Here is a 274,539-nt window from a genome sequence, read left to right on the forward strand (position 1 = left end):
ATAAGATATATATTATTTTTTAGATATGTTAGAGTCTTATGTTTTTAGATATGATAGAGTCTTATACACGCACTCTTTAGCATTCTGCAAAAATAAAGTTCATATGTTTCATGATCAAAAAGTAATGTTTTCTAAGACCAGACCATGATCATCTGTCCTGCTGATATATTCATCATTGTGAGAATGAACTGAGTTGAACTTGAACGTTATGTAGGCATATAGGGTCTACCCAAGGAACCCGGGATATACCTCGAGTTCATACACCAGTATAGAGTATACAGCAAAGAATCAGAACGAGCAAATAAACTTTCTTGATAGTTACGTAGGTGGCGCCACATCGTCATCTCTCCGTGTGGTCATTAAACTCGATGTCATTATTATGAGGCTGTGGTACCAGAATTCATATTTTACATGTACATTCAGGCCTAAATGTGTGTATTCCAGTCCCATCCATTTAAAAGATGTCAGGATAGCGATCAACTCTTGCTAGAATGGCATGACTTCTCATCGCAACAGCCAATCAGGAAGCTGGATTCTTGTCGCTATGCCATGACACGTGCCATTCCAGCAAGATTTGCTATTACACTGTTATCTAAAGCAACTTTCTCATGAAATAGCTAGATGGGGCTCACAGAGTATGTTCTACAATTATCTGCATACACTCATGAACAGGAACACTTACAAGCAGATTTGTAACACTTTAGAAAAAAAAAACTTACTTCCGTCGTAAATATTACTTTTAAGCCCGAATAAGTAATATAATTATTCCATTGTCTTTCTTCTTTCCATTACATCAAAGTACCTTGACACTCATTCATTAAATGCATTGCATGTAAAAAGAACATTGTTTTCTTTCTGTACCACTCTGTCCAATTCTTTGCAACATCTCCTTAGTGTATAAGATTTTGTTCAATATCTTATCACTATAGTAGAGCGGATAAAACATATTCATCATTATTTTTTTGAAACTATGGATTTTAATTTGCTTTTGAATATGAGAAGAGAATGACTGATAATTACGCCATTAGGAAGAACATTCCAATCTTATAAGTTTTGTTTTTAGCAAAAATAAAATATATATAATTTATATTCTTGCGAATCATAAATGCATAAGGCGGCTTTATCCGGTGTAAGCATGAAATTCGTCGTTTCTTTTCAGCATGGTTGAAAATACTCTGGATGAATATACCAACGTTATATAAAACCAAAAATAAATCACTTAACTTCAATACTTTGTTTGAGAAAAATGGTTTATTTGTATGAGCGAAAAGGCTTCTTGTTAAGAGATAAATTTAGTACATGTATTTGTCAACATGAAAAACAATCGGATATGAAGCTGTTGTCAACTTCTCTGTGGTTATTCTTAAGTGTTATTTTAGCATCGATGTATAAGACAATAAAATTTTCCCGGAGTATCGACCTTGTTTGAAGTAAAATAAAAAGGGGAGAAAGAAAGAAAAATAACAGTCCTTTCAACTTTTGGATTTTTTTTTTTACTTTCCCATGACCATGACATAAATATGTAAGACAAGTCATCCACGTTTACTTTGTTGTTTTTTTTTTGTTTGTTTTTTGTTTTTTTTGCTGTTCTACTTTTACACACCTGCACTCATCATTCATAACTTATGATATCTTTTTCTTTTAGTTCTACTTTTTGTTTACCGCTGTATAGAACGAATCCAGACTACTACCTTTCCTCTTGTCTTTTTGTTTTTGTGGGGGTAAATTGGTCCACAACCTTAATGTTTTTCTCTCTCTTCTTTCTTTCTATAAAACAACAACAACAACCTTAATGTATTTAGAAGCATATCACTAACTTTATGCTAGATTTTTTTAACACCATAATAAATAACTGACAAATACATTCCTTTTTACAATTTCATTGTTTATATACGCTTGGTGATAAAAGGAGGAATTTGTTTCATTCCTAGAGATATTTCATCTCAATGCAGTCATAACACATTCACATGATTGGAATAATCATTCTCTTGCTCGAACCTTCATACACACACACACATACACACACACACACACACACACACACACACACACACACACACACACACACGCACACACACAGAGAGAGAGAGAGAGAGAGAGAGAGAGAGAGAAGTGTAATATATCAAATGTAGGAGTGTTGTTGCTACAAATCCAAGCTTCAACCATTACAGACTTGAGGGAAAACTCCTTCAGTGCTATTCTCAGAATTTTGTCCTAACCGACTGGTCATCACATCCTGTGGTCAGTCTACACACCCTACCTCCCAGTAGCCTAACCTCTCCCATAAACATTTCTGGATAACTTGCCTCCCCATTGTCTACCAGTGTTTCTCCCCATCATCCCCATCATGTATGTGAGTCACTGGTGTCAGTGACCCATGGACTGACAGTGGTCACTATTAACCTACACCTTTATTTTATTCTAATTTGATTCCCTCTATTTTGAATATTTCAATATTGTAGATTAAGCCCCTCCTTCTATAGTATACATGTATTACAAAAGTAACCATGTGCTTTTGAGAGGAGTTTTCTCTTTCACCCTCTTCGGGTAAAGACACATTGCGTTGGTCTCCCTTGCCATCCCTCTAGGGGCGATTTATGGCCGTCGGATAGGGAATACCTATTACATCAAATACTATATCTGTTAAATCTGGTATATTCCATCGTCGCCTGAAATATTATGATTCTGGAGCGAACATTCCGTTGACTAAATAAAGAGGCTGGATTGCACATGTAATATATCAACTGTCATCGTGTTCTTCTTTGTGCTGTCGAGAAACATTACCAATGTAACACCGACATTTAATACGCCATCGAAACACATCGACTAAAATAAAGGTGTTACATTCTGGTGGCAGCGGTGTGTCGATTAATCGAGCACATACATCTGCATGTGGGATTGATCGAGCCCATCTACATGTTATATCGCTCTGGATGTTCCTGTTTCTGGACTGTTAATATATTTATTTGTTTCTCGACTGTGGACCATCTCGAGACAGCGACTCTGCGGAACTGAAATCGAGCCTTTTTGCATTATAAGGCTCCTGCTTGTGGACATCATATATGTATATATATATATATATATATATATATATATATATATATATATGTATATACTATATATATATATATATATATATATACATATATATATATATGTTGATAAGGTAGTCCACGTGTTGGCAAGATAAAAAGATAGGTAACAAAGCTGCAACAAAGTTCATGCTGTATTCACCAACGGTTTATTTCTTCACACAAATTTTCGAGCGTCTCGCCGCCCTTTCTCAAGTGTTGTATCAACACTTGAGAAAGGGCGGCGAGACGCTCGAAAATTTGTGTGAATAAATAAACCGTTGGTGAATACAGCATGAACTTTGTTGCAGCTTTGTTACTTATATATATATATATATATATATATATATATATATATATATATATTCTCCACCGTGGATTGCTCGACTACATTTTCGCACAGTGAACTATCGCTTCTGCAGAATTACAATTGCCCATCACTTCCTTGGATTTGCAAAAGTGGATTGTAATTCCAGCATTTTACTTCGAGCGACGTGATATTTTGCTCCTCAGCCGATTGTATCCTGTTGTGATATCGTCATCGCAACATCGTCACCTGCAGGAATGTTTCGTACAGTTGTATTTCATTTGTAAGCTGTTCGCCAATGCCGGGGAACAAAACTGTGCTATATTGCTGTGGCTGAGCTGTTCTATCGTGGATCTACTTTCATCGCTGATTTGTGCTGTGTTCATGGATTGCGTTTGCCTCCTGCTCTTTGTGAGTCGACCTGTGCTGTACCTGGCTGTGACTCCTGTTCGAACACTGATCAGTCGTCATCAACCAGTGACGTACGTCATACATGGGCTGTCCGGAGCTGCCGATCATCTGCGAGGGATCTGGATGAGTTCTTCTTTTTCATAGTATTTTTTCCTTTTCACTGAACATTAATTAATTTGGACAGACTCTTTAACAAATAGTTGTTGTCTAACTTCTGTCCTCTTTTTATGAGATTTGTTTTTGATGCTCTGGGTGTTGGTACGTAGCTTGATTATACTCTGTTGTTTTACAAATTTTATTTTTGCTTCCATTTTATATGTATGTTGATATTCGTATTTAATTGTAATTGTGTGACGTGTGTTTGCTGATGAAGTTCCTTGATTTTTTTCTTACGTTAATTACGGTTCATGATGTATCGCTAGTTTTTGTATGTCAGTTTATGCTTGATTGGGCATAAGTTTGTTTGATGACTTTCATTTTTATGTTTGCATACGGTGATTTATTTACATCTTCATATTTTTGTTCTGCTCTTCTCTTCTTCTCTTCTCTCTCTCCCCCCCCCTCTCTCTCTCAACTTCTCTCGCTCGTCTCTCTTGTACATAGTATTAGTACTCTAGTAACTTCTCATTCTTGACGTGGTTAAACCGTTACACTTCTAACAATGACCACTGTACACCCCACTCCTACTACATCACGGTTTTCCTCCACCACCTCTTTCACCCCCGCCCCCTCTGTGGATGATTTTAGCACAGTAGTTGAGTCGCTTGCACAATTCCTCAGGCTCAAGTTGGTGATTTGGCGAATACTGTCACCCGTCTTTCCCACCACAACCACCATCATGATACAACCGCTCGACATCGTTCCCCCTCCCCATATTCCCGCTCATTGTCACACGCACATCCTCACCACTCGTCTACATCTCGTCGGGAGGATCGTTTCCGTTCCCCGTACTCCCGTTCTGACTCGCCTACTCGATTTCTTCCTTCATCCTCCTAACCTCTCCCATAAACATTTCAGGATAACTTGTCTCCCCATTGTCTACCAGTGCTAAGTTTCTCCCCCATCATCCCCATTATGTAATATGTGAGTCACTGGTGTCAGTGACCCATGGACTGACAGTGGTCACTATTAACCTACACATTTATTTTATTCTAATTTGAATCCCTCTATTTTGAATATTTGAATATTGTAGATTAAGCCCCTCCTTCTAGTATACATGTATTATAAAAGTAACCATGTGCTTTTGAGAGGAGCTCGGATCCCTCTTTCACCCTCTTCGGGTAAAGACACAAGCGTTGGTCTCCCTTGCCATCCCTCTAGGGGCGATATATGGCCGTCGGATAGGGAGTACCTATTACATCAAATACTATATCTGTTAAATCTGGTATATTCCATCGTCGAGTGGAATATTATGATTCTGGAGCGAACATTCCGTTGACTAAATAAAGAGACTGGACTGCACATGTATATCAACTGTCATCGTGGTCTTCTGTTGCTGTCGAGAAACATTACCAATGTAACACCGACATTTAATACGCCATCGATTAACAACATCAACTAAAATAAAGGTGTTACAAGTAGATCGAAGGTTACATAGACTGCATGATCTTCAACACCGCCGGAAATCTTTTCAGAGTTACGATGTATATAGTGGGTTCAAAGTCTGTTCAACAATGCCAACTCCGAAGTGCACGCAGAAAATACGAGTGCGAGAAAAAAGTCTGCAATGATCCCATTCTATCACAACTTCTTACAGGCTGGTCTGTCTATCCAATCCAACGTCTTCTGTCAGACTGAACAGTTATAGGGGCAGCATCATGCACTTGGTTGCGGGAAGATGGATGTCTACATGCTATCGCTGGTTCATGCTGGGTCTGCTAATTGCATGCGCATCCTCACAGGTGGAATCAGCAAACATTCTCGTGTCGGGTGGTTTGGGCGACGGCAGCCATTTTCTCTCCATCGTACCAATCGGTAGGAGCTTATTACAAAAGGGGCACAACGTGACCTTCTTGGTGGCCGATGAGTACCTGCACGAAGCTGTCGGTAGTGTCTCAGATTCGAAACTTTTTAACTTTGAAGTTTTCCACTTTCCTGGGCTGATAGACAAAATGGATGGAGCCTACAGTCGCCTGGGTGAAATCGTGTTCACAGAGTCCATTATATCCCAGCAAAAGCAACTGCTCCAACCTGTCACAATTATAAGTGGCCAAGCATGTAGGGCTGTGTTTGAAGATCCCGAACTCCTTGAGCGAATGCGATGGTACGACGCCTACGTTCTTGATGTCGTCTGGCCCTGTGGAGTTTTCGTCAAATCCTATCTCGAGAGGCACAGGGATACCAAAGACATTCCAATTGCGATTTTCGCGCCAATGGTTCCAATTCCGTTTATCTTCGATCAGTCAGGTTCCCCTTTTGTACCATCCTACCAACCCGTCCTTCTCACCATGCTCTCTTCTTCAATGTCATTCTTTGAAAGGTGCGAAAATGTATTCTTTTATATATTTTCCACAGTAGCAAGCAAAGACGTTTTCCTGAATCATTACAGTAAGTTGGTACCTGAATACAATTTAGATCCGGATCTCACGTCGACAATAAGTGCACACGTGGATCTGTATTTTATTAACTCGGACATCTCCGGGGAGTTTGTGTTTTCCTTAATGCCAAACGTCATACCAGTTGGTGGGGTGACGTCAAGGCCTGCGAGTCTTCTAGACGAGGATCTGGAGGAATTCATGGAAAGTTCCGGAGTCCATGGGGTCCTGGTTTTCTCACTTGGCTCATACTTTGCCCAAATTACTACATCACACCCACACGTCATCGACATGTTTATAGAGGCCTTCAGTCGGATTCCTCAGAAAGTCATCATGCACTTGAAGACACTTCCCTCTAGGAAACTGCCTGACAGCATCAAGGCGTTGCCATGGTTACCCCTCAACGATCTCATGGGACATCCCAAAACACGAGCAGTCCTATACCATGGTGGGAACAATGGCTATTATGAAGCTTTGTATCATGGTGTTCCGCTTGTTGTCATGCCGTTAGCAGGTGACCAATATGACGTGGCAGTGAGGGTCCTGAGCAAGGGCTTTGGTACGAAAATTAACAAGAACAAACTGACAACAGAACACATATACGAACAGCTGAACGAAGTGTTGTCCAATCCTAAGTATCGGGCTACCGCCAAACGACTGTCCGCCATCTTCCAAGACCGACCGATGAAGCCGGCCGATACCGCTGCATTTTGGATCGAGCACGTGGTCAAACATGGAGGGGAACACTTGCGCCCACCAACTCTTGATATGCCATTCTATCAGATTTACATGCTTGATATCGCTAGTGTTGCTTTCGCATGCATTGTCATAATTTCTTTCATTGTTTCCCGTGTAATAAGGTGGTGTTGCTGTTCTGAAAATCAATTAAAACCCAAGAGGGAATGATGACTGAATAATTTAATTTAGGATAGTTTATATATAAACTAATAAATCATTCCCTCCCTCTTAATTGTGTCTGATTCTATGTTTATTTGAAATAAAACTATACATTTCATATTCCACCTGACAATCTAAGGGATTTCATTTGCCATTGTCTAGGACGGTTTTTGCAAAATCTATATACATTCTCCTTTGCCGAACCCAAATTCTAAAATTTCCTTGATAGTAGCATAAAAGAAGGTCTAAATCTTAATACCTTTACTTTTAAGTCAAAGAATTTTTTCATGAATTCCCACATCGATCACTGGGAACTTACATCTTTGAAAGCCGCAAACTTGCTTCATTGTTTTGTCGTTTTCAAGTTTGTTTGATTCATTTCATAAAACTTTTATACAGTCCATATCTCGGTAAGCCTGGTCTCAAGTGCTTTGGCATTGACCCTTGAACTCTTCCTCCTTACCATGCCCTCCTGACCTCCTCTTCCTGTCCTTTTTTTCTGATTCTCTTTGACCTCCTGTTTATTCTATAGGGACGCGTATGTAAGAGAGCTGGTTAGTTCCTGTATGTGTGGGCAAAATATGTGTGAGTATGATTTATTTCATGTTCCCTCTGTTTCCCACGCAATTTGTCTTATCGTTTCGTTTGACTATTACTATTTACTATTGTATATACTTATGAGGGGACTGCATTCTACAAGCTATACACTTTTAGCAGTCCCCTCCATTTCCGATATCTTTTCTTGATACGATTCAGTAGTACAGTTTGACTATGCATTTCCTTTAACTATACTGTGTTTAATAGTAATCTGCACTGATTTCGCCTGAATATGCAAAAGTCACATTGTACTTTTTTTTTGTATATGCAAATGGCATATCATATTGTATACTCTTGTCGGAAATGAAAATGAAATGAAATGAAATGAATTATATGGTGATTTCATTGTCGGTCCTATTAAGGAACATAACCTGTCGGTTGACCAGACTATTGCCAAAATAAACATTCATCGAAAACAGAATTGTAATAGTCAAAATATTGTACTTGCTTGAGCACCAATATAATCTGGTTGTCACTGTTAATGTCATCATGATAACAATATGAAAGCAGTAATCATCTTGAATGGTTTAATGTACAATTAATTACATCTCCGCTATCTAACAAGCTATAGTATCTCTCCATCGAACCTATACATACTGGCCATCATTAGAATATATTAATATGCTTCATTTACTCTTACTGCTTCTGATGTCTTTATCCAAAACTTTTTGAAATGTATTTCAGATTCAGGCAGTTAGAATTTGGATATGCTTGCTCCAAGACAGAAGAAACAGTTGAATTTTTATCATTTTTTTAATGCAATGATTTCAATGACTGCTATTGTCGAATTTAAATGTCAGCCTATATGACGTAGAACAAAATTAATGTGACCCGCTGGCACAACAAAAGGATCCGAAAGTCGGGGGAGGACAGTTTCCTGTAAATGACGTGACAATATTCCCTTACTCTTCCGCTTTAATGTCATATATAATATGATTTATAAAAGTACTCTGTTACGGGGATATGGATGATTTTATTAGCGCATGTCGAGTGGTTTAAGAAATCAGCGTTTCAAGAAAACTGCCTTCAAAGTTTTCTTTCCGACGCTGTCATGATCAAGGGGAAGCAAGACAGTTTTCACCGTTTGACAAAAGAAGGTACGCTCCTACACCTCCGCGATGTTCATTCAAGCTTAGCGCCAGTGGTCTACGCACGACCAATCAGTAATCAGGATGCCACGCACTGACCAATGAGATCACTCCCTCGTTGCTAGGGGCGGAGTCTAGCTGCGACGCTAAATCCAAATTTTCAGACACATTTTCTGTTCCGTTGAAAGTCGGAAAATCATGGCCCTGAAAAATGCTATTTTCTTGTCTTTCCTTTGATCATTTAGCTTCGAAATTTCGGCAGATTGATGATAGAAGATACATTAGACTTCAATAGTATGTCGAAAACAGAAATCCGAATGTTTTGACGGATTTTGATGATCTGACTTCAAACTCGATTTTCTCGGCTCACCCGTCAGCGACTTTAGGATCCTTTTGTTGTAGCGGGTCACAAATATTCTGCCATCGATGAATATGTTACAATGTTTTTCGAAACTATCTCTCTTGTTCGTGTTCATAATAATTGTGATTTTGTACGCACACGAGTTCTCGTAATCAAAATGAATAATTATACACGTACTGATAATGAGAATAATATCAATGAAGGGAGGGGCCGGTGAGGGACATTACAGACGCAGAAGGAATAACAATGTGATGAATCTTGTTGTTGTTGTTGTTGTTGTTGTTGTTGTTATTATTGTTGTTGTTGTTGTTGTTGTTGTCAACTAGCTCCTCCCCCCCCCCCCCATACGTACCCCTCCCAAATGCCTTAGAGTCTCCGGCTGCATGCACTCACTGCTCATTACAGAAGAAACTAAAAATAAAAAAGGCATCATTTATCCCACTCTTATAGAAAAGAAATGAATTCACAAAATATGAACAATTCGTAGTAGTGAAATAATAATTAACACCACCATCAAAGTCAGTGTATGGGAGTACATAGTTCAAAGACCATTATGGAGGGGAGGGTGGGGCTGAATTCAAGGGGCTTGTTACGCCCCCCCCCCTCCTCAAGCTGGTGAGCAGGACCCTCTTAAACACAAACAAAATGTGAAAACTTTCAAAGCTCCATGTGCAACCAAAGAGTGATATTCTTTTATTTTTAAGATATCAAAGTATAACGAGCAAGCAATCCGAATCTGTACAACAAAACTTGATAGGTGAAATCCTCACTTACGCGTGAAGTATTAGTCGGCTTTTTTAGTTGAGAGTATGACTCCGAGTGAATGCTGTGACTGAGCAAGATACCTTGAGCGTCAGTATGATCCATACTCGATCATGGCAATTGATACGCATCGGGGAGGCAGGAGGGGGGGGGGGGGGGACTTACACCCCCAAGAAATAGTCAAGCCCCCATTATCTTCAGACTCGAAAATCATGTAGGTCTATATTCAATTGATTTAATGACTATATTAAATGAGAAAATCACGCAATAAGGAAAAAATAATACATGATTTAGGTCTTAATTGTTTCTTCAATTTTGTAATTTCATTTTCGGTATCCTAGTGTGATAATATATACGCATACAGGTTGTAACATCATTGTCCAATCAATCCCATTCCAACTGTCGTTTTGTTCATCATTGCTCATGCTCTCTCCACAGACTATTAGTACTCAGTGAAGTCATAACAAGTGGAACAAGAGGTGACAGAATACATACAATGATTTAGCCATTCACATTTTCCTGAATATCTGTTATTATCACCTTTTGATTGAAGATTTCCCAAATATTCCGTCAAAGGTGTCCGCTAGAATTTCGATCAACTCAAAATATACGAAAGTTCCCTTGCGTGATAAGGGGCATCCCCATACAGGAAAAAGTAGTCATCCACGATAAACTGGAGAGAGAGAGAGAGAGAGAGAGATGAATGAATCCCACAATATTTTGGGCGTGAACAGCCATTTGAAATCAATGTCTGTGTGATATCTGGTCTAAAAAGAAATCAAATACACAAACATAGATTATGGAGATTGGTCAGCACGTATACATTTGCCTGTGTGTTTGTTAGAATATTACGAAGATGTCTTCCGTAATGGTGGGATCCTATAGAAAGACACACATAACTTTCTTCTAATATACAACACACCAACTGAATGATTCTACGTTTGTGGTGTGTTTTTTTTAACCAACTATATGCAATAAAACAGAAACCAAGATTGCGGTTTTATTGGGTTTGTTTTAGTTTGGTTTCATTAATATGCACTTTTAACATTTCATCCACAAAATGGCGTCATTGATAGGCCTAACTGTTTTCAAACATTACTGACAAAAATGAACAACCACACACACACACACACACACACACACACACACACACACACACATACAATGTACATACAACTTGCAAATTTGTTATCAACGACGACTGATAAATACCATATAAAAGAAGTATTCACAAAGTGAAAAATGCAGCAGACCGTGCATCGTTCTAGGTCTATGCTGGAAATGATGGTGAGCTGGGAATTTGGGTATTGAAGCCGTTGAAGAAGGGAACAAGAAAACACAGTGGAAAATATTATGCCGGTTATCTTGCCAGGTGCATCGTGGTGTGTGTGAATATACATGGATCAAGCAATAGTACGTAATCATTTAAAAAATGTTCAGTAATGTTTTGCTAAATCAGATTATCTGCTTTAACAAGTAATTATCAGTATTATCAAGTGCATTTCAGGTGTTAATATGAAATACAAACTAAATATTATGCTTTCAAATTCTGATGTGAGACATGATTTTCAATAAATTCGATATACTATAGTAGTTACTTTATAAGAATGAAGTGTTGTTCGTGATTCGAACTCGGGTCCTCCGATCGGGAGTCGGGAGTCTTATCCACTATGCCACAGCGCCCCCACTTGTGAAATAGATCTGTTTGTTCTTTACACAATGTACTTCATTTCATTCTTTTACTCTTGTTTTTTTTTCTCTGTAATATATGAAAACAAACAGAAAACAAAAAATTAACCTAGTAAGCAATTTAATAGAGTTATAAGCAGTATACTACACACAAATGTAACTGGTTAAACGCTGGGTGGACGGTGAGTTTTTGCGTCATGTTATGAGCAAAACATCTTTCTGTATACAGAAATAGTCACTGGAAGAGAAGTCGGTAGATGAGTGGTAGGCCTTTCAACTCCCAGGAGGCCTCCTTCTACGGGGTCTTTGTAGATGAAGGTCTGGAAAGGCCGTTGTAAAATGTTCATTTTCAAACAAGATTTCTTTCTGCATGTTCATGTCAGCCTCCCTTGACCTCCGATGACCTTCAGTGTCTCTGTGCGGTTCTGCAACCCATTCACCTCATCTCATCTAAGATTTAATAATCTGTTAAAATCATATTTTCGATTTTTTTTTTCAATCTGGCCTTACTCCGAGCGAGCTCATCTGCAGCTTTGACGCCTCTTTGAGCTTACATATTCTGTGCATACCATTTCTTTTACCTAAGTGAAATTTGTTAAACTTATCTTTAAAAAAAAGTCTGACAATACCAACAGCTGGGGCTTTATGATCGTCTATTCAGTGCGTGATAAGTAAACACTGAAAAAAAAATAACAACGAAGCTGCTAAATCCTCCCCTCCATATTTCAATGACAAGTTCGCCCCGAAATCTATGTGTGATTTGAGGGAATGTAGCAATATTGCTAGAACACATCAGTGAAAGTTTGAGGAAAATGGGACAATCAGTTCAAAAGTTATGCATTTTTAAAGTTTCAGTGCTGCCATCACAGTAAGAGAAAACAACAAAATGTGACGTCACTGCAAGACACGGCAATATAAAGAAATATAAAAACAATTCAACATATTTTCATATTACTAGCGAAGTGAAAGAGCACTTGATTTCCCTCTTTCAGAAAGTAAAGGGAACAATATCACCCTTAGTATTAGTAAACAGCGAGGGAATGTGCCCTTTGCATAAAAAAACGAAGTTTTGTGGAATTTTCTTCATGTTTTCTTCACATCGTCGTCCAGTAGTAGTGAGGCTACAATAAACTATCGTAGTCTTCTCATCCACGAATGGTGGCACTGAAACTTTATAGATTCATAACTTTTGAACGGATAATTATCTAATTGTTCTCAAATTTCGCAGATGTGTTTGATATTGTTGCATTCGCTCAATTCAGACATGTATTCAGATGACAAATTACATATGCCGTTATTATACCCCATTCATTCAGGGCATTTAGAGCTCGATTTCCAGAGCCCAATTTCATAAAAGATGTTAGGATAGCAAACTCTAAATTGTTGGAATGGCAACGTCCCGTAGTAACCCAGCCAATCGGAAACTGAATTCTTGTCGTTACCATGACAGTTGCCATTCCACCAAGAGTTGCTATCATATCAACTTTTTATGAAATGGGGGCCCAGGAGTGCTGCCGAAACACGCACAAATCTGTACGAACTGACAATTGGGCAAAAGCGATGTCTGTCTCGCGTTGCTATTATAATCCTTAAAAGTTATTTGATACAATTTCGGTTAGCATGAATGTTATCTTTCTTCAAGCAACGGCATTCTGCACCACACCTGCAACTGCACTGCACCCACCTGATCATGCACTTGTGTCTCCGGATAATCTTTTTATAAGGCCCCATCCATTTCAAGCTCAATCGCTCACGATCATGGTCTCCTGCATCAATTATCTCCGCTGACTAGCTGAAAATACTATACATCTTATTGCATGTTTCTGTATATCAATACTGCTCAATACAATTACTTGTGTCAATCTGTTTATTTGATGTGCAATGTTATAGGGCTGTCATCATTCTAAATCACTGCACTTGTTATTATTTCTGTACGTGCTTTTGACATTGCATTCAATTTGTATTTGATTGAATGTGGAAATACAAATCAAATCAAACAAACAAACAAAATGTAGGCAGGGAGTGACAGGAGCTGAAATAATTACGTTGCTCGAGAGAATACAGTATATATTCATAACAAATAAGTGGTCACGAAACATTCATTGGACCTTAACGAATATGTAGTAAAGGGGGCTCAAGAAAAAGAACCAACAACAACAAGAAACAGACACAAATAAAAACAAGCCAGTGAGGATGGACGAAAACAATCCTGAGTAGAGAGTTGACCATGGAGAATAACTTATCATGAATGTATAGTAGTGCTAGTATTCACACCTATATCCAACACCGCCGCGGTCCGCCCAGTATACCAAACTAATAGGCCTAATGTGATGACTTACATATTGGCAGGCCAACACGATTGGTGTCACTGCAGCTAATTACTGAGGTAATGCTTATCGAATGTGATCATTGTCTTCGAACATGACAAGGCAAGACTAATCATTGCGCAAAGCAGGTCTGAATTAGCTAATCTAGGCAAACCCCAAAGACCTCGATCGGCTCCCGTCCGTCCAATCGCAGCCAACATAAACAATCCACAATTATAGCCCCCTCGTTTTACACGTGGTCGGTGTTTGGGAAATAGCCTACCTCTCTCTCTGCACCAGCACAAGTATCGACAGACATTGCACGCAAAGGTGTTGCGAAAGCAGTTCATATCCAGTCCAATCAGAAGATTTCGTGTTGGAACTAACATGTATGAATACTCGCCAATTTGGTAAGAACTAATCAAAAGACCTGTATCTTTTCATCGTTATCCATGTTAGTATTGTGGTCACTTCCGTATGACTCCGTGTGTGATCCTGTATTTGTAAGAAAGTATGAAAGTGAATGATAGTCATAAGAAGTTGATCATAGCGACACTGTGATTCAGGTGCATATATAGTGTTTAGGCCTGATGCTCTCACAGCAGGAGTGATCTACAGCTGTGCTCAGTGTGGGTGTTATAGTGATGAGAGATGGAGAGGTGAATGCCGATGGCGTTGTATTGATATACAGTGATCTAACTTTGTAGAGGAAGTCAGTATATATAGTTGTCAGTGATTATTCTGCTCATGATTCAGTATCATTGGCTAACGATTCGAGGGTTCAGTAAGAAAAAAAAAATAACAATAATTGATACTCGACATCATGCATTATTCCGCGATATTTCAGGCTTCGACAAATTTGAAATGATATTGTTTGTGTGATCCCAATCGGAGTCGTGAGATTATTACTATATCATTAGTATATAGGTTGCAGACTGACACATAATATATACGTAAGGCAGGTTGCAAGTGCCTTGTGGTAAAATTGCCATAACAATATTTATACTTCAAGCAACACAAAAACTTCTTGCATGGCATAATGGTACGCATATTGATATCTAACAATTGATTATAATAATAGATTATGAAAAGATAAGTGAGAGGAATAGCTGTCCACCAGTGCATTTACTGTTCTATGTGAGTTTCATATTCATCTTAATTGTGAATTATTTGGGACAGCTAGGTAATATGTATGCTTTCAGAGAAATGCAAAAAGAGGTTTGATAGGCGATGCATACAGGAGTGCATACACACTGGCCGTAGTAAGCATGCGCGCAATTATATGAAACGTCTAAAATTTAAGGGGTAGCGCACGGATGATCAGGAAATTGTACTGATCATAACTAATTGGGTCAACTCACACCTAGTAGCTCTTCATTCATATAGTGATTTATAGGTTTTTTATGTTTATTTTAAGAAATGTTATATCAGTCACATAATGACTGTCTTGCAGTAATATTTAAGCTTTTACTGAGAGCAAAGTGAATTCTTTGCATTCGCGATACTATGATAATGATTATAATATTGATTTACGCTAGACCAGAAGATTATTTGAGCGATGATGCCGCTCGATCAACGATAGCACAATCGTTGTTTGGATTAAGTGGCTATTTCATTGACTTTTCAGTGAAACTATGTCGACCTGGTTACGAGTCTCGCTGGTCAGGGTGTGGTATCGGAGACGTTTCCTGGAGACTATAGCCTGATCTCCGTGAGCTGCAAGAAGATCGAAGATGTTCCATTTTTAATGCTTTTCCAGACTCCATAAATGGTATCAAAAAACGTCTCTGTGACGTCTCCGCGACGTCTCCAAGATACGGAGACTAGTTTGCCCGCGAGGTCTCCGAGACGTCTCCGCGAGCTTGAGGAGACGTAGACCCGGGGCGTAGACCTATTGGTGACTAAGTAAATTGTCACCTTGTTACTTTGGAGACGGCTCAGACGTATCCTTGAGTAGCCTTCTTGATTTGAGCGCTAAGTCATTTCTTTGTCTTTTATTGAATGTCCCAATCCCCACAGAACTTGTCCAGTCCTTGCAGGGATTGTGCCACCCAAGCTGCGCCGAGAGAATCTTATGGACAAGTTCACGCAGGGTAAGTCTCTCACTGAAGACATTCATCCGCTACACAAACATGGCGACAGCAGAAGCCCAATGTCTAGATCGTCAACCCCATGCGATCACCTCACCCTTTCTCTCGTCATGCAGCAGCTGCCCTGAGCAAAGCCGCAAGAGTGGAATGAGTTGGGAAGGGACGACACACCCACATTAATTCACAGACTGTTCCCCTGGGGCCAAAGCTCATGCTGGCTCCAAGTTATCTCGGAAGGTTTGGGTTATGTTGTTTTTGTTTTAAACAGAAAGCAGATAGAAGAGAGAAAAATGGGCCCCTATTAAGAACTAGTCTTCTCCAGACAATACCGACATAAAATCAGTCAGTATAGAATATAAAGTCTCCACGAGGGAGCTCATAATAAATGTCTCCACGAGAGAGCTTATAGTAAACGTCTCCACAAGGGAACTTATATTGGAAGTCTCCACGAGGGAGCTCATAAAAAATATCTCCACGAAGGAGCTTGTGGAAAATTTAATTATTATGGTCATATTCAATTATAAAATGATGTCATGTACGTCTTCAAGGAAGAGCTCGTAATAAATGAATACTAATTTACAAGGTGGCAGTAGGCCTACTACACTGTTGAATTACCTCACTTCCAGCGTCTATTGGTTAACGCTCAATCGTCTGTGGACGGGGATGGGAAGATTCAATGCCAACATGTAGGCCTACGGTTGGGGACCACGGGAATCACCAGCATGCGTCGTGGTGCACACGAGCAGACGACAGACCACGTCATCCTTACCTGCCCAACACTTCAACTCTCACCCCACCCCCGATGGCATAACTGACCTATCTGATCTGATGGGCGCCCTGGTCAACCGGACCACCCAACTTCAGGGTGTAGCGTAAGATTACCACGCAGATCTACTACGTATATTCATACGAAAGAAGAAGAAGAGTTGTACTTGTCGCAGCGACTGGTCAGTCGCGACCACAGAACTATACAGGGTGGCCCAGAAAGAACGGAACACCTAAGAGTTTTATTTTCACCAATATTGTTGCAAATATGTCATTATTTTGCATACTATTGGAAAGGCCATTTTTTTCCAATACAATGACACCAAGTTCGTTGATTTTGGTTAATGTGTTATGATTTTAGGACCATTTTTGTCAATCCTTGCAATTTTCAAAATGTGATCATTTTGTACTCTAAAAGATACCGAAACCAGCGACAATGCGGCTTGTCATATAGAACCAGTAGCGTTCACAATGTGTGGAATGTGGGGCGGACGGTGTGATTGTCATTGTCCGCCCCACAGTACATGGGAAAACTGCACAGGCCAGGGTAGCTGGCTGGCCGGGCGGCGCGCGCTTTTTCACGTGAACCGGAAGCGTTTTTTTTTTTTTTAAGACGGCACAGATTGGGGCATGGCGCGTGTTAAACCTATGGGAAAAACGTTGGGTTAGGGTTTTTGGTTATGGTTATGGTTAGGGTTAGGGTTAGGGTTGGGGTTAGGGTTAGGGTTAGGGTTAGGGTTTGATGGTTAGGGTTAGGATTAGGATTAGGGTTAGGTTTAGGGATAGGGTCCCCGATAGATTTTTAGTTTCCCCAATCTGTGCCGTCTAAAAAAACACGCGAACCGGAAAGGCGTTTAGATGACGTCACTCTAAAGCGTATAGAAACGCTGTTGCGTTTATGCTTCCCCGTCAAACGTGATTAGTCAGAAACGTCGATCGTAAACGCACCTTTTTGTGCGTTTTGGATCGGCGTTTTGAATCAGCGTTTCTATCGAAGTTTCTAATCACGTTTCAAAATGCTGACTCTGGCCCGAAAAAGGGAAGCATAAACACGGCCTTACTTATTGCAGAAAAACACTATAAAGGGCCGGGGGTCGTGTCCTCCTTTTGTGCTGGCAGCACTCTCCCCCCCCCCCCTCCCCCAATCTATGACAGAAATCATCCCAGGACCCCAAAAATCTGGCTATAAACCTATCCGGGGTGCCCTGATAAGATGGGGTTCATGAATGTCATGCTGTACATACAAAACCATATCATTTTCATGAAACTTGATAACATTGTAGAAGAAGGGTTTGTGTGCTCGCGTTTGTGCTAGCAGCGCCTCCTTGCGACAGAAATTATCATAAGACCACAAAATCTGGCCAGGAACCAATGCGCAGCGCGCAGTCAAAAAAGTCAGGCCCACACCTCCATTAGCAGGTGTGTCTTGTGCATCATAGCCATCAGCATCCCATCCATGGTTACAGCCTCTCACAGTCACTACAGCTTCGTTTTCATTCTTATTTGGTCAATGACCTCAAGCTCCCTCTGGTCGCAGAGCCGGGGCGTGCGTGAGGACAAGCTTAAATAAGCTAAAGTCTATAAGTACGTAGCCTACGACCATACCACGCTGAATATACCGGTTCTCGTCCGAACACCGAAGTCATGCCTTGCAGCGTAGGGCCCGGTCGCGAATATTTTTTTCGTACATGGAAACGCTACAGGACATGAATTATTCATAAGTTTAGCTGAAATTTTGAAGTGCGCAAGCGCATGGACTTGTACACAATGAACGGACTCGACTCGCACAGCCCTACTCTCTGTGTACACATGCAGCGAGCTACCTATTACTTGTCTAGTAGTAGTAGTAGTAGTACCTGTGTATGTGTGTGTGTGTGCAGGGAGGTGGTGTGTGTGTGTGTGTGTGTGTGTGTGTGTGTTGTGCATGTACATACGTTCGAGCGTTAACATGTCACTGCACTCACATGGTTTGTCCGATCAATGAACAACATGCAGGAAAATAATTGTCGCTTGCGATAGCTCTACAACACACGTCACATTGCACACACATATCACCTTGTACGTCTGATGCAATCACGCCGACATATCACCTAAACGACTGTACTTCTAATTAACTAATCAGTTTGAAAACACAGAACTAGACTCTACTGAAGTTCGGTCTACTATTATTACATGTTTACATGTGGATTTGTAATGATCTTATCGTTGTAATTCGAAAGTGCACTCGAGATGCTCGTCGCTATCGTTGTAATTCGAAAGTGCACTCGAGATGCTCGAGTCACCATGTTCACTGGCAGCACTGAGAAGTCGATTGTGAATACACGTCCGCTTCATAAATCATATAGCCTAGCAGTAGTGGTACGGAGTAGGCCTACTGTGGAAGCGGTGTAAGTTACAAATACTATAGTACCCGATCCACAAAAAATTGTTGTGCAAAAAGATTTTGAAAGAGCTCTTATTTGGCTATTTATGCATGTACGAATAGTGGTAATGTGGCATCAATTCCACAAGCCTAGATACAGCATCGCAGACGTTTTGGCATCATGGCAGACAAGGTGGTGCCTGAATCAGGATCCACTTCAAGACAGCCCACCGGAGACTGTCAGAGCACGATTATGACGTCACGCATAATTAAAACTGATGTTACGTAGTATAACTGTCACCAGGAAAGATTGCACGGCGCTGGCCCGTGCCTGGGACCAATGGCGTAAATCCGTACTGAGGAGTGGGGGGGGGGGGGGGGGGGATGATCGGCGATAGTCACCATCACCACGATTACAAGCCCACTTAACGGACCGCGGCGGGGGGGGGGGGGGGGGGGGGTGGAGAGAGAAGCTTGTTCCCCCCCCCCACACACACACACACACTCTACAGGGATCGAATGTCCCAATCTTTTGCATGCAAAGTGGGAGGGAAGTGGCAGCAAAAATATGAAGATTTTTTGTTCTTGTTTTTTGTTTGTTTGTTTGGTTTTTTTTTGCTTGTCTGCCGACTTTCGGCGGAAAATCAGACCTTAAAAGTATGAAGACTTTTTTGTTGTTGTTTCTCTAGTCTTTTGATGTTCTTTCTTCTTGACTGTCAGGCGATTTTGACACCCCCCCCCCCCCTTGCAAAAACGTAGCGCAGCCCTGAATAATGCCCAAATAAATTCAATAAAATGGTAATATGGATATCCATTTCTTTGTATGTAATAACGTAGTAGACATTTTCCTGTAGCTATGTATCGCATTCTTCAATTTTCTTGATTTAAGTCAATAAAGCAATCATCCTAGGGGCATCGTTCCGTTTTAATGATGGTGGGTGGGGGAGGGACTTTGAGTTGGAATATGACATCTGTGTGCGAAGGAGCGGAGCGACCTAGCGGCGGGAGGGTGTGGGAGGGGGGTATCCCCCTCCCACACGAGGAAGATTTTGCGTTTTCAGACCTGAAATTCAGCGATCTGGTGCACACTTTTGGTGAAATTTGGGATTTTTTCCCCAGCAAAAAACAAGTAAGAAAAAGAAATATTCATAGATAATTGAATGTGCGACATCACTGTGTGGGCCTACTATATAGTGGGGCCTATCACCGGCGTAGCCAGGATTTGATCTTAGGGGGAGCGGTTAGATGCGAGGGAGCGAAGCGAGCGAGGGGGGAGGGTGTGGGGGGGGGGGTTCCCCCTCCCACAGTGAGAACTTTTTGCATATTGATGTTGTAAATTTTTTTGCGTGTTTTATCGACTTGAAACAGTCCCACATGTTTAAGGTAGCAGTACATTTTATGTAGATTATTATTGAACAATTTTGCCTATAAAATGGTATCATTTTAGATAAACTTCTTGTATTAATTCTTACACTGAAGATCATGAACGCGACCGAGCCCGAGCGAGCGGAGCGAGCGAGGGGGGGGGGGTGGGAGGAGGGTGTCCCCCCTCCCACGGTGAGAACTTTTAGCATTTTGATGTTGTACATGGTGCAATTTGATGCATGTTTTTGCGGGTTTTGTCGACTTGAAACAGTTTCACTTGTTTAAGGTAGCAATATATTTTGATGTCGATGATTATTATACAATTTCGGTATAAAATGGTATCATTTGAATTAACTTCTTGTATCAATTCTAACACTGATTATCATGAACGCGACCGAACTCGAGCGAGCGGAGCGAGGGAGGGAGGGAGGGGGGGGGGGAATAGGGGGAGGGTGTTGGAGGGGGTGTTCCCCCTCCCACGGTGAGAACTTTTTGCATTTTTATGTCGTACATGGTGCAATTTGATGCATGTTTTTGCGCGTTTTGTCGACTTGAAACAGTCCCACTTGTTTAAGGTATATTGTGATGTCGATTAATATAAAACAATTTGGCTATAAAATGGTATCATTTGAATAAACTTCTTGTATTAATTCTTACACTTAATATCATGAGCGGGACCGAACCCGAGCGAGCGGAGCGAGCGAGGGAGGGGGGGGGGGGTGGAGGCGGAGGGTGTGAGAGGGGGATCCCCCTCCCACGGTGAGAACTTTTTGCATTTTGATGTTGTAAATGGTGCAATTTGATGCATGTTTTACGTGTTTTATCGACTTGAAACAGTCCCACTTGTTTATGGTAGCAGAATAGTGTTGATGTTGATTATTATTGAACAATTTGCCTAAAATGGTATCATTTGAATAAAATTCTTGCATTCATTCTTCCACTGAATGTCATGAACGCGACCGAGCCCGAGCGAGCGGAGCGAGCGGCGGGGGGGGGGGGTGGGTGTCCCCCTCCCACGGTGAGAACTTTTTGCATTTTGATGTTGTAAATGGTGCAATTTTATGCATGTTTGGGTGTTTTATCGACTTGAAACAGTTCCACTTGTTTAAGGTAGCAGAATATTTTGATGAAGATTATAATGAACAATTTGCCTATAAAATGGTATTATTTGAATAAACTCATTGTATTAATTTTTACGATGAATAATTATCATGTTAAGCAATTCAAACAGAAAAGGCAAGCACACGAGGGTGTAGATAAGGGGCATTTCTCCTCCCAAACGAAGATAATTTTGCATTTTCAGACCTGAAATTCAGCGATCTGGTGCAAACTTTTGGTGCAATACTTGGAATTCTTTCCAGCGCCCCCCCACCCCCCCCCCCAAAAAAAAATAATTGAAGAAATAAATAGGGCTTTTTCAGGGAAGTGTTAAAATCATGGAATTTAGCTCTTATTCCGAGTGTGCACCATCTTTGCGTTATATGTACAAAGTCTAGTGAGATAGAGCTTAGGGGAGGGTGTGGGAGGGGGAACACAAGACGGAGCTTTTGCGTTATTAGAATTGAAAATAAAACGATCTGAAGCACACTTTTTGTGGAAAATTCGGAAATTGTCATTCCCCAAAGTATACTAAGTCTATAGAGGGGATCAAGCAATGGGAGGGTGACAAGATACGTCTCCCATATTTTAGGGAGCTTTTTTTTTCAGTTTTAGAACTGAAATTCAACAATCTGGTGCACACTTTTGTTGGAATATCTGGAAATTTGTCAATCAGAGAAGGTGGGATGGGATAAGCCCTATTCCCATTCCCCCTTCCTACATGCACGAGGGAGATTCTATATTTTTCTGATTGCATTTAAACGTTTTGGTGCACACATTTTGTGGCATATTTGGAAAACTGTCTATGTTCAAAGTGTAACCACAGTCTACTTGTATGCATAGGGAGGGAGGGGGGGGGGGGGGACAGGCGAGCAGGGAGAAGGCGTGGGCGAGTGCTAACACCACCCTTCCAGTTTTCTATCAAAAACGCAAGAAATTCTCCTCATGTCGGGAATCATTGGGGATCATAATGATATGTTTGCCCCTCCCCTCTTCCCCCGTCCGCGCTCCCCGTCCCCCTGGATCGACGCCCCTGCATACGAGGGTGCTTTTGCATTTTTAGAATTCAGATGAAAATATCTCGTAAACACATTTATGATTTAATCTGGGAAAATTTCAATCCCAGAAGTGTATACTATTTTTTTTTGAGGGGGGGGGGGCGGGGAACCCTCCGTTAGTATCTAGATATCTCCTCCACCCACGGAACATTTGCATTTTTTTTAGACTGAAGTAACAGACCTGGTTCACACTTTAGATGAAACATTTTAAAATCTGTCAATCTAAAGTGTATTAAGTAGAAAGGACTGAACGGGGAGGGTATATATGGAAGATGTTAGGCCTATCCCCCTCTTACGCGAGGGAGATTTTGTATTTTCAGAATTGAAATTCAGCCATCTCTGGGTGAAATATTTAGACAGTTTTCTTTCAAAAAGTAAAAACATTTCCACATCTCGGGAGTTACGAGGAGGAGAAAATGATGTTTGTCCCAATACTGTTATGGGGGAACCATCCCCTCCCCCTCCATCGACGCCTCTGCATATGAGGGAGCTTTTGTCAATGAAAGATCTGCTGCACACTCTTTGATAAAATATATATCATATAAGGAAATACGTCAATCTCAGAAGTGTACAAAGTCTATCGAAAGGGACCCAGTAGCGGAGCTTTTGCATATTTATGATTGCAATTCAACGATCCGGTGCATAGTTCTGGCGGTAGGTGGACAATTTTCAATAAAGAAAGTTCGAGATTTGTCCTCATCTCGGGAATTGCTTGGGGACAAATGATTTGTCTGCCCCCAACATTTCCGTAGGGGCGGGGCAGATGCCCCTTTGACCCCCCCCCCCCCCCCGATAGATTCGACGCCCCTGATCATCCATGGGTATGCCCATAGATGTATCAGAGCAGGGAGGTGACCTCCCTGATCAGAGTCATCGTTTCAGGAATGATTCAGGAAATGGAGGGGGTTCAATTATGGCAGTATAGTTTTTGTTATTGTTTGTTTGTTTTCGTACATAATTTCCAGATGGTCCCGAGTTGCTCGCGTCATAGCATGTTTACATGTAAGCCTATGCTATTTGACGTTGTCAACGTCTGGACCATACCTTATGTCGATATTACTTTCTTCGCGAGCGAGCGAAGCGAGCGAGCGCTTGATAAATTATGTATATATACATTATCCTACAAGATAGAATACTGTTCAGCTCTGTTACCTGTCTGAAGGCGGGCGTACGAACGTCATGCAATATGCCAAAATTGATAGAATCACATTTCTGCTTCCTCCATTTTTTTCTCAAATTTCAGGGGGGGGGGGGGGAGATTGTACAGGCAATCCCCCCCCCTCCATTTCAGGGGGGGGGGGGGATATATCCCCCCATCCCCCCCCCCCCGGGATTTACGCCCATGCCTGGGACAGCCATCAAAAGGAATGTGCGGCAGGGGAAGCTGGTGGAACTCCTGGCCATCTCTCGGCCTTCTCTGGCAGTGAATTCATAGCAAACAAAGCAAGAATTCATATGGCAGGAATGCCTCCCAAAACAGTCATCATCATTTTCCTTCACCAGAAGGCAAGACTGATGAGGGGCCGCGTCGTGACATTCGGGCAGCATCCATGGCCCCTCGGAACGCACAGCGCGCAGTCAAGAAAGTCAGGCCCACACCTCCATCAGCAGGTGTGTCTTGTGCATCATAGGCACTGTTGCACCATCAGCATCCCATCCATGGTTACAGTCCTTCGCAGTCACTACAGCTTCGCTTTCATTGGTCAATGCCTTCAAGCTCCCTCTGGTGGCAGAGACGGGGCGTGCTGTAAAACCGTTCGTCCGTGAGGTTGAGGAAAGGCTTAAATCAGCTAAAGTCTGTAGGTATGTCGCCTACGACCATACCACGCTGAATATACTGGTTCTCGTCCGAACACCGTAGTAAAGCAGCGTAGGGCCTGGTCAGTACTTGGATGGGAGACCGCTTGGGAATACCGGGTGTTGTAGGCTTTTTGCTGTCTAAAATGCCTACTTTCCTCTTTTTATGAAACACTTCATTTTTCTTCTCGGCAATTTTTCATGGTTTTTCCTAGTCGGCAATAAAATAAAGACACCAGCTAGTCCTGTCCTAATTATTTTGAATGAAGTCCAAAGGGGCCCAATCGCCTCCTGCGCCTCGTCCTGTAGATAGAACATCGCAGACGTTTTGGCATCATTGAACACAAGGTGGTGCCTGAATCAGGATCCACTTCAAGCCATCCCACCGGAGACTGTCAGAGCACGATTATGACGTCACGCATAGTTAGAACTGCTGTTACGTAGTATAACTGTCACCGAGAAAAATTGCACGGCGCTGGTCCGTGCCTTAGACAGCCATCAAAAGGAATGCGCGGCAGGGGAAGCTGGTGGCACTCCTGGCCATCTCTCGGCCTTGTCTGGCAGTGAATTCATAGCAAACAAAGAAAGAAGGAATGCCTTCCAAAACAGTCATCATCATTTTCCTTCTCCAGAAGGCAAGACTGATGAGGGGCCGCGTCGTGACATTCGGGCAGCATCCATGGCCCCTCGGAACGCACAGCGCGCAGTCAAGAAAGTCAGGCCCACACCTCCATCAGCAGGTGTGTCTTGTGCATCATAGGCACTGTTGCACCATCAGCATCCCATCCATGGTTACAGTCCTTCGCAGTCACTACAGCTTCGCTTTCATTGGTCAATGCCTTCAAGCTCCCTCTGGTGGCAGAGACGGGGCGTGCTGTAAAACCGTTCGTCCGTGAGGTTGAGGACAAGCTTAAATCAGCTAAAGTCTGTAGGTATGTCGCCTACGACCATACCACGCTGAATATACCGGTTCTCGTCCGAACACCGTAGTAAAGCAGCGTAGGGCCTGGTCAGTACTTGGATGGGAGACCGCTTGGGAATACCGGGTGTTGTAGGCTTTTTGCTGTCTAAAATGCCTACTCTCCTCTTTTTATGAAACACTTTATTTTTCTTCTCGGCAATTTTTCATGGTTTTTTCTAGTCGGCAATGAAATAAAGACACCAGCTAGTCCTGTCCTAATTATTTTGAATGAAGTCCAAAGGGGCCCAATCGCCTCCTGCGCCTCGTGCTGTAGATACAGCATCGCAGACGTTTTGGCATCATGGCAGACAAGGTGGTGCCTGAATCAGGATCCACTTCAAGACAGCCCACCGGAGACTGTCAGAGCACGATTATGACGTCACGCATAGTTAGAACTGCTGTTACGTAGTATAACTGTCACCCTGAAAAATTGCAGGGCGCTGACCCGTGCCTGGGACAGCCATCAAAAGGAATGTGCGGCAGGGGAAGCTGGTGGCACTCCTGGCCATCTCTCGGCCTTCTCTGGCAGTGAATTCATAGCAAACAAAGCAAGAAGAAATGCCTTCCAAAACAGTCATCATCATTTTCCTTCTCCAGAAGGCAAGACTGACGAGGGGCCGCGTCGTGACATTCGGGCAGCATCTATGGCCCCTCGGAACGCACAGCGCGCAGTCAAGAAAGTCAGGCCCACACCTCCATCAGCAGGTGTGTCTTGTGCATCATAGGCACTGTTGCACCATCAGCATCCCATCCATGGTTACAGTCCATCGCAGTCACTACAGCTTCGCTTTCATTTATCAATGCCTTTAAGCTCCCTCTGGTGGCAGAGACGGGGCGTGCTGTAAAACCGTTCGTCCGTGAGGTTGAGGACAAGCATAAATCAGCTAAAGTCTGTAGGTATGTCGCCTACGACCATACCACGCTGAATATACCGGTTCTCGTCCGAACACCGTAGTAAAGCAGCGTAGGGCCTGGTCAGTACTTGGATAAGAGACCGCTTGGGAATACTGGGTGTTGTAGGCTTTTTGCTGTCTAAAATGCCTGCTCTCCTCTTTTTATGAAACACTTTATTTTTCTTCTCGGCAATTTTTCATGGTTTTTTCTAGTCGGCAATAAAATAAAGACACCAGCTAGTCCTGTCCTAATTATCTTTAATGAAGTCCAAAGGGGCCCAATCGCCTCCTCCGCCTCGTGCTGTAGATACAGCATCGCAGACGTTTTGGCATCATGGCAGACAAGGTGGTGCCTGAATCAGGATCCACTTCAAGACAGCCCACCGGAGACTGTCAGAGCACGATTATGACGTCACGCATAGTTAGAACTGCTGTTACGTAGTATAACTGTCACCAGGAAAAATTGCAGGGCGCTGACCCGTGCCTGGGACAGCCATCAAAAGGAATGTGCGGCAGGGGAAGCTGGTGGCACTCCTGGCCATCTCTCGGCCTTCTCTGGCAGTGAATTCATAGCAAACAAAGCAAGAAGAAATGCCTTCCAAAACAGTCATCATCATTTTCCTTCTCCAGAAGGCAAGACTGATGAGGGGCCGCGTCGTGACATTCGGGCAGCATCTATGGCCCCTCGGAACGCACAGCGCGCAGTCAAGAAAGTCAGGCCCACACCTCCATCAGCAGGTGTGTCTTGTGCATCATAGGAACTGTTGCACCATCAACATCCCATCCATGGTTACAGTCCTTCGCAGTCACTACAGCTTCGCTTTCATTGGTCAATGCCTTAAAGCTCCCTCTGGTGGCAGAGACGGGGCGTGCTGTAAAACCGTTCGTCCTTGAGGTTGAGGACAAGCATAAATCAGCTTAAGTCTGTAGGTATGTCGCCTACGACCATACCACGCTGAATATACCGGTTCTCGTCCGAACACCGTAGTAAAGCAGCGTAGGGCCTGGTCAGTACTTGGATGGGAGACCGCTTGGGAATACCGGGTGTTGTAGGCTTGTTGCTGTCTAAAATGCCTGCTTTCCTCTTTTTATGAAACACTTCATTTTTCTTCTCGGGAATTTTTCATGGTTTTTCCTAGTCGGCAATAAAATAAAGACACCAGCTAGTCCTGTCCTAATTATTTTGAATAAAGTCAAAAGGGGCCCAATCGCCTCCTGCGCCTCGTCCTGTAGATACAGCATCGCAGACGTTTTGGCATCATGGCAGACAAGGTGGTGCCTGAATCAGGATCCACTTCAAGACAGCCCACCGCAGACTGTCAGAGCACGATTATGACGTCACGCATAGTTAGAACTGCTGTTACGTAGTATAACTGCCACCAGAAAAAATTGCACGGCGCTGACCCGTGCCTGGGACAGCCATCAAAAGGAATGGGCGGCAGGGGAAGCTGGTGGCACTCCTGGCCATCTCTCGGCCTTCTCTGGCAGTGAATTCATAGCAAACAAAGCAAGAATTCATACGGCAGGAATGCCTCCCAAAACAGTTATCATCATTTTCCTTCTCCAGAAGGCAAGACTGATGAGGGGCCGCGTCGTGACATTCGGGCAGCATCCATGGCCCCTCGGAACGCACAGCGCGCAGTCAAGAAAGTCAGGCCCACACCTCCATCAGCAGGTGTGTCTTGTGCATCATAGGCACTGTTGCACCGTCAGCATCCCATCCATGGTTACAGTCCTTCGCAGTCACTACAGCTTCGCTTTCATTGGTCAATGCCTTCAAGCTCCCTCTGGTGGCAGAGACGGGGCGTGCTGTAAAACCGTTCGTCCGTGAGGTTGAGGACAAGGATAAATCAGCTTAAGTCTGTAGGTATGTCGCCTACAACCATACCACGCTGAATATACCCGTTCTCGTCCGAACACCGTAGTAAAGCAGCGTAGGGCCTGGTCAGTACTTGGATGGGAGACCGCTTGGGAATACCGGGTGTTGTAGGCTTTTTACTGTCTAAAATGCCTGCTCTCCTCTTTTTATGAAACACTTCATTTTTCTTCTCGGCAATTTTTCATGGTTTTTCCTAGTCGGCAATAAAATAAAGACACCAACTAGTCCTGTCCTAATTATTTTGAATGAAGTCCAAAGGGGCCCAATCGCCTCTTGCGCTTCGTGCTGTAGATACAGCATCGCAAACTTTTTGGCATCATGGCACACAAGGTGGTGCCTGAATCAGGATCCACTTCAAGACATCCCACCGGAGACTGTCAGAGCACGATTATGACGTCACGCATAGTTAGAACAGCTGTTACGTAGTATAACTGTCACCAGGAAAAATTGCACGGCGCTGACCCGTGCCTGGGACAGCCATCAAAAGGAATGTGGGGCAGGGGAAGCTGGTGGCACTCCTGGCCATCTCTCGGCCTTCTCTGGCAGTGAATTCATAGCAAACAAAGCAAGAAGAAATGCCTTCCAAAACAGTCATCATCATTTTCCTTCTCCAGAAGGCAAGACTGATGAGGGGCCGCGTCGTGACATTCGGGCAGCATCCATGGCCCCTCGGAATGCATAGCGCGCAGTCAAGAAAGTCAGGCCCACACCTCCATCAGCAGGTGTGTCTTGTGCATCATAGGCACTGTTGCACCATCAGCATCCCATCCATGGTTACAGTCCTTCGCAGTCACTACAGCTTCGCTTTCATTGGTCAATGCCTTCAAGCTCCCTCTGGTGGCAGAGACGGGGCGAGCTGTAAAATCGTTCGTCCGTGAGGTTGAGGACAAGGATAAATCAGCTAAAGTCTCTAGGTATGTCGGCTACGACCATACCACGCTGAATATACCGGTTCTCGTCCGAACACCGTAGTAAAGCAGCGTAGGGCCTGGTCAGTACTTGGATGGGAGACCGCTTGGGAATACCGGGTGTTGTAGGCTTTTTGCTGTCTAAAATGCCTGCTCTCCTCTTTTTATGAAATACTTTATTTTTCTTCTCGGCAATTTTTCATGGTTTTTTTTTCTAGTCGGAAATAGAATAAAGACACCAGCTAGTCCTGTCCTAATTATTTTGAATGAAGTCCAAAGGGGCCCAATCGCCTCCTGCGCCTCGTCCTGTAGATACAGCATCGCAGACGTTTTGGCATCATGGCAGACAAGGTGGTGCCTGAATCAGGATCCACTTCAAGACAGCCCACCGGAGACTGTCAGAGCACGATTATGACGTCACGCATAGTTAGAACTGCTGTTACGTAGTATAACTGTCACCCTGAAAAATTGCACGGCGCTGACCCGTGCCTGGGACAGCCATCAAAAGGAATGTGCGGCGGGGGAAGCTGGTGGAACTCCTGGCCATCTCTCGGCCTTCTCTGGCAGTGAATTCATAGCAAACAAAGCAAGAAGAAATGCCTTCCAAAACAGTCATCATCATATTCCTTCTCCAGAAGGCAAGACTGATAAGGGGCCGCGTCGTGACATTCGGGCAGCGTCCATGGCCCCTCGGAACGCACAGCGCGCAGTCAAGAAAGTCAGGCCCACACCTCCATCAGCAGGTGTGTCTTGTGCATCATAGGCACTGTTGCACCATCAGCATCCAATCCATGGTTACAGTCCTTCGCAGTCACTACAGCTTCGCTTTCATTGGTCAATGCCTTCAAGCTCCCTCTGGTGGTAGAGACGGGGCGTGCTGTAAAACCGTTCGTCCGTGAGGTTGAGGACAAGCATAAATCAGCTAAAGTCTGTAGGTATGTCGCCTACGACCATACCACGCTGAATATACCGGTTCTCGTCCGAACACCGTAGTAAAGCAGCGTAGGGCCTGGTCAGTACTTGGATGGGAGACCGCTTGGGAATACCGGGTGTTGTAGGCTTTTTGCTGTCTAAAATGCCTCCTTTCCTATTTTTATGAAACACTTCATTTTTCTTCTCGGGAATTTTTCATGGTTTTTCCTAGTCGGCAATAAAATAAAGACACCAGCTAGTCCTGTCCTAATTATTTTGAATGAAGTCAAAAGGGGCCCAATCGTCTCTTGCGCCTCGTCCTGTTGATACAGCATCGCAGACGTTTTGGCATCATGGTAGACAAGGTGGTGCCTGAATCAGGATCCACTTCAAGACAGCCCACCGGAGACTGTCAGAGCACGATTATGACGCGTCACGCACAGTTAGAACTGCTGTTACGTAGTATAACTGTCACCAGGAAAAATTGCACGGCGCTGACCCGTGCCTGGGACAGCCATCAAAAGGAATGTGCGGCAGGGGAAGCTGGTGGCACTCCTGGCGATCTCTCGGCCTTCTCTGGCAGTGAATTCATAGCAAACAAAGCAAGAAGAAATGCCTTCCAAAACAGTCATCATCATTTTCCTTCTCCAGAAGGCAAGACTGATGAGGGGCCGCGTCGTGACATTCGGGCAGCATCCATGGCCCCTCGGAACGCACAGCGCGCAGTCAAGAAAGTCAGGCCCACACCTCCATCAGCAGGTGTGTCTTGTGCATCATAGGCACTGTTGCACCATCAGCATCCCATCCATGGTTACAGTCCTTCGCAGTCACTACAGCTTCGCTTTCATTGGTCAATGCCTTCAAGCTCCCTCTGGTGGCAGAGACGGGGCGTGCTGTAAAACCGTTCGTCCGTGAGGTTGAGGACAAGCATAAATCAGCTAAAGTCTGTAGGTATGTCGCCTACGACCATACCACGCTGAATATACCGGTTCTCGTCCGAACACCGTAGTAAAGCAGCGTAGGGCCTGGTCAGTACTTGGATGGGAGACCGCTTGGGAATACCGGGTGTTGTAGGCTTTTTGCTGTCTAAAATGCCTGCTCTCCTCTTTTTATGAAACACTTTATTTTTCTTCTCGTTAATTTTTCATGGTTTTTTCTAGTCGGCAATAAAAAAAAGACACCAGCTAGTCCTGTCCTAATTATTTTGAATGAAGTCCAAAGGGGCCCAATCGCCTCCTGCGCCTCGTCCTGTAGATACAGCATCGCAGACGTTTTAGCATCATGGCAGACAAGGTGGTGCCTGAATCAGGATCCACTTCAAGACAGCCCACCGGAGACTGTCAGAGCACGATTATGACGTCACGCATAGTTAGAACTGCTGTTACGTAGTATAACTGTCACCCTGAAAAATTGCACGGCGCTGACCCGTGCCTGGGACAGCCATCAAAAGGAATGTGCGGCAGGGGAAGCTGGTGGCACTCCTGGCCATCCCTCGGCCTTCTCTGGCAGTGAATTCATAGCAAACAAAGCAAGAAGAAATGCCTTCCAAAACAGTCATCATCATTTTCCTTCTCCAGAAGGCAAGACTGATGAGGGGCCGCGTCGTGACATTCGGGCAGCATCCATGGCCCCTCGGAACGCATAGCGCGCAGTCAAGAAAGTCAGGCCCACACCTCCATCAGCAGGTGTGTCTTGTGCATCATAGGCACTGTTGCACCATCAGCATCCCATCCATGGTTACAGTCCTTCGCAGTCACTACAGCTTCGCCTTCATTGGTCAATGCCTTCAAGCTCCCTCTGGTGGCAGAGACGGGACGTGCTGTAAAACCGTTCGTCCGTGAGGTTGAGGACAAGGATAAATCAGCTAAAGTCTGTAGGTATGTCGCCTACGACCATACCACGCTGAATATACCGGTTCTCGTCCGAACACCGTAGTAAAGCAGCGTAGGGCCTGGTCAGTACTTGGATGGGAGACCGCTTAGGAATTCCGGGTGTTGTAGGCTTTTTGCTGTCTAAAATGCCTGCTCTCCTCTTTTTATGAAACACTTTATTTTTCTTCTCGGCAATTTTTCATGGTTTTTTCTAGTCGGCAATAAAATAAAGACACCAGCTAGTCCTGTCCTAATTATTTTGAATGAAGTCCAAAGGGGCCCAATCGCCTCCTGCGCCTCGTGCTGTAGATACAGCATCGCAGACGTTTTGGCATCATGGCAGACAAGGTGGTGCCTGAATCAGGATCCACTTCAAGACAGCCCACCGGAGACTGTCAGAGCACGATTATGACGTCACGCATAGTTAGAACTGCTGTTACGTAGTATAACTGTCACCAGGAAAAATTGCACGGCGCTGACCCGTGCCTGGGACAGCCATCAAAAGGAATGTGCGGCATGGGAAGCTGGTGGCACTCCTGGCCATCTCTCGGCCTTCTCTGGCAGTGAATTCATAGCAAACAAAGCAAGAAGAAATGCCTTCCAAAACAGTCATCATCATTTTCCTTCTCCAGAAGGCAAGACTGATGAGGGGCCGCGTCGTGACATTCGGGCAGCATCCATGGCCCCTCGGAACGCACAGCGCGCAGTCAAGAAAGTCAGGCCCACACCTCCATCAGCAGGTGTGTCTTGTGCATCATAGGCACTGTTGCACCATCAGCATCCCATCCATGGTTACAGTCCTTCGCAGTCACTACAGCTTCGCTTTCATTGGTCAATGCCTTCAAGCTCCCTCTGGTGGTAGAGACGGGGCGTGCTATAAAACCGTTCGTCGGAGAGGTTGAGGACAAGCATAAATCAGCTAAAGTCTGTAGGTATGTCGCCTACGAAAATTCCACGCTGAATATACCGGTTCTCGTCCGAACACCGTTATAAAGCAGCGTAGGGCCTGGTCAGTACTTGGATGGGAGACCGCTTGGGAATACCGGGTGTTGTAGGCTTTTTGCTGTCTAAAATGCCTGCTTTCCTCTTTTTATGAAACACTTCATTTTTCTTCTCGGGAATTTTTCATGGTTTTTTCTAGTCGGTAATAAAATAAAGACACCAGCTAGTCCTGTCCTAATTATTTTGAATGAAGTCCAAAGGGGCCCAATCGCCTCCTGCGCCTCGTGCTGTAGATACAGCATCGCAGACGTTTTGGCATCATGGCACACAAGGTGGTGCCTGAATCAGGATCCACTTCAAGACATCCCACCGGAGACTGTCAGAGCACGATTATGACGTCACGCATAGTTAGAACTGCTGTTACGTAGTATAACTGTCACCAGGAAAAATTGCACGGCGCTGACCCGTGCCTGGGACAGCCATCAAAAGGAATGTGCGGCAGGGGAAGCTGGTGGCACTCCTGGCCATCCCTCGGCCTTCTCTGGCAGTGAATTCATAGCAAACAAAGCAAGAAGAAATGCCTTCCAAAACAGTCATCATCATTTTCCTTCTCCAGAAGGCAAGACTGATGAGGGGCCGCGTCGTGACATTCGGGCAGCATCCATGGCCCCTCGGAACGCATAGCGCGCAGTCAAGAAAGTCAGGCCCACACCTCCATCAGCAGGTGTGTCTTGTGCATCATAGGCACTGTTGCACCATCAGCATCCCATCCATGGTTACAGTCCTTCGCAGTCACTACAGCTTCGCCTTCATTGGTCAATGCCTTCAAGCTCCCTCTGGTGGCAGAGACGGGACGTGCTGTAAAACCGTTCGTCCGTGAGGTTGAGGACAAGGATAAATCAGCTAAAGTCTGTAGGTATGTCGCCTACGACCATACCACGCTGAATATACCGGTTCTCGTCCGAACACCGTAGTAAAGCAGCGTAGGGCCTGGTCAGTACTTGGATGGGAGACCGCTTAGGAATTCCGGGTGTTGTAGGCTTTTTGCTGTCTAAAATGCCTGCTCTCCTCTTTTTATGAAACACTTTATTTTTCTTCTCGGCAATTTTTCATGGTTTTTTCTAGTCGGCAATAAAATAAAGACACCAGCTAGTCCTGTCCTAATTATTTTGAATGAAGTCCAAAGGGGCCCAATCGCCTCCTGCGCCTCGTGCTGTAGATACAGCATCGCAGACGTTTTGGCATCATGGCAGACAAGGTGGTGCCTGAATCAGGATCCACTTCAAGACAGCCCACCGGAGACTGTCAGAGCACGATTATGACGTCACGCATAGTTAGAACTGCTGTTACGTAGTATAACTGTCACCAGGAAAAATTGCACGGCGCTGACCCGTGCCTGGGACAGCCATCAAAAGGAATGTGCGGCATGGGAAGCTGGTGGCACTCCTGGCCATCTCTCGGCCTTCTCTGGCAGTGAATTCATAGCAAACAAAGCAAGAAGAAATGCCTTCCAAAACAGTCATCATCATTTTCCTTCTCCAGAAGGCAAGACTGATGAGGGGCCGCGTCGTGACATTCGGGCAGCATCCATGGCCCCTCGGAACGCACAGCGCGCAGTCAAGAAAGTCAGGCCCACACCTCCATCAGCAGGTGTGTCTTGTGCATCATAGGCACTGTTGCACCATCAGCATCCCATCCATGGTTACAGTCCTTCGCAGTCACTACAGCTTCGCTTTCATTGGTCAATGCCTTCAAGCTCCCTCTGGTGGTAGAGACGGGGCGTGCTATAAAACCGTTCGTCGGAGAGGTTGAGGACAAGCATAAATCAGCTAAAGTCTGTAGGTATGTCGCCTACGACCATTCCACGCTGAATATACCGGTTCTCGTCCGAACACCGTTATAAAGCAGCGTAGGGCCTGGTCAGTACTTGGATGGGAGACCGCTTGGGAATACCGGGTGTTGTAGGCTTTTTGCTGTCTAAAATGCCTGCTTTCCTCTTTTTATGAAACACTTCATTTTTCTTCTCGGGAATTTTTCATGGTTTTTTCTAGTCGGTAATAAAATAAAGACACCAGCTAGTCCTGTCCTAATTATTTTGAATGAAGTCCAAAGGGGCCCAATCGCCTCCTGCGCCTCGTGCTGTAGATACAGCATCGCAGACGTTTTGGCATCATGGCACACAAGGTGGTGCCTGAATCAGGATCCACTTCAAGACATCCCACCGGAGACTGCCAGAGCACGATTATGACGTCACGCATAGTTAGAACTGCTGTTACGTAGTATAACTGTCACCAGGAAAAATTGCACGGCGCTGACCCGTGCCTGGGACAGCCATCAAAAGGAATGTGCGGCAGGGGAAGCTGGTGGCACTCCTGGCCATCTCTCGGCCTTCTCTGGCAGTGAATTCATAGAAAACAAAGCAAGAAGAAACGCCTTCCAAAACAGTCATCATCATTTTCCTTCTCCAGAAGGCAAGACTGATGAGGGGCCGCGTCGTGACATTCGGGCAGCATCCATGGCCCCTCGGAACGCATAGCGCGCAGTCAAGAAAGTCAGGCCCACACCTCCATCAGCAGGTGTGTCTTGTGCATCATAGGCACTGTTGCACCATCAGCATCCCATCCATGGTTACAGTCCTTCGCAGTCACTGCAGCTTCGCTTTCATTGGTGAATGCCTTCAAGCTCCCTCTGGTGGTAGAGACGGGGCGTGCTGTAAAACCGTTCGTCCGTGAGGTTGAGGAGAAGCATAAATCAGCTAAAGTCTGTAGGTATGTCGCCTACGACCATTCCACGCTGAATATACCGGTTCTCGTCCGAACACCGTAGTAAAGCAGCGTAGGGCCTGGTCAGTACTTGGATGGGAGACCGCTTGGGAATACCGGGTATTGTAGGCTTTTTGCTGTCTAAAATGCCCGCTCTCCTCTTTTTATGAAACACTTTATTTTTCTTCTCGGCAATTTTTCATGGTTTTTTCTAGTCGGCAATAAAATAAAGACACCAGCTAGTCCTGTCCTAATTATTTTGAATGAAGTCCAAAGGGGCCCAATCGCCTCCTGCGCCTCGTGCTGTAGATACAGCATCGCAGACGTTTTAGCAGCATGGCAGACAAGGTGGTGCCTGAATCAGGATCCACTTCAAGACAGCCCACAGGAGACTGTCAGAGCACGATTATGACGTCACGCATAGTTAGAACTGCTGTTACGTAGTATAACTGTCACCAGGAAAAATTGCACGGCGCTGACCCGTGCCTGGGACAGCCATCAAAAGGAATGTGCGGGAGGGAAAGCTGGTGGCACTCCTGGCCATCTCTCGGCCTTCTCTAACAGTGAATTCATAGCAAACAAAGCAAGAAGGAATGCCTTTCAAAACAGTCATCATCATTTTCCTTCTCCAGAAGGCAAGACTGATGAGGGGCCGCGTCGTGACATTCGGGCAGCATCTATGGCCCCTCGGAACGCACAGCGCGCAGTCAAGAAAGTCAAGCCCACACCTCCATCAGCAAGTGTGTCTTGTGCATCATAGGCACTGTTGCACCATCAGCATCCCATCCATGGTTACAGTCCTTCGCAGTCACTACAGCTTCGCTTTCATTGGTCAATACCTTCAAGCTCCCTCTGGTGGTAGAGACGGGGCGTGCTGTAAAACCGTTCGTCCGTGAGGTTGAGGACAAGCATAAATCAGCTAAAGTCTGTAGGTATGTCGCCTACGACCATACCACGCTGAATATACCGGTTCTCGTCCGAACACCGTAGTAAAGCAGCGTAGGGCCTGGTCAGTACTTGGATGGGAGACCGCTTGGGAATACCGGGTGTTGTAGGCTTTTTGCTGTCTAAAATGCCTGCTCTCCTCTTTTTATGAAACACTTTATTTTTCTTCTCGTTAATTTTTCATGGTTTTTTCTAGTCGGCAATAAAAAAAAGACACCAGCTAGTCCTGTCCTAATTATTTTGAATGAAGTCCAAAGGGGCCCAATCGCCTCCTGCGCCTCGTGCTGTAGATACAGCATCGCAGACGTTTTAGCAGCATGGCAGACAAGGTGGTGCCTGAATCAGGATCCACTTCAAGACAGCCCACAGGAGACTGTCAGAGCACGATTATGACGTCACGCATAGTTAGAACTGCTGTTACGTAGTATAACTGTCACCCTGAAAAATTGCACGGCGCTGACCCGTGCCTGGGACAGCCATCAAAAGGAATGTGCGGCAGGGGAAGCTGGTGGCACTCCTGGCGATCTCTCGGCCTTCTCTGGCAGTGAATTCATAGAAAACAAAGCAAGAAGAAACGCCTTCCAAAACAGTCATCATCATTTTCCTTCTCCAGAAGGCAAGACTGATGAGGGGCCGCGTCGTGACATTCGGGCAGCATCCATGGCCCCTCGGAACGCATAGCGCGCAGTCAAGAAAGTCAGGCCCACACCTCCATCAGCAGGTGTGTCTTGTGCATCATAGGCACTGTTGCACCATCAGCATCCCATCCATGGTTACAGTCCTTCGCAGTCACTGCAGCTTCGCTTTCATTGGTGAATGCCTTCAAGCTCCCTCTGGTGGTAGAGACGGGACGTGCTGTAAAACCGTTCGTCCGTGAGGTTGAGGAGAAGCATAAATCAGCTAAAGTCTGTAGGTATGTCGCCTACGACCATTCCACGCTGAATATACCGGTTCTCGTCCGAACACCGTAGTAAAGCAGCGTAGGGCCTGGTCAGTACTTGGATGGGAGACCGCTTGGGAATACCGGGTATTGTAGGCTTTTTGCTGTCTAAAATGCCCGCTCTCCTCTTTTTATGAAACACTTTATTTTTCTTCTCGGCAATTTTTCATGGTTTTTTCTAGTCGGCAATAAAATAAAGACACCAGCTAGTCCTGTCCTAATTATTTTGAATGAAGTCCAAAGGGGCCCAATCGCCTCCTGCGCCTCGTGCTGTAGATACAGCATCGCAGACGTTTTGGCATCATGGCAGACAAGGTGGTGCCTGAATCAGGATCCACTTCAAGACAGTCCACCGGAGACTGTCAGAGCACGATTATGACGTCACGCATAGTTAGAACTGCTGTTACGTAGTATAACTGTCACCAGGAAAAATTGCACGGCGCTGACCCGTGCCTGGGACAGCCATCAAAAGGAATGTGCGGCAGGGGAAGCTGGTGGCACTCCTGGCCATCTCTCGGCCTTCTCTGGCAGTGAATTCATAGCAAACAAAGCAAGAAGAAATGCCTTCCAAAACAGTCATCATCATTTTCCTTCTCCAGAAGGCAAGACTGATGAGGGGCCGCGTCGTGACATTCGGGCAGCATCCATGGCCCCTCGGAACGCACAGCGCGCAGTCAAGAAAGTCAGGCCCACACCTCCATCAGCAGGTGTGTCTTGTGCATCATAGGCACTGTTGCACCATCAGCATCCCATCCATGGTTACAGTCCTTCGCAGTCACTACAGCTTCGCTTTCATTGGTCAATGCCTTCAAGCTCCCTCTGGTGGTAGAGACGTTACGTGCTGTAAAACCGTTCGTCCGTGAGGTTGAGGACAAGCATAAATCAGCTAAAGTCTGTAGGTATGTCGCCTACGACCATACCACGCTGAATATACCGGTTCTCGTCCGAACACCGTAGTAAAGCAGCGTAGGGCCTGGTCAGTACTTGGATGGGAGACCGCTTAGGAATTCCGGGTGTTGTAGGCTTTTTGCTGTCTAAAATGCCTGCTCTCCTCTTTTTATGAAACACTTTATTTTTCTTCTCGGCAATTTTTCATGGTTTTTTCTAGTCGGCAATAAAATAAAGACACCAGCTAGTCCTGTCCTAATTATTTTGAATGAAGTCCAAAGGGGCCCAATCGCCTCCTGCGCCTCGTGCTGTAGATACAGCATCGCAGACGTTTTGGCATCATGGCAGACAAGGTGGTGCCTGAATCAGGATCCACTTCAAGACAGCCCACCGGAGACTGTCAGAGCACGATTATGACGTCACGCATAGTTAGAACTGCTGTTACGTAGTATAACTGTCACCAGGAAAAATTGCACGGCGCTGACCCGTGCCTGGGACAGCCATCAAAAGGAATGTGCGGCATGGGAAGCTGGTGGCACTCCTGGCCATCTCTCGGCCTTCTCTGGCAGTGAATTCATAGCAAACAAAGCAAGAAGAAATGCCTTCCAAAACAGTCATCATCATTTTCCTTCTCCAGAAGGCAAGACTGATGAGGGGCCGCGTCGTGACATTCGGGCAGCATCCATGGCCCCTCGGAACGCACAGCGCGCAGTCAAGAAAGTCAGGCCCACACCTCCATCAGCAGGTGTGTCTTGTGCATCATAGGCACTGTTGCACCATCAGCATCCCATCCATGGTTACAGTCCTTCGCAGTCACTACAGCTTCGCTTTCATTGGTCAATGCCTTCAAGCTCCCTCTGGTGGTAGAGACGGGGCGTGCTATAAAACCGTTCGTCGGAGAGGTTGAGGACAAGCATAAATCAGCTAAAGTCTGTAGGTATGTCGCCTACGACCATTCCACGCTGAATATACCGGTTCTCGTCCGAACACCGTAGTAAAGCAGCGTAGGGCCTGGTCAGTACTTGGATGGGAGACCGCTTGGGAATACCGGGTGTTGTAGGCTTTTTGCTGTCTAAAATGCCTGCTTTCCTCTTTTTATGAAACACTTTATTTTTCTTCTCGGGAATTTTTCATGGTTTTTTCTAGTCGGTAATAAAATAAAGACACCAGCTAGTCCTGTCCTAATTATTTTGAATGAAGTCCAAAGGGGCCCAATCGCCTCCTGCGCCTCGTGCTGTAGATACAGCATCGCAGACGTTTTGGCATCATGGCACACAAGGTGGTGCCTGAATCAGGATCCACTTCAAGACATCCCACCGGAGACTGCCAGAGCACGATTATGACGTCACGCATAGTTAGAACTGCTGTTACGTAGTATAACTGTCACCAGGAAAAATTGCACGGCGCTGACCCGTGCCTGGGACAGCCATCAAAAGGAATGTGCGGCAGGGGAAGCTGGTGGCACTCCTGGCCATCTCTCGGCCTTCTCTGGCAGTGAATTCATAGAAAACAAAGCAAGAAGAAACGCCTTCCAAAACAGTCATCATCATTTTCCTTCTCCAGAAGGCAAGACTGATGAGGGGCCGCGTCGTGACATTCGGGCAGCATCCATGGCCCCTCGGAACGCATAGCGCGCAGTCAAGAAAGTCAGGCCCACACCTCCATCAGCAGGTGTGTCTTGTGCATCATAGGCACTGTTGCACCATCAGCATCCCATCCATGGTTACAGTCCTTCGCAGTCACTGCAGCTTCGCTTTCATTGGTGAATGCCTTCAAGCTCCCTCTGGTGGTAGAGACGGGGCGTGCTGTAAAACCGTTCGTCCGTGAGGTTGAGGAGAAGCATAAATCAGCTAAAGTCTGTAGGTATGTCGCCTACGACCATTCCACGCTGAATATACCGGTTCTCGTCCGAACACCGTAGTAAAGCAGCGTAGGGCCTGGTCAGTACTTGGATGGGAGACCGCTTGGGAATACCGGGTATTGTAGGCTTTTTGCTGTCTAAAATGCCCGCTCTCCTCTTTTTATGAAACACTTTATTTTTCTTCTCGGCAATTTTTCATGGTTTTTTCTAGTCGGCAATAAAATAAAGACACCAGCTAGTCCTGTCCTAATTATTTTGAATGAAGTCCAAAGGGGCCCAATCGCCTCCTGCGCCTCGTGCTGTAGATACAGCATCGCAGACGTTTTGGCATCATGGCAGACAAGGGGGTGCCTGAATCAGGATCCACTTCAAGACAGTCGACCGGAGACTGTCAGAGCACGATTATGACGTCACGCATAGTTAGAACTGCTGTTACGTAGTATAACTGTCACCAGGAAAAATTGCACGGCGCTGACCCGTGCCTGGGACAGCCATCAAAAGGAATGTGCGGGAGGGAAAGCTGGTGGCACTCCTGGCCATCTCTCGGCCTTCTCTAACAGTGAATTCATAGCAAACAAAGCAAGAAGGAATGCCTTTCAAAACAGTCATCATCATTTTCCTTCTCCAGAAGGCAAGACTGATGAGGGGCCGCGTCGTGACATTCGGGCAGCATCTATGGCCCCTCGGAACGCACAGCGCGCAGTCAAGAAAGTCAAGCCCACACCTCCATCAGCAAGTGTGTCTTGTGCATCATAGGCACTGTTGCACCATCAGCATCCCATCCATGGTTACAGTCCTTCGCAGTCACTACAGCTTCGCTTTCATTGGTCAATACCTTCAAGCTCCCTCTGGTGGTAGAGACGGGGCGTGCTGTAAAACCGTTCGTCCGTGAGGTTGAGGACAAGCATAAATCAGCTAAAGTCTGTAGGTATGTCGCCTACGACCATACCACGCTGAATATACCGGTTCTCGTCCGAACACCGTAGTAAAGCAGCGTAGGGCCTGGTCAGTACTTGGATGGGAGACCGCTTGGGAATACCGGGTGTTGTAGGCTTTTTGCTGTCTAAAATGCCTGCTCTCCTCTTTTTATGAAACACTTTATTTTTCTTCTCGTTAATTTTTCATGGTTTTTTCTAGTCGGCAATAAAAAAAAGACACCAGCTAGTCCTGTCCTAATTATTTTGAATGAAGTCCAAAGGGGCCCAATCGCCTCCTGCGCCTCGTGCTGTAGATACAGCATCGCAGACGTTTTAGCAGCATGGCAGACAAGGTGGTGCCTGAATCAGGATCCACTTCAAGACATCCCACAGGAGACTGTCAGAGCACGATTATGACGTCACGCATAGTTAGAACTGCTGTTACGTAGTATAACTGTCACCCTGAAAAATTGCACGGCGCTGACCCGTGCCTGGGACAGCCATCAAAAGGAATGTGCGGCAGGGGAAGCTGGTGGCACTCCTGGCGATCTCTCGGCCTTCTCTGGCAGTGAATTCATAGAAAACAAAGCAAGAAGAAACGCCTTCCAAAACAGTCATCATCATTTTCCTTCTCCAGAAGGCAAGACTGATGAGGGGCCGCGTCGTGACATTCGGGCAGCATCCATGGCCCCTCGGAACGCATAGCGCGCAGTCAAGAAAGTCAGGCCCACACCTCCATCAGCAGGTGTGTCTTGTGCATCATAGGCACTGTTGCACCATCAGCATCCCATCCATGGTTACAGTCCTTCGCAGTCACTGCAGCTTCGCTTTCATTGGTGAATGCCTTCAAGCTCCCTCTGGTGGTAGAGACGGGGCGTGCTGCAAAACCGTTCGTCCGTGAGGTTGAGGACAAGCATAAATCAGTTAAAGTCTGTAGGTTTGTCGCCTACGACCATTCCACGCTGAATATACCGGTTCTCGTCCGAACACCGTAGTAAAGCAGCGTAGGGCCTGGTCAGTACTTGGATGGGAGACCGCTTGGGAATACCGGGTGTTGTAGGCTTTTTGCTGTCTAAAATGCCTGCTCTCCTCTTTTTATGAAACACTTTATTTTTCTTCTCGGCAATTTTTCATGGTTTTTTTCTAGTCGGCAATAAAATAAAGACACCAGCTAGTCCTGTCCTAATTATTTTGAATGAAGTCCAAAGGGGCCCAATCGCCTCCTGCGCCTCGTGCTGTAGATACAGCATCGCAGACGTTTTGGCATCATGGCAGACAAGGGGGTGCCTGAATCAGGATCCACTTCAAGACAGTCGACCGGAGACTGTCAGAGCACGATTATGACGTCACGCATAGTTAGAACTGCTGTTACGTAGTATAACTGTCACCAGGAAAAATTGCACGGCGCTGACCCGTGCCTGGGACAGCCATCAAAAGGAATGTGCGGGAGGGAAAGCTGGTGGCACTCCTGGCCATCTCTCGGCCTTCTCTAACAGTGAATTCATAGCAAACAAAGCAAGAAGGAATGCCTTTCAAAACAGTCATCATCATTTTCCTTCTCCAGAAGGCAAGACTGATGAGGGGCCGCGTCGTGACATTCGGGCAGCATCTATGGCCCCTCGGAACGCACAGCGCGCAGTCAAGAAAGTCAAGCCCACACCTCCATCAGCAAGTGTGTCTTGTGCATCATAGGCACTGTTGCACCATCAGCATCCCATCCATGGTTACAGTCCTTCGCAGTCACTACAGCTTCGCTTTCATTGGTCAATACCTTCAAGCTCCCTCTGGTGGTAGAGACGGGGCGTGCTGTAAAACCGTTCGTCTGTGAGGTTGAGGACAAGCATAAATCAGCTAAAGTCTGTAGGTATGTCGCCTACGACCATACCACGCTGAATATACCGGTTCTCGTCCGAACACCGTAGTAAAGCAGCGTAGGGCCTGGTCAGTACTTGGATGGGAGACCGCTTGGGAATACCGGGTGTTGTAGGCTTTTTGCTGTCTAAAATGCCTGCTCTCCTCTTTTTATGAAACACTTTATTTTTCTTCTCGTTAATTTTTCATGGTTTTTTCTAGTCGGCAATAAAAAAAAAGACACCAGCTAGTCCTGTCCTAATTATTTTGAATGAAGTCCAAAGGGGCCCAATCGCCTCCTGCGCCTCGTGCTGTAGATACAGCATCGCAGACGTTTTAGCATCATGGCAGACAAGGTGGTGCCTGAATCAGGATCCACTTCAAGACAGCCCACAGGAGACTGTCAGAGCACGATTATGACGTCACGCATAGTTAGAACTGCTGTTACGTAGTATAACTGTCACCCTGAAAAATTGCACGGCGCTGACCCGTGCCTGGGACAGCCATCAAAAGGAATGTGCGGCAGGGGAAGCTGGTGGCACTCCTGGCGATCTCTCGGCCTTCTCTGGCAGTGAATTCATAGAAAACAAAGCAAGAAGAAACGCCTTCCAAAACAGTCATCATCATTTTCCTTCTCCAGAAGGCAAGACTGATGAGGGGCCGCGTCGTGACATTCGGGCAGCATCCATGGCCCCTCGGAACGCATAGGCCCACACCTCCATCAGCAGGTGTGTCTTGTGCATCATAGGCACTGTTGCACCATCAGCATCCCATCCATGGTTACAGTCCTTCGCAGTCACTACAGCTCCGCCTTCATTGGTCAATGCCTTCAAGCTCCCTCTGGTGGCAGAGACGTTACGTGCTGTAAAACCGTTCGTTCGTGAGGTTGAGGACAAGGATAAATCAGCTAAAGTCTGTAGGTATGTCGCCTACGACCATACCACGCTGAATATACCGGTTCTCGTCCGAACACCGTAGTAAAGCAGCGTAGGGCCTGGTCAGTACTTGGATGGGAGACCGCTTAGGAATTCCGGGTGTTGTAGGCTTTTTGCTGTCTAAAATGCCTGCTCTCCTCTTTTTATGAAACACTTTATTTTTCTTCTCGGCAATTTTTCATGGTTTTTTCTAGTCGGCAATAAAATAAAGACACCAGCTAGTCCTGTCCTAATTATTTTGAATGAAGTCCAAAGGGGCCCAATCGCCTCCTGTTCAAAACAGTCATCATCATTTTCCTTCTCGAGAAGGCAAGACTGATGAGGGGCCGCGTCGTGACATTTGGGCAGCATCTATAGCCCCTCGGAACGCACAGCGCGCAGTCAAGAAAGTCAGGCCCACACCTCCATCAGCAAGTGTGTCTTGTGCATCATAGGCACTGTTGCACCATCAGCATCCCATCCATGGTTACAGTCCTTCGCAGTCACTACAGCTTCGCTTTCATTGGTCAATGCCTTCAAGCTCCCTCTGGTGGTAGAGACGGGGCGTGCTGTAATACCGCTTGTCCGAGAGGTTGAGGACAAGCATAAATCAGCTAAAGTCTGTAGGTATGTCGCCTACGACCATTCCACGCTGAATATACCGGTTCTCGTCCGAACACCGTAGTAAAGCAGCGTAGGGCCTGGTCAGTACTTGGATTGGAGACCGCTTGGGAATACCGGGTGTTGTAGGCTTTTTGCTGTCTAAAATGCCTGCTTTCCTCTTTTTATGAAACACTTCATTTTTCTTCTCGGGAATTTTTCATGTTTTTTTCTAGTCGGCAATAAAATAAAGACACCAGCTAGTCCTGTCCTAATTATTTTGAATGAAGTCCAAAGGGGCCCAATCGCCTCCTGCGCCTCGTGCTGTAGATACAGCATCGCAGACGTTTTGGCATCATGGCAGACAAGGTGGTGCCTGAATCAGGATCCACTTCAAGACATCCCACCGGAGACTGCCAGAGCACGATTATGACGTCACGCATAGTTAGAACTGCTGTTACGTAGTATAACTGTCACCAGGAAAAATTGCACGGCGCTGACCCGTGCCTGGGACAGCCATCAAAAGGAATGTGCGGCAGGGGAAGCTGGTGGCACTCCTGGCCATCCCTCGGCCTTCTCTGGCAGTGAATTCATAGCAAACAAAGCAAGAAGAAATGCCTTCCAAAACAGTCATCATCATTTTCCTTCTCCAGAAGGCAAGACTGATGAGGGGCCGCGTCGTGACATTCGGGCAGCATCCATGGCCCCTCGGAACGCATAGCGCGCAGTCAAGAAAGTCAGGCCCACACCTCCATCAGCAGGTGTGTCTTGTGCATCATAGGCACTGTTGCACCATCAGCATCCCATCCATGGTTACAGTCCTTCGCAGTCACTACAGCTTCGCCTTCATTGGTCAATGTCTTCAAGCTCCCTCTGGTGGCAGAGACGGGACGTGCTGTAAAACCGTTCGTCCGTGAGGTTGAGGACAAGGATAAATCAGCTAAAGTCTGTAGGTATGTCGCCTACGACCATACCACGCTGAATATACCGGTTCTCGTCCGAACACCGTAGTAAAGCAGCGTAGGGCCTGGTCAGTACTTGGATGGGAGACCGCTTGGGAATACCGGGTGTTGTAGGCTTTTTGCTGTCTAAAATGCCTGCTCTCTTCTTTTTATGAAACACTTTATTTTTCTTCTCGGCAATTTTTCATGGTTTTTTCTAGTCGGCAATAAAATAAAGACACCAGCTAGTCCTGTCCTAATTATTTTGAATGAAGTCCAAAGGGGCCCAATCACCTCCTGCGCCTCGTGCTGTAGATACAGCATCGCAGACGTTTTGGCATCATGGCAGACAAGGTGGTGCCTGAATCAGGATCCACTTCAAGACAGCCCACCGGAGACTGTCAGAGCACGATTATGACGTCACGCATAGTTAGAACTGCTGTTACGTAGTATAACTGTCACCAGGAAAAATTGCACGGCGCTGACCCGTGCCTGGGACAGCCATCAAAAGGAATGTGCGGCATGGGAAGCTGGTGGCACTCCTGGCCATCTCTCGGCCTTCTCTGGCAGTGAATTCATACCAAACAAAGCAAGAAGAAATGCCTTCCAAAACAGTCATCATCATTTTCCTTCTCCAGAAGGCAAGACTGATGAGGGGCCGCGTCGTGACATTCGGGCAGCATCCATGGCCCCTCGGAACGCACAGCGCGCAGTCAAGAAAGTCAGGCCCACACCTCCATCAGCAGGTGTGTCTTGTGCATCATAGGCACTGTTGCACCATCAGCATCCCATCCATGGTTACAGTCCTTCGCAGTCACTACAGCTTCGCTTTCATTGGTCAATGCCTTCAAGCTCCCTCTGGTGGTAGAGACGGGGCGTGCTATAAAACCGTTCGTCGGAGAGGTTGAGGACAAGCATAAATCAGCTAAAGTCTGTAGGTATGTCGCCTACGACCATTCCACGCTGAATATACCGGTTCTCGTCCGAACACCGTAGTAAAGCAGCGTAGGGCCTGGTCAGTACTTGGATGGGAGACCGCTTGGGAATACCGGGTGTTGTAGGCTTTTTGCTGTCTAAAATGCCTGCTTTCCTCTTTTTATGAAACACTTCATTTTTCTTCTCGGGAATTTTTCATGTTTTTTTCTAGTCGGTAATAAAATAAAGACACCAGCTAGTCCTGTCCTAATTATTTTGAATGAAGTCCAAAGGGGCCCAATCGCCTCCTGCGCCTCGTGCTGTAGATACAGCATCGCAGACGTTTTGGCATCATGGCACACAAGGTGGTGCCTGAATCAGGATCCACTTCAAGACATCCCACCGAAGACTTCCAGAGCACGATTATGACGTCACGCATAGTTAGAACTGCTGTTACGTAGTATAACTGTCACCAGGAAAAATTGCACGGCGCTGACCCGTGCCTGGGACAGCCATCAAAAGGAATGTGCGGCAGGGGAAGCTGCTGGCACTCCTGGCCATCCCTCGGCCTTCTCTGGCAGTGAATTCATAGCAAACAAAGCAAGAAGAAATGCCTTCCAAAACAGTCATCATCATTTTCCTTCTCCAGAAGGCAAGACTGATGAGGGGCCGCGTCGTGACATTCGGGCAGCATCCATGGCCCCTCGGAACGCATAGCGCGCAGTCAAGAAAGTCAGGCCCACACCTCCATCAGCAGGTGTGTCTTGTGCATCATAGGCACTGTTGCACCATCAGCATCCCATCCATGGTTACAGTCCTTCGCAGTCACTACAGCTTCGCTTTCATTGGTCAATGCCTTCAAGCTCCCTCTGGTGGTAGAGACGGGGCGTGCTGCAAAACCGTTCGTCCGTGAGGTTGAGGACAAGCATAAATCAGTTAAAGTCTGTAGGGTTGTCGCCTACGACCATTCCACGCTGAATATACCGGTTCTCGTCCGAACACCGTAGTAAAGCAACGTAGGGCCTGGTCAGTACTTGGATGGGAGACCGCTTGGGAATACCGGGTGTTGTAGGCTTTTTGCTGTCTAAAATGCCTGCTCTCCTCTTTTTATGAAACACTTCATTTTTCTTCTCGTCAATTTTTCATGGTTTTTTCTAGTCGGCAATAAAATAAAGACACCAGCTAGTCCTGTCCTAATTATTTTGAATGAAGTCCAAAGGGGCCCAATCGCCTCCTGCGCCTCGTGCTGTAGATACAGCATCGCAGACGTTTTGGCATCATGGCAGACAAGGTGGTGCCTGAATCAGGATCCACTTCAAGACAGCCCACCGGAGACTGTCAGAGCACGATTATGACGTCACGCATAGTTAGAACTGCTGTTACGTAGTATAACTGTCACCAGGAAAAATTGCACGGCGCTGACCCGTGCCTGGGACAGCCATCAAAAGGAATGTGCGGCATGGGAAGCTGGTGGCACTCCTGGCCATCTCTCGGCCTTCTCTGGCAGTGAATTCATAGCAAACAAAGCAAGAAGAAATGCCTTCCAAAACAGTTATCATCATTTTCCTTCTCCAGAAGGCAAGACTGATGAGGGGCCGCGTCGTGACATTCGGGCAGCATCCATGGCCCCTCGGAACGCACAGCGCGCAGTCAAGAAAGTCAGGCCCACACCTCCATCAGCAGGTGTGTCTTGTGCATCATAGGCACTGTTGCACCATCAGCATCCCATCCATGGTTACAGTCCTTCGCAGTCACTACAGCTTCGCTTTCATTGGTCAATGCCTTCAAGCTCCCTCTGGTGGTAGAGACGGGGCGTGCTATAAAACCGTTCGTCGTGAGGTTGAGGACAAGCATAAATCAGCTAAGTCTGTAGGTATGTCGCCTACGACCATACCACGCTGAAATATACCGGTTCTCGTTCCGAACACCGTAGTAAAGCAGCGTAGGGCCTGGTCAGTACTTGGGATGGGAGACCGCTTGGGAATACCGGGGTGTTGTAGGCTTTTTGCTGTCTAAAATGCCTGCTCTCCTCTTTTTATGAAACACTTTATTTTTCTTCTCGTTAATTTTTCATGGTTTTTTCTAGTCGGCAATAAAAAAAGACACCAGCTAGTCCTGTCCTAATTATTTTGAATGAAGTCCAAAGGGGCCCAATCGCCTCCTGCGCCTCGTCCTGTAGATACAGCATCGCAGACGTTTTAGCATCATGGCAGACAAGGTGGTGCCAGAATCAGGATCCACTTCAAGACAGCCCACAGGAGACTGTCAGAGCACGATTATGACGTCACGCATAGTTAGAACTGCTATTACGTAGTATAACTGTCACCCTGAAAAATTGCACGGCGCTGACCCGTGCCTCGGACAGCCATCAAAAGGAATGTGCGGCAGGGGAAGCTGGTGGCACTCCTGGCGATCTCTCGGCCTTCTCTGGCAGTGAATTCATAGAAAACAAAGCAAGAAGAAACGCCTTCCAAAACAGTCATCATCATTTTCCTTCTCCAGAAGGCAAGACTGATGAGGGGCCGCGTCGTGACATTCGGGCAGCATCCATGGCCCCTCGGAACGCACAGCGCGCAGTCAAGAAAGTCAGGCCCACACCTCCATCAGCAGGTGTGTCTTGTGCATCATAGGCACTGTTGCACCATCAGCATCCCATCCATGGTTACAGTCCTTCGCAGTCACTACAGCTTCGCTTTCATTGGTCAATGCCTTCAAGCTCCCTCTGGTGGTAGAGACGGGGCGTGCTGTAAAACCGTTCGTCCGAGAGGTTGAGGACAAGCATAAATCAGCTAAAGTCTGTAGGTATGTCGCCTACGACCATTCCACGCTGAATATACCGGTTCTCGTCCGAACACCGTTATAAAGCAGCGTAGGGCCTGGTCAGTACTTGGATGGGAGACCGCTTGGGAATACCGGGTGTTGTAGGCTTTTTGCTGTCTAAAATGCCTGCTTTCCTCTTTTTATGAAACACTTCATTTTTCTTCTCGGGAATTTTTCATGGTTTTTTCTAGTCGGTAATAAAATAAAGACACCAGCTAGTCCTGTCCTAATTATTTTGAATGAAGTCCAAAGGGGCCCAATCGCCTCCTGCGCCTCGTGCTGTAGATACAGCATCGCAGACGTTTTGGCATCATGGCACACAAGGTGGTGCCTGAATCAGGATCCACTTCAAGACATCCCACCGGAGACTGTCAGAGCACGATTATGACGTCACGCATAGTTAGAACTGCTGTTACGTAGTATAACTGTCACCAGGAAAAATTGCACGGCGCTGACCCGTGCCTGGGACAGCCATCAAAAGGAATGTGCGGCAGGGGAAGCTGGTGGCACTCCTGGCCATCCCTCGGCCTTCTCTGGCAGTGAATTCATAGCAAACAAAGCAAGAAGAAATGCCTTCCAAAACAGTCATCATCATTTTCCTTCTCCAGAAGGCAAGACTGATGAGGGGCCGCGTCGTGACATTCGGGCAGCATCCATGGCCCCTCGGAACGCATAGCGCGCAGTCAAGAAAGTCAGGCCCACACCTCCATCAGCAGGTGTGTCTTGTGCATCATAGGCACTGTTGCACCATCAGCATCCCATCCATGGTTACAGTCCTTCGCAGTCACTACAGCTTCGCTTTCATTGGTCAATGCCTTCAAGCTCCCTCTGGTGGTAGAGACGGGGCGTGCTGTAAAACCGTTCGTCCGTGAGGTTGAGGACAAGCATAAATCAGCTAAAGTCTGTAGGTATGTCGCCTACGACCATACCACGCTGAATATACCGGTTCTCGTCCGAACACCGTAGTAAAGCAGCGTAGGGCCTGGTCAGTACTTGGATGGGAGACCGCTTGGGAATACCGGGTGTTGTAGGCTTTTTGCTGTCTAAAATGCCTGCTCTCCTCTTTTTATGAAACACTTTATTTTTCTTCTCGGCAATTTTTCATGGTTTTTTCTAGTCGGCAATAAAATAAAGACACCAGCTAGTCCTGTCCTAATTATTTTGAATGAAGTCCAAAGGGGCCCAATCGCCTCCTGCGCCTCGTGCTGTAGATACAGCATCGCAGACGTTTTGGCATCATGGCAGACAAGGTGGTGCCTGAATCAGGATCCACTTCAAGACAGCCCACCGGAGACTGTCAGAGCACGATTATGACGTCACGCATAGTTAGAACTGCTGTTACGTAGTATAACTGTCACCAGGAAAAATTGCACGGCGCTGACCCGTGCCTGGGACAGCCATCAAAAGGAATGTGCGGCATGGGAAGCTGGTGGCACTCCTGGCCATCTCTCGGCCTTCTCTGGCAGTGAATTCATAGCAAACAAAGCAAGAAGAAATGCCTTCCAAACAGTCATCATCATTTTCCTTCTCCAGAAGGCAAGACTGATGAGGGGCCGCGTCGTGACATTCGGGCAGCATCCATGGCCCCTCGGAACGCACAGCGCGCAGTCAAGAAAGTCAGGCCCACACCTCCATCAGCAGGTGTGTCTTGTGCATCATAGGCACTGTTGCACCATCAGCATCCCATCCATGGTTACAGTCCTTCGCAGTCACTACAGCTTCGCTTTCATTGGTCAATGCCTTCAAGCTCCCTCTGGTGGTAGAGACGGGGCGTGCTGTAAAACCGTTCGTCCGAGAGGTTGAGGACAAGCATAAATCAGCTAAAGTCTGTAGGTATGTCGCCTACGACCATTCCACGCTGAATATACCGGTTCTCGTCCGAACACCGTTATAAAGCAGCGTAGGGCCTGGTCAGTACTTGGATGGGAGACCGCTTGGGAATACCGGGTGTTGTAGGCTTTTTGCTGTCTAAAATGCCTGCTTTCCTCTTTTTATGAAACACTTCATTTTTCTTCTCGGGAATTTTTCATGGTTTTTTCTAGTCGGTAATAAAATAAAGACACCAGCTAGTCCTGTCCTAATTATTTTGAATGAAGTCCAAAGGGGCCCAATCGCCTCCTGCGCCTCGTGCTGTAGATACAGCATCGCAGACGTTTTGGCATCATGGCACACAAGGTGGTGCCTGAATCAGGATCCACTTCAAGACATCCCACCGGAGACTGCCAGAGCACGATTATGACGTCACGCATAGTTAGAACTGCTGTTACGTAGTATAACTGTCACCAGGAAAAATTGCACGGCGCTGACCCGTGCCTGGGACAGCCATCAAAAGGAATGTGCGGCAGGGGAAGCTGGTGGCACTCCTGGTCATCCCTCGGCCTTCTCTGGCAGTGAATTCATAGCAAACAAAGCAAGAAGAAATGCCTTCCAAAACAGTCATCATCATTTTCCTTCTCCAGAAGGCAAGACTGATGAGGGGCCGCGTCGTGACATTCGGGCAGCATCCATGGCCCCTCGGAACGCATAGCGCGCAGTCAAGAAAGTCAGGCCCACACCTCCATCAGCAGGTGTGTCTTGTGCATCATAGGCACTGTTGCACCATCAGCATCCCATCCATGGTTACAGTCCTTCGCAGTCACTACAGCTTCGCTTTCATTGGTCAATGCCTTCAAGCTCCCTCTCGTGGTAGAGACGGGGCGTGCTGCAAAACCGTTCGTCCGTGAGGTTGAGGAGAAGCATAAATCAGTTAAAGTCTGTAGGTTTGTCGCCTACGACCATTCCACGCTGAATATACCGGTTCTCGTCCGAACACCGTAGTAAAGCAGCGTAGGGCCTGGTCAGTACTTGGATGGGAGACCGCTTGGGAATACCGGGTGTTGTAGGCTTTTTGCTGTCTAAAATGCCTGCTCTCCTCTTTTTATGAAACACTTTATTTTTCTTCTCGTTAATTTTTCATGGTTTTTTCTAGTCGGCAATAAAAAAAAGACACCAGCTAGTCCTGTCCTAATTATTTTGAATGAAGTCCAAAGGGGCCCAATCGCCTCCTGCGCCTCGTGCTGTAGATACAGCATCGCAGACGTTTTAGCATCATGGCAGACAAGGTGGTGCCTGAATCAGGATCCACTTCAAGACAGCCCACAGGAGACTGTCAGAGCACGATTATGACGTCACGCATAGTTAGAACTGCTGTTACGTAGTATAACTGTCACCCTGAAAAATTGCACGGCGCTGACCCGTGCCTGGGACAGCCATCAAAAGGAATGTGCGGCAGGGGAAGCTGGTGGCACTCCTGGCGATCTCTCGGCCTTCTCTGGCAGTGAATTCATAGCAAACAAAGAAAGAAGAAACGCCTTCCAAAACAGTCATCATCATTTTCCTTCTCCAGAAGGCAAGACTGATGAGGGGCCGCGTCGTGACATTCGGGCAGCATCCATGGCCCCTCGGAACGCATAGCGCGCAGTCAAGAAAGTCAGGCCCACACCTCCATCAGCAGGTTGTGTCTTGTGCATCATAGGCACTGTTGCACCATCAGCATCCCATCCATGGTTACAGTCCTTCGCAGTCACTGCAGCTTCGCTTTCATTGGTGAATGCCTTCAAGCTCCCTCTGGTGGTAGAGACGGGACGTGCTGTAAAACCGTTCGTCCGTGAGGTTGAGGAGAAGCATAAATCAGCTAAAGTCTGTAGGTATGTCGCCTACGACCATTCCACGCTGAATATACCGGTTCTCGTCCGAACACCGTAGTAAAGCAGCGTAGGGCCTGGTCCAGTACTTGGATGGGAGACCGCTTGGGAATACCGGGTATTGTAGGCTTTTTGCTGTCTAAAATGCCCGCTCTCCTCTTTTTATGAAACACTTTATTTTTCTTCTCGGCAATTTTTCATGGTTTTTTTCTAGTCGGCAATAAAATAAAGACACCAGCTAGTCCTGTCCTAATTATTTTGAATGAAGTCCAAAGGGGCCCAATCGCCTCCTGCGCCTCGTGCTGTAGATACAGCATCGCAGACGTTTTGGCATCATGGCAGACAAGGGGGTGCCTGAATCAGGATCCACTTCAAGACAGTCCACCGGAGACTGTCAGAGCACGATTATGACGTCACGCATAGTTAGAACTGCTGTTACGTAGTATAACTGTCACCAGGAAAAATTGCACGGCGCTGACCCGTGCCTGGGACAGCCATCAAAAGGAATGTGCGGGAGGGAAAGCTGGTGGCACTCCTGGCCATCTCTCGGCCTTCTCTAACAGTGAATTCATAGCAAACAAAGCAAGAAGGAATGCCTTTCCAAACAGTCATCATCATTTTCCTTCTCCAGAAGGCAAGACTGATGAGGGGCCGCGTCGTGACATTCGGGCAGCATCTATGGCCCCTCGGAACGCACAGCGCGCAGTCAAGAAAGTCAAGCCCACACCTCCATCAGCAAGTGTGTCTTGTGCATCATAGGCACTGTTGCACCATCAGCATCCCATCCATGGTTACAGTCCTTCGCAGTCACTACAGCTTCGCTTTCATTGGTCAATACCTTCAAGCTCCCTCTGGTGGTAGAGACGGGGCGTGCTGTAAAACCGTTCGTCCGTGAGGTTGAGGACAAGCATAAATCAGCTAAAGTCTGTAGGTATGTCGCCTACGACCATACCACGCTGAATATACCGGTTCTCGTCCGAACACCGTAGTAAAGCAGCGTAGGGCCTGGTCAGTACTTGGATGGGAGACCGCTTGGGAATACCGGGTGTTGTAGGCTTTTTGCTGTCTAAAATGCCTGCTCTCCTCTTTTTATGAAACACTTTATTTTTCTTCTCGTTAATTTTTCATGGTTTTTTCTAGTCGGCAATAAAAAAAAGACACCAGCTAGTCCTGTCCTAATTATTTTGAATGAAGTCCAAAGGGGCCCAATCGCCTCCTGCGCCTCGTGCTGTAGATACAGCATCGCAGACGTTTTAGCATCATGGCAGACAAGGTGGTGCCTGAATCAGGATCCACTTCAAGACAGCCCACAGGAGACTGTCAGAGCACGATTATGACGTCACGCATAGTTAGAACTGCTGTTACGTAGTATAACTGTCACCCTGAAAAATTGCACGGCGCTGACCCGTGCCTGGGACAGCCATCAAAAGGAATGTGCGGCAGGGAAGCTGGTGGCACTCCTGGCGATCTCTCGGCCTTCTCTGGCAGTGAATTCATAGCAAACAAAGCAAGAAGAAACGCCTTCCAAAACAGTCATCATCATTTTCCTTCTCCAGAAGGCAAGACTGATGAGGGGCCGCGTCGTGACATTCGGGCAGCATCCATGGCCCCTCGGAACGCACAGCGCGCAGTCAAGAAAGTCAGGCCCACACCTCCATCAGCAGGTGTGTCTTGTGCATCATAGGCACTGTTGCACCATCAGCATCCCATCCATGGTTACAGTCCTTCGCAGTCACTACAGCTTCGCTTTCATTGGTCAATGCCTTCAAGCTCCCTCTGGTGGCAGAGACGGGGCGTGCTGTAAAACCGTTCGTCCGTGAGGTTGAGGACAAGCATAAATCAGCTAAAGTCTGTAGGTATGTCGCCTACGACCATTCCACGCTGAATATACCGGTTCTCGTCCGAACACCGTAGTAAAGCAGCGTAGGGCCTGGTCAGTACTTGGATGGGAGACCGCTTGGGAATACCGGGTGTTGTAGGCTTTTTGCTGTCTAAAATGCCTGCTCTCCTCTTTTTATGAAACACTTTATTTTTCTTCTCGGCAATTTTTCATGGTTTTTTCTAGTCGGCAATAAAATAAAGACACCAGCTAGTCCTGTCCTAATTATTTTGAATGAAGTCCAAAGGGGCCCAATCGCCTCCTGCGCCTCGTGCTGTAGATACAGCATCGCAGACGTTTTGGCATCATGGCACACAAGGTGGTGCCTGAATCAGGATCCACTTCAAGACAGCCCACCGGAGACTGTCAGAGCACGATTATGACGTCACGCATAGTTAGAACTGCTGTTACGTAGTATAACTGTCACCACAAAAAAAATTGCACGGCGCTGGCCCGTGCCTGGGACAGCCATCAAAAGGAATGCGCGGCAGGGGAAGCTGGTGGCACTCCTGGCCATCTCTCGGCCTTCTCTGGCAGTGAATTCATAGCAAACAAAGCAAGAAGGAATGCCTTCCAAAACAGTCATCATCATTTTCCTTCTCCAGAAGGCAAGACTGATGAGGGGCCGCGTCGTGACATTCGGGCAGCATCCATGGCCCCTCGGAACGCACAGCGCGCAGTCAAGAAAGTCAGGCCCACACCTCCATCAGCAGGTGTGTCTTGTGCATCATAGGCACTGTTGCACCATCAGCATCCCATCCATGGTTACAGTCCTTCGCAGTCACTACAGCTTCGCTTTCATTGGTCAATGCCTTCAAGCTCCCTCTGGTGGTAGAGACGGGGCGTGCTGTAAAACCGTTCGTCCGTGAGGTTGAGGACAAGCATAAATCAGCTAAAGTCTGTAGGTATGTCGCCTACGACCATACCACGCTGAATATACCGGTTCTCGTCCGAACACCGTAGTAAAGCAGCGTAGGGCCTGGTCAGTACTTGGATGGGAGACCGCTTGGGAATACCGGGTGTTGTAGGCTTTTTGCTGTCTAAAATGCCTGCTCTCCTCTTTTTATGAAACACTTTATTTTTCTTCTCGGCAATTTTTCATGGTTTTTTCTAGTCGGCAATAAAATAAAGACACCAGCTAGTCCTGTCCTAATTATTTTGAATGAAGTCCAAAGGGGCCCAATCGCCTCCTGCGCCTCGTCCTGTAGATACAGCATCGCAGACGTTTTAGCATCATGGCAGACAAGGTGGTGCCTGAATCAGGATCCACTTCAAGACAGCCCACCGGAGACTGTCAGAGCACGATTATGACGTCACGCATAGTTAGAACTGCTGTTACGTAGTATAACTGTCACCCTGAAAAATTGCACGGCGCTGACCCGTGCCTGGGACAGCCATCAAAAGGAATGTGCGGCAGGGGAAGCTGGTGGCACTCCTGGCGATCTCTCGGCCTTCTCTGGCAGTGAATTCATAGAAAACAAAGCAAGAAGAAACGCCTTCCAAAACAGTCATCATCATTTTCCTTCTCCAGAAGGCAAGACTGATGAGGGGCCGCGTCGTGACATTCGGGCAGCATCCATGGCCCCTCGGAACGCATAGCGCGCAGTCAAGAAAGTCAGGCCCACACCTCCATCAGCAGGTGTGTCTTGTGCATCATAGGCACTGTTGCACCATCAGCATCCCATCCATGGTTACAGTCCTTCGCAGTCACTGCAGCTTCGCTTTCATTGGTGAATGCCTTCAAGCTCCCTCTGGTGGTAGAGACGGGACGTGCTGTAAAACCGTTCGTCCGTGAGGTTGAGGACAAGCATAAATCAGCTAAAGTCTGTAGGTATGTCGCCTACGACAATTCCACGCTGAATATACCGGTTCTCGTCCGAACACCGTAGTAAAGCAGCGTAGGGCCTGGTCACTACTTGGATGGGAGACCGCTTGGGAATACCGGGTGTTGTAGGCTTTTTGCTGTCTAAAATGCCTGCTCTCCTCTTTTTATGAAACACTTTATTTTTCTTCTCGGCAATTTTTCATGGTTTTTTCTAGTCGGCAATAAAATAAAGACACCAGCTAGTCCTGTCCTAATTATTTTGAATGAAGTCCAAAGGGGCCCAATCGCCTCCTGCGCCTCGTGCTGTAGATACAGCATCGCAGACGTTTTGGCATCATGGCACACAAGGTGGTGCCTGAATCAGGATCCACTTCAAGACAGCCCACAGGAGACTGTCAGAGCACGATTATGACGTCACGCATAGTTAGAAATGCTGTTACGTAGTATAACTGTCACCACAAAAAAAATTGCACGGCGCTGGCCCGTGCCTGGGACAGCCATCAAAAGGAATGCGCGGCAGGGGAAGCTGGTGGCACTCCTGGCCATCTCTCGGCCTTCTCTGGCAGTGAATTCATAGCAAACAAAGCAAGAAGGAATGTCTTCCAAAACAGTCATCATCATTTTCCTTCTCCAGAAGGCAAGACTGATGAGGGGCCGCGTCGTGACATTTGGGCAGCATCCATGGCCCCTCGGAACGCACAGCGCGCAGTCAAGAAAGTCAGGCCCACACCTCCATCAGCAGGTGTGTCTTGTGCATCATAGGCACTGTTGCACCAATAGCATCCCATCCTTGGTTACAGTCCTTCGCAGTCACTACAGTTTCGCTTTCATTGGTCAATGCCTTCAAGCTCCCTCTGGTGGTAGAGACGGGGTGTGCTGTAAAACCGTTCGTCCGAGAGGTTGAGGACAAGCATAAATCAGCTAAAGTCTGTAGGTATGTCGCCTACGACCATTCCACGCTGAATATACCGGTTCTCGTCCGAACACCGTAGTAAAGCAGCGTAGGGCCTGGTCAGTACTTGGATGGGAGACCGCTTGGGAATACCGGGTGTTGTAGGCTTTTTGCTGTCTAAAATGCCTGCTCTCCTCTTTTTATGAAACACTTTATTTTTCTTCTCGGCAATTTTTCATGGTTTTTTCTAGTCGGCAATAAAATAAAGACACCAGCTAGTCCTGTCCTAATTATTTTGAATGAAGTCCAAAGGGGCCCAATCGCCTCCTCCGCCTCGTGCTGTAGATACAGCATCGGAGACGTTTTGGCATCATGGCAGACAAGGTGGTGCCTGAATCAGGATCCACTTCAAGACAGTCCACCGGAGACTGTCAGAGCACGATTATGACGTCACGCATAGTTAGAACTGCTGTTACGTAGTATAACTGTCACCAGGAAAAATTGCACGGCGCTGACCCGTGCCTGGGACAGCCATCAAAAGGAATGTGCGGCAGGGGAAGCTGGTGGCACTCCTGGCCATCTCTCGGCCTTCTCTGGCAGTGAATTCATAGCAAACAAAGCAAGAAGAAATGCCTTCCAAAACAGTCATCATCATTTTCCTTCTCCAGAAGGCAAGACTGATGAGGGGCCGCGTCGTGACATTCGGGCAGCATCCATGGCCCCTCGGAACGCACAGCGCGCAGTCAAGAAAGTCAGGCCCACACCTCCATCAGCAGGTGTGTCTTGTGCATCATAGGCACTGTTGCACCATCAGCATCCCATCCATGGTTACAGTCCTTCGCAGTCACTACAGCTTCGCTTTCATTGGTCAATGCCTTCAAGCTCCCTCTGGTGGTAGAGACGGGGCGTGCTGTAAAACCTTTCGTCCGAGAGGTTGAGGACAAGCATAAATCAGCTAAAGTCTGTAGGTATGTCGCCTACGACCATTCCACGCTGAATATACCGGTTCTCGTCCGAACACCGTAGTAAAGCAGCGTAGGGCCTGGTCAGTACTTGGATTGGAGACCGCTTGGGAATACTGGGTGTTGTAGGCTTTTTGCTGTCTAAAATGCCTGCTCTCCTCTTTTTATGAAACACTTTATTTTTCTTCTCGGCAATTTTTCATGGTTTTTTCTAGTCGGCAATAAAATAAAGACACCAGCTAGTCCTGTCCTAATTATTTTGAATGAAGTCCAAAGGGGCCCAATCGCCTCCTGCGCCTCGTGCTGTAGATACAGCATCGCAGACGTTTTGGCATCATGGCAGACAAGGTGGTGCCTGAATCAGGATCCACTTCAAGACAGCCCACCGGAGACTGTCAGAGCACGATTATGACGTCACGCATAGTTAGAACTGCTGTTACGTAGTATAACTGTCACCAGGAAAAATTGCACGGCGCTGACCCGTGCCTGGGACAGCCATCAAAAGGAATGTGCGGCAGGGGAAGCTGGTGGCACTCCTGGCCATCTCTCGGCCTTCTCTGGCAGTGAATTCATAGCAAACAAAGCAAGAAGAAATGCCTTCCAAAACAGTCATCATCATTTTCCTTCTCCAGAAGGCAAGACTGATGAGGGGCCGCGTCGTGACATTCGGGCAGCATCCATGGCCCCTCGGAACGCACAGCGCGCAGTCAAGAAAGTCAGGCCCACACCTCCATCAGCAGGTGTGTCTTGTGCATCATAGGCACTGTTGCACCATCAGCATCCCATCCATGGTTACAGTCCTTCGCAGTCACTACAGCTTCGCTTTCATTGGTCAATGCCTTCAAGCTCCCTCTGGTGGTAGAGACGGGGCGTGCTGCAAAACCGTTCGTCCGTGAGGTTGAGGACAAGCATAAATCAGTTAAAGTCTGTAGGTTTGTCGCCTACGACCATTCCACGCTGAATATACCGGTTCTCGTCCGAACACCGTAGTAAAGCAGCGTAGGGCCTGGTCAGTACTTGGATGGGAGACCGCTTGGGAATACCGGGTGTTGTAGGCTTTTTGCTGTCTAAAATGCCTGCTCTCCTCTTTTTATGAAACACTTTATTTTTCTTCTCGGCAATTTTTCATGGTTTTTTCTAGTCGGCAATAAAAATAAAGACACCAGCTAGTCCTGTCCTAATTATTTTGAATGAAGTCCAAAGGGGCCCAATCGCCTCCTGCGCCTCGTCCTGTAGATACAGCATCGCAGACGTTTTAGCATCATGGCAGACAAGGTGGTGCCTGAATCAGGATCCACTTCAAGACAGCCCACCGGAGACTGTCAGAGCACGATTATGACGTCACGCATAGTTAGAACTGCTGTTACGTAGTATAACTGTCACCCTGAAAAATTGCACGGCGCTGACCCGTGCCTGGGACAGCCATGAAAAGGAATGTGCGGCAGGGGAAGCTGGTGGCACTCCTGGCGATCTCTCGGCCTTCTCTGGCAGTGAATTCATAGAAAACAAAGCAAGAAGAAACGCCTTCCAAAACAGTCATCATCATTTTCCTTCTCCAGAAGGCAAGACTGATGAGGGGCCGCGTCGTGACATTCGGGCAGCATCCATGGCCCCTCGGAACGCATAGCGCGCAGTCAAGAAAGTCAGGCCCACACCTCCATCAGCAGGTGTGTCTTGTGCATCATAGGCACTGTTGCACCATCAGCATCCCATCCATGGTTACAGTCCTTCGCAGTCACTGCAGCTTCGCTTTCATTGGTGAATGCCTTCAAGCTCCCTCAGGTGGTAGAGACGGGACGTGCTGTAAAACCGTTCGTCCGTGAGGTTGAGGACAAGCATAAATCAGCTAAAGTCTGTAGGTATGTCGCCTACGACAATTCCACGCTGAATATACCGGTTCTCGTCCGAACACCGTAGTAAAGCAGCGTAGGGCCTGGTCAGTACTTGGATGGGAGACCGCTTGGGAATACCGGGTGTTGTAGGCTTTTTGCTGTCTAAAATGCCTGCTCTCCTCTTTTTATGAAACACTTTATTTTTCTTCTCGGCAATTTTTCATGGTTTTTTCTAGTCGGCAATAAAATAAAGACACCAGCTAGTCCTGTCCTAATTATTTTGAATGAAGTCCAAAGGGGCCCAATCGCCTCCTGCGCCTCGTGCTGTAGATACAGCATCGCAGACGTTTTGGCATCATGGCACACAAGGTGGTGCCTGAATCAGGATCCACTTCAAGACAGCCCACAGGAGACTGTCAGAGCACGATTATGACGTCACGCATAGTTAGAACTGCTGTTACGTAGTATAACTGTCACCACAAAAAAATTGCACGGCGCTGGCCCGTGCCTTGGACAGCCATCAAAAGGAATGCGCGGCAGGGGAAGCTGGTGGCACTCCTGGCCATCTCTCGGCCTTCTCTGGCAGTGAATTCATAGCAAACAAAGCAAGAAGGAATGTCTTCCAAAACAGTCATCATCATTTTCCTTCTCCAGAAGGCAAGACTGATGAGGGGCCGCGTCGTGACATTTGGGCAGCATCCATGGCCCCTCGGAACGCACAGCGCGCAGTCAAGAAAGTCAGGCCCACACCTCCATCAGCAGGTGTGTCTTGTGCATCATAGGCACTGTTGCACCAATAGCATCCCATCCATGGTTACAGTCCTTCGCAGTCACTACAGTTTCGCTTTCATTGGTCAATGCCTTCAAGCTCCCTCTGGTGGTAGAGACGGGGTGTGCTGTAAAACTGTTCGTCCGAGAGGTTGAGGACAAGCATAAATCAGCTAAAGTCTGTAGGTATGTCGCCTACGACCATTCCACGCTGAATATACCGGTTCTCGTCCGAACACCGTAGTAAAGCAGCGTAGGGCCTGGTCAGTACTTGGATGGGAGACCGCTTGGGAATACCGGGTGTTGTAGGCTTTTTGCTGTCTAAAATGCCTGCTCTCCTCTTTTTATGAAACACTTTATTTTTCTTCTCGGCAATTTTTCATGGTTTTTTCTAGTCGGCAATAAAATAAAGACACCAGCTAGTCCTGTCCTAATTATTTTGAATGAAGTCCAAAGGGGCCCAATCGCCTCCTCCGCCTCGTGCTGTAGATACAGCATCGCAGACGTTTTGGCATCATGGCACACAAGGTGGTGCCTGAATCAGGATCCACTTCAAGACAGTCCACCGGAGACTGTCAGAGCACGATTATGACGTCACGCATAGTTAGAACTGCTGTTACGTAGTATAACTGTCACCAGGAAAAATTGCACGGCGCTGACCCGTGCCTGGGACAGCCATCAAAAGGAATGTGCGGCAGGGGAAGCTGGTGGCACTCCTGGCCATCTCTCGGCCTTCTCTGGCAGTGAATTCATAGCAAACAAAGCAAGAAGGAATGCCTTTCAAAACAGTCATCATCATTTTCCTTCTCCAGAAGGCAAGACTGATGAGGGGCCGCGTCGTGACATTCCGGCAGCATCTATGGCCCCTCGGAACGCACAGCGCGCAGTCAAGAAAGTCAGGCCCACACCTCCATCAGCAGGTGTGTCTTGTGCATCATAGGCACTGTTGCACCATCAGCATCCCATCCATGGTTACAGTCCTTCGCAGTCACTACAGCTTCGCTTTCATTGGTCAATACCTTCAAGCTCCCTCTGGTGGCAGAGACGGGGCGTGCTGTAAAACCGTTCGTCCGTGAGGTTGAGGACAAGGATAAATCAGCTAAAGTCTGTAGGTATGTCGCCTACGACCATACCACGCTGAATATACCGGTTCTCGTCCGAACACCGTAGTAAAGCAGCGTAGGGCCTGGTCAGTATTTGGATGGGAGACCGCTTGGGAATACCGGGTGTTGTAGGCTTTTTGCTGTCTAAAATGCCTGCTCTCCTCTTTTTATGAAACACTTTATTTTTCTTCTCGTTAATTTTTCATGGTTTTTTCTAGTCGGCAATAAAATAAAGACACCAGCTAGTCCTGTCCTAATTATTTTGAATGAAGTCCAAAGGGGCCCAATCGCCTCCTGCGCCTCGTCCTGTAGATACAGCATCGCAGACGTTTTAGCATCATGGCAGACAAGGTGGTGCCTGAATCAGGATCCACTTCAAGACAGCCCACCGGAGACTGTCAGAGCACGATTATGACGTCACGCATAGTTAGAACTGCTGTTACGTAGTATAACTGTCACCCTGAAAAATTGCACGGCGCTGACCCGTGCCTGGGACAGCCATCAAAAGGAATGTGCGGCAGGGGAAGCTGGTGGCACTCCTGGCGATCTCTCGGCCTTCTCTGGCAGTGAATTCATAGAAAACAAAGCAAGAAGAAACGCCTTCCAAAACAGTCATCATCATTTTCCTTCTCCAGAAGGCAAGACTGATGAGGGGCCGCGTCGTGACATTCGGGCAGCATCCATGGCCCCTCGGAACGCATAGCGCGCAGTCAAGAAAGTCAGGCCCACACCTCCATCAGCAGGTGTGTCTTGTGCATCATAGGCACTGTTGCACCATCAGCATCCCATCCATGGTTACAGTCCTTCGCAGTCACTGCAGCTTCGCTTTCATTGGTGAATGCCTTCAAGCTCCCTCAGGTGGTAGAGACGGGACGTGCTGTAAAACCGTTCGTCCGTGAGGTTGAGGACAAGCATAAATCAGCTAAAGTCTGTAGGTATGTCGCCTACGACAATTCCACGCTGAATATACCGGTTCTCGTCCGAACACCGTAGTAAAGCAGCGTAGGGCCTGGTCAGTACTTGGATGGGAGACCGCTTGGGAATACCGGGTGTTGTAGGCTTTTTGCTGTCTAAAATGCCTGCTCTCCTCTTTTTATGAAACACTTTATTTTTCTTCTCGGCAATTTTTCATGGTTTTTTCTAGTCGGCAATAAAATAAAGACACCAGCTAGTCCTGTCCTAATTATTTTGAATGAAGTCCAAAGGGGCCCAATCGCCTCCTGCGCCTCGTGCTGTAGATACAGCATCGCAGACGTTTTGGCATCATGGCACACAAGGTGGTGCCTGAATCAGGATCCACTTCAAGACAGCCCACAGGAGACTGTCAGAGCACGATTATGACGTCACGCATAGTTAGAACTGCTGTTACGTAGTATAACTGTCACCACAAAAAAATTGCACGGCGCTGGCCCGTGCCTTGGACAGCCATCAAAAGGAATGCGCGGCAGGGGAAGCTGGTGGCACTCCTGGCCATCTCTCGGCCTTCTCTGGCAGTGAATTCATAGCAAACAAAGCAAGAAGGAATGTCTTCCAAAACAGTCATCATCATTTTCCTTCTCCAGAAGGCAAGACTGATGAGGGGCCGCGTCGTGACATTTGGGCAGCATCCATGGCCCCTCGGAACGCACAGCGCGCAGTCAAGAAAGTCAGGCCCACACCTCCATCAGCAGGTGTGTCTTGTGCATCATAGGCACTGTTGCACCAATAGCATCCCATCCATGGTTACAGTCCTTCGCAGTCACTACAGTTTCGCTTTCATTGGTCAATGCCTTCAAGCTCCCTCTGGTGGTAGAGACGGGGTGTGCTGTAAAACTGTTCGTCCGAGAGGTTGAGGACAAGCATAAATCAGCTAAAGTCTGTAGGTATGTCGCCTACGACCATTCCACGCTGAATATACCGGTTCTCGTCCGAACACCGTAGTAAAGCAGCGTAGGGCCTGGTCAGTACTTGGATGGGAGACCGCTTGGGAATACCGGGTGTTGTAGGCTTTTTGCTGTCTAAAATGCCTGCTCTCCTCTTTTTATGAAACACTTTATTTTTCTTCTCGGCAATTTTTCATGGTTTTTTCTAGTCGGCAATAAAATAAAGACACCAGCTAGTCCTGTCCTAATTATTTTGAATGAAGTCCAAAGGGGCCCAATCGCCTCCTCCGCCTCGTGCTGTAGATACAGCATCGCAGACGTTTTGGCATCATGGCACACAAGGTGGTGCCTGAATCAGGATCCACTTCAAGACAGTCGACCGGAGACTGTCAGAGCACGATTATGACGTCACGCATAGTTAGAACTGCTGTTACGTAGTATAACTGTCACCAGGAAAAATTGCACGGCGCTGACCCGTGCCTGGGACAGCCATCAAAAGGAATGTGCGGCAGGGGAAGCTGGTGGCACTCCTGGCCATCTCTCGGCCTTCTCTGGCAGTGAATTCATAGCAAACAAAGCAAGAAGGAATGCCTTTCAAAACAGTCATCATCATTTTCCTTCTCCAGAAGGCAAGACTGATGAGGGGCCGCGTCGTGACATTCCGGCAGCATCTATGGCCCCTCGGAACGCACAGCGCGCAGTCAAGAAAGTCAGGCCCACACCTCCATCAGCAGGTGTGTCTTGTGCATCATAGGCACTGTTGCACCATCAGCATCCCATCCATGGTTACAGTCCTTCGCAGTCACTACAGCTTCGCTTTCATTGGTCAATACCTTCAAGCTCCCTCTGGTGGCAGAGACGGGGCGTGCTGTAAAACCGTTCGTCCGTGAGGTTGAGGACAAGGATAAATCAGCTAAAGTCTGTAGGTATGTCGCCTACGACCATACCACGCTGAATATACCGGTTCTCGTCCGAACACCGTAGTAAAGCAGCGTAGGGCCTGGTCAGTATTTGGATGGGAGACCGCTTGGGAATACCGGGTGTTGTAGGCTTTTTGCTGTCTAAAATGCCTGCTCTCCTCTTTTTATGAAACACTTTATTTTTCTTCTCGGCAATTTTTCATGGTTTTTTCTAGTCGGCAATAAAATAAAGACACCAGCTAGTCCTGTCCTAATTATTTTGAATGAAGTCCAAAGGGGCCCAATCGCCTCCTGCGCCTCGTCCTGTAGATACAGCATCGCAGACGTTTTGGCATCATGGCAGACAAGGTGGTGCCTGAATCAGGATCCACTTCAAGACCGCCCACAGGAGACTGTCAGAGCACGATTATGACGTCACGCATAGTTAGAACTGCTGTTACGTAGTATAACTGTCACCAGGAAAAATTGCACGGCGCTGACCCGTGCATGCGGCAGGGGAAGCTGGTGGCACTCCTGGCCATCTCTCGGCCTTCTCTGGCAGTGAATTCATAGCAAACAAAGCAAGAAGAAATGCCTTCCAAAACAGTCATCATCATTTTCCTTCTCCAGAAGGCAAGACTGATGAGGGGCCGCGTCGTGACATTCGGGCAGCATCCATTGCCCCTCGGAACGCACAGCACGCGCAGTCAAGAAAGTCAGGCCCACACCTCCATCAGCAGGTGTGTCTTGTGCATCATAGGCACTGTTGCACCATCAGCATCCCATCCATGGTTACAGTCCTTCGCAGTCACTACAGCTTCGCTTTCATTGGTCAATGCCTTCAAGCTCCCTCTGGTGGTAGAGACGGGGCGTGCTGCAAAACCGTTCGTCCGTGAGGTTGAGGACAAGCATAAATCAGCTAAAGTCTGTAGGTATGTCGCCTACGACCATTCCACGCTGAATATACCGGTTCTCGTCCGAACACCGTAGTAAAGCAGCGTAGGGCCTGGTCAGTACTTGGATGGGAGACCGCTTGGGAATACCGGGTGTTGTAGGCTTTTTGCTGTCTAAAATGCCTGCTTTCCTCTTTTTATGAAACACTTCATTTTTCTTCTCGGCAATTTTTCATGGTTTTTCCTAGTCGGCAATAAAATAAAGACACCAGCTAGTCCTGTCCTAATTATTTTGAATGAAGTCCAAAGGGGCCCAATCGCCTCCTGCGCCTCGTGCTGTAGATACAGCATCGCAGACGTTTTGGCATCATGCCACACAAGGTGGTGCCTGAATCAGGATCCACTTCAAGACATCCCACCGGAGACTGCCAGAGCACGATTATGACGTCACGCATAGTTAGAACTGCTGTTACGTAGTATAACTGTCACCAAAAAAAATTGCACGGCGCTGGCCCGTGCCTTGGACAGCCATCAAAAGGAATGCGCGGCAGGGGAAGCTGGTGGCACTCCTGGCCATCTCTCGGCCTTCTCTGGCAGTGAATTCATAGCAAACAAAGCAAGAAAAATGCCTTCCAAAACAGTCATCATCATTTTCCTTCTCCAGAAGGCAAGACTGATGAGGGGCCGCGTCGTGACATTCGGGCAGCATCCATGGCCCCTCGGAACGCACAGCGCGCAGTCAAGAAAGTCAGGCCCACACCTCCATCAGCAGGTGTGTCTTGTGCATCATAGGCACTGTTGCACCATCAGCATCCCATCCATGGTTACAGTCCTTCGCAGTCACTACAGCTTCGCTTTCATTGGTCAATGCCTTCAAGCTCCCTCTGGTGGTAGAGACGGGGCGTGCTGTAAAACCGTTCGTCCGAGAGGTTGAGGACAAGCATAAATCAGCTAAAGTCTGTAGGTATGTCGCCTACGACCATTCCACGCTGAATATACCGGTTCTCGTCCGAACACCGTAGTAAAGCAGCGTAGGGCCTGGTCAGTACTTGGATGGGAGACCGCTTGGGAATACCGGGTGTTGTAGGCTTTTTGCTGTCTAAAATGCCTGCTCTCCTCTTTTTATGAAACACTTTATTTTTCTTCTCGGCAATTTTTCATGGTTTTTTCTAGTCGGCAATAAAATAAAGACACCAGCTAGTCCTGTCCTAATTATTTTGAATGAAGTCCAAAGGGGCCCAATCGCCTCCTGCGCCTCGTGCTGTAGATACAGCATCGCAGACGTTTTGGCATCATGCCACACAAGGTGGTGCCTGAATCAGGATCCACTTCAAGACATCCCACCGGAGACTGTCAGAGCACGATTATGACGTCACGCATAGTTAGAACTGCTGTTACGTAGTATAACTGTCACCGGAAAAAATTGCACGGCGCTGGCCCGTGCCTTGGACAGCCATCAACAGCCATCAAAAGGAATGCGCGGCAGGGGAAGCTGGTGGCACTCCTGGCCATCTCTCGGCCTTCTCTGGCAGTGAATTCATAGCAAACAAAGCAAGAAGGAATGCCTTCCAAAACAGTCATCATCATTTTCCTTCTCCAGAAGGCAAGACTGATGAGGGGCCGCGTCGTGACATTTGGGCAGCATCCATGGCCCCTCGGAACGCATAGCGCGCAGTCAAGAAAGTCAGGCCCACACCTCCATCAGCAGGTGTGTCTTGTGCATCATAGGCACTGTTGCACCATCAGCATCCCATCCATGGTTACAGTCCTTCGCAGTCACTACAGCTTCGCTTTCATTGGTCAATGCCTTCAAGCTCCCTCTGGTGGCAGAGACGGGACGTGCTGTAAAACCGTTCGTCCGTGAGGTTGAGGACAAGGATAAATCAGCTAAAGTCTGTAGGTATGTCGCCTACGACCATACCACGCTGAATATACCGGTTCTCGTCCGAACACCGTAGTAAAGCAGCGTAGGGCCTGGTCAGTACTTGGATGGGAGACGGCTTGGGAATACCGGGTGTTGTAGGCTTTTTGCTGTCTAAAATGCCTGCTCTCCTCTTTTTATGAAACACTTTATTTTTCTTCTCGGCAATTTTTCATGGTTTTTTCTAGTCGGCAATAAAATAAAGACACCAGCTAGTCCTGTCCTAATTATTTTGAATGAAGTCCAAAGGGGCCCAATCGCCTCCTGCGCCTCGTGCTGTAGATACAGCATCGCAGACGTTTTGGCATCATGGCAGACAAGGTGGTGCCTGAATCAGGATCCACTTCAAGACAGCCCACCGGAGACTGTCAGAGCACGATTATGACGTCACGCATAGTTAGAACTGCTGTTACGTAGTATAACTGTCACCAGGAAAAATTGCACGGCGCTGACCCGTGCCTGGGACAGCCATCAAAAGGAATGTGCGGCAGGGGAAGCTGGTGGCACTCCTGGCCATCTCTCGGCCTTCTCTGGCAGTGAATTCATAGCAAACAAAGCAAGAAGAAATGCCTTCCAAAACAGTCATCATCATTTTCCTTCTCCAGAAGGCAAGACTGATGAGGGGCCGCGTCGTGACATTCGGGCAGCATCCACGGCCCCTCGGCGGAACGCATAGCGCGCAGTCAAGAAAGTCAGGCCCACACCTCCATCAGCAGGTGTGTCTTGTGCATCATAGGCACTGTTGCACCATCAGCATCCCATCCATGGTTACAGTCCTTCGCAGTCACTACAGCTTCGCTTTCATTGGTCAATGCATTCAAGCTCCCTCTGGTGGTAGAGACGGGGCGTGCTGCAAAACCGTTCGTCCGTGAGGTTGAGGACAAGCATAAATCAGTTAAAGTCTGTAGGTTTGTCGCCTACGACCATTCCACGCTGAATATACCGGTTCTCGTCCGAACACCGTAGTAAAGCAGCGTAGGGCCTGGTCAGTACTTGGATGGGAGACCGCTTGGGAATACCGGGTGTTGTAGGCTTTTTGCTGTCTAAAATGCCTGCTTTCCTCTTTTTATGAAACACTTTATTTTTCTTCTCGGCAATTTTTCATGGTTTTTTCTAGTCGGCAATAAAATAAAGACACCAGCTAGTCCTGTCCTAATTATTTTGAATGAAGTCCAAAGGGGCCCAATCGCCTCCTGCGCCTCGTGCTGTAGATACAGCATCGCAGACGTTTTGGCATCATGCCACACAAGGTGGTGCCTGAATCAGGATCCACTTCAAGACATCCCACCGGAGACTGTCAGAGCACGATTATGACGTCACGCATAGTTAGAACTGCTGTTACGTAGTATAACTGTCACCGGAAAAAATTGCACGGCGCTGGCCCGTGCCTTGGACAGCCATCAACTGCCATCAAAAGGAATGCGCGGCAGGGGAAGCTGGTGGCACTCCTGGCCATCTCTCGGCCTTCTCTGGCAGTGAATTCATAGCAAACAAAGCAAGAAGGAATGCCTTCCAAAACAGTCATCATCATTTTCCTTCTCCAGAAGGCAAGACTGATGAGGGGCCGCGTCGTGACATTCGGGCAGCATCCATGGCCCCTCGGAACGCACAGCGCGCAGTCAAGAAAGTCAGGCCCACACCTCCATCAGCACGTGTGTATTGTGCATCATAGGCACTGTTGCACCATCAGCATCCCATCCATGGTTACAGTCCTTCGCAGTCACTACAGCTTCGCTTTCATTGGTCAATGCCTTTAAGCTGCCTCTGGTGGCAGAGACGGGGCGTGCTGTAAAACCGTTCGTACGTGAGGTTGAGGACAAGGATAAATCAGCTAAAGTCTGTAGGTATGTCGCCTACGACCATACCACGCTGAATATACCGGTTCTCGTCCGAACACCGTAGTAAAGCAGCGTAGGGCCTGGTCAGTACTTGGATGGGAGACCGCTTGGGAATACCGGGTGTTGTAGGCTTTTTGCTGTCTAAAATGCCTGCTCTCCTCTTTTTATGAAACACTTTATTTTTCTTCTCGGCAATTTTTCATGGTTTTTTCTAGTCGGCAATAAAATAAAGACACCAGCTAGTCCTGTCCTAATTATTTTGAATGAAGTCCAAAGGGGCCCAATCGCCTCCTGCGCCTCGTGCTGTAGATACAGCATCGCAGACGTTTTGGCATCATGCCACACAAGGTGGTGCCTGAATCAGGATCCACTTCAAGACATCCCACCGGAGACTGTCAGAGCACGATTATGACGTCACGCATAGTTAGAACTGCTGTTACGTAGTATAACTGTCACCGGAAAAAATTGCACGGCGCTGGCCCGTGCCTTGGACAGCATCATGCCATCAAAAGGAATGCGCGGCAGGGGAAGCTGGTGGCACTCCTGGCCATCTCTCGGCCTTCTCTGGCAGTGAATTCATAGCAAACAAAGCAAGAAGGAATGCCTTCCAAAACAGTCATCATCATTTTCCTTCTCCAGAAGGCAAGACTGATGAGGGGCCGCGTCGTGACATTCGGGCAGCATCCATGGCCCCTCGGAACGCACAGCGCGCAGTCAAGAAAGTCAGGCCCACACCTCCATCAGCAGGTGTGTATTGTGCATCATAGGCACTGTTGCACCATCAGCATCCCATCCATGGTTACAGTCCTTCGCAGTCACTACAGCTTCGCTTTCATTGGTCAATGCCTTCAAGCTCCCTCTGGTGGCAGAGACGGGGCGTGCTGTAAAACCGTTCGTACGTGAGGTTGAGGACAAGGATAAATCAGCTAAAGTCTGTAGGTATGTCGCCTACGACCATACCACGCTGAATATACCGGTTCTCGTCCGAACACCGTAGTAAAGCAGCGTAGGGCCTGGTCAGTACTTGGATGGGAGACGGCTTGGGAATACCGGGTGTTGTAGGCTTTTTGCTGTCTAAAATGCCTGCTCTCCTCTTTTTATGAAACACTTTATTTTTCTTCTCGGCAATTTTTCATGGTTTTTTCTAGTCGGCAATAAAATAAAGACACCAGCTAGTCCTGTCCTAATTATTTTGAATGAAGTCCAAAGGGGCCCAATCGCCTCCTGCGCCTCGTGCTGTAGATACAGCATCGCAGACGTTTTGGCATCATGCCACACAAGGTGGTGCCTGAATCAGGATCCACTTCAAGACATCCCACCGGAGACTGTCAGAGCACGATTATGACGTCACGCATAGTTAGAACTGCTGTTACGTAGTATAACTGTCACCGGAAAAAATTGCACGGCGCTGGCCCGTGCCTTGGACAGCCATCAACTGCCATCAAAAGGAATGCGCGGCAGGGGAAGCTGGTGGCACTCCTGGCCATCTCTCGGCCTTCTCTGGCAGTGAATTCATAGCAAACAAAGCAAGAAGGAATGCCTTCCAAAACAGTCATCATCATTTTCCTTCTCCAGAAGGCAAGACTGATGAGGGGCCGCGTCGTGACATTCGGGCAGCATCCATGGCCCCTCGGAACGCACAGCGCGCAGTCAAGAAAGTCAGGCCCACACCTCCATCAGCACGTGTGTATTGTGCATCATAGGCACTGTTGCACCATCAGCATCCCATCCATGGTTACAGTCCTTCGCAGTCACTACAGCTTCGCTTTCATTGGTCAATGCCTTTAAGCTGCCTCTGGTGGCAGAGACGGGGCGTGCTGTAAAACCGTTCGTACGTGAGGTTGAGGACAAGGATAAATCAGCTAAAGTCTGTAGGTATGTCGCCTACGACCATACCACGCTGAATATACCGGTTCTCGTCCGAACACCGTAGTAAAGCAGCGTAGGGCCTGGTCAGTACTTGGATGGGAGACCGCTTGGGAATACCGGGTGTTGTAGGCTTTTTGCTGTCTAAAATGCCTGCTCTCCTCTTTTTATGAAACACTTTATTTTTCTTCTCGGGAATTTTTCATGGTTTTTTCTAGTCGGCAATAAAATAAAGACACCAGCTAGTCCTGTCCTAATTATTTTGAATGAAGTCAAAAGGGGCCCAATCGCCTCCTGCGCCTCGTCCTGTAGATACAGCATCGCAGACGTTTTAGCATCATGGCAGACAAGGTGGTGCCTGAATCAGGATCCACTTCAAGACAGCCCACCGGAGACTGTCAGAGCACGATTATGACGTCACGCATAGTTAGAACTGCTGTTCCGTAGTATAACTGTCACCCTGAAAAATTGCACGGCGCTGACCCGTGCCTGGGACAGCCATCAAAAGGAATGTGCGGCAGGGGAAGCTGGTGGCACTCCTGGCGATCTCTCGGCCTTCTCTGGCAGTGAATTCATAGCAAACAAAGAAAGAAGAAACGTCTTCCAAAACACTCATCATCATTTTCCTTCTCCAGAAGGCAAGACTGATGAGGGGCCACTTCGTGACATTCGGGCAGCATCCATCGCCCCTCGGAACGCATAGCGCGCAGTCAAGAAAGTCAGGCCCACACCTCCATCAGCAGGTGTGTCTTGTGCATCATAGGCACTGTTGCACCATCAGCATCCCATCCATGGTTACAGTCCTTCGCAGTCACTGCAGCTTCGCTTTCATTGGTGAATGCCTTCAAGCTCCCTCTGGTGGTAGAGACGGGACGTGCTGTAAAACCGTTCGTCCGTGAGGTTGAGGACAAGCATAAATCAGCTAAAGTCTGTAGGTATGTCGCCTACGACCATTCCACGCTGAATATACCGGTTCTCGTCCGAACACCGTAGTAAAGCAGCGTAGGGCCTGGTCAGTACTTGGATGGGAGACCGCTTGGGAATACCGGGTGTTGTAGGCTTTTTGCTGTCTAAAATGCCTGCTCTCCTCTTTTTATGAAACACTTTATTTTTCTTCTCGGCAATTTTTCATGGTTTTTTCTAGTCGGCAATAAAATAAAGACACCAGCTAGTCCTGTCCTAATTATTTTGAATGAAGTCCAAAGGGGCCCAATCGCCTCCTGCGCCTCGTGCTGTAGATACAGCATCGTAGACGTTTTGGCATCATGGCAGACAAGGTGGTGCCTGAATCAGGATCCACTTCAAGACATCCCACCGGAGACTGCCAGAGCACGATTATGACGTCACGCATAGTTAGAACTGCTGTTACGTAGTATAACTGTCACCAGGAAAACTTGCACGGCGCTGAGCCGTGCCTGGGACAGCCATCAAAAGGAATGTGCGGCAGGGGAAGCTGGTGGCACTCCTGGCCATCCCTCGGCCTTCTCTGGCAGTGAATTCATAGCAAACAAAGCAAGAAGAAATGCCTTCCAAAACAGTCATCATCATTTTCCTTCTCCAGAAGGCAAGACTGATGAGGGGCCGCGTCGTGACATTCGGGCAGCATCCATGGCCCCTCGGAACGCACAGCGCGCAGTCAAGAAAGTCAGGCCCACACCTCCATCAGCAGGTGTGTCTTGTGCATCATAGGCACTGTTGCACCATCAGCATCCCATCCATGGTTACAGTCCTTCGCAGTCACTACAGCTTCGCTTTCATTGGTCAATGCCTTCAAGCTCCCTCTGGTGGTAGAGACGGGGCGTGCTGTAAAACCGTTCGTCTGAGAGGTTGAGGACAAGCATAAATCAGCTAAAGTCTGTAGGTATGTCGCCTACGACCATTCCACGCTGAATATACCGGTTCTCGTCCGAACACCGTAGTAAAGCAGCGTAGGGCCTGGTCAGTACTTGGATGGGAGACCGCTTGGGAATACCGGGTGTTGTAGGCTTTTTGCTGTCTAAAATGCCTGCTTTCCTCTTTTTATGAAACACTTCATTTTTCTTCTCGGCAATTTTTCATGGTTTTTTCTAGTCGGCAATAAAATAAAGACACCAGCTAGTCCTGTCCTAATTATTTTGAATGAAGTCCAAAGGGGCCCAATCGCCTCCTGCGCCTCGTGCTGTAGATACAGCATCGCAGACGTTTTGGCATCATGGCAGACAAGGTGGTGCCTGAATCAGGATCCACTTCAAGACTTCCCACCGGAGACTGTCAGAGCACGATTATGACGTCACGCATAGTTAGAACTGCTGTTACGTAGTATAACTGTCACCAGGAAAAATTGCACGGCGCTGACCCGTGCCTGGGACAGCCATCAAAAGGAATGTGCGGCAGGGGAAGCTGGTGGCACTCCTGGCCATCTCTCGGCCTTCTCTGGCAGTGAATTCATAGCAAACAAAGCAAGAAGAAATGCCTTCCAAAACAGTCATCATCATTTTCCTTCTCCAGAAGGCAAGACTGATGAGGGGCCGCGTCGTGACATTCGGGCAGCATCCATGGCCCCTCGGAACGCATAGCGCGCAGTCAAGAAAGTCAGGCCCACACCTCCATCAGCAGGTGTGTCTTGTGCATCATAGGCACTGTTGCACCATCAGCATCCCATCCATGGTTACAGTCCTTCGCAGTCACTACAGCTTCGCTTTCATTGGTCAATGCCTTCAAGCTCCCTCTGGTGGTAGAGACGGGGCGTGCTGCAAAACCGTTCGTCCGTGAGGTTGAGGACAAGCATAAATCAGTTAAAGTCTGTAGGTTTGTCGCCTACGACCATTCCACGCTGAATATACCGGTTCTCGTCCGAACACCGTAGTAAAGCAGCGTAGGGCCTGGTCAGTACTTGGATGGGAGACCGCTTGGGAATACCGGGTGTTGTAGGCTTTTTGCTGTCTAAAATGCCTGCTCTCCTCTTTTTATGAAACACTTTATTTTTCTTCTCGGCAATTTTTCATGGTTTTTTCTAGTCGGCAATAAAATAAAGACACCAGCTAGTCCTGTCCTAATTATTTTGAATGAAGTCCAAAGGGGCCCAATCGCCTCCTGCGCCTCGTCCTGTAGATACAGCATCGCAGACGTTTTAGCATCATGGCAGACAAGGTGGTGCCTGAATCAGGATCCACTTCAAGACAGCCCACCGGAGACTGTCAGAGCACGATTATGACGTCACGCATAGTTAGAACTGCTGTTACGTAGTATAACTGTCACCCTGAAAAATTGCACGGCGCTGACCCGTGCCTGGGACAGCCATCAAAAGGAATGTGCGGCAGGGGAAGCTGGTGGCACTCCTGGCGATCTCTCGGCCTTCTCTGGCAGTGAATTCATAGAAAACAAAGCAAGAAGAAACGCCTTCCAAAACAGTCATCATCATTTTCCTTCTCCAGAAGGCAAGACTGATGAGGGGCCGCGTCGTGACATTCGGGCAGCATCCATGGCCCCTCGGAACGCATAGCGCGCAGTCAAGAAAGTCAGGCCCACACCTCCATCAGCAGGTGTGTCTTGTGCATCATAGGCACTGTTGCACCATCAGCATCCCATCCATGGTTACAGTCCTTCGCAGTCACTGCAGCTTCGCTTTCATTGGTGAATGCCTTCAAGCTCCCTCAGGTGGTAGAGACGGGACGTGCTGTAAAACCGTTCGTCCGTGAGGTTGAGGACAAGCATAAATCAGCTAAAGTCTGTAGGTATGTCGCCTACGACAATTCCACGCTGAATATACCGGTTCTCGTCCGAACACCGTAGTAAAGCAGCGTAGGGCCTGGTCACTACTTGGATGGGAGACCGCTTGGGAATACCGGGTGTTGTAGGCTTTTTGCTGTCTAAAATGCCTGCTCTCCTCTTTTTATGAAACACTTTATTTTTCTTCTCGGCAATTTTTCATGGTTTTTTCTAGTCGGCAATAAAATAAAGACACCAGCTAGTCCTGTCCTAATTATTTTGAATGAAGTCCAAAGGGGCCCAATCGCCTCCTGCGCCTCGTGCTGTAGATACAGCATCGCAGACGTTTTGGCATCATGGCACACAAGGTGGTGCCTGAATCAGGATCCACTTCAAGACAGCCCACAGGAGACTGTCAGAGCACGATTATGACGTCACGCATAGTTAGAAATGCTGTTACGTAGTATAACTGTCACCACAAAAAAAATTGCACGGCGCTGGCCCGTGCCTTGGACAGCCATCAAAAGGAATGCGCGGCAGGGGAAGCTGGTGGCACTCCTGGCCATCTCTCGGCCTTCTCTGGCAGTGAATTCATAGCAAACAAAGCAAGAAGGAATGTCTTCCAAAACAGTCATCATCATTTTCCTTCTCCAGAAGGCAAGACTGATGAGGGGCCGCGTCGTGACATTTGGGCAGCATCCATGGCCCCTCGGAACGCACAGCGCGCAGTCAAGAAAGTCAGGCCCACACCTCCATCAGCAGGTGTGTCTTGTGCATCATAGGCACTGTTGCACCAATAGCATCCCATCCTTGGTTACAGTCCTTCGCAGTCACTACAGTTTCGCTTTCATTGGTCAATGCCTTCAAGCTCCCTCTGGTGGTAGAGACGGGGTGTGCTGTAAAACCGTTCGTCCGAGAGGTTGAGGACAAGCATAAATCAGCTAAAGTCTGTAGGTATGTCGCCTACGACCATTCCACGCTGAATATACCGGTTCTCGTCCGAACACCGTAGTAAAGCAGCGTAGGGCCTGGTCAGTACTTGGATGGGAGACCGCTTGGGAATACCGGGTGTTGTAGGCTTTTTGCTGTCTAAAATGCCTGCTCTCCTCTTTTTATGAAACACTTTATTTTTCTTCTCGGCAATTTTTCATGGTTTTTTCTAGTCGGCAATAAAATAAAGACACCAGCTAGTCCTGTCCTAATTATTTTGAATGAAGTCCAAAGGGGCCCAATCGCCTCCTCCGCCTCGTGCTGTAGATACAGCATCGGAGACGTTTTGGCATCATGGCACACAAGGTGGTGCCTGAATCAGGATCCACTTCAAGACAGTCGACCGGAGACTGTCAGAGCACGATTATGACGTCACGCATAGTTAGAACTGCTGTTACGTAGTATAACTGTCACCAGGAAAAATTGCACGGCGCTGACCCGTGCCTGGGACAGCCATCAAAAGGAATGTGCGGCAGGGGAAGCTGGTGGCACTCCTGGCCATCTCTCGGCCTTCTCTGGCAGTGAATTCATAGCAAACAAAGCAAGAAGGAATGCCTTTCAAAACAGTCATCATCATTTTCCTTCTCCAGAAGGCAAGACTGATGAGGGGCCGCGTCGTGACATTCCGGCAGCATCTATGGCCCCTCGGAACGCACAGCGCGCAGTCAAGAAAGTCAGGCCCACACCTCCATCAGCAGGTGTGTCTTGTGCATCATAGGCACTGTTGCACCATCAGCATCCCATCCATGGTTACAGTCCTTCGCAGTCACTACAGCTTCGCTTTCATTGGTCAATACCTTCAAGCTCCCTCTGGTGGCAGAGACGGGGCGTGCTGTAAAACCGTTCGTCCGTGAGGTTGAGGACAAGGATAAATCAGCTAAAGTCTGTAGGTATGTCGCCTACGACCATACCACGCTGAATATACCGGTTCTCGTCCGAACACCGTAGTAAAGCAGCGTAGGGCCTGGTCAGTACTTGGATGGGAGACCGCTTGGGAATACCGGGTGTTGTAGGCTTTTTGCTGTCTAAAATGCCTGCTCTCCTCTTTTTATGAAACACTTTATTTTTCTTCTCGGCAATTTTTCATGGTTTTTCCTAGTCGGCAATAAAATAAAGACACCAGCTAGTCCTGTCCTAATTATTTTGAATGAAGTCCAAAGGGGCCCAATCGCCTCCTGCGCCTCGTGCTGTAGATACAGCATCGCAGACGTTTTGGCATCATGGCAGACAAGGTGGTGCCTGAATCAGGATCCACTTCAAGACCGCCCACAGGAGACTGTCAGAGCACGATTATGACGTCACGCATAGTTAGAACTGCTGTTACGTAGTATAACTGTCACCAGGAAAAATTGCACGGCGCTGACCCGTGCATGGGACAGCCATCAAAAGGAATGTGCGGCATGGGAAGCTGGTGGCACTCCTGGCCATCTCTCGGCCTTCTCTGGCAGTGAATTCATAGCAAACAAAGCAAGAAAAATGCCTTCCAAAGCAGTCATCATCATTTTCCTTCTCCAGAAGGCAAGACTGATGAGGGGCCGCGTCGTGACATTCGGGCAGCATCCATGGCCCCTCGGAACGCACAGCGCGCAGTCAAGAAAGTCAGGCCCACACCTCCATCAGCAGGTGTGTCTTGTGCATCATAGGCACTGTTGCACCATCAGCATCCCATCCATGGTTACAGTCCTTCGCAGTCACTACAGCTTCGCTTTCATTGGTCAATGCCGTCAAGCTCCCTCTGGTGGTAGAGACGGGGCGTGCTGTAAAACCTTTCGTCCGAGAGGTTGAGGACAAGCATAAATCAGCTAAAGTCTGTAGGTATGTCGCCTACGACCATTCCACGCTGAATATACCGGTTCTCGTCCGAACACCGTAGTAAAGCAGCGTAGGGCCTGGTCAGTACTTGGATTGGAGACCGCTTGGGAATACTGGGTGTTGTAGGCTTTTTGCTGTCTAAAATGCCTGCTCTCCTCTTTTTATGAAACACTTTATTTTTCTTCTCGGCAATTTTTCATGGTTTTTTCTAGTCGGCAATAAAATAAAGACACCAGCTAGTCCTGTCCTAATTATTTTGAATGAAGTCCAAAGGGGCCCAATCGCCTCCTGCGCCTCGTGCTGTAGATACAGCATCGCAGACGTTTTGGCATCATGGCAGACAAGGTGGTGCCTGAATCAGGATCCACTTCAAGACAGCCCACAGGAGACTGTCAGAGCACGATTATGACGTCACGCATAGTTAGAACTGCTGTTACGTAGTATAACTGTCACCAGGAAAAATTGCACGGCGCTGACCCGTGCCTGGGACAGCCATCAAAAGGAATGTGCGGCAGGGGAAGCTGGTGGCACTCCTGGCCATCTCTCGGCCTTCTCTGGCAGTGAATTCATAGCAAACAAAGCAAGAAGAAATGCCTTCCAAAACAGTCATCATCATTTTCCTTCTCCAGAAGGCAAGACTGATGAGGGGCCGCGTCGTGACATTCGGGCAGCATCCACGGCCCCTCGGCGGAACGCATAGCGCGCAGTCAAGAAAGTCAGGCCCACACCTCCATCAGCAGGTGTGTCTTGTGCATCATAGGCACTGTTGCACCATCAGCATCCCATCCATGGTTACAGTCCTTCGCAGTCACTACAGCTTCGCTTTCATTGGTCAATGCATTCAAGCTCCCTCTGGTGGTAGAGACGGGGCGTGCTGCAAAACCGTTCGTCCGTGAGGTTGAGGACAAGCATAAATCAGTTAAAGTCTGTAGGTTTGTCGCCTACGACCATTCCACGCTGAATATACCGGTTCTCGTCCGAACACCGTAGTAAAGCAGCGTAGGGCCTGGTCAGTACTTGGATGGGAGACCGCTTGGGAATACCGGGTGTTGTAGGCTTTTTGCTGTCTAAAATGCCTGCTCTCCTCTTTTTATGAAACACTTTATTTTTCTTCTCGGCAATTTTTCATGGTTTTTTCTAGTCGGCAATAAAATAAAGACACCAGCTAGTCCTGTCCTAATTATTTTGAATGAAGTCCAAAGGGGCCCAATCGCCTCCTGCGCCTCGTGCTGTAGATACAGCATCGCAGACGTTTTGGCATCATGGCAGACAAGGTGGTGCCTGAATCAGGATCCACTTCAAGACAGCCCACCGGAGACTGTCAGAGCACGATTATGACGTCACGCATAGTTAGAACTGCTGTTCCGTAGTATAACTGTCACCCTGAAAAATTGCACGGCGCTGACCCGTGCCTGGGACAGCCATCAAAAGGAATGTGCGGCAGGGGAAGCTGGTGGCACTCCTGGCGATCTCTCGGCCTTCTCTGGCAGTGAATTCATAGAAAACAAAGCAAGAAGAAACGCCTTCCAAAACAGTCATCATCATTTTCCTTCTCCAGAAGGCAAGACTGATGAGGGGCCGCGTCGTGACATTCGGGCAGCATCCATGGCCCCTCGGAACGCATAGCGCGCAGTCAAGAAAGTCAGGCCCACACCTCCATCAGCAGGTGTGTCTTGTGCATCATAGGCACTGTTGCACCATCAGCATCCCATCCATGGTTACAGTCCTTCGCAGTCACTACAGCTTCGCTTTCATTGGTCAATGCCTTCAAGCTCCCTCTGGTGGCAGAGACGGGACGTGCTGTAAAACCGTTCGTCCGTGAGGTTGAGGACAAGGATAAATCAGCTAAAGTCTGTAGGTATGTCGCCTACGACCATACCACGCTGAATATACCGGTTCTCGTCCGAACACCGTAGTAAAGCAGCGTAGGGCCTGGTCAGTACTTGGATGGGAGACCGCTTGGGAATACCGGGTGTTGTAGGCTTTTTGCTGTCTAAAATGCCTGCTCTCCTCTTTTTATGAAACACTTTATTTTTCTTCTCGGCAATTTTTCATGGTTTTTTCTAGTCGGCAATAAAATAAAGACACCAGCTAGTCCTGTCCTAATTATTTTGAATGAAGTCCAAAGGGGCCCAATCGCCTCCTGCGCCTCGTGCTGTAGATACAGCATCGCAGACGTTTTGGCATCATGCCACACAAGGTGGTGCCTGAATCAGGATCCACTTCAAGACATCCCACCGGAGACTGTCAGAGCACGATTATGACGTCACGCATAGTTAGAACTGCTGTTACGTAGTATAACTGTCACCGGAAAAAATTGCACGGCGCTGGCCCGTGCCTTGGACAGCCATCAACTGCCATCAAAAGGAATGCGCGGCAGGGGAAGCTGGTGGCACTCCTGGCCATCTCTCGGCCTTCTCTGGCAGTGAATTCATAGCAAACAAAGCAAGAAGGAATGCCTTCCAAAACAGTCATCATCATTTTCCTTCTCCAGAAGGCAAGACTGATGAGGGGCCGCGTCGTGACATTTGGGCAGCATCCATGGCCCCTCGGAACGCACAGCGCGCAGTCAAGAAAGTCAGGCCCACACCTCCATCAGCAGGTGTGTCTTGTGCATCATAGGCACTGTTGCACCATCAGCATCCCATCCATGGTTACAGTCCTTCGCAGTCACTACAGCTTCGCTTTCATTGGTCAATGCCTTCAAGCTGCCTCTGGTGGCAGAGACGGGGCGTGCTGTAAAACCGTTCGTCCGTGAGGTTGAGGACAAGGATAAATCAGCTAAAGTCTGTAGGTATGTCGCCTACGACAATACCACGCTGAATATACCGGTTCTCGTCCGAACACCGTAGTAAAGCAGCGTAGGGCCTGGTCAGTACTTGGATGGGAGACCGCTTGGGAATACCGGGTGTTGTAGGCTTTTTGCTGTCTAAAATGCCTGCTCTCCTCTTTTTATGAAACACTTTATTTTTCTTCTCGGCAATTTTTCATGGTTTTTTCTAGTCGGCAATAAAATAAAGACACCAGCTAGTCCTGTCCTAATTATTTTGAATGAAGTCCAAAGGGGCCCAATCGCCTCCTGCGCCTCGTCCTGTAGATACAGCATCGCAGACGTTTTAGCATCATGGCAGACAAGGTGGTGCCTGAATCAGGATCCACTTCAAGACAGCCCACCGGAGACTGTCAGAGCACGATTATGACGTCACGCATAGTTAGAACTGCTGTTCCGTAGTATAACTGTCACCCTGAAAAATTGCACGGCGCTGACCCGTGCCTGGGACAGCCATCAAAAGGAATGTGCGGCAGGGGAAGCTGGTGGCACTCCTGGCGATCTCTCGGCCTTCTCTGGCAGTGAATTCATAGCAAACAAAGAAAGAAGAAACGTCTTCCAAAACACTCATCATCATTTTCCTTCTCCAGAAGGCAAGACTGATGAGGGGCCACTTCGTGACATTCGGGCAGCATCCATCGCCCCTCGGAACGCATAGCGCGCAGTCAAGAAAGTCAGGCCCACACCTCCATCAGCAGGTGTGTCTTGTGCATCATAGGCACTGTTGCACCATCAGCATCCCATCCATGGTTACAGTCCTTCGCAGTCACTGCAGCTTCGCTTTCATTGGTGAATGCCTTCAAGCTCCCTCTGGTGGTAGAGACGGGACGTGCTGTAAAACCGTTCGTCCGTGAGGTTGAGGACAAGCATAAATCAGCTAAAGTCTGTAGGTATGTCGCCTACGACCATTCCACGCTGAATATACCGGTTCTCGTCCGAACACCGTAGTAAAGCAGCGTAGGGCCTGGTCAGTACTTGGATGGGAGACCGCTTGGGAATACCGGGTGTTGTAGGCTTTTTGCTGTCTAAAATGCCTGCTCTCCTCTTTTTATGAAACACTTTATTTTTCTTCTCGGCAATTTTTCATGGTTTTTTCTAGTCGGCAATAAAATAAAGACACCAGCTAGTCCTGTCCTAATTATTTTGAATGAAGTCCAAAGGGGCCCAATCGCCTCCTGCGCCTCGTGCTGTAGATACAGCATCGTAGACGTTTTGGCATCATGGCAGACAAGGTGGTGCCTGAATCAGGATCCACTTCAAGACATCCCACCGGAGACTGCCAGAGCACGATTATGACGTCACGCATAGTTAGAACTGCTGTTACGTAGTATAACTGTCACCAGGAAAACTTGCACGGCGCTGAGCCGTGCCTGGGACAGCCATCAAAAGGAATGTGCGGCAGGGGAAGCTGGTGGCACTCCTGGCCATCCCTCGGCCTTCTCTGGCAGTGAATTCATAGCAAACAAAGCAAGAAGAAATGCCTTCCAAAACAGTCATCATCATTTTCCTTCTCCAGAAGGCAAGACTGATGAGGGGCCGCGTCGTGACATTCGGGCAGCATCCATGGCCCCTCGGAACGCACAGCGCGCAGTCAAGAAAGTCAGGCCCACACCTCCATCAGCAGGTGTGTCTTGTGCATCATAGGCACTGTTGCACCATCAGCATCCCATCCATGGTTACAGTCCTTCGCAGTCACTACAGCTTCGCTTTCATTGGTCGATGCCTTCAAGCTCCCTCTGGTGGTAGAGACGGGACGTGCTGTAAAACCGTTCGTCTGTGAGGTTGAGGACAAGCATAAATCAGCTAAAGTCTGTAGGTATGTCGCCTACGACCATTCCACGCTGAATATACCGGTTCTCGTCCGAACACCGTAGTAAAGCAGCGTAGGGCCTGGTCAGTACTTGGATGGGAGACCGCTTGGGAATACCGGGTGTTGTAGGCTTTTTGCTGTCTAAAATGCCTGCTTTCCTCTTTTTATGAAACACTTCATTTTTCTTCTCGGGAATTTTTCATGGTTTTTTCTAGTCGGTAATAAAATAAAGACACCAGCTAGTCCTGTCCTAATTATTTTGAATGAAGTCCAAAGGGGCCCAATCGCCTCCTGCGCCTCGTGCTGTAGATACAGCATCGCAGACGTTTTGGCATCATGGCAGACAAGGTGGTGCCTGAATCAGGATCCACTTCAAGACTTCCCACCGGAGACTGTCAGAGCACGATTATGACGTCACGCATAGTTAGAACTGCTGTTCCGTAGTATAACTGTCACCAGGAAAAATTGCACGGTGCTGACCCGTGCCTGGGACAGCCATGAAAAGGAATGTGCGGCAGGGGAAGCTGGTGGCACTCCTGGCGATCTCTCGGCCTTCTCTGGCAGTGAATTCATAGCAAACAAAGCAAGAAGAAATGCCTTCCAAAACAGTCATCATCATTTTCCTTCTCCAGAAGGCAAGACTGATGAGGGGCCGCGTCGTGACATTCGGGCAGCATCCATTGCCCCTCGGAACGCACAGCACAGTGCGCAGTCAAGAAAGTCAGGCCCACACCTCCATCAGCAGGTGTGTCTTGTGCATCATAGGCACTGTTGCACCATCAGCATCCCATCCATGGTTACAGTCCTTCGCAGTCACTACAGCTTCGCTTTCATTGGTCAATGCCTTCAAGCTCCCTCTGGTGGTAGAGACGGGACGTGCTGCAAAACCGTTCGTCCGTGAGGTTGAGGACAACCATAAATCAGCTAAAGTCTGTAGGTATGTCGCCTACGACCATTCCACGCTGAATATACCGGTTCTCGTCCGAACACCGTAGTAAAGCAGCGTAGGGCCTGGTCAGTACTTGGATGGGAGACCGCTTGGGAATACCGGGTGTTGTAGGCTTTTTGCTGTCTAAAATGCCTGCTCTCCTCTTTTTATGAAACACTTCATTTTTCTTCTCGGCAATTTTTCATGGTTTTTCCTAGTCGGCAATAAAATAAAGACACCAGCTAGTCCTGTCCTAATTATTTTGAATGAAGTCCAAAGGGGCCCAATCGCCTTCTGCGCCTCGTGCTGTAGATACAGCATCGCAGACGTTTTGGCATCATGCCACACAAGGTGGTGCCTGAATCAGGATCCACTTCAAGACATCCCACCGGAGACTGCCAGAGCACGATTATGACGTCACGCATAGTTAGAACTGCTGTTACGTAGTATAACTGTCACCACAAAAAAAATTGCGCGGCGCTGGCCCGTGCCTTGGACAGCCATCAAAAGGAATGCGCGGCAGGGGAAGCTGGTGGCACTCCTGGCCATCTCTCGGCCTTCTCTGGCAGTGAATTCATAGCAAACAAAGCAAGAAGGAATGTCTTCCAAAACAGTCATCATCATTTTCCTTCTCCAGAAGGCAAGACTGATGAGGGGCCGCGTCGTGACATTTGGGCAGCATCCATGGCCCCTCGGAACGCACAGCGCGCAGTCAAGAAAGTCAGGCCCACACCTCCATCAGCAGGTGTGTCTTGTGCATCATAGGCACTGTTCCACCAATAGCATCCCATCCTTGGTTACAGTCCTTCGCAGTCACTACAGTTTCGCTTTCATTGGTCAATGCCTTCAAGCTCCCTCTGGTGGTAGAGACGGGGTGTGCTGTAAAACCGTTCGTCCGAGAGGTTGAGGACAAGCATAAATCAGCTAAAGTCTGTAGGTATGTCGCCTACGACCATTCCACGCTGAATATACCGGTTCTCGTCCGAACACCGTAGTAAAGCAGCGTAGGGCCTGGTCAGTACTTGGATGGGAGACCGCTTGGGAATACCGGGTGTTGTAGGCTTTTTGCTGTCTAAAATGCCTGCTCTCCTCTTTTTATGAAACACTTTATTTTTCTTCTCGGCAATTTTTCATGGTTTTTTCTAGTCGGCAATAAAATAAAGACACCAGCTAGTCCTGTCCTAATTATTTTGAATGAAGTCCAAAGGGGCCCAATCGCCTCCTCCGCCTCGTGCTGTAGATACAGCATCGCAGACGTTTTGGCATCATGGCACACAAGGTGGTGCCTGAATCAGGATTCACTTCAAGACAGTCCACCGGAGACTGTCAGAGCACGATTATGACGTCACGCATAGTTAGAACTGCTGTTACGTAGTATAACTGTCACCAGGAAAAATTGCACGGCGCTGACCCGTGCCTGGGACAGCCATGAAAAGGAATGTGCGGCAGGGGAAGCTGGTGGCACTCCTGGCCATCTCTCGGCCTTCTCTGGCAGTGAATTCATAGCAAACAAAGCAAGAAGGAATGCCTTTCAAAACAGTCATCATCATTTTCCTTCTCCAGAAGGCAAGACTGATGAGGGGCCGCGTCGTGACATTCCGGCAGCATCTATGGCCCCTCGGAACGCACAGCGCGCAGTCAAGAAAGTCAGGCCCACACCTCCATCAGCAGGTGTGTCTTGTGCATCATAGGCACTGTTGCACCATCAGCATCCCATCCATGGTTACAGTCCTTCGCAGTCACTACAGCTTCGCTTTCATTGGTCAATACCTTCAAGCTCCCTCTGGTGGCAGAGACGGGGCGTGCTGTAAAACCGTTCGTCCGTGAGGTTGAGGACAAGGATAAATCAGCTAAAGTCTGTAGGTATGTCGCCTACGACCATACCACGCTGAATATACCGGTTCTCGTCCGAACACCGTAGTAAAGCAGCGTAGGGCCTGGTCAGTATTTGGATGGGAGACCGCTTGGGAATACCGGGTGTTGTAGGCTTTTTGCTGTCTAAAATGCCTGCTCTCCTCTTTTTATGAAACACTTTATTTTTCTTCTCGTTAATTTTTCATGGTTTTTTCTAGTCGGCAATAAAAAAAAGACACCAGCTAGTCCTGTCCTAATTATTTTGAATGAAGTCCAAAGGGGCCCAATCGCCTCCTGCGTCTCGTCCTGTAGATACAGCATCGCAGACGTTTTAGCATCATGGCAGACAAGGTGGTGCCTGAATCAGGATCCACTTCAAGACAGCCCACCGGAGACTGTCAGAGCACGATTATGACGTCACGCATAGTTAGAACTGCTGTTACGTAGTATAACTGTCACCCTGAAAAATTGCACGGCGCTGACCCGTGCCTGGGACAGCCATCAAAAGGAATGTGCGGCAGGGGAAGCTGGTGGCACTCCTGGCGATCTCTCGGCCTTCTCTGGCAGTGAATTCATAGAAAACAAAGCAAGAAGAAACGCCTTCCAAAACAGTCATCATCATTTTCCTTCTCCAGAAGGCAAGACTGATGAGGGGCCGCGTCGTGACATTCGGGCAGCATCCATGGCCCCTCGGAACGCATAGCGCGCAGTCAAGAAAGTCAGGCCCACACCTCCATCAGCAGGTGTGTCTTGTGCATCATAGGCACTGTTGCACCATCAGCATCCCATCCATGGTTACAGTCCTTCGCAGTCACTGCAGCTTCGCTTTCATTGGTGAATGCCTTCAAGCTCCCTCAGGTGGTAGAGACGGGACGTGCTGTAAAACCGTTCGTCCGTGAGGTTGAGGACAAGCATAAATCAGCTAAAGTCTGTAGGTATGTCGCCTACGACCATTCCACGCTGAATATACCGGTTCTCGTCCGAACACCGTAGTAAAGCAGCGTAGGGCCTGGTCAGTACTTGGATGGGAGACCGCTTGGGAATACCGGGTGTTGTAGGCTTTTTGCTGTCTAAAATGCCTGCTCTCCTCTTTTTATGAAACACTTTATTTTTCTTCTCGGCAATTTTTCATGGTTTTTTCTAGTCGGCAATAAAATAAAGACACCAGCTAGTCCTGTCCTAATTATTTTGAATGAAGTCCAAAGGGGCCCAATCGCCTCCTGCGCCTCGTGCTGTAGATACAGCATCGCAGACGTTTTGGCATCATGGCACACAAGGTGGTGCCTGAATCAGGATCCACTTCAAGACATCCCACCGGAGACTGTCAGAGCACGATTATGACGTCACGCATAGTTAGAACTGCTGTTACGTAGTATAACTGTCACCACAAAAAAAATTGCGCGGCGCTGGCCCGTGCCTTGGACAGCCATCAAAAGGAATGCGCGGCAGGGGAAGCTGGTGGCACTCCTGGCCATCTCTCGGCCTTCTCTGGCAGTGAATTCATAGCAAACAAAGCAAGAAGAAATGCCTTCCAAAACAGTCATCATCATTTTCCTTCTCCAGAAGGCAAGACTGATGAGGGGCCGCGTCGTGACATTCGGGCAGCATCCATGGCCCCTCGGAACGCACAGCGCGCAGTCAAGAAAGTCAGGCCCACACCTCCATCAGCAGGTGTGTCTTGTGCATCATAGGCACTGTTGCACCATCAGCATCCCATCCATGGTTACAGTCCTTCGCAGTCACTACAGCTTCGCTTTCATTGGTCAATGCCTTCAAGCTCCCTCTGGTGGTAGAGACGGGGTGTGCTGTAAAACCGTTCGTCCGAGAGGTTGAGGACAAGCATAAATCAGCTAAAGTCTGTAGGTATGTCGCCTACGACCATTCCACGCTGAATATACCGGTTCTCGTCCGAACACCGTAGTAAAGCAGCGTAGGGCCTGGTCAGTACTTGGATGGGAGACCGCTTGGGAATACCGGGTGTTGTAGGCTTTTTGCTGTCTAAAATGCCTGCTCTCCTCTTTTTATGAAACACTTTATTTTTCTTCTCGGCAATTTTTCATGGTTTTTTCTAGTCGGCAATAAAATAAAGACACCAGCTAGTCCCGTCCTAATTATTTTGAATGAAGTCCATAGGGGCCCAATCGCCTCCTGCGCCTCGTGCTGTAGATACAGCATCGCAGACGTTTTGGCATCATGCCACACAAGGTGGTGCCTGAATCAGGATCCACTTCAAGACATTCCACCGGAGACTGTCAGAGCACGATTATGACGTCACGCATAGTTAGAACTGCTGTTACGTAGTACAACTGTCACCGGAAAAAATTGCACGGCGCTGGTCCGTGCCTTGGACAGCCATCAACAGCCATCAAAAGGAACGCGCGGCAGGGGAAGCTGGTGGCACTCCTGGCCATCTCTCGGCCTTCTCTGGCAGTGAATTCATAGCAAACAAAGCAAGAAGGAATGCCTTCCAAAACAGTCATCATCATTTTCCTTCTCCAGAAGGCAAGACTGATGAGGGGCCGCGTCGTGACATTCCGGCAGCATCTATGGCCCCTCGGAACGCACAGCGCGCAGTCAAGAAAGTCAGGCCCACACCTCCATCAGCAGGTGTGTCTTGTGCATCATAGGCACTGTTGCACCATCAGCATCCCATCCATGGTTACAGTCCTTCGCAGTCACTACAGCTTCGCTTTCATTGGTCAATGCCTTCAAGCTCCCTCTGGTGGCAGAGACGGGGCGTGCTGTAAAACCGTTCGTCCGTGAGGTTGAGGACAAGGATAAATCAGCTAAAGTCTGTAGGTATGTCGCCTACGACCATACCACGCTGAATATACCGGTTCTCGTCCGAACACCGTAGTAAAGCAGCGTAGGGCCTGGTCAGTACTTGGATGGGAGACGGCTTGGGAATACCGGGTGTTGTAGGCTTTTTGCTGTCTAAAATGCCTGCTCTCCTCTTTTTATGAAACACTTTATTTTTCTTCTCGGCAATTTTTCATGGTTTTTTCTAGTCGGCAATAAAATAAAGACACCAGCTAGTCCTGTCCTAATTATTTTGAATGAAGTCCAAAGGGGCCCAATCGCCTCCTGCGCCTCGTGCTGTAGATACAGCATCGCAGACGTTTTGGCATCATGGCAGACAAGGTGGTGCCTGAATCAGGATCCACTTCAAGACAGCCCACCGGAGACTGTCAGAGCACGATTATGACGTCACGCATAGTTAGAACTGCTGTTACGTAGTATAACTGTCACCAGGAAAAATTGCACGGCGCTGACCCGTGCCTTGGGACAGCCATCAAAAGGAATGTGCGGCAGGGGAAGCTGGTGGCACTCCTGGCCATCTCTCGGCCTTCTCTGGCAGTGAATTCATAGCAAACAAAGCAAGAAGAAATGCCTTCCAAAACAGTCATCATCATTTTCCTTCTCCAGAAGGCAAGACTGATGAGGGGCCGCGTCGTGACATTCGGGCAGCATCCATGGCCCCTCGGAACGCACAGCGCGCAGTCAAGAAAGTCAGGCCCACACCTCCATCAGCAGGTGTGTCTTGTGCATCATAGGCACTGTTGCACCATCAGCATCCCATCCATGGTTACAGTCCTTCGCAGTCACTACAGCTTCGCTTTCATTGGTCAATGCCTTCAAGCTCCCTCTGGTGGTAGAGACGGGGCGTGCTGTAAAACCGTTCGTCCGAGAGGTTGAGGACAAGCATAAATCAGCTAAAGTCTGTAGGTATGTCGCCTACGACCATTCCACGCTGAATATACCGGTTCTCGTCCGAACACCGTAGTAAAGCAGCGTAGGGCCTGGTCAGTACTTGGATGGGAGACCGCTTGGGAATACCGGGTGTTGTAGGCTTTTTGCTGTCTAAAATGCCTGCTCTCCTCTTTTTATGAAACACTTTATTTTTCTTCTCGGCAATTTTTCATGGTTTTTTCTAGTCGGCAATAAAATAAAGACACCAGCTAGTCCTGTCCTAATTATTTTGAATGAAGTCCAAAGGGGCCCAATCGCCTCCTGCGCCTCGTGCTGTAGATACAGCATCGCAGACGTTTTGGCATCATGGCAGACAAGGTGGTGCCTGAATCAGGATCCACTTCAAGACAGCCCACCGGAGACTGTCAGAGCACGATTATGACGTCACGCATAGTTAGAACTGCTGTTACGTAGTATAACTGTCACCGGAAAAATTGCACGGCGCTGACCCGTGCCTGGGACAGCCATCAAAAGGAATGTGCGGCAGGGGAAGCTGGTGGCACTCCTGGCGATCTCTCGGCCTTCTCTGGCAGTGAATTCATAGCAAACAAAGCAAGAAGAAATGCCTTCCAAAACAGTCATCATCATTTTCCTTCTCCAGAAGGCAAGACTGATGAGGGGCCGCGTCGTGACATTCGGGCAGCATCCATGGCCCCTCGGAACGCATAGCGCGCAGTCAAGAAAGTCAGGCCCACACCTCCATCAGCAGGTGTGTCTTGTGCATCATAGGCACTGTTGCACCATCAGCATCCCATCCATGGTTACAGTCCTTCGCAGTCACTACAGCTTCGCTTTCATTGGTCAATGCCTTCAAGCTCCCTCTGGTGGTAGAGACGGGGCGTGCTGTAAAACCGTTCGTCCGTGAGGTTGAGGACAAGCATAAATCAGCTAAAGTCTGTAGGTATGTCGCCTACGACCATTCCACGCTGAATATACCGGTTCTCGTCCGAACACCGTAGTAAAGCAGCGTAGGGCCTGGTCAGTACTTGGATGGGAGACCGCTTGGGAATACCGGGTGTTGTAGGCTTTTTGCTGTCTAAAATGCCTGCTTTCCTCTTTTTATGAAACACTTTATTTTTCTTCTCGGCAATTTTTCATGGTTTTTTCTAGTCGGCAATAAAATAAAGACACCAGCTAGTCCTGTCCTAATTATTTTGAATGAAGTCCAAAGGGGCCCAATCGCCTCCTGCGCCTCGTGCTGTAGATACAGCATCGCAGACGTTTTGGCATCATGCCACACAAGGTGGTGCCTGAATCAGGATCCACTTCAAGACATCCCACCGGAGACTGTCAGAGCACGATTATGACGTCACGCATAGTTAGAACTGCTGTTACGTAGTATAACTGTCACCCGGAAAAAATTGCACGGCGCTGGCCCGTGCCTTGGGACAGCCATCAAAAGGAATGCGCGGCAGGGGAAGCTGGTGGCACTCCTGGCCATCTCTCGGCCTTCTCTGGCAGTGAATTCATAGCAAACAAAGCAAGAAGGAATGCCTTCCAAAACAGTCATCATCATTTTCCTTCTCCAGAAGGCAAGACTGATGAGGGGCCGCGTCGTGACATTCGGGCAGCATCCATGGCCCCTCGGAACGCACAGCGCGCAGTCAAGAAAGTCAGGCCCACACCTCCATCAGCACGTGTGTATTGTGCATCATAGGCACTGTTGCACCATCAGCATCCCATCCATGGTTACAGTCCTTCGCAGTCACTACAGCTTCGCTTTCATTGGTCAATGCCTTTAAGCTGCCTCTGGTGGCAGAGACGGGGCGTGCTGTAAAACCGTTCGTACGTGAGGTTGAGGACAAGGATAAATCAGCTAAAGTCTGTAGGTATGTCGCCTACGACCATACCACGCTGAATATACCGGTTCTCGTCCGAACACCGTAGTAAAGCAGCGTAGGGCCTGGTCAGTACTTGGATGGGAGACGGCTTGGGAATACCGGGTCTTGTAGGCTTTTTGCTGTCTAAAATGCCTGCTCTCCTCTTTTTATGAAACACTTTATTTTTCTTCTCGGCAATTTTTCATGGTTTTTTCTAGTCGGCAATAAAATAAAGACACCAGCTAGTCCTGTCCTAATTATTTTGAATGAAGTCCAAAGGGGCCCAATCGCCTCCTGCGCCTCGTGCTGTAGATACAGCATCGCAGACGTTTTGGCATCATGCCACACAAGGTGGTGCCTGAATCAGGATCCACTTCAAGACATCCCACCGGAGACTGTCAGAGCACGATTATGACGTCACGCATAGTTAGAACTGCTGTTACGTAGTATAACTGTCACCGGAAAAAATTGCACGGCGCTGGCCCGTGCCTTGGACAGCCATCAACTGCCATCAAAAGGAATGCGCGGCAGGGGAAGCTGGTGGCACTCCTGGCCATCTCTCGGCCTTCTCTGGCAGTGAATTCATAGCAAACAAAGCAAGAAGGAATGCCTTCCAAAACAGTCATCATCATTTTCCTTCTCCAGAAGGCAAGACTGATGAGGGGCCGCGTCGTGACATTCGGGCAGCATCCATGGCCCCTCGGAACGCACAGCGCGCAGTCAAGAAAGTCAGGCCCACACCTCCATCAGCACGTGTGTATTGTGCATCATAGGCACTGTTGCACCATCAGCATCCCATCCATGGTTACAGTCCTTCGCAGTCACTACAGCTTCGCTTTCATTGGTCAATGCCTTTAAGCTGCCTCTGGTGGCAGAGACGGGGCGTGCTGTAAAACCGTTCGTACGTGAGGTTGAGGACAAGGATAAATCAGCTAAAGTCTGTAGGTATGTCGCCTACGACCATACCACGCTGAATATACCGGTTCTCGTCCGAACACCGTAGTAAAGCAGCGTAGGGCCTGGTCAGTACTTGGATGGGAGACGGCTTGGGAATACCGGGTGTTGTAGGCTTTTTGCTGTCTAAAATGCCTGCTCTCCTCTTTTTATGAAACACTTTATTTTTCTTCTCGGGAATTTTTCATGGTTTTTTCTAGTCGGCAATAAAATAAAGACACCAGCTAGTCCTGTCCTAATTATTTTGAATGAAGTCAAAAGGGGCCCAATCGCCTCCTGCGCCTCGTCCTGTAGATACAGCATCGCAGACGTTTTAGCATCATGGCAGACAAGGTGGTGCCTGAATCAGGATCCACTTCAAGACAGCCCACCGGAGACTGTCAGAGCACGATTATGACGTCACGCATAGTTAGAACTGCTGTTCCGTAGTATAACTGTCACCCTGAAAAATTGCACGGCGCTGACCCGTGCCTGGGACAGCCATCAAAAGGAATGTGCGGCAGGGGAAGCTGGTGGCACTCCTGGCGATCTCTCGGCCTTCTCTGGCAGTGAATTCATAGCAAACAAAGAAAGAAGAAACGTCTTCCAAAACACTCATCATCATTTTCCTTCTCCAGAAGGCAAGACTGATGAGGGGCCACTTCGTGACATTCGGGCAGCATCCATCGCCCCTCGGAACGCATAGCGCGCAGTCAAGAAAGTCAGGCCCACACCTCCATCAGCAGGTGTGTCTTGTGCATCATAGGCACTGTTGCACCATCAGCATCCCATCCATGGTTACAGTCCTTCGCAGTCACTGCAGCTTCGCTTTCATTGGTGAATGCCTTCAAGCTCCCTCTGGTGGTAGAGACGGGACGTGCTGTAAAACCGTTCGTCCGTGAGGTTGAGGACAAGCATAAATCAGCTAAAGTCTGTAGGTATGTCGCCTACGACCATTCCACGCTGAATATACCGGTTCTCGTCCGAACACCGTAGTAAAGCAGCGTAGGGCCTGGTCAGTACTTGGATGGGAGACCGCTTGGGAATACCGGGTGTTGTAGGCTTTTTGCTGTCTAAAATGCCTGCTCTCCTCTTTTTATGAAACACTTTATTTTTCTTCTCGGCAATTTTTCATGGTTTTTTCTAGTCGGCAATAAAATAAAGACACCAGCTAGTCCTGTCCTAATTATTTTGAATGAAGTCCAAAGGGGCCCAATCGCCTCCTGCGCCTCGTGCTGTAGATACAGCATCGCAGACGTTTTGGCATCATGGCACACAAGGTGGTGCCTGAATCAGGATCCACTTCAAGACATCCCACCGGAGACTGTCAGAGCACGATTATGACGTCACGCATAGTTAGAACTGCTGTTACGTAGTATAACTGTCACCCGGAAAAAATTGCACGGCGCTGGCCCGTGCCTTGGACAGCCACACTGCCATCAAAAGGAATGCGCGGCAGGGGAAGCTGGTGGCACTCCTGGCCATCTCTCGGCCTTCTCTGGCAGTGAATTCATAGCAAACAAAGCAAGAAGGAATGCCTTCCAAAACAGTCATCATCATTTTCCTTCTCCAGAAGGCAAGACTGATGAGGGGCCGCGTCGTGACATTCGGGCAGCATCCATGGCCCCTCGGAACGCACAGCGCGCAGTCAAGAAAGTCAGGCCCACACCTCCATCAGCAGGTGTGTCTTGTGCATCATAGGCACTGTTGCACCATCAGCATCCCATCCATGGTTACAGTCCTTCGCAGTCACTACAGCTTCGCTTTCATTGGTCAATGCCTTTAAGCTGCCTCTGGTGGCAGAGACGGGGCGTGCTGTAAAACCGTTCGTACGTGAGGTTGAGGACAAGGATAAATCAGCTAAAGTCTGTAGGTATGTCGCCTACGACCATACCACGCTGAATATACCGGTTCTCGTCCGAACACCGTAGTAAAGCAGCGTAGGGCCTGGTCAGTACTTGGATGGGAGACGGCTTGGGAATACCGGGTCTTGTAGGCTTTTTGCTGTCTAAAATGCCTGCTCTCCTCTTTTTATGAAACACTTTATTTTTCTTCTCGGCAATTTTTCATGGTTTTTTCTAGTCGGCAATAAAATAAAGACACCAGCTAGTCCTGTCCTAATTATTTTGAATGAAGTCCAAAGGGGCCCAATCGCCTCCTGCGCCTCGTGCTGTAGATACAGCATCGCAGACGTTTTGGCATCATGCCACACAAGGTGGTGCCTGAATCAGGATCCACTTCAAGACATCCCACCGGAGACTGTCAGAGCACGATTATGACGTCACGCATAGTTAGAACTGCTGTTACGTAGTATAACTGTCACCGGAAAAAATTGCACGGCGCTGGCCCGTGCCTTGGACAGCCATCAACTGCCATCAAAAGGAATGCGCGGCAGGGGAAGCTGGTGGCACTCCTGGCCATCTCTCGGCCTTCTCTGGCAGTGAATTCATAGCAAACAAAGCAAGAAGGAATGCCTTCCAAAACAGTCATCATCATTTTCCTTCTCCAGAAGGCAAGACTGATGAGGGGCCGCGTCGTGACATTCGGGCAGCATCCATGGCCCCTCGGAACGCACAGCGCGCAGTCAAGAAAGTCAGGCCCACACCTCCATCAGCACGTGTGTATTGTGCATCATAGGCACTGTTGCACCATCAGCATCCCATCCATGGTTACAGTCCTTCGCAGTCACTACAGCTTCGCTTTCATTGGTCAATGCCTTTAAGCTGCCTCTGGTGGCAGAGACGGGGCGTGCTGTAAAACCGTTCGTACGTGAGGTTGAGGACAAGGATAAATCAGCTAAAGTCTGTAGGTATGTCGCCTACGACCATACCACGCTGAATATACCGGTTCTCGTCCGAACACCGTAGTAAAGCAGCGTAGGGCCTGGTCAGTACTTGGATGGGAGACCGCTTGGGAATACCGGGTGTTGTAGGCTTTTTGCTGTCTAAAATGCCTGCTCTCCTCTTTTTATGAAACACTTTATTTTTCTTCTCGGCAATTTTTCATGGTTTTTTCTAGTCGGCAATAAAATAAAGACACCAGCTAGTCCTGTCCTAATTATTTTGAATGAAGTCAAAAGGGGCCCAATCGCCTCCTGCGCCTCGTCCTGTAGATACAGCATCGCAGACGTTTTAGCATCATGGCAGACAAGGTGGTGCCTGAATCAGGATCCACTTCAAGACAGCCCACCGGAGACTGTCAGAGCACGATTATGACGTCACGCATAGTTAGAACTGCTGTTCCGTAGTATAACTGTCACCCTGAAAAATTGCACGGCGCTGACCCGTGCCTGGGACAGCCATCAAAAGGAATGTGCGGCAGGGGAAGCTGGTGGCACTCCTGGCGATCTCTCGGCCTTCTCTGGCAGTGAATTCATAGCAAACAAAGAAAGAAGAAACGTCTTCCAAAACACTCATCATCATTTTCCTTCTCCAGAAGGCAAGACTGATGAGGGGCCACTTCGTGACATTCGGGCAGCATCCATCGCCCCTCGGAACGCATAGCGCGCAGTCAAGAAAGTCAGGCCCACACCTCCATCAGCAGGTGTGTCTTGTGCATCATAGGCACTGTTGCACCATCAGCATCCCATCCATGGTTACAGTCCTTCGCAGTCACTGCAGCTTCGCTTTCATTGGTGAATGCCTTCAAGCTCCCTCTGGTGGTAGAGACGGGGCGTGCTGTAAAACCGTTCGTCCGAGAGGTTGAGGACAAGCATAAATCAGCTAAAGTCTGTAGGTATGTCGCCTACGACCATTCCACGCTGAATATACCGGTTCTCGTCCGAACACCGTAGTAAAGCAGCGTAGGGCCTGGTCAGTACTTGGATTGGAGACCGCTTGGGAATACTGGGTGTTGTAGGCTTTTTGCTGTCTAAAATGCCTGCTCTCCTCTTTTTATGAAACACTTTATTTTTCTTCTCGGCAATTTTTCATGGTTTTTTCTAGTCGGCAATAAAATAAAGACACCAGCTAGTCCTGTCCTAATTATTTTGAATGAAGTCCAAAGGGGCCCAATCGCCTCCTGCGCCTCGTGCTGTAGATACAGCATCGCAGACGTTTTGGCATCATGGCAGACAAGGTGGTGCCTGAATCAGGATCCACTTCAAGACAGCCCACAGGAGACTGTCAGAGCACGATTATGACGTCACGCATAGTTAGAACTGCTGTTACGTAGTATAACTGTCACCAGGAAAAATTGCACGGCGCTGACCCGTGCCTGGGACAGCCATCAAAAGGAATGTGCGGCAGGGGAAGCTGGTGGCACTCCTGGCCATCTCTCGGCCTTCTCTGGCAGTGAATTCATAGCAAACAAAGCAAGAAGAAATGCCTTCCAAAACAGTCATCATCATTTTCCTTCTCCAGAAGGCAAGACTGATGAGGGGCCGCGTCGTGACATTCGGGCAGCATCCATGGCCCCTCGGAACGCATAGCGCGCAGTCAAGAAAGTCAGGCCCACACCTCCATCAGCAGGTGTGTCTTGTGCATCATAGGCACTGTTGCACCATCAGCATCCCATCCATGGTTACAGTCCTTCGCAGTCACTACAGCTTCGCTTTCATTGGTCAATGCCTTCAAGCTCCCTCTGGTGGTAGAGACGGGGCGTGCTGCAAAACCGTTCGTCCGTGAGGTTGAGGACAAGCATAAATCAGTTAAAGTCTGTAGGTTTGTCGCCTACGACCATTCCACGCTGAATATACCGGTTCTCGTCCGAACACCGTAGTAAAGCAGCGTAGGGCCTGGTCAGTACTTGGATGGGAGACCGCTTGGGAATACCGGGTGTTGTAGGCTTTTTGCTGTCTAAAATGCCTGCTCTCCTCTTTTTATGAAACACTTTATTTTTCTTCTCGGCAATTTTTCATGGTTTTTTCTAGTCGGCAATAAAATAAAGACACCAGCTAGTCCTGTCCTAATTATTTTGAATGAAGTCCAAAGGGGCCCAATCGCCTCCTGCGCCTCGTGCTGTAGATACAGCATCGCAGACGTTTTAGCATCATGGCAGACAAGGTGGTGCCTGAATCAGGATCCACTTCAAGACAGCCCACCGGAGACTGTCAGAGCACGATTATGACGTCACGCATAGTTAGAACTGCTGTTACGTAGTATAACTGTCACCCTGAAAAATTGCACGGCGCTGACCCGTGCCTGGGACAGCCATCAAAAGGAATGTGCGGCAGGGGAAGCTGGTGGCACTCCTGGCGATCTCTCGGCCTTCTCTGGCAGTGAATTCATAGAAAACAAAGCAAGAAGAAACGCCTTCCAAAACAGTCATCATCATTTTCCTTCTCCAGAAGGCAAGACTGATGAGGGGCCGCGTCGTGACATTCGGGCAGCATCCATGGCCCCTCGGAACGCATAGCGCGCAGTCAAGAAAGTCAGGCCCACACCTCCATCAGCAGGTGTGTCTTGTGCATCATAGGCACTGTTGCACCATCAGCATCCCATCCATGGTTACAGTCCTTCGCAGTCACTGCAGCTTCGCTTTCATTGGTGAATGCCTTCAAGCTCCCTCAGGTGGTAGAGACGGGACGTGCTGTAAAACCGTTCGTCCGTGAGGTTGAGGACAAGCATAAATCAGCTAAAGTCTGTAGGTATGTCGCCTACGACAATTCCACGCTGAATATACCGGTTCTCGTCCGAACACCGTAGTAAAGCAGCGTAGGGCCTGGTCAGTACTTGGATGGGAGACCGCTTGGGAATACCGGGTGTTGTAGGCTTTTTGCTGTCTAAAATGCCTGCTCTCCTCTTTTTATGAAACACTTTATTTTTCTTCTCGGCAATTTTTCATGGTTTTTTCTAGTCGGCAATAAAATAAAGACACCAGCTAGTCCTGTCCTAATTATTTTGAATGAAGTCCAAAGGGGCCCAATCGCCTCCTGCGCCTCGTGCTGTAGATACAGCATCGCAGACGTTTTGGCATCATGGCACACAAGGTGGTGCCTGAATCAGGATCCACTTCAAGACAGCCCACAGGAGACTGTCAGAGCACGATTATGACGTCACGCATAGTTAGAACTGCTGTTACGTAGTATAACTGTCACCACAAAAAAAATTGCACGGCGCTGGCCCGTGCCTTGGACAGCCATCAAAAGGAATGCGCGGCAGGGGAAGCTGGTGGCACTCCTGGCCATCTCTCGGCCTTCTCTGGCAGTGAATTCATAGCAAACAAAGCAAGAAGGAATGTCTTCCAAAACAGTCATCATCATTTTCCTTCTCCAGAAGGCAAGACTGATGAGGGGCCGCGTCGTGACATTTGGGCAGCATCCATGGCCCCTCGGAACGCACAGCGCGCAGTCAAGAAAGTCAGGCCCACACCTCCATCAGCAGGTGTGTCTTGTGCATCATAGGCACTGTTGCACCAATAGCATCCCATCCTTGGTTACAGTCCTTCGCAGTCACTACAGTTTCGCTTTCATTGGTCAATGCCTTCAAGCTCCCTCTGGTGGTAGAGACGGGGTGTGCTGTAAAACCGTTCGTCCGAGAGGTTGAGGACAAGCATAAATCAGCTAAAGTCTGTAGGTATGTCGCCTACGACCATTCCACGCTGAATATACCGGTTCTCGTCCGAACACCGTAGTAAAGCAGCGTAGGGCCTGGTCAGTACTTGGATGGGAGACCGCTTGGGAATACCGGGTGTTGTAGGCTTTTTGCTGTCTAAAATGCCTGCTCTCCTCTTTTTATGAAACACTTTATTTTTCTTCTCGGCAATTTTTCATGGTTTTTTCTAGTCGGCAATAAAATAAAGACACCAGCTAGTCCTGTCCTAATTATTTTGAATGAAGTCCAAAGGGGCCCAATCGCCTCCTCCGCCTCGTGCTGTAGATACAGCATCGCAGACGTTTTGGCATCATGGCACACAAGGTGGTGCCTGAATCAGGATTCACTTCAAGACAGTCCACCGGAGACTGTCAGAGCACGATTATGACGTCACGCATAGTTAGAACTGCTGTTACGTAGTATAACTGTCACCAGGAAAAATTGCACGGCGCTGACCCGTGCCTGGGACAGCCATCAAAAGGAATGTGCGGCAGGGGAAGCTGGTGGCACTCCTGGCCATCTCTCGGCCTTCTCTGGCAGTGAATTCATAGCAAACAAAGCAAGAAGGAATGCCTTTCAAAACAGTCATCATCATTTTCCTTCTCCAGAAGGCAAGACTGATGAGGGGCCGCGTCGTGACATTCCGGCAGCATCTATGGCCCCTCGGAACGCACAGCGCGCAGTCAAGAAAGTCAGGCCCACACCTCCATCAGCAGGTGTGTCTTGTGCATCATAGGCACTGTTGCACCATCAGCATCCCATCCATGGTTACAGTCCTTCGCAGTCACTACAGCTTCGCTTTCATTGGTCAATACCTTCAAGCTCCCTCTGGTGGCAGAGACGGGGCGTGCTGTAAAACCGTTCGTCCGTGAGGTTGAGGACAAGGATAAATCAGCTAAAGTCTGTAGGTATGTCGCCTACGACCATACCACGCTGAATATACCGGTTCTCGTCCGAACACCGTAGTAAAGCAGCGTAGGGCCTGGTCAGTATTTGGATGGGAGACCGCTTGGGAATACCGGGTGTTGTAGGCTTTTTGCTGTCTAAAATGCCTGCTCTCCTCTTTTTATGAAACACTTTATTTTTCTTCTCGTTAATTTTTCATGGTTTTTTCTAGTCGGCAATAAAAAAAAGACACCAGCTAGTCCTGTCCTAATTATTTTGAATGAAGTCCAAAGGGGCCCAATCGCCTCCTGCGTCTCGTCTCATCATTTTCCTTCTCCAGAAGGCAAGACTGATGAGGGGCCGCGTCGTGACATTCGGGCAGCATCCATGGCCCCTCGGAACGCACAGCGCGCAGTCAAGAAAGTCAGGCCCACACCTCCATCAGCAGGTGTGTCTTGTGCATCATAGGCACTGTTGCACCATCAGCATCCCATCCATGGTTACAGTCCTTCGCAGTCACTACAGCTTCGCTTTCATTGGTCAATGCCGTCAAGCTCCCTCTGGTGGTAGAGACGGGGCGTGCTGTAAAACCTTTCGTCCGAGAGGTTGAGGACAAGCATAAATCAGCTAAAGTCTGTAGGTATGTCGCCTACGACCATTCCACGCTGAATATACCGGTTCTCGTCCGAACACCGTAGTAAAGCAGCGTAGGGCCTGGTCAGTACTTGGATTGGAGACCGCTTGGGAATACTGGGTGTTGTAGGCTTTTTGCTGTCTAAAATGCCTGCTCTCCTCTTTTTATGAAACACTTTATTTTTCTTCTCGGCAATTTTTCATGGTTTTTTCTAGTCGGCAATAAAATAAAGACACCAGCTAGTCCTGTCCTAATTATTTTGAATGAAGTCCAAAGGGGCCCAATCGCCTCCTGCGCCTCGTGCTGTAGATACAGCATCGCAGACGTTTTGGCATCATGGCAGACAAGGTGGTGCCTGAATCAGGATCCACTTCAAGACAGCCCACAGGAGACTGTCAGAGCACGATTATGACGTCACGCATAGTTAGAACTGCTGTTACGTAGTATAACTGTCACCAGGAAAAATTGCACGGCGCTGACCCGTGCCTGGGACAGCCATCAAAAGGAATGTGCGGCAGGGGAAGCTGGTGGCACTCCTGGCCATCTCTCGGCCTTCTCTGGCAGTGAATTCATAGCAAACAAAGCAAGAAGAAATGCCTTCCAAAACAGTCATCATCATTTTCCTTCTCCAGAAGGCAAGACTGATGAGGGGCCGCGTCGTGACATTCGGGCAGCATCCACGGCCCCTCGGCGGAACGCATAGCGCGCAGTCAAGAAAGTCAGGCCCACACCTCCATCAGCAGGTGTGTCTTGTGCATCATAGGCACTGTTGCACCATCAGCATCCCATCCATGGTTACAGTCCTTCGCAGTCACTACAGCTTCGCTTTCATTGGTCAATGCATTCAAGCTCCCTCTGGTGGTAGAGACGGGGCGTGCTGCAAAACCGTTCGTCCGTGAGGTTGAGGACAAGCATAAATCAGTTAAAGTCTGTAGGTTTGTCGCCTACGACCATTCCACGCTGAATATACCGGTTCTCGTCCGAACACCGTAGTAAAGCAGCGTAGGGCCTGGTCAGTACTTGGATGGGAGACCGCTTGGGAATACCGGGTGTTGTAGGCTTTTTGCTGTCTAAAATGCCTGCTCTCCTCTTTTTATGAAACACTTTATTTTTCTTCTCGGCAATTTTTCATGGTTTTTTCTAGTCGGCAATAAAATAAAGACACCAGCTAGTCCTGTCCTAATTACTGTAGATACAGCATCGCAGACGTTTTAGCATCATGGCAGACAAGGTGGTGCCTGAATCAGGATCCACTTCAAGACAGCCCACCGGAGACTGTCAGAGCACGATTATGACGTCACGCATAGTTAGAACTGCTGTTACGTAGTATAACTGTCACCCTGAAAAATTGCACGGCGCTGACCCGTGCCTGGGACAGCCATCAAAAGGAATGTGCGGCAGGGGAAGCTGGTGGCACTCCTGGCGATCTCTCGGCCTTCTCTGGCAGTGAATTCATAGAAAACAAAGCAAGAAGAAACGCCTTCCAAAACAGTCATCATCATTTTCCTTCTCCAGAAGGCAAGACTGATGAGGGGCCGCGTCGTGACATTCGGGCAGCATCCATGGCCCCTCGGAACGCATAGCGCGCAGTCAAGAAAGTCAGGCCCACACCTCCATCAGCAGGTGTGTCTTGTGCATCATAGGCACTGTTGCACCATCAGCATCCCATCCATGGTTACAGTCCTTCGCAGTCACTGCAGCTTCGCTTTCATTGGTGAATGCCTTCAAGCTCCCTCAGGTGGTAGAGACGGGACGTGCTGTAAAACCGTTCGTCCGTGAGGTTGAGGACAAGCATAAATCAGCTAAAGTCTGTAGGTATGTCGCCTACGACAATTCCACGCTGAATATACCGGTTCTCGTCCGAACACCGTAGTAAAGCAGCGTAGGGCCTGGTCAGTACTTGGATGGGAGACCGCTTGGGAATACCGGGTGTTGTAGGCTTTTTGCTGTCTAAAATGCCTGCTCTCCTCTTTTTATGAAACACTTTATTTTTCTTCTCGGCAATTTTTCATGGTTTTTTCTAGTCGGCAATAAAATAAAGACACCAGCTAGTCCTGTCCTAATTATTTTGAATGAAGTCCAAAGGGGCCCAATCGCCTCCTGCGCCTCGTGCTGTAGTTACAGCATCGCAGACGTTTTGGCATCATGGCACACAAGGTGGTGCCTGAATCAGGATCCACTTCAAGACAGCCCACAGGAGACTGTCAGAGCACGATTATGACGTCACGCATAGTTAGAACTGCTGTTACGTAGTATAACTGTCACCACAAAAAAATTGCACGGCGCTGGCCCGTGCCTTGGACAGCCATCAAAAGGAATGCGCGGCAGGGGAAGCTGGTGGCACTCCTGGCCATCTCTCGGCCTTCTCTGGCAGTGAATTCATAGCAAACAAAGCAAGAAGGAATGTCTTCCAAAACAGTCATCATCATTTTCCTTCTCCAGAAGGCAAGACTGATGAGGGGCCGCGTCGTGACATTTGGGCAGCATCCATGGCCCCTCGGAACGCACAGCGCGCAGTCAAGAAAGTCAGGCCCACACCTCCATCAGCAGGTGTGTCTTGTGCATCATAGGCACTGTTGCACCAATAGCATCCCATCCATGGTTACAGTCCTTCGCAGTCACTAGAGTTTCGCTTTCATTGGTCAATGCCTTCAAGCTCCCTCTGGTGGTAGAGACGGGGTGTGCTGTAAAACTGTTCGTCCGAGAGGTTGAGGACAAGCATAAATCAGCTAAAGTCTGTAGGTATGTCGCCTACGACCATTCCACGCTGAATATACCGGTTCTCGTCCGAACACCGTAGTAAAGCAGCGTAGGGCCTGGTCAGTACTTGGATGGGAGACCGCTTGGGAATACCGGGTGTTGTAGGCTTTTTGCTGTCTAAAATGCCTGCTCTCCTCTTTTTATGAAACACTTTATTTTTCTTCTCGGCAATTTTTCATGGTTTTTTCTAGTCGGCAATAAAATAAAGACACCAGCTAGTCCTGTCCTAATTATTTTGAATGAAGTCCAAAGGGGCCCAATCGCCTCCTCCGCCTCGTGCTGTAGATACAGCATCGCAGACATTTTGGCATCATGGCACACAAGGTGGTGCCTGAATCAGGATCCACTTCAAGACAGTCGACCGGAGACTGTCAGAGCACGATTATGACGTCACGCATAGTTAGAACTGCTGTTACGTAGTATAACTGTCACCAGGAAAAATTGCACGGCGCTGACCCGTGCCTGGGACAGCCATCAAAAGGAATGTGCGGCAGGGGAAGCTGGTGGCACTCCTGGCCATCTCTCGGCCTTCTCTGGCAGTGAATTCATAGCAAACAAAGCAAGAAGGAATGCCTTTCAAAACAGTCATCATCATTTTCCTTCTCCAGAAGGCAAGACTGATGAGGGGCCGCGTCGTGACATTCCGGCAGCATCTATGGCCCCTCGGAACGCACAGCGCGCAGTCAAGAAAGTCAGGCCCACACCTCCATCAGCAGGTGTGTCTTGTGCATCATAGGCACTGTTGCACCATCAGCATCCCATCCATGGTTACAGTCCTTCGCAGTCACTACAGCTTCGCTTTCATTGGTCAATACCTTCAAGCTCCCTCTGGTGGCAGAGACGGGGCGTGCTGTAAAACCGTTCGTCCGTGAGGTTGAGGACAAGGATAAATCAGCTAAAGTCTGTAGGTATGTCGCCTACGACCATACCACGCTGAATATACCGGTTCTCGTCCGAACACCGTAGTAAAGCAGCGTAGGGCCTGGTCAGTATTTGGATGGGAGACCGCTTGGGAATACCGGGTGTTGTAGGCTTTTTGCTGTCTAAAATGCCTGCTCTCCTCTTTTTATGAAACACTTTATTTTTCTTCTCGGCAATTTTTCATGGTTTTTTCTAGTCGGCAATAAAATAAAGACACCAGCTAGTCCTGTCCTAATTATTTTGAATGAAGTCCAAAGGGGCCCAATCGCCTCCTGCGCCTCGTCCTGTAGATACAGCATCGCAGACGTTTTAGCATCATGGCAGACAAGGTGGTGCCTGAATCAGGATCCACTTCAAGACAGCCCACCGGAGACTGTCAGAGCACGATTATGACGTCACGCATAGTTAGAACTGCTGTTCCGTAGTATAACTGTCACCCTGAAAAATTGCACGGCGCTGACCCGTGCCTGGGACAGCCATGAAAAGGAATGTGCGGCAGGGGAAGCTGGTGGCACTCCTTGCGATCTCTCGGCCTTCTCTGGCAGTGAATTCATAGAAAACAAAGCAAGAAGAAACGCCTTCCAAAACAGTCATCATCATTTTCCTTCTCCAGAAGGCAAGACTGATGAGGGGCCGCGTCGTGACATTCGGGCAGCATCCATGGCCCCTCGGAACGCATAGCGCGCAGTCAAGAAAGTCAGGCCCACACCTCCATCAGCAGGTGTGTCTTGTGCATCATAGGCACTGTTGCACCATCAGCATCCCATCCATGGTTACAGTCCTTCGCAGTCACTACAGCTTCGCTTTCATTGGTGAATGCCTTCAAGCTCCCTCTGGTGGTAGAGACGGGACGTGCTGTAAAACCGTTCGTCCGTGAGGTTGAGGACAAGCATAAATCAGCTAAAGTCTGTAGGTATGTCGCCTACGACCATTCCACGCTGAATATACCGGTTCTCGTCCGAACACCGTAGTAAAGCAGCGTAGGGCCTGGTCAGTACTTGGATGGGAGACCGCTTGGGAATACCGGGTGTTGTAGGCTTTTTGCTGTCTAAAATGCCTGCTTTCCTCTTTTTATGAAACACTTTATTTTTCTTCTCGGCAATTTTTCATGGTTTTTCCTAGTCGGCAATAAAATAAAGACACCAGCTAGTCCTGTCCTAATTATTTTGAATGAAGTCCAAAGGGGCCCAATCGCCTCCTGCGCCTCGTGCTGTAGATACAGCATCGCAGACGTTTTGGCATCATGCCACACAAGGTGGTGCCTGAATCAGGATCCACTTCAAGACATCCCACCGGAGACTGCCAGAGCACGATTATGACGTCACGCATAGTTAGAACTGCTGTTACGTAGTATAACTGTCACCACAAAAAAAATTGCGCGGCGCTGGCCCGTGCCTTGGACAGCCATCAAAAGGAATGCGCGGCAGGGGAAGCTGGTGGCACTCCTGGCCATCTCTCGGCCTTCTCTGGCAGTGAATTCATAGCAAACAAAGCAAGAAGAAATGCCTTCCAAAACAGTCATCATCATTTTCCTTCTCCAGAAGGCAAGACTGATGAGGGGCCGCGTCGTGACATTCGGGCAGCATCCATGGCCCCTCGGAACGCACAGCGCGCAGTCAAGAAAGTCAGGCCCACACCTCCATCAGCAGGTGTGTCTTGTGCATCATAGGCACTGTTGCACCATCAGCATCCCATCCATGGTTACAGTCCTTCGCAGTCACTACAGCTTCGCTTTCATTGGTCAATGCCTTCAAGCTCCCTCTGGTGGTAGAGACGGGGCGTGCTGTAAAACCGTTCGTCCGAGAGGTTGAGGACAAGCATAAATCAGCTAAAGTCTGTAGGTATGTCGCCTACGACTGTAGGCTTTTTGCTGTCTAAAATGCCTGCTCTCCTCTTTTTATGAAACACTTTATTTTTCTTCTCGGCAATTTTTCATGGTTTTTTCTAGTCGGCAATAAAATAAAGACACCAGCTAGTCCTGTCCTAATTATTTTGAATGAAGTCCAAAGGGGCCCAATCGCCTCCTGCGCCTCGTGCTGTAGATACAGCATCGCAGACGTTTTGGCATCATGGCAGACAAGGTGGTGCCTGAATCAGGATCCACTTCAAGACATTCCCACCGGAGACTGTCAGAGCACGATTATGACGTCACGCATAGTTAGAACTGCTGTTACGTAGTATAACTGTCACCAGGAAAAATTGCACGGCGCTGAGTCCGTGCCTGGGACAGCCATCAAAAGGAATGTGCGGCAGGGGAAGCTGGTGGCACTCCTGGCCATCTCTCGGCCTTCTCTGGCAGTGAATTCATAGCAAACAAAGCAAGAAGAAATGCCTTCCAAAACAGTCATCATCATTTTCCTTCTCCAGAAGGCAAGACTGATGAGGGGCCGCGTCGTGACATTCGGGCAGCATCCACGGCCCCTCGGCGGAACGCATAGCGCGCAGTCAAGAAAGTCAGGCCCACACCTCCATCAGCAGGTGTGTCTTGTGCATCATAGGCACTGTTGCACCATCAGCATCCCATCCATGGTTACAGTCCTTCGCAGTCACTACAGCTTCGCTTTCATTGGTCGATGCATTCAAGCTCCCTCTGGTGGTAGAGACGGGACGTGCTGTAAAACCGTTCGTCCGTGAGGTTGAGGACAAGCATAAATCAGCTAAAGTCTGTAGGTATGTCGCCTACGACCATTCCACGCTGAATATACCGGTTCTCGTCCGAACACCGTAGTAAAGCAGCGTAGGGCCTGGTCAGTACTTGGATGGGAGACCGCTTGGGAATACCGGGTGTTGTAGGCTTTTTGCTGTCTAAAATGCCTGCTTTCCTCTTTTTATGAAACACTTTATTTTTCTTCTCGGCAATTTTTCATGGTTTTTTCTAGTCGGCAATAAAATAAAGACACCAGCTAGTCCTGTCCTAATTATTTTGAATGAAGTCCAAAGGGGCCCAATCGCCTCCTGCGCCTCGTGCTGTAGATACAGCATCGCAGACGTTTTGGCATCATGGCAGACAAGGTGGTGCCTGAATCAGGATCCACTTCAAGACATCCCACCGGAGACTGTCAGAGCACGATTATGACGTCACGCATAGTTAGAACTGCTGTTACGTAGTATAACTGTCACCAGGAAAAATTGCACGGCGCTGACCCGTGCCTTGGACAGCCATGAAAAGGAATGTGCGGCAGGGGAAGCTGGTGGCACTCCTGGCCATCTCTCGGCCTTCTCTGGCAGTGAATTCATAGCAAACAAAGCAAGAAGAAATGCCTTCCAAAACAGTCATCATCATTTTCCTTCTCCAGAAGGCAAGACTGATGAGGGGCCGCGTCGTGACATTCGGGCAGCATCCATGGCCCCTCGGAACGCACAGCGCGCAGTCAAGAAAGTCAGGCCCACACCTCCATCAGCAGGTGTGTCTTGTGCATCATAGGCACTGTTGCACCATCAGCATCCCATCCATGGTTACAGTCCTTCGCAGTCACTACAGCTTCGCTTTCATTGGTCAATGCCTTCAAGCTCCCTCTGGTGGTAGAGACGGGGCGTGCTGTAAAACCGTTCGTCCGTGAGGTTGAGGACAACCATAAATCAGCTAAAGTCTGTAGGTATGTCGCCTACGACCATTCCACGCTGAATATACCGGTTCTCGTCCGAACACCGTAGTAAAGCAGCGTAGGGCCTGGTCAGTACTTGGATGGGAGACCGCTTGGGAATACCGGGTGTTGTAGGCTTTTTGCTGTCTAAAATGCCTGCTCTCCTCTTTTTATGAAACACTTCATTTTTCTTCTCGGCAATTTTTCATGGTTTTTCCTAGTCGGCAATAAAATAAAGACACCAGCTAGTCCTGTCCTAATTATTTTGAATGAAGTCCAAAGGGGCCCAATCGCCTCCTGCGCCTCGTGCTGTAGATACAGCATCGCAGACGTTTTGGCATCATGCCACACAAGGTGGTGCCTGAATCAGGATCCACTTCAAGACATCCCACCGGAGACTGCCAGAGCACGATTATGACGTCACGCATAGTTAGAACTGCTGTTACGTAGTATAACTGTCACCACAAAAAAAATTGCGCGGCGCTGGCCCGTGCCTGGGACAGCCATCAAAAGGAATGCGCGGCAGGGGAAGCTGGTGGCACTCCTGGCCATCTCTCGGCCTTCTCTGGCAGTGAATTCATAGCAAACAAAGCAAGAAGAAATGCCTTCCAAAACAGTCATCATCATTTTCCTTCTCCAGAAGGCAAGACTGATGAGGGGCCGCGTCGTGACATTCGGGCAGCATCCATGGCCCCTCGGAACGCACAGCAGTGCGCAGTCAAGAAAGTCAGGCCCACACCTCCATCAGCAGGTGTGTCTTGTGCATCATAGGCACTGTTGCACCATCAGCATCCCATCCATGGTTACAGTCCTTCGCAGTCACTACAGCTTCGCTCTCATTGGTCAATGCCTTCAACCTCCCTCTGGTGGTAGAGACGGGGTGTGCTGTAAAACCGTTCGTCCGTGAGGTTGAGGACAAGCATAAATCAGCTAAAGTCTGTAGGTATGTCGCCTACGACCATACCACGCTGAATATACCGGTTCTCGTCCGAACACCGTAGTAAAGCAGCGTAGGGCCTGGTCAGTACTTGGATGGGAGACCGCTTGGGAATACCGGGTGTTGTAGGCTTTTTGCTGTCTAAAATGCCTGCTCTCCTCTTTTTATGAAACACTTTATTTTTCTTCTCGGCAATTTTTCATGGTTTTTTCTAGTCGGCAATAAAATAAAGACACCAGCTAGTCCTGTCCTAATTATTTTGAATGAAGTCCAAAGGGGCCCAATCGCCTCCTGCGCCTCGTGCTGTAGATACAGCATCGCAGACGTTTTGGCATCATGCCACACAAGGTGGTGCCTGAATCAGGATCCACTTCAAGACATCCCACCGGAGACTGTCAGAGCACGATTATGACGTCACGCATAGTTAGAACTGCTGTTACGTAGTATAACTGTCACCGGAAAAAATTGCACGGCGCTGGCCCGTGCCTTGGACAGCCATCAACTGCCATCAAAAGGAATGCGCGGCAGGGGAAGCTGGTGGCACTCCTGGCCATCTCTCGGCCTTCTCTGGCAGTGAATTCATAGCAAACAAAGCAAGAAGGAATGCCTTCCAAAACAGTCATCATCATTTTCCTTCTCCAGAAGGCAAGACTGATGAGGGGCCGCGTCGTGACATTCGGGCAGCATCCATGGCCCCTCGGAACGCACAGCGCGCAGTCAAGAAAGTCAGGCCCACACCTCCATCAGCACGTGTGTCTTGTGCATCATAGGCACTGTTGCACCATCAGCATCCCATCCATGGTTACAGTCCTTCGCAGTCACTACAGCTTCGCTTTCATTGGTCAATGCCTTCAAGCTCCCTCTGGTGGCAGAGACGGGGCGTGCTGTAAAACCGTTCGTACGTGAGGTTGAGGACAAGGATAAATCAGCTAAAGTCTGTAGGTATGTCGCCTACGACCATACCACGCTGAATATACCGGTTCTCGTCCGAACACCGTAGTAAAGCAGCGTAGGGCCTGGTCAGTACTTGGATGGGAGACCGCTTGGGAATACCGGGTGTTGTAGGCTTTTTGCTGTCTAAAATGCCTGCTCTCCTCTTTTTATGAAACACTTTATTTTTCTTCTCGGCAATTTTTCATGGTTTTTTCTAGTCGGCAATAAAATAAAGACACCAGCTAGTCCTGTCCTAATTATTTTGAATGAAGTCAAAAGGGGCCCAATCGCCTCCTGCGCCTCGTGCTGTAGATACAGCATCGCAGACGTTTTGGCATCATGGCAGACAAGGTGGTGCCTGAATCAGGATCCACTTCAAGACAGCCCACCGGAGACTGTCAGAGCACGATTATGACGTCACGCATAGTTAGAACTGCTGTTACGTAGTATAACTGTCACCAGGAAAAATTGCACGGCGCTGACCCGTGCCTGGGACAGCCATCAAAAGGAATGTGCGGCAGGGGAAGCTGGTGGCACTCCTGGCGATCTCTCGGCCTTCTCTGGCAGTGAATTCATAGCAAACAAAGAAAGAAGAAACGTCTTCCAAAACACTCATCATCATTTTCCTTCTCCAGAAGGCAAGACTGATGAGGGGCCAGTCGTGACATTTGGGCAGCATCCATCGCCCCTCGGAACGCATAGCGCGCAGTCAAGAAAGTCAGGCCCACACCTCCATCAGCAGGTGTGTCTTGTGCATCATAGGCACTGTTGCACCATCAGCATCCCATCCATGGTTACAGTCCTTCGCAGTCACTGCAGCTTCGCTTTCATTGGTGAATGCCTTCAAGCTCCCTCTGGTGGTAGAGACGGGACGTGCTGTAAAACCGTTCGTCCGTGAGGTTGAGGACAAGCATAAATCAGCTAAAGTCTGTAGGTATGTCGCCTACGACCATTCCACGCTGAATATACCGGTTCTCGTCCGAACACCGTAGTAAAGCAGCGTAGGGCCTGGTCAGTACTTGGATGGGAGACCGCTTGGGAATACCGGGTGTTGTAGGCTTTTTGCTGTCTAAAATGCCTGCTCTCCTCTTTTTATGAAACACTTTATTTTTCTTCTCGGCAATTTTTCATGGTTTTTTCTAGTCGGCAATAAAATAAAGACACCAGCTAGTCCTGTCCTAATTATTTTGAATGAAGTCCAAAGGGGCCCAATCGCCTCCTGCGCCTCGTGCTGTAGATACAGCATCGTAGACGTTTTGGCATCATGGCAGACAAGGTGGTGCCTGAATCAGGATCCACTTCAAGACATCCCACCGGAGACTGCCAGAGCACGATTATGACGTCACGCATAGTTAGAACTGCTGTTACGTAGTATAACTGTCACCAGGAAAACTTGCACGGCGCTGAGCCGTGCCTGGGACAGCCATCAAAAGGAATGTGCGGCAGGGGAAGCTGGTGGCACTCCTGGCCATCTCTCGGCCTTCTCTGGCAGTGAATTCATAGCAAACAAAGCAAGAAGAAATGCCTTCCAAAACAGTCATCATCATTTTCCTTCTCCAGAAGGCAAGACTGATGAGGGGCCGCGTCGTGACATTCGGGCAGCATCCATGGCCCCTCGGAACGCACAGCGCGCAGTCAAGAAAGTCAGGCCCACACCTCCATCAGCAGGTGTGTCTTGTGCATCATAGGCACTGTTGCACCATCAGCATCCCATCCATGGTTACAGTCCTTCGCAGTCACTACAGCTTCGCTTTCATTGGTCAATGCCTTCAAGCTCCCTCTGGTGGTAGAGACGGGGCGTGCTGTAAAACCGTTCGTCCGTGAGGTTGAGGACAAGCATAAATCAGCTAAAGTCTGTAGGTATGTCGCCTACGACCATTCCACGCTGAATATACCGGTTCTCGTCCGAACACCGTAGTAAAGCAGCGTAGGGCCTGGTCAGTACTTGGATGGGAGAGCGCTTGGGAATACCGGGTGTTGTAGGCTTTTTGCTGTCTAAAATGCCTGCTTTCCTCTTTTTATGAAACACTTCATTTTTCTTCTCGGCAATTTTTCATGGTTTTTTCTAGTCGGCAATAAAATAAAGACACCAGCTAGTCCTGTCCTAATTATTTTGAATGAAGTCCAAAGGGGCCCAATCGCCTCCTGCGCCTCGTGCTGTAGATACAGCATCGCAGACGTTTTGGCATCATGGCAGACAAGGTGGTGCCTGAATCAGGATCCACTTCAAGACATCCCACCGGAGACTGTCAGAGCACGATTATGACGTCACGCATAGTTAGAACTGCTGTTACGTAGTATAACTGTCACCCTGAAAAATTGCACGGCGCTGACCCGTGCCTGGGACAGCCATGAAAAGGAATGTGCGGCAGGGGAAGCTGGTGGCACTCCTGGCCATCTCTCGGCCTTCTCTGGCAGTGAATTCATAGCAAACAAAGCAAGAAGAAATGCCTTCCAAAACAGTCATCATCATTTTCCTTCTCCAGAAGGCAAGACTGATGAGGGGCCGCGTCGTGACATTCGGGCAGCATCCATGGCCCCTCGGAACGCACAGCGCGCAGTCAAGAAAGTCAGGCCCACACCTCCATCAGCAGGTGTGTCTTGTGCATCATAGGCACTGTTGCACCATCAGCATCCCATCCATGGTTACAGTCCTTCGCAGTCACTACAGCTTCGCTTTCATTGGTCAATGCCTTCAAGCTCCCTCTGGTGGTAGAGACGGGGCGTGCTGTAAAACCGTTCGTCCGTGAGGTTGAGGACAAGCATAAATCAGCTAAAGTCTGTAGGTATGTCGCCTACGACCATTCCACGCTGAATATACCGGTTCTCGTCCGAACACCGTAGTAAAGCAGCGTAGGGCCTGGTCAGTACTTGGATGGGAGACCGCTTGGGAATACCGGGTGTTGTAGGCTTTTTGCTGTCTAAAATGCCTGCTTTCCTCTTTTTATGAAACACTTCATTTTTCTTCTCGGCAATTTTTCATGGTTTTTCCTAGTCGGCAATAAAATAAAGACACCAGCTAGTCCTGTCCTAATTATTTTGAATGAAGTCCAAAGGGGCCCAATCGCCTCCTGCGCCTCGTGCTGTAGATACAGCATCGCAGACGTTTTGGCATCATGCCACACAAGGTGGTGCCTGAATCAGGATCCACTTCAAGACATCCCACCGGAGACTGCCAGAGCACGATTATGACGTCACGCATAGTTAGAACTGCTGTTACGTAGTATAACTGTCACCACAAAAAAAATTGCGCGGCGCTGGCCCGTGCCTTGGACAGCCATCAAAAGGAATGCGCGGCAGGGGAAGCTGGTGGCACTCCTGGCCATCTCTCGGCCTTCTCTGGCAGTGAATTCATAGCAAACAAAGCAAGAAGAAATGCCTTCCAAAACAGTCATCATCATTTTCCTTCTCCAGAAGGCAAGACTGATGAGGGGCCGCGTCGTGACATTCGGGCAGCATCCATGGCCCCTCGGAACGCACAGCGCGCAGTCAAGAAAGTCAGGCCCACACCTCCATCAGCAGGTGTGTCTTGTGCATCATAGGCACTGTTGCACCATCAGCATCCCATCCATGGTTACAGTCCTTCGCAGTCACTACAGCTTCGCTCTCATTGGTCAATGCCTTCAACCTCCCTCTGGTGGTAGAGACGGGGTGTGCTGTAAAACCGTTCGTCCGAGAGGTTGAGGACAAGCATAAATCAGCTAAAGTCTGTAGGTATGTCGCCTACGACCATTCCACGCTGAATATACCGGTTCTCGTCCGAACACCGTAGTAAAGCAGCGTAGGGCCTGGTCAGTACTTGGATGGGAGACCGCTTGGGAATACCGGGTGTTGTAGGCTTTTTGCTGTCTAAAATGCCTGCTCTCCTCTTTTTATGAAACACTTTATTTTTCTTCTCGGCAATTTTTCATGGTTTTTTCTAGTCGGCAATAAAATAAAGACACCAGCTAGTCCCGTCCTAATTATTTTGAATGAAGTCCAAAGGGGCCCAATCGCCTCCTGCGCCTCGTGCTGTAGATACAGCATCGCAGACGTTTTGGCATCATGCCACACAAGGTGGTGCCTGAATCAGGATCCACTTCAAGACATTCCACCGGAGACTGTCAGAGCACGATTATGACGTCACGCATAGTTAGAACTGCTGTTACGTAGTACAACTGTCACCGGAAAAAATTGCACGGCGCTGGTCCGTGCCTTGGACAGCCATCAACAGCCATCAAAAGGAACGCGCGGCAGGGGAAGCTGGTGGCACTCCTGGCCTTCTCTCGGCCTTCTCTGGCAGTGAATTCATAGCAAACAAAGCAAGAAGGAATGCCTTCCAAAACAGTCATCATCATTTTCCTTCTCCAGAAGGCAAGACTAATGAGGGGCCGAGTCGTGACATTTGGGCAGCATCCATGGCCCCTCGGAACGCATGGCGCGCAGTCAAGAAAGTCAGGCCCACACCTCCATCAGCAGGTGTGTCTTGTGCATCATAGGCACTGTTGCACCATCAGCATCCCATCCATGGTTACAGTCCTTCGCAGTCACTACAGCTTCGCTTTCATTGGTCAATGCCTTCAAGCTCCCTCTGGTGGCAGAGACGGGACGTGCTGTAAAACCGTTCGTCTGTGAGGTTGAGGACAAGGATAAATCAGCTAAAGTCTGTAGGTATGTCGCCTACGACCATACCACGCTGAATATACCGGTTCTCGTCCGAACACCGTAGTAAAGCAGCGTAGGGCCTGGTCAGTACTTGGATGGGAGACGGCTTGGGAATACCGGGTGTTGTAGGCTTTTTGCTGTCTAAAATGCCTGCTCTCCTCTTTTTATGAAACACTTTATTTTTCTTCTCGGCAATTTTTCATGGTTTTTTTCTAGTCGGCAATAAAATAAAGACACCAGCTAGTGCTGTCCTGATTATTTTGAATGAAGTCCAAAGGGGCCCAATCGCCTCCTGCGCCTCGTGCTGTAGATACAGCATCGCAGACGTTTTGGCATCATGGCAGACAAGGTGGTGCCTGAATCAGGATCCACTTCAAGACAGCCCACCGGAGACTGTCAGAGCACGATTATGACGTCACGCATAGTTAGAACTGCTGTTACGTAGTATAACTGTCTCCAGGAAAAATTGCACGGCGCTGACCCGTGCCTGGGACAGCCATCAAAAGGAATGTGCGGCAGGGGAAGCTGGTGGCACTCCTGGCCATCTCTCGGCCTTCTCTGGCAGTGAATTCATAGCAAACAAAGCAAGAAGAAATGCCTTCCAAAACAGTCATCATCATTTTCCTTCTCCAGAAGGCAAGACTGATGAGGGGCCGCGTCGTGACATTCGGGCAGCATCCATGGCCCCTCGGAACGCACAGCGCGCAGTCAAGAAAGTCAGGCCCACACCTCCATCAGCAGGTGTGTCTTGTGCATCATAGGCACTGTTGCACCATCAGCATCCCATCCATGGTTACAGTCCTTCGCAGTCACTACAGCTTCGCTTTCATTGGTCAATGCCTTCAAGCTCCCTCTGGTGGTAGAGACGGGGCGTGCTGTAAAACCGTTCGTCCGAGAGGTTGAGGACAAGCATAAATCAGCTAAAGTCTGTAGGTATGTCGCCTACGACCATTCCACGCTGAATATACCGGTTCTCGTCCGAACACCGTAGTAAAGCAGCGTAGGGCCTGGTCAGTACTTGGATGGGAGAGCGCTTGGGAATACCGGGTGTTGTAGGCTTTTTGCTGTCTAAAATGCCTGCTTTCCTCTTTTTATGAAACACTTCATTTTTCTTCTCGGCAATTTTTCATGGTTTTTCCTAGTCGGCAATAAAATAAAGACACCAGCTAGTCCTGTCCTAATTATTTTGAATGAAGTCCAAAGGGGCCCAATCGCCTCCTGCGCCTCGTGCTGTAGATACAGCATCGCAGACGTTTTGGCATCATGGCACACAAGGTGGTGCCTGAATCAGGATCCACTTCAAGACATCCCACCGGAGACTGCCAGAGCACGATTATGACGTCACGCATAGTTAGAACTGCTGTTACGTAGTATAACTGTCACCGCAAAAAATTGCACGGCGGTGGCCCGTGCCTTGGACAGCCATGAAAAGGAATGCGCGGCAGGGGAAGCTGGTGGCACTCCTGGCCATCTCTCGGCCTTCTCTGGCTTTGAAATCATAGCAAACAAAGCAAGAAGGAATGCCTTCCAAAACAGTCATCATCATTTTCCTTCTCCAGAAGGCAAGACTGATGAGGGGCCGCGTCGTGACATTCGGGCAGCATCCATGGCCCCTCGGAACGCACAGCGCGCAGTCAAGAAAGTCAGGCCCACACCTCCATCAGCAGGTGTGTCTTGTGCATCATAGGCACTGTTGCACCATCAGCATCCCATCCATGGTTACAGTCCTTCGCAGTCACTACAGCTTCGCTTTCATTGGTCAATGCCTTCAAGCTCCCTCTGGTGGTAGAGACGGGGCGTGCTGTAAAACCGTTCGTCCGAGAGGTTGAGGACAAGCATAAATCAGCTAAAGTCTGTAGGTATGTCGCCTACGACCATTCCACGCTGAATATACCGGTTCTCGTCCGAACACCGTAGTAAAGCAGCGTAGGGCCTGGTCAGTACTTGGATGGGAGACCGCTTGGGAATACCGGGTGTTGTAGGCTTTTTGCTGTCTAAAATGCCTGCTTTCCTCTTTTTATGAAACACTTCATTTTTCTTCTCGGCAATTTTTCATGGTTTTTCCTAGTCGGCAATAAAATAAAGACACCAGCTAGTCCTGTCCTAATTATTTTGAATGAAGTCCAAAGGGGCCCAATCGCCTCCTGCGCCTCGTGCTGTAGATACAGCATCGCAGACGTTTTGGCATCATGCCACACAAGGTGGTGCCTGAATCAGGATCCACTTCAAGACATCCCACCGGAGACTGCCAGAGCACGATTATGACGTCACGCATAGTTAGAACTGCTGTTACGTAGTATAACTGTCACCACAAAAAAAAAATTGCGCGGCGCTGGCCCGTGCCTTGGACAGCCATGAAAAGGAATGCGCGGCAGGGGAAGCTGGTGGCACTCCTGGCCATCTCTCGGCCTTCTCTGGCAATGAATTCATAGCAAACAAAGCAAGAAGAAATGCCTTCCAAAACAGTCATCATCATTTTCCTTCTCCAGAAGGCAAGACTGATGAGGGGCCGCGTCGTGACATTCGGGCAGCATCCATGGCCCCTCGGAACGCACAGCGCGCAGTCAAGAAAGTCAGGCCCACACCTCCATCAGCAGGTGTGTCTTGTGCATCATAGGCACTGTTGCACCATCAGCATCCCATCCATGGTTACAGTCCTTCGCAGTCACTACAGCTTCGCTCTCATTGGTCAATGCCTTCAACCTCCCTCTGGTGGTAGAGACGGGGTGTGCTGTAAAACCGTTCGTCCGAGAGGTTGAGGACAAGCATAAATCAGCTAAAGTCTGTAGGTATGTCGCCTACGACCATTCCACGCTGAATATACCGGTTCTCGTCCGAACACCGTAGTAAAGCAGCGTAGGGCCTGGTCAGTACTTGGATGGGAGACCGCTTGGGAATACCGGGTGTTGTAGGCTTTTTGCTGTCTAAAATGCCTGCTCTCCTCTTTTTATGAAACACTTTATTTTTCTTCTCGGCAATTTTTCATGGTTTTTTCTAGTCGGCAATAAAATAAAGACACCAGCTAGTCCCGTCCTAATTATTTTGAATGAAGTCCAAAGGGGCCCAATCGCCTCCTGCGCCTCGTGCTGTAGATACAGCATCGCAGACGTTTTGGCATCATGCCACACAAGGTGGTGCCTGAATCAGGATCCACTTCAAGACATTCCACCGGAGACTGTCAGAGCACGATTATGACGTGACGCATAGTTAGAACTGCTGTTACGTAGTACAACTGTCACCGGAAAAAATTGCACGGCGCTGGTCCGTGCCTTGGACAGCCATCAACAGCCATCAAAAGGAACGCGCGGCAGGGGAAGCTGGTGGCACTCCTGGCCTTCTCTCGGCCTTCTCTGGCAGTGAATTCATAGCAAACAAAGCAAGAAGGAATGCCTTCCAAAACAGTCATCATCATTTTCCTTCTCCAGAAGGCAAGACTAATGAGGGGCCGAGTCGTGACATTTGGGCAGCATCCATGGCCCCTCGGAACGCATGGCGCGCAGTCAAGAAAGTCAGGCCCACACCTCCATCAGCAGGTGTGTCTTGTGCATCATAGGCACTGTTGCACCATCAGCATCCCATCCATGGTTACAGTCCTTCGCAGTCACTACAGCTTCGCTTTCATTGGTCAATGCCTTCAAGCTCCCTCTGGTGGCAGAGACGGGACGTGCTGTAAAACCGTTCGTCCGTGAGGTTGAGGACAAGGATAAATCAGCTAAAGTCTGTAGGTATGTCGCCTACGACCATACCACGCTGAATATACCGGTTCTCGTCCGAACACCGTAGTAAAGCAGCGTAGGGCCTGGTCAGTACTTGGATGGGAGACGGCTTGGGAATACCGGGTGTTGTAGGCTTTTTGCTGTCTAAAATGCCTGCTCTCCTCTTTTTATGAAACACCTTATTTTTCTTCTCGGCAATTTTTCATGGTTTTTTTCTAGTCGGCAATAAAATAAAGACACCAGCTAGTGCTGTCCTGATTATTTTGAATGAAGTCCAAAGGGGCCCAATCGCCTCCTGCGCCTCGTGCTGTAGATACAGCATCGCAGACGTTTTGGCATCATGCCACACAAGGTGGTGCCTGAATCAGGATCCACTTCAAGACAGCCCACCGGAGACTGTCAGAGCACGATTATGACGTCACGCATAGTTAGAACTGCTGTTACGTAGTATAACTGTCTCCAGGAAAAATTGCACGGCGCTGACCCGTGCCTGGGACAGCCATCAAAAGGAATGTGCGACAGGGGAAGCTGGTGGCACTCCTGGCCATCTCTCGGCCTTCTCTGGCAGTGAATTCATAGCAAACAAAGCAAGAAGAAATGCCTTCCAAAACAGTCATCATCATTTTCCTTCTCCAGAAGGCAAGACTGATGAGGGGCCGCGTCGTGACATTCGGGCAGCATCCATGGCCCCTCGGAACGCACAGCGCGCAGTCAAGAAAGTCAGGCCCACACCTCCATCAGCAGGTGTGTCTTGTGCATCATAGGCACTGTTGCACCATCAGCATCCCATCCATGGTTACAGTCCTTCGCAGTCACTACAGCTTCGCTTTCATTGGTCAATGCCTTCAAGCTCCCTCTGGTGGTAGAGACGGGGCGTGCTGTAAAACCGTTCGTCCGAGAGGTTGAGGACAAGCATAAATCAGCTAAAGTCTGTAGGTATGTCGCCTACGACCATTCCACGCCGAATATACCGGTTCTCGTCCGAACACCGTAGTAAAGCAGCGTAGGGCCTGGTCAGTACTTGGATGGGAGACCGCTTGGGAATACCGGGTGTTGTAGGCTTTTTGCTGTCTAAAATGCCTGCTTTCCTCTTTTTATGAAACACTTCATTTTTCTTCTCGGCAATTTTTCATGGTTTTTCCTAGTCGGCAATAAAATAAAGACACCAGCTAGTCCTGTCCTAATTATTTTGAATGAAGTCCAAAGGGGCCCAATCGCCTCCTGCGCCTCGTGCTGTAGATACAGCATCGCAGACGTTTTGGCATCATGGCAGACAAGGTGGTGCCTGAATCAGGATCCACTTCAAGACATCCCACCGGAGACTGCCAGAGCACGATTATGACGTCACGCATAGTTAGAACTGCTGTTACGTAGTATAACTGTCACCGCAAAAAATTGCACGGCGGTGGCCCGTGCCTTGGACAGCCATGAAAAGGAATGCGCGGCAGGGGAAGCTGGTGGCACTCCTGGCCATCTCTCGGCCTTCTCTGGCTTTGAAATCATAGCAAACAAAGCAAGAAGGAATGCCTTCCAAAACAGTCATCATCATTTTCCTTCTCCAGAAGGCAAGACTGATGAGGGGCCGCGTCGTGACATTCGGGCAGCATCCATGGCCCCTCGGAACGCACAGCGCGCAGTCAAGAAAGTCAGGCCCACACCTCCATCAGCAGGTGTGTCTTGTGCATCATAGGCACTGTTGCACCATCAGCATCCCATCCATGGTTACAGTCCTTCGCAGTCACTACAGCTTCGCTTTCATTGGTCAATGCCTTCAAGCTCCCTCTGGTGGTAGAGACGGGGCGTGCTGTAAAACCGTTCGTCCGAGAGGTTGAGGACAAGCATAAATCAGCTAAAGTCTGTAGGTATGTCGCCTACGACCATTCCACGCTGAATATACCGGTTCTCGTCCGAACACCGTAGTAAAGCAGCGTAGGGCCTGGTCAGTACTTGGATGGGAGACCGCTTGGGAATACCGGGTGTTGTAGGCTTTTTGCTGTCTAAAATGCCTGCTTTCCTCTTTTTATGAAACACTTCATTTTTCTTCTCGGCAATTTTTCATGGTTTTTCCTAGTCGGCAATAAAATAAAGACACCAGCTAGTCCTGTCCTAATTATTTTGAATGAAGTCCAAAGGGGCCCAATCGCCTCCTGCGCCTCGTGCTGTAGATACAGCATCGCAGACGTTTTGGCATCATGGCACACAAGGTGGTGCCTGAATCAGGATCCACTTCAAGACATCCCACCGGAGACTGCCAGAGCACGATTATGACGTCACGCATAGTTAGAACTGCTGTTACGTAGTATAACTGTCACCGCAAAAAATTGCACGGCGGTGGCCCGTGCCTTGGACAGCCATGAAAAGGAATGCGCGGCAGGGGAAGCTGGTGGCACTCCTGGCCATCTCTCGGCCTTCTCTGGCTTTGAAATCATAGCAAACAAAGCAAGAAGGAATGCCTTCCAAAACAGTCATCATCATTTTCCTTCTCCAGAAGGCAAGACTGATGAGGGGCCGCGTCGTGACATTTGGGCAGCATCCATGGCCCCTCGGAACGCATAGCGCGCAGTCAAGAAAGTCAGACCCACAAATCCATCAGCAGGTGTGTCTTGTGCATCATAGGCACTGTTGCACCATCAGCATCCCATCCATGGTTACAGTCCTTCGCAGTCACTACAGCTTCGCTTTCATTGGTCAATGCATTCAAGCTCCCTCTGGTGGCAGAGACGGGACGTGCTGTAAAACCGTTCGTCCGTGAGGTTGAGGACAAGGATAAATCAGCTAAAGTCTGTAGGTATGTCGCCTACGACCATACCACGCTGAATATACCGGTTCTCGTCCGAACACCGTAGTAAAGCAGCGTAGGGCCTGGTCAGTACTTGGATGGGAGACGGCTTGGGAATACCGGGTCTTGTAGGCTTTTTGCTGTCTAAAATGCCTGCTCTCCTCTTTTTATGAAACACTTTATTTTTCTTCTCGGCAATTTTTCATGGTTTTTTCTAGTCGGCAATAAAATAAAGACACCAGCTAGTCCTGTCCTAATTATTTTGAATGAAGTCCAAAGGGGCCCAATCGCCTCCTGCGCCTCGTGCTGTAGATACAGCATCGCAGACGTTTTGGCATCATGCCACACAAGGTGGTGCCTGAATCAGGATCCACTTCAAGACATCCCACCGGAGACTGTCAGAGCACGATTATGACGTCACGCATAGTTAGAACTGCTGTTACGTAGTATAACTGTCACCGGAAAAAATTGCACGACGCTGGCCCGTGCCTTGGACAGCCATCAACCGCCATCAAAAGGAATGCGCGGCAGGGGAAGCTGGTGGCACTCCTGGCCATCTCTCGGCCTTCTCTGGCAGTGAATTCATAGCAAACAAAGCAAGAAGGAATGCCTTCCAAAACAGTCATCATCATTTTCCTTCTCCAGAAGGCAAGACTGATGAGGGGCCGCGTCGTGACATTCGGGCAGCATCCATGGCCCCTCGGAACGCACAGCGCGCAGTCAAGAAAGTCAGGCCCACACCTCCATCAGCAGGTGTGTCTTGTGCATCATAGGCACTGTTGCACCATCAGCATCCCATCCATGGTTACAGTCCTTCGCAGTCACTACAGCTTCGCTTTCATTGGTCAATGCCTTTAAGCTGCCTCTGGTGGCAGAGACGGGGCGTGCTGTAAAACCGTTCGTACGTGAGGTTGAGGACAAGCATAAATCAGCTAAAGTCTGTAGGTATGTCGCCTACGACCATACCACGCTGAATATACCGGTTCTCGTCCGAACACCGTAGTAAAGCAGCGTAGGGCCTGGTCAGTACTTGGATGGGAGACCGCTTGGGAATACCGGGTGTTGTAGGCTTTTTGCTGTCTAAAATGCCTGCTTTCCTCTTTTTATGAAACACTTCATTTTTCTTCTCGGCAATTTTTCATGGTTTTTCCTAGTCGGCAATAAAATAAAGACACCAGCTAGTCCTGTCCTAATTATTTTGAATGAAGTCCAAAGGGGCCCAATCGCCTCCTGCGCCTCGTGCTGTAGATACAGCATCGCAGACGTTTTGGCATCATGGCAGACAAGGTGGTGCCTGAATCAGGATCCACTTCAAGACATCCCACCGGAGACTGCCAGAGCACGATTATGACGTCACGCATAGTTAGAACTGCTGTTACGTAGTATAATTGTCACCGCAAAAAATTGCACGGCGGTGGCCCGTGCCTTGGACAGCCATGAAAAGGAATGCGCGGCAGGGGAAGCTGGTGGCACTCCTGGCCATCTCTCGGCCTTCTCTGGCTTTGAAATCATAGCAAACAAAGCAAGAAGGAATGCCTTCCAAAACAGTCATCATCATTTTCCTTCTCCAGAAGGCAAGACTGATGAGGGGCCGCGTCGTGACATTCGGGCAGCATCCATGGCCCCTCGGAACGCACAGCGCGCAGTCAAGAAAGTCAGGCCCACACCTCCATCAGCAGGTGTGTCTTGTGCATCATAGGCACTGTTGCACCATCAGCATCCCATCCATGGTTACAGTCCTTCGCAGTCACTACAGCTTCGCTTTCATTGGTCAATGCCTTCAAGCTCCCTCTGGTGGTAGAGACGGGGCGTGCTGTAAAACCGTTCGTCCGAGAGGTTGAGGACAAGCATAAATCAGCTAAAGTCTGTAGGTATGTCGCCTACGACCATTCCACGCTGAATATACCGGTTCTCGTCCGAACACCGTAGTAAAGCAGCGTAGGGCCTGGTCAGTACTTGGATGGGAGACCGCTTGGGAATGGGCAACGACCCCCCTGGGTACTAGAGCGAGGTCGTGCAGAGCGGCGATCACCACGGCGCCGTGGTGATCACGACGCCTGAGTGCGTCTGCCCTCTGCGTCGATAGTGTGGAAGTGTCGTCTGCTTGCGGTAATTCTTGTGGGTCGGACGTGTCGGAAACGTCGCGTTCCCTATAACATGTACATTTATAAATAAAAAAAAAGATATGTATACATACACTTACAAACAAATTCGTCTCTGTCAAGATGTTTGTTTTCTTGATATGAATTATATAAGATGGTCTGAGTCACGGTACTGTACTCTATTGGTTGTTTTTCAAAGTATTTTATTTGAAATATGATGTGTTATGCGTTCAGATAAATATAAAGTAAGTTTGATGTAGAATAATAAATATCTCAGTGGGAAAATGCACTTAAAAACATCTATAAACACAGATATGCAAACACGCAGACATAGAAATGAGCATAAACAGACACACCAATCTGCATATCCAATAAACATAATTATGCATAATCACAGACATACAAGCACACACACCAAGATACAAACATGCACCCATAAACGGACACACAAACATTCTACAGACATACAAACTCACAAACATACAAACATTCATAAGCAGACACACAAGTATGTTACAGACATACAACACGCATAAACAAACATGCACACAAACATGGAAACTTGCATACATAACAGATAAACTCAAACAATTGTATTCAAATAGACAAAAAACCCAAGAATTAAGTTCTAAACAATATCTGCATTGATTGTTCTCAATTTTTGTATTTGAGTAGACTTTTTCTTGCTTCTTACTCTTCAAGTTCCGTTTCTGTTTCAGGTTGAAGATAAAAGTTACACAAATATACAAGTGTCATATGAAATAAATACATAACGTCTGACAGTTACTCCTGCAACTGAAGGATTGTAAAAAAAAAAGTGAAGTAAAAGAAAAAATAACAAACCTGTTTTGTGAATTTATACTGGATGGCACAATAGTGTATGAATCTCTGTTAGTCGTTGCAACTTAAGACTTGCAGAATATAAAAATAAAACAAAACATAAAAGAGCTGTTTCGGGAGACCTATGCAGGTAAAGTTAGACCAATAAATCTGCCTCTTATTCTGTAGCCTTTTGTTAATCGTACGGTTAATACTGCATGGCCCAGTAAAATATGGTGTACAAATCTCAAGGTGTTTTGTTTCTTTTTTTCAGTTGCAGCATATCACATGGCAAGACAACATTAAACATGAAATGTTAGCATTTGACTAATTTCACAGCATTTACTTATTTTACTGCAATCATAAAGACTGCAATGTATGACATCCCTGTAAGATACAATGTTATGAATACCATCTTTGGTACTGCATAATACGACACAAAAACATGTTGATTAATCAACATATTAGTTTGTGTTTTCATAGCACAATACTCTGACTACTGCATAGATCATTTAGCACACATAATGTAAAACATAGATAATTTGTCCAGCAAATATAGCTTGAGTTGAAGTATTTGGTATCATCTGGTAGTTCATGGCACTTAACTTTGCATTGAATACAATAAAGATGCAGATCTAAAACTGCATTTTACCACTCTCCTGACATTATGTTAACGTACAACATAATTAAGTTGTCCAGGAAATATAGCTTGAGTTGAAATATTTGGTTCATTTAGCAATTCATGAGACAAAACTCATGACAAATAATGAATATCATGAAGAGACACATACAAGTTTGGCAAAGCAAATTCAGCCTGAGTTGAAATTCTTGGCTTCATCTGGCAGTTCAAGGCACATAAACGTAAGTATGCATTGAATACTAGCAGTATCATGCAGACCTGAAAGATATTTTCCACAACTCTTGTGACATGTGTAAACATACGAATATAAAGATCATTTTCAGAAACTACACAGTTCAATATCTTGTTGGCAGACATTACTATGGCAAAGATGTTTGCCAATGCTTGGAATGATATACAAGTAATGAAAAAATGTTGATAGAACAATGTATCAGCTAATGTGTTCAGAAAAACTATGCTCTGACTGTGCATAGATTATTAAGCACATAATAAAACATAATTAATTTGGCAAGCAAATTCAGCGAGTTTAGATATTTGGCTTCATCTGGCACTCATCTGGCAATCCATGGCACATAACGCTGCATTGAATACAATAAATATTATGCAGATCTAAAATCATATTCTGCCACTCTGACGACATGTATGTGTGAATTGAATGAACACACAAAAAAATAGTTAAACTTCTCATGAAGTTACACGATACATTGTATATGGAACATGAAAATTAATTCTTTGCAAGTTTGCTATCAACAGTTTCCTCAAAGAGCTCATAGCTATCATACACACGATCCAAGAAGCCAGGTGTTAGAGATTTGCATGTGTGTGGACAAAAAGTGAACATTTTCTGTGAGCTGTCCCTCAGCTTTTCCTTAGAGGGCATGTATTGTTTTCTCTGTCCACTACAATTTGGCTTACCACACGCAGCACACGGCGTCCTGAATCTGTTGGGCATGATAGATTTGGGCTTAGGTGGTGGAGGGGGAGGGGAGTTGACGGTAAATGTCGCAGAAGATGTTGATGGAAATGAAACTGATGCAGCAGAAGGCTGGTAGGGCACAACTACTAGGACAGGGGCCTTTGGTACCGTACATTGTTTTGGAGGTCGTGGTAAGAGTGTTGGAGTATTGACGACATCAGACTTGACTAGACATGCATGGTTTACACTGATGTCGTCTACGGGGTCAAAGCCTTGGTCCTGCTCCGACTCAGCTTCGATCCCCTCGTCATCATCGTCAGAAGTGTCCTCTTTGTCAGGCTCGTCTTCTTCTTCCTCCTCCTCGGCAAGCTGCTGCTCTTCCTCCACTGAAAAAAACAAACAAAAAACAAGGAAAAAAAGAAAAGGGAGAGGGGGAAAATTAATATCTTATCTGTCATATCTACACTTGCATATTGATATCAATGAGAGGCATCTTTGCAATTATTATCTTACACAGATATTTCATGAAATGATACTGAAAATTATCAATTGTACGTGTGGAATATCAGCATATGAATAAGAATATGCATACCTACTTGCTGAAATACATTACTCAGTAGCTATACTGTATACATGTATTTTTGTTATCTAAGCATAACAATTTATACAAGTCTTATCAAGAAAAACGAGTGCAACTATTCACCTGGAACGGCATGATGCCACATCACTTTGAAGGAACACAGCTGACAAGGTGTGCGTGCAGCCCTTCCAGAAGAATTGCTTCCCCTGCAGCACCGTTGATGCAAGCGGTGCCTGTCGTGACGTACAGAGGGATATTTGGGGGATCCTGTAAGGAGACAAAAATAGTGAAGCTGTCTCAAAACATTGAACAAGAATGTTTGTTTAATAATGGTGAGGTTGAATTTAATTTCTTTTTGTTTCTGTTAAAGTTTCAATATTTTTTCTCACCTGCATACAACCAATGTGCTTGCTGGCAATTGCCCAGTGAGCATCAACTGCTTCGGGTGACTTGAAGAGATGGATGCCATCAAGGTCGAGTCCTGCTGGGCCCTTGAACTCCTCCAAGATGGCTTCGTTGCACATACACTCTCCTAAAAGTAAGAAAAAAATGAAGAAATTACAACATATTTGAAATTACATTGTGAGAAATTACTCATGAATATTTACATGGAAAGTATCTTTTTATTAAGAATGAATGAAATTATGACACTTGTGATGTGATAACCAGGCATATAAGAAAAGGTTGTACCATCGATTTTCCAATTCTGTGACATGTCTATGATAAGTCCATTTAGCATTTAACCCATTCACTACAAGATTATAAAATATGCACAGGCATTGGACAGGTTCTAGCAAGGAATGGGTTAAGGAAAATAAAGCTACTCACTTCAACACCACGGGTAACACGCCGCACGTACGACTTGAGTTGGTGAGGTTTGATGAAGCTCATCATCTGCACATCAGACTTTGTAGCGAAGAGGGCGTCATCTTTTCTCACGGCGTCGATCAGTTTAGTCAGGTCATCACTGTTGTAGGTGAGAAGTACGGCCCCAGCAAGAGCCCGTACTTAATTAACATGGGTCTGCTTGATTACGACCGAGTCCCATCGATGCAACCAGTGCCTGATGTCCAGTCTCAGCACCATTCCCTCATAGGTCCACTCCTGAAAGAGAGATTCCAGCCAAGAGGTGCCACTCTGGAATGCAAAACAAGCAAAGAAAATGGAACAAACAAATTACATTGTATTTCTATGCAATTCAAATATTGCTACAATACAAATATGTGCAGTATTTCATATCCATAATGATTAATCATAAATTTAACTCACCTACAACAGTTATTATCGGTGTATAGGATCTTTGGGGCAGGAGCATTTGCCCTCTTGAAGCGCCCAACCAGCCCCTGAGCCATCCTCTGATAGGCCTCCTCAGATTCTGGTGACGTGACGATAGTAGTCAGAAACTGACCCCATTCGTTCAGGACGCTTGTAAGGTATTGCATCGTGCCCTGGCCGTCACCATACACTTTCTGGAGGATCTGAGAGGGAAAAAAAAAAGAGGAGAGGAAAGAGAAGATATTTGATTTGGTGACAAAACAAAAATGATTTACCTTGATTATTCACTCTTGAATAGTATTCGATATTTTTAAGAAATGAAGGGGTATGCAATTATTTTTGTTTGATAATTCACACATGATATTATTGTATGTTTCGAAGAGAGAAAGGGATTTTGTACTTTTTTTTATTTTTTTTGTATTTATTTATTTACCACTTGTGGGATGGATAGCCCTTTCAGCAAATTGATGTTTTTCGAAGGAGAACATTGTATTAAACAAAGATAAAAATACCTGTTTTGTGCCATCGATACACAAGATCTCGCCGGTCACACTCAAAATCGAGGCCCGGTAGACCGACATCTTCTCAATCTCAAGGAGGAGGTGGGCGCGGCGAAGAACCCGAGCGCATGGGAGGGGGGACTGGGGGATGGGTGGCGTGTAGCTCCCTTCTGGCTTTACAAACGGCAGGATGCCTCGCTGCCCTGTTATGTTATGATCATTTTTTATTTCAATTTATTGTGACTTACGACATTCTCGCCTGGGGTAACACTTATTCCTCGTATTTAGAAAGAGTTAGTGTTGATGAAAAAAAAACTCTTCGTATTGTTTGCAATAAAATGAAGATGTCATACTTATGTCTTGTTCTACAATATTAGTGTCTTAACGATTTATAATTTGTATAGTTTATATTTTGGACACTTTATGCACAAACTAATAAATCGTTCCCTCCCTTTTGTGTGTGACTCTATGTTTATTAAATCTTTACATTTTGGACGCTTTATGCACAAACTAATAAGTCAATCCCTCCCATGAGGCCGTCAGATGGTAAAACGGTCTATCTCGAAAATTTGACTTTTTGAGGTAAATTCACTTTCCGGGACATGTGAGGGTGCTCTTTCCAATGGTGCTATCGAGAAAATCCCATCATGTCTTGTTTTAGAGATAATTTCCGCTATCTTGGTACTTTTTTGTATTTTTCCTTCAGATTTGATGGTAAAACGGTCTATCTTTGAGTTAGCCCATTGTCGGTAATATCGTTTGGAGGTAAAACGAGCTATCTTTTACAAAAACTATATAACCTTCTTAACTGAGATTTTTTAAATCATCGCTGTCAGATGGTAAAATGGTCTATCTTCGAGTTAGACCAGTTTACATAGTGTTTGTGGTCTATCTAGAAGATAGACCATTTTACCATCTTATGATGTGCAGCGGGAGTGTATACATGTGCTGTGGTTAAACAGTCTATCTGCACAAAAATGTCATTTATTTTATAATCAAATCCACAAATAAGCACAAAATTCTTCAGTTATCAGTGTTTGATATGCTTCTTCTTGACCCATTGCTAAAAATGCATTATACCCATCTCATAAAAAAGATCAAACCTCTAAACTTTACAGTCATTTTTCTCAGAACAGCAATTTTCGAGATAGACCGTTTTACCATCTGACGGCCGAGATTTGTGTTTGACTCTATGTTTATCTTGTAAAGATAAAACTGCACATTCATATCCTTCAAGACAATCTAATGAATATCTTTTGCCATCGTCGAGGACAATTTTTACTTAATATATTATGTTCTCTTTTGCCGGAAGTTTCAATACTCTTACTTTTAGATAAGGATTTTAAAAGAATTCATTCCTTTATCACTGGGAATTTACCTCTTTGCAAACATCACTGTTATATCGTGATTGATTTGTTTGGTTCATTTCGATTTTTATACAGTGTACATCTAGGTAAGTCTGGTCTCAGGTGCTTATAGGCATTGACCCTTGAACTCATCCTCCTTTGCCCCTTTCCCTGTCCTCGTCTTCCTGTCCCCTTTTTCTGTCCTCTTTAACCTCTTTTTTATTCCTTCAAGGCGTATGCTGTGAGATAGCTGCTTGTTTTCGTCAGTGTGTGCGATTGTGTGCATATGATTTGTTTTATGTTCATCTGTTTCTCTGGCAATTTGTCTGATTGTTCCGTTGGACCAGTACTATTAATTAGTGTTCATGAGGGGATTGCAATCTACAAGCTAGACTTTTTAGCAGCTCTTTCCATTTCCTTCATCTTTTCCTTGATACAATCTAGATACAGTTTGCTCATGCATTTCCTTAAACAATGTTTAGTTTTATTGTTAAAAAATAAACTACATTGATTTCGCTTAGAAAATATGCAATAGTCATATTGTATTCTATATTTTTGGAGGAAATGAAATAAAACGAATGAAGACAGAAGGAGTGCTACATCTTTGTTACTGTGTCCAGTATTGGGTTGAAACCAATTCAAAGGGCAAAAAAGGTTATTTTGAGGTTTTTTCCTCCAGGTTGACGGACCATAAAAGAGTAATGCGTAAATACCAAACCATACAGTTCATATCATAAAGCACGACACGCACACACACACACACACACACACACACACACACGTATATATATATATATATATATATATATATATATATAAGATTCTATTATATTAATTATGATAATTCATATGATTTTGTTTGTGTTTTGGTTTGAAATTATTAGTATCATTGTATTGATATACTGAAGAATAATCATATATTATAAATGGCCCCAACACAAATATTCATCTCACCTATTGCACTCGCACATAACTCACTCACATCTTCTTTTTTCCCTCTAAAGCCTACTATTGTGATGTAGAACAACAAAAAAATCTGTACTTTCTGTGAGAGGCAAACCTGAGTTATATTTCCCAATGAGGTCATCAGCCCAGTCAAGCTACGCTTATGCTGATGGTCTCCTGCTTCCTTATTTAATCAAAAAATGTACTGCCTTATTTGTATTTTATTATGTAACTATCAATGCTTCACAAAGATTTTTGTTATGCATGTAGTATAGACTGCACTTTTGTTTTGTATTGCTTCTTTGTCATTTGGTTTTGTTTGGTTTAAATTTGTCACATTGATGTTATTCATTTTTTATTTGATTTGATTTGAGAAGCAAAATAAGATACGAACGAACGAACGAACGAATGTAATATTGATATCTTGCACATCAAAATGAAATCATGATCATAGTTTCCTTACAAAGTGTTCTTGTAATACTATAAAACAGTAAATATTCACCTTTCATAATCAGATACTGCCCCCAAGAAAATGCTTGGAAAGTGTTTATCACATTTACCTTTAGATTTAATAAATGATGAAACCATTTTTATCATAGTCTGCAATCGGTGTTATCGGTGTTATATATTTTACAAGTAGGCGTACAGTTTTTGAGGCCAGTTGATTATCAGGAATAAAAAAAGGCATGACTCAATAGGCGTTTTCACATCAGCCCGATGTTTCGAAATAGCGCGCTCTTTTTTCTGACTTGGGAAGTTAAAAAATATCTCGAGCTTGGATTCTTTTCGGGCTGATGTGAAAACGCCTAATATCTCTTGTTGGGAGTTATCATTTTTTTTTTTTTTTTTTTTTTTGCATTTCAGAATATGTGTTATAGAAAATGTGTTGCCGCTTACTCTGACATAACGTACGCTATTTAACGAGTTCTGCGTATGTGTGTAATCACAATGGGATCTCAAATTTTGTATGGTCAACTTCCCATCCAGTAAAGGAGTGCATGCATATACAACCATGCACAGAAGCAGTAAAGTATGAACCATGAATACCATTGACCGTGCTATGACCTTACTTAAGCCCCACTCACACCGTTGCGGTTTTAGCTGCGTATAGCTGCGTTAGCCGAACGCAGCCTTAACGCAGCACTCCGTGGCAAAATATTCTGTAGCAGTCACATTGTTGCGTTGTAGCTCGTATATTTTTTACAAAATGATTGCCTACGCTTGCCTACGATTGCTTTTCACCTCGCTCCAGCTCGCTTTTGCTCGTAACAGTACGATTCAATACGTAGATTGCTCGCCCCGTTGCGCATGTACCTCGTTCGCCACTCGTTCGTTGCTCGCTAGCATCTCGCACTAGCTCGCTATCAGCTCGCATTAACTCGTTTCTCCTCGTTTCACTGCTCATCCACTCGACTGTTGCTGCGTACAAGCTCGTAGAGAGTTTCACTGATATATAAGTTTTTGGCATTTTGCAAGTCTTTTTTTTTGGGGGGGGGGGAGGGGCACAAAGGACTTTTCGTTCAAATTCTTCCAAAAGCACCACATTTGGTAGGCCTACACATGTTGCCCATACCATACTATTTCGAGTTTTGATTGGCGCCAAGAAGGGCGCCCTCCGGGCGGCCATATTCTGGCCAAATCCAATAAGGCTGCCATCTGAAATTCAAAACTCAGTTTGCAGTGAAAAAGGATAACATTTCACAATCATTTTCAAAATCTATATTAGAGGTTTTCTGGGTAAGATGAAATCGATTTTGATGTTGTTTTTATGGTCTGAATTCAACTTGTGTTTATAAGGTCACCCTAGATGTCGCTTTGGTCAAGACATTATTTTCATTACAGGTTATTTCAAAATTGCTTTTTTCGAAACTTTTCAAAATGGCTTGCCTATGGTCACCATAGCAGGAATGACAACCTTGCTAATATACCTGCAGTTGTTGAGAACTGAACAGAGCATATAACTGGTTAAAAAACACACAAAATTACTTTTCTGCTATATATGATATAGGTGTGGCAATACACTTCGAGAAAAAAACAGGATTTTCCACAAAATCTACAATAATAGCGGGGAACTCAGTTAGAGGCGTTTTTTAAAATGATATGTTTGGATCGGATGTCGCTGAAAGCACACAATCATTACAAAAGCTTTATGATCTGATAAGCATGCTGTGTTTCTTACGTCAAATAAGTGAATTTTAATTAAATCTAACTAGATTTTATATTCACAGATATATACGCAGTCAAAACGAGTTAAAGCGAGCAGCATCGAACAGGAAGGAGGAGGAATGAGGTAGGCGAGGAGGTACGAGAGGAAGCGAGCGACGGACGAGCTAGATTCGCAATGTAGCGAGCTACATCCGCAACGGTCCTTGCTAATGCGAGCAGAGTACTAGGAATAACGGGTGGTGATGCGAGCTAAAGCGAGGTAATGCGAACTAAAGCGAGTTTATATGGGGTGAAGCGAGCAGGTATCGCAACCATACGCAGTGAAACGCAGTTCAAAGTGTAAGCTGCGTTGGCCTGCGTTAAGCAGCTCGTCGTCGCTCGTTGTCGCTCGTCCTTGCTCGCATTAGCTGGTTGCCCCTCGTCTTAGCTCGTATGAATTTTGATCTTGCGTTCAGTTGCGGATGTTTGAAAAATTTCAAACTAGCGAGCTAGAACGCAAAGCCTCTTCGTTAGTCTGCGTATTGACCTCGTATTAGCTCGTTTCAGTTTTCATTACATGCAGGTAATATGAGACTATTAAGCTCATTTGCATAATTGGCATGAAGATGCATACAGAGAAACCCATCAAACTTTGTTTTCGGGAATTAGCAACTATTCATCCTTCCTTTTATATAGCATTTGCACCAATCAACTATTGTTGTTGACAGTTAATATGCAAATTACAACATCATCGCAGAAGTCTCATATTACCTGCATGTGCAGGTAATATGAGACTGTGCATGGTAGACATTGTGTCAATGTTAAAATGACAATCTTATGTCTTAAATTCATGAGTTTTTTTTTCTTTGGTGTTGTTTGACTATTCAATTTTAATAGATATCATATGAATATTATCTAAAACTGAGACAAATAACACAATTTTAAGCCAAAAATTGATTTTAGGCATGAAACGCCATTTTCCGTGTGTTTGTACACAAATCTCAGAAATTCTCAAATTTGACGCCGACATGAGATTTCATTACCGACATGAGATTATTACGTAAAGGTCTTCCGAACACAACACCACTATCCAGATTTTTACAAAATAGGTATCAAATATTGCACAAAAGTTCAAAGAAAAAGAGATAATCCTGATGGGCATTTTATTATATTATATTTTTCCTTTTTTGTGTGTGTAACTGAGCTAGGCCTGGCCTAGCTCAGTTGCAAAAAGAAAATTGAAGAAAAGAAAATAATAAAACCCGCGGAAATATCACACAAAACGTTGAGACCCCAGTCTTTTATGGTTAAAACTATGAAAATTGTGAATTCAAATGTTTGAAGTAATCGTGTACAGTATCTAAGACATATAAAATAACACTTAAACTGAAGATTATAGCACACCAAATTAATTTTGACATTAATTTGGAAGCACCCATCTAAAGTACACAAATATTAATTTACATATATGTTCATACAACTGTGTATTGTGTTTTTTGACACATTTTTTATATACTTTGAATATAAAAATACTGTCAGAGAAGAAAATGAGGTATTTTGATGTTGGCTTCTATTTAATTAGGCAAGTCACTTGAAATCAGAAATGTCAATAAAACCTGTCCGCCATATTGACGTCTCATATTACCTGCAGCTTGTTGGGTCTTGTTTGTCCCCTTTGAAGCCATATAAGACATATTTAGTACAGTACAATAACCAAAACACACTTTCTTTGGTTAAACCATTCAATGAGCTTACGTAAAATGCAAAGAATTGATTTCACACACAATAACTTCACTTACACTAGTGTAATTGGTGAAATGTCAAATCTTATATCAAGGCTGAAAAATACTGTAATTTTTACATATCTTGTCAGTATTTGGTGATATTCTCACCAAACTTTCAGTCAGCGAGCAGGAAAATCATCAAGAACTAAGCACAGTGATGATATAAAACTATAGATGGCGCTATATGTACTTTGGAAGTGGTTCAGGTGGAGTAATAAGGGTTTTTAAGTCACGCGTGCCATATTACCTGCAGTCTCATATACCTGCCTGTACCCTACGTTTAGCTGCGTTAGACTGCGTTCGGGCAATAGTCTACGCAGCTGAACGCAAAGGTGTGAGCTGGGCTTTAGGGGAGGCCCCTATTCATTCCCTTTAAAGGGGAAGGCTAGTAACTGATCAGTGGGAATCGGTGGAAATGCTGGAGGATGATTGTTCCAATCCTTATTGGATTCACTCAAGAGTTCATTGTATATCTATTGTTGTGTGAAAATGATTTGCTTCAGAATGGTCTCATATTCAAGTAATGTGCAGTTTAATGCTTCCAAGTTAGCGTCCCTGGTCAGTGACGGAGCATTAATCTGCACATTACTTGAATATGAGACCGTTCTGAAGCAAATCATTTTCACACAACAATAAAAAGAAAGAGAAAGTGGCACCAGAAATCTTAGTTGCGACCCCCCCCCCCTTTACAGAATTCCTGGATCCGCCCCTGCATCTTGTCTAGTCTAGGGTCCTACTGAGACGCCCTTTTTGGTGATTATAGCGCTCACTGATATACAATGAACTCTTGAATGAATCTCATAAGGATTGGAACGATCATCTCCCAGCATTTCCACTGATTCCCACTGATCAGTTACTAGCCTTCCCCTTTAAGGCACTGGAGGAGGCGAAGATTATTGATGAGATTTCTCAGTTAGGGCCTATTTGTACAAATCTATAAATGCGCTTGTTTGTCGAGCTTGAGGGCTGGCATGTCTGCGCACTGCAAGAGACAAATTTCCTCCAAAGACATTAACATCGTTGGCAGAATGAATATTATAAAGCAAGAGGAATCAGTTCATAATAGCCTTTCAACAAATAAGGTAGCTGTCTCCTTGGAAAATCTGCTTACTGAGCACGACATGGGTATTTGTGTGTCCCTCTCCCCTATTCTGCCTTTCGTTATCACAATATCATTATTCGTTTCATTAAGCAAGCAAAATATTCCGACTATGTAACAGCACCAAGAGATGTTCCACAAGATATCGGATACTTTGCATGATGAGACCTACACATGTATATATATTCGAAAACATATTTCATGTTCTTTATTTTTTCCTACTGTATAACAAAAATACTTCTCCACCCTCACATACTTGGAATCATGTGTGTCCATTCCTTGATCAGTATTAATCGGGGTCATCCCAATAAAGCAATGGCACATTAATAAGGACCATGTGTTCTACACCAGCCAAACAAGGACCACGAGTTCAACACTGAGCAAAAAAAAAAGAAGAAAAAGTTCACTGACAGGTATAATGAAATATGACGTAAGAGTTCGGCATCATATCACGGGGCTTAATTTGTCCGTCTCTATTGTGAGCCTAGTTTGACTGTTGTCTCACTCATGGGCCTTATTTTGCGTAGTGTCGAACTCATGGGCTGTATGATTTTTAAGTGTCGAACTCGTCACGTGCAAGATACTTTTTCTTTGATAATTGTTTAATTTCATACTATCGATCTTTTCGGTAAATAGACGTTTCAGAATATCTATAGGCCCGATTTATGTATATATATATATATATATATATATATATATTATATATTGTTATATATATATATATATATATATATATATATATATATTTCACAGTGTAATCCAATTATGCGCCATATATGTCTTAAGATATTTAAAAAAAAAAACGTATTTAAGCTATTTTTGCTGTCATGACTGACATGCAGTGCATCCACGCATAATGACAGTATAAAACATGTGAGAATTTAAGGTTAGATATACCCCAGGGGAATAACAGGTGGTAGATTTATTAAAAACAAAACACTAGTGCATAATGAACTCTTAATGATCGTAAACTTAATGTATCTCTAGTTAATAAGTGAAGATTTCATATCAATTTGTCAACTGCATTTTAAATAACAGACTTTCGCTTTTGTTTTCAAGAAGTGGCTTTAATTTTGCTTCATATGCCAAAGCATATAGATATATTGAGCATGATATGAATAATGCCACTGCCACGTTAGTTGGCAAATTCTTGGTATCTGAACTGCGAGTAACCTATTTACGGCGATGCTCTGACATTATTGGATGAATGCTCACACGAAGCCTCTTATCCTTCTCCTATAGTTTGGTGGATAACGTGATTATAGACCATTGTCGGTTAAAGGGACTGCACAGTACTGGTTGAGGTAAGGGATTCATGTTTTGAACATTTCTAAGTGAGATAATGAGAAACCTCTTATGAAATATGAAAGAGCATGTAATTTTGAGAAGGATTCAACGTTTATTTGAAGAAAATTGTTTTTGAAATGGCTGAGATATCCAAAAAAGTGATAATAATAAAAGGCGACATGCCCCAACTTTATTAGGATCTCTTTGTTTCACCTTGTTTTTGGATATCTCGGCCATATCAAAGCCGATTTTCATCGAATAAACTTTTAATACCCTTTAGAATTGCATGCTCTCTGACATCTCATAGAGTGGTTTCTGAATAGGCCCTATCTCGCAAAACGTTCAAAGCTAAATCCTCACCTCGACCAGAACTGTACACACCCTTTAAGAGCTTTGTAGTCGAGGCAAAGCAATGTCGCGTCACCGAATGATATAAAAACATGCGTTTGCACACGTATGAGGGGCAGAAAAGTAAATCGGTGCGCAATCGGAATTCCGTGACTGCTGCTTTCTTTTATCTCGGATATATAATAGACGAAATGACAATACATAACACGACCGACCGCATCTGAAACTGGTTTCTAACAAGCTGAGTGGCCAGTAAACATGGCTCTGGCAGGAATTGGGCACGAGTTTGCGAAGAGGACCGGCAGCCTGCTCATGTTCCCTAGATTCAATGGCTTAAAGCTATTCTATTCCAGACCAGCGATTAATATTCATCCACAGGATGGGATGATCGATGAGCAAGTGACCATTGGAGCAAGTGGCTTGGAACCTGGTCAACTGGTAATCCTGCGATCGAGCGTGAAGTCCGAATGCGGAAAATACTCTTTTCAAGCACACGCTACATACGAAGCTGATAGCCTTGGACATGTTAGTTGTGAGTACGACCCAAGACCCTTGTACAATGTACAAATCTCATTCACTTTTACTCTCTGTACTCCATTATCATAACCGGACCTGAATATATCTTATATATTGACCTTTATTTTTCCATCGGCATTATAAGTTGTGACTTAAAAATCAAACCTTTTATTTTTGTTAACTGTGAACATAGTGTGTTAACCATTACATATCACAGTCTATCGAATGAATAGTATAATAAATATACAGTACCATTGCAATGAAATATCACCGCAACTTATATACGTACAAATGACTGAGTCGCTATTCCACTATGCGTATTAGTCCATGGGCCAGGCCAGATATTGGTACCACCTGAGGTGGCAAAACCTTTTTGGTGTCATTTTGTTTGTCGGGCATAGATATGCTTATCAGGCTATGATAGCATTTCCAAATGAGTAGATTAGTCCTAATAAATGAATTTTTAACCAATTTGGTCTCGTTGTTATATCCCTATACTTCTGAATCGAGACTAACCGCTATACAAAGAAGAGCACCGTCTTCTGTATGTCCCACTGACCTACATATAGGTCAGTAGGTCAGTTGGGGTGCAGTCAGACCGCAACTCGGCTGTTAAAGGACAAGTTCACGTTCATAGACATGTGGGTTGAGTGAATGCAGCAATATTAGTAGAACACATCAGTGAGAGTTTGAGCAAAGTCGGACAATCCGTTAAAACTTTATGAATTTTTGAAGTTTCTGCTCAGTCACGGCTGGATGAAAAGACTTCTATAGCTTGTGATGTCACATTAATACAACGATATAAAGAAAGAATAAAGAAAATTCAACATATTTCCATTTTTTCGCATAACAAAAGAACACTCGACTTCTCTCCTTCAGAAGGCAGGGGGAATAATATTACCCTTAATGATTATTCAAAGAGTGAAGTTTTGTGAAATTCTCTTTTTATTTTCCTCATATAGTTGTACGCATGTGACATCATACACTGTAGTAGTCTTCTCTTCCAGAAGTGACTGCGCAGGTACTTAAAATATTCGTAACTTTTGAACGGGTTGTCCAATTTTCCTCAAACTTTCACTGATGTGTTCTACTAATATTGCTGCATTCTTTAAATCCTTATGTATATGAAGGTGATTTGTCCTTAATGAGTTCAAATAAAAAATGTGTCGTACGCGCAGGTCTTTGCGCATGTCCTTTTCAGCACCCGAGATTTTGCGAGATATTCAGAGACGAAGTGCATGGTCGACGAGATTCACTTATTGAGGACATGAAGAGCTACTATCCGTGATTAACTGACATGGTTTGTGAATCTTTGAAATAAATCACACCTTTTAATGCTTACATTTTACAAAATTAACATATTCTTATCTCTGCATTATATCGACATTTTCAAAACGACCCTGAGACAAATTATAACAAGGCTTTCTATTCATTGTTCACCCGACCCGTTCATAGGTTGAATCACCACATTAGTGACAGTCAACGTTCTATATACTTGCTATAATAGCACAGTAAGAACTGAATTGGTCCATCGCCTAGAAACCTATAAAAATTGACATTCTTGTCGAGTAAAAACCAGTGTGGCAATTTAAGATACATGAATGATCATTAATTGTGCCCCTAGAGTAGGCCTATCATTAGATAAATTACTCAGCGATACAGTGGATTGATATGGAATGATTATTCTAAAGGGCTTTTTACACTTGTAAATTTTTGCTTAGCCCCGGACCAACGGTGGGGCTAAGGGGGGGGGGGGGGGGGGGGGGCCTTAGCTAGCCCCACCGATAGTACGGTACTATCTGGCCCTGCAAAATAGCAGGGATTAGCACCGCAATTGCGGTGCCAAGCAAGTGAGTGTAAACAGAACGAAAAAATAACCCTGGGCTAAGCGACGGAGACGAAGTCCGACCCTCACTGACCAATCAGAAACGAGGTAATCAAGTGCTGCCGGTGCGTGCGTGTACGTGTACAGTACACAGCGTAATTATGAATATTCATGTGGTTTTGGAAAGTCCGGGGCTAAGAAATACGAGTGTAAAAAGGTCAGTTTTCTCCTTAGCCCCGGACAAGAGATAGTACGAAACTAAATGGCGAGTGTAAAAAGCTGAAAAAATTGGTACGGGACTAACGATAGTCCTGGGTCAGAGAAAGTCCGGGGTTAAGAAACACAAGTGTAAAAAGCCCTTAATACAGAATAGAAAGCCCCAAAGAGCTGATCATGTGTGCAAAGTAAGTGCTAGATCTTTTATAATTGATTTATATGCTATTCATTAATGCACATTACTCTATCTAAAGTTGTGTAAACAAAATCCGAGCCAAAGTTGAGCTGCACTGTCAATCAGAGTGGAGCGTTGTTCTTGTTGTTTACGTGGAGATGTTGCAGTTACCTGAGCCCGAGCGCGGTATACACACAATGTGCGCGCGCGCACACACACACACACACGCACACACACACCATAGGATCCTACACTGTTATCAACACATATTATAAAATGGGTTCAAGAATGTAGCCAACTGGAAGCGCTGAAATGAGTCACGTGTGCGTGCATTAATTTTTACTATCATGCACGGCCTTGCAAAAAAGCGTAAAGTCACTGACGTCACAATGTTTACACTAGCAGTGCGCACTTAATCAGTTGTTACAAGTGCGTCGCGCGCTACCATACGCGCTGTCAATCCTGTAAACAACTTCTCGTTCGGGCTGCCAGCCGGCCTTTCTTGTGCACAACAATCATGTGGCGTACGTATACGCGTATACGCTTATACGTACAGTACTTACATGTGCGGGATTTCCGAGTGCGACGTGCGTAAATGTTTGGGACGAACATCCTCGGACGTCTTGACCCACAAAGGTACGTGAAAAACGCTGACAAATGCTGTTAGTTTTCGAATTTTCGACCCATTTTATAAAACAAATGATGCACAGGATTATTTCGTGGCGTTAGTGGAGGCGTAGCTCACTCTCGGGTATTTACAATGTAGTGCAACATGCACTCGGCTTCGCCTCGTGCATGTTTCACAATTGTAAATACCCTCGAGTGCACTATACGCCTACACTAACGCACTCTATCCCGTGCATCATTTGTATAGTGTATCACTGTTATGTACAGTATTATAAAATGGGTTCAAGAATGTAGCCAATTGGAAGTGCTGAAATGAGTCACGTGTGCGTGCATTATTTTCTTCAGGTATGCACTAAGAAGAGTCTCTCTTTAGACAGGGCAGAGCCAGGCAAAAACTGCCTTTTTTTCCAGTCAAGGTTTTCTCACTTGATTCTGGTACTTTAGACCATACTTAACAAAATAAGCTTCTGCGCCATCTTGAAATCTGTCCCGAATCCAAGATGGCCGCCCAAAATCCAAAATGGCCGCCAGAGGACCTAAAAAGTGCCTTCTGTGGTTAAGATTTGTCCGGGGATGGGTTTTTTTAAACTCTATTTGATGATAAATGGTAAGAGGAATAAGATTCAGTGGATTAAAATTAGAATCAGTTTCTTTTTTATTGCGAAAATCCAACATGGCCGCCAGACGCAGCTCCCGAAATTAATAAATGTCATAATAACCGGAGGGCCAAACCCTAAAAACTCGCTTACTTAACGAGTGAGTTCCACTCTCTCTACAAACTAAGTAGACCATGCTTATTTTCAAATTTCTATTGTAACAAACAACATACCACTGGTCTACCTCAAAAAATTTGTTGCGAAAGCCTCCAAATCCAAAATGGCGTCCAAGATGGCCGCCATATTTACTGAATTTGCTATTTGAAAGATAGAATTTGATAGAAGCATCAGATTTCAACAAATGTGATGTCATATGAAAGAAAATTAAATTTCCTACAAGTTGATACCATTTTTGTGGGAGATTGCGATAACTGGATTGAGATTTTAAGGAAAAATACTCATTTTTTGATATTTTTCTGAAAAAAGGAAAATCATGAAAATGCTTGATTCAGCATAAATCAAAAAAAGACTGAAGGATTACCTTGAAACATTTTTAAGAATTTTGTTTAACATATAATTAATATTTGGAGAAAATTAGGGGTCAGTACCATTTGCGGTTCAGGAGTTATAATGTCTCAAACTTGAAAACTCACTATGTAAAAATTTCCACTTCAGCTGTGACAAGACCTTGTTTGTCGTATAGAGAGTCTGCACGCGCCAAGACTACTACACGCACCACTTGCACTGACGCTTGTAGCAGTGCCAGTGGTGCGTGTAGTAGTCTTAGTGTGCGCAGACTTTTTTGACAAACAAGAGTTTGTGCCTGCAAACTAACTTTTCATACCAAGTGGTAGCTCAGGTGACGCCGATCGCTATCATTTCAAAGTAGATTGTTCTGGAGCAGATGAGATGAAGCAAAAAATGTCTTTCAAATAGAGGTAGAAGCTTGAAACAACCATGCTATAGAAAGTTTAAAACAAAATTTGAATCAATCACTCAAAAACTTCAAGATTGCAGGCCATCAAAGCTGACATAGTTTATTGCGCCAAATTAAATGTATTATTTTAATTTTGGTACAATTTTGTCTGTTGTGCTAGCTATTTATAGTTTTTATATATTTTGAACATTTATAGTGCTATTTCAAACCGTCATGAGTTTTTATGGAGATATTTTTAAAACCAGTGATATTCTACTCCGTAAAAAAAAAAATCGAGTTGAAGTTTCATTTTTGAAGGAGTTAATAATGGAAATCAGTAAATTTAAAGTAAAATTGGAGGGAATTTTGAGTGAAAATTTTCATTTTCACTCATTTTAGAGTGACCTTAGGGATCACTCGTCACTCTTTGTGTGATCCCTGAGATCACTCTATAAAAGAAATGAAAATGAACATTTCCACTCTCGAGTGATCCTGATATCTAAAATGTGAAAGCATCTACCAATGGCATTAGTTCAATTCAATTTTGACACTATAACCCACATGAAATCAGCCTAAAACGATGTAAGAAAAATCTATTCACAGTGAATACACTTTCAGCATGCTTATTTGTAAATTCAATTCAATTCAATTCAAAGTTTTATTTCATTTTTCGACAAGAACATATAAACATCACTTCTTCTTTTTTGGTAACAGAAAATCAGGTGCTCAAAACTATGTGGGATGAAAAGAATACAATAATTGTAGCACCTTACAATCATTACAGATTATCATAAAACTTGAGTGATTTGAAGTAAGTAAACATTGTGGATAATTCGAAAAATGGAGGGACCCACTAAAAAAGACAAGTCTTGTAGAATGTGGGCCCCTCAGAAATGTGAATATACAGCATGAATAATCATTTTGGACAGTGTTATTTGAACAATATACTGAAAAGTAATTTCGCACAACACATTTAAAAGCAACTTTGAGGGAGGATGCTCGGATCAGAAGGGCTTTCAAGGACATGTACGGATCAGATATTATTACACATATGCCATCATCATTCACGTTTCTACAACAGCAGAGTAACATACAAGTACAAAAGCATATCTTTGGTACAGAAGCATTTCTTTTTTTAAATCAAAGATCGGGCCTTACCGAAACACTAAAATGAGCTCCACTCCCCCCCCCCCCCAAAAAAAAAAATAAATAAACCCTCAATATGGTTTAATCAAGGACAATATATATGATAGACAGCAATACAAGAAATTCTAAAAATATATCAAATTATTAATCAAGATTTGACTCTGACACAACACACTAAAGGTATTGTTTACCATTGGAAGAGATATCACATTCGATTTATATGTGCAGGTTAGTTGTATCACAAAACATTGTACCATGTAAAAATATATATATATGTATATATATATATATATATATATATATAATGAAGCCTAAAACATACGGAGATATCACCATTTCTTTTCAAGAAACCATAACATTGATAACTGTTGACAGCTTAGTATAAAAAACTAGAAATGTCGCTACGGCGACTGGTATGCCTCCGCCATAATGCATGGTTCTCCTAATAGGTCTATAGTACAATGTCTTGACAATGTGTGATGACAGTTTCACACAATTGGCAAAATATTAAAATGACAGGTTTGCCACAAATGTGCTGGATGTTCACTTTCCTAGAACTAGGTTCAATTGGATGAATGATTAAAACGTCAGAGTGCAGGTATTTGGGGAACTGATGATTTTTACTTGACTTTTGACCCTTTTATAAGTTTATGCATTGAGTAATTTTCAAGGTATTGAGAAAAAGTATAATTTCAGTATCAAATGGTAAAATAGCATTATCTAAACGTGTCCTTTGACCTTTGACCTCACAGTTCCAAAGAGAATCACTGTCAGGTAGAACATGCATAAATATCTAAGTTCCATGATGATACCTTGAGTTACTTTCGAGATATGGAGGAAAAAGTGCAATTAAGCACTTTCACTTGACCTTTGACCTTTTGACTTTTGACCTTTTGGCAAAAACTTCCCACAGAATATATATTTGGTAATACATGCATACATCAAGTTAAAAAAACCAAACCTTCAGGCATTGCATAAATATAAGTAGTGATATTTTGAGGAATTGACCTTGAACTTTGACCCCCTGACCTTTGACCCATGACCCCCAACTTTCCTAGATAATCACTGCCCATCGGTACAAGCATATATATACTAAGTTCCATGAAGATACCTTTAACCATTTGCGAGATATGGAGAAAAACATGAAATTTCAACCTTTTTTTTCACAAAATAACCTGTGACCTTTGACCTTTGAACCCATGACCCTAAAATCCAAACAAAGTATTATCCCCCAGGATATACCCTCATACCAAGTTTGATGTAAAACCACCACACGGTTCTTGAGATATCGACAAAAACAAAACGGGACGGACGTCCGGACGTACGGACGGACGGACGGACGGACGGACGGACGACCCGAAAACATAATGCCTCCGGCCACTTCGTTGGCGGAGGCATAAAAACATATCAGAACAATCTACTTTGAAATAATAACGATCAGCGTCACCTGAGCTACCACTTGGTATGAAAAGTTAGTTTGCAGGCACAAACTCTTGTTTGTCAAAAAAAGTCTGCGCGCACCAAGACTACTACACGCACCACTGGCACTGCTGCAAGCGTCAGTGCCAGTGGTGCGTGTAGTAGTCTTGGCGCGTGCAGACTCTCTTTACGACAAACAGGTCTTGTCACAGCTAAAGTGGAAATTTTTACATAGTGAGTTTTCAAGTTTGAGACATTATAACTCCTGAACCGCAAATGGTACTGACCCTTAATTTTCTCCAAATATTAATCATATGTTAAGCAACATTCTTAACAACGTTTCAAGATAATCCTTCAGTTTTTTTCTGATTTATGCTGCATCAAGCATTTTCATGATTTTCCTTTTTTCAGAAAAATATCAAAAAATGAGTATTTTCCCTTTATATCTCAATTCAGTTATCACAATCGCCCACAAAAATGGTATCAACTTGTAGGAAATTTAATTCTCTTTCATATGACATCACATTTGTTGAAATCTGATGCTTCTATCAAATTCTATCTTTCAAATAGCAAATTCAGTAAATATGGCGGCCATCTTGGACGCCATTTTGGATTTGGAGGCTTTCGCAACAAATTTTTTGAGGTAGACCAGTGGAATGTTGTTTGTTACAATAAAAATTTGAAAATAAGCATGGTCTACTTAGTTTGTAGAGAGAGTGGAACTCACTTGTTAAGTAAGCAAGTTTTTAGGGTTTGGCCCTCCGGTTATTATGACATTTATTAATTTCGGGAGCTGCGTCTGGCGGCCATGTTGGATTTTCGCAATAAAAAAGAAACTGATTCTAATTTAAATTCACTGAATCTTATTCCTCTTACCATTTATCATCAAATAGAGTAAAAAAAACCCATCCCCAGACAAATCTTAACCACAGAAGGCACTTTTTAGGTCCTCTGGCGGCCATTTTGGATATTTGGCGGCCATCTTGGATTTGGGACAGATTTCAAGATGGCGCAGAAGCTTATTTTGTTAAGTATGGTCTAAAGTACCAGAATCAAGTGAGAAAACCTTGACTGGAAAAAAAGGCAGTTTTTGCCTGGCTCTGCCCTGTCTACTTCCACCTCCCTGGCCTGACGTACGTCACAATGTTTTACACTAGCAGTGCGCACTCAATCAGTTGTTACAAGTGCGTCACGCGCTACTATACGCGCTGTCAATCCTGTAAACAACTTCTAGTTCGGGCCGCGGGCTGCCACAACAGCCGGCGGCCTTTCTTGTGCATAACAGTACGTGGCGTACGTATACTCTTATACGTACGTACAGTACTTATGTGCGGGATTTCCGAGTGCGACGTGCGTAAATGTTTGGGACGAACATCTTCGGACATCTTGACTTTTGAGCGAGTGCTACATGTAGCTGACTGGTATTGACCCACAAAGGTACGTGAATAATGCTGTTAGTTTTCGACCCATTTTATAAAACAAATGATGCACAGGATTATTTCGTGGCGAGTATTGACAACGGTTGCAAACATGCACTCGGCTGCGCCTCGTGCATGTCGCACCATTGTCAATACTCTCGAGCGCGCCGCACCTTCACTAACACACTCTATCCTGTGCATCATTAGTATACTAGTACACGTTTGCTGTCATTCCGTGAAGTTCATTCAACTCTCCACCACTCTCTACTCAGAGGGAATTAAACAATCAGGTACGCGTATTCGCGGCAAACTGAAATCTCGTCAAAAATCAACTGTACAACGCAATGATTTATCCTGCAATCTGACCCGTTCATAGAATCAGTCCACGTGAAAATATTATATTTTCATGGAATGTAATTGATTTTTATATTCCCTTTCATTTCAATCATGGTTTTTCTTTTTATTTCTTTATCCCCAGTATACATGTTTTTATCTTATATCAATCATTTTCATATTCACCACAAAGGAGTCAAACCTTGACTATTAGTAAAGGTTGACATTTCTCAAGGTCAACATGTGGGGGCGCCATTCATTACAATATAAAGAAATATAATGAAACCCATGACGTATTGCTTGGAATGGGTATATATATTGTTATCACATTTCATATTGCCAAAATATTAAATTTTGAGTTTACAGATTGATGATATGATGAACAAATGATATTACAGGCAAAGCTTGTGTGAAGCTAACACAAAATAAAAGGGTAGTCTTTGAAAAATGCTGTATTTTCGATTATTTCTATTATATCTATTGTGTCATGCCTATGTCATATAGAAAATAAAGGAAATAATAAGAAGACCATTTCCGGGTAATTCACAACCATAATTACTTCACATTTTGGTCCTTCAGCAAATTAGAGCCAAAAAAACTCCCAATTCATCCATTATTATTGTTAACTGAAATTGGAACAGAAAATCATGCAAAATCTGACGAACATGGTTGTCATTTTACGGTTGCCATGGCAACCAGCAATATCGGACAGAACTAAATTATATATCAAAATGTTTGTAATAAGATTTTAGGAAAAGTCACCAAATTTGGTTGAAATCGGGTAAAGGGTGTAGGCGTGGCAAACGAAAATATGGTGGGGGCACGATGTGCCCCCCCCCCCTTGAGCTTTAAAGTGGTCGAATTTCATCAAAGTAAAACTCTTCAGCTTTTTATCGATGTATAAATCATGTAGATTGCTTATGTCGTTTAGATTTACACACACTCTAAAAATGTGGTCTCCCAGCTCGTTACGTATTCATGTCCGCGAGGTCCATGCATACGCGTACAATAAATCCGAAGGCTTTTCAGGGCGTTGCGGTCTGACTGTATGTCCACAGGTGTTCTGTTGTGAACGCGCTGCGCTTAGTCTTTATTCAAGGCAGCGAAGGGAATATCCAAACGTTATGTTTTTGTTGTTGTTTTGGTTTTGGTTTTAATGGCGTGTATCACTAAAACCAAAACAACAGCGCTCAGTCTTTATTTAAGACGGCGAAGGGAATATCCAAAACTTATGATACAGTGTATATCCCTTTATCTAAGAACAAAAAAAAAAAGCAATTCCTCGTGGATTTTGCCGTATTTTTCAATTATTCATCATTTTCCGGTGAAAACGCTACGGTGAAAACGTTAATGCCACGCCAATGTCGCTTTATTTCCATCCAACAATGAAAGATAATGTAAAAACCATGTACCGGTACTCTACAATACATTATAATAAATAATACAAATGAACAGAGTGATTTTTGTTTAAAACTGATGTATTTATTGAGAGGGTAGTATAAAAACAGTACAGATAATCCCTTTTATTAGGAACTTTAGATATGATAACGGTACATTGTCTTGTTTTTTCTTTCTTAGCAGTGTTTACCAGAATATTGTTGTTAATCAGGCAAAAAAAACACACACACACACACACTCACACAGACACGGAAACAATTGTCACATAATGTAAAGACGCAGTATTGTAGCAGAAATTAAGAACACATTGACAGCACAATGAAGGTTAAAGAGACAAAAGAAGGGGGTGAGAAGAAAGAAAGAGAGATCTGATGGCACGCAACTCCATCACCAGCTGGAAGTACGAATGGAAGTCGTCCTGGAGATCAAGGCAATTTGTTACAATTCACTGTGCTTCTGTCTTAATATAACCGGTGAAATTTTGATGGTGTCATTTTTAGAGCATCATATGCTGAATATATTATGTGCCAAATTTCAGAGGAATTGGTTTAAAAACCTTGAAATTTTCAAAAGGTCACACTCTGCCTGTCTTTGGTCAAAGAGCGTCAAAAAATATTTGGTATTGGTCGGGTTAATGGCTGAAATATATGACTAAGCTACTACTCTCGAAATGCTATCATAGCAAAATATAATCCTTAGATATATGCCATTTCATAATGCACAACTAGAACTTGCCACCTCAGGTGGTACCAATAACCCATTTTTCGGGTCTTGGCCCATAGACTAATTATGTACAATGTAGGCCCTAACAATTGTGTTCCGTGTCCGTGTGTTTGTTTTGGGTTTTATTTTTTGCCTGATTGACAACAATATTCTGGTAACCACTGCTAAAAAGAAAAACAAAACAAAACAATGTACCGTTATCATATTTAAAGTTCCTAATAAAAGGGATTATCTATACTGTTTTTATACTACCCTCTAAACAAATACATCAGTTTTAAACAACATCACTCTGTTCATTTACAATATTATTTATAATAATGTATTGTAGTGTCCCGGTACATTGTTTTTGCATTATCTTTCATTGTTGGATGGAAATAAAGCGACATTGGCGTGGTGTTAGCTTTTTCGCCGTAGCGTTTTCACTGGAAAATGATGAATAATTGAAAAATACGGCAAAATTCAAGAGGAATTGCTTTTTTTTTTCTTCTTTTTGCTGTTTGTAGATAAAGGGATAGTATTATAAGCTTTGGGTATTCCCTTCGCCGTCTTGAATAAAGACTAAGCGCACCGCATGACAGCTGTGGACATCATAACCCTTTGGATATTCCCTTCGCTGCCTTGAATAAAGACTAAGCGCACCGCGTTTACAGCAGAACACCTATGGACATACCACCGTCTGTGTCTCTAGTTGGGTGGGACATACAGAAGACAGTGCTCTTCTTTGGATAACGGTTAGTTTCGATTCAGAAGTATAGGGATGTAAAAACGAGACCAAATTAGTTAAAAATTCATTTATTATGACTAAGCTACTCATTTGGAAATACTATCAAAGCTTGATAAGCATATCTATGCCCGACAAACAAAATGACACCAAAAAGGTTTTGCCACCTCAGGTGGTACCAATAACCCATTTTTCGGGTCTTGGCCCATGGACTATATTAACTAATTTAACGCAACAGCTCTTCAGTTTAGTTTGAACGTGAAGTGTAGAGTACCTGGATTATAACTTATATAATACATCGATTTTTATCAAAAGCTTCAATGGAAATTATGAATTCGAAAAAGTGTTTATTTCTTTTTTGTTGAGTGTGTGTGTGTATATATATGTATGTATACATACATGCATGATGTATGCAATATTGTAATAACACAAAACCATAGATATCAATTTGCGTGTGTGTGTTAAGAGTGGAAGTGAAGTGACTTTAATTGCATTTACTCTGCGTCTGTTCCCGTCAGTGAGTGAACAACCGTCACTGGGAGGGACGTATTTAGGACTTCAGCCCATGGGACTGCTGTGGGGAATGGTTCCTGACGCGAAATCCGCCAAAAAGAAGGCTAGACTAGTCAAAACCAATCCAGACATACACCACTGGGTGTACACTTTCGATCTGTGCGACGGAAATGTGCCCAACGTAGACCAAGGCCCCGGAGGAATTCTCGCCTCCGAAACCGCAACAAGACGTTTTATCGCACCGTATGTGGAAGTGAGCAACGTTAATTGCGAATCATTCCAAGGAACCCTTTACCTACCGAATGAAACTGGTAAATATGAAAAACAGCTAGCATCGTTTACACTTTGTCGTTTTATCATGTACAATTTATAGTAATCCAAAAACGGGATATTAATCATCATGTCCATTTGAACGCGTGGGATCTCAAGACCACAATATTGGAAAAATAATATGAATAGACCGTTACTTGGACAAATTTCTCTTATAAGCCTTCATTTTTTTCATTTTCATTTTATTTCAACACGGTAATAAAAAGGAAACTTGCTCAGCCATCGGCTGTTATTCAGCAAATCCGTGCATGTATGCAATATAACAGAACGAAAACATAGATTCAGTAACAGCGTATAACCATGATTGAAAATGAGAACAAAAAGAAAACACAAAGAAAGAGAAAAAGTATATCTACATATAACAGCACATGAAAAAAATGCAGACATTGACAAGAGATTGACATAAAACAAATCGCTTAACATAATAGGAAACTTTACGATATCTTGATATGATATATAACGGAGTGGATATCAAACTACAACTGCTGCTGTTTCAAGTGAAACCTGAAATTATTACAACTCATAATCTTAATGTTATCTGGAAGATCGTCCCACACTTTACATCCCCTGTATTGTAAACTTCTACGTTTAAAATTAGTTGAAAATCTACATAACTCAAATTTTAACATATTGCATCTGAAAAGATAATTTGTATATTTAAATGAAAACACAACTCACACCATGGGGATAAACCCCATGAGAAATTTTATGCATGGCCCTGTAACATTCTGCGTCTCTGTCTTATTTTAATAATAGAAATACTTAATTGATCATATATTAATTGTGTTGGATACCTTCAAATAACTTTCAGAACGGTACGCAATGCCTGATTTTGCAATCTTTGCAATCTATGAATTAACATTTTATTGCAAATTGACCACACTACATTACAGTAATCAAATCTTCCTTGCATAAAACTCTTAAAATATATCAATGCTGTCTGTTGTGTTATACAGTCATTACCCACATCTTACAGAAAACCCCATTCGATTTGCTTCAGTGGTCAAAGAGAAATGAGGAATTTTGTAGAAGATGTCGGGAATCTCTTTTGTCCAAGTTCTGTCTATTATTCACGCATTAGTGCATTGAATTGCTAAAATTGGAAAAATTAGACTCATGACATGCTTTACAACAATCTACATTTCTCTGTGACCGCTTAACCAAATTGAATGAGGTTTACTGCGAAATAGAGTTAAGATGTTATATTTTAAGGCCCCGAAGTAACACTTAGACAGGTCGATCATTTGGGATGTTATCAATTCGAAAATTCGATTGTAATTTTTGAGGGGCATAGTGCAGTATGTCCCTCAAAAATTACAATCAGATTTTCGCATTGATAACATCCAATATGATTATTTTTTTCAATGCTACTTCAGGATCTTAAAACATAACATCTTAGCTCTATTTTGCAGAAATCCCCATTCGATTTGGTTAAGCGGTCACAGAGAAATGGGGATTGTAGTAAAGCATGTCATGAGTCTGATTCTTCCAAGTTCAGCACTTCGATGATTTTGTGCGTGAACAATAGACAGAACTTGGACAAAAGAGATTCCCGACATCCTCTACAAAATTCCTCATTTCTCTTTGACCACAAAAGCAAATCGAATGGGGTTTTCGGTAAGATGTGGGCAATGAGTTATAGTTTCATACCCTGAATTTGTATTTAGATTGATGCAATATCTTTAAAGATATCATTGCGTAGGGCCCCGTTGTAATTTTTTTTGGGGACATACGGTATAAGGTCGTATTCGCTTCAATAAATATATTCTACTTATTATTTCCTTTGATATTTTTCCAGTATGCTGATCCCAATTCAAATGTTCATCAATAACAAAGCCAAGATATGTAATATGTGTTACTCGTTTAATTTCATATGATTTGATATGCACATTAAATTGTTTACACTTTTTAATCGTTGGAAAGCATGGAAGGGGCTTTGAACGTAGCACTACTAATGAGCAAATCTTAGGGAAATATTTTGCTTAAATGCAAAAGATCACTTCACCGATAAAAAAATAGGAGTGTCAGGTCTAATTATGCATGTTTTCTGTGAAATTTATTCATGTTCTCACAGCGGGGGCTTACAGGAAGGTAATATGCAGTGTAATGTAGAAAAACAAATTAGCAGGCTTAATTTGTGTGGCAGTATATTCGTAATATTTCTGTTGATGTCAGTGTTAAAATATTTGGGTTATGTTTTGACAACACAACTAAGCAGGACATTGAAAGGTAATTGCAAAAAAGTCTTATTTTCTATCGTCCCCTGACATATCACAGCGATTTTGTGCTGATAAAAGGACAATGATATTTTCGCGCACTCATAGAGACTTGTTGAGCATCTCTATTCAAAACAGAATGAACATTATTTGTTATACTTGTAGGACAATAACCAGTTAGGGTAATAAATATTTCCTCATTCCCGGATGAAAGATGTATTTTTTAAGGACTAACTAAAGACAGTAAATGAAACATGAAAATGACGATCGAGACAAACATATGCAACAACGTAGCAAATATATGGCAGTCAATATGCCTCATTTCCATACGAGTCATTGCAGGCATGTAACAGTCATGTTAAGTTAAAGCTGAAAAAGCTGACAGTTGACATTTACATTTACACTTTCCTTCATCTTTTCGGTGGGAAAGTAATACGTATCATGGGTATTTATCCTTGGCAATAACTCTGAAACAGTCGCCCCGTCACGACTACCTCTGATCATTGAGATGGCCGGACTAGCCCCCAGAAGTGTGCAGGACAGGCCTCAACTTCTGGCCTCCCATGGGTTTGCAGTCCTTGATTTTAATTACTTCGCAGCCATTGGAGAGGCTCTCTTGACAGGTGCACCAAAAGGGCAGAATGCCTACCTTGATTGCAAGCTGTTTTATGTAAGTCCAAGAAAATTTCCGTACATCCCTGTCAGTTCTCGTGCGACCTAACAATGTGTGTCGGTTGTTTTTCAATTATTTAAAAAAAAAGTCAATATGATATTACGTGCGTAATTGACCGAAAAAGCCCGTTTACTAAGCTACTCAAAGTTACGACTACTTCCCTTTGTGGACCTAGTCTTTTTGATATAATTTCATATCCATTCATTAATAACAAAAATATGTATACGTTATACTGGACAAACAAAGAGTTCTTACCACACTAACAATACTAATGCACCAAAAACAACTTCTGAATGCTGACTTGTATCGTAGACATGTGTTCATAGGGTCATAGTGGTTATACTAATCAAACGTAGATGAAGAACTTATTTTTCTTGGGAGAAAAGACCTAATTAAACAATGGCGTGTATGGATGAGTCCATTTGAATTTTCTATATTGCTCCAATGTACAAAAGTAAAGTTGTTACAAGAGAGGAAGGTAGCGCGATCAAGGGCTGATCTGTAACTTTTGGTCTTTTTAATTATTTTCTTTGCATACTTAAACAATGCGCATGTAGTAGCATTTATCAATATTTACGTGAGTACTTTGGTCTTCGTGTATTGATTTTTCTTTTTTTTCCATAGCAATATACTGTATGTTATTAAAAGTCCACCATACTCTATTTACATTTCGGGATGTAGGCCGTCATATTTATTCTGCGTCTTGTTGCATAAGAGTGTAAGATACATTGACAACATACTGCGATAATCATCATGGATAGATTGGCTCTCAGAAAACGAAAATTGATGTAGAATGATACTAAGAGAATATCTATGTAATTTTGCAAAACAAACAAACAAACAGACAAACAAAACAATATGGATTCCAGTTTCCTAAAAGACCGGCATTCGATGCTTTTCCTTATATGGACTTAATGTAATGAATGGATCACATCTTCATTTCCTTACCAAATTAAAAACAAGTTTAAAGTATATACTTGCATAAAGTTCTTCGCACTGTGGTTCCATACATCATACATGGCTGAATGAAACATGTTATAAGGCAAAATAAGAATATGCCGTGGAATAAAAGGACATAGTCGTAAAAGAACGACAAGCTTTATACAAGATTTCTCTTTTCCATCTTTCTTTTATTTCCGTTTTTATACTAAAGCGTTGCACTGCCCACTTTTGGCACACAGTGTGAGTATAGGCCTACATAGAGAGCAGAGACCAACATTATCAGAATAACACTACGTAACTGCGGCATAGTCATATATTATGTGCAAATTTGGACCGTCTACGTAAGATACATTTTTGTATGTTATGCCTGTGATGTCTCTCGAAACCCAGGACATTGTCGAATATGCCCAGAGACATCCCCGTATTGATGACACGAGGATTGGTATCAGCGCTGGGTGTACGGGCGGCTCATTGGCACTCAGCGCAGTACCCAGGCTTACAGGTTTCCCCGTGCGCTGCATTTCGGTGCAAAGGTGCTTGGATGTCCTCTTTTATTACATGGGAATTCAAACACCGGACGGTTCCCTAATTCATCCTGCACCACTGATGTAAGCATTTGTTGGAATTCTCTCATAGCATCCTTTTACGTTGTATAGATTCTTTTTCCTCTTTTTTTTTTTTTTTTTTTTTTGGGGGGGGGGGGGTATCAAACATTATGAATCCAGTGTTCTATACTCTCTCAATAGTAGGCTGTGCTGTTTCTTTCGTGTTTGAACGCTTTTCCAGTGTTCCATGTTTCATGCAGTCTCCTTCATTTTTCATTATTCTTTTTTTTTTTTTGGGGGGGGGGGTGGAGGGGTTTATGTCACCCTTGACCCCTCACACATTTTAAGCTATGGACTGATGGAGTTGTGATAATAATAATGTTAGCAATGCTAAATACTTGCCACTGTAGTAGTTTTATCTTATACCGAGTTGACAGTTAAGTTAACTGTAAACAACACGCGTTGCAGTGTGATGTCATTGGAATTTGCGAGTTAAATATGGAATATCAGTTGTTACTAACATTGATTGTTGAAACCGTACTTCACGTGAGAAATTTAATTTCGTGTTATTTCCTCACAATTGCCTAATGTTTGGGGTTTTTTTAACACAACAAATTTACAAATTATTATTTTATCCACACTAATGATGACTAGATTTTTATGAAATTGTCTCAATCACCAATTTCACTAAAACAGATATATCACATGCTGTGAGCAAAGGGAAATGTAGTGGTAGTAGGAAGTGTATTAGATATTTCCTCTCATCGGTAGTAGTGTATGGAGCGTCTTTATCCAGTAAAATATCCTGAAGAGGTGATAATATTATGCTCTTATCTTTTGTCTGTTTATATGAAAAATGAATTGTATAGTCCTAAAAACCCTCGCTTTTATATGTCCATTTCTCTGATCAAGGAGCGAGGACAGGTATACGAGTGTCATGCCGAGCGAGGATGGCACCCTGTTTGTAACGACTGACTTCGATCATCATGTATATGACGCGGCAAATCATGAAGACTATGTGGCCCCAGTAGGTGACATGCAGTTTGACGTCATTCGTTATCCTTAATGAAGATTATCATAATAATCAGTACAATAATACTCTATGAATCCATTATTTTAAAATTGTATCCAAAATTTTGGACGATAGGCTTACAGAGACAATAGTGACATTACATGTATAATGGCTCCTATTTTAAAACTGCAATGATGTGATGGCACCGTCGCGATGGATACCACTATTTCATGTAATATAGCTATATATATATAACTATATATATATATATATATATATATATATACATATATATATATATATATATAACTATATATATATATATACATATATATATATATATATATATATATATATATAATGATATATAGTTTAATACATTATATACATTATTATATGTGACCGTGCATCACGCAAAACGAACAAAGAGTCGCACACAGTGATTTTGTGTAAGGACTGAAAATACATGTACATGTAGGTGAAATAGGTTAACCTAACCAATCTTGAGTTTTTCATATTTTCTGAAAGAGCAAGTCTTTTTCTATATTATATTAAAGTTTAGGATCATATAACAAAATTGCGTTTTGAGCAGTTTTTCTTGAACACTTTTTGGTGGAATAGTGTGATTAGTTGTTTCTCATTGAATCCTCGTCCCATTTCTCAAAAACCCTGTCCATACACTTCACTTTCAACTTTCAACAAGAATGATGCTACTGCATTGAAAGTTGGCATTTATCATGCCCAGAATGTGTTAAGAAATCATGCTCAATTTCAGCTTAATTTTATAATCCCTTCATTGTCGATGCTCAGGTGGTCAACATCCTGTTTTTTGTTCCATTCATCCCACAGCTACCATAACTCGGTTAAGATTAAGCACTTGAATAGACCCTGTACTTCAGAGCCTCTTTTCTCAGTTCACATTTTCCAGACTGTGTGCTTTCTTTCCAATATTTAGATAGGTTAGAAGAGTCCATTTGAAATGAGTTATACATCATTCTAAAGCTTACAGTCTGCTCTTTCAGAATCTACTCTTAACTAAAAATCCATTTCTGGTGACTTTTTGTTTGTTGTGTGATGCAGGGTCACATATAATAATGTCACAATAGAGGAATGCACTTAATGCCACTACAATGTATATATATAATATATATATATATATATATATATATATAGAGAGAGAGAGAGAGAGAGAGAGAGAGAGAGAGAGGGGGGGGACAGAAAGGGAGAGGGAGAAAGCAGGAGAGAGAGAGAGAATAATGTTGTTACGTGTGTGTGTGTAAACAATTACGGTAATCAAAATGATGGTACTAATGGTCCTGACGATTCACTTATCCACCATGTCTCGAACATATATATATATATATATATATATATATATATATATATATTATACATATATATATATATATATATATATATATATTATACATATATATATTTTTTTTGGGGGGGGGGCGGGGGTGGGTAATCTTTATGAGCAGAAGGACAGAGAACGTGATTAAAAATACTGACCATAGCATTTACTAAGGAGATTCAAAGAGCCCAAGCCAAGCAACAGTTGTATTTTCTCAGTTGACTAATATTTCTGGGGCATAATGGCATTGAATCAAGAAAGAAAAAACATTCAAAGCCAAAAGTTTCCTGAAAGGAGAATTTTGCAAAATCACGTCTTTCATGTGTTATAGGTGGAGAATCTGACTATTCCAACCCTATTCCTTGTCTGCGGTGATGATCAACTTGTGCCAACTGAAAAATGTATGATCAGAGTGAGTATATTGACGTCTCTGTTGTTGTTTATGTTTGAAATTTGGCCCGCTGATAATTAAAGAAAATCATACGACTCGAGCAACACCGACAATTGTGTTATGCCAGAAGACGCTGCGAACCATACGAAGGTATATTCTGAAATGCTGAACCATAATGTAGAAATACCATTAGTATGACTAATGATTCTTGACAATTTGTACATTCGCATGTACTCGCGAGTTTCTTTGCTTGAGTTTCACTTTGCCAGTTATTCGTTTTACTCTTTTGTGTACCAATCACCCATTTATAATATTTACTTTGGGCACTGTGGTCGATCAAAATGTAGGAAGTATATGTAATTGCTATAACGTGTAATCTACCAAGGGGAAACCTCCACCTTATACTCTGTCCCAGCGAGCTTTTTTTTTTTTGCAAGCTTGCATAGTTCATGTATACGAACCAAATGGAACCAAATGAGATGTACTGGTAAATACAATCAAAGTATAAGTGAAACAACTGCAATTGAGAATCAATGTATTTCAGTCGGGGGCGGCCACCTCCAGTGTTGATAGGAAGAACTTTTGTAATAAAGAGTCCCTCACGAAACAGGTGTCCAAACCTTATCCAATTATGTACACTTTGAACAAGCATGGGAAGTAGTAAAGCAAAACGGAATATTCGTAATGCTGGCAAAAAGAAAAAGAAAGGAAAACCTCTAGAGTTTGAATTTACTGGACTTACATAATTTTATAATCTGTGAATAGAAATCACAATAGCAAAAATAACAGGAACAGCACCGATTGATTGTTATATTTACGTCCGAAAGGCGGCAGAGCGGATGAGACAAGCTGGAAACGGCCATCTTGTAGACTTCGTCCATCTTCCCGGTGCTGGTCACCTTCTGCAATCCCCTTACCTTCCTCTCTGTACGGAATCATCTATGTACTTGCCTGATGTTTTGGATGGTAAGTCAGACATTAAGAATCAGACATTTTTTTATAAGGTGAAGCTAGCATTCTGTTTTAAAAAAAACCTACATACGTAAATATTGCTTTTACTCACATGCTTCTAAATTCATTTCAGCTGTTAAATTTTCTAACATAGCTGCTGACCTCGTTATGTGGAAACGCTGAAGATAAGTGTTGAAATCCTTTTTCCAAGTAATATTAGCTTAGTGTCATTCTTAATTTTATCATAATTCAACACAGCTGGTAAATTTAGAACATGGCACATGAAATTTCCTCTATATGTACCATTCGATGATTTATTATTTCTTTGATTCCCCAATACTTTCCTTTACTGATAAGTAAAATGATAGATAAAATTACAGTTACAATCCTCTCTCATGAACTCGAATAAACCTAGTATGAAATATTGCCGGTCCTTATCAGTTTTATTAGACAGAAGCATCTCAAAGTTTACAATTCAATCAAATTCAATTCAATTCAATTCAATTCAATTCAAATGTTTGTTTCCATCATCAAAAAGAAAAAAAGGACATGATTCAAAGCGGTACAAGTTTTCGATTTGCCTTTCACTCGTCTGATAAGGCCAGTTTTTTTTTTTCAAATACAATATAAAGAATATGCACGAGTAATGTCATAAAAAAAGAAACAACGCACTTAAAAAGTAAACATCCATAACGATGGAAAACAGTGTTCCACTAAAAGGTCAAGCTTGAAAGACGTGGAACACTACAAGGACAACACCATAATTTGTTTTTATCAATGAAATATATTCATATCAAATTCATCTATATACTAATGTACATTTATTCATTGATATATGATATAAAATGCGAGAGGCAGTATTAGCGTTAAAACATCGAACTAACAATTTCATATGACATTGTGTCTGTGTGTGTTCATGTACTTCTAATATAACCTGACGACAGTAATGACATGATGAATGACATTATTTGTTTGAAGTAGTGCCATTTTAACGTTCAAAATATTAGTCACAGATGCACATACTATCCTCGACTGCTTAAAACAGTATTGCCTATCATGATTATCTTCTGAAAGATATAATTCAAAGGTCAAACACATTCCTAATGTACCTCTGATCCAACAGCCGCCCACTACGCCCGCTGGGGAGGCGAACCGAAGCTGCATGCAGAGGCGCAAGTGAAAGCATGGCAGAAGACTCTCGACTTCTTCAGAAAGCATCTTGGTCCTGTAGAGCCTTTGAGACAGGACTGTCTGTCCACTACATCTGTCTAAAATGTTACGCTTGCTTACATTTATTCTGACTGAAATGTGAAGATTATATGTGTGGATTCAATCAGACTGTTTATATAGCAAACATGGACCGACAGCGCCTGCAAACCAACAGAATTACTAATAGCAACAACTATAGGACACTGCCTCTGCTGTAAAGGGACTCTACCCAAAGAACTCAAGATTGAGGTCTTAAAGGGGAAGGCTAGTAACTGATCAGTGGGAATCAGTGGAAATGCTGGGAGATGATTGTTCCAATCCTTATGGGATTCATTCAAGAGTTCATTGTATATCTATTGTTGTGTGAAAATGATTTGCTTCAGAACGGTCTCATATTCAAGTAATGTGCAGATTAATGCTCCGTCACTGACCAGGGACGCTAACCTGGAAGCATTAAACTGCACATTACTTGAATATGAGACCATTCTGAAGCAAATCATTTTCACACAACAATAGATATACAATGAACTCTTGAATGAATCCCATAAGGATTGGAACAATCATCTCCCAGCATTTCCACTGATTCCCACTTTAAGGGCTTTCTACACTTGTAAATGTTTGCGTAGTCCCGTACCAACGGTGGGGCTAAGCCCCCCCCCCCCCCCCTTAGCCCCACCGTTGGTACGGGACTATCCTTAGCCCACTTTCTGTTTACACTCGTTTTTGCCAAAGTGGGCTAGCCCCACCGATAGTCCGGTACTATCTGGCCCTGCAAAATAGCAGGGTTACACCGCAATTGCGGTGCCAAGCAAGTGAGTGTAAACAGAACGAAAAAATAATCCGGGGCTTAACGACGGAGACGAAGTGCAACCCCCACTGACCAATCAGAAACGAGGTAATCAAGTGCCGCCGGTGCGTGCGTGTACGTGTACGTGTACAGTGCACAGCGTAATCATGAATATTCATGTGGTTTGGAAAATCCGGGGCTAAGAAACACGAGTGTAAAATGGTCAGTTTTCTCCTTAGCTCCGGACCAGAGATACGGGACTAATTGGCCAGTGTAAAAAGCTGAAAAAATTGGTACGGGACTAACGATAGTCCTGGGTCAGAGAAAGTCCGGGGTTAAGAAACACAAGTGTAAAAAGGGCTTAAGTCACTGATCCCCAACAGCTGATGGCTGTCTATAATCTTCTAAAATTTGTTTTGCCGTATGATGAGGATTTCAGCGATGGCGAAGCCACCAGAAAATCGAGTTTTACGTTTTGTGTGCTTTTTTTTTTTCGCTCAGGATTACAGCAGTTGTCAACTTAGCCTTTTACAAGAGCCGTCAAAACTTAACCTTAGTATGAAGGTCTGCAAGTATTAACAATAATAATGATGATGATGATAATAATAATAATAATGATAATAATAATAATAATAATGATAATAATAATGATAATAATAAAAATTACTCGTTCAGATTTATAGTGGTCTGTATTTCTAACCCATCACAACCTTATTTACAGCCTAATGCAAGCCTATCCATGGCAAAGAAAGGCTTTGTTGGAGGAAGACAAATTCAAAACTCAATACCGTAATGAAGGCATTTAAGGATTTGGAAAAGGATTTCTTTAACCCTTTCAGTGAAAACGAGATCAATGTGCATACATTTCGAACACATTCCTCTGGACAGGAAAATCAACGTGGTGTGCAGAGGGTTATTCATGTTGAAAAAAATCAACAACAAAAGTGGAAAATGCAATGTGTATTTGGCAAGTTTTTCAAAGGCCCCCCCCCAAAAAAAAGAGATGAGGATATCTTGAAGTATCACAAAAGAAACTAACGATTTATTTACCCGTCATCTCTCTTCAGGTCATTAGTCATCTAATCTGATAACGCTCACCGTTACTATATCATTTCGAACAACGTGAGTGTTCAAAGAGCAACATTTCGTTACTGAATTGATTATGTTATTGAAATATTGACTTTACTACTTAGCAAAATAACTGGATGGCACCACCCACAGTGTTTGTGTTTGTGGTGTGCGAGGACTGTATTTGTAACTATTTATTTCCAGAAAAGTCTTTGCGTATAATTGTACATTTTGTGTCATAGAAGTCATCGGCAATGACTACTTGTATTTTGTCACTTAGTATTCACAAAACTTTACTTTTTGAATAAAGTGCATATTTCTTCCATATGCTACAGACGTATGCTAAGGGTAATTTTATTCCCCCTGCCTTCTGAAAGAGAGAAGTCGAGTGTTCTTTTGTTATGCGAGAAAAATGGAAATATGTTGAATTTTCTTTATTCTTTCATTATATCGTTGTACTCATGTGACATCACAAGCTATAGTAGTCTTTTCATCCAGCCGTGACTGAGCAGAAACTTCAAAAATTCATAACTTTTGAACGGATTGTCCTATTTTCCTCAAACTCTCATTGATGTGTTCAATTAATATTGTTGCATTCACTCAACCCCCATGTCTATGAGGGTGAACTTGTCCTTTAATGATAATAACAGTAACGACGTCATAATTATTGCAAGTTTGCTCCATTATGCCCCACCTTCCCCATGCTGTAGTCGGGATCTTCGACATGCAGCGGCTCCGTGTAAATATGATCTCGATCATCTCACATCGACCACCTTCATAATGGTTATTTTTAAGCACTCGGTAACTACCAATATAATCGCCATCATCTGAACGTTTTTTTATTATTATTATTATTAATTGTACCTATATCCAATGACGGGGCGTGTTTTGTTTTTGTAAGGTGCTTGCAGTTAGTCCCCTTTATATTTTGTGTCTATGTGTATGCAGGACTCGACACTAACTTTATTTTTCGGTGGCCCGATGGGGCCACCAAAATCATCAATTTCAAATTTTTGGTGGCCCGAGAGAGAAATTTGGTGGCCCCCCCCCAAAAAAAAAAAAATTGATAAAAGTCCATTTTTTTAAAATAAGTCGCACACTTACTGCATGTATTTATGCATTTCCGGCGCAAAAAGTTACGAATTTATTGACACACTTTTCAAAAAATTTGCCCTTTTCTGAAATTTGGTGGCCCGACTTTCATTTTTGGTGGCCCCGGGCCACCGTTAGTGCCGAGCCCTGGTATGTGTGTGGGGTGTCTATCGATCTTCTGGGGTATTAATGTCTTATAAAGAGATTTATTTCGTACAGGCAAGGTATTCTAAAGAGTTAGTAGTTTTGGTTGAGATGGGAGATTCAAATTTTAACGTTTTGCGAGGTAATCAGAAATCACGTGTGAAATCTAAAAAGGATACAATTCTAAAATAAATTCAAAGTGTATTGTATCAAAATCGGTTTAAATGGCCGAGATATCCAAAAACAATGTAAATTATTGGGCCAAACAAAAGGTGGGTCCAACGTTTTATTAGGATCCCTCTGTTTTGAATATCTCAGCCATTTCAAAACCAATTTTCATCGAATAAACTTTGAAATCCTCGTAGAATTACGTCCTCTTTCATATTCCATAAGAAGTTTCTCGTTATCTCACAAAAAAGTTGGAAACCTGACGCCCCATCATCTCAGCCAATGCTATACCATCCTTTTGATTTTGAATGCCTTCCCTTTATTTTAAGATGGTGAACGCGGTCCCCCCCCCCCCAAAAAAAAAAGATCTTATGTTTAAAGAAAGTGAAATGCATGCAAACTGACAACTCGTTTCATTAGTGAAACACATCAGGAAAGTTTGAGGAAAATCGGACGATCGATGCAAAATTTATGAATTTTTAAAGTTTTGGTGTTGGAACCGCTGGATGAGGAGACTACTAGAGATTATGACGTATGAGTGGACAACAATATAAAGAAAATATAAAAGGAATTCCACAAAAATTTACTTTTCTAGCAAAATGAAAGAGTACTTGACAAACCGCTGTCAGAAAGCAGGGGGAATAATTGCTACCCCTAACATATGTCAGTATCAAGTTTATGGAATGTGTAATTTTCATGAAAAATGAATTTTTATTGAATTCCCTTTGTATTTTCTTTATATTGTAGTCCACTCATACGTCATAACCTCTAGTAGTCTCCTTACCCAGCAGTTCCAACACCAAACCTTTAAAAATTCATAACTTTTGCATCGATTGCCCAATTTTCCTCAAACTTTCACTGATGTGTTTTACTAATGTTACTACTTTCCCTCAACCGACAGTGCTCTTTGGGTTTACGTTCCCTTTAATGCCAAACATCATACCAGTTGGTGGTGTGAAGTCAAGACCTGCTTATCTTCTAGACGATTGTCTGGAGAAATTCATGGAAAGTTCCGGGGAACAAGGAGTTGTTGTTTTCTCACTGGGTTCATACTTTGCCGAAATTACAACAACACACCCTGACGTGGTCGACCTATCTACAGAGGCCTTTAGTCGGGTTCCACAGAAAGTCATGCACTTGAAGGAACTTCCCTCAAGGAAACTGCCTGACAACATCAATGCGTTACCATGGTTACCACTCAACGATCTCATGGGGCATCCCAAAACACGAGCAGTCCTGTACCATGGTTATTATGAAGCCTTGTATCATGGAATTCCCCTCGTCGGCATGCATCTAGCAAGCAAGTGGTCAGTATGACGTTGCAGTAAGGGTCCTCAGCAAAGGCCTTGGCACGAAAATAGATAAGAACAGACTCAGCACAGAACACATATACGAACAGTTCAACCAGGGGTTGCCTCACATCCCTGGTTCAACGAAGTGTTGTCCGCTCCTAAGTATCGGGCTACCGCCAAACGACTGTCCACCATCTTCCAAGACCGACCGATGAAGCCGGCCGATACTGCTGCATTTTGGATCGAGTACGTGATCAAACATGGAGGGGAACACTTGCGCCCACCAACTCTTGATATGCATTTTCTATCGGATTTACATGCTTGATATAGCAATCGTTGCTTTCATATTTTGTTGCCATTGTGTGCTATTTCATTCTTTTTTTTAGTTGAACGCTGTTGTTGCCGTAGAATTCCACATGCGAAACTGGAGCAAGATTAACATTCCAACATGCTGTATGTACTGATATTGATACTTACATGGGCTTCTTACTACCCTGACAAGATCTCTAGTCTTGTGTAATTGCCATGCTTCATTTATAAACTTCATATGTTTGGTATTACATGTTAGTTCACTCGTTCTTTGTCATTTGTTTGTCATGTACAAATGTTGTGATTTTTGTAATGAAACACAAATTTTAAGTTCAATAGATCTAATTGCTGATTTCCTCCAGACAGTATTTTAAGATTACATGAAGACTGATGACGAGTGTGTGTCATTGAAATTGAAACAAGCTTGAAAAGAGACGATAAAGCCGTTCAAGATAAATGAAACAAATTATACTAGACTTTCAGTAGTTTGCGCATATTTCATGAGTGATGCGCAAGGTCACTTTCATCAAACATACATAATGGGACCTCTTCCATAAATTGTGATTTGAGATGGATATTGAAAACTTCCATCGAACATAAAGATTAAACGCAATGAGTCGCAATGAAATATGCATCAATGCATTGCAATAAAACAAATTGTAGTTCGAAAACATCACTACAATTGTACTATGATGCATCTCTATATGCTAGTTATTTCTTCTCACAACTTGCTCTATATGCAGAACAATAACAGTAACGATAACAATAACCAGCTTAAATGTAAAAATAGACAAAATCGCTGGGATCGTCTACACATCATGCATGGCATGACTTGTGTAAGTACGCCCTGTGAAGACGCACTTGAAAATTTTATTCAATCTATTATGAACTTTCATGGGTGAGTATACACATTAGTTTTACAAGATTTAGCTACGTTACCTATCGGATTTCGAAGTTTGGTTGCCGTTTTCTTTAAATCGACTCACTCAGAGGATAACATAACACACAAATCGGTAAATTTAATTAATATCGCGTTCCGATAACTTTGCAGAGGTTTTGTGGCTGGTGTTGCTATGTATATAGGAACACGTTTTCCACAGCCTTTGATGTACATTTCTTTAGATACTAATTAAGTTAAAATGCATTCGGAGTTCTTGTTAGAGAATTTGATCTTTCACTATTAATTTGTTGCGATAAACAACAACGACAAACTGATCGGATGTAATGATCGCAAGAGATGGGGCATCCTGGCACAGTCTCTGTGGTATGTACCAGAATGCTGCAAAACATGCACGAGATAACATTCAAGGTTTTATTCATTCCCCATAAAGGAATATCTTTCTTGCATGGCCACCACACGGGACCTCCTTTTTATTCCCTGTCCGAGGGCCAGTGTTTTGCCTCTTGTAGATAGAGAGGACGACATGATATTGTGATAACACACAACATTGCTCTGTAAGACTCATTTGGATTCGAACCCGTGCCCCCGAACCCAAGCCACTGATTGAGGACAGTTACGCCCCGACCGAGTCAACACCGTTACTCAGTAATAACATCCCCTCATCTCTATAGTCACATTTTCCATCATAATATGATTCTATACTGTCCTATTGATGGTCTGAATGCAATATTTACCTTTCGATGTCGATACAATGAATTCTGTAGCAGATTAATGGGAGGCTAAGTGAGGCACTGATGCCATCACGTCTCCGTAATTTTATGCGGTTGTGACCGATACTATTTGTAAAAATACAGCCCATAACCCTTTGGAATTCTTAGATTCTTATTATGTGAAATTTCACTTAAGGTTCTCGTTCGTTCTATATAATTCTACTGTAGGCCTATATAGTATATTTCGGTAATTATGAAGAGGATGTCAGTTGAGTTAAGCACATTTCAGATTTCACGCATGGATTATGTACTTCGTATTAAGCCAAAATAGCTGGCAACCAATACATAATGCAAACGATATACATGATTAATATAAGACCAACAAACTCTTTCTTTGTCAAGTTGTCAGGTAATGTCAATGCATAACAATTCGTGTTTATCAAAAGAATAAAAATGAAACGTACGTTGTATTGTCATGAAAATAATTGATGTAAGTGGATTTTCAAAAGGTGAAAACAACCAATCGCGAAGAGTTAATCAACTATTAGCAAAGCAAGCCATCAGTCGGAACAATACGCAGTGTACAAAAAAATATACGATTCATCGGACGAGCACACAAATCAGAAGATGAAATTATAAGTAGGCCTACATGTTATCATAATTATCATATCCGCGGGAGTTGTTTTTTTGTGCCCGTGTACCCCGTGTCACGTGACCTAATAAGAGATAAAAGGCCAGATAACAGTCATATATCATAAACGAAAGAAATAGCCTTCCCCTCGATGTTCCATTTTCAGTTTGTTTGTTTTTTATTTTGTTTTTTGTTTTTTTACCGAGTACAACAATGTCACGATCCGAATATTGTTTCGTGTAAATTTGTACAGTGAGATCGTATACGTATATTTACAGGGCCAAAGTACAGCAAGTTCAAAGTCTGGTCACTGAAGGCTTTTCCACGCCAAAAGGTACGGAGAATAAAGACGTTAGAATGCAGTCTTTAATCACATACATCCTATCACGTTTTCGCTAGTGATATTCGAGACAACGTATCTTCTTGTATCCTGTCAGCTTAGATAGTTCAAAGTAAGCATCATGAAGTCTGCGGTGAACAGATGGACATCAACAAGGAACTGCTTGTTGATAAGTCTGGTTTTGGTATGTGCATCGTTGCAGGTGGAATCGGCAAACATACTGCTGTCCGGCGTTTTTGGCGACGGCAGCCACTATTTCTCCATCGTACCAATCGGTAGGAGCCTATTACAAAAGGGGCATAATGTGACCTTCTTGGTGGCCGATGAATACCTGCACAAAGCAGTCGATATTTCTGATTCGGAATTCTTTAACTTTGAAGTCTTCCACTTTCCTGGCCTGAAAGAGAAAATGGATGAGATGTACGGTCGCTTGGGTGAAGTCACGTTTACAGGATCAACGCTCTCTAAACAGAAGCAATTGTTTCAACGGATGAACATCATAAATGGTCAAGTGTGTAGGGCTATGTTTGAGGATCCCGAACTCCTTGAGCGAATGCGATGGTACGACGCCTACGTTCTTGATGTCGTCTGGCCCTGTGGAGTTTTCGTCAAATCCTATCTCGAGAGGCACAAGGACACCAAAGACATTCCAATTACGGTTTTCGCGCCAATGGTTCCAATTCCGTTTATCTTCGATCAGTCAGGTTCCCCTTTCGTACCTTCCTATCAACCCGTAGCTGGGACAAGCTTCTCTACTTCTACTAGTATGTCATTTTTGGAAAGGTGCCAAAATGCTTTCTTTTATCTTTATTTTGTTACTTCACTTAGTAGAGAAATATTCCTGAGTCCTTACTCCCAGTTGGTGTCTGACTACAATTTGGACCCCGCGCTTACGTCGAGCATAAGTGTGCACATAGATCTGTATTTCATCAACTCTGACTTCTCCGTGGAGTTTCCATTTTCAGTAATGCCAAACGTCATACCAGTTGGTGGTGTGACGTCAAGGCCTGCAAATCTCCTAGACGAGGATCTGGAGGAATTCATGGAAAGTTCCGGGGAACATGGAGTTGTTGTTTTCTCACTCGGTTCGTACTTTGCCGAGATTACAACAACACACCCTGACGTGGTCGACCTGTTTATAGAAGCCTTCAGTCGGATTCCACAGAAAGTCATCATGCACTTGAAGAAACTTCCTCCGAGGCAACTACCTGACAACATCAAGGCGTTGCCATGGTTACCCCTCAACGATCTCATGGGCCATCCCAAAACACGAGCAGTCCTATACCATGGTGGGAACAATGGCTATTACGAAGCTTTGTATCATGGAGTTCCCCTCGTCGTAATGCCGTTGGCAGGTGACCAATATGACGTGGCAGTAAGGGTTCTGAGCATGGGTCTTGGCACGAAAATAGATAAGAACAGATTGACCACAGAACACATATACGAACAGCTCAACGAAGTGTTGTCCAATCCCAAGTATCGGGCTACCGCCAAACGACTGTCCGCCATCTTCCGAGGCCGACCGATGAAGCCGGCCGATACTGCTGCATTTTGGATCGAGCACGTAATCAAACATGGAGGGGAACATTTGCGTCCACAGACCCTTGACATGCCCTTCTATCAGATTTACATGCTTGATATTGCCACTGCTGTCATTATATGTGTAATGGCAATTTCTTTCATAGTTATCCGTGCAATTAGGTATTGCTGTTGTTCTAAAAATTGGTTGAAAGCCAAGCGGGAATGACACTTGAATAAGGTGATGTTTTCATGAGAATGATATGTATCAGGAGAAACGAATGCGAGAACAATACTTAATGATAAAATTTGTATTGGAAGAAAGGATGCTTGACATTATTGATACGGGGAACAAACGGCAAGGATTTGTAAACAAGGTCATTGTGATGATATCTCTTTTTCTTCAGGGTAATCGCAGTTGATCTTGTGAAGCAAAACAATTCTGAAATAAAGACTTTTATATGAAATTCTCTTTTTTGTCACCATTTGTAAATTACGTCTTAAGACATTAACCATCATAGAAATGATCTATAGGACGAAAACCGCTTGCAAAAGTGATTCTGATATTTTACTCATAATACTCCAACGGTTTGTTTTATCGCTCCGGATACGTTCAAAGTTTGATCACTCAAAATATTTGACAATGTTTAGTATGTGACTGAAATAATCTAGTAGTTGTATCTATAGTCTCGTAATGATAAAAGCAGAGTGATGATGAGTGTAGATTGGGAGAGAGGATAACTTTAACTGTAAGGACACAAACATTTTCGGATTTTAATGCGATCTGATGTGATTCAATGTGATTTAAATAATATATTGTGGCAAAGTGAACTGTGTGGATGGGGTGATTTCATTGTCCCATTTGAAACAAGTAATGCTTGAAATAAGCATTATGAGCGTTATGTGTCCCGCAGATCGGGCGTAATAGGCATTGCTCATCTTTTGCCAGGTCTTTATAAGCATTAGCATCTCTTTCAGTAATTGTTTGTGCATGTTTAAACTCCGAAAAGTCGAACGAAAGACTTAAATTAAAGAACTCGCGAGTAAGTTAATATAAAAATGACCGTAATTATAATTAGAATAAAATGCAGGCTTTGGCCTGTTTTTGTCGTCCTCATGAAACTACTTTAAGTTGTACATAAAGGTCTAGACAGCAAAATTTCAAATATGCATTGCCCATGGCAAATGCTATGGCAAAAACAGTATGAAGAAAGTTCCGGTATAGGTCAATTTTATTCATCTACATTTTGCTGTTTTTATCCAATCAAATATTGGCTAGAGCCCATATCTTTTCCTTACAATTCTGAACTAACTTTTGAATCCATGTTTAGAATAATTAAGAATCTATTCACAGATACATCAATGTCCCTTGTAAGAATCAAGACAATGATAATAACATAATGATGAAAACTATATAAAAACTAGAACGACATAGAATGTAACGAATATAACGATAAAAACTAACGCAACACGAACAGTGATCAAAACCACAATGAATAGAAATGAAATGTTGGAGCACGTCTTTCAAACTTCATTTTGTTGTTATTGCCATGTCAAATGTATGTTCTTGTTTGATTGAGTAAAAAGTAAAAACAAACATTCACATTGTTTACATCTAGTTAAAAAAGAACAAATCAAAGTATTAAGCATATAGGAGTTGATCGATACTATTGATTACAATGACAATGACAATAATATTATGATGAAAGCAATGCACAGATGGTACGTTGTTCACGGAATGAATGATATATGTAAGTATATAAATATATACAAATATATATGTATAAGATATATGTATATAAATTAATATTACTGTGTACAACAATCTTCACATACATCTGCACTATACTTATGCCGAGTGCTCTCTTGTTTGTGCGTGTGTGTGTGTGTGTGTGTGTGTGTGTGTGTATTTGGACTTTTTCGTTAAAGAAGACGTACAGCACGGATATAATCATATTAACAGGAACGCGGTTTGTACGTGAGAGTATATCCGCACTGAGTAATAATTAGATTTGTATAAAGAATCCCTGGTCAGCAAAGAAAGAGGTGTAGCATGCGATTAGTCCTAGACTGGAGCTAGGTCAGCATTAGTCAGCCGATAGTTCCAACTTAATCCCTGCCAATAACACCCAGCAGTCACCAAGGAATTTTTATGTTGTCTTCGAGGTGTCAAAATCCTTGAATGTGTTTATTGTCAGATAAACAAAAGTGTGTATGAAGAATACTACTGTATATTTCATATCGTTCCGATGTCTTTTCAAGCACAACTTTTTTCACAGACACTTCTTTTTTGTAGGTCAAATATCTCTTCTCTAAAATAGAAGAAGAAAAGCAAACATCTTTTTGTAATACAGAGGCCGACACAAAATGAATTTGGTCTTTCATACTCTCTAAAAAAAAAATCGAGTGAAAATTTTCACCAAAATCTTCGAGTGATCCCTGACGTCACTCCAAAATGATTGAAAATGAGCATTTTCACTCAAAATTCACTCCAATTTCACTCGAAATTCACTCTTTTTTGTATTCACTCTTTTTAGAGTGAAAATTTTCACTCGATTTTTTTTAGAGAGTAACAAAAATTCGATTCACCCAATCAACATACCTCATAGCATGCGTACAAGCATTCAGAAAAGAAAGTTTGTTGGTCTGTTTAGTGCTACTCCTTCCCAACCCAACCCACCCCCCCCCCCCCAAAGCCTGTGAAAATGTAACGCTTATTAAGAAAATCTATATCGGAAAAGTCCTTCGACGACACTCACCTATCTATCGCTTAACTTTCGATTCCTCCAGAACTGTTGCTGCCTAATCATAACAATGACATATTTTGCAAGCTATCACGAATTGTAAAGTTGCCCAGTGAAGAGAAGAAAGGAAAAAGTACCCCAAAAGACTGTTAACTTCTCAATATATATAATATAAATATATACCACCATTACATTCTATTGTGTCCTTTCATTTTAATTCTGCGCAGCATAAGCAGAAAAAGACACTACTACAACAGCACTTCGTTCTCAAGTCCTAGTCAAAACCACTTGCGGATAATGTGGACAAAATATTTCCGTTTTCAAACTCAAATGAATGTGAGTGGAAAGGTGAAATTAAGTTGAAATTAAAGTGAATTAAAGTGGACACAACTCTCTTTCATATTATTTACTGTTCATTTGATTTCATGTCATCTATTTCCACAATTTGAGTAAAAAAAAAACACACCATCAAGAGGCATACAATTTACAACATTATTATCAATTATTTTGAATGAAGTCCAAAGGGGCCCAAACGCCTCCTGCGCCCCGTCCAGTAGACACAGCATCGCAGACGTTTTGGCATCATGGCAGACAACGCGGCGCCTGATCAGGATCCACCTCAAGACAGCCCAGCGGAGAGTGTCGGCGCAAGATTATGACGTCACGCATAGTTATTACTGCTGTTAACGGTGGTAACTGTCACCAGGCAAAATTGCAAGGCGCTGGCCCGTGCCTGGAACGGTTACAGCTCGTTATTCCGAAGGTTCGTTACTCCGAAGATTCGTTATTCCGAAGATTCGTTATTCCGAAGGTTCGTTGATCCGAAAGTATGATAAGGTTTGTTATTCCGAAGGTTCATTAATCCGAAAATAAGATAAGGTTCGTTATTCCTAAGGTTCGTTAATCCGAAAATGAAACAAAGCTCGTTGTTCCGAAGGTTCGTTACGGACCCTATATCACTTCGGATCAACAAACCTTCGGAATAGCGAACCCTATTTCATTTTCGGATTAACGAACCTTCGGAATAACGAACCTTCGGAACAACGCCACAAATGTTCCGATTAACGGACCCTTTTCATTTTCGGATTAACGAACCTCTAGGTATAGGGAATTTGTGTGTTTCGGATTAACGAACCTTCGGAAAAACGAACCTTCGGAATAACGAACCTTCGGAATAACGAACAGCACCGGCCTGGAACAACTATCAACATGGAATGTGCGGCAGGGGAAGCTAGTGGCACTCAAGACATTCTCATTACGTTTTTTCTTTTCTTCTTCTTCTTCTTCTTCTTCTTCTTCTTCTTTGGTACGACCTGTATTCAGGTAGATGTCTAGATATAACTAGAGATGTAAGTCGAAATTCGTCAGCTAGGCCAGTGCATTCCCAGCTGTCTAATGAATTTTGCCAAGACTCTTGTGGAAGCAACGGAGTGGACACTCGTTTACAATGTGCTCCACTGTCTGATCTTCATGACTGCAATCGCCAGCAGGGCTGTCTTTCATCCTCCACTTGTGAAGATGGTGAGCTGATCTAGTATGAAGTATTACATAATTATCATGCAATTAAGCATGGCCAATCGCTTCCTGAGGAGATCAAAGCCTGATGGCTGGCTCGATGGTCAGGGTATGGGTCAGATCTTTGTTGTGGTGTTCTGCATCACTCCATTGTTTGGGCCTTAATGTGAAACTCAGAGACATGCATCCTCTGAGATGGACTCAAAGGGCGTGTGTGATTTTGTAATATCCAATCAACCTGTATTCCACTATGTCACTTCTCTTCCTTCTTTCTTGACATATTTCTTGAGAGGTTATAAATTCTTTGCAAAAAGGCTGGTAAATATATTTTTCACTGTCTCCACTACAAGTTGGAAAAAGACATGATCACGCTCTCCTTCATGAAATCCGGCCACTCCGGGAATTTGATCCCATGCAATATGCCTTGTTGGGATCGGCTTATTGTGTTATTGCATTTACTGCAGCAAGTACAGTTCCAGGACAACTTCCAGTATATTTTAGATTTCATTTTCATATCTCTGTAACAATCTAGTACTTTCTATACCAAGTCGTAATTGTAAAAGAGGGAAAATTAAATAGAGATAAATGATGTAAAATTCCCATTCTCTTAATGGATCTTTTCAAGTTGGTGAGTACTTGCATTTTTTTTAAAAGAATCATCCATTTTTTCAAAATTCCTGGCGTTTGCAAATAAACACCACCCTCCAATACAATACTCTTATCTTATATTTTCTTTTGCCTGCCCTTAAAGGACAAGTTCACCTTCATAGACATGTGGGTTGAGTGAATGCAGCAATATTAGTAGAACACATCAGTGAGAGTTTGATGAAAATCGGACAATCCGTTCAAAAGTTATGAATTTTTGAAGTTTCTGCTCAGTCACGGCTGGATGAAAAGACTAAGTAAGCTTGTGATGTCACATGAGTACAACGATATAAAGAAAGAATAAAGAAAATTCAACATATTTCCATTTTTCTCGTATAACAAAAGAACACTCGACTTCTCACTTTCAGAAGGCAGGGGGAATAATATTACCCTTAACATACGTCAGTAGCAAGTCGAAGAAATGTGCATTTTATTCAAAAAGTAAAATTTTGTCAAAATTCTCTTTTTATTTTCCTTATATAGTTGTACGCATGTGACATCATACACTGTAGTAGTCTTGTCATCCAGCAGTGACTTCACAGATACTTGAAATATTCATAACTTTTGAACGGATTGTCCGATTTTCCTCAAACTTTCACTGACGTGTTCTACTAATATTTCTGCATTCTCTCAATCCTAATGTATATGAAGGTGGACTTGTCCTTTAATAACAAATTCCGGTATTACTTTTCCGTTTTAATTTTTTTTTCGGGGGGGGGGGGGGTCACTTCGACAAACCATACATTTTGAAGTGTAACTAGGAGCAGTTGGGCTTACTTCATGCTTATTTTTCTTTCCATGCAATGCTGTATTTTCTATTGCATTTGAGGGGATTTACCTTTGGTTATTCTCACGGTGCGGTGTTATAGTATTGATAATCATAAAAGAGGGCCATTTGTACTGGCAATTAATGCTTATAAAGAGAGGACCTGTGGCGTAAATAGATAAGACAAATGTGTCTCATTACACAAAAATTGTGCAGAGAAAGAAAGAGCGACATAGACACACCAGCACCGCACAGTATTCTGAAAAAAAAAATGATAGCCTCCTTTTAAAATATCATGGAGATGTTCTATCTCAGTACAATCGCACAACGTTCATATGCCCATACCCTGTGTACCTTGAACGCACACACAAAAAAAGCGGCATAGATCGACCTTCAAAACACCGCCGGGAATCTTTTCAGAGTTGAGATACAGTATAGTGGGTTCAAAGTCTGTTCAATAATACCGACTTCGAAATGTACGCATAGAGATATGAATGCTGGAGTTAACTATACCGTACGTTCTATCGCAAATTCGTATAACATTATGTTATATTATTCTGGTCTATTCACCTTTTGCATGTCAGATTGTACAGTACTGTTATGTATGATCATGCACTGTTGGCTTGCCATAGTGTGGTTGCTATGACGACGGGCTCCGAATAAATGATGGCTACTAACGGGACGTGTCCGTGTCCATTGTCGTTTGTCACATAGTAAGAACACAACAAAACTGGCGACGAGGACGGGATATTTGTGACATTCGACTCTCTAAGTTGTAGGGGTGCAGCTAGCACAATGGCGAGTGCAAATTTGGGGCAGAACAGGGTATTTTTGCCACCGTTTAGTTCCAGCTACGACAGCACGGAAGACTGGGACTGTTACGTCGAGCGGTTCGAACTTTACCTATTAGCAAATGGGCTCGCGGTGCCTGATGAGCCAGTACAGAGCGCACGCGATCGCACGGAGGAGCGGGACCTAGCATTAGTAGAGCAGGTCACTGCCATGTTCTTACATTCTATCGGACCGAAATACTACAGTCTAGTACGAGACTTGGTAGCACCAGCCACCCCACAATCGAAGTCTTATAACGAACTGAAGATGGTTTTGCGACGTCATTTGAAATCGACGCCCATGGTTGTAGCGGAGCGACGAAAGTTCATCCGTCGTGATCAAGCGCCCGACGAGTCGACGAGTGACTACGTGGTTCAGCTGAAACATTTGAGCTTGAACTGCCAATACGGGGACAAGCTCGATGAACAGCTTCGCGATAGATTCATCAGTGGCATTTCCCACGAGCCTACTTCGCTGAAGTTGATGGAAAAAGCAACAGAAAACCCCAGACTTTCGTTCAGAGAAGCGGTAGACTACGCGCTACAGAGAGAAACAGCAGCGGGAGAGGCCCGTGCTATGCGGAACCAGAGTTCGCGGAATGGCATAGATTACAACGGCGCTAGACCAGGAACTAGGACCAGCACCATGGTGAATGCGGTCTACGGCAAGTCGCACGGTTCTGCAGGCAGCGGTAACCGCGGGAGGAAGGAACAACGCGAGTGCTATCGTTGTGGGAGGAACCATGCACCTGATCAGTGTTGGTTTAAGTCAGCAACTTGCAGATGCTGTCAGAAGAAAGGACACATTGAAAGGAAGTGCCGGAGTAAGCCAAAACCGATGAAAAATCAGAACAAAGAACACACAGACTCTAGATCTAAGACTAAGCCAAAGACTAAAGCAAACGAAGGACAGAAAAGGAAAGGTGGTATTCATAATGTAAAGGAAAGTCATGAATACAATGATATGTCTGGAAACAGTGAGAATGAGAGTGAGCGTGATGGTTCTGACAATGAAAGTGATGTTGAGTACGATCGCACTATGTTCAAGTTGAGGACTGAGAGTAGTTCTAGGTCTAGGACTAGGTCCAGTTCTAGCGTTAGGTCTGAGAGTGGTGCTATTTTGGCCCCCATTGAGATTGAAGGTAAATTGACACAAATGGAAGTCGATACAGGGTCAAGTGTAAGCATCATACCACTGTCGTACTATGAAAAGCATTTGTCCCACTTGAAAATGGACCAGACTGAGAAGTCGTTTGTGAGTTTTACAGGAGAGACAGTTGAGCCTGTTGGTAAGGTCCAAGTCCGGGTCAGATATGGAACGTACCAAGGTAGACTAGCCCTGTATGTACTGGAATGTACAGAGTACATGTTGCTAGGTCGTGAGTGGTTAGGAGTAATTCCACTAGACTGGAAGTCGTTAGTCCAGACAAGTCTTGGTACTAGTACATTGGACCAGAAAGTGAACGTGCATAGGCTAAGCGATCAAGTAGTTCAGAAACACGAGAAGCTATTCGATGGACAGCTAGGTAAATTGTCCCATGCAAAGGCTAGCATAAGGGTGAAAGATGATGCTACACCAGTCAGGACTAAGCCCTACAAAGTCCCGTATGCACTAAAGGCAGGGGTAGAACAAGAACTAGACCGATTGGAGAAGTGTGGTGTACTTACACCAATAGAACACAGTGAATGGAGCACAGGCATAGTGCCTGTCCCTAAGAAAGATGGAACAGTTAGGCTGTGTGGAAACTACAAGTGCACCGTCAACCCAGTGCTTAGTTCAGTGGCACCACCCAACATAAATGTCGATGACATTTTGTCAAGTCTGAGTGGAGGAGTAACTTTTTCGAAGTTAGACCTAGCCCATGCCTACAATCAAATGGAACTAGATGAAAACTCCAAACAGTACTTAGTAGGGGAGAGCGGGGTGAGTTGGGACGCGGGTCAAGTGGGACACGTTCTCTGAATTAAAAACTATTCAACCAATCAGCGATTGGCTTATATCTACAATAAGCCCCCAACAACCATACATCACACTAAGAAAGCCATGCAGTTCGGCAAATTCTAAGTATGTATAAAATGCTATTGAAAATTTTCCCCAAAATATGATATTTTTTTGAAATCAGGTTAATTAACCTGTTGTCTTTGTATTCATGATTTCAAGGGCACAATTGAAGCTGGTGGTGAGCCTTATTGATATGCAACTAATATAACTTGTTTTTGACAAATGCCTGCATGGTTACTGAGCAGTCGTACATATTTATGTATATGCCACGTGAGGGACAATTGGGACAACGTGTCCCATTTGTCCCTCATAATAGCATTACATGTAAAAAAAAAGTTGAGATTTTCAAACATGTCGTTCAAACTTGTTTTGTTAAAACAGAGATAATTTGAAAGCATGTTTGACTGTTTTCATTACCAATGTTTCATTACGCCTTCCAACTTTGACATTTCCGACATTTCTATAGGATGTCACACTTTACCAACACCGTCCCATTTCTCCCTTGCCGTTGTCCCACTTTACCCACGGGTGGGTCAACTTCTCCCCCAAAATAAGGTTTTTTCTTTTCATTAACTGCAAAAAATTGAGAACAGTGCCACCCCCAGTTTATAGCTCTTTATGTAACCTACCATATGAACCTTCATGCAAGCCCAAAAGGAAATGTAATCATCTCTTCTAGAAAAAGATATAAGAAGAAAATTGGCGAACTTGAAATAATGTCCCACTTCTCCCCGCTCTCCCCTACTATCAACACACAAGGGTTTGTTCAAGCAGAATAGACTAGTGTTTGGGATTACCACAGCACCGGCAATTTGGCAGAACGCGATAGATCAGGTTTTGCAAGGATTACCGGGAGTACAGGTGTACCTAGACGATATTCTCGTTACGGGTAGTTCGCAAGAAGAGCACATGAGAAATTTGGACGCAGTGCTCACGCGCTTAGAGCAACGCGGTCTGAAGCTCAAAAAGGAGAAATGCGAGTTCGAGTGCAACTCTGTGGAGTTTCTAGGACATCGTATAGATGCGCAAGGTGTGCACACTGTTGAGGAGAAAGTGAAGCAGATTGTGAATCTCCCTAGACCAACTGATGTGTCGCAGTTACGATCGTACCTAGGGTTGTTGAACTACTATCGCAAGTATGTTCCAAATTTAGCGCACGTGATCGCCCCGCTCACAGATCTTTTGAAATCTGATCGGAAGTTCGCTTGGAGCGAAGAAGCAGACACGGCATTCATACGCTCGAAAGAACTGCTGCAAGCGTCAGATTGTTTGATCCACTATGAGCCACAGTTGCCGATCTCCATCGCAACGGATGCGAGTTCGATAGGCATAGGCGCAGTATTGTCGCACGTACTACCAGACGGAACTGAGAGACCGATACAGTTTGCGTCCAGGTCGCTCACGAAAACGGAAAGAAAATATCCTCAGATCGAGCGAGAAGCGTTAGCAATCATATTCGCGCTTCGCAAGTTCTACATGTACATCTATGGCCGTAGGTTTACGCTTATTACCGATAATAAGCCGCTCACAGCACTGCTAGGCCCGTACAAGAGTTTGCCTACATTAGCAGCGGAACGCATGCAAAGATGGGCTATGTACCTCGCAGGTTTTGATTACGAGATACGCTACCGCACATCAAAGGCCAATGCAAACGCAGACTGCTTTTCAAGGCTTCCGGACTCAAACGAGAAACGCGAAGGTCGTGAACCAGGAAATGTTTCGGTTTGTCATGTGGACATGCTACCGACAACACACGAGGAATTGCGTAATGCGACGCGCAAAGACCCGATCTTGTCCAAAGTGCTCAGATATACTTTGGATGGATGGCCAAAGCAGCTACCTACAGAAGAAAGCGAGCTAAAGACATTCTTCATGCGTAGAACAGAAATCACAATCGAGCAAGGCATACTCATGTGGGGAATGCGAATTATCATCCCTCACAAAATGCAGAAGGCAGTCCTTGCGGAATTACATCAAGGACATCTCGGAGTAGTAAAAATGAAATCAATCGCACGAAGCTACGTATGGTGGCCGCACCTCGATTCCCAGATCGAGGAATGCACAAAGCGATGCGAAACATGTCAGGTTGTGCAAAATCAGCCAGCGCAAACACTCTTACATCCATGGATTCCAGCGTCCAAACCGATGGAAAGAATCCATGTGGATTTTGCCGGACCATTCGAAGGTCTCACCTACATGGTCATAGTAGACGCATACTCTAAATGGCCGGAGGTATTCATCATGCCGAGTATCACATCAGAGCGCACCATTGATACTCTCCGAAGCGTATTTGCTAGGTATGGACTACCGCAAATCATCGTAACTGACAACGGAAGTCAGTTCACCTCCGCTGAATTCCAAGAGTTCGTACACATGAACGGCATAAAGCACAAGCGCAGCGCACCGTACCATCCGAGAACAAATGGTCAAGCAGAGCGTTTTGTCCAGACACTCAAACAGTCCATGCGCGCCTCAAGATCTGATGGAGGATCTGCACAAGCGAAGCTAGATAGATTCTTGCTGGCCTACCGTAATGCATCACATAGTGTCACGGGGGAATCACCTGCTTCACTCTTCATGAAAAGGCAGTTGCGCATGAGACTAGATAACTTGCGTCCTAACATTGAACGTCGATATGCTGAACAGCTGCATTACCAAGCATCTCTCAGAGATAAGCGCAGCAAAGCAATCAAAATGCGCGAGTTTGCAGTAGGACAATCCATACTCGCTAGGGACTACACAGGAAAGCGTAAATGGGTCCCGGGAGTGGTTGTAGAAAGAGAAGGTCCGCTCATGTACAAAGTACAAGTACAAACAGGATTTTGGAGAAGGCATGTAGATCAGTTGCTTTCTAGATTAGAAACGGAAGAAGACTCACAAGATCAGAGTCAGTTAGGGAACAAAGAGTTTGATCCTACACGAGACCCAGACAGTTCAAGACCAAGCAGGTCTGTCCCAAGGGACACATTTGTCTTGCCTAGGTATGTAGAAGAACATCCATTGGGTTCTCAAAACACACCAGTTCGAGTACCTGAAACCTTACGTCAACAAGACAACGTAGATACTCAGAGTGAACCTGATGTACAAGGAGCTGAAGTAGAACAGTCTCCTACACAAGTGTTGAGGAGGTCTCAGAGGAAGAGAAAACCACCAGATAGATTTTCTTTCTGAATAGAGGTGTAGAGGAGTTGACACAAAGATGGATGTTAAATCACAACTCAGTGATTAAGGAGTTAATTTTTGGTGTTTAAATCACTCAGATGATTGTTGTTTCGATGTTAACAGAAACATGTGTTATATTAGCTGGATATAAAGTAATATCCCGAGGTTTTTGGTTAAGTTTAGTAGTTTATGTACATACATTATCAGCAACAAAACAGATTACAGATGTTTCGTGTACAAGCAAAATAAGTAACAACGGAATTACAAATGTTTTGAACAAGTATTCTGTGTCAGTTGAATGGACCATACAGTATATCTATTGCTGGAGATATTGAACTGGTTACATATCGCATATCCACTCACCTCAAAGTTTGATACAGTAGAAGTTATTCCGAATTCACATAGCAAACTGAGCATTGAGCTAATGATGTGACATTATTCTTAAGGAAACGAATAATGCTATTTACTATTTGTTTTACAGTTTTGTGATAATCAGGATCTTTATACATACTGTGGAAAAATAACTCGGACAACACGTGGAAGTTGAAGTCCATGTATTTTATTTTGTATGTTACAGAATATATGATGTGAAATTTACGCATACAATTGCTGGAAAACAGCTTGTTTTCGGTTAGTTGTGAACAGTAGCCAAAGGCAGAATTTTGTTATTATGCAAAGGATACTTTTTGCACTTTTTCGTCAACAAAACAGAAAAGGAACAATGTTGCTGAATATCAAGTGACATTTGATTATGATCACACAGTTGTGGGCTGTATTTGTAAGTAAGAGACAATCTTTTTTGTGATGTCATGTTCTAATAACATGGTACTGCAGATGTACACAACATTGTATTATGGAAACCCTCACACCGGATGTCAAAATACGTTTTTGGATTGGCAGGGGGGAGAGTTGTTATGTATGATCATGCACTGTTGGCTTGCCATAGTGTGGTTGCTATGACGACGGGCTCCGAATAAATGATGGCTACTAACGGGACGTGTCCATTGTCGTTTGTCACATAGTAAGAACACAACAAGTACTACCAACATAATGTACTTGACAGTAAGAGGATCAATACCTGTGTATCACCGCTCGTTGATTCTGGGTCTGGCAATTTCATGCGCTTCTCTACAGGTGGAATCGGCAAATATTCTGTTGTCCGGTGCTTTCGGCGAGGGCAGTCATTTACTCTCGATCGTACCCATCGGTAGGAGCCTACTGGACAAGGGGCACAATGTTACCCTCTTGGTGGCAGATGAGTACCTCCGTAAAGCTACCAATATCATTGACTCAGAATAGTTTGATATTGAAGTCTTTCATTTTCCTGGGCTGAAAGAGAAAATGGATGATATCTTCGATCGCCTAGGCGAAGTTACTTTTGCACAGTCCATTATTTTCAACACACGCAACTATTCCAACGTCTCAACATCATTTACGCTCAAGCGTGTCGGAGTATTTTCGAGGATCCCGAGCTCCTTGAGAGAATGTATCGGTACGATGCCTACGTTGTTGATGTTGTCTGGCCTTGTGGAGTGTTTGTGAAATCATATCTCGAGAAGCACAAAAGTAAAAAAGATATTCCTATTGCGATTCTTGGGCCGATGGTCCCGGTTCCGTTCATATTCGAACAGGCAGGTTCCCCATTCCTACCGTCATATCAACCTGTCCCAACTACTGCACACTCTTCCTCTATGTCATTCTTTGAAAGGTGCAAAAACACATTCGTTTACTTAGCTTTCACGTTTTTACTGAACAAAGAGACATTACGTCGCTTTCACGATTTGGTGTCTGATTACGATTTGGACCCCGATCTTCAGTCAAGAATCAGTGAGCATGTGGACCTGTATTTCATTAACTCTGACTTCTCCGGGGAGTTTCCATTTTCACTCATGCCAAACGTCATACCAGTTGGCGGTGTGACGTCAAGACCAGCAAATCCCCTTGACAAGGATCTAGAAGAATTCACGCAGAGTTCCGGACGCCATGGAGTCGTCATTTTCTCACTGGGAACGTACTTTGCCGAAATTACGACAACGCACCCTGAAGTCGTGAATAAATATGTTTGTAAACGCTTTCAGTCGGATACCTCAGAAAGTCATCATGCACTTGAAGAAACTTCCTTCAGAGGAACTACCAGACAACATCAAGGCGTTACCGTGGTTACCCCTCAATGATCTCATGGGGCATCCCAAAACCCGAGCAGTCCTATACCATGGTGGCAACAATGGCTTCTACGAAGCTCTACATCACGGAATTCCCCTCGTCGTCATGCCATTAGCAGCCGACCAGCATGACGTGGCAACGAGAGTGGTTAGAAAGGCCTCGGCACAAAAATAGATAAGAACAGGCTCAGCACAGAACACATATACGAACAGCTAAACGAAGTGTTGTCCAATCCTCAGTATCAGGCTACCGCCAAACGACTGTCCGCCATCTTCCGAGACCGACCGATGAGGCCGGCCGATGCCGCTGCATTTTGGATTGAGCACGTGATCAAACATGGAGGGGAGCACTTGCGTCCACCAACCCTTGACATGCCTTTCTATCTGATTTACATGCTTGATATCGCTAGTGTTGTTTTCGCATGCATTGTCCTAACTTCTCTCATAATTTCTCGTGCAATAAGATATTGTTGTTCTAAAAATTGTTCGAAACCCAAGCAGGAATGAAAACTGAGTAATCATGTGCATGCTTATTATGGGCTCATTTCAAACAACCTAGCTGTGTTACTATAAATATAGTCCCAAAATTAGCATTCCATGGGCTTGCATCCAGCAAAGATGTGATCTGGGGAAAATCCGTATTTATTTGAGCACCACAGGCCATAATGACTTTTGGTGTCATTGTCAATGTCGTGAAGGAAGCATTCATCATCATTGATGATAATGATATTTTATTACTACTATCATCAATGTATTCGTTATTTAGATTATATTACTATGATAATGATAACGGTAATGATAATATTAAAGCCCCCTTCCACATACAGTTATAGTACGGCGTATCGACGGCGGATGCCCATCCCTGCTAATCCGGGAGACATCCCTAAGGATCCCCAGTACACCCCTGGGCATCCCCAGTAGCCGTGGCGGATACGGCAAAGCCGTGATCACGCCGCGAAAATTTCAAACATGATTGAAATATCCGGGAGTCTGCTCCCGGTAAGACACACCCGTAGCACAGCCGACGGACATACGCCTACACCCGGCGGCTAATCCGGCGCATACGTGAACAGCCGTGGCAGACACGTGCAGGCTTGGACACGTGGCGTGTGAAGTCGTCGGATCCACCACGGCTCCATGCCAGATGTACAGGGATGCGTCACGGATAGTCGGCGGACAGTCGCCGTATTAGCTGTCCTTGCCGTCGAGTCCCTAGAGGCATCCCTAACTGTACTCCTTGTTATCCGCCGACTGATCTGTACAACCCGACGGATCGTCCGTCACAGCCGGGCCTAACCCCTGCTCGTCTGCACCAAATTCGGCGTATCACCCGCTTGACAGCCGCCGGGCAGTCGGCGGACATCCTGCACACCCGGCGACTCACCCGTGCACTGCATTTTTCCCGTCGCATCGCCCAGCAATCCGCCAAATTACATTCCGCCCCGCATCCACCGTATTATACCTGTATGTGGGAAGACCGCTTAATGATACGTTGTAATAGCAAGGGGAGAGGTTAAGGAATGACAATGCGGTGTGCTTATTTCAACCAGCCCTTATCAACCTTCCACCTTGTGTCTTAGTGTGTACAATGCACACACCAGCAAATAATAAGCATTGCGTGGCATACTCCGACACCTTTTCCTGTTCAAAACAAGACTGAAAAAGCAAGTCATTAAACCCCATTCACTTAAACGAATGTATTCAGAAGAGCAATGAACAATTCGTAACCTATTAAATGATAACAAATTGCCATTATCAAAAAAGAATGTTTGGGACTATTATAGTGAATGTGCGCAGTCTGGAGCAGTTTAACCACGTACAGCCTGACACGGGATCAGCACAATATTTACGTTAACAGTTAGGGCAATCTTTACTTTTGTGATCCTGCTCGAAACTGTACGCGCGTTCTGTTTCGGGATGTTACAGTTATTTTGTTGTTTTTGTGTATTGATGTCACAAACTTTCAATGTCTGAACTTTGGCCAACCACTTAAACCAAATTACTAGTAAGTGCAGTCTATGTCTATACAGTGTACTATGTGTGTCACATCTGAAAATAAGTTTTCGAAAGAAAGAAAATGAAGATAAACAATCCAGCAAAATTCTTTGAAATACACCACAAAGCGTCATTGTACTATACAATTATCGTGTTTCATATCCACATAAACAATTCGTGTCACTTGAACAGTCGTGTTATGGTGCATGCGTTAATTTTTTTTTTTCATACTAATCAAGATTGAAGGACGACAACAATTTTACTGCTGGCATCCCTCTGTATGTATATGATTCTAATTTTGCAAAGATATTTCCCTCATTTACCACAGCGTATTGATTTTTGCCAGACTTTTATAATATCATTCAATTTTGGAAAATATTCCCGATTTACTGCAATATAACAGTGGATGCTGGAACTCTATTTAGAGGGTATAAAGCTTGCAGAACGCCACCTACGGACACAATGCAGTAAAGGCAAGAGGGAATACTCTTAAAAGCGATTTTACTTATATTCTGTTCCCGTTGTTGATTGTTGACATATACATACATTTTTTTTTCTAATCATTGATGGCCCTCCTGACTGGCCGAAAGCAATTCCTGCACTGCGAAGATTATGTTCAACTTGTTGTTGTTTTCTTTCTCTCTTTTTTTTTTACTTCTGACTATGTCTCGTATTTCCATTATCCCCCCCCCCCCCCATCGATCATATTATATTCCGCGTTTCCTGAATCAGGAATGTGACATATTAGATCGCGCCTTCTGTTCTCATTTATTTCTTTGTTATATATAATGAGCAGCAAGGGTTGCTAAAATCCTTGAGTGTGTGTGTTTGCTTTAAAGAGCGGGACTGTGATATATTGTTGTTGTTGTTCATTTTCCATCTGTGAAGATGGCTGGATAGCCCATATTCAGCTACACTAAGCTGGTCTTCCATGGAGTCCAGTTGGATGTGGGGTGGGACCACTTCACCGGGTTAGACACCCTGCTCTTTGCGATGAATGAATGAAGCGGGATCTTTTACGTGCATCAGATGTGACTCTCTCATACACGGGACCTCCATTTTATGTCCTATCCGAGGGACAGAGTGTTTTGCCTCTTGCTAGAGGGGACGGTATGTTTACACACAACATTGCTCAGTCCAGACTCGGGTTCGAACCCGGGCCGCGTGATCGTGAGGCAGACGCGCCCCCGACTGAGCCAAATACACTCACCGCCCTTATATATACGTGTACAAGATAAGTTTTTAGCAGAACCCTCCACTTCAAACAGCCAACGTAAGTACCCATCATTTCATAAACGTTAATCAAGTACATTGTATAGGGCCCTAACTTTGTGTAAAGTTTCTTAACTTTTTATAAGTCACTTGTTGATGTAAATTATGAAATACCTTCTATTCAGACAATAGGTCCCGTTTATGATTGTTCTTGATTTTGTATTCGAATTTAGAAATAATTGAAATGAGATGACATATTTCTTTCGCCATTATCATTTATCCAGATATATTTCGACCTTTATCGTTTTTCTTTTTTTCTTTTTTTTCGGGGGGGGGGCATGGACTTGATCAACAACCCTATATTACGTAACGTAAAGATTACTTTGTGCTTGATCGTTCATCTTCACTAAAAAATAAACACGTATTTCCATTTGACTGACAATCAATTCTTTTTACAATTTGCTTACAATATATATTTGACGATATAATGGAGGAAAATTCACACTGAAAATATTACCCCCCCCCCCCCCCCCTTACAAAAGGATTCACACGGTTGCGTATACGTCACTTCCGGTGTAGCTGGAGTGAAAACAAACAGCTCTCCTGTACATACAGTACATGTGCGGAGCTGTGACGGGTGTAAATGCCATGCGTGCATGAAAGCATGCATGCCAGCAGCTTACAAATATACGTGGTGATTAGACGACACGGCGTCCGCCGGCGTTCAAAATCCCCGATTTACCATTCTTTACGTAATTTATTTATAGCATTTCTTTGTGACGAGGAGAAATGTCAAGATTTACCATTTCTGACAGTTTCATGGAATTTCAAAGCCAACTATATAGAAGAAAAGTTGATAATTTCGTCTTGAAATTACGCTGTTACACTGTAGTTTGTTTTGCACTCCAGCCACCGCTTATACCGGGGGGGGGGGGTGTTTTATAAAGCTGTTCGCAAAGTTACGAACGACTTACGAGCGACTTGTGATCAGTTCTTGTGCTGAATTATGGGAATTCTGATAAGTATAGCACATCACAACTGATCACCAGTCGCTCGTAAAATGTTCGTAACTTTACGAACAGCTTTATGAAACAGGGCCCCGGATGTCTGACCATAACAATGCGAAGGAGGAGAGAATGACGTACAATTTGTACGTACAAGCCTGGCTTATGATTATTTGATTGAACGTAATAGCCTCTATCGCAATACAGCATACCCGTGATCGGAATGTCTTGTACAATGGATACACATAAATACACACCCACACACTCACACGCACAAAAGGTCATGCACACAAAGTGACCTCCAGTCCAATGGCAGAAGTTCGTTCATTTAGTTTTGTTTTTCCCCATTTATTCAGGGTAGGATGAGTTTGTACAAAGGGTCGAAACTTTGCTCGGTTAACGATGGTAACTATAAAATGAATATAACAGCCTGCAATAACGTAGGTTTCATCACAACATCTGAAATATCAATCTGGTTAATCCACCTGTATCTTGCCAGATTGAATGGTATAAGGCGTCAGTCATAATGCACTGGATTGATTTGGGAAGACGAATACCAGCATGCGAGTGGTTACTGATGCTGGGTCTGGTAATTTCATGCGCAATTTTGCCGGTGAAATCGGCAAACATTCTACTCTCCGGTGGTCTGGGCGACGGCAGTCATTTTATATCCATCGTACCAATCGGTAGGAGCCTATTACAAAAGGGGCATAACGTGACCCTCTTGGTGGCCAATGAGTACCTACAGAAAGCTGTTGAATTCTCCGATTCGAAACTTTTTAATTTTGAAGTTTTCGACCTTCCTGGACTTAAAGAAAAAACGGATGACAGCAACAGTCATTTAGGTGATATTGTGCTCTGCAAAGAATCTACAATATCTCAGGAGAAGAAATTGCGCAAACCTGTCAACATTATTAATGGTCAGGCATGTAGGGCTGTGTTTGAGGATCCCGAACTCCTTGAGCGAATGCGATCTTACGATGCCTACGTTCTTGATGTCGTCTGGCCCTGTGGAGTTTTCGTCAAATCCTATCTCGATAGACACAGGGACACCAAACACATTCCAATTGCGATTTTCGCTCCAATGGTTCCGTTTCCGTTCATCTTCGAACAATCGGGTTCCCCTTTCGTACCTTCCTATCAACCCGTCGCTGTAACCACGTTCTCTTCTTTGACATCATTCTTTGAACGATGCAGAAGTGTATTCTTTTACTTTTTAACCAACGCAGTAAGCAAAAACATTTTCCTGGGTCCTTACAAGAAGTTAGTATCTGACTACGAGTTAGACCCCGGTCTTACGTGGAGAATAAGTGAGCATGTAGACGTCTATTTCATCAACTCTGACCTCTCTGGGGAGTTTCCATTTTCATTAATGCCAAACGTCATACCAGTTGGTGGTGTGACGTCAAGACCTGCGAATCTTCTAGACGATGATCTGCAGGAATTCATGGAAAGTTCCGGGGAACATGGAGTTGTTGTTTTCTCACTCGGTTCATACTATGCCGAAATTACAACAACACACGCTGACGTGGTCGACCTGTTTATAGAAGCCTTTAGTCGGATTCCACAGAAAGTCATCATGCACTTGAAGAAACTTCCCCCAAAGAAACTGCCTGACAACATCAAGGCGTTACCATGGTTACCCCTCAACGATCTCATGGGGCATCCCAAAACACGAGCAGTCCTATACCATGGTGGCAACAATGGTTATTACGAAGCTTTGTATCATGGAATTCCCCTTGTCGTCATGCCTCTAGCAAGTGACCAATATGACGTGGCAGTAAGGGTCCTCAGCAAAGGCCTCGGCACAAAAATAGATAAGAACAGGCTCAGCACAGAACACATATACGAACAGCTCAACGAAGTGTTGTCCAATCCTAAATATCGGGCTACCGCCAAACGACTGTCCGCCATCTTCCGAGACCGACCGATGAAGCCAGCCGATACTGCTGCATTTTGGATCGAGCACGTGATCAAACATGGAGGGCAACACTTGCGCCCACCAACTCTTGATATGCCTTTCTATCAGATTTACATGCTTGATATAGCAATCGTTGCTTTCATATTCGTTGCCATTGTGTGCTATTTCATTTTTTGTTTAGTTGAACGCTGTTGTTGCCGTAGAATTTCACATGCAAAACTGAAGCGAGATTAACATTCCAACATGCTCTAAGTACTGATATTGATACTTACGTGGGCTTCTTACTACCCTGACAAGATCTCTACTCTTGTGTAATTGCCATGCTTTATAAAGAGGTATAAACTTCATACGTTATGTATTACATGTTGGTTCACTCGTTCTCTGTCATTTGTTTGTCATGTACAAATGTGATTTTTTTTTTAATGAAACACAAATTTTAAGTTCAATAAATCGCTGATTTCCTCCTGACAGTATTTAAGATCACATGAAGACTGATGACGAGTGCGTGTCATTGAAATTGAAACAAGCTTGAAAAAAAAAGACAATAAAGCCGTTCAAGATAAATGAAACAAATTATACTGAACTGTCAGTATTTTGCGCATATTTCATGAGTGATGCGTAAGGTCACTTTCATCAAAAATATGTAATGGGACCTCTTCCATAAATTGTGATTTGAGATTGATATTGAACACTTCCATCGAACATAAAGATTAAACGCAATGAGTCGCAATGAAATATGCATCAATGCATTGCAATAAATCAGATTCCAGTTCCAAAACATCACTACAGTTGTACTATGATGCATCTCTATATGCTAGTTATTTCTTCTCACAACTTGCTCTATGCAGAACAACACCATGGACGAGCTTAGATGTAAAAATAGACAAAATCGCTGGGATCGTCTAAACATCATGCATGGCATACTGATGACTTGTGTAAGTACGCCCTGTGAAGACGCACTTGAAAGTGTTATGCAATCTATTGTGAACTTTTATGTGCGGGTATACACATTAGTTTTTCAAGATTTAGCTATGTTACATATCAGATTTCGAAGTTTGGTTGCCGTTTTCTTTAAATCGACTCACTCAGAGGTTAACATAACACACAAATCGGTTAATTTAGTTAATATCGCGTTCCGATAATCTTACAGAGGTTTTGTGGCTAGAGTTGCTATGTATAAAATACGTTTTCCACAGCCTTTGATGTACATTTCTTTAAATACTATTTAAGTTAAAATGCATTCGAAGTTCTTGTTAGAGAATTTGATCTTTCACTATTAATTTGTTGCGATAAACAACAACGACAGACTAATCGGAGGTAATTGTCGCAAGAGATGGGGCACCCTTGCACAGTCTCTGTGGTATGTACCAGAGTGCTGCAAAACATTCACGAGATAATATTTAAGGTTTTATTCATTCCCCATAAAGGGATATCTTTCTTGCATGGATTGTAACTCTCTCCCACACGGGACCTCCATTTTATTCCCTGTCCAAGGGACAGTGTTTTGCCTCTACTAGATAGAGAGGACGACATAATATTATGATAACACACAACATTGCTCTGTAAGACTCATTTGGATTTTAACCCGAGCTACTGATTGAGGACACTGTTACAACACCGACCGAGTCAACACCTGGGTCCATTACTCAATAACATCCCCTCATATTACTCATTTTCCATCATATTATGATTCTATACTCATTTGATGATATGAATGCAATATTTACCTTTCGATGTCGATCCAATAAATTCTGTATATAGCAGGTTGATGGGAGGCCCAGTGAGGCACTGACGTCATCAAGTCTACGTAATTTTATGCAATTGTGACCGATAGTAAATACTTTGTGAAAAGACATCCCATAAATCTTTGATATTCTTAGATTCTTATGATGTCGGATTTCACTTTAGGTTCTCGTTCGTTCTGTATAATTCCATTGTATATAGTATATTTCAATAATTATGAAGAGGATGTCAGTTGAGTTAAGCACATTTCACATATGGATTATGTACTTCAGAAATTAAGCCGAAATATCTGGCAACCAATACATCATGCAAAAAATATACATGATTAATATAAGACTAACAAACTCGTTTTTTGTCAAGTTTTCAGGTGATGTAAATGCAGAGCAACTTACCCATGTTTTTCAAAAGAATAAAAATAAAACGTTCGTTGTATTGCCATGAAAATAATTGATGTATAGTTGGATTTTGAAAAGGTGAAAACAACCAATCGCAAAGAGTCAATTAAGTCGTTAGCAAAGTATGCAAATAGTCGGAACAATACGCATTGTACAAAATATATACGATTCATCGGACGTGCAAACAAATCAGCAGATAGAATTACAAGTAGGCCTACATGTTATCATAATTATCATATCCGCGGGAGTTTTTTTTTGTTTGTTTTTGTTTGCACGTCTAGCCCCTGTGACGTGACCTAATAAGAGATAAAAGCTCAGATAAAAGTCATATATCATAAACGAACGCAATAGCCCCCCTCTCTATGTTTTTTTTTTGTGTGTGTGTGTGTTTTGCTTTTTTTAACCAGGTACAACAATGTCACGATTCTAATATCAATTGTTTCGAGTAAATTTGTAGAGTGAGATCGTATACGTCCGTTTACAGGGTCAAAGTACAGCAAGATCAAAGTCTGGTAGCTGAAGGATTTTCCATGCCATAAGGTACGGAGAATAAAAGAACGTTAAAATACAGTCTCTAATCACATACATCCTCTCACGTTTTTGCATAGTGATATTCGAGACAACGTATCTTCTTGTATCCTGTCAGCTTAGATAGTTCAAAGTAAGCATCATGAAGTCTGCGGTGAACAGATGGACATCAACAAGGAACTGCTTGTTGTTGATAAGTCTGGTTTTGGTATGTGCATCGTTGCAGGTGGAATCGGCAAACATACTGCTGTCCGGCGTTTTTGGCGACGGCAGCCACTATTTCTCCATCGTACCAATCGGTAGGAGCCTATTACAAAAGGGGCATAATGTGACCTTCTTGGTGGCCGATGAATACCTGCACAAAGCAGTCGATATTTCTGATTCGGAATTCTTTAACTTTGAAGTCTTCCACTTTCCTGGCCTGAAAGAGAAAATGGATGAGATGTACGGTCGCTTGGGTGAAGTCACGTTTACAGGGTCAACGCTCTCTAAACAGAAGCAATTGTTTCAACGGATGAACATCATAAATGGTCATGTGTGTAGGGCTGTGTTTGAGGATCCAGAACTCCTTGAGCGAATGCGATGGTACGATGCCTACGTTCTTGATGTCGTCTGGCCCTGTGGAGTTTTCGTCAAATCCTATCTCGAGAGGCACAAGGACACCAAAGACATTCCAATTACGATTTTCGCGCCAATGGTTCCGATTCCGTTTATCTTCGATCAGTCAGGTTCCCCTTTCGTACCTTCCTATCAACCCGTAGCTGGGACAAGCTTCTCTTCTTCTACTAGTATGTCATTTTTGGAAAGGTGCCAAAATGCTTTCTTTTATCTTTATTTTGTTACTTCACTTAACAGAGAAATATTCCTGAGTCCTTACTTCCAGTTGGTGTCTGACTACAATTTGGACCCCGAGCTTATGTCGAGCATAAGTGTGCACGTAGATCTGTATTTCATCAACTCTGACTTCTCCGTGGAGTTTCCGTTTTCAGTAATGCCAAACGTCATACCAGTTGGTGGTGTGACGTCAAGGCCTGCAAATCTTCTAGACGAGGATCTGGAGGAATTCATGGAAAGTTCCGGGGAACATGGAGTTGTTGTTTTCTCACTCGGTTCGTACTTTGCCGAAATTACAACAACACATCCTGACGTGGTCGACCTATTTATAGAAGCCTTCAGTCGGATTCCACAGAAAGTCATCATGCACTTGAAGAAACTTCCTCCGAGGCAACTACCTGACAACATCAAGGCGTTGCCATGGTTACCCCTCAACGATCTCATGGGCCATCCCAAAACACGAGCAGTCCTATACCATGGTGGCAACAATGGCTATTACGAAGCTTTGTATCATGGAGTTCCCCTCGTTGTCATGCCGTTGGCAGGTGACCAATATGACGTGGCGGTAAGGGTTCTGAGCATGGGTCTTGGCACGAAAATAGAAAAGAACAGACTGACCACAGAACACATATACGAACAGCTCAACGAAGTGTTGTCCAATCCTAAGTATCGGGCTACCGCCAAACGACTGTCCGCCATCTTCCGAGACCGACCGATGAAGCCGGCCGATACTGCTGCATTTTGGATCGAGCACGTAATCAAACATGGAGGGGAACATTTGCGTCCACAGACCCTTGACATGCCCTTCTATCAGATTTACATGCTTGATATTGCCACTGCTGTCATTATATGTGTAATGGCAATTTCTTTCATAGTTATCCGTGCAATTAGGTATTGCTGTTGTTCTAAAAATCGGTTGAAAGCCAAGCGGGAATGACACTTGAATAAGGTGATGTTTTCATGAGAATAATATGTATCAGGAGAAACGAATGCTAGAACAATACTTAATGATAAAATTTGTATTGGAAGAAAGGGTGCTTGACATTATTGATACGGGGAACAAACGGCAAGGATTTCTGAACAAGGTCATTGTGATGATATCTCTTTTTCTTCAGGGTAATCGCAGTTGATCTTGTGAAACAAAACAATTCTGAAATAAAGACTTTTATATGAAATTCTCTTTTTTGTTACCATTTGTAAATTACGTCTTAAGACATTAACCATCATAGAAATGATCTATAGGACGAAAACCGCTTGCAAAAGTGATTGTGATATTTTATACTCATAATACTGCAAAGGTTTGTTTTATCACTCCGGATACGTTCAAAGTTTGATCACTCAAAATATTTGACAATGTTTAATATGTGACTGAAATAATCTAGTAGTTGTATCTATAGTCTCGTAATGATAAAAGCAGAGTGATGATGAGTGTAGAGTGGGAGAGAGGATAACTTTAACTGTAAGGACACAAACATTTTCGGATTTTAATGTGATCTGATGTGATTCAATGTGATTTAAATAACATATTGTGGCAAAGTGAACTGTGTGGATGAGGTGATTTCATTGTCCCATTTGAAACAAGTAATGCTTGAAATAAGCATTATGAGCGTTATGTGTCCCGCAGATCGGGCGTAATAGGCATTGCTCATCTTTTGCCAGGTCTTTATAAGCATTAGCATCTCTTTCAGTAATTGTTTGTGCATGTTTAAACTCCGAAAAGTCGAACGAAAGACTTAAATTAAAGAACTCGCGAGTAAGTTAATATAAAAATGACCGTAATTATAATTAGAATAAAATGCAGACTTTGACCTGTTTTTGTCGTCCTCATGAAACTACTTTAAGTAGTACATAAAGGTCTAGACAGCAATATTTCAAATATGCATTGCCCATGGCAAATGCTATGGCAAAAACAGTATGAAGAAAGTTCCGGTATAGGTCAATTTTATTCATCTACATTTTGCTGTTTTTATCCAATCAAATATTGGCTAGAGCCCATATCTTTTCCTTACAATTCTGAACTAACTTTTGAATCCATGTTTAGAATAATTAAGAATCTATTCACAGATACATCAATGTCCCTTGAAAGAATCAAGACAATGATAATAACATAATGATGAAAACTATATAAAAACTAGAACGACATAGAATGTAACGAATATAACGATAAAAACTAACGCAACACGAACAGTGATCAAAACCACAATGAATAGAAATGAGATGTTGGAGCACGTCTTTCAAACTTCATTTTGTTGTTATTGCCATGTCAAATGTATGTTCTTGTTTGATTGAGTAAAAAGTAAAAACAAACATTCACATTGTTTACATCTAGTTAAAAAAGAACAAATCAAAGTATTAAGCATATAGGAGTTGATTGATCGATACTATTGATTACAATGACAATGACAATAATATTATGATGAAAGCAATGCACAGATGGTACGTTGTTCACGGAATGAATGATATATGTAAGTATATAAATATATACAAATATATATGTATAAGATATATGTATGTAAATTAATATTACTGTGTACAACAATCTTCACATACATCTGCACTACTTATGCCGAGTGCTCTCTTGTGTGCGTGTGTGTGTGTGTGTGTGTGTGTGTGTGTGTTTGTTTGGACATTTTCGTTAAAGAAGACGTACAGCACGGATATAATCATATTAACAGGAACACGTTTTGTACGTGAGAGTATATCCGCACTGAGTAATAATTAGGTTTGTATAAGGAATCCCGGGTCAACAAAGAAAGAGGTGTAGCCTGCGATTAGTCCTAGACTGGAGCTAGGTCAGCATTAGTCTGCCGATAGTTCCAACTTAATCCCTGCCAATAACACCCAGCAGTCACCAAGGAATTTTTATGTTGTCTTCGAGGTGTCAAAATCCTTGAATGTGTTTATTGTCAGATAAACAAAAGTTTGTATGAAGAATACTACTGTATATTTCATATCGTTCCGATGTCTTTTCAAGCAGAACTTGTTTCACAGACACTTCTTTTTTTGTAGGTCAAATATCTCTTCTCTACAATAGGAGAAGAAAAGCAAACATCTTTTTGTAATACAGAGGCCGACACACAATGAATTTGGTCTTTCATAACAAAAATTCGATTCACCCAATCTATACACTTCATGCGTACAAGCATGCAGAAAAGCAAGTTTGTTGGTCTATTCACTACTACTCCTTCCCTTCCAACCTCAAAGCTGGTGAAAATGTAATTCCTATTAAGAAAATCTATATCGGAAAAGTCCTTCGACGGCACTTGCCTATCTATCGCTTAACCTTCGATTCCTCCAGAACTGTTGCTGTCTAATCATAACAATCACATATTCGGCAAGCTGTTACGGATTGTAAAGTTACCCAGTGAAGAGAAGAAAAGAAAAAGTACCCAAAAGACTGTATACTTCTAACATATATGATATAAATATATACCATCATTACATTCTATTGTGTCCTTTTATTTTGATTCTGCGCAGCACAGGCAGAAAAAGACACTACAACAACAGCACTTTTGTTCTCCAGTCTTAATCCAAACCACTTGCGGAGAATGTGGAAAAAATCTTTCCGGTTTCAAAGTCGACTGAAAGTGAGTGAAACGGTGAAATTAAGAATTTGCATGAAATTAAAGTGAATTAAAGTAAGACACAACTCTATTTTTTACTATTAATTGTTCATTTGTGACCCTGCATCGCAAAACCAACAAAAAGTCGCCAGACATTGATTTGAAGTTACGGACAGATTCTGAAAGAGCAGATTCTAAGCTTTAAAATGATGTATAACTTAAATTCAATGGACTCTCCTAACCTACCTAAATACTGGAAAGAAAGCACACACTCTGAAAAAGTGTGAACGAAGAAAAGAGGCTCTGAAGTACAGGGTCTATTCAAGCGCTTAATCTTTCACCAAGCCGCGCTACGCGTGCCGTAGCTGCGCAATGAAAGGGACAAAACACAGAATGTCAATTACCGGAGCAACATCAATGAAGGGATTATCAAATTAAGCAGAAATTGTTGTATTAACACATTCTGTCCATGATTAATGCCAACTTTTAAAGCAGCATTATTATCATTTCAAAAGTTATTAGACGTGAAAGTGAAGGGTGTACAAAGGATTTCAGGAAACGAAAGGGGGACTCTAAGACATATACCTGATCATTCTATTCTCCCCCTAAAAGGGGTAGTAGAAAAACTGCTAAAAATACTTTTTCCCATTTGTGTTATGATCCCAAACTAAAGAATAATGTAGAAGAAAGATAGCTCTTTCAGAAAATATGAAAAACTCAAGATTGGCCTAATGACCCATTTCACCTGTTTTGAGTCCCCACGTAAAATCAAGAGTTGCGACTTTTTGTTTGTTTTGTAATGCACAGTCACATTTGATTTCATTGCATCTACATGTATTTCCACAATTTGAGGAAATAAAAAACCCACCATCAAGAGGCAAACAATTTACAACTTAACAGGGGCCATCAAAGCATTATCTAATGCACAATACGCTCGGATGCACCCTTCATAAGTACAAGACATTATTATTATTATTATTATTATTATTATTGAAAGGTATTTATTGAATAACATCTCTTGCAGCCAGGAGGCTGAATTGCAGACATCTTACAATTAAGGATCATCATGAATACATTCAAATATACAAGCATACATTAAAAATATTAATGCACAATAAAGTTAACTTTTACCATTAACAAAACAAAATCAATTATACAATAACCATTATTCATATCTCTGTTCTTGTTTGCTTTGTTTAAACAAATAGCCTTGCTAAAAAACAACTTTCTTTTCATATACTTATCTTCTTTTTCTTCATTTTCTCTTCCCCTCCCCCCCCCCCCTCCTTATAAACTTCACCATCCTCTTCTTCTCTTTCCCTCCTTCAACCTCTTCTTATTCCCCAAAATTATCCCTATCATAATCATACATATTTTTCATCATAAAAGTTAAAATACCATTTACTCTCTATTACGAAATATCAATCAACATTACATTCATCAAAATATACTATTGCAATGTGTTGTACAAAACACTGGAATTCATATCAATAAAATACAAAACTTCGTATTTCACATGACACAGAACAGAGGAACATAATATGACAATTAAACTAAGCTAGAAAGTCTGTTTAAGACTAAACAATTCTGGCAGGTGAGAAAAATTTCATCATTTCAAAGAGAGAGAGAGAAAGAAAGAAAAAAACCTTAACAGAGGTGAATTTACGTGTGGTTTTTAGCAAAATTGAATGTTTTATCGAAGAGAGAAAGATTCGCCGTGCCTGCAAAAGAAATAAAACACAGAATGCGTGGGCGTCATGACTTTCAATAAAATATCGATTACATTCTTCTCTGTTAAAAAGATATATAAAAAACAAAAAATCAGAATCAAATCAACACACTTGAAAAAACTTTCAGACCTTGCACATATGGAAACAAAATCAGTTGATATCTAATTTTCATAAATAATCTCTTGTTCATACAAATCACCCGACTAACCACAACTTTTTTTTTCATCTACTCTTCTTCTTCTTCTCTTTCCCCTCCTTATCAACTTTGCCATCCTCTTCTTCACTTTCCCTCCTTCAACTTCTTCTTATTCCCTTAAATTATTATCATCATAATCAGACATTTTTTCATCATAACAAATAAACTCCCATTTATTTGTACTGTCTATTACAAAACTTCAATCAAAAGTCAGGTATTGCATTCATCAAAAATATACTATCATTCTACAAAACACTAAATTCATATCAATAAAATTGTTCAAAATACAAAACTTCATATTATTTCACATGACACATAACAGAGGAACATAATGTGGCAATCAAACTGAAATCAGGAAGTCTGCTTAAGATTGAGAAATTCAGACGGGTGAAACGAAAAATTGAGATAGAATCAGACATTAGTATGGCGTCCGTTATTTTCTGAGAGGCATTAGCCCAGTTTGATTTCCTTTTCTTTTCTTTTTTCGTACATGTGTATGCTCTGGGTTTGTTTTTCAGTGTGCAAAGTGGGGTGGGCTTTCTTCTCTGTAGAGGCCGAATAGAATAGATAAAGAGGCTGGAGCTGGCCAGGAGTGAGAGTGACATTCCATAAATCACATATTCTATTGAGTATTATACAAACGTATTAAAGAAGGAAGGGGGCTATTCTTCATCCTGTTTGTTCTAGAGAAAAAATCAGGTATTTTTTGAGAATGTCTTAAAAGTCTTTCATTTCTTGGTTTCTGAGGTAAATAGCTCTTGAATTGATCAGTATTGTTCAGGGTTTTTTGTATGAAGTTCAAACACAACATCTTTCTCCTTTCCTGAAGGGTGATCATGCCCAACTGAGCGAGCATATCACAGTAAGTACTGTACTGGCAACCGAAGATGATGCGGAGGGCTCTTTTTTGTATCTTTTCGATGTTTTCACATTGCTTTTGCGTAATACCGCTGTGCCACACCGGGGTTCCATATTCAAGCACTGGGCGAATGTAACCTTCATAGATGGTCAACATATCGCGGGATGGTAAACAATGGCACTTTAGCACACGGAGCATATGGAGCTTCCTACTGGCACGTTTCAACATGTCATTAATATGGGACTCCCATTTGAGGTCGCTTTGGATGAGAATTCCGAGAAGTTTGATGGTTTTAACAGACTCGATCTGATGATCTCCTAGTAATACAGGTAGCAATGGTGGCATGTTTCTCATGAAATTAATTTCCATTGTCGTGCACTTCATAGGGTTTAATTTTATCATGTTAGCATCAGACCAATTTGCCAAATACGAGACAGCCGCTTGCATCTCAGATTGGTCATTCCCAGAGCGGCATTCCACCAGCGTCATATCATCAACATACTTGTAGGACCGAATAGGTAGTAGAGGCTTTGCGTCATTTATCATAGCAAGGAATATGATAGGGCCCAAACGTGTTCCTTGGGGGACACCTGCATTGAGAGATGCCCAGTCGGACAAAGATCCTCTGTAGCGCACACATTGCTGACGTCCAGAGAGAAAGCTTGCAATCCATGGTATTATACACGGGCGGACTCCCATCTGGACGAGCTTCGTTATTGCTGTTGTGTGGTCTATCCGGTCAAAGGCCTTTGTGAAGTCGGTGACCACTAGGGTAAACGACGATTTTGATTTCTCAGCATTAACATAGATGTTGTGCAACACATTGATGATGCAATGCGAAGTTGACAGGTTCTTTCTGTTGCCAAATTGCATGGGGTCCAAATTGGGTGCCATATCGCTCATCACCCATTTCGCTACGAAACCTTCTGCAACCTTGGCAATGTGGTCAGTGAGGGAAACTGGACGGAGTTTCTCGAGGGACGGTGGAGTCGTTTTCGGAACGGGGATCACAATTGCGCGTTTCCAAACGTTCGGCACAACACCTTCCTGGATAGATGTATTTATTATGTGTGCAAGTGGTGTGGATAATTCATAGGAAAATTCACGTAGAAACCGGGAGGAAATATTATCAGGGCCACCAGCAACGTTTCTTTTAATTCTCGAAAGTGCTTTTTGAACATCCCAGGGATAGATATCAGGACACCGTTCACACGCCGGTAGGAACGCAGGAAGGTGCTCCGAAGTCAGTGGGTCAAACGAATTTATTACAGACACGAAGTGATCATTTATAGCACTGGCGATCAATCCGGTATCTTCAGAATCCAGTCCAGGAATTGAGATCAAAGGTTCATCCCGCCTTCCTCCTGTCATGATCCGAATCTGTCGATACCAAGCAGCTGGATTGGATCTTTTCAGCCGTTGTACGCGAGTGGAGTAGTAATCAGATTTTGCAATCGCGATCATTCTCTTCACTCTGTTACGCAAACGTTTCCAGCCATCAACGCGGTTAAGAAGGAAGGCAGCTTGCCGACGGTGAATCAATGATTTGATCTCACCTGTTATCCATGGTTTGTCACGAGGATGCACTTTGTTTTTACGAAGAGGGAAATGCGTGTTGATTGTCTCGAGCAGCCTGTCATAGAAAGCGATGCACTGATCGTTGACGTCATTACTCAGGAAAACTTCTGGCCAATCGTATGAGCTAATCCATCGGCCGAAGGAACATATTGCGCTTGTTGGCATCGGTCTATTGAAGACAGTCTTTGTTGCATTAGATCTCACCCGGGGGCCTTTCGGCATCCATAACAAAGCAGCATGGTCGGAAAGCCCTACAGGCGATTGAAGTTGCACACTGTTGTACAAGTTGCTGATGTTACTTATTATTTTGTCCAATGTGCGATCACCTCTCGTTGGGTTATCTACGACCTGTTTGAAGCGGTTGTCGAGGAGTAAAGGTTGCAGATTGAGTCGATTGAAATCACCTAGTACGATGAAGCCGGCATCTGGGTGTTTTGTTGTCAGTAGATCGATGGTAGACTGAAGATGGTCTAAAAGTTGGGTGGCTAATATGTTGTCCGGCTGAGGGTAATAGACAACAGCGCAGAAGATGCATGAGACATCTCGGGGCAGACGTTTCGGACGAACCCGAATCCATACCACTTCAAGGCTGTCAGGAACTGACACGTCCTCTGACTGCAAGGGATGAAGATCGTGTTTAATATACAGTGCCACACCTCCGCCAGACATTCATAAATTCTCTCTATATATATGTGTGTGTGTGTGTGCACTGTATATATAAATATATATATATATATATATATATATATATATATAAGTAACAAAACTGCAACAAACTTCATGCTGTATTCACCAACGGTTTATTTCTTTACACCGTTGGTGAATACAGCATGAACTTTGTTGCAGTTTTGTTACTTATCTTTTTATCTTGCCAACACGTGGACTACTTTATCAACGCACATTTATATATATATATATCTATATATATATATATATATATAGTATATGTATATATGTATACATTATATATGACCGTGCATCACAAAACAAACAAAAAGTCGCACCCCTTGATTGTACGTGAGGACTCAAAACAGGTGAAATGGGTCAACTAAGTCAATCTCGAGTTTTTCATATTTTCTGTAAGAGCTATCTTTCTTTTACATTATTCTCTAGTTTGAGATCATAACACGAATTGGAAAGTGTGTTTTCTGCAGTTTATCTACAATGCCTCTTTGAGGGAGATTAGAATGATCAGGTATGTACAGATTAGCGGCACCTTTTCATTTCTTGTACCTTTGTGCACTCTTCAATTTCAAGTCTAATAACTTTTGAAATGATAATGCTACTGCTTTGAAAGTTAGCTTTAATCAAGGACAGAATGTGTTAATATACAATGCTCAATTTCAGCTCAATCTGATAATCCCTTCATTGTTGTTGCTCCGGTGGTTGACACCCTGTGTTTTGTCCCTTTCATCACAGCTAGCGCCTTGGTGAAAGATTAAGCACTTGAATAGACCCATGTACTTCAGAATCTGCCCTTAACTAATTAAAAAAAAAACAAAAAACAAAACAAAAAACAAACATGTCTGACAACTTTTTGTTGGTTTTGTGGTGCAGGGTCACATAAGTAATATATATATATATATATATATATATATATATATATATGTATAATATATATATATATATATATATATATATATATATATATATAATCCGTAATAGGCGATTGAGGAAGAAGCAAAGACCGATGACTTTTGTCAAAACGGCACTCCCCGGCCTGAAAAGAAACGAAGAAAATAATTAACTGACAGTTGACATTTTCGAAAGTGAGACAAAACAAACAAAATTGTTATGACGATAAACAACAACAAACAAACGAACAAATAAACAAACAAACAGAGGAGTAAAAGGTAAAGAGTAATCGGACAAAAAGCAAGAAAGCTAATTCATCTTATAGGACCCCGGCCGGCGGGATCCATGACTCTTGCACAGCACATCACTCTTGAACGGGTTGCCTGTACTTACCTCAAATTTCTCTGACAATGTTGTGTTCCACAATTCCCACTTTGTCATTACGTGTAATTTGAACAAAAAGATCTTTCTGCTAATACAGAAAAAAATGAAAAACAGATTGGTAAGCTAAAGGCAGAGATTTTATACATTTGCGCATTCATTATTTTTCATATTATGAAGTAATTGTGGAACATGGAGAGAAAGAGAGAGGGAGAGAGAAAAAAAGAAAAAAGGGAGGGAGGCCAAAAAGGAGTAATTTATCTGGAACCATGAACATGAAGTCGACTCCCGTTTTACCAGGTTTGCCCAGTTGCCTCAATAGAGTAAATTTATTCAAACGGAACATAACTACCTGGACACAACCTTTCAACTATCCTATCTCTATGCAGTCATCCCTCCCCCCCCCCTCCTATTCCCCTTCTGATGTGTAATATTATGTTATGCTACGGGGGCTGCACGCAAATCAAGCCACGCTTATGCTGTAGCCCCTCTGTATTATTCATTGTTGTATGTTTTGTTGTACTCTTGCTGTACATTGTACAAAGGCAATGAAGAAGAAAATGCAACTTATATTTATGTTTGTATATGAATGTGTATGTACAATGATGATAAAGAAACCAATAAATCAAATCAAATCAAAAATCAAATCAAATTAATAACATTATAGAATTTAAAATCTTCATAAAAAAGTTCTATTGGTCACATCAATAAAGAATATGCAAATTTATTGGAACAAAAATGGGGGTGATGAAATTTTCGTGACTGTATTCCTAACATGTAAAATAAAATAACGGGTGTAAACATAATAGTATCCTTTGCAACAAATTTCAATAAATTTAACAATGATATCGTCTTTTGTAGTAATTAGCTTATAGAATGTACATTATTGCCCAAAGGAAGATGATTCTTTAAAGTGTTTAAAATGTATACCAGCCACAAGGACAGTTATACTGGCGCAATGACACTTATATCGACTTGTCTCATAACACGATGCAAGGTGTATCGACGATGATTGGTTAAAATTTGTACGTGACTGCTAAAACAAGGCAAAACAAAACAAAAAACAAAACGCGTGAACATGCTACGCAGACGTACTATGTGTGTGGCACGGGGAAAGCGTGGTTCCGCAACACATTAAAATGTCGGCTGTCGCCCGGATCCCGAGGAATGAAGCTTTCATTAAGCTACGTAAGACACTAATCATATTTACCAAGTCAAAATCGTTCAGCATTTAATAAGTGGTTGATCAATGCTACAGACCTATATTGATAATAATGGTAATGATGAATATGAGGAAAGTAATGGTCAGATGGTTGCGCACGGTACACTTATTTGCATATAATATTATGAAATTATATGCCTTTATGTATGTATAATATACATGTATTATATATATATATATATATATATATACATAATTTATATTATATAAATATGTAATACACACACACAGATATATACATATATGTATATATATATATATATATATATATATACATAGCAATAATAAAGTCACAACAGAGGAATGCAGGGAATGCATTAATAGCCAATCTTGATTTTTTTTTAATTCAATCTTGGATTATTCATTAAATCAAGATTGGCTATTAATGCATTCCCTGCATTCCTCTGTTGTGACTTTATTATTGCTATTTCTAGTACTGCCAATACGCGGAACAACTACAATATATATATACATGTATATATATCATGACGTAATATGCAATGTGTGTAAATGAGAACACCGTGCACAACCATCTGCACCTGCAATACTTATGGTGTGCGTGTGTGTTTGTGTGATGTATTTGGACAATCTCATTGATACTGTTTGTCTATCGAAGACGCACATCACGGGCATACAGCAGTACAGTATGTACAGGAATCTGTCTTGTTCGTTTAACGAGTAGGCCTATATGAGTAATTAGTGTTGTATTGATCCTTAATACCTCTAGCTGAGCATTCTTACCCAGATTACACGAATGAAAACTTGATTCATGCCACGTACGTGTGTACGAGTAATAAACCCAACAATCGTCCATCTAAGCTTAAGAAGGGATATGATTATAAACTATCCTGGAGCTACAATTCTCTCACCATTTTGCCTCCACCCTAAAGCCACTCGGTGCCTTAGTCTCATCACCTTGATCATTTGGCAGTGTTCCACTTCTGGCCAACCAAATCGTTTGCCAACATGAATACCACGATTACGTAACTGGTATGTTGGCTGTTTGTGTTCCTTTTCCCATTATCTGCTCGCCTTGCGAGCAGCAAAGAGTAACATAATATCACAGTGGGGATTACTCTATAAGCAGAATCCATTGTATTGACGTTTCCGAGTATCTTTTGAACTCTCTTCACTGTATCAAGATGAAGACATCAGCCTTGCCTCTTTATCTGTGGTCGAGAAAATCTCGCCTTATTCCGCCATATACCTGCGATAGTGTTCGGATTCTGACATAGGTGCAAAGACATACAAAATATAACAAAATGTATCTTACAACCTTTATGAGAGCTTCACTGAACGTCTGCTTGTTCTTACTATGTGGCTGCATTCCTTCGGAAACGGCCAAGATTCTCCTGTCAGGAGGTTTCGGCGACGGAAGCCATTTCCTTTCGTTGGTACCCCTGGGAAAGACTCTGGCAAGCAGAGGCCACGATGTGAAATACATGGTAGCTGACGCGTATCTCGAGCCCGCCGCCAAACTTGCCAACTCCAGCCTCATCAATTTTGAGGTCTTCCACTTGCCCGGACTGAAGGAGCAGGTGGATGATAGCCATGCCCGTCTGTGCGACATCGCTTTCGCCGACTCCAAATTATCAGAGATGATGCGCTTGCTCCATCTTCTTAGTACCATTAACCACGACGCATGTGAGGCTGTGATGATGGACGAGGAGCTACTCACACGTCTGAGCGAGTATGACGGTTTCGTCGTTGACGTTGTATGGGTTTGTGGAGTTTACGTAAAATCATACTTGGAGAGGCACAGGGGCACAAAAGATGTACCTGTTGTGGTTCTGGCTCCGATGACACCCATTCCGTACATCTTTGAGGAAGCAGGTTCCCCCTTTGTGCCTTCCTACCAACCAGTGAGCCTACTGAAAACCATGCATTCTTCCTCCATGTCGTTCATCGAGAGGTGTAGAAATGTCTTTGCCTACCTATCATTCGTTTTCATGTTCGACGAAATGGTATTCCGTGAACCTTTCGCCGACTTGGTGTCTAGGTATGACCTGCATAGTGATCTAACGTCTACAATAAGTAATCATGTCGATCTATACTTTATCAACTCTGATTTCTCAGTGGAGTTCCCATTTGCGCTGATGCCAAATATTATACCAGTTGGCGGCCTAACATCCAGACCAGCAAACTCTCTGGACAATGATTTGGAAGAGTTCATGATGAGTTCAGGACATCATGGGGTCATTATATTCTCTCTTGGTTCATACTTTGCCAAAATCACGTCGACACGTCCGAAGTTTATCAACATGTTTATAGAGGCGTTCAGTCTACTGCCCCAGAAAATAATTTTTCAACTGAAGGAACTCCCTCCGAGTGAACTACCGGACAACATCATGGCGTTACCGTGGTTACCCCTCAACGATCTCCTTGGACACCCGAAAACGCGGGTTCTTTTATACCATGGCGGTAATAACGCCTTCTACGAAGCCCTTTACCACGGCGTCCCTCTCGTTGTCGTGCCCCTAGGTGGCGACCAGCACGATGTCGGCGTGAGAGTGTTGAACAGCGGTCTCGGCACCCTAATAGACATGGACAGACTCAGTCCGGACCACATCGTTGAGCAGCTGGAGGAGGTGCTATCTAACCCTGCTTATCAAGCTACCGCCAGGCGACTGTCTGCAATCTTTCGAGACCGACCAATGAGCCCCGCCGATACTGCCGCATTTTGGGTCGAGCACGTGATCAAACATGGCGGTGACCACCTGCGTCCTCGGACTCAAAGCATGTCTTTCTTCCAGATTTACATGATTGACATATTGTGTGCTGCGATTTCGTGTTCCATTCTGCTCTGCTGTGGAATTAGGAGCTGTTTTAGTTACTCCTGTCGCTTGGCAAAGATCAAGCCCAAACAAGAATGATTACCTAATATACATAATTATATGTTGCTCACTTGGGTCACTATAGAAATAACCTAACAACATGCAAATGTATTCTAAAAGTCAAGCAGTGCAATTTTGGCAATAGCTATTACTCATTTCTGACATAACATTTATGTTTTGCAACAAAACTGTATTCAAATATTTTACCTATAAGAAAACCCAGCAAAAACTAAAGCAAGACACCCACACACACACACAATCAAACAATATCTACAGTTTAACAGTACCACATAAAGGCATGTCAAAGCAAAATCATGTCATTGTAAAATTTTCGGGGACATCATTGACTCAAGACTTCTGATCCTTACTGCCTTAGAAGTTCAATGATGGCCAGTTAGTGGAAACGGATGGAAAGGTCTCAACTGTTCTGATGTTCTTGCATTATGGGGTATTGTAAATTAATATAATAATATAGTTCTTTCCTGGTTTTTGTGTACACTTTTAACATAGGACATTGGAGATTGAGATGTTGGCATACAAAGAACCCCACAGAAAATTGTATTGTGAGAGAGTGTTGAAGCTCGGACGACGAAGATGTATATTATTTAGAGTTGTATGAAAAAGTTTACTGATGTTATAATCTTATCGCTTTAACTTTTTGGGTAATTCCTCTCGAAATGTGCCAGAATATACATTGGAATGGTGATTATGGTTTTCTTTCTTTCTTTCTTTTTTACGGTTTTGTAAATCACTCGATAGCTCTTTTCGGCCAGTTTTCGTGTACATTTTCACATAGGAAATTGGAAATTGAGATTTTGACATACATAAGGAAGCGCAGAAAATTGAATTGTGAAAGAGCGACGAAGCTCGGATGTCGAAGATGTCATACAATCTAGAGTTTTATGAAAGAGTTTACTGATGTTATAGTCTCATTGCTTTAACTGTTTGGGTAATACCCCGAAATTTGCTAGAATATTTGAGAATGGTGATTGCTGGTTCTGAAAAAGTAAGTTTGTACATACGTAGTTATGTTTTAAATATTATGATGAGCTATGTGGAATAATAAGGTTCAATTTGAGTAATGATCCGTCTGCATTAATTTGATAGGAGGAATGGGTTTCCATTAACTTCACGCCAAAGGCGCATCGGTTGACGATTTCTCATAGCATAGATATTATCTGTCCATATTATGCTCGATTACTTTAGCAACAAGTAAATGCTGTGATTTTCTTATGGTTTGTACAGGGTGGAACACAACACAGGTTACGATGCCCTTGCAAATCATCCATGCTATACATAATCATTATATTCCATTTCGAACTCGCTTAAATATCAACATGAATACGCGCTGTTTATGCTTTAATATACGTCTGTCATGATGCTAGTCTCTATTCACTTGTAAAAGACTAAGCTATGGGGATATACTGAATCACGTCAAATTTTCCCCTTTATTGGCAAGATAAGCTTTCAAAGCCTCTCGCATTGTATGTCGGATTAATTTGTTCTGAAACATTCCAGTCACTTTGGTATACTGCTGTAAGTAATCCAGAGCCGACAAAGGAAGAGGTGTAGCCTGTGATTAGTCTCAGACTGAAGCAAGGTCAGGATTAGTTGGCCGATAGTTCCTACTTAATCCTTGCCAAGAACACTCAGGAGGCATCCTATTTTCTTGTTGTTATTGATGTTTCAAATCCTTACGAATATAGATTACGGGATAAACAATTTGTGTGTGTATTAAAGGTGATTTTTTTTTCAGACATTTTTACTAAATTCGTCCATGGCATGGTTCAAATATCTCTTCTGTGAGTGACATGACATCGGATTTTTTTATTCCTGCGACAATTGCTCCAGTGTTATCAATATTCTCCAAGGACTTAGGGCTAGGGTTGTTTTAGTTGTTGTTTTTTTAGGTGTATAAAGTTTGATGTGAGGATTAGGATTAGGGTTTTGTGGTTAGAATTTATGTTTGGCTTAGCGTGCAGATATTTCATGGGACGTATTATTGTGGCAGGAGCAAATGTCATTGAATCTTCTCCATGACAAAAAAAAAAGAAAAGGAAAATTTGCAGCGCAAACATCCTTTTGTAATACAGACGTCGACCCACAATGAATTTGGTCTTACCAAAAATTCGAATTAACCAAGCTATATACATGCGTATGAGCAGAATGAAAGTTCCCCTTTTTCCTTTTTTCAAAATTATACTCATTTTCCCCGAAAGCATGTGAAAATGTAAAGTGAAATATTGTAACGGTTTTATATTTATACGTATTAATTATGATTAAGTATAGCGTTCAGTACTAGTACTCTGTTGTGTTTTTGTTATGTAAGCTAGGTATGCTCTGTGTGCTTCTGTTGTGTAAGTGAGATACACTGCCAGCTCAGCGTCTTCTCTGTCTCTTCTCTTCTCTTCGACTTAATTAGCTCGTCTATTGTCTCTTATGTTGTTCTTTGTCTCTCGCCTCGTCTCTCTCTTTCCCTCGGTTATGTTGTTCTTTGTTCTCGTCCAGTCCCTCTCTCTTCCCCTCTCCTATGTTGTTCTTTGTTCCCCGTCTAGTCTCTCTCTCTCTCCTCCTCTCCCGTCTTGTTCTTTGTTTCTCGTTTACTCTGAGTCTGGTGTATTTAATTTGACCGTCTGCTTTGTAAACGTGATTGACAGCTAGCTCTACTGATGGTCAATGCCAAGGGCACTATAAAAAGAGCAGGGTTTCTCTTTGTTAGGCAGAGAAGATTGAGATAGAGTTCTGAGATTGGATTCAGATTGGAGATTGAGTTCTGACTGCTGAGACTGGATTCAGATTGGAGATTTAGAGATTGAGACCAGAGTTAGGATGTAGAGAGCGGAGCAGATTAGGCCAGTTTTGTGAGAAGTTCTTGCACTGTAAACATGTATTCGTCTTGGAGAGTTGCTACAGGGACTCCCGTTATAACGAAGTCCTCGGGACCGGCAGTTTTCTTTCGTTATATCGGAATTTCGTTATAACCGAACAAATAAACAATAGAAATACATAGAGTGGATGACATTGCAGCCCAAGTTTTTACTTCGTTATAACCGGAATTTCGTTGTAACCGTGTTCGTTATAACGGGAGTGCACTGTATATAATATTCATGTACCGAATGTGTTTTGGAGCAGGCGAGTGACATGTCGCCTTAATAAAGTCATTGTGAACCGGAATCTTGAGTCTTAGTGCAGTCTGTCATGCTTCAACATCCATTCTACAGTCCGTGAGGCCCGCTACCAACCTCATATATCACGGAATCTCAAAGGAACAATACATGTCTTCTCACCACTTCTCCGACCCAGTACATCACAATCACAATCTCCTATTAACTATACCACTACGACTATGTTCCGGAGAGAGACCCCGTGACAATATCACAAAAAGTCCTGCGACGTTAGTCACCTGTGTATTCGCTGGATTTCGAGTATTCACAGTCGATGTTTGATCATAACAATCTCGTATCCGATAAGCTATCACGATCAGAAATTGCAAAGTTGTCCAGTGAAGAAAAGAAAAACACCCCAAAGTATACTTCTTGTAGTATGCCCATACATTCCCTTTAAGGGGCGGATCCAGGAATTCCATTAAGGGGGGGGGGGGGGGGGCGCAAACAATATTTCTGGTGCTACTTCGGGTTTCATCTCATTTTTTTCTTTTTATTTCGTTTGTTTTAACTACTAATAAAGAGAGGGGGGCGCCCGGTGCGCGGCCATCTGGATCAGCCACTGTAATCTGCTTTTATTTCGCTGCTGCAGTATACAGGCAGTTAATATATATATATACGACATAACACTTCTGTTCTCGAGTCTAGATCCAAATGACTTACTGAGAATGTGGAAAATCCGCATTGATAGCCACTAGTTGCCTGGATGTGAGTAGAAGGGTAAAATATCAAGCGTTTGCAGTTATTATGATAAAGTAAAATGCAAGTCCATATTCATCGTTCATATCATTTCATTTCTTTTCATTTCATATCATTTATTTCTGCAACTTGCGTTATAAAAGAATGAGCAAACAACATTGAAAGTGTTAACATTTCTTCACCTTCCGCTCCCCGGAAACTGATGAAGAGAGCGACATTAGGACTAACCTGTTCCGTCCATTTACAATTCAATTTTTTGCTAACTCCTGGCTTTTTGTCTGGCGAGGTGTTGCTGTTCATATGTTGGTCAATGTTTTGGTATTTCATATATATAATTTATATATATTTGAATATATATATATATATATATATATATATATATTTATATATATATATAATACATATATATACACATATATATATATGAATATATATATATATATATATATATATATATACATATGTATATTATATTATGTTATAGCATTTAAGGGAAGGTATATAGTTTAAGGTGAGATGGGCATACAGATTTTAACCTTTTGCGAGATTATTAGAAAACATATGAAATACTAAAGAAAATGCAATTCTATTTTAAATGTTTATTGGATAAAAATCGTTCCTGAAATGGCTGAGACAGTTATCAAATATCTAATAACAAAGTAAAGGAAAGTGGTCCTATGTATAAAAGTGAAAGTGTTCCCACCTTTATGCACCATGCACCATAAGCGTACAAGAAATTTAGACATTCAAAATTGAGGTAGAATTAAGCTAAGGTAATGCTAACATGTCAAAGCTGCTTCCGGACTAACCCCGGGAGCTCGGTTTTACGGTTGCCCTGATAGACTGAAGGGTACGATGAGAGAGAGAGAAGTCATTTTTCATGCACCTCTAAAAGTGTGCTATTTCACCAGCATTATGCTGGCGTTCATTTCACTACATATTTTTTATTTTATTTATTTATTTATTTATTTACTCTTTTTTTTTCTTTTTCTTTTTTTTTGGGGGGGGGGGGGGTCATACCTGCTGTGGAACTTACTTATTTCTAGACTGTTCCCATCGTCTTGAAAAGAGGTTTTTAGGTCTATAGGTTTAGGCCTATCTCCTTTACGCCTCATCTCGAACATGGAACCGGGCATGTGTCCGGCCTGTCGCTGTTTGGTGTCGAGCGAATGGAGTTGAGTGAATCGGAGAATTTTAAATTGCCATAATACTTGTATATTCTCTCTAAAAAATAAAAAAAAAATAAAAAAACTTAAAAAAAGAGTGAAAATGTTTACTCTTGAAGGAGTGAATAACAGACAAGAGTGAGTTTCGAGTGTTCATTTTCACCAATTTGGAGTGACCTAAGGAATCTCTCGAAGATTTTTGAGTGATCCCTGCATGAGGTTACTCCAAAATTAGTGATAATGAATATTTTCACTCAAACTTCACTGCAATTTCACTCGAAGTTCACTATTTTCTGTTATTCACTCCTTCAAGAGTGAAATTTTTTACTCTTCTCTTTTTAGAGAGTACTACTATGGCGTTTTATGAAAATTGCATGATAGAAATAATGGGGGAAAGTGAAATTTTAAGAATTTGACCGTGACCTGTGACCTTTGACCTTGAGCGTGTGTATTCAACCTTCTTGAGCAGCTTTTGTCCAGTCATGTCACATACACCTCAAAAAATTACGCTATCCACACGACCAATTTCGGACGGAAGTTATGACGCCTCTACTCGAAGTATACGGACAACCAGAAAAACATGCCCCCATCAGCGACCGCCAGCGACGGAAGCATGAAAATATTACCGTTAAGATGTCCGGAAATGAGACAAAATAAAACAAAATTAACAATATAAGGCATTGATGATCATGTATCTATTTACTTTGACTAATACTAGTATGATGATAAAAGACATACAACAGAAGGGTAAAAGTTTCACTGAAAACAATTAGAAAGTTATGATAGTTTATATTTCCACATTTTTTCGTGCAACACGTGCAAAAAAAAAAAAAACAAAACAAAACAAAACTACTGTCTCTTAAAATGCCACCACTTTATAAGCGTACCACTCACTTTGGCTGTAACATTAAAGAGTTACAAAAATCCTCTGGCTTTCTTTTGTCAGTAATATACAAACTCAACCCAAGAGACGGTGACATTGTTAGGATTCAACAACTCTCTGTAACAATAAAAGATGTGCATGCTCATTATAACGTGTTTTTTTTTCACCCCCATCTCACATTAGGGAAGACCTCGAGCGATCTGAAAGACCACCGAAAGACCTCATCTCTTAATGATCTTTCAATGAACGTTCATGATCTCAGGTCCTTTATAATCCCGAGCGCATGGCCTGCCAATGAATTTCGGGATTTCCATGGTCTAAAAAAAAATGAAATGGCTTAATTTCAGCCTTCAACAGTCTTTCGTGAAAATGGTCTTTTAGCGATCTCTTATTGAGCGTTCAACACTCTAAAAAAATCCGGGTCAGAACTGACCCGGAATTGGGTCCGTTGGGGTCACACACCGTTCCGGGTCAAAAATGACTTGGAATTTGATCATGAAGACCCCGAATGGGATCAGCCTGACCCAATTCATGACTCTGAATGGGGACATATCTGACCCCATTCCTTGTCATTTCTGACCCGGAACGGTGTGTGACCCCAACGGACCCAGTTCCGGGTCAGTTCTGACCCGGATGTTTTAAACCATATTTTTAGAGAAGATCACTGAAACATGATTGAGAGGTCATTGAGGAATCATAATGAATCGTCTCATGAGATCTTAATTGATCTCTCGAAGATCTTCATGGCAGTATGACAAATGAGATCTTTTAGTGATTTCCCAATCATGGTCTTGTTGGTCTCTTCGTGAACGTTCGGCAATTTTAAAAAGGTCTGTATCTCTGAGAAATTTGCTGTAAAATTAGTTTGGTCTTTCAATGACCATAGTTAATTAAGGGTTTTAAGAGTCATTCCACTATAAACACCTTTTTCAGGCTTCTGAGGGATCCTGCCAATTTTTGGTCTCTCTTGAAGCTCTCCGTAATGTGGAATGGAGGTTTTTGGAATACGAACAAAAATATTTATCAGGCTAGAGTTGTCGTTGAGAGATTTCTGATCGGGCGCCTTGACGTATCGGGCGCCCCCCCCCCCCCCCCCCCCCCCACACACACACCCGTATATAGTCCAGGCTAGGCTCCATAGAAAATGCACCCAACCTTGTTTTTTGATATATACAATGTTTTTTGATGGTTTCTTGTCAATTCGAGGGTGCTGATTCCAAATCCGATTGATGCCACTTGCGTAACCTTGAGCATTTTCGGCAAAACGCAAAAATCCAAAATGGCCGCCAGATACTAGTATGCTAATTTGGCTATGATAATCCCAGTTATGTCAATTTTATGACAAATTATTCCATCAAAGTTTTTTAAATTTTTGTTCCTTGGGTAATTTTACTTGCACATGCAAGAAATTTTTCATTTGAAGAGGTACCTTTAGTATTTTAAGCTTATTTTCAATTCAAAATGGCCGCCACTCCTATACTCGTGTACTACTATAGTATATGAATGGCAAAAAAATATGCATGGAAATAGAAGACGAATTTTCAGTCACGCATACCTACACTTTTATCAAGTTTTGCATGTGCAATGCAAATCTGATGAGTGCCACTAGCAAAACAAGCAAACAAGCAAACAAACAGAAAGTTTATTGTTTTTAGGCTTATTATATTCTTCTTAATACAAAACTTCAAAATGGACGCCACTCATATACCCCTGCACAGTATGAACGGCAGAGCGTGTGAAATAAACAAATTTTCTTTTTTTTTCTGTCACTCAGGTACACTGTTTACCAATTTGTGTGCTGATTATAAATCAGAAGGTTGTTACTAACAAAGGCTGTTTTATTTTTTGATGCAAACATCCAAATTTGCTATCTCAAGCTAATTTTTTTCCCAAGGTATTTGGAAAAATCCACTGAAACTTGAATTGACGCCAACATTAAGATCGTTTATCAGGAATTATTAGATATGAACATTTGATACTTACTTGCCTTGAGATGTTCAACATCAAAATATTCATTCTGATTTACTGAATTAAAAGGCTGAATCCTAGATGATGACACAAATGAAATTTCCAGTTAACTGTCCTGTTCTTCATTATCTAATAGCGATATTATACAAACTTTTCAGTCCCCTCATCCGAGAAAGAACATGAGGCAGAGGAAAGTGGACAAAAGGGACCACCTCGCTTCCTGTTGTCAAATCTCTGAAATGAAAACAATGCCCCAAAGTTTTTAATGTTAACCCAAATTAATTATATATGGTAATGAATTTTACCACCGTTTTTTCGGAGTGAATGTGTTTGAGTATAGGCCTATGATGTCGAGGGAGACTGAGATCTGTACAGTGCTGCCTCATTCTGAAAGCAGTGTTATAACAACTTCACATTGCTTGTCTTTAATCTTCAGCATTTGCAGATTCAGGATTGTTCTTGGTAACCAGAACAGCTGTGTTAGGACTCTGAATGATGGCCTCCTCAATGGTGGCTGTAAACTAACTCCACTAGAGGTATTTTTAACATATATGTGGTGACATTACATTCACTTCACGTAGGAAGTTTGCAAAATTAATGATCTTGCCTTCACGTCTCATAGAAAGTCCTTGGATGACATGAGCCGAGTACTGACCCATCTCAAGACAATAGTGGAGTACTTCATCTTCTGGAGACTTTGCCCCAACCTTTATTAGATTATCATCAGACCCATATCTTACATCTTAGTGACCATCTTGATAACGCTATGTTTAAGGTAGCCCTCTGTGGCAAGCCTTCCAAGCATAGGCTAAGGAAGTCCGCCCTCCTTCACTGGCACTCGATCACTATCCCTCACACTGGAATTAAAGGATGGCAAGTGTCACCAGTGCCGTCAACGCATACCCTGACCTTCCAAACACGATAGCATGGGGGGGGGGGGGGGGGGGCATTTCATGAAGCGTTTTGTCTGACAAATTTGTCTGACAAATTTGCTCTCAGCCAATCAGATGCAAGGAATTTAATAGCTTATAACAGTTTGTCAAAAAGAAAAGATCTGACAAAACACGTCATGAAATGCCCCCTTGAACAACCTGCCATCAATGCGCCTGAAATCCCACAAGCCTAGATTTCCCTACTGTAACTTGAAAGCTTTGACCCCAAAACAGGTTGGTGCAGATGCTGGTCTGATGTCATCTCTGATACCACCCAAGTTACCTACAACACTGTCTCTGGCCTGGCAACAAAGCCATAGGGCTTCAACGGGTGGTGATCAAGCAAGTCTTCATGTCTTCATCCTGTTTCTATGGCAAATAATCGCCCTCTGACCCCTGAGGAAGTGCTGAACATCACCAGATGTGGTTGCAATTAAAACAATTGCAGGACTAATATGCGTCTTTAGCCTGAGAATTCTGCAAATTTGGGGCTGATGTCGCCTGCTGCTAAACATACAATTAAAGGGTTCTTTAAAGACAACAAAAATGACAGTTTTAGTTTTAAGACAAGACTGAATGAGATCATGATGTCAAAGTGTATCAACACCTGGGAACTGTGAGAGAACTGAAAGAGGTATCTCACATTGGTCCTTGGTTGATGTTTAATGAACAGTTCGTACTCTCTAAAAAAAATCGAGTGAAAATTTTCACTCTAAAAAGAGTGAATACAACAAAGAGTGAATTTCGAGTGAAATTGGAGTGAATTTTGAGTGAAAATGCTCATTTTCACTCATTTTGGAGTGACGTCAGGGATCACTCCAAAATCTTCGAGTGATCCCTGACGTCACTCCAAAATGAGTGAAAATGAGCATTTTCACTCAAAATTCACTCCAATTTCACTCGAAATTCACTCTTTTTTGTATTCACTCTTTTTAGAGTGAAAATTTTCACTCGATTTTTTTTAGAGAGTACAGTATTGCATTAGGACAGTTTCGTTTATGCCTTCAACAGTTTTTGTTGTTGTTTTAATTCAATAAGAAAATCAGGTTTGCTCGATAATATCAAGGCGGCACTGCTAAATCAAATTATATCAAAGTGATGAAGGTTATGATCCATTTCGAACTCGCTTTAGGACTGCTCCCCCCCCCCCCCCAACTCCTTGCTGGAAAAAAAAAATCTACAATGTAAAGGGTTTTTAGTTGTGTCATTAATGTCCGATGTGTTTTTGTTTGCAACCATGTATCTCTGCACTTACTGTACAGTGTTTTTCTGTACTTTGTTAATATGGTTTTAGGGGAATGCATATATTACAAGCTTTGCTTTTTAGCTTCCCTTCCATTTTAAACATTATTTGATAAATACCATGTATCTAGGCTCCTTAATATATTGTGTTAGTATTACATTTTTATATTCAACCTGTATGTAGAATATGATGGTATATTGATTCCTTGCGAGACGTTTGGTGAACAAGTTGTTGAGACTTTTGTTGAGACAAAATGAAATATATAAGAAATTGTGTTCAACATCATAAGGTTTATGAATATTAAATGCTCATATATGTAGGCTCCCTATATATTGTAAGTGACACCCAACATATTGCACATGCAACACTTTATAACGTAGGTACGGGACTGGAAATACAGTAAATTTGTTTTATATTTCCATGCATATGTTTTGCCCTTCATACAGTACATAAGCATAGGAATGGCGGCCATTTTGAATTTAAAAAAAAAATGAGCTTTAAATGCTAAATGAACCTATATGAAATGAAAATTCGCTTGCAAATGCAGATGGATTAACTCTCGGAACAAAAATGTACAAAGTTTGGTGGAATGATTGGTCACATAATGCACATTATTGTGTTTATCACGGCTGAATTAGCATAGGCCCTATCTGGCGGCCATTTTGGATTTTTGCATTTTGCCGAAAATGCTCAAGGTTACGCGAGTGGCATCAATCGGATTTGGAATCAGCACCATCGAATTGACAAGAAACCATAAAAAAACATTGTATATATCAAAAAACAAGGTTGGGTGCCTTCTAGCCTGGACTATATACACTTTCTTTATACGCGGAAGATAAACGAATCGACGTCCAGGGGACCGTTTCATGAAACTTATTGTCAGTGATTTACACTGACAACTGTTAAAAGCTCCTGAAATCCTTGCGTCTGATTGGCTGATAGCAAATTTGTCGGTGAAAATGGAGGCCGGGACGCGTGTTTTTTTTAGACGGCACAGATTGGGGAAACTAAAAATCTATCGGGGACCCTATCCCTAAACCTAGCCCTAATCCTAATCCTAACCCTAACCATCAAACCCTAACCCTAACCCTAGCCCTAACCCCAACCCTAACCATAACCATAACCAAAAACCCTAATCCAACGTTTTTCCCATAGGTTTAACACGCGCCATGCCCCAATCTGTGCCGTCTTTAAAAAAAACGCTGCCGGGACGTGCCCACCCCTTTAATCTTCGCCCCCCCCCCCCCCCCCCCCCCCCACCGGAAATTTAAGGAATCCGCTCCGGCCCTGACCCTGCATATTACCACCTCTTACTGTCCTAATGATTTTCATATTCAATATCGTGTCCGCACTGTCCAATACAGCTTTCTATAAAGAGGATCTGACTTTTTACCAGGCCAATTTGGACTTTGAGGTATCGACGCGACGATGAGTTGGCTAAAATTTCTACGACTGTTTACATAAACGAGCGCGTACGCTGCGTTGACTTGTGTCTTGTACGGGCGTGGGCGAATGGTATTCCCGTAACCACAGCCGAGCGTGGCGAGGAAAGGCTCCACATACCAACTCGTGGGCTGGCTCCCGGATCCCCGGGCGGGCATCGGCAGAGCTGCTGAGGTAACAGGCAACGAGATCGTTGGTACGGGGGTGTGAGCGTGACCCACGCTAGCGCTCCGGATAGAAAGAAAAAAATTGTGTTATGCAACCGGAACCCTGACGAAACCAAACGGTACAATCCGCTTTCTACCGATACCAGCCTGAAGACCATCCCCCCTGCTGAAGACTACCGACGTTGCTCTTCGCACTGAGCGACTGCTAGAATAAGGTTTGTATAGTTTAAAGGAGGAGAATTACCGTTTTTTTCCCCTATCACTGTGGCTATCCAGTATTCTTTTTCTGATAAACTTTGTGTAACTTTCATAACAGTACGTTGCTTGAGTTGTAGAATCGGAGCTACGTACATGTACACAGCCCTGTCGCCGCCGCGAAGCTTGGCACGGAGTCTGGTCGGCCTGGCTCACCATCATGGCATCTCACACCATCACGGCATCAGTGCATCGTTGATTGGTTTTCTCCCGCGGATGTCAGATGTTCCTTCTTAATTCTTGTTGCTTGTTGGTTGTTGCTGGTATCTTGATTAAATTGGAGAGAATGCATAATTTTTTCTACAACATGCGATTATCATGTAGGTATGCCGTTTCTACTCATTGTGATATGAGATGATTTGACTGAGGCTTGATTCTAATAAACTAAATAAAGCTTCACAATCACACAAAATCAGACACCTGCAGGCGGGTTTGTGCTTGCATTATGTAATGTACCTGGTAGTTGATGTGTGTTGGGGTGGGGGGGGGGGGGGTGTTTCGTCCCACAAAGTCGAACTTAATTTACGATTGACTAAAAGTTATGGTATTCCACTGGTTTCCCTTTTCAATTTCGTTAGCCTAATCAACACCCACTTCACGTGGCTTCAATATTACCCGGTGCCTTATACCGAATGGTCCTGCACTGTACCACATCCAGCTAGTCTTCAGATTTATGAATATCTACAGAATAATTCCATTATTTGTTGTTGATCTGGTGTAACTGTTAGTGGTATTATCAATGGCTACATGGGAAAAAAAAAAACAACTCTCCCAAATCTTCATTTTCATTAGAAAGTTGAGCAACTAATTTTTAGTCAATCTTCAATTCTGAGTTTGAATTAAATTCTTCGTGAAACACCCCCAGGGTATCTACAGCGGTACGACAGGGTGTAATTTTGTACATTGATATGTCTGACCTAGTGTTGAATTTTGTAGTATTTCGTAGTTATGCTTTTAATATGCAAGGTGGGCCCCAAAAAGAGACTGCTTGAAATGGCAAATGATATTCTAATTGTTTGATTATCTAGCATTTTTTGTCAATAATAGGACAATTTAAACACATGTCTGAAAGTAGGCCCTTCCGTGAAGCCAGATGTGTTTGGGTGGGTTTGTGCGTTTGAGCGGAATATGTGAAGTTGGCCCGCTGTCAACTGAGTCCGACGTGCAAATGTGGCACATAAAGAGTTAAATAAAGGCTATCCTTTGGTGGTCCAATCTGGCACTGACGGTCTGATTTTGCTATATCAAGCATTTCCCATATATACATGTACCTGCCCAAGTATACTTGGGACTCCTCCTCAAGGGGTTAAGATTCTAAGTAGATTGCTATAATATGTTTCTGTTATTTCAGGCCACTACTTTTCTTTTTACTGTCCACCAGATATCGGATTTAATGGTTTTAGTAGCCCTGTAGGCCTGCCAGAGAAAACAGTACGCATTGAGCCTAGACAGAAAAATCTGTCTGTTTGGCTGAGTTTCATGACATGTTTTTACTTTGGTAGTTCTGTATGAGAGGGTTTTTGAAGCCAGACACACAGGGACAATCATCTACATGAAAAGTTGGTCAAGAAATTATAAGTACCTCACAGCATGCAAGTAAGGTTGGGGAGTGGGTGAGGATTAGTGATCACAAGACCCATGCAGAAATTTTGGGATGTTGGGAGACCGACCTCATGAGAATGCCTAAAGTTGTCCTTTTTATGATCTGCAGGAGCTTTGCATCTTTAGACCACCAGGAGAAAGACATCTATACTCATGCCACAGCTAAAAGAATGGGAGGAAGGATGGGCCGCTGGGAGGACTGGCTTTCATCGGAGCCACATCCACGAGTGAGTTGATTTATCAGCAGCTTTCTTCTGTCATCTATTGTTAAACACAAAAAACAACAACAAATATAGAACAATCATTGATAATTTTGTGCAGAAATGAACAGTTGCCACTGATGTTTGATGTGTTCAAGTGGGACTGAAACAAGATTTGCCAATACATTACGATATAATTTTTCTGTCCTTTTTCTGAACTCTGTCCAAATTATGACCTGGGATGACTGTGCAGTACAATGTAGTGACTAATCACAGTTGAGCCCAAACTTTGAGTTTGCTCGAAATGAATAACAGAACTGTCTGTTGGGTTCTGTCTATCTTGTTTTAATTTTAGTTACTGTCATGCTGAACAAATGATATTTCAATCTGGTAAACATTGCATGATTTTTTTTTTTTTAATTCATTATGGATTTGCATGATGACAATCCCCATTCTGTTATTAGGAGTGAGTCCAAAATTAATTCTGTTGTCAAAAATACACATTTGCCATGAATAAAGTTGTGTATTTCCTGGTATGAGTAAGTGCTGATTAAATACAATCGAGGGTCTTCATATCAAAATGTTCATTTCCAATACAGGAATATGTTGGCTTAATGATTGGGTTTACTTGTGTGTATGTTGTTCTTTATTTATGTTTGTTTTTATTTTCTGCCAGAGCCCTACTGGACTTCAAGGACAAACTCCTCGTGAAGACACCTAGCCGAGTCTTTGTGCCTCTCTGTGGCAAAACTCTGGACATGAAATGGTATGTGATGCGAGGCACTGTAGAAACTTCTTCATTGCAAGATCTCAATCAAATCTGAGCAAAGACAAAGTCAACTACAGGGGCAGTGAGATATATTACCTGACATCTTGAAACTGGACTATATTTCAGACATATTTGTTGACCGTCAACTCCAGGGCAGCAAAGCTTCATAATTGGTTTTTGGCAATCAATAATCTGCCTGTCAAAAGGCATGCCCTTGTGTTTGTGGTCTGTTTCCAAAGCTGGCAGGCAATCAGTGTAGAATCATAGTTACACAACTCGTATTTTTGTGTGTATGTGTGTGTCTATCATTTGGATGAGTCAATATTGCAGACGGAGTAATTGAGCGGAATATTTCAGGGAAGAGACGCACAAAAAACAGGAACATGAATAATGGGTTTGGGAAATTAAAATAATCAGAGTGAAACACTGACATGCTCTGGGGTCTTTTACAAAAATTGAGACAGCATCATTATTAACCCGTTGAGGACGGGCTGAATTTGCTACAACACGCATTTCCCATAGGTACAGTACCTGCCCAAGGATACTTGGGTCTCGTCCTTAACTCTTTATGTGCCATGGTGGAAACCCCCTGTGTGCCACGTTATTCTGAGACACTAAGGTTGTCATGCTTTGAGAAAGAATTTTGTTTTCCCAATTTGTATAACTTCTACAAAGTTACGTTAAGATGGGCATAATAGGCATAGTTAGAGAGGAATGCCAAGCTTTGTTTCGAAATTAATTGTATGACGAATCTATTTACAATTTTTCTTTTGAATGATAAGTTGCTACATTACTGTAAAGGCATGACTTTTGCACATAAAACGGTGACAAAAACTTAGAATGTACGAGCAAATCTAGTTGGGAACACCGCTTCATAGTCAATCACCACATAGAATGCAGCCGTATAATGAGAGGAACAAAAGCACGAGAAGCGTTTTCATTGTGCCGCGGGATTAGCAGTGATTAGCGATTTATCAATCGGTTTCGGCAGCTTTGTTTGTTGAGCAGAATATGCGAAGTTTGCATGCCGTCAACTGAGTCGGACGTGCGAACGTGGCACATAAAGAGTTAACAGGTTAAGGTGCTCTCTTAAGTTCTTCATTTTTACAGGTAAGTGTGTCAGCATCAGTTAGAGGTGCAGTTGAAGTCTGTGGCACATATCATAGACCATTCAAATTCTTTATTCACTGACAGATAAGTAGACAAGCAACAAGCTGGAGTGAGTATATTTTGTTGAGTTTAAATGAACCAACTATCTGTGCTTCCTGTCCATCAACAGGTTGGTGGATGAAGGTCATGAAGTGGTTGGGTTGGAAGGAGTAGAACAAGCTATCAAGGAGTTCTTTGATGAGCAGAAACTTTCCTTCAAAGAGAGCGATGTTCCAGGACTGGAAGGAGGGAAGCTCTACCAGGTATGAAATAAATGATGGTTTGATGCCATTGTACTAACTTTATTTAATATTCTAGTGCCAAAGGTGTCGAATTTGTCACAAACTTAGAGGTTCCTTTATGTTTTCTGATGAGGATAACATTCAGACAATTTCTCCCCCATCTTTTTTTTTTTTTTTAAGAAATGTACTTCACAGGCATATGTGTACTTGGAAAAAAAAAAGTTAGGTAATTTCTTCAACATTTACCCCATATGTGTGGGATCTAGATTTGTAATCAATGTGCAGTGAGATTGTTCCAAGTGAAGTCTGTTCTGTATGGACCCATGCTATACCAATAAGACATCAATATTTTCTTCGTGCACTTTAACAGCAGATATTAGTGCAATACAGTGTTCTATCACCTTTCATTTTTGCCAGTTTGTGTGTGGGTATGGTGCAACTGTGTATGTGTGTCATGTGTGTGTGTTTGTGCATTGTATGTCCAACCACAACTGTTAAAATGTGCAAAGAATAGCTTTAGATTTTGCCTACATTTGGGGGGGGGGGGAGTAAAATGGAAGTAAGCAACAGGCAAAATTCAATAAGATTGTAATGCTGAACTTGACAAGGATATTAATTTCTCAACATATTATTTCTCAACACAACTGTGTTTGTTGAATGGGCTTCAAATAATTTTAAGCCAGTTCATTGTAAGTAAAGATTTTTTTTTCTTTCCTCTCTTTTCTGTAGACTGAAGATGGCAAGATCAAGTTATTCAAGTGTGATTTGTTTCACTTCAGCAAGTAAGTCACTACATTATCGCCAGCCTTCCACAGAAACATTTAGAAGTTTGGTTCCCAAAGTCGCTCAATTTTCAGAAAAATTGGCTTTGAAGGTTGGAGATGGTATTGCATGAAGGAGACCGAGCATTTTATTGTAGAAGGTTAATGAAAAAGCCCCAAAGTCCTGTGCTTCACAAATAAAAAAGAACAAATCTTACAGTCTGTATAATACTGTTGAACATTTTTTTTTTCACAGAATCCCAATAACTGTGTTTATTTTTTTTTTCTTGGAATTATGGTAATGAGTCACTGTGTGCATTTGTTTCTAAACCAGTTCTGAACTGTTGCTTTTGATGAACATTAAAAGTAAGTACTTTAGCCTTGAACTTCTGACTAGATTTTCATGTTCTAATCATTAATCCTGAATCTATGCAGGGATTTTGCTGGCAGTTTTGATGCTGTGTGGGACAGGGGTTCCTTGGTTGCCATTGATCCCTGTGACAGACAGAGGTGAGCAATTTGTGCTATCTATGTATTCTTCTCTTTTTTTTCTTTTAATTTTGAGATACAGATTTTGTATGTAAATTTAACTTTACTTCAGTGTGTGACATGATAATGTCTGTTGGGGTTTCTTCACACACTTCTTGAAATGCATCCCATGCCTAGATTAGAATAAAGTCAAATACAGATAGTGGACCTTGTGAAATTATGCAACCACAAAATGGAAAAAAAAATCTCTAGTCATGAGGTTTGTAGGTGGCTGTCGTAATGTACATATGTGAGGGCTCTCTTCCTTACAGAGAGTCAAGATGCCAGCTCCTATTGCAAAGCGCCATCAGGATTAGGTGGAGGAAGTCGTCTCAGACCCAAATAAACCCCTATGTGTGATAAATCAATGTATGAATGTATTACTATCAGTGATTTGTCTGTTGTATGTTGAAGTTGTAATGGCAGGCATGATGCTTACCTCGTAGACTTGGCCAGTTTAATCAGTGGATATGAGTAATGAGAGGGTGTATGTGATCTTTGAACAAATGAAAAAAAAAAAAAAATCTTCGAGCAGAGTCCAGTACAATCTTCATTATTTCAGACTGGCATGAATCGTCCTCAACTTGGTAGAAGGACTTCTGACGCCTAGCCTCATCTTCACTTGAACTTTGATCTAAGTCCAGGGAGCTTGCAAATAGCACTTTATCAAAGATTGTACCGGACGATAGATCTGGGGTGTGTCAATTACACAGTCAATTACACAGTGATAATGTGTGGGTCATCACTTCCACAAGCATAATGCACTGTGCAAATATGGCTACCAGCCAGGTTATATGTATTTGTCAAGAGTGCAAAATTACAACTTCATGGTTGTAACAGTTGTCATTTCTCTGTTCCTGACTTTTCTTGCGCAGCAATTTTTTTTTTTTTTTTTTACTTCAACTGTTTCAGGTCACTGAAGTACAGTGTATGTATGGACATGTAATTGTGACTTGACATTTGAACTGCAAAGCACACTTCCACTTCTCAACATGTCAACTGTAATCTGCAGTCAAACCTGCTTCAATGACCACCTGTTTGAAAAGACTATCTGTCTACAAAAACCTCTGAATTTGTTTCCCCTTCAGAACTTTTTTTGTGGTAATGAAAGTACCCTTAAAAACAGCCTGTGCTTAGTATCTGTGCATTGGTCTTCATTGGATCGCCTTTGTAAGCAGGTTCCATAGTAGTTGTTTTTGTGTTTGTTTGTTTTAACAGGTACAGTGATCTTTTACTGTCAATGCTAGCCCCAGGTGGACGCATACTGCATGAAGTATTTTATTACAACACAGATGAAATGAAAGGTTAGTATAATGTATAATCCCAGTGTAAAGGGAGAAGAGAAGTTATGATGAAGCCATTTAATAGTGGGTTTGTTTTTCATGAGTTTTTTTTAAATATATATTTGTATGATTTCTCACACACTTTTGACTGTTTTTTTTTTTCAAGCTACATTTTCAATTACACTTCATGAATTTTACAAAATTTTCAGAGGACAAAACAACAACAGTTTCATCACAAACCGTGCCTCCAACTCTGAGGCACTACTCAATAAATTATTGTGAAAATGTGATTTCCAGGCAATGTTGGTTGCTGTATAGCTTACATTTCATTATACTATGTAACTTGCACAGAAAGTGATGAATCATCTGGCAAAGTATGATTTGTATCTCTATTTTGTGATGTACTGTATTATGTGTGAAAATAGTATGTGATAGCACAAGCTCTGAATGCGTAGATTTTGCCCTAAAATGAGGCTGCTGTGTAAAGGCATAATTCCCACGTTTGATACCTTGTCAACCACCTGCTATGGTATTTTTTTTCAACCGCAGGTCAAATGTTTTGTGTAAAGGGGGAGGGGGTAAGATGAAGTTATAATGAAGCCATTAATGGGGTTGTTTTTTGTGATTTTTGTTTTCTTAAAGTTTTATTTCTTGTGCTATTTTACTTTGTAGCACACTTTGTATGTAAAGACATAATTCCCATGTTTAATGCCTTGTCAACCACCTGCTATGTTTTTTTTTGTTCAATCACAGGTCCCCCACACAGTGTGCCACCAGAAGATGTGGAGAAGTTGTATGGTGAGTAGCTTTGCAGTGTGAACTGAGCTCTTTGACTTCTAGTAGTTGAATGCCCTGGAATAAGCAAAGTGACTGCCCAAAGTACCGGGATATGTATTTAGGATCAATTGTGTTTATGTTATCATCTTAAAGAGTGTGTTCGCAACTATTTGGAGTCCATATTCGAAGTAAGAATTATGGAATGACCCAAGGATTTTGCCACAATACAACAGCAACAGAATGATAAAACTGTAGAAAATATTATTAGTAATGATAAAACTGTTGAAACTATCATTAACACAATCATCATAGAAAAATGTTCCTGACTTTTTTGGAGTAAGAATTGTGAAATGACCAAGAAAGGATTTTGCCTCAATACAACAGCAACAGATGATATTGCTATTGAAAATATCATTAGTGATGATAACACTGTTGAAAATATCATTACACTCAGTATGAGAAGGTATAGTATGAAAAGGTATGGGACATTCCATGATTGTGTTTTGAAGTGTTTATTTTTATTGTTGTTGTTTTATTTACAGTATACATGTAATGTTTTGATTAATGCTGGTATTATTTTGGTAAAATTTCCTGTACATAGAGATTTGATGGTGAAACCAGCATGTTATGAGATGTTTGATTCACAGAGGGAAAAATGAAAGGATTGATAGAATGAATTGAAGTAATAATCATGACAACAACAAAAATAATAATACCTAGATTTTATTCTTCCTATCATGAATGATAAAAAGTATTCCTTTCACGCTAAAGATGGGCTGTGTTATTCATGCTCGCCATTTCAGTGCTTATATTCACATACATAAGAAATGGCTTATGGACGTGAAGAAAATATGATTTCAAGGAGAGAAACAAGTGAATGCTTTGATTTTGCATGTGTCCTCCTTAAAACCTGATGTCCTGCAGGTGAGAAGATGACTATTGAGTTGCTGCGAGATGCTGACAATCTGACAAAGAATCCTGTCTTCAAGGAGCGGGGCATGGCATGGATGAGACAACATATACGTATCCTGACCCTCAAATAACCTCCCCACAATCGACAGTCTATTCACAGCCTGTGATAATGAAGAGCTTGAGATTCCACCAGACATTTTTTTCTCCTGAAGTTTGTCATTAAGTAGCTGTCCAGGATTTGGACCTGTTAATGGCATATGTAAATTGCCCGACTTTATTCAGGATGTTGGGCATTCTGTCACAATAAGTCTTTCTAGATACCATAGCAATGTGTTTAAAAATTTGTATTATTCATTCTTAAGAGTATATTATATCACTCAACTTTTATACACTAGGTACTGTAGTGAAATTCAGTTTCAAAGGAAAAGCGAACTTCTATTTTTCAAACATATCATCAAATTTACATTCTTCTAAGCATTAATCTGTGACTGTTAATCTTCCACAGAAACAAGTGACTTTGTGCCCTTAACCTATTCTGTGTGTGGTTTTCTGAGAGGGACTGAATTAATGCTGATTTAAAAGCTTAGAAAGTTACAGGCAAGTACCAGATTGAGCATGCCTGAAGAGGAAAATGTTTAAAAAGGGTATTATTTGAAAAGGCAATTTTCCACTGGGATCATGATATCTTAACTAGTTACAGTGGATTGGAATTCCTTGTCATACTCAGAGGCTAAAGTGAAAGGCAGCCGATCGCCATCCCTTATGGTACGTAAACTCCGAACGACCGAAGTTTGTGCATGCAATTGCGCAATGCCAGACTCGGTGCTATATGCATAAACGTGTGGGACAATGCTGCCACTGAGACACGTGTGTGTGTGTGTGTGCGTTGTGTGTGTACGCATCATACACAAACATTGTCACCGCGAGCTGCGGTAATTGGAGGAGAGAGGCCAGAAGACGTGTGGCTCTTTTGTCCTCTCTTCATGCGCATGCCCACTGAGAGTGTGCGTCCATTCAGAAGCTCTCGTGGCTCGGTCGGACAGCCATTTTGGGTTAGGAGATTTGTAGCACAGAACTCTTGTAGTCTAGAGTGTTGTTCGCTGACCCATTGAGCCAGCGCTATTCTCATTCGGGTCACTACATTTGATACAGAATGGGGGTGGCAGCATGTTGCGTTCGCCTCCGTGCCGCACAAACTACTCACCACGACTGAGTGCCTTTAAGCAGGCATGAAATGGTGCAAAACAGATACAAATACAAAAACAACTAAACATACTTGTACTGAATTTGATGATGGTATGTGCTTTCTTCAGGCATGACAAGCCAATATGAGCTCTCAGCAATGTATTGATACAGGAAAAGAAAAACTCATTCTTGCTCATGAAATTTTAATGACACAAACTGTAATTCATGTATCTTTTTAAGTTTTTAGCAGTCTCTTTTTCCTTCACTGAAATATTTTTCACATTGGTGGAACTTTGAGTAGATTCTTACACACCAGGGCCCTGTATCATATAACTTATCGGTGACAAGTTGTCATAGTTGTTACAAGCTACTGAAATCCTTACATCTGATTGGCTGAGAGCAAATTTGTCACAGAAATGTTGCAGTTGTCACTGATAACAAGTTTTATGAAACGGGACCCAGGTCTCCTTCCGTCTCCACTTTGAGACAATCTTATGATACCAGATTTTTGCTTTTTGCTTGGACAATCTATTATATCAACCTGTTCCATACTGAATTCTGAAATCTCCCATAGACTTGATACACAGGCCACCAGGTTCCCATATGGAACGGGTTAAATAAAAGCTTCTCTATGGCTTTCTTGTGCAAGTTGTTTTGTATGTATGCACTGTACTTCATTACCTACTAGTGTTCGACTGTAGATTGGAAAGTAATGAAAGTTCCGCAAAAGCTTACATTGACTGAAAATATGACTAGATTCATTAATGCAGTGCACTCCCGTTACAACGAACATGGTTATAACGAAATTTCGTTATAACGAAGTAAATCTTCTGGTCCCGAAATAATCACCATCAAAGTCTATGGTACAACGTTCGCTTACAACGAACACGGTTATAGCGAAATTTCCGTTATAACGAAGTCTTTTCCGAGCGCCACAGACAAAGAAAAACAAAAGAAATGTGCTCCATTATAACGAAATGTGAATTGCTTTCGAAAATACGTAGCGGAACAAGCATTTATAGCGTCTCTGCATGTGTGAACGCTTCACACGACTGTGTGTCCGCTCCTTGTGTCACGCACAGTTTCTGAGGGGACCTTGCGTTTATTATTGTAATACAGTTATCCCATCACATTTCACATAGCTTTCCAGTGTATGATGAGTATTCAGCAAACATGATATGATATGTAAACGTGGTTTCCTTGTTTTCGTTATAATATTGTTCGGTTATAACGAAATTTCATTATAACGAAAGAAAACTGCCGGTCCCAAGCATTTCGTTTTAACGGGAGTGCACTGTACCAGCTCTTCTTCCCTTTCCACTGTGATACAATTTGGCATTTGTATTATGGCATCAATTATCACAACAAGTCTTCTGTGCTGTACTTTAACTGAAATGAGGCCCCTCATCAGGTAAAACTGTACATAGGTGTACTTTGTACTTTCATCTTTGCTGAAGTCAGTCTTGAGATTTCTTTCTTCTGTTTTCACTATTTCCATTCTAAGATAAGACTTGGACAGAGTTTTACATACACTGTAGCTAACTAATCTTACGTTCATGTATATTCTATTGTTAGTTCATGCTTATTTTTACATTACTACATTAAAATCATAATGTTATGCTTTTTATAATGTAAATATTACTAACTGAATTGCATCAGCTTTAGTGGTTTACTGCTAGGTTGACACTACAGTTCAGTTGTCCACTCACTCTCCCACTTTAGTCATGAATACCTTCTACAATGTACTTTCTTGCAGCTTTATTACATAAGATCTGCTAACATCAAGCCTTAATTACCTCCATATACACGTAGCAATTACGAAGATTATCATATTATGCTCTTCTATTAACTTGAAACATGCCTGGAAGTTATTTTCCTTTGGGAATTTTTTTTTTACATTTAATTGCATTGATAGGTCTCTGAAATGTGGCAGAAATTGTAGATAATACCCTATTTAATTTTTGATTGGCAGGCAACAAAGGATCAGAATTCAGAAATTACGTCATCAAAATCTAGATTGAAACAAACATTTGGTCCTGTAAAGTTAGTATGACTGTACTGTGTGATGTATTCCTGTAACATTTATTGTTGCCCCTGTTCTTGAATTTTTGAAGAAAAGTGAGAGGATTAGATTCCTTACAGACTCCTTTCAACTTTTCATATTACATGTAGTATGATCCCTGACTGATAACAAACTCCAAGTAAATATAAAAAAAGCATTAAAAGTTGCTACAAGTATTGTTACAACTCGTGGGCATGCCTATTAAATGTTTGATCCCTACTGGAGATGGTATACTTATTAAATAAGACATCCATATTTGCTTTCAGTGGAAATGTTTCTTGAAAGAACTACATTCAATACTTTTGATACTCATTTCAAAAAGAATGTCATGTACAGTCTATATTTAAAGAGTTGGAGTATAGTGTGCGAATTTGTGACCAACCCTAAGTTTTGATGAAATAAAGACACTGCATTTTTAAGAGACACTAATTAAACAATATATTTTTCTTCAATGAAGATGATAACATACTTTTTTCTTTATGCTTAGAAAGCATCTTAGTTAAGCCATGTGTTATTTTCATGTATCATGTGATTATCTCTGGATGATAAGTATCATTGAAATAAAACAGAAACTTGCAGTATTGATTCTTGCTCTTGTTCACAAATCATATGGTACCTGGGACCATACTTCACAATACATGTACAAATGTGTAGACTATGAAGAATGAGACAGTAATTGTTTGGTGATCATCAATAAATTTTGAGTGACATACAGCATGGCTCGACACTAACTTTTTTGTTTGGTGGCCCGATGGGGCCACCAAAATCCTAACTTTCAAATTTTTGGTGGCCCGAGAGAAAAATTTGGTGTCCCAAAAAAAAAAACACAATAAAAAACATTAAAAGTCCTGTGTTTTTTTTTTAACGAGTCAAATATTTAAGTTTTATGATAGTAAGAATTAGAAGTTGGACATATCTACTCATAAATTAAACTTCAACAAACTTGCAACACTCACTCTCAGGCACTCATTCAGTCCTTTTCATCCATCCTTTAAACAAATTTAACTGCTAATTTCCGGCGCAAAAAGTTACAAATTTATTGACATACTTTTCAAAAAATTGTGGTGGCCCGAGGCGGGCCACCAAATTTGCCCTTTTTTGAAATTTGGTGGCCCGACTTTCATTTTTGGTGGCCCCGGGCCACCGTTAGTGTCGAGCCCTGCATACAGTGTATTATTACCATTTGACATTTTCAATTTCAATTTCAATTTATTTTCGTATTTCTCAATGGAAAATACATGGTATATAACAAAATATAATACAGAATGTCCAGCTTGGATATATACATGAAGAAATAGGAATACAAAAGTAATACATAACGGTCGATGTGTCATTTTCAATGAAAGTAAAGGATGCGAAGAGAAATACGATGGAACCTACTAAAAAGCAAAGCTTGTTGAGTGTAGGTCCCAACAAAAGCCTAGTGAGGGGAACAGGATGAGGAGCGCGGGTACAATTAAGACCAAAGTAAGGATAAACAAAAGAGAATGACTCTTACTCGGGGCTCAGAAGATTCTTCTCACATGCATTTAAGAGAACAAGTAACCACATGCTGCACACTATAGCAGTTGCTCTAATAGCAATTTAGACATGGGAGTGATAATGACGTGAATACTTAAGTACTATTAGGGTTTAAACATTCCGGCTTCCATAGACACGGGAAAAGATTTGAAAAATGGAGAACATGAATCAATTGCAATTCCTATATGTGATATACCAGCCAGCTGCAATGATGCATAAAAGAAAGGAAAGAAAGAAAGGAGGGGAAAACTATGCGACACGACCAAGGTCTTACTAGAAGTGGAAGGAAAAACACCGATGGGAAGGAATTTGAGAGAGCATGCAACTAAAATGTATATGCATGAGTCTGTTCACATGGCAACAACCGAGTATAGTATAACAGAGCAGCTATCAGCATAATAAAAAGGAATTTTAGTGCACTTGTGTGTTGTAGCTATTCAATACATGCTGTCTGAGTTTACGCTTAAAGGATGATAATGACAGACAGCTTTTAACCTCTGTTGGGAGATCATTCCAATATTTAGGACCTGTATACATAATTGTGTTTTTAGCGAAAACTGTTCGAGTTCGTGGAAGGTGATAAGCGTCACTCTGGCGAGTTGGATAGTGGTGGACAGAATTGTTTCTTATGAACATCTGTAAAAAGACACCAGGAAGATCTTTTGAGGAAAATTTATACATAAAAATACCTAAATTATAACCAAACAAATCTATCAGTTTTGAAATCTTATTTTTCTGAAATAAGGCGTTAGTGTGAGATAAATACCCAGCATGGTTAATAATTCTGATCGCTCGCTTTTGAAGAAGAAAAAGTGAATCCAGTAAGTATTTAGATGCGTTACCCCACGCAAGAATTCCATAATTAAGATATGGGGAAATCATGGTTGAATATACAATCTGCAAGATATGGTTGGGCAAAAAATGTTTCAGTTTGTTTAGGATTCCTGTATTTCGTGACAAAATTTTGCTTAAAAAATTAAAGTGAGTTTTCCAGGAAAGGTCACTATCGATGTAAAGTCCTAAAAACTTTGTACTATCTACTCGGGTTAGGTTAATATCATTAATCTTAACATCATCAGGAATAACTTGCAAGGAATTGCTAAATAACATATAATGTGTTTTATCAACATTTAATGATAACTTGTTAGCGGAAATCCAGGACTGAACAGATTTCAATTCATTATTCATTATACTTACAAGGGTATTGGGATTGCGGTGAGACAGAAATAGATTTGTATCATCGGCGAAACAAATAAAAGAAAGAATCTGTGACGAATTTTGGAGATCGTTGATGTACAGGATGAATAAAAGTGGGCCAAGAAGAGAACCCTGGGGGACACCGCAAGAAGTTGACCTCATACCTGACTCATAGCCATTTATGTAAACAAATTGTTTTCTGTTTGTGAGATAGTCTTTAAACCACTCTAAAGCCCTCCCACGGATACCGTAATGGCTTAACTTATAATGCAAAATTTGATGGTCAATGGTATCAAAAGCCTTCGAAAAATCGAGAAAAACACCGATGGTGTGGGAAGCATCATCTAAAGCATGAGCTACTTTATCAATGAAGGCTAATAATGCGTGAGTTGTGCTATGTTGTTTTCTGAATCCAAATTGGAAATTAGAAAGAATATTGCAATTAACAAGAAATCTAAGAGTTCGTTTATAAACAAGCCTTTCAAGAATTTTTGAGACTGAGGTTAAGAGAGATATCGGGCGGTAATTACTCACAAATTCTTTTGGACCCTTTTTGTATATGGGAACAACTCGAGCGATTTTCATATTATCTGGGACTTTGCCACTAGATAAAGATTGATTGAAAATATAAGTGAGTGGAGAAATTATTTCATTTATTATATTCTTCAGAAGAAAAAGCCGAAATACCATCATTACCTATACTTTTCTTAATATATAGGTTATCAACAATTTCTTTGATTTCTTCTTCAACAATAGGAATGAAAAACATGGTTTGTACATTCCTGTCTTTTAAAAAAGAATGAAAAGTTGTCTGGGTATTTGGTATTTTGCTAGCAAGATCAGGTCCTAAGTTGACAAAGTAATCATTAAATACATCGGCCATTTCCTGTGGATCATCGACTTGATGACCGTCATTCAAAATATGTAGGGGAATTTGTAACAGTGCTAGATTTCAAAGCTGTGTTTATCACCCTCCACGTACTCTTAATGTCAAATTTGCATTTTTCAAACTGATTTGCAAAATACAGTTGCTTGGCTAAGCGCAACGAAGAAGTAAGTACATTGCGGTATCGAATATAACGGGATTTAGTTACATCATTCGGAGATTTTCGGTATCTGTAAAACAATTTATTCTTCCCATTGATAGACCTAAGTAGGGACTTTGAAATCCATGGTTGTTTTGATACTCTCTTATAATTCGATCTGAATCGTCTAAATAAGGGTATATAAACATTACACATATTTATAAGGATGTTCATAAAAACATTAAAGGACGAATTTACATTTCTTTGGTTATAAACAGAGGACCAATCAACTGACCTCAATCCCTCTCTATAAGTCTATCAAGATTACATTCGGACATATCACGAGAACCTGAATTAAGGGTTGGCATTTTCCTGATAGAAAACTGTGGTACAAGCGCATATATCGGGAAATGATCGGTGATATGAGAAACTACAATACCAGAAGTAACATCAGTAAAAACATTATTAACGAATATATTATCAATGAGAGTAGAAGTAGCATCAGATATCCGAGTAGGTTTCCTGATAAGAGGAATGAAGGATTTTGACAACATGAAATTAAGAAAATCTTGACTGCATAAAGCGTCATTACAATTTAAAAGATTTATATTAAAATCACCCATAATGAAGCATGTCTTATTATCAAAGTAGTCATTAGAGAGAAGATTGTGAAACAGCTCAGTGAATTCATTAAGGTTGGAATGTGGAGGTCTATAAATTTCCCCAAAAATGATATTCCCCTTAGTAGGGGTCATGACCTCAATAAAAATACTCTCGAGGCATTCAGACATGATACAATATTCATTTAACAGTTTATGGTTTAAATTTTGTGTGACGTAAAAACCGACACCACCACCTCTTTTGGTAATCCTGTTGTTGGTAACTAATTTGAAACCGTCTATGGTAAATAGAGAAGAAGGTGACGTTTCCTTGAGCCAAGTTTCACTGAGACCAATTATGCTGTGTTTAAATTGCAATTCGTTGAGAAATACAAGTAATTTATCAAAATTTTTATTAAGGCTTCTTATACTGAAATGTGAAACAAAAAGCTCATTAGAGTGTGAATGAGAAAGTGTAATCATTTCTTTTTCCAAGTGATAGTGAGAAAGTTGGCCTTCATTTCGAGCAGACGCATCATTAGCGTCAAAATCAAGCTTCAGATCTTGGGTTTCTGTGTTTAAAGAAGTAACAAAATCGGAGTCTTCACCTTCTTCTCTATCATAAGAATGTAAGAGGGAATTCATTGCAGCTGGCTGATAATCGTTTACATCACTATCTATAACAGAAGGAGAAATAGCGTTTATGAACTCATCCATATTCAGAAGTGCACAAACACGAGTTGAATAATGAGTTGTTTACCGGAAATACATGTTCATGACTTAGATTACCGTATGTCTCTTGGAAACGAGTTACAAAAACAACATTCAGTTGGTAAGCATATGCATACCACACTGCGTTCACATGAGGTAATGACCTTGCAGTTGGTAATAACTGGAGTGCACAGTGAATAATGAAACCGTGCTCTCTAGGGATGGACAAATACAAAATGTCGAGGGACAGACGGAAAATAAAGGAAAATTCCGTGTGACACACAGGTGAGAAGGAAGCGTCATGAGTGATCTGTGTCACAAACACAAGAAGACGCGGAGTAAGGAGAAATGTACAAGCTCTTATGTGGCATAAGATTGTAGTAGAAAAAGCAGGTGGATAGATTTGTCTGAACATATCAAGCACTAACGAGGACATAAAGCTTTTTTCAAGAATAAAGTTCAGAGTGAGTTTTTTTGAAGCCATGTTATGGGTGTGCGGAAAATTGCAATCAGAGAACATGTATAACAACGACAACGATATGAAGATTTGGCTACAAGAGTTTGCAGACATGTGGTTTAGCATAAAGCCGAGCGAGAAGACCTGGGATGCATGCATGGACAATGATTTCTGGTTGGCATAATTGTTAAGAGGTTGCAAAGTAAGAATTGACTGATACGCATTCTTAAAGAAAAGTAGATCCAAAATTATGTACAAAAACAACAATTTTGTGGACATTACAGTCATTTTGCTTATCATTGTCTTTAATTGATTTGTCAAATCACTATGATTTGCAGAAAAAAAGATTGTCAAGCATCTTTTTCCTATTTTTTCTCCTGCTTTCAAGGAAAATACACTAATTAATGTGTGCTTGGCGGCCTTTTCAAGAAAACCTTAAAAATTGTGACAATTTGAGGGCTGGTGGTATATTCATGTTACTGCATCAGGTTTTAAAAGAAAGAAAAATGTTGGGATGCATGAACTGGTGGCCAGGTTCCTTCAGTTGCAACTGTGCATTTTTTTCTTCATCAAATTTTTACAGTTTGTGTACCCATTAACATATTGCACAATGAATGTATGTGAATCATGATGTTATTATACCATTATCAGCCAGCATGCTATAATGAACTGGTGATACAACGTATATTCCATATCGTCTGAATGTGTGTATGCGTTAGTTATGATATCTGGACAATTCAATAAAACAATCATCGAATGACGGTGATTTGTATCAGTTATATGCTCTTGATTCAAATACGTGAATAGACGGGCAGATGAGAGAGGGAGAGAGAGAAAGGGAGAGATACAAAATGAGATAGGGGACAAAGGGGAAAGGAGTAGAGACAGACTGGAAGAGGGAGTAGATGGGGAGACAGAGAGATGGTCAGAAACAGACAACTTATGAGAAAGAGATAAGGAGAGAGATATATGGATGGAGAGAGGGGGAGAGAGGGAGAAGGGATGGTAATGGGAGTGGAGGAGAGATCTGACTGAACGTTCTCTAGCTCAAGTCTGTAAACAATTGAATTAAAACCGCTTTCTCTGAAAGGAGTCTAGAAAAACATTCTAGTAACTTCACGATGACTGCATTCGTGTGTAATAGCCATGGAAGAAGGAGTCGGGGAAGGGATATGTGAAGCATAACAATTTTTTAATGTTTTTCCATCCTTTCCAGCTGATTTTAACTGATAACATAATACATATTACATAAAGCAAATCGAATTGCAGAAGTTTCATAAAATTGTTATAGCAAGGGCCTTAAAACAGCGAATGACAATTACCTCGCTGTAATTTATCAATACAGCTGTATCAGATTTTTTTTTACAACATCGCGGGTATACAAAAAGAAAAAAAATTCAGGAGCGACCTTATAATAAATCACCTTTTACAGTAAAAAGGTTTTGTTATACGAGTGTATCTGCGTCTTAAGAACAAATTCCGATGTACCCTGTAAAGTGGCAATGCATGTATTGTGGAATTCAAGTTTCACATGATCTGACCCTTTCAACAGTGATACCAGTGTGTACATGTATGTTTATCACAATAAATTCAAACATCACGTACCGGTACCGGTATATGCATATAAGAGCTTTATAGAGATGTCATTAATATTGAATAATATGTTCTAACTTTTATTGGTTTATTGTGTATACTTACATGTACATAAAAGCAGGTTAATGTCAATAGGACTCTTGGGACCTATTTAAAAAAAAAGCGAAACTTGTGGAAAAATTTGAAGGTCCCCCAGGATACAGAAATCCATAGGACTACGGAGATTTAAAATGAAAGTGATAATATCATAATTTCATTAGGAAGGCCTGAGATAAGGGTGAAGTGGGACCCTGAAGGGACAAAAGGTACATGTTGTTCTAGTCGATTCATCCTTTTGGCTAATCTAGAAACTACAAGTCTTTCTCTCGATCCGTGAGTCATTGTTTGGGTTATTGCATGGAGGTATCACACAGTACACATATGATACCTCTTTTCATGATTGTTGCAACAAAATATCTGATACAGTAGTATGTACAAGTAACTATAAGGTACGTAATATTTTTTTTTTTCCTGTTTTGAAGTCCGAGTTCGAAGTCAATTGTATCGGACAGACAGTACAGTAGGTAGGCCTATGTAGGTCCTACATGTAGGCCTATTCTCATGCATACTCTCATCTTTTGTGTTATCATGTAATCTACAAGGATTGTATTCACTGGTCTGTCTAAGGAGCTACTACGTAGTAGCTCCTTGGTCTGTCATACTGTATTCTTTCTTTGTACTCTCATAATATACCCCGCCCAAGAAGGGGCCAGGGGCGGTTTTTTTTATTTTATTTATTTATTTATTTTTAATTCTTAGACGGCACAGATTGGGGCATGGCGCGTATTAAATGGGAAACACGTTGGGTTAGGGTTTAGGGTTAGGGTTACGGTCCCCAATCTGTGCCGTCTAAAAAGAAACACGCGGCCTTCGGGAGACGGGGTCGAAAGAGTCAATAAAATTCTTTAAAAAAGAAAATTAAAAGCAGGTGATGTATTGAGCTTATAGAGGTGAATTAGAAATATAGAAAAAAAATTCAATCATACTGTCGTTGGTTAGTATCATTACTCCAATATACACGGTAAAAACAAACATACAAACAAAAATGAAATTGAGATAGCGCATCCTAGTCCAGCTCCTCTGCTGAAGCGACAGTCTGCAGTCACTTGTGTGGGTCCCCACCACAGAACAGAGTTCTGTGGTCCCCACGGGGGTTGGTTTGACAGGTCACCTGATCTTGTTCGTGTGGACGTCACGTGAACACAACTCTTGCATAACATAACTGCGCGGCGGCAGCGGTCCTTGTCGATCCCAAAGAGACTTTTCTCCTCCCCACCACTGCGGAAAATCTCTTTGGTCGATCCTAGATCCTGCAAACACAAATCGCAGTTCTCGTTGCGCTTGGTGCCTGTGCGTACCTACGTTCAGAATTTCATGATTGTGACCTTCTGTTAAAAGTGAAGGCTACCAAATAGCGGTAATACACAGTTACAGACCTACATCGTATTCATATTCTACCTATTCATTACAGTCGCAGTATACTGCGCTTGCAGCGCTTTGATACACGATCTACCCCCAACGCGACCGGTGCAGTGGGCGCCTAGCGAAGAGACCCTCTCCAGGCCGATCCGATCCGGCTGCCAGCCATAACTAGCCAGCTAGCTAGCCGTGTACCGTCCAGTATTATCCACAATCCATCCAGCCAGCGGGATTCAGCTCTGTTTCAAAGGGGGCAGCAGGGCCTAGCTCGTTTTCGTGCTTCTCATTCGATTCTACTCGAGCTCGGCTTGCATCAGCGGGCACGGCGCCGGGGGCAGAGCCAGAGGATCATTACTATTGGAGTACTGGGACCTACATTACCGGTACTACTAACTAGCTCTCCGTTGCTGTCGAGACACGAGTCAGTCAACTGGTTCAGCTAGAAAACTCTAGTCCTCAGCTTCATATAGCATCTACGATCTGCACAAAGCGAATCCAATCCAAGGCATTTGTGGGTTGACTTCACGCTCTATGATCCTATCAAGACCAGGTATACGCAGCCTTCTCGTCAATATACAAGTAAGTAAAAATTCAGAGTTGTGCTGGTAGTTATTTACATGTTCGAAATGGTGCATTAATGTGATCATAGAATTTTTTGCTGGAAATACTTCTGGTGATTTATGAATAGGAAATCATACGGGACTGGAATGATCTTCCCCTTGCCACTGCATTAATACCATCTCTCTAGCACATTGAATAAATCATAACGAGTTGCATCTGCACCCAACGACAATGTCGTGGAATAATATAATAATTTGAATTTATTTGTTCTGTTGCTAGCGTGTGTATCCATGGTCATGATGATGATGATGATGATGATGTTGTTGTTGATGATGTGTGTAGTGTATTTAGTATACTCCTCAAACATAAACAAATACTTTGCCAGTAGGCCAATAACCTGTTGAGGAGGAGTCCTGAGTGTACTCGGGCAGGTGTCTGTGGGAAATGGCCCGTCCTCAAAGGGTTAACTAGAATGAACATAATTACAATGGTAAAAATGTGTAGTTAACACTGAACAGTAAAGTGTGCCTATCAAACCAGATTTTGATACTGGGGATCAGGATCAATGCATGAAGGTCATTTTTGATGCAGAACACGATTGCCAGAAATACTAAAAGTGTTGCAATGTGCATTTATATTAATACAGCAAAGACACATATGTGTATTTCAGATGGTAGACCACACTTGATGTAGTCAATAAAAGGGCAGGAGAAGATAAAAAAGAAGAGGAGAGGTAAGAAACAGAACAAAGCAAGAAAGGAAAGAAGAAGAATGCCATCTGGTTCATTGTAAAGTCAGTTTATATCTCAATGTTTGTATTTCTCACCTTTGACTCAAGCAGGTGCTTCTCCATAAAGACATGGCAGGGCTGCAACAATGGGCAGACAAATGGGCAGCGGGGAAGACAACATTTCACAGACTGCAGGTTAACGAGTAAGATCACTAGGTATTAGCTCAGAGGACTATCACTTCTTCATTAATAAAAGCAAAAATCTGTTGCTTGGAAATCTTGCCATAAAGTCTTCGTCTGTCTTGTTATTGATCGTATGGGCGAGTGCATCATACACATTTGTTACAAAACAAATTTTAGGCACAGACTCTAATGTTTGCTTACCCAAAAACTGAGGAACGTTTCTTTAAATTCTATGTTGATGCATTCTAAAGTTGTCACCTCTTGTTTTCCTCCTGAATTTGAACTACCACTTTCCAAGATCTGCTGAATAATATTAATGATACAAAATATTTAATCTATTAAGACTTTTGCTTGACTGCAGTAGTTTATTGTCAGTTTCTCTCTGTTGTACTTTCAAGCCATGAGAGGCAATTTACCCTATCCCAATTTTATTGTTTCTTTTTATTTCTATTATTAATGGTCTCGTGTTCATTTGCTGGATACACTGGATGTAGGGGATAGACTACAGTAATATAGATATTTGCCTTGTGTCAAATCCAAGCCAAACTCAGTAACGTTTTGAGGGAAATCTCAAAATCTTATGTTGAAACCATTATGATGAAAGATTGATCATAACATCAATTCATTGCATGTAAGGCTACATCAAGGTGCTATGACAGTTGAGGCACATCTCAGTTAAATTGAGGGATGTTGTTGTTTTGTTTCTCAGAGCCCTGCTGGAGTTCCAAGACAAACTGCTGGTAAAGACTCCCAGCCGTGTGTTTGTTCCTCTCTGTGGAAAAACAGTGGACATGAAGTGGTAAGTGAGAAATTAGTAAGATTTTTAATTAGAAATTAGAAACTGATTAGAAATTATTTACCAGGTTACAGTCAAGCTTGCCTAAGTCAAATCCATAGGATTTGGGCAAAATCCTTGATTTACATGAATTTTGACTTACGCAATAGATATAGAGTGCCAAAGAGTGATGTCACAGCCATTCGTCGCCATGGATACTGGTTCTAAACAATCTCATGTGGCTCATATGCCTGCAAAACACTATTGTTACGAACCATGTCCACACCTGTTACCAACCAAAGCGATAACAAAAGACTATGACATCATCACTTCGGTACTCGTATAACACAAGGCCTGTATGACACATACTTGCACCCATGTCCGTATGCCCCATAGAGTAAATGGCTAATGTTATTTAATTAATGCATTACCAAAAGTGTAAAATATGTTTGCCACTTTTTGATGTGTTAATGGTAAGGTATCAGGAGTGCAATGGTGTGGATATTACCTAATCGATTAATCCATTCTATGCAAGATTTTGACATTCTCATGAACTTTAGATACAACCCACTAGTGTAGGCATATGGGTTTATTATGTTTGATTTGGATCCCTTTTCAGGCTAGCTGATGAAGGTCATGAAGTGGTTGGCTTGGAAGGAGTAGAACAAGCTATCAAGGAGTTCTTTGATGAGCAGAAACTGTCCTTCAAAGAGAGCGATGTTCCAGGACTGGAAGGAGGGAAGCTGTACCAGGTATGATGCACACATACACTTTATGATACACGTGCAGAGAAAATATCACAAGCTTCAGAATTTTTTGATAAAGAAGGAAATGGTTTTGTTTTGTTTTGTTTTGTTTTTGTTTTTTTTTCACTTGTTTGCCAATGGTGAGTTCCATGAACCCACAATCTGTGGAAACGTTCATGTAAAAGAACCCAAATTAAGGTTTGAATGGCAAAATTTGTACTTTATAGAAATGTTACTTAAGTCATGAATTCTATGAGAGTCAACCTGGAAACTTGACTCTATTGAAGTCAAGTTGTGTAAGTTATAAAAGGTAGGCCCTACCTGTGGCATACCATGCAACCATGTGCTAATCCTTAAAAAAAAAACTTCATCCACTACCAGGCTTTGTAGCACTATAGTTAACTTAAATCAATTTCAATTTATTACTTCAAAGGAATTCAGTTAATGCTTTGTTTGCTGGTGCATATTTTACACAGTAAGTAAGCATTAAGCTGAGGAGAAGTACCGAATCACCAATGTGTGTGTGTGTGTGTGTGTGTGTTTTCATTATGGAATAGGACAGGAATTCTTACCCTTGATTCTTCTGGTCAAACATGCTTGAAATCCTGTTATTATCAAGTTTTGTTCTTATTAGTCTGTGAGCACAGACTGTGAAAATGTTGACTACAACTGTTCAAAAGTCGATTTACATTCTAAAATCAATGACATTTACTTTAATCATGCCACTTAACCAACACTGGAAGTCTAGTGTGACATGTTGACCCCCGGTTTGCCCATTTTAGAGCCATTTGATCTAATTGACAAATATTGCCATCGTAGTGTATTGGGCTTGTTTGCATGATGGAGTGCTTTCATTTCTCTGCTTGTTTTTCAACAGACTGAAGATGGCAAAATCAAATTGTTCCAGTGCAACCTTTTTGACTTTTCCAAGTAAGTTTGTTGATCCACATGGTTGTGGTGAAAATCAGCATAAGGAGTTGTTTGAAATTGTGTTACAATCAAAGAATCTGTGACCTGTCACAGCTGGAAGCCACCACAAGTAGAAAACTAGAAACTAGAAGTTGCCTCACATGGACTTTGCAATGTCAGTGCTTTGGAGGTCTCCAGAATGTATGATTTGTTCCACCTTATTTTCACGAACCATTCAATGGAGTGATTTAGTAAGCTAGTCACCAGATAATGAGGAAATTGGGTTTGAAATCTAGAAGCTTTTGCACATGCACGAGTTAAAGCATTTGATAAAGGAAAAAATAGCATACATCTGTAGTTATGTTTTTAACATGTAATTCAGAAACATTTACCAGGTGTAAACATTCAGGTCATGTTGTGTTTTGTTGTAGTTTATACAGGGGAATCCTGTTTGGAACCACCCAAATTTCCTTATTATATCAGGAATCTCATTATATCAGGGATAAAGGCAAAAGAATGTAAAGAGAATGGGATCCGCAAAATTATCTTGTTCCTGTAATGTTATGTCTGGTATCTACCTTTAATGAGGTTCCACTGTATTTTGCTTGCCTATATGGTGATCTGACAGCACCACATAATAATAATGATAATGATAACACTACTACTTCTACTACTATTACTACTACTACTACTAATAATAATGATGATGATAGTAATAATAATAATAATAATAATAATAATAATAATAATAATGATAATAATGATAATACTACTACATGTACTTCTACTACTATTACTACTACTACTACTACTACTAATAATGATAATAATAATAGTAATAATAATGATTATAATAACAATAATAATGATAATAATAATAATAATAATAATAATAATAAAAATAAGCTCTATCCTTGTCCTGATTCTTGTTGCAGAGATGTTTGTGGTCAGTTTGATGCTATTTGGGACAGGGCATCCCTGGTCGCTGTGGACGACTCTGACAGGCAGAAGTAAGACATCTTTGCTCTCCCCCCCCCCCCCCACCCCCACTTTTCCCCCATTAGTATGCGAGACATAGAGAGTAAAAAGCTAATATTTCCAGTTGCTAAAGTGTCCACAATATTTCCCTTGTCAATTTTGATTGCCATGTGATTTCATATTTCAGATCAAGCTTATTACAAGAATTTTACTCATAAAGAGAAGTGCATAATATGTATGTCAATGAAGGGCAATTTGTCAATCAGTCGCAAAAATTGAATGTGATTTCGTTCTTTGGAATGCAAATTAATTCACTCTATTTGTAAATTGGCTTCAATAAATAAAGTAAAACTACACCAGCAGAATGATTGAAGTTTCATCAAAACTGCACCTAAAATAAGAAAGTTATGGGACTTTGATCACTACAATATGGAGAACTAGCCTGAACAAATTTCAGTCATGAAGAGATATAATTATGTTAGCAGATAGCTGGTTGGCAGTCGCTTGCCCCAAAATTGTGATAGTAAAGTATGCTAGTTTGACATTACCAATGCAGTTACGTGTAGGTGTTAGCAGATGGAATTGTTTCACGAACTTACTGTCGTACTGCCCAAACTTTGTTAATGATGCATTGTCTGTCTCATCACATGTGTTGACAGGTATACTGATGTCGTGTCTTCCCTCTTGGTTCCGCATGGGCGCATTCTGCAGGAAGTGTACTTGTACAATCCCACTGAGATGACTGGTAAGTTTACTAACTCATGTCTTTGTATTGATCAGGTTAATAGCTGTAAGTGACACACATTTATGAATTATAAACATGTGTACTAATGTGTATCATAATGCATGGCATAATTCTTGGTTGTAAGGACAGAAAATTGATAATCCTGGCATTTGTGTGTGATAGTTCATCAGGACTTCATTTTAAAGGAGTAAGTCACTCCACTGCTCATTATCATATCTGATATGAGGGTGTTTGACTGATTGTCACCGGACTACCCATTACAGTTTCTGTCTACTGATTCATGTAAAATACAGAAAACCCAAAATGTTGTGCCTGTTTGCTTTAATTACTCGGGGGCAATGATGCGTTAATATTGGTGAATGGTAAATACATGTTAAGCCAGCATAGATTACAACACTTAATAATCAGTCTTTGAACATGGACTTGTCTGACTTTGCTTCTTCTCTGAAAAAAAAAATGATGTGATTTACCAGGTCAAAGTTGATGACAATGTACTCTAAGTGCCATTTGATTGTGCATTGGACATCCCAGTCAATTTCCTGAGGGGCTGAATTTTCGATTGTAGATCAAATTGTTGGAACAAGAATGAAGTATTATTCATTTAAAACAGAGGAGTTAGACATTTTCCCAGCATCAGAGCTGTGGTACATACATATTTTAGAACTACATATTGTAATGCAATTATTTGTGCCAAGTCACTGCTGAACGTATTCAAATCTGTGCTTTCAGACAAAGCAGAAATAATAATGTTTGCTTTGCTGACATTAAAGGTCCTGTTAACCGTTGGGAGCAGTGGTTTAAATATGTTCAAGATATTACTTTTGATGCACATGTGAGTGTAGGCCAGTTATAAGTACATCCTACCATGTAAAATTTTTGCAGTAAAGCCTAAAATACACTGTATATGAGATATCACTGTTTTTCTTATCAAACCATAACTGTGGATGGCTTAGTCTGGAAACATTTTTATTATAACTGTTGTTCACATTTTGTATATGATAACAATACTTAACATCGATTATACTGGTCCAAGTTTTTACACTGGTTGTTTCTATCCGTAACTCTCATTTTAGAATTATTTTGAAGCATTACTGATTGTTTCGTGTTCCATCTGCAAATTGTAAATTATGCCTTTAAAAGTAACATTTGAATTGATCTGTTCACCCACTTCCCCCTTTTTTTTTTATTTCTTTCATTGTTCTGACCGAAGGCAACCCACATTCTGTGCCTCCTGAGGAGATAGAGAAGTTGTATGGTGAGAATTACTTCTTGAATAGATCTTCAACTACCAGTAGCATTTTAATATCTTCACTTCTTGTATGGTTGTGTGTTGGACACAAAAATGTCCTGCCTTAAATGAATGCGTTTGTCCAGTATATGTGCCCAGAGTTGACTTAGCAGGAGGAACCTTGATTTGTTCATAAAGGACCAGAACAAGATGAATCTCCCGGCTTTGGAGGTCAAGCAGCCATAGATTACGGTCAAGGATAAAGTCCGCAATCCCTATTTCACACAAGTGGGAAACATTGAGCATGTACAATGCCCAACCAAGTCTTGGATTTGATCATAGTTGACTTCTTTTGAAGGTCAAAGTTACATTAAACTGTCTGTGAGATGATGCAAAACTTCAATAAAAAATATCAAAATTCAATGAATCACACACACACACAAATGAAAATGATTTAGACTGATCAAACAGAGCATTGTGTCAAATGGATTTCCATCTAGGATCAACCTCTCCCATGAAATTTCTTACTGCACAATATACAGTATGTCCCCAAAAAAAAATTACAATCAGATTTTCGCATTGATAACACCCAATATGATTAAACTGTCTAAATGCTACTTCAAGGTCTTGAAATATAACATCTTAGCTCTATTTTGCAGAAAACCCCATTCAATTTGGTTAAGCGGTCACAGAGAAATGTGGATTGTTGTAAAGCATGTCATGAGTCTGATTCTTCCAAGTTAAGCACTTTGATGCTCTTGTGTGTGAAAACAATAGTCAAAACTTGGAGGGAAGAGATTCCTGACTTCCTCTACAAAATTCCTCATTTCTCTTTGACCACTGAAGCAAATGGAATGGGGTATGCTGTAAGATGTGGGTAATGAGTTATACTTTCATACCCTGAATTTGTATTTAGAATAATTCACTATTTTTAAAGATATCATTGCGGAGGGTTCCATTGTAATTTTTTGGGGGACATACAGTACATGGGTGGGTCCACGCGAATGGTCTGCAGTATTGAGAATCTGTTTGGAACATAAAACTGGCAACTCCCATTATAACAAAATCCTCGGGACTGGCAGTGTTCTTTCATTATATCCATATTTTGTTATAGCTGAACTGTAAAGTATATAAGAAATATAAATGATAATTTTTGGGCCCGCACTTTACTACATTGTAATGAGAATTTCATTAAAGCAGTATTTATTATATCGGGAGTGCAGTGGTACATGACATTCTAGTGTGCCATTCCAATATTCAATTTCTGACTGGACTCCTTGAGTCTCCCCCCCCCCCCCTCTCTCTCTCTCAGTTGCTCTCTCTCTCTCTCTCTTCTTTCTTTCTTTTTTTTTAAATTCAATTTATACTAAGGGCGAGACAATTTAATTGTTATGATCATTTATACTTAAAAGCATTTTCTTTCAAGACTTACCAACTTTCCTTTGTACAATACCAACTCCATAACAGGTGGAAAGTTCAAGATAGAGTTGCTGCGAGATGCTGAATATCTCGAAGATAACCCACGCTTCAGGGAACGCGGTCTGACGTGGATGCGACAACACATACGCCTCCTCACGCTTAAGTGACCAATTGCCTTTGTGATCCAGTGGATGTGAGCCACTTTCATAACATCATGTGAAAATTTGCTAAATTGTGATGTTTGAATGAAGAAGAAAAGGTTTACTGATCAAATTGAGAGATATGTTTTAAGTGTCGAACATTTTGAGTCGTTGAAATGTTCACAGAAACTTTGTGCTCCACTGAAGAAAAGCAACTTGCAAATACATTTTCTTAGAAATGTAAAAATAATCCTGGCCATGAAATATACAAACAAGTGAAATTCACTTAATTCAGCCCATTATGACAAATTAATATGGTAAAAGTTTCCACTTCTGCAGTGATTCAGGAAAATTAAAAATCAAAGAAAGTATGTTAAGATTTTTTTGTTGAGCATTTCCGTCATGGAACTGTCCTACTATGAACAACAATTGAAAAAAGAATACAGATGCAGAGAAAGAACAACATGAGATATGATGAATTCTGATACATTTGCAACAACCTGATAATCTTTCTCGTTTGGTTGGTGATACAGGCCGAAAAAGAAATTATGATGCCATTTTGAAGTATGTGATAAATGGTTTACCTGGACCCTGTTGCATAAAAAGATGCACTTTTTAAACATAAGTCAGAAAATCAAACATAACTCGGCCATCAGCCAATCCAAGTTGAGTATTCGGAGGCGTATGTTTGATGTTCTGACTTTTGATCTCAACTTTTATGCAATGGGAATGGGGCCTGGTTTACATTTGTTCTCAAAGAATAGCATTGCTTGTCAGTTTTGATATTCAGTGCAAAGCGTTACCTCGTTTATCAGTTGCACAAATACATGTATACATGTAGTAGTGTGTTTAGTTGTACAAATAAAGTGTCTTTATCGTGTGTATCCACAGCAATTCATGCCAAATCAACGTGGCATTGTTGATAACTGGTAAGTCCTCAAATTTGAAAGACATTCTGTTTGCTATACTGTATTAAGTGCAAAAGAAGAGATATCAATAAGCATTCAGCTTGTCTTGATTAGCATTTTGTATAGGTATTTTGTTAGATAAAGTGTGATGATTCAATTAAAGATCAGACTATTCACAAATCACATATATTTTTAGTTTTATTGATTACCGGCATTGACCATACATAGATACATAATTTATTTCATGGATATTGAGAATCATTCCCAGTATACCAAGTAATATGTACACACATAAGCTGGTCCATGAACTACAATACCCATGATCTGACTTTGTAGATCATGATTTAGATTGAGATCATTACATTTTCAAAATGTTTCACCACGTGCTGATCTGAACATTTCAGTCCATCTAGCATAGTAAGATATGTAGAGTAGGGCATTTTAATTTTCTGACCACATCAGTGACTTTAGAATCCACATTGAGAATACACGTTGGTGCAGTTGGATGTATCTAACCGGACCCCTGCTTTATGTCTCCACAAACTGGTACTGAATTTTACATAATTTTAGGCGTGGTAATTAACGGTGTATGTGTGCGTGTGTGTGTGCGCGTTTGTGTGTCTGTGTGTGTGTGGGCATGGGAGATATGTACATTACATGTATGACAGATATAATACATGTGAAAAGGTCAATTTTATCGGTAAACGGTCCATAATAGCCTTCTCGTGCCTGTAAAGGACTCTTTCCAAATTTTTCTGGAGTGGTCGTTATGAGCAGGTTTGATTTTTCTCTTGAAATCGGATCAATACCTGTGTAAAATTAGGGGCCAAAGACTTTAGCATATGAGGAAAAGACAATAAAAGAGAGAAAAAATAGTCATTAACGCATTTGTTGTCTTTTTTTATGTGGAACATGCTATTACTTTATCATAGTTCTCGTTAAATCAAATTTAGATACACACAGAACTGAATACATTGTATCATGATATGACAGCAGGATGTGTGCATAAATGTGATTATACTGTGTATCATATTCATGTATGTGTAATATGATATGAGCATGCAAACCCCTGTCATAACGAATACCAATACAGCGAGATGGTTATCCTCGCACGGATCTTTGAAATAGTGTATGGCGCAACGCACCCTTGAAAGTCAAGTTTCGCAAACGATTATAAGCCGTATTATGCGTCATACTCAGTTGGGTTTATCAATTTTTTTATTTAAAAAAAAAAGATTAATGAAAATGTGACTGCAGCCGTTCACACCTTAAGCTAAACCAGTGATGATACCTGTATGATGATGCGTAGAAAGCTTGCATCTCAGATCGTACGCACGTTACTAACTAGTGCATGAAATGAGGCAAGCGAGGATAATACCAACAGCCGCTCTAGTCTGGGTGCCAGAGGCTGAACCTTGTTTTACCGTCCACCCAATGTTTTTCGATGGTTTTACCCTATTTCGGGGGTGCTGAATCCGAATCTGGATGATGCAACTCTGGCATCCTTGAGGGTTTTGAGATATTCAAGATGGCCGCCAAAATGGCTGCCAAAACCGGAAATTCCCACGTATTTCATTCTAAATGGTGAGATATTGAAAAAAATTGATGGTTTTACCCTATTTCGAGGGTGCTGAATCCAAATCTGGATGATGCAACTCTTGCATCCTTGAGGATTTTGAGATATTCAGGATGACCGCAAAAATGGCCGCCAAAACCACAAATTTCCACATATTTCCTTCTAGATGGTGAGATATTGAAAACAATTGATGGTTTTACCCTGTTTCGAGGGTGCTGAATTCGAATCTGGATGATGCAACTCTTGCATCCATGAAGCTTTTGAGATATTCAAGATGGCCGCCAAAATGGCCGTCAATTAAAACCGAAATTCCCACGTGTTTCCTTCTAAATGGTGAAATATTGAAAACGATTGATGGTTTTATCCTATTTCGAGGGTGCTGAATTCGAATCTGGATGATGCAACTCTTGTATCCTTGAGGATTTTGAGATATTCAAGATGGCCGCCAAAATGGCCGCTAAAACCGAAAATTCCCATGTATTTCCTTCTAAATGGTATGAAATTGAAAATAATTGATGATTCTACCCTATTTGGAAGGTGCAATCCGAATCTGGATGATGCAACTCATGCATCCATCAAGTTTTTGAGATATTAAGATGGCTGCCAAAATGGCTGTCAATTAAAACCGGAAATTCCCACGTATTTCCTTTTAAATGGTGAGAAATTAAAAAACAATCGATAAATTTACTCTATTTCGAGGGTGCTAAATCCGAATCTGGGTGATGCAACTCTTGCATCCATGAGGTTTTTGGGCTATTCAAGATGGCCGCCAAAATGGCCGCCAATTAAAACTGAAAATTCCCACGTATTTTCTTCTAAATGGTGTGAAATAGAAAACAATTGATGGTTTTACCCTATTTCGAGGGTTCTGAATCAGAATCTGGATGATGCAACTCCTGCATTGATGAAGATTTTGAGATATTCAATATGGCTGTTAAAATTTGCCGCCCAAAACGGAAGTTCCCATGTATTTCCTTCTAAATGGTGACAATTTGAAAGCAATTGGTGGTTTTCATCTTATTTTGAGTGTGCTGAATCCGAAGCTCAGGATACAAAGCTTGCATCCTTAAGGGTTTTGAGATGATAAAGATGGTCGCTACAAATGACCGCCAAAAACGGAAATTCATATGTAGACCCCCTATTTCCTTCTAAATGGTGTAAAATATAACAGTTGGGGCCCGTTGCATAAAACTCCAACCGGATTTTTTTTTTTCCGGTTGAAATCACAAAATTCCGGTTGGAAGCTCCCAACCAGAGTTTTTATACAACGGATTTTACATTCTTAGGTTAGCAACCTTAAAAAATTCAGGTTGGGCAAATCCCAACCTGAATTTTTTAAGGTTGCTAAGAAAGTTTTATGCAACGGAACCTTGGTGGTTTTACACTATTTTGAGTTTGCTGAATTTGAAGCTCCAGGGTACAGCTCTTGCTTCCCTTGAGGGTTTTGAGATAATAAAGATGGCCGCCAGAATGGCCCCTAAATGGCCGTCAGAAACGAAAATTTCCATGTAAGCCCTATATTACCTTCTAAATGGTGTAAAATTGAAAACAATTGGCGGTTTTACTCTATTTCGAGGGTGCTGAATCCGAACCTGGTTGATGCAACTTTCGTGTTCTTTTTTAAGGGTTTTGAGATGTCCAAGATGACCGCCAAAATAACTGTCAAAAATTGGAAAATTCTAGACCCTATTCAGCACCCTCGAAACTTGGTTGCTGAAATTCGTCAATTCTTTAGGGTTTTTAGACGTCCAAGATGACAGCCAATATAAGTGGCAGAAATTCCAATGTTAATATATTTTTCTTAATGGCAAAAACTTTAGAATAAATTGATGGTCTTACCTTATTTCGAGGGTGCTGAAGGTCTTTGAAGGTTTTGGGACATCTATAAATGTCCTGCATGAACGGAAACTCCTCAACATTTGCTTATACTTAAATGGTGAAGTACTGTGCTCTAACGCTTTTTAGCAGTCCCCTCCATTTCCGACCTTTTCTTTGTTATGATTCAGTCACATTTTGTCCATGTATTTCTTCAACTAAAGTATGTTTATTGATTCATGTAAACATATGACGTGTATCTAAATTTCATTTGAAAATGTAAAAGTTACATTGTACTTAATTTGTTTATATGCAATTGTCATATTATATGCTTTGGCCGGAAATGAAATAAAAATGAAATGAAATGAAATGAACGCGAAGCGGGGGATTAAAACCATGCAGGGTGAAAAACAATAATTCGTATTCTTAAATTCAACTCAGTTAAGCGAATTTGTCAAATCAGCCAAAAGTTATTGACATCCAAAATGACTGTCACAATGGTATTGTAATATACTGAGATATTCCGATATGTCTCATACGGAACTTTAACACGTACTGCAAAAAAAAAAAAGAAAAGAAGTGATATTGACATCATACTGAAACGTACAAACACAAACATACGAGTGAAAATTTCTTTATGCATAACTGTTATAAAATAATGCTTGTGGTCGCCAATAATATGGCTCCACAGATGTGAAGTTAATCCTTTTCGGCTATCAATAGAGTAAAATTAAATTATGGCATGTTGGTGTTTGGTGTTGAAGCTTGTCTTGTATTCTGACGAGTCTCGCCTCGTATTCTTGTGAAACTTGTCGCATATTCTGATTACGTCATTGGAAATGGTTACATCCATGACCACTATAGTAGATATCAATAAGGGTAATTTCAAAAGCACTCTCTGCGATTATGATATTCGTAAGTACTGGTTTATAAACTATTACCCTCCATGTTGTCGTTTTTTTTATTCAGTTTTTTTTTCCCACGGCGCGTTACCTGTGATATATATATATATATATATATATATATATATATATATATATATGTATATATATATATATATATATATATATATATATATATATATATCATCAATAGACCACCAATATAAATCAAATAACCAATTTGAGTGTTCATGGATGAAGAGATCAAAACTGCTCATGGATTAAGACAGGTAATGTTGGGTAATTTCAGTACACTTCTCTACATCACTATCACAATATGATTTAGATGAAAATGTCTTATCCATTGATTGTTAGTGTTCAAAACTTATCCATTATATGTAGAGGAAACAGTGTAATCTTGCAATTATTAAAAAGTATCTGTAGTCTTGAAAGGTTCATTGCTGGCACACTTGTATCGTACCAACTCAAAAGATATCCGGTATAGAGCTGGTTTCACTGTATATACAGCAAGTTCAAAAAATAGGGTAAAACCATCAATTGTTATCAATTTCTCACCATTAATAAGAAGGAAATACATAAGAGTTTCCGTTTTGGCGGCCATTTTGGCGGCCATCTTGACTATCTCGAGGTGCATCATCCAGATTCGGATTCAGCACCCTCGAAATAGGGTAAAACCATCAATTGTTTTCTATTTCTCACCATTTAAAAGCTAATACATAGAAATTTCCGGTTTTAATTGGCGGCCATTTTGGCGGCCATATTGGCGGCCATCTTGAATATCTCAATACCCTCAAGGATGCAAGGTTTGCATCATCCAGACTCGGATTCAGCACCCTAGAGATAGGGTAGAACCATCAATTGTCTTCAATTTCTCACCATTTAGAAGGAAATACATGGGAATTTCCTGTTTTAATTGGCGACCATCTTGAATATCTCAAAAACGTCATGGATGCATGAGTTGCATCATCCAGATTCGAATTCAGCACCTTCCAAACAGGGTAGAACCATCAATTATTTTTAATTTCACATCATTTAGAAGGAAATACGTGGGAATTTTCGGTTTTGGCGGCCATTTTGGCGGCCATCTTGAATATCTCAAAACCCTCAAGGATGCAAGAGTTGCATCATCCAGATTCGGATTCAGCACCCTCGAAATAGGGTAAAACCATCAATTGTTTTCAATTTATCATCATTTAGAAGGAAATACGTGGGAATTTCCAGTTCGGGCGACCATTTTGGCCGCCATCTTGAATATCTCAAAACCCTCAAGGATGCAAGAGTTGCATCGTCCAGATTCGGATTCAGCACCCCCGAAATAGGGTAAAACCATCTAAAAACATTGGGTGGACGGTAAAGCAAGGTTAGGCCCAAAAAGTGGCTTTGGCACCCAGACTACTCAGTGTTAATGCACTTTACACGATTAAACGTGAAATTCACGTCCAAGAAAGAATGGGAGGGTTGTACGTGTTAGTACGTGTTGAGTGTATTCCATCAGTAGCAGACAGGCGAGAAAGATTCACCTTAGCGGGTTTGTAAGCAATCTATTAGCGGTTAATATTATGTACCGTCTCTGCTGTGTGTCACAGTGCCTTGGTCGAAATTCGTACAACTGCACAAACCTTCCTTTCTGCCCTCAGTTTGGTTAGACAATCTGGTTTAACACCTCGCCATGAAGACAATTTTGGCATAAGATGTACACTGCGCTTCATGCATTGAGTTGACAGATTTTGCCGCACTAAATCGCAGCGATTTCTTTCGTGTAACCTGCATACATACAACCTGTATTTCACTTAGCCATTCAGTGTACACACTTCATGAAATTTGTTTTAACCTGGACAACTTACCTTAACCTTATAATCTGTACTATAATAATGGATTTGATTATTGATGTCAGTTCGCTGTATAATGAATGGTTAGTGTTTGATAAAGTTTATCAAACACCACGCTCTCGTTTCTTATAAGAGAACAGCGTACCCACAGCTGGGCGTTTTGTTCAGTTTTACCCTAACTTTCCTATGTAAAATCTTCTGTCATTTAAATCATACTACAATACCCGTTATCTCTTTTCAACTGCATTGTATCAACTTTACTGCAATGCAATTTAAGAACAACCCAACACCGTACTTACAGGTTACTTGATTATAAGAAGAAGAAAATCATATCAACATCAGAGAACGTTTCATTCATATCTGACAAAATAACTAAAAGAAGATAGTGGAATTTTTACTAGCAGCATATGGAAAGGGATGGTAAAGTATTGGTTGAGTTGAGGATTCAGCTTTCAGCGATTTGCCAGATATTCAAGAAACTACTCTGATATGAATTGTTAAAGAGCATACAATTTTTTGATAAAAATTGGTTTCGAAATGACTGAGATATCCAAGCACAAGATAAAACAAAGAGATCCTAATAAAAGTCGTGGCCTGTCACATGATTTGTACTATACATGTAGTATCGCCTTTTTGGCTATCTCACTAGTATTCTCAGCCCAATTTTCATCAAATACTTGTAACCTGTGAGTTTATATAAGAATTAATGTTCTTTCATAATTCATGAGAGGTTTCTCGTTATCTCTCAAGCACACACACACACACACACACACACACACACACACACAAGTTGGAAACCTGCAGCATCATCTAAACTGTATCCTGTATAACATCGAAGTGACAGATCTGTATGCAATGACAATCAAATATAAGGGAGTTTACTGTGGCATCAGCACAATGCAGCTCACCCATTGCCTTATACATAAGACATCATATTGATATTGTGATATTGATATTAATGATAATAGAGTGTACACATTCACAATTTTGGTTACGTGATGAAGATGTTATCCCCCAAATTCAACGGGTAGATTTATGTATTCTTCACAAAAGCAATGACAATAGAATTCGAATTTATACTGCTGCAATATGATTACACACACACAGCACACACATACACTAATACACATTATAGGATATTGGAATTTTCCACGTGTTGAACTTCAAATGTTATTATTAAAAGAAGGAGTCTCGAATACGCCATCTGTATATCCAACAACAAGGCTTTTATTCACAAAATTTTCATCAGTGTAGCGTATACTAGTACGATGATACGTGTTTGCAAACATGAATCATAAACATATATGCATATATACGTGTGTGTGTGTGTGTGTGCGCGCGCGTGCGTTTTATCATGTTTGATCATTACACCAATCATTCAGTTAAAGATTTCACGTTCACCTACGCTGGCCACTAGTGTTAATTTTCAGCGGTATTTATCTGCTCTAATTACCTCTGACTATAAGTACAAATTCATCCTTTCAAAAGAATTGTCCATAATGAGAAAAAAACATGAATTAGGCAGACGATTGCTTGAGACGATTTTTTTTTTCTGTCTTATCGGACATCAGACCAGATTGGATATGATACCCGAATTTAGTCATTGTTGAGATCCGTTCGTCCTTGATTGATTGTTTACATTGTTCATACGGCAGATTGCTTATTTCTCGGTTTGTTCTCTAATCGTTTGTGGCTATAAGACTATAGAGCGCTGTGACTTAAGCGCGATTGTGAAAGCGTTGACAACGCATGGACTGTATTCGGCTTTTACCTTGTTCGCTTGCTCTGCGCAAGATCGAACATTCACGTTAATTTCACTTGACAGCATACCGACGCTTCTCGCGTCTATAGTTGCTCAAGTCGACGCTCCGCTCAAAACCTACCCTCGCTTTGACTCTGTTGTCAACGTAATAAAATGTCTGTTTAGTCCATTTTTTGTTTGTATGTTATGCTGACAAATGAGGTTCCTTCACAATAGAGAATTTCTGGGCCAATTTCACCGAGCGCCACTTATTGACTTCGTTGAGTTTCCGAAGGTGACAGGCGTCAACCAAGTCATACGCGCCATGACGGTGAGTAATAGGCTCGTGTGGTATCAGATATAGTTCTCAATAGCAATTTTAAGGAGTGTTTGTGTGTTGCTGGGGGGGGTTTTTTTCTGATTGTACTGCATGCATGCAGCTAGTTTAGGTGTTGCCGTGACTGCTAACTTCAGTGGACATTTTTTATTAGTCTATATGAAATGAAATGTTGAAGCGAGAAAAAATGGTCTTCTTTTGTTCACCAAGACAATAACGTTAGATATTATGCTCAGAATGTTATCAACTTTATCTTCCCGATTTTCAGGAGGAACATAATCTGATATGCCTAATCATTAGATCCAACAATTTGCTTACTATGCACAAGCTTGTAATTTTCTATTATCAAAGTAATTTATGTACAAAACTGTTCAATAATATTCATGATTGATTAAGTTATCGTTTTTGTGGATTTTGTCATGTCATACCTGATGCAATTCACATTGTTGAGTGAAATTTTTATCTAGTTTTATAGCTTACGAAAACGGCAATGGGTTTTTGCGAATTCAAACCATCGGTCACTAAATGGAAGTCCTCATCAATCGTTATTCCGTAGGAACTTGGAAGGATCAGTTATAAGAATGAGAATTTTAAGTTATAAGACAGAACGTATTATATTATACAACAATGATTTCTAATTTGTAAGCAATTTCCATATAGTGTTTCACGCCCATGTAGAAGACGCAACGTATACTTACAAATCATATCTGCAGATATGATTACATCTGTTCTTTTTTATCGAATGGACGTGGAAAACAATGATATTTCGTGATACCTCCCTTTCTATGTGCGTGCTAACACAATGTCATGTCAGGAAGTTCGAAGAATATTACGGAAGAGGAGAGGACAAGGAACAGAAAGATAGATTATGAAATACATGTATGTGAGGAACTAAGAATGAAATGCGAAGGAAGGAAGAAGGGGATAAGAAAGAAAAAAAAAGAATGATGGGAAATAATGGTCCTATTCCACAAAAACACGCTGAAAATACCACTTTGCTTATAAAAGGTAGGATTCTTATTTCAGGTTTGTTGCCTATTTTTTTATGGTTATTTGCCATTATTCTGAAACCATAATAAGCTTATACTTTCCATATTGCTCTATATATTTCAGGGTAAATCCCGAGCGAAATGCATACAGGCGTTCATGATCACGATGTATACGGTACTGTCGTTCTACCATGCAGGTAAGCCCGTTAAATATAGTGTTACACTATAACCACTGCCAACTAAAAATTGCATTATGTATATAATATCGCAACATCCGACTCACAACAATATACTTTTTTTTTTTAACGTCAGAGATACGCAGCAATATTACGAGAGATATTAGAACAAGCCTAAATTTTCGTACGGATCAAAGAACGGCAGTGCGTAGACTTGCCAGTAGCCGGTCTTTCATGTTTTTGTGCATGCTGTGTGTGGCGTCTTTTCAAGTCAATTTCGAATGGATTCTGTATGAGGACATTATACAATTGTATCATGATTAAGGATGTGATATCTTTGCGATCGGTGTATCTTTGAGCTGCATCATTAAAGGTTTAATCTTTATAGCACCAAAAAAAAAAAAAGAGCAATATGAACAATCCAAGAGAAAGCAAGAACTTTGAAAAGAAATATTTGTTATGTAGCACTGAGTATTTTCAAAGATAATACTATACTCACTGCTCATTATCATCCCTGTTAACTTGAACGCTGCAACAACAAATTTAGTAATTAAAAGAAAAACTAATGGATGAAGAATTGGTCGTGGAATCTTGCATATGTATATATAGTGGAGCCACTGCAAGACACACTGATGAGTTTATTAGATAATCTACTACGTTCTTAACAGTATCCGCAGCGAACATCGTGCCACACACGACATGCAGAGGCAGAGGCGTTCTCAATTACACGCTGCCAATGTGGAAGCGATGCCTTAAGGAAGTGGACGAAATGGGGAACCTGGTCCAGACCATCCCTAAACTGGTCCCAGACGACGCCATAAGTCCGTTTGTGTTGCTGCCCAGGTGCGCCAGGAGGTCGAGCGGGCTTGGGATTCCGGCTGGGGATCGCGTGTGCAGAATTCCAGGTTCGCGGTCTTATTTTCTTCTCCGGTTTTCATCGACGAGCGGCTTTTGTTTATTGTAATCATTGTCATTTTCCTTGTATTTAGTATTGTGGGGTTTTGTTTTGTTATGTTTTGTTTTGTCTTTTGGGAGTGTGTGTTGTTGTGGGTTTTTTTTTGGGGGGGGGGGGGGGGTGGAGGAATGTAATCTGCATTTTGTACCTGAAGGTGTTTACTTTGCTCACAATATTATATGTCACATTTTATGAATTAGATCTTTCAGGACTGTATATAGTTGATAAATAAATCTTATACAATAAACCCCATTACCCCTGAAAAACAAGTTAGCAAAAAGAAAGGAAATGCAAATGCGGTAGATTTTTTTTTTCAAAAGGGGGACATGATAATAGATTTAATAGCAACAGTGAAAATTTGGTTCAACATGACCATCGCAGATGTTAAAGGGACACTCAACGCCATATAGATAATACCTTATAGGTATATTTGCCTTTTATTCCAATGACTCGTGATCGGGCTCGAATTCGAGCCCAAAATGATTGTTGCCAGCTATGTAGGTGCAGTTGAATATGGTTTATCCAGCCATCTTGTCGGATGAAATCAATGAAAACTAACAAACGAACAAACAAAACATAATTTCGGTCCTTCTGTTGCTTTCACGAAACAGTATGGGTCGAATTTACCTGCGAATTAATAAATTTTAGATAATTATCGTTAAATCTTTACACTTTTGAAGTTTCCTTTCTGCATTCATAGATGCTTGTGGGGGTTAAAGATATACATAGATGATAGGACTATGAAAATGTCACCATCATCGCTAATCTTAATTTTGTTTAATTTTGATTTGATATTACCGTTTCGAAAAGGTACTTAGACTTTAAAGATTCCATGACTTTTTTTTTCATTTTTGTATTTGACCCGAACGAACATAATATTTTTTTTTGTTGGTAATTATCTTGTGTGCTTAATTTGAAATGGCTATGCATTCATGGAGCCAAGTGTCAATTCAAATCAGTGAGTACAAGATTTTCAAATCTATAAGACTGGCAACATCTACTCAGGCATGTTCTGCTCCTGTCTGTACATTTTGGCGTGAAAAGACAATGAGGGTTGATAGTACACCATTGAGCTCACAAAACGTGCAGAAGGCACGCATCAGACATGCGCAGAGGCTAACATGTAGTGAATTTTGAAGGCATTTCTTTAATAGACTTAAAAAAACAAACCAACAAAAAGTTTCCCTGATGACGACGTATGATTTCATATAGTGCTCATGACAACTTTTCGTAATGACTTTTTACACTTCCCTTCCCTATACATATAGATAACATCTGTATAATCATACATATTATGTATGTACTATAGATCCATTATCCTTGTGTAGAAGAATGGGTTATGTTGAATAAAATATGAAGGTTGACCGTACTAAAGATTTATGTACAATGCAATGAATGATAAATGCCTAGAAATTAAATAACCTCCGTACGATCTTCGCAACAAAACACACACACACACACACACACACACACACACACACATACACACTCATTTTACGCTAATCAGCGATATTATTGTGTATTTCATACTCTATCTTCTCTTCACCTCGATTTGTTTCTTTTTTGTCTATCTTCATTCGCTTTCCCTCTCTTTTCTCCCTCTCTTTCTCTCTCTTTCTTTCCCTCCTCCTATCAGTTGTCATTGTCATCATGGTTATTGTTTAGTGCTGGCTTGTTTTTCTTATTTCAAGGGCAATTTGTCTGAGGAAACCTTGAATATTATAGTGTATATGTGCGCACAATAGAAACAATTAAGTTGGAAGGATTTTAAGACTCTACTTCTGCTATGACTTAATTAGATTTGACCAATTTACTAACCTTTTGTGAGCCTCGTTACCTGTCCATACACAATAGATTTGTGTGCAAAAGTTGAGCACGTCTGACTCATTGGTTTTGACCCTTTAATAAGTTTATGCATTGAGTAATTTTCAAGGTATTGAGAAAAAGTATAATTTCAGTATCAAATGGTAAAATAGTATTATCTAAACCTGGCCTTTGACATTTGACCTCACAGTTCCAAAGAGAATCACTGTTAGGTAGAACATGCATAAATATGTAAGTTTCATGATAATACCTTGAGTTACTTTTGAGATATGGAGGAAGAAGTGCAATTTAGCACTTTCACTTGACCTTTGACCTTTTGACCTTTGACCTTTTGGCAAGAAACTTCCCACAGAATATATATTGGGTTATACATGCATACATTAAGCTAAAAAAAATCCTTCAGGCATTGCATAAATATAAGGAAAGTAGTGATATTTTGAGGAGTTGACCTTGACCTTTGACCCATGACCTTTGACCCATGACCCCCAACTTCCCTAGATAATCACTGCCCATCGGTACATGCATATATACTAAGTTCCAGGAAGATACCTTGAACCATTTGCGAGATTAAAAAAGAGTTCATAGTGCTTTTTTTCCTTTCTCTTCGTTTTTGCTATTACACGTATAGCTCTCTTTGTCAGGGTTCCGTCAAAACGACTTTGATGTTTTAAGATATTTACAAGCAATGTTGTTTTTTTCCCTTTTTTGCGATCTGTCCCTTCATAAAGAACTAAGAATTCAAGTGTTATACTGTCATTCGTGTCCCCTATCTTCATATAACTGCAATAGCCCTTCATGAAATGGTTTTTACAAGTTAATGAATATCAAATAAGAACTTTAAATAAGTATAATGCGTTATGGTGCATTTTTAGCGTGCTTTTGTTGAATAAGACCATCATTTCTCATCATTCTTCCTATTTTTCTTATCCCCTACTTCCTTCCTTTTTGCACATTTATGACAAACATGTCTTGTCATTCTTTTTTTGCTAATTACTAGTATGTGAAACTGTCGTCTCACATTGTAAAGACGTACTCCAGTCCAATTGGGAGAATCATGCGAATATGCGATACGGTGGAGGCAGTCGCCATAGCGACGTTTCTATAGTCTTAAGTAGAACTGACACGACGATCATTGAAATGATATTGATTCAACCACGAATAAAGATTGTTTCGCATATTACGTTAATTCGACATGAAGTGATGAATGCATCCCCGAAATTATTAACCATCTATACGTCGTTGTTGTTGACGATGTTGTGTTTTCTTCATTCGATTTAACTGAAATGAGAGAGAAAAAAATCCCATGGACTTATTACAACGTAAAAAAAAAAAGGTAAGAGGGACGCCACCCAGAATAGTGGTGTGCGATAAGACGATACCATATCCTACTGTTCTAGAATCGTAATATTTCATTCATGTTGGAACCTTCTTCTTGAGATAAAATTATTGCATTAAAAACCACGTGGTTTCTCCACGTGTCCATGTCATATGTTAATTTCTTGACTAAACTTATTGTCCAGTACGGAGTTCCACTTCGCGCATGATAAAAAAAAAGTCGTTTGTACCAACAGGCATCTTAATTTTTAAAACCACTGAGATAAGCATCTGGGTATATAACGGGTATTCAAGTAATCCCTATAAATAGTGCTCGCCAGCACATCAACCTAACAGCAAGCCTGGTATACAAACTGATCATTCTGGTCACCATGGTCCACGCAAGTTCATCTCTTGTTCGAAAAGTTTATGAATTGTTAAGTTCATGCAAGTTGATGCATTAAGTCGGTTTGAAAACGAGTGAAGTGCCTAACCAACTGAGAAAAAAATGGGTGTGTACATGAGCCAACTCCAAACTTGCTAATTTTTTTTGTCTGCACACGCGCGCACACACACACACACATTCACACACATGCGCACATACAAACTTAACGCTTGACAATATGGGCAGTAATGGGCAGAATCCTTTCCATGCTTGCGATGCTATATACTTAGTACTCGTTACTCAAACTTCACTGGCCTTCAAGTACAAGGGGACTGATTTTTTGCCTTGAAGGTCGCATTAGAAAATCAGTAAACATCAGATACCAATGTGAAACGATAAGCGTAATCAAAGTTTGTGTCGTTATTTTTTTTTCGCTGATTAAAGTAATTTTTTCCCTACGGCATCCAAGCATGAATGTAATTACCGTAATTGGAATGTGACGAAGTGGTCGCCGACAGGGCTCATCTACCGTCCTTGTGGGGACTCGTATCCCTGTACCGCAGCGGCATTCTTGAATCACGACGATGGGGGCATATTTGTGAATACTCTACATTTTCAAGGTCTCGTTGCTCTGTTCATGTATCTTATTTCATCATTTTAAAAGATGGTAACCATTCACTTCTCAGCTCACCTGTATGTGAGCTACTGCAATTACTTTTCGTCGTCGTCAGCCATCCGTAAAAAAAGAAAGAAATGATGATAAATAAATAAATCGACCTGTACGCATCAGTACCATCACATTGTCGTATCACGACAATGGGGCACACTTTTTGATACTCTTCATTTTCACGTTCTCGTCGCTCTGTATCTTATTTCATGGTTTTATGGGTAATAATAATGTTCTTCACGTCCAGAAGGCGTACATCCAGGTCGGGGCAGCACTTATTGACGCTCTTTTAATAATCATGTGTAAAAGTTTGTTTTTATTGCTTTCTTCACAAGTTTCTTGGGAGGGGAGGGCTGGGGCAGGATCACGATCGTATAAAAAGGTTAAAACATAAAGTTCTATTGTATCTCCCTCTCTGTATATGTCTTTCTCTCTCTCTCTCTCTCTCTCTCTCTCTCTCTTTTCAGTCGAGCAATCAAAAAGTGGTGTGTGAATTATTTGATATGCCCTTGAAAAAGTAGTAGTGATACAAAATGTGTGTTACTGAGACAATTTCAGACCCTCAAAGGACACCATAGAATAGTTAAATTCAGGTTGGCTTTGTCTTCAAGGTTCGGGTGAGCACACAGCCCTCCAGGTATGTGTATCCTGAAACTTGTGACTATGTGACATTATTATTTTGTATATACAGGATCTGTGTCAGGATGAATATCATGATTTGGAAGATTTAAACGAAACGCGGGGAGTCCTTGATTCACATCATGTATTGACCCGAGTTGCATCGATTTTCCATCGTTCAGCACAATCAAAAACCATGACCAAAATAAAAACAATATAGAAAATATTCTGTCACACTACAACAATCAGTTCACAAATAACGCAAGCCAATTTCAGTTTGAACGAAAGACCATGCATGAAGATGAACATTTTATGGCTTCATGTTGATGTGACGTGACTGTAGTCATGGTAACTGAAGTGACCTGATGATAATATGAATCCCTCCTATCAGTATGAATAATATAATCCCGCTGTTTTTGTGTGGTTTTCGACACGCAATTAACATAAATTATTTGCAGCATTGTGACCACGAGTTTAGATAAAATGACAGCCACGTGAAATGTGCTTTTCTATAGCACTGTGGTGTATAGTAATAAATCTTTCGGGGGAAAAAACAATGTTGGTCTAAAAAGTAAATGCATTATCATACTTGTTCATTGTAGGAGACAACCCCATCGTTCTTTTTGGATAACACACACACACACACACACACACACACCAAACAAAAACAAGCAAACGAGCACGCCCTCCCCCATGATGGCATTTTTACTGTGTTATCACGTGTTATGTGTGTTACTGTGTTATGATGGCATAATTACTGTGTTATCACCATGTATATTGTTGTGTTTTGCACATTGTTTACAAGGTGAAAGAACTTGTTTGATTTCTGTTATAATGTCCACAAATGAGAAGTATGGAAATAAAATGAATTGAAAAAAAAAATTGAAAAATTTATCCACAGGGCATGACCCTCTGTAACATATCTTTATACTCTCTTACCGAGAGTTCCATCCCATCCCACCCCCTAAAAAACATAAACAAGCAAATCAACCATAAAAAACAAAACGAACAATGGAAAGAGTGCTTCACAAAGGAGACAGGAGAAGGAATCGAAATGGAAGCATTTCCATGTCCCTCCCGCCCTCCTCTCACATTCTGTTTATCCCATCTGCCGTTGCCATGGCTATACAGATTGTCACGACCGCCCCTGCATCAACGGCTGGTGTGAAGAGACCATGGAGGCCTTCATCTGCCATTGTCCGCCAGACTTCACGGGAGAGCGGTGTGAAACGAGCCGTAAGTCCTCCCCTCTTTCCTGTACAGCGCAAGTGACACAAAATGATGGGTTCCATTAAGCTAATTTAAAGGATCTTTGCAAGATGTCATTAGTTTTATACGCGCGTGTGTGGGATAGCGTGGCAAGCTTTCTCCGGCTTTGTCCATGACACATCTCCTGGCAGGAACATGCAATGTAAACTTATTCAAACGAACAAATACACAAGACAAATTAAGCAACCACCAAAACACACGCATTTACTAAACGTCTGTTGGTCAATCCACAAGAGTTGCCGAAACATTCTTCATCTGTGATGAGCCAGAAGTCGTTTTTAAGGGGTCATCCCACGAGCCCGACACCCACGAGTCATACTGACCACAATCTCTACAGTGGAAAAAAAAATGTCCACGAGTCATAGAGCCTACGCGTCATGCAGCCTTTGATATGAGCTCGACATTTAGACAGATAAGGTCATTGAGTCCGACAGGAGGTAGACAAGGCCCACATGTACGACACTACAGGCAATGAGGCCCATGAATCCGACGCTAGGCAAAAAAAAAAGGCCCACGAGATCAACACTGCGTACTTTTAGCTCATGTTTAATGAGTGTCGCACTCATTAGCCTTGTTTGCCATTTGCCAATTAGTGTGGGACTCGTGGGCCTTTTTGCCAAGAGTCGGACTCGTGGGCCTTTTGCCAAGAGTCGGACTAGCGGGCCTTTTTGCCCAGTGTCGAGCTCGTGTGCTATATAACTTGTTGGATGTATGTCCCATGGGTTGTATGACTCATGGGTGTCGCATTTGTGACGTGCATCCGTCACTCGCATGTTGCCCATTATTGAAGTAGTGGTAATATTTTAGCGCACTCTGCGACCAAACATAAGTCCTGGAATGTTTATTTCTTTCGTTTGTTTTTATTGTAATCATTAGATGGTTGCTTAATTCCATCTGATGTAAGGTTAAAATCAGACGCATGTTCAAGTATGACATTTAGATTAATACAAGCAGTATAAGAATAGCATTTTCCAGTTTACATAATAGAATCAGTACTGTGCCACGCCGAGAGACAGGATAAATAAGGTTATAATCATTATCTCTATCTTTCTCCATTTCTCGTTCTGTATCTCTGATGCATTAATGTATCACGATATTGTCTTCTTCTGTAAACACCTGTCCAGTATCCTGCAGGGGGCACTGCTGGGACCCCTTCAACGCCTCTCTGCCTTGCCAGTGTAGTCCCGGATGCATCGCGACCGAGTCCTGTTGTGATGACTTCATCGCCCTCTGCACTGGAGGTTTGCCACTATTCTACAGCTGTACCATCGCTAATGATAATATGCATCCTTTGTGATGTAGCGTCGAATGTTGATAGCTACACAGTGGTTGTACATTAAGGAGTGCCATGTGTGTGGATTCCTAGTTGTTTAAAGACTCTCGATGTTTCGCACAATATTCTGTTTCGATTTAACTACAGAATTCCTTTTTTTTTTCTTTCTTTCTTTCAATTCATTTCGAGACCTCGTTATTACGAAGACATGACAGGCCTACTTCTGTGACGGTTCAGCAGTTAAATGTAGTTTTCAAACATTCTGGACGCGCAAATTGAAAGCATCTGATTATTTCCAGTGCATAATACCATCGCGTTGGCTACATGACGAGTGTATAACTAGTGCCGCCATGTCGGCATGCGTGGAAACCTATAAAATCAGCATTAGAAGCATTTTGCATCGCGGTGTCCTCACAGATCCCATGAAAAGCAATTTTGCTTTCGTTTTTCGTAAAATATAAGCGAGCTCGTGAATAAATCTCTCCAATCATACAACAGTTTATGGCATTGTCTATTTGCCGGTAGCGTATCCGGGTAATTACCCCCCGAGGTCAATTACCCCCCTGCTAAATACTGGTTAATGGTAAGGTTAGAGTAAAGATTAGGCTTAGGTTTAGGGTTAGGGGTTTGGGTTTGGGTTACGATTAGGTTCAGGATTAGGATTAGGATCAGGGCCACGGGGAGGGTCCGGGGTAATTGCCCAGGAGTAACTGCCCTAGACCCGCCGGTAGACTTTTCCGATGTTTTCATTCAGTCTCTGTTATCGGCAGCATTGAAGCTGTGGTGAATTCCGGTTTTCGTTTTGCCAGTTTGCATGTGAAACAACAGTTAATGTTTCCGAGCACCGAGCACCGTGCAGGGGAACGGCAACGGTCCGTTTTGGTTTGTTTTGAATTGTTTTGATTTAGGTGTTTTTTTTTCCTATGGTGCACCAAAATGACTCATGTCTGGTTCTATTACAGTATCACCTTTCCGCTAATAATTTTGTTTCAAATTATGTCTTCAACTGATGATTTGGTTGCTCTTGATTTTGACGTAAAAATAAAATTTTGGATGGTTTTGCACCAAATTATTAATTTTTTTGAAACAGAACCCGACGTGGTTCCTGTCGGCGCACCATAGCAAAAAAAAAAAAAAAAAAAAAAAAAAAAAAAAAAAAAACCCGGAACGTTGCCGTTACCGTGCACGATGTGCCGAGACCTTTACACACCGTCATGTAGAACGGAAAGTTTCCGTCGATTCTTGGCACCTGGAGGAGCCAATAGCAACGTTATACCATCGCTTGCTAATTTTATTTCCACAGTAGGGCCTACTACTGGGATATCATGAAGCCCTATACGTCTGCAACCAAGACGATTATGATGATGAATATACGTTTCACTACTTTTTGATCAAACCCCCTTTCCCCTCTACTGCTTGGTCATAATGTTGGTCAGGAATTTCAACGATGCTGGTGACGGAGTCGACGATGAGCCGGATCTCCCTGGTCGATTTCGTGAACTACAACGTCACAGAATACCTCATATCCAATGCAAGGGGCGTCGCGTTTGACAATATCGAGCGGAAGGTCTACTGGGCGAGTTTCGACGACAATCGTGCTTTTCGAGCCGCCGCCGATGGCTCCTCACCCGAGGCAATTACAAGTCCACGTCAGTCGCCTTTTCGTGAGTTTGAATTCTTCCAAGAATTTGGTCTATAGATTGACCATAATACCTACTTTAAAAAAAAAAAGAAAACAATCTTTGATGTGCTGCTGCAAAAAGACGCACACAGGCACCGCTGTCAAGTTTTGAGATGATCTCATACTTCAACAGATTCACGTTTACTCAGATGAAAAGGGTAGAATTCAATCATGCTAAAGTCACACACGGCCGGGTCACAAAACGGATTTGATCCGAGTGAAAATGAGCCGGATTAGTCCCGGAATGGAGGGTAATTTGTACTACAGTCACGCACGGCCGGATTTCGAACCGGGTCCATAATGAATTAAAACCGTACCGTACCGTACCGTACCAATTTAAAAAAAATGAAAATAATGTATAATGCGCAACTGCTGGTCTAATTATTCTCTCTCTCTCCCCCTCTATTCTCTCCCTCCCCCCCCCCTCTCCCTCTCTCTCTCCCCATCCCTCTCTCCCTCTCTCTCTCCCTCTCTCTCTCTCTCTCTCTTTGATCATGCCAACTTCCAGAACTGATTCAAGTTGCAGTTGCCGTATCTTTGAAGAAGGTTTTCTGCGTCTACACCAGTAACAAAGGGTACATCACAGTTTTAGATACCAGTGTACCGTTTGAGGAAATCTTCATAGCTTCATCACTGGACTACCCTAGGGCGATTGCAATCGATGAAAGGGACGGGTGAGACATATTTGCAATATCAAAGGAAAGAATGTTTTGATTAAATGATCTTTAGTTGTTTGAATAGAGATATATGTTTTTTGTTTTGTTTATATATATATATATATAATGCACTGGTGTGCGCGATCACATGAATCCGAGCCTTCGGGCGTGCGCTAACACGTGAATCCGAGCAGTCAGAATGCACGGGCGTGCGCTATCACATGAATATGAGCCTTGACGCAATTCTGCTATTACTCTGCTGTTGTTCTGGGTTGGACAAAAGTGCACTTTGGCCAATAATGCATTTATTTTGTCATACATATTGATCTAATATAGTGCATTTGAGATTATGAAAATACCTCTTCATTATACCGTGTTGTGTATTATGAAAACGTAGGCAGCAAATTACGATATAGTAATTCATGAAGCGATAATGCTTTTTGCAAAATCACACTATAAAATTTTAGGTCTATTATCATTAGGGCCTATTATTACATCATAATTCCATATCATAATATCATATAATTTCATGTTATGTCATATTCAATTTGATTTGATTTTATTATATTATAATGTAACTGTATTCATGAAAGAGCACGGTGTTAATTTATTTTGTTGTCCTCATCTCCGATAGCTTCTTCTATGTGGCTCGCCGATTCGGCATTGACCGGATGCCGCTAGGCGACTTGACACAAACTGTCTCTAAGACAGAGGTCTACCAAAACGAAGAACTCAAAAGACTGACGGGATTGAGCATTGATTTAACTGGTGAGTTAGGGGAATTGCCGTGGTAGGATTTAATTAGACTTTTGACAAGCGGTAGCCCCACATTTCGACTCCTGCACCCTCAGAAAGGAATGGGTAATATCTATGGCAGGACCCTGTGGGATATTAGTGCTTGCATTGCACTGAGAAAGTTACTCTGGCTAAATGCTAAAAAAAATTGACGATCGTGTTTTATGCTAAAATTCACTGGTCTAAATAATTATGTTGTAAAGAAAACAATAGATTATTTCTGAACAATAAATTACTTGAAATGCTTTGATTTCGTAGTTGATCATTTTGTGTGCCTCTGCGTTTGTGTGTGTGCGTGCTTCTGTATGATTCAATTAATTTACTATTTTTCCGTTGTGCTTCCAACATCTCTATAAGATTGTCTTTTGCTTGAACCCTTCTTCACAAACAAAAGGTCACAATGATTTTGTTCACACAGTTTGATATGGATCAGGCATGTATTTGCTTATTTTTGCCTTACCGTTTTCAAGTGTGTGATAATTTCTTTTGAATTACATTGATTCCTTGTGAAGTTGTATTTGAACAAACAGAAAAAAAAACCAATTATGATTATGATATTGAAACTAAAACTTGATTCTGTTTTTAAAGAATAAACTACTCTAAAACATGACAGGAGGTGGGACTCGCGGTTGTCGGATTAATAACGATCCACTCATTGTACATACACAGTACATATGCCGTCATTTTAATGTCTGATTGAAAAGTTTGATTGCGAAATGAGCTAATTTTTTTTTATTGAGATATTTGCGATTAAAACTGCTCAATAACAAATAAAATACATGTAGTAAAAAAATATGGGACATCTGGGCCCTATTTCATAAAAAGGTGATATGACAGCAACTCTTGCTAGAATGGCAATTGTCATGGTAACATCAAGAATCCAGCTTCCTGATTGGCTGTTGCCATTGGAAATTGTCATTCCAGCAAGAGTTGCCATCCTAACATCTTTTATGAATAGGGGCCCTGAAATCATGAATCTAAGAATAGTCCTTGTTGTTTACATATGAGTTGTCTCTGAACATTTTTAATTTCACTCTACTTGACAATGAACTTATTCCAACATGTTTAGAAATGGCACTTACTTCCTTCTGCGGTCGAATTCTTCAGTTACCCTCAGTTCCTTCTGCCTCGTTGGTTTTGGCTCCTTCCCTTTTTATCTCTCTTTTTTTTTTCCGTTAGCTTCCCCCCCCCCCCTACCCGTCTCTCTCTCCCTCGATAGGTCACTTTTCTATGATCTCATTCGTTTCATTATGCTTTTTGCCTTCGGGGGGATTTGTAGCTACACCAAGACGACTATTCTTCTGTAATTACAATGACGGCCGGACGTTCTACAAGGATGTTGTCTGGGGACCGAACGGCACGACCAGTGAAGCGGTAGAGATAACCGCGATGTTTCCTCCCGTGGCGCGTCAGGTGAACGTCGTCTTCTACAATGGTACCCTCTTCACTCTCCAGAAGAACGGGAGCGTCACAGGAGTGGGTATACTGCATGATTACCAGGGTCCGAGCCCGTTCTACACCCTCTTTTGGATCTCCAATTTCACGTCGCCGTGGGGAATGCACATCATGGACGTTATACCCTGAAGATTTGTTCTAGGGGATCTTCTTTTTTCTCCTTTTTATGTTCTATTTCTTCTAATTCTCAATTGGTAGGCCTAAATAGACAGGCAGTAGGCTCAATACACGGGCAGATGATCAGACTTGATGCCCTCTGTAATTATATCCATATTTGTTGATTTCTTTATTGATTCATGGAATAGCTGATAATTTGAAATTGAGCAAGGAGTCCAACACTTTCTTCTTTTATCAATCTTTTTTGATAAGTAAATTGTATCATTGTTCATCATTAAAATGCTTAAGTTAACTGGTCTGTGTTAAACAAACTTAGTAAGGATATGCGTTTAAATTCATTTTGGCTAATAGCCAGACTTTTTCCCCATTTCATACTTTTTTCCAAGTAAAATACTGCTCTAGTTTAGATATACATTAAAGGGATAGTACAGTATTGGTGGAGGTGAGAATCGGCCTTCTAACTTTTTGCGAGATACCAAGAAAACACTTATGATACAGTACAGAGCATACCATTTTAAGAGGGATTCAAAGTTTATTTGATGAAAATCGGGTTTGGAATGACTGAAACATCAAAAAACAAAGTAAAACAAAGCGATCGTAATAAAGTGTGGGTCCCATACTTTATTAGAATCGCTCTTTTTTGGATATCTCAGCCATTTCAAAACCAATTTTCATCAAATAAACGTTGAATTCCTCATAGAGTTACATGTTCTTTCATGTTTCATAAGAGGTTTCTCATTATCTCACCAAAAAATGTTAGAAACCTGAAATTAGGTATCAACCAAATCTATATGATCCCTTTAATCATTATTCTTTCTTTTGCCTAAAAGACCAGTGATATACCATACGTTTGTTGTGATGCATTATGGACCAAATATCTTTTCTCTTTATTTTCCGGTGGTTGGCTTTTAGGTTAGCCTGTACTCATTTGTTGTAGGTGTATATGTAAGAGCTAAAGACAAGAAAAAAATAAATGAAATAAAACCTCGTTCTCATGCTTACCTAGGCTCTTGATTAATCAGTGGATTACGTGGAGAAAAAACATACTTTCAGGTAAATTTCTCCTAAAATATTTGTTATGTGTATATAGGAAGAGAATAAGACGTCGTATCTTATTCGATTACATGCAGGCTCTGTCTTGTAGGTTAGGATAGCAAAATAATCATGTTGTTTGAGTAATGAATTAAATGCATGTAGTATAAAGGACCCTCCATGCAATAAGGATAATGTATTTCCCTGGTGCACACGGTCCAGTGAATAATGTCTGTGCCGTAACATCAACATTGTAGTGTTATCTTGATTTCGTATGTTGTTGTCCTACTATAACTAACGACATGTTTTTATGTCATTAGTATCATGGTGATAAATCTTAACAAGCCCCAATGGCATGCAGACAGTAGATTGATTTGGTGTACATAAGTTCCATTAGTATATAAGTTGTGTGTGCGTTTGTTTGTTTGTTTGTTTGTTTGTTTGTTTTTTGTTTGTTTGTTTATTTTGTCCTTTTCGAGTGATCCACGTCATACGAGCTCTGCTTTTCAGTGGATCACTCTTTTCCATTCCCATATTAACTCGTTTGCTGCAAAGTGTGCATTGTCCGGGTTTTTTTCTTTTCGTTATCATTCGTACATATTTACATCATGCTTAATCATTTTCCGTCTTTCAAATTGTTCTTAACAGCTGTATTGATATAATGTATCACCTTGTTTTATGTATTTCTTTTTATTGATGAAAATAAAGTGCCAATGGATTAAGTTAGTATGACAAAAAAATACGTACTGTGTTTTGTGCTGTGTTGATGAAATTTGAAGAAAAAAAGTTTATACTTTGCGAATCGTCTGTGAACAGGATGCTTTAATCACGAAATAATGTATCATTAACATGAAGATAATGGGTTTTTAGCTGGAAGTAAACACGACACACTTCGTTTTCACATCCGAAAATTAATAAACTTGCAGGTGCTTTTGGTGAAATATTTAACACACACACACAGACAGAGATGTGTGTGTGCATGTATGTGTGTGTGTGTATATATATACTCCTCAAAACAAGTTCTGCAATTAAAGTTTCATAATTCATATTCCTTTTATACCGACATCGTCTTCATTATAAGATGACATAATAGTATAGTAATAATAATAGTGATAATAATGATAATGATAATATCTTGTTTATCAGGGTAGCATCTTCAGTGTTGCCACTGCTCTGTCAGAGGGCCCTGCCATTATTATTACCCCAGCGTTGCCAGGTACCCATTTATACACCTGGGTCGAGAGGGACATTGTGGGTAAAAACATCTTGTCCAAGGACGTAAGCACTGGGCGGGAATCGAACTCGGGTCTTCCGATTGATGGGAGGCGGGAGTCTTATCTACTATGCCACAGCGCCCCCATGATAAAAAAAAAAAAGCCTGATTAATCATTTTAAAATGACATACTACTTGCTATGATTGTGTGTTCCTGGAATGTGCAAATGAGCTAAATATAGGGAAGTCCCAACGATTGTGCTATTCTGAATATACTGTTTTAATGAAAAGGGGCCTCTTGAATAAGCAATGCTGAAATGTGAGCACTTTCAACAACTCCCATTTCCTACACGTTAGATGATTGTTTGGTCAACCTTTTGTTTCATTGCAGTCTGCAGATTATACCGCAGATAATAATCTATGGATTGAGCCTGGTGATAATCTCACAATGCATTCTGTTAAAGCAAATGCCTTCCCTGAACAAATGGGGATTTTACTGTTTGACAAAACACTTATGCTCCTTTTTACTACATTTCACATTTTGACTTTTCATCATTATTATTCAGTCATACTATGCATTCTATATCGAGGGATGCACAATGTGAACAAGTGAGTTGTCATTGTAAAGAAATTAATCAACCTTTTATGATGTCACATTTGAATGAAATGAAGTTTATTGTTATTGTATATACGTAGTTTAAATGAGCTTAATGAAAGTTTATTAGAGAAATATAATACATGAAATTCGAATCGCAGGACTTTTTTGAGGGTTTATTGATATATCCTGCCGAAGGGAATTTGATCCCATAACCAAGCAGTAGACGAAGTAATGTCATGCAAAAGAACTGATATTTCACTTCACATTAGCCATGGGACTGCTTCCGAAGGTTCGTGTGCGTTGAGCTTGAATTACTTTGCGCATAGCATAATCATCGAAATACACCGTACCAAAATAGCACAGAATAGGGCCTATAGTCCGTGGTAGTTAATCTTATAATTGACAGCGGTTATTCACGGCTCCAAGGCCAAACACCCAGGGTGTTAACCTAATTGTGGCCAATATCATGATCATCAAAACCAGTGATCCTGAAACTAGAGATTTTGATTACCTACGTATCGCTGTTGCAACTAATCGGGGATACAAAGTGTGCTGAGAGAGAAAAAAAAATAGAAGAAAAAAGAAGAAGAAGAAGAAGAAGAAGAAGAAGAAGAAGAAGAAGAAGGGAAGGAGGGGATAAATCCCACTGGGGGAGAAATTTGACAGGGTCATGTTAACAGCGCAGATTTTATCATTAAAAAAAGTTTTTGCTTTATGTTTCACTGTAGCTGCAAGTGAGGGCTAGATTGTTGTGTTATATGTTTTCGTGAATCTGATTGCATTAGTAATAAGAATAATAACACATTACATTTGTAGTGCGCTCAATACAATGTTTCTAAGTGCAAAGGGAAAAGACGAAAGGAAAAATGAAAAAGGAGAGATAACAGACAAGTGAAAATTAAATACAAGTAAGAATACTATGACATACATCAGTGTGTACCAGTAAATAAACACATACAATAATTGGGTTATCAATATGGAAAAAGGTGAGTTTTAAGAAGTGCATTGGATTCTACTAATGGGACTTGTCATATATGAATGGGTAGATCGTCCAAAAGCTTGTGTGCAATAACCGCGAATGAGCGTTCTCCGTAGCGTGTCACACCTTTCCGGGTAGGCCTTGCGTGCGACTTGCGAAGAACAGTTTTTGCTACATGGAGGTACCCGCAGATGACCCGCACACAGGGGCGGATCCAGGAATTCTGTAAAGGGGGGGGGGGGGTGACTAATATTTCTGGTGCCACTTCCGGGTTTCATTTCTTTTTTTTTCTTTTTATTTCTTTTATTTTTAACGAAAAATAAAGGGGGGGGGGCGTGCGCCGGTTGCGCCCCCCTCTGGATCCGCCACTGGCACATGACAGTACCTAGCACGTATCTCAAACGTATAGCGAAGTACCTGCGTTACAGCTGCGAAGTACACCTGCGTGGGAGTTGCCTGCGAGGTGCTGCCTCTAAAGGCCCCCTAATGGCGTTTTGCGTGGACCTCAGCATGCAATCCCGACGACTCACCCGGGAAAATTTTTGGTCATGCTCAAAACGTGGCTGCGGGTAAATCGGACTTGCGTGCGCACCTCCGGGCAAGTACGGGCGAGATACGCGCTAAGTATTGTCAGGTGCGGACCAACTGCTGGGAGGTCCGGGCAGTCAAAAAATTTCCCCCGCAAGTCAACCCACAAGGCTTCCCCAGACACGGCGTGACAAGGCCTTGAGCATGCTCAAAACTCGTTCCGGGTGAGTCGCGGGGATTTGCCCGCAGAGGTACACGCAGAACACCAGTAGGAGGCCCTTAGCGGCAGCACCTCGCAGGCAACTCTCACGCAGGTACTTCGCAGCTGTAACGCAGGTACTTCGCAGTCCCCGTACGTCGCTCGTAGCTGAAACGGTTTCAAAGCTCCCACTCAGGTCACACTGAATACACGTAAGTAGCAGGTGAATAGCACGCCTATAACAGGTAAGACGCAAGTACGGAACTCTCCAACATCCTTGTCCGCCCGCAGAAAATTTCCCTGGGTGCTGGAAAATCCATACTCGCAACAAGTCCGCGTAACTGACAAAGGGAAAGGTGTGACACGGTCTTTAGTGCGAGGTCCGGGTAACAGTTGAAGATGGGCAGTAGGCCTACAGCGTGGGAGCGCAGACGTCGAGATGCAGAAGAAGTTGATTTGGATCGGAGGAACATTATGATGACATAATGCAGTCGTCCTCACTCCCCCGCTTCCCCCCCCCCCCCCCCCTCCACGAGCTTTACGAATCATTATGACAAAAACCTGAGATTGACGGAATAAACGGACAAAGGGAGTGATGCTGCTGCATACTATGTGTCTTCTATATTTAAGGCCCTTTGAAGAAATCTGTGAAGCATTCGTATTTAGGTGACTATCAAAAGTGATTGATACACTGATTGTTTGTTTGTTTGTTTGTTTGTTGTTGTTTTGGGGTTTGTTTGTTTGTTTGGTGTTTTTTTGTTTGTTTGTTTGTTTGTTTTTTTTTTGGGGGGGGGGGGGGAATAGAGCTTGATGTTACTAAAGTGCCTTTCGCGGTTTACCCGACATTGCTTACGTCTTAAATCATTAGGGATCTCTTATTAGGGCCTACCAGAGACTTTCCATGCAATCATGGAAGGCCCGAATGGGACCATCTCCAGATTCCTACTAGCAATGATACATTATGATAGGGGGTTCTGCGATATTTTCAGTTCTGTTGACAAAGCATTGCTAGTGCAAGGAATGCTGCTTCCTTTATCTATCACGACTTGTTTACAAATGGCACGATTTTGCTATCACCAATTTTACTGCTAAATATATTGTACAACGATAATATATTTATTTCCTTGCTTATTGCATAAACTGCAACTTCAACTTCAACTTGATGATACATGTGCTAGCAATTTATGTATAGACCCTCTATATGAAACCTAGCAAAGATCGCTCAGCAGCTCTATGATATAGCGCCACCTACTGACCCAATGCTTCCCTCCCCCACCTCCCCCTCCCCCCCCCCCCCCCCCCCCTCCGTCTTCAGGAAATTCATAATGCAGATCCAAGGACTCCCTCAGCTGTGCAGGGAGGTGAGCCCCTGCTCTGTTGTCAGTGGTAAAATGTTTGAATCATATTTCAAATAAATGTGGTACACTGTACTACACATCATCCATGCATGCTCTATGCATGTGTGTATGCGATATGTGTACATACATGACGTGTGTTGGGGAATATGAGCATGTAGGCCTATGTGTATATGGCATGTATGATCGGGGAAGGGGGCGCACCGGGCGCGCGCCCCTTTATTTTTTCTTAAATAACAGAAATAAAAAGTAAAAAAAAAAAAACCGTTGATGGGGGGGGGGGGGGGGGACAGAAAAAAAACCCAGAAAGTTACGCTGAAGCCTTTTTTTTTTTTGGGCTTGTCAGCTGATTAAACCCGGAAGCGGCACCAGAAACATTTTTTTGCGCCCCCCCCCCCTTACGGAATTCTTGGATCCGCCAGCGTATGTATAAGGCCAAT

At 42.9% G+C, this 274,539-nt stretch overlaps 7 protein-coding genes, 104 non-coding genes and 1 pseudogene across 111 annotated transcripts; all 112 read left to right on the plus strand.

Moving 5' to 3' along the window:
• The first annotated feature begins 5,606 nt into the window (after positions 1-5,606).
• Positions 5,607-16,241, plus strand: LOC139726310 (UDP-glucuronosyltransferase 2A1-like). Its single transcript, XM_071637377.1, has 2 exons — positions 5,607-7,042; positions 16,043-16,241. Exons 1-2 carry the CDS (start codon positions 5,607-5,609, stop codon positions 16,239-16,241), a joined length of 1,635 nt encoding a protein of 544 aa, XP_071493478.1.
• An 8,330-nt stretch (positions 16,242-24,571) lies between these two features.
• Positions 24,572-24,690, plus strand: LOC139726392 (5S ribosomal RNA). Its single transcript, XR_011710670.1, has one exon. It is a non-coding gene; the product is annotated as a 5S ribosomal RNA (ribosomal RNA).
• Positions 24,691-25,497: 807 nt separating this feature from the next.
• Positions 25,498-25,616, plus strand: LOC139726314 (5S ribosomal RNA). Its single transcript, XR_011710597.1, has one exon. It is a non-coding gene; the product is annotated as a 5S ribosomal RNA (ribosomal RNA).
• Positions 25,617-26,423: 807 nt separating this feature from the next.
• Positions 26,424-26,542, plus strand: LOC139726378 (5S ribosomal RNA). Its single transcript, XR_011710657.1, has one exon. It is a non-coding gene; the product is annotated as a 5S ribosomal RNA (ribosomal RNA).
• An 807-nt stretch (positions 26,543-27,349) lies between these two features.
• LOC139726386 (5S ribosomal RNA) lies at positions 27,350-27,468 on the plus strand. Its single transcript, XR_011710665.1, has one exon. It is a non-coding gene; the product is annotated as a 5S ribosomal RNA (ribosomal RNA).
• An 818-nt stretch (positions 27,469-28,286) lies between these two features.
• Positions 28,287-28,405, plus strand: LOC139726360 (5S ribosomal RNA). The gene has a single exon (XR_011710641.1). It is a non-coding gene; the product is annotated as a 5S ribosomal RNA (ribosomal RNA).
• Positions 28,406-29,212: 807 nt separating this feature from the next.
• Positions 29,213-29,331, plus strand: LOC139726339 (5S ribosomal RNA). The gene has a single exon (XR_011710621.1). It is a non-coding gene; the product is annotated as a 5S ribosomal RNA (ribosomal RNA).
• Positions 29,332-30,141: 810 nt separating this feature from the next.
• LOC139726398 (5S ribosomal RNA) lies at positions 30,142-30,260 on the plus strand. The gene has a single exon (XR_011710676.1). It is a non-coding gene; the product is annotated as a 5S ribosomal RNA (ribosomal RNA).
• An 809-nt stretch (positions 30,261-31,069) lies between these two features.
• On the plus strand, positions 31,070-31,188 carry LOC139726410 (5S ribosomal RNA). The gene has a single exon (XR_011710687.1). It is a non-coding gene; the product is annotated as a 5S ribosomal RNA (ribosomal RNA).
• An 807-nt stretch (positions 31,189-31,995) lies between these two features.
• On the plus strand, positions 31,996-32,114 carry LOC139726327 (5S ribosomal RNA). The gene has a single exon (XR_011710610.1). It is a non-coding gene; the product is annotated as a 5S ribosomal RNA (ribosomal RNA).
• Positions 32,115-32,921: 807 nt separating this feature from the next.
• LOC139726379 (5S ribosomal RNA) lies at positions 32,922-33,040 on the plus strand. The gene has a single exon (XR_011710658.1). It is a non-coding gene; the product is annotated as a 5S ribosomal RNA (ribosomal RNA).
• An 807-nt stretch (positions 33,041-33,847) lies between these two features.
• LOC139726329 (5S ribosomal RNA) lies at positions 33,848-33,966 on the plus strand. The gene has a single exon (XR_011710611.1). It is a non-coding gene; the product is annotated as a 5S ribosomal RNA (ribosomal RNA).
• An 807-nt stretch (positions 33,967-34,773) lies between these two features.
• Positions 34,774-34,892, plus strand: LOC139726349 (5S ribosomal RNA). The gene has a single exon (XR_011710630.1). It is a non-coding gene; the product is annotated as a 5S ribosomal RNA (ribosomal RNA).
• Positions 34,893-35,699: 807 nt separating this feature from the next.
• On the plus strand, positions 35,700-35,818 carry LOC139726344 (5S ribosomal RNA). The gene has a single exon (XR_011710626.1). It is a non-coding gene; the product is annotated as a 5S ribosomal RNA (ribosomal RNA).
• Positions 35,819-36,625: 807 nt separating this feature from the next.
• Positions 36,626-36,744, plus strand: LOC139726422 (5S ribosomal RNA). Its single transcript, XR_011710698.1, has one exon. It is a non-coding gene; the product is annotated as a 5S ribosomal RNA (ribosomal RNA).
• An 807-nt stretch (positions 36,745-37,551) lies between these two features.
• On the plus strand, positions 37,552-37,670 carry LOC139726347 (5S ribosomal RNA). The gene has a single exon (XR_011710628.1). It is a non-coding gene; the product is annotated as a 5S ribosomal RNA (ribosomal RNA).
• Positions 37,671-38,477: 807 nt separating this feature from the next.
• LOC139726330 (5S ribosomal RNA) lies at positions 38,478-38,596 on the plus strand. The gene has a single exon (XR_011710612.1). It is a non-coding gene; the product is annotated as a 5S ribosomal RNA (ribosomal RNA).
• An 807-nt stretch (positions 38,597-39,403) lies between these two features.
• Positions 39,404-39,522, plus strand: LOC139726394 (5S ribosomal RNA). Its single transcript, XR_011710672.1, has one exon. It is a non-coding gene; the product is annotated as a 5S ribosomal RNA (ribosomal RNA).
• An 807-nt stretch (positions 39,523-40,329) lies between these two features.
• On the plus strand, positions 40,330-40,448 carry LOC139726348 (5S ribosomal RNA). The gene has a single exon (XR_011710629.1). It is a non-coding gene; the product is annotated as a 5S ribosomal RNA (ribosomal RNA).
• Positions 40,449-41,255: 807 nt separating this feature from the next.
• Positions 41,256-41,374, plus strand: LOC139726320 (5S ribosomal RNA). The gene has a single exon (XR_011710603.1). It is a non-coding gene; the product is annotated as a 5S ribosomal RNA (ribosomal RNA).
• An 807-nt stretch (positions 41,375-42,181) lies between these two features.
• LOC139726395 (5S ribosomal RNA) lies at positions 42,182-42,300 on the plus strand. Its single transcript, XR_011710673.1, has one exon. It is a non-coding gene; the product is annotated as a 5S ribosomal RNA (ribosomal RNA).
• Positions 42,301-43,108: 808 nt separating this feature from the next.
• Positions 43,109-43,227, plus strand: LOC139726333 (5S ribosomal RNA). The gene has a single exon (XR_011710615.1). It is a non-coding gene; the product is annotated as a 5S ribosomal RNA (ribosomal RNA).
• Positions 43,228-44,015: 788 nt separating this feature from the next.
• Positions 44,016-44,134, plus strand: LOC139726331 (5S ribosomal RNA). The gene has a single exon (XR_011710613.1). It is a non-coding gene; the product is annotated as a 5S ribosomal RNA (ribosomal RNA).
• A 502-nt stretch (positions 44,135-44,636) lies between these two features.
• Positions 44,637-44,755, plus strand: LOC139726365 (5S ribosomal RNA). Its single transcript, XR_011710645.1, has one exon. It is a non-coding gene; the product is annotated as a 5S ribosomal RNA (ribosomal RNA).
• An 807-nt stretch (positions 44,756-45,562) lies between these two features.
• LOC139726346 (5S ribosomal RNA) lies at positions 45,563-45,681 on the plus strand. Its single transcript, XR_011710627.1, has one exon. It is a non-coding gene; the product is annotated as a 5S ribosomal RNA (ribosomal RNA).
• An 807-nt stretch (positions 45,682-46,488) lies between these two features.
• LOC139726396 (5S ribosomal RNA) lies at positions 46,489-46,607 on the plus strand. The gene has a single exon (XR_011710674.1). It is a non-coding gene; the product is annotated as a 5S ribosomal RNA (ribosomal RNA).
• An 807-nt stretch (positions 46,608-47,414) lies between these two features.
• Positions 47,415-47,533, plus strand: LOC139726362 (5S ribosomal RNA). The gene has a single exon (XR_011710642.1). It is a non-coding gene; the product is annotated as a 5S ribosomal RNA (ribosomal RNA).
• Positions 47,534-48,338: 805 nt separating this feature from the next.
• On the plus strand, positions 48,339-48,461 carry LOC139726380 (5S ribosomal RNA; annotated as a pseudogene).
• An 806-nt stretch (positions 48,462-49,267) lies between these two features.
• Positions 49,268-49,386, plus strand: LOC139726350 (5S ribosomal RNA). Its single transcript, XR_011710631.1, has one exon. It is a non-coding gene; the product is annotated as a 5S ribosomal RNA (ribosomal RNA).
• Positions 49,387-50,193: 807 nt separating this feature from the next.
• On the plus strand, positions 50,194-50,312 carry LOC139726357 (5S ribosomal RNA). Its single transcript, XR_011710638.1, has one exon. It is a non-coding gene; the product is annotated as a 5S ribosomal RNA (ribosomal RNA).
• An 806-nt stretch (positions 50,313-51,118) lies between these two features.
• Positions 51,119-51,237, plus strand: LOC139726351 (5S ribosomal RNA). The gene has a single exon (XR_011710632.1). It is a non-coding gene; the product is annotated as a 5S ribosomal RNA (ribosomal RNA).
• An 807-nt stretch (positions 51,238-52,044) lies between these two features.
• Positions 52,045-52,163, plus strand: LOC139726397 (5S ribosomal RNA). The gene has a single exon (XR_011710675.1). It is a non-coding gene; the product is annotated as a 5S ribosomal RNA (ribosomal RNA).
• An 808-nt stretch (positions 52,164-52,971) lies between these two features.
• Positions 52,972-53,091, plus strand: LOC139726376 (5S ribosomal RNA). The gene has a single exon (XR_011710656.1). It is a non-coding gene; the product is annotated as a 5S ribosomal RNA (ribosomal RNA).
• An 808-nt stretch (positions 53,092-53,899) lies between these two features.
• On the plus strand, positions 53,900-54,018 carry LOC139726369 (5S ribosomal RNA). Its single transcript, XR_011710649.1, has one exon. It is a non-coding gene; the product is annotated as a 5S ribosomal RNA (ribosomal RNA).
• Positions 54,019-54,824: 806 nt separating this feature from the next.
• Positions 54,825-54,943, plus strand: LOC139726399 (5S ribosomal RNA). The gene has a single exon (XR_011710677.1). It is a non-coding gene; the product is annotated as a 5S ribosomal RNA (ribosomal RNA).
• Positions 54,944-55,752: 809 nt separating this feature from the next.
• Positions 55,753-55,871, plus strand: LOC139726381 (5S ribosomal RNA). Its single transcript, XR_011710659.1, has one exon. It is a non-coding gene; the product is annotated as a 5S ribosomal RNA (ribosomal RNA).
• Positions 55,872-56,678: 807 nt separating this feature from the next.
• Positions 56,679-56,797, plus strand: LOC139726366 (5S ribosomal RNA). The gene has a single exon (XR_011710646.1). It is a non-coding gene; the product is annotated as a 5S ribosomal RNA (ribosomal RNA).
• An 809-nt stretch (positions 56,798-57,606) lies between these two features.
• Positions 57,607-57,725, plus strand: LOC139726400 (5S ribosomal RNA). Its single transcript, XR_011710678.1, has one exon. It is a non-coding gene; the product is annotated as a 5S ribosomal RNA (ribosomal RNA).
• An 807-nt stretch (positions 57,726-58,532) lies between these two features.
• LOC139726372 (5S ribosomal RNA) lies at positions 58,533-58,651 on the plus strand. The gene has a single exon (XR_011710652.1). It is a non-coding gene; the product is annotated as a 5S ribosomal RNA (ribosomal RNA).
• Positions 58,652-59,458: 807 nt separating this feature from the next.
• On the plus strand, positions 59,459-59,577 carry LOC139726401 (5S ribosomal RNA). The gene has a single exon (XR_011710679.1). It is a non-coding gene; the product is annotated as a 5S ribosomal RNA (ribosomal RNA).
• Positions 59,578-60,385: 808 nt separating this feature from the next.
• On the plus strand, positions 60,386-60,504 carry LOC139726340 (5S ribosomal RNA). Its single transcript, XR_011710622.1, has one exon. It is a non-coding gene; the product is annotated as a 5S ribosomal RNA (ribosomal RNA).
• Positions 60,505-61,312: 808 nt separating this feature from the next.
• Positions 61,313-61,431, plus strand: LOC139726402 (5S ribosomal RNA). Its single transcript, XR_011710680.1, has one exon. It is a non-coding gene; the product is annotated as a 5S ribosomal RNA (ribosomal RNA).
• Positions 61,432-62,238: 807 nt separating this feature from the next.
• On the plus strand, positions 62,239-62,357 carry LOC139726332 (5S ribosomal RNA). The gene has a single exon (XR_011710614.1). It is a non-coding gene; the product is annotated as a 5S ribosomal RNA (ribosomal RNA).
• An 807-nt stretch (positions 62,358-63,164) lies between these two features.
• LOC139726341 (5S ribosomal RNA) lies at positions 63,165-63,283 on the plus strand. The gene has a single exon (XR_011710623.1). It is a non-coding gene; the product is annotated as a 5S ribosomal RNA (ribosomal RNA).
• An 808-nt stretch (positions 63,284-64,091) lies between these two features.
• Positions 64,092-64,210, plus strand: LOC139726403 (5S ribosomal RNA). The gene has a single exon (XR_011710681.1). It is a non-coding gene; the product is annotated as a 5S ribosomal RNA (ribosomal RNA).
• Positions 64,211-65,017: 807 nt separating this feature from the next.
• On the plus strand, positions 65,018-65,136 carry LOC139726335 (5S ribosomal RNA). Its single transcript, XR_011710616.1, has one exon. It is a non-coding gene; the product is annotated as a 5S ribosomal RNA (ribosomal RNA).
• Positions 65,137-65,922: 786 nt separating this feature from the next.
• On the plus strand, positions 65,923-66,041 carry LOC139726405 (5S ribosomal RNA). The gene has a single exon (XR_011710682.1). It is a non-coding gene; the product is annotated as a 5S ribosomal RNA (ribosomal RNA).
• An 806-nt stretch (positions 66,042-66,847) lies between these two features.
• LOC139726406 (5S ribosomal RNA) lies at positions 66,848-66,966 on the plus strand. Its single transcript, XR_011710683.1, has one exon. It is a non-coding gene; the product is annotated as a 5S ribosomal RNA (ribosomal RNA).
• An 817-nt stretch (positions 66,967-67,783) lies between these two features.
• Positions 67,784-67,902, plus strand: LOC139726353 (5S ribosomal RNA). The gene has a single exon (XR_011710634.1). It is a non-coding gene; the product is annotated as a 5S ribosomal RNA (ribosomal RNA).
• Positions 67,903-68,712: 810 nt separating this feature from the next.
• Positions 68,713-68,831, plus strand: LOC139726407 (5S ribosomal RNA). Its single transcript, XR_011710684.1, has one exon. It is a non-coding gene; the product is annotated as a 5S ribosomal RNA (ribosomal RNA).
• An 817-nt stretch (positions 68,832-69,648) lies between these two features.
• On the plus strand, positions 69,649-69,767 carry LOC139726382 (5S ribosomal RNA). The gene has a single exon (XR_011710661.1). It is a non-coding gene; the product is annotated as a 5S ribosomal RNA (ribosomal RNA).
• Positions 69,768-70,581: 814 nt separating this feature from the next.
• On the plus strand, positions 70,582-70,700 carry LOC139726354 (5S ribosomal RNA). Its single transcript, XR_011710635.1, has one exon. It is a non-coding gene; the product is annotated as a 5S ribosomal RNA (ribosomal RNA).
• Positions 70,701-71,517: 817 nt separating this feature from the next.
• LOC139726383 (5S ribosomal RNA) lies at positions 71,518-71,636 on the plus strand. Its single transcript, XR_011710662.1, has one exon. It is a non-coding gene; the product is annotated as a 5S ribosomal RNA (ribosomal RNA).
• An 807-nt stretch (positions 71,637-72,443) lies between these two features.
• LOC139726408 (5S ribosomal RNA) lies at positions 72,444-72,562 on the plus strand. Its single transcript, XR_011710685.1, has one exon. It is a non-coding gene; the product is annotated as a 5S ribosomal RNA (ribosomal RNA).
• An 807-nt stretch (positions 72,563-73,369) lies between these two features.
• Positions 73,370-73,488, plus strand: LOC139726409 (5S ribosomal RNA). Its single transcript, XR_011710686.1, has one exon. It is a non-coding gene; the product is annotated as a 5S ribosomal RNA (ribosomal RNA).
• An 807-nt stretch (positions 73,489-74,295) lies between these two features.
• LOC139726411 (5S ribosomal RNA) lies at positions 74,296-74,414 on the plus strand. The gene has a single exon (XR_011710688.1). It is a non-coding gene; the product is annotated as a 5S ribosomal RNA (ribosomal RNA).
• An 807-nt stretch (positions 74,415-75,221) lies between these two features.
• Positions 75,222-75,340, plus strand: LOC139726367 (5S ribosomal RNA). The gene has a single exon (XR_011710647.1). It is a non-coding gene; the product is annotated as a 5S ribosomal RNA (ribosomal RNA).
• Positions 75,341-76,149: 809 nt separating this feature from the next.
• Positions 76,150-76,268, plus strand: LOC139726412 (5S ribosomal RNA). The gene has a single exon (XR_011710689.1). It is a non-coding gene; the product is annotated as a 5S ribosomal RNA (ribosomal RNA).
• Positions 76,269-77,075: 807 nt separating this feature from the next.
• Positions 77,076-77,194, plus strand: LOC139726384 (5S ribosomal RNA). The gene has a single exon (XR_011710663.1). It is a non-coding gene; the product is annotated as a 5S ribosomal RNA (ribosomal RNA).
• Positions 77,195-78,000: 806 nt separating this feature from the next.
• Positions 78,001-78,119, plus strand: LOC139726373 (5S ribosomal RNA). Its single transcript, XR_011710653.1, has one exon. It is a non-coding gene; the product is annotated as a 5S ribosomal RNA (ribosomal RNA).
• An 810-nt stretch (positions 78,120-78,929) lies between these two features.
• Positions 78,930-79,048, plus strand: LOC139726413 (5S ribosomal RNA). The gene has a single exon (XR_011710690.1). It is a non-coding gene; the product is annotated as a 5S ribosomal RNA (ribosomal RNA).
• An 807-nt stretch (positions 79,049-79,855) lies between these two features.
• LOC139726385 (5S ribosomal RNA) lies at positions 79,856-79,974 on the plus strand. The gene has a single exon (XR_011710664.1). It is a non-coding gene; the product is annotated as a 5S ribosomal RNA (ribosomal RNA).
• An 817-nt stretch (positions 79,975-80,791) lies between these two features.
• Positions 80,792-80,910, plus strand: LOC139726393 (5S ribosomal RNA). The gene has a single exon (XR_011710671.1). It is a non-coding gene; the product is annotated as a 5S ribosomal RNA (ribosomal RNA).
• Positions 80,911-81,717: 807 nt separating this feature from the next.
• On the plus strand, positions 81,718-81,836 carry LOC139726414 (5S ribosomal RNA). The gene has a single exon (XR_011710691.1). It is a non-coding gene; the product is annotated as a 5S ribosomal RNA (ribosomal RNA).
• Positions 81,837-82,643: 807 nt separating this feature from the next.
• Positions 82,644-82,762, plus strand: LOC139726415 (5S ribosomal RNA). Its single transcript, XR_011710692.1, has one exon. It is a non-coding gene; the product is annotated as a 5S ribosomal RNA (ribosomal RNA).
• Positions 82,763-83,574: 812 nt separating this feature from the next.
• Positions 83,575-83,693, plus strand: LOC139726416 (5S ribosomal RNA). Its single transcript, XR_011710693.1, has one exon. It is a non-coding gene; the product is annotated as a 5S ribosomal RNA (ribosomal RNA).
• Positions 83,694-84,502: 809 nt separating this feature from the next.
• LOC139726417 (5S ribosomal RNA) lies at positions 84,503-84,621 on the plus strand. The gene has a single exon (XR_011710694.1). It is a non-coding gene; the product is annotated as a 5S ribosomal RNA (ribosomal RNA).
• An 807-nt stretch (positions 84,622-85,428) lies between these two features.
• Positions 85,429-85,547, plus strand: LOC139726336 (5S ribosomal RNA). Its single transcript, XR_011710617.1, has one exon. It is a non-coding gene; the product is annotated as a 5S ribosomal RNA (ribosomal RNA).
• Positions 85,548-86,354: 807 nt separating this feature from the next.
• LOC139726418 (5S ribosomal RNA) lies at positions 86,355-86,473 on the plus strand. Its single transcript, XR_011710695.1, has one exon. It is a non-coding gene; the product is annotated as a 5S ribosomal RNA (ribosomal RNA).
• An 809-nt stretch (positions 86,474-87,282) lies between these two features.
• LOC139726419 (5S ribosomal RNA) lies at positions 87,283-87,401 on the plus strand. The gene has a single exon (XR_011710696.1). It is a non-coding gene; the product is annotated as a 5S ribosomal RNA (ribosomal RNA).
• Positions 87,402-88,218: 817 nt separating this feature from the next.
• Positions 88,219-88,337, plus strand: LOC139726355 (5S ribosomal RNA). Its single transcript, XR_011710636.1, has one exon. It is a non-coding gene; the product is annotated as a 5S ribosomal RNA (ribosomal RNA).
• Positions 88,338-89,145: 808 nt separating this feature from the next.
• LOC139726421 (5S ribosomal RNA) lies at positions 89,146-89,264 on the plus strand. The gene has a single exon (XR_011710697.1). It is a non-coding gene; the product is annotated as a 5S ribosomal RNA (ribosomal RNA).
• Positions 89,265-90,070: 806 nt separating this feature from the next.
• LOC139726423 (5S ribosomal RNA) lies at positions 90,071-90,189 on the plus strand. Its single transcript, XR_011710699.1, has one exon. It is a non-coding gene; the product is annotated as a 5S ribosomal RNA (ribosomal RNA).
• Positions 90,190-90,998: 809 nt separating this feature from the next.
• LOC139726368 (5S ribosomal RNA) lies at positions 90,999-91,117 on the plus strand. The gene has a single exon (XR_011710648.1). It is a non-coding gene; the product is annotated as a 5S ribosomal RNA (ribosomal RNA).
• An 817-nt stretch (positions 91,118-91,934) lies between these two features.
• LOC139726356 (5S ribosomal RNA) lies at positions 91,935-92,053 on the plus strand. The gene has a single exon (XR_011710637.1). It is a non-coding gene; the product is annotated as a 5S ribosomal RNA (ribosomal RNA).
• An 807-nt stretch (positions 92,054-92,860) lies between these two features.
• Positions 92,861-92,979, plus strand: LOC139726424 (5S ribosomal RNA). Its single transcript, XR_011710700.1, has one exon. It is a non-coding gene; the product is annotated as a 5S ribosomal RNA (ribosomal RNA).
• Positions 92,980-93,795: 816 nt separating this feature from the next.
• Positions 93,796-93,914, plus strand: LOC139726370 (5S ribosomal RNA). The gene has a single exon (XR_011710650.1). It is a non-coding gene; the product is annotated as a 5S ribosomal RNA (ribosomal RNA).
• An 817-nt stretch (positions 93,915-94,731) lies between these two features.
• On the plus strand, positions 94,732-94,850 carry LOC139726387 (5S ribosomal RNA). Its single transcript, XR_011710666.1, has one exon. It is a non-coding gene; the product is annotated as a 5S ribosomal RNA (ribosomal RNA).
• An 807-nt stretch (positions 94,851-95,657) lies between these two features.
• Positions 95,658-95,776, plus strand: LOC139726374 (5S ribosomal RNA). Its single transcript, XR_011710654.1, has one exon. It is a non-coding gene; the product is annotated as a 5S ribosomal RNA (ribosomal RNA).
• Positions 95,777-96,583: 807 nt separating this feature from the next.
• On the plus strand, positions 96,584-96,702 carry LOC139726425 (5S ribosomal RNA). The gene has a single exon (XR_011710701.1). It is a non-coding gene; the product is annotated as a 5S ribosomal RNA (ribosomal RNA).
• Positions 96,703-97,509: 807 nt separating this feature from the next.
• Positions 97,510-97,628, plus strand: LOC139726342 (5S ribosomal RNA). Its single transcript, XR_011710624.1, has one exon. It is a non-coding gene; the product is annotated as a 5S ribosomal RNA (ribosomal RNA).
• An 809-nt stretch (positions 97,629-98,437) lies between these two features.
• On the plus strand, positions 98,438-98,556 carry LOC139726426 (5S ribosomal RNA). Its single transcript, XR_011710702.1, has one exon. It is a non-coding gene; the product is annotated as a 5S ribosomal RNA (ribosomal RNA).
• An 807-nt stretch (positions 98,557-99,363) lies between these two features.
• LOC139726337 (5S ribosomal RNA) lies at positions 99,364-99,482 on the plus strand. Its single transcript, XR_011710618.1, has one exon. It is a non-coding gene; the product is annotated as a 5S ribosomal RNA (ribosomal RNA).
• A 498-nt stretch (positions 99,483-99,980) lies between these two features.
• LOC139726375 (5S ribosomal RNA) lies at positions 99,981-100,099 on the plus strand. The gene has a single exon (XR_011710655.1). It is a non-coding gene; the product is annotated as a 5S ribosomal RNA (ribosomal RNA).
• Positions 100,100-100,909: 810 nt separating this feature from the next.
• Positions 100,910-101,028, plus strand: LOC139726427 (5S ribosomal RNA). The gene has a single exon (XR_011710703.1). It is a non-coding gene; the product is annotated as a 5S ribosomal RNA (ribosomal RNA).
• A 761-nt stretch (positions 101,029-101,789) lies between these two features.
• On the plus strand, positions 101,790-101,908 carry LOC139726343 (5S ribosomal RNA). The gene has a single exon (XR_011710625.1). It is a non-coding gene; the product is annotated as a 5S ribosomal RNA (ribosomal RNA).
• An 808-nt stretch (positions 101,909-102,716) lies between these two features.
• LOC139726315 (5S ribosomal RNA) lies at positions 102,717-102,835 on the plus strand. Its single transcript, XR_011710598.1, has one exon. It is a non-coding gene; the product is annotated as a 5S ribosomal RNA (ribosomal RNA).
• An 807-nt stretch (positions 102,836-103,642) lies between these two features.
• Positions 103,643-103,761, plus strand: LOC139726338 (5S ribosomal RNA). The gene has a single exon (XR_011710619.1). It is a non-coding gene; the product is annotated as a 5S ribosomal RNA (ribosomal RNA).
• An 807-nt stretch (positions 103,762-104,568) lies between these two features.
• On the plus strand, positions 104,569-104,687 carry LOC139726316 (5S ribosomal RNA). The gene has a single exon (XR_011710599.1). It is a non-coding gene; the product is annotated as a 5S ribosomal RNA (ribosomal RNA).
• Positions 104,688-106,325: 1,638 nt separating this feature from the next.
• LOC139726317 (5S ribosomal RNA) lies at positions 106,326-106,444 on the plus strand. Its single transcript, XR_011710600.1, has one exon. It is a non-coding gene; the product is annotated as a 5S ribosomal RNA (ribosomal RNA).
• An 807-nt stretch (positions 106,445-107,251) lies between these two features.
• LOC139726318 (5S ribosomal RNA) lies at positions 107,252-107,370 on the plus strand. The gene has a single exon (XR_011710601.1). It is a non-coding gene; the product is annotated as a 5S ribosomal RNA (ribosomal RNA).
• An 812-nt stretch (positions 107,371-108,182) lies between these two features.
• Positions 108,183-108,301, plus strand: LOC139726389 (5S ribosomal RNA). Its single transcript, XR_011710667.1, has one exon. It is a non-coding gene; the product is annotated as a 5S ribosomal RNA (ribosomal RNA).
• An 817-nt stretch (positions 108,302-109,118) lies between these two features.
• LOC139726390 (5S ribosomal RNA) lies at positions 109,119-109,237 on the plus strand. Its single transcript, XR_011710668.1, has one exon. It is a non-coding gene; the product is annotated as a 5S ribosomal RNA (ribosomal RNA).
• An 806-nt stretch (positions 109,238-110,043) lies between these two features.
• On the plus strand, positions 110,044-110,162 carry LOC139726319 (5S ribosomal RNA). Its single transcript, XR_011710602.1, has one exon. It is a non-coding gene; the product is annotated as a 5S ribosomal RNA (ribosomal RNA).
• An 807-nt stretch (positions 110,163-110,969) lies between these two features.
• Positions 110,970-111,088, plus strand: LOC139726363 (5S ribosomal RNA). Its single transcript, XR_011710643.1, has one exon. It is a non-coding gene; the product is annotated as a 5S ribosomal RNA (ribosomal RNA).
• An 807-nt stretch (positions 111,089-111,895) lies between these two features.
• On the plus strand, positions 111,896-112,014 carry LOC139726321 (5S ribosomal RNA). The gene has a single exon (XR_011710604.1). It is a non-coding gene; the product is annotated as a 5S ribosomal RNA (ribosomal RNA).
• Positions 112,015-112,823: 809 nt separating this feature from the next.
• Positions 112,824-112,942, plus strand: LOC139726323 (5S ribosomal RNA). Its single transcript, XR_011710605.1, has one exon. It is a non-coding gene; the product is annotated as a 5S ribosomal RNA (ribosomal RNA).
• Positions 112,943-113,759: 817 nt separating this feature from the next.
• Positions 113,760-113,878, plus strand: LOC139726358 (5S ribosomal RNA). The gene has a single exon (XR_011710639.1). It is a non-coding gene; the product is annotated as a 5S ribosomal RNA (ribosomal RNA).
• An 808-nt stretch (positions 113,879-114,686) lies between these two features.
• On the plus strand, positions 114,687-114,805 carry LOC139726364 (5S ribosomal RNA). Its single transcript, XR_011710644.1, has one exon. It is a non-coding gene; the product is annotated as a 5S ribosomal RNA (ribosomal RNA).
• An 807-nt stretch (positions 114,806-115,612) lies between these two features.
• On the plus strand, positions 115,613-115,731 carry LOC139726324 (5S ribosomal RNA). The gene has a single exon (XR_011710606.1). It is a non-coding gene; the product is annotated as a 5S ribosomal RNA (ribosomal RNA).
• An 811-nt stretch (positions 115,732-116,542) lies between these two features.
• LOC139726325 (5S ribosomal RNA) lies at positions 116,543-116,661 on the plus strand. The gene has a single exon (XR_011710607.1). It is a non-coding gene; the product is annotated as a 5S ribosomal RNA (ribosomal RNA).
• Positions 116,662-117,478: 817 nt separating this feature from the next.
• LOC139726359 (5S ribosomal RNA) lies at positions 117,479-117,597 on the plus strand. Its single transcript, XR_011710640.1, has one exon. It is a non-coding gene; the product is annotated as a 5S ribosomal RNA (ribosomal RNA).
• Positions 117,598-118,405: 808 nt separating this feature from the next.
• Positions 118,406-118,524, plus strand: LOC139726352 (5S ribosomal RNA). The gene has a single exon (XR_011710633.1). It is a non-coding gene; the product is annotated as a 5S ribosomal RNA (ribosomal RNA).
• An 807-nt stretch (positions 118,525-119,331) lies between these two features.
• On the plus strand, positions 119,332-119,450 carry LOC139726326 (5S ribosomal RNA). The gene has a single exon (XR_011710608.1). It is a non-coding gene; the product is annotated as a 5S ribosomal RNA (ribosomal RNA).
• An 807-nt stretch (positions 119,451-120,257) lies between these two features.
• LOC139726371 (5S ribosomal RNA) lies at positions 120,258-120,376 on the plus strand. The gene has a single exon (XR_011710651.1). It is a non-coding gene; the product is annotated as a 5S ribosomal RNA (ribosomal RNA).
• An 817-nt stretch (positions 120,377-121,193) lies between these two features.
• LOC139726391 (5S ribosomal RNA) lies at positions 121,194-121,312 on the plus strand. The gene has a single exon (XR_011710669.1). It is a non-coding gene; the product is annotated as a 5S ribosomal RNA (ribosomal RNA).
• Positions 121,313-136,285: 14,973 nt separating this feature from the next.
• On the plus strand, positions 136,286-158,255 carry LOC139726311 (acyl-coenzyme A thioesterase 1-like). Its single transcript, XM_071637378.1, has 8 exons — positions 136,286-136,559; positions 148,575-148,812; positions 150,974-150,990; positions 151,592-151,785; positions 153,121-153,263; positions 154,188-154,302; positions 156,860-156,998; positions 158,107-158,255. Exons 1-8 carry the CDS (start codon positions 136,286-136,288, stop codon positions 158,253-158,255), a joined length of 1,269 nt encoding a protein of 422 aa, XP_071493479.1.
• Positions 158,256-165,715: 7,460 nt separating this feature from the next.
• On the plus strand, positions 165,716-167,381 carry LOC139726312 (UDP-glucuronosyltransferase 2B1-like). The gene has a single exon (XM_071637379.1). The coding sequence runs from the start codon at positions 165,756-165,758 to the stop codon at positions 167,379-167,381; it is 1,626 nt and encodes a 541-aa protein (XP_071493480.1). The 5' UTR covers positions 165,716-165,755.
• Positions 167,382-189,865: 22,484 nt separating this feature from the next.
• Positions 189,866-192,596, plus strand: LOC139726262 (UDP-glucuronosyltransferase 2B1-like). Its single transcript, XM_071637329.1, has one exon. It carries the CDS (start codon positions 189,919-189,921, stop codon positions 191,545-191,547), a length of 1,629 nt encoding a protein of 542 aa, XP_071493430.1. The 5' UTR covers positions 189,866-189,918; the 3' UTR covers positions 191,548-192,596.
• A 10,380-nt stretch (positions 192,597-202,976) lies between these two features.
• On the plus strand, positions 202,977-204,587 carry LOC139726313 (UDP-glucuronosyltransferase 2B1-like). The gene has a single exon (XM_071637381.1). It carries the CDS (start codon positions 202,977-202,979, stop codon positions 204,585-204,587), a length of 1,611 nt encoding a protein of 536 aa, XP_071493482.1.
• An 11,588-nt stretch (positions 204,588-216,175) lies between these two features.
• LOC139726263 (probable thiopurine S-methyltransferase) lies at positions 216,176-224,888 on the plus strand. The gene is made up of 9 exons (XM_071637330.1): positions 216,176-216,428; positions 218,180-218,297; positions 218,947-219,036; positions 220,319-220,451; positions 221,160-221,212; positions 221,627-221,701; positions 222,938-223,023; positions 223,756-223,800; positions 224,704-224,888. Exons 2-9 carry the CDS (start codon positions 218,224-218,226, stop codon positions 224,820-224,822), a joined length of 675 nt encoding a protein of 224 aa, XP_071493431.1. The 5' UTR covers positions 216,176-216,428; positions 218,180-218,223; the 3' UTR covers positions 224,823-224,888.
• Positions 224,889-236,316: 11,428 nt separating this feature from the next.
• On the plus strand, positions 236,317-245,782 carry LOC139726264 (probable thiopurine S-methyltransferase). Its single transcript, XM_071637331.1, has 9 exons — positions 236,317-237,078; positions 237,902-237,993; positions 238,683-238,772; positions 239,368-239,500; positions 240,372-240,424; positions 241,339-241,413; positions 242,041-242,126; positions 243,337-243,381; positions 244,822-245,782. Exons 1-9 carry the CDS (start codon positions 237,031-237,033, stop codon positions 244,938-244,940), a joined length of 741 nt encoding a protein of 246 aa, XP_071493432.1. The 5' UTR covers positions 236,317-237,030; the 3' UTR covers positions 244,941-245,782.
• The last annotated feature ends 28,757 nt before the right edge of the window (positions 245,783-274,539 follow it).

The sequence above is a fragment of the Diadema antillarum genome, unplaced genomic scaffold (genome assembly GCF_040938485.1).
Source record: "Diadema antillarum isolate AM-2024a unplaced genomic scaffold, OU_Dant_1.0 seq00000082_RagTag, whole genome shotgun sequence".
Taxonomy (NCBI): domain Eukaryota; kingdom Metazoa; phylum Echinodermata; class Echinoidea; order Diadematoida; family Diadematidae; genus Diadema; species Diadema antillarum.

What these genes read in the sequence shown, in the direction of transcription:
- LOC139726312 (XM_071637379.1), top strand. Translation starts at nt 165,756, where the DNA reads ATGAAGTCTGCGGTGAACAGATGGACATCAACAAGGAACTGCTTGTTG.
- LOC139726264 (XM_071637331.1), top strand. Translation starts at nt 237,031, where the DNA reads ATGATCCTATCAAGACCAGGTATACGCAGCCTTCTCGTCAATATACAA. An exon ending in AAGGAGGGAAGCTGTACCAG is followed by an intron (nt 239,501 to 240,371) that starts GTATGATGCACA and finishes GTTTTTCAACAG; the next exon opens with ACTGAAGATGGCAAAATCAA. An exon ending in GGAGATAGAGAAGTTGTATG is followed by an intron (nt 243,382 to 244,821) that starts GTGAGAATTACT and finishes ACTCCATAACAG; the next exon opens with GTGGAAAGTTCAAGATAGAG.
- LOC139726310 (XM_071637377.1), top strand. Translation starts at nt 5,607, where the DNA reads ATGCACTTGGTTGCGGGAAGATGGATGTCTACATGCTATCGCTGGTTC. An exon ending in ACCGCTGCATTTTGGATCGA is followed by an intron (nt 7,043 to 16,042) that starts GCACGTGGTCAA and finishes CAATCCCCACAG; the next exon opens with AACTTGTCCAGTCCTTGCAG.
- LOC139726313 (XM_071637381.1), top strand. Translation starts at nt 202,977, where the DNA reads ATGTATCTTACAACCTTTATGAGAGCTTCACTGAACGTCTGCTTGTTC.
- LOC139726262 (XM_071637329.1), top strand. Translation starts at nt 189,919, where the DNA reads ATGAAGTCTGCGGTGAACAGATGGACATCAACAAGGAACTGCTTGTTG.
- LOC139726311 (XM_071637378.1), top strand. Translation starts at nt 136,286, where the DNA reads ATGGCTCTGGCAGGAATTGGGCACGAGTTTGCGAAGAGGACCGGCAGC. An exon ending in TTGATTGCAAGCTGTTTTAT is followed by an intron (nt 151,786 to 153,120) that starts GTAAGTCCAAGA and finishes CTCGAAACCCAG; the next exon opens with GACATTGTCGAATATGCCCA. An exon ending in CGCTGCATTTCGGTGCAAAG is followed by an intron (nt 153,264 to 154,187) that starts GTGCTTGGATGT and finishes TCTCTGATCAAG; the next exon opens with GAGCGAGGACAGGTATACGA.
- LOC139726263 (XM_071637330.1), top strand. Translation starts at nt 218,224, where the DNA reads ATGCCACAGCTAAAAGAATGGGAGGAAGGATGGGCCGCTGGGAGGACT. An exon ending in AAGGAGGGAAGCTCTACCAG is followed by an intron (nt 220,452 to 221,159) that starts GTATGAAATAAA and finishes TCTTTTCTGTAG; the next exon opens with ACTGAAGATGGCAAGATCAA. An exon ending in CAACACAGATGAAATGAAAG is followed by an intron (nt 223,024 to 223,755) that starts GTTAGTATAATG and finishes GTTCAATCACAG; the next exon opens with GTCCCCCACACAGTGTGCCA.